At 55.0% G+C, this 247,562-nt stretch overlaps 4 protein-coding genes and 2 long non-coding RNA genes across 11 annotated transcripts; 3 read left to right on the forward strand and 3 right to left on the reverse strand.

Moving 5' to 3' along the window:
- The first annotated feature begins 16,362 nt into the window (after window positions 1–16,362).
- LOC132251459 (uncharacterized) lies at window positions 16,363–21,612 on the forward strand. The gene is made up of 2 exons (XR_009463560.1): window positions 16,363–19,513; window positions 19,601–21,612. It is a non-coding gene; the product is annotated as an uncharacterized LOC132251459 (long non-coding RNA).
- A 31,883-nt stretch (window positions 21,613–53,495) lies between these two features.
- Window positions 53,496–60,827, forward strand: LOC109282905 (hypothetical protein). Of its 2 annotated transcripts, none has more exons than XR_009463562.1 (2): window positions 53,496–55,440; window positions 55,847–60,827. It is a non-coding gene; the product is annotated as a hypothetical protein (long non-coding RNA). The 2 variants fall into 2 exon arrangements; XR_009463561.1 differs by having other exon boundaries at window positions 53,496–54,250.
- Window positions 60,828–96,919: 36,092 nt separating this feature from the next.
- Window positions 96,920–98,414, forward strand: HES1 (hes family bHLH transcription factor 1). 2 transcript variants are annotated; one of them, XM_014603541.3, is made up of 4 exons: window positions 97,019–97,223; window positions 97,317–97,412; window positions 97,491–97,578; window positions 97,654–98,414. In XM_014603541.3, the coding sequence occupies exons 1-4, from the start codon at window positions 97,116–97,118 to the stop codon at window positions 98,148–98,150; spliced, it is 789 nt and encodes a 262-aa protein (XP_014459027.1). In that variant the 5' UTR covers window positions 97,019–97,115; the 3' UTR covers window positions 98,151–98,414. The 2 variants fall into 2 exon arrangements, with proteins under 2 accessions (XP_019341956.2, XP_014459027.1); XM_019486411.2 differs by having other exon boundaries at window positions 96,920–97,412.
- A 28,539-nt stretch (window positions 98,415–126,953) lies between these two features.
- Window positions 126,954–142,479, reverse strand: LOC102564703 (platelet glycoprotein Ib alpha chain). Of its 2 annotated transcripts, none has more exons than XM_059731273.1 (2): window positions 141,839–142,479; window positions 126,954–132,240 (listed from the first exon to the last, which is right to left on the reverse strand). In XM_059731273.1, exon 2 carries the CDS (start codon window positions 132,234–132,236, stop codon window positions 129,015–129,017), a length of 3,222 nt encoding a protein of 1,073 aa, XP_059587256.1. In that variant the 5' UTR covers window positions 132,237–132,240; window positions 141,839–142,479; the 3' UTR covers window positions 126,954–129,014. The 2 variants fall into 2 exon arrangements, with proteins under 2 accessions (XP_059587256.1, XP_059587255.1); XM_059731272.1 differs by lacking the exon at window positions 141,839–142,479 and adding an exon at window positions 133,166–135,131.
- Window positions 135,394–140,887, reverse strand: LOC106738005 (platelet glycoprotein V). Its single transcript, XM_019490847.2, has one exon. It carries the CDS (start codon window positions 139,108–139,110, stop codon window positions 137,194–137,196), a length of 1,917 nt encoding a protein of 638 aa, XP_019346392.1. The 5' UTR covers window positions 139,111–140,887; the 3' UTR covers window positions 135,394–137,193.
- An 83-nt stretch (window positions 142,480–142,562) lies between the features above and the next one.
- ATP13A3 (ATPase 13A3) lies at window positions 142,563–229,070 on the reverse strand. 3 transcript variants are annotated; one of them, XM_014607313.3, is made up of 35 exons: window positions 228,985–229,070; window positions 228,338–228,402; window positions 226,426–226,484; window positions 198,778–198,873; window positions 196,437–196,610; window positions 194,172–194,342; window positions 193,717–193,787; window positions 186,491–186,571; window positions 185,254–185,323; window positions 184,013–184,147; window positions 180,361–180,433; window positions 179,272–179,403; window positions 178,727–178,906; window positions 176,525–176,682; window positions 175,638–175,826; window positions 172,646–172,707; window positions 171,771–171,921; window positions 170,380–170,496; window positions 168,839–168,856; window positions 168,576–168,729; window positions 168,360–168,480; window positions 166,990–167,114; window positions 164,875–165,053; window positions 163,214–163,336; window positions 163,046–163,125; window positions 162,151–162,193; window positions 161,935–162,044; window positions 160,301–160,397; window positions 157,883–157,955; window positions 156,743–156,920; window positions 153,725–153,912; window positions 152,808–152,896; window positions 152,234–152,314; window positions 147,786–147,875; window positions 142,563–146,936 (listed from the first exon to the last, which is right to left on the reverse strand). In XM_014607313.3, the coding sequence occupies exons 3-35, from the start codon at window positions 226,462–226,464 to the stop codon at window positions 146,739–146,741; spliced, it is 3,846 nt and encodes a 1,281-aa protein (XP_014462799.1). In that variant the 5' UTR covers window positions 226,465–226,484; window positions 228,338–228,402; window positions 228,985–229,070; the 3' UTR covers window positions 142,563–146,738. The 3 variants fall into 3 exon arrangements, with proteins under 3 accessions (XP_014462799.1, XP_019346391.1, XP_059587254.1); XM_019490846.2 differs by lacking the exon at window positions 147,786–147,875; XM_059731271.1 differs by lacking the exons at window positions 142,563–146,936; window positions 147,786–147,875 and adding an exon at window positions 147,882–151,367.
- Window positions 229,071–247,562: the final 18,492 nt, after the last annotated feature.

Consider the following 247,562-nt stretch of genomic DNA (forward strand, 5'->3'; position numbering starts at 1 on the left):
GCTTGTGCCCCGAGATGACGGTGTACGTGGAGGTTTGAGCAGAGCGGTGGCCTCATACCGGCCCTGCCTGGGGTGACCGTGGTCCCTGGTGCGCAGCCCGGCTCCCAAAATGTGGGTTCGACCCCCCCCCGTCTCCGCTCTAGCTGATGCTTTTCTCGCCCTGCCGCCAGAAACCGGCCTGGCCGTGTGCATGCGTGGGGGGAGCAGGTAGGAAAAGTTGCATGAACAAAATATGAAAATGATTCAATTTTTTTTTTAAAACAAGTCATTGGAGGCAACAAGAAAATCTCCACTCAGTGGCTGCCAGCTCCGGGGAGAGCTCTCCTGCCACGAGCCAGAGGCCCCGTGGCCCCGTGGTGGAGTGGGAGGCCTGGGCTACATCCTGCTGGAGACCCGACCTCTCCATCCTGGAGCCAGGCGCGGTCTCTCGGCATCAGGAGCTGTCCCCAAAAGAGCCGTGCATCACTAGGGTCGGGTCCGTGCCCCTGGGGAACTGCGTGAGGGAGCCCAAGAGCCGCGGGCAGAGCGGTGCCTGCTGGGGTCAGAGCCCCCCGACGCCCCGCTCCCCCGCGCGGCCTGATCTGCCTGCCTCGTTAGCAACCCCGGGGCTCTGCCTTGGCGGCCTCTGGACTGCAGCGAGGTCAGGCTCTTATTTACTTAGCAACTTTCATTTCCGTGAGCGCTCCGAGCCCCACAGCCCCTTCCTCTGCCCCCCACCGTGCTTATAAACCCCTTCTCAGAGCCGGCTGGGAAGGCGGCGTTCACCCCGTTTGTTAAAATAGCAGGCGATGCCTTCTGTGGGAAGCACCTGTGTTTGCTGAGTAGCCAGCCTGCGACGAACCGCAGCAGCAGTGCTTGTGTGCGCTGGGTGGGACCTGACGGGCAGTGGGCGCGTCTGCGTGTGTGTATTTGCACTGCGCACTAACCCAAATTACTGCAGCGTGTGGGTGCGCATCTACGCGTGCATGCCCGTATTGCTCAGTAAATATGGCAACTTATGCCAACGTGAGTCTAAATTTGATACCCGCACCAGGCAGGTATCAAATTTACACCTGATTAGTTACTGAACAGTAAGGCACATGTAGACGCTTTACTGCGGAGTAACACTGTGTGTGTGGGCTGACTTGGGACTCACTTTAGTCCCAAATCAATCCACGTACAGTGCTAATGCGCTTTAACGCCTTCACGTGGAGACGCTGGCCTATTCCCACTTACTGCGCAGTAAATTTAAGCTGGCGTAAATGCACATGTAGACACATCCAGTTTAAAGCTGTGAACTGGCCTTGGTTTTGCCCTGGGAGGTGCAGGGAACTTGCATTTGCAGTCCCTCCTCGAGAGGCTGTCCCGGAGAGCTGCAGGTTCATCCCAACTGGCCGTGCCAAATGGGCAGCGGCTTGGATTGCCGTAGGAGCCGAGGGCATGTTTCTCTCTTTAGACCAGCAGACAGGCTCGAAGCAGGGCTGTGTGGTGTCAGCCCCACTAGCGCTGCTCCTTTGTCTAGCCCTGAGTTAAATCCTACCTGTGTCGGCGCCGGTTTGGTCTGAGGACAGCGCGCCTGCCTCACCTGTGGGCCCTGGAAGGAGAGCTGGCATCCAGCTCACCTGTGATCGAGTGGCTGAGACCGATCGAGCCATTAGAAAAGCTGAGCAGGGGCTTGGGGAGAGGGCTGCCGACTGCAAAGGGCACTGCTGTTGCAAGCATGGGAAAGGGGGAAACCTTCTGCACCCCTGATTTGCTCGGTGAGTCTTGCATTTGAACCGTTAGCCAAGCCCTTAAGTAAAAGGCCTGATATAGGCACAGAGTCCGTCCTTGCTGGGTGGGAGGGGGAAGCCAGCAGCCTGACACCCTGGAAACAGCCAGACAAACAGTCACTCCCATACAGCCCAGACGGGGTGTAGCCCCCGTTTCCTGCACTGAAGTGGGGCTGGATTTCTGACCAGCGAGACCGTGCAACTTCCGGTGAGCGCCGGTACCGAGGTCCCCGAAACGTCCCCGTGAAGCCAACGTAAGCCTCCAGGTACGGACGGCACTGGGTGTCTGACACCTGGGGGGTCTGATGCAGAGGCTGTCTGCCATGTTCAATACCCCATGCACTTTCCTCCAGGAGTCTGTCCAATCCCCCTTCGAGCTGAATGAAGCTACCGGCCTCCACAGCATCCCGTGGCCACGAGTTCCACAAGTCACCCGTGCCCTGCTGCAAAAGGGCGGCCTTTTATTACTTTTAAACGGGCTACCTCATCATTTCATGTTGCATCGCCTCATTCTACTCGTGTGCAAGACCGTAAATAATAACGCCCTGTTTGCGCTCTCATCGATTCATAGACACATGCCAGGACAGGGGACTTTTGGCAAACTCTGGAAAATGCTATCCATGTGAAACATAGACGTGCCCATTTGATATTGTTTTCTTACATCATTGCACAAACAGTCAGTTTATACCGATGGCGTGATACAAGGCACAGGTACCAGTCTCATTGAAAGAGGATGGAGCTGGGCTGGTCTCAGTGGGCGCAGATGACCGGACAAGGAGCAATGGGCTCACACTGCAGCAAGGAAAGTTGAGGTTGGACATTAGGAAAAACTTTCTCACGAGGAGAGTGGTGAAGCACTGGGACAGGCTCCCCAGAGGTGGTGGCATCTCCATCCTTGGAGGTTCAGAAGACAAAGCCTTGGCTTTGAGCAGGGGTGGGATTAGATGTGACCCCCTGAGGTCCCTTCCAGCCCTCGTTGTCTGTGATTCTGTGCAAAAGTCTTCAGAAATCATAAGCAAGACAGAGCAGCAATGCCTCCATTTGGGGTACTGGCTAAAAACCCAGGCGGACGTGGTTGCACTGAGAGTAAATCTGCAGTTCAGTCAGGGGCGAACGCCATCTCTGTGATGTACCAGGCTTCAGAAAGTTTCTCGCAAAGCATCAGCCGTACACGCACCGCCCCACGGACACGACCCCGCAGCGTACGCACGGCACCGCTACGCAGACCGAGCCTGCAAAGCTCGGCGGCAGCTTCCTTACAGGAAAAGGCTGAATCTCTCTGAGCGGCATGAGGGCATCCCGAGCGTTGGTTTGGCTCCTTGCAAAGAGAAGTGCTTGGAATGTGTTAATACCTCGGTGCTATTCACGTGGCTCAGCTGGGGATATTCCCCTATTCCGGCTATTGAACGGCCCTCGCCGCAGCACCGAAATCTGTCCTCACGCAGCGAGCTCGGAGTCACCTCCTGAAAGGGGGAGTTCATTACAAACGGTTGTTCGGAAAGTCTCTAATAAAAGGAGCGGGGCTTTGTGGGCCGCGTAGACTTTGTCCATAAAGATCCTCCCTGCCGTTCACTAGAATTGCTCAAAGGCGAGAATAAATCCGCCCTCGCGCCCTTTCCAAGCCTGCTGCAGACCGGAGGCGGCTGCAGAGCTGCTCCCGCGCCTCCTGAGAGGCTTGGCAGCTTGGCCCGCGTGGCTGATTTGCGGACCGTGGCCCCGTGGCTGTTCCTGGGGGAGGTTGTTCCCGTCCCTACATTGCATCGCTCCAGGTGTTGCTAGCAACCTGCTGGCTGTGAAGCCTGCGCGTCGAGCCGCCGGACAGCTGTACAAGCGGACACGTCTCCTTGCTAGGAGAATGAAGCCTCGTGGGGGGAGACCTCAGCCTGCAACGCACACAGGCGTTGCCTCCATCCACATGAGCACCATGACGTGACTTTGAGGAAGAGCTCAGAGTTTCTGGCTGGGAAATCATGAGCGCAGCGTGCCGGGAAGGCTCGTCTGTGTTTCAAATCACCTTGAAGGAAGGAGAGAAAGCTGTTCGGTCTGGTCTTCTCCGGAGCAAGGCTCACGAGCTCTGTCTTGTGAGGCTCAGTCAGAAGGCTTGCAGCCCCGTGGGACGCCGGCGTTGAGAAGAAATTGGCTTGAAGCTCTGTAAATACATCAGACAGGAGTATTTAGGATGCAGTTTTCCATTCGTGGCAGGGGGGAGAACGAGCAGCATTACAAGCGATGAACAGTCCTGATGGTACATGGAAAGCATGAATAATAGAGCCCGCAAAACAGCCTGCTTTGCATCTACCAGCAAAACCATCTTGCCGACCCCGTGCGGGGCAGGGAGTGGGAATTGCCCGTGCAAACCGAAGAAAGGAAAAGGGAAAATGGCCCCACATGAGGTCAATCCGCTGTTCTCCTTAAAGCATGGTTTGCACCTGTGTGCTTGCTGGGCACCGGGGTGGTTTGCAGGAGTGCCTTCCGCGACAAAGGGGCCCCGAGTCACTAATCGGTTTAAGTGGCCGAAGGAGAACGGCGTCCAGGTGTGTCGCACCCGTCCCACCAAACCAGCGTGACTGGGCAGGGCAGACGCCCCAGGGAGGAGAGGTTCTGCCCCCTCCTCGGTCATGTTGGTGAGCTGTTCCCGGGTAGTAGTAACAGTGCTGCCCAGTCCTCGCCACCACCCACCCCCTGCAAGGCTGAATCCATGTTTTGCGAGCTCGTGTTTCTTCCCCAGAGGAAATCTGTGCCAGGCCTCCGTGCACCGCGGCAGCCAGCTGCTCGCCGGCCGAGCTCTGCTTGCCCCGCGCGGACGGCGCTGGGCTGGACGGTCCCCTCTCCGGCCCCTTCCTGGGGCAGGTCTGCCCTGCGCTGTCTCGGTTCCCTGTTGTTTGGCTCCCCTGGGTGAGAGCCAAGGTGTGAGCTCTCCTCTTGCTGGACCACAGCGGGGGTCATGTTTCGTTATTTCATCATTTCATTAAATGCAAGCTGTGTTCTCTGGCCAAAATCCACTGTCGGGAAAGAGCTGCTGCCAAGTGCAGCCCCATTTACGTCCTCAAAAGCGAGCAGAGGAGGACGGAAAGTGCCTCACCCTTCTGGCCTCGGGAGAGGGTTTTACAAAGAGCAATCCCTGACGGCAGGGACAAGAAGCAAGAAGCATCCATGGGAGCCGGCTTGGACACGGGATCCAGTCCCCTTGGAGCTGGGCATAAAACACCGCCAGCTCAACACGCCTTGCCTGGTTTCTGGTTGCTTTGCAAGCTCCATGCACAGGTCGTGGTTTCATAGTTGGCCGGGTCGGAAGGGACCTGAGCAGATCATCCAGTCCGACCTCCTGCCATGGCAGGAAAGAGCGCTGGGGTCAAACGACCCCGGCGAGGTGTCTATCTAGCCTCCTTTTGAAGACCCCCAGGGTAGGAGCCAGCACCACTTCCCTTGGAAGTTGGTTCCAGATCCTAGCTGCCCTGACAGTGAAGTATCGCCTCCTGATGTCTAGTGTGAATCTTCTCTCCATCAATTTATGGCCGTTGTTCCTTGTTACCCCCAGTAGGGCTCGGGGGAACAGGGACTCTCCCAGTGCCTGCTGGTCTTCCTTGGCCAGTTTATAGACAGCTACCAGATCCCTCTCAGCCTTCTCTTGTGGAGGCTGAACAGGTCCAGGTCCCGTCGCCTCTCCTCGCAGGGCCTGCCCTGCTGCCCCAACCATGCGGGTGGCCTCCTCTGCCCCTCTCCATGCTGCCCACATCCCCCCTGACGTGCAGCACCCAGACCTGGACGCAGTACTCCACCTGTGGCCTGACCAGTGTCACGTAGAGGGGGAGGATCACCTCCTTGGTGATCTGTGGATGCACGACAAGGTGCGGTCGGCCTTCCTGACAGTGTCCCCACACTGTCGGCCCATGTTCATCTTGGCATCAATAATGACTCCAAGATCCTTTTCTGCCTCTGCGCTGACGAGAAGGGAGCTCCCCAGCCTGTAGGTCTGCTGCTGGCTCTTCCTCCCCAGGTGCAGCACCTTGCACTGGTCAGTGTTGAATCCCATCCTGTTCTCATCCGCCCACCCCTGGAACCTGTCCAGGTCCGATTGTAGCCTGTCCCTCTCCTCCAGCGTACCCACTTCCCCCCACATCTTAGTGTCATCTGCAAATTTGAACAGGGTGCTTTTTACCCCCTTGTCCAAGTCGCTGATGAAGACGTTGAACAGTGCGGGCCTGAGGACCGAGCCCTGGGGGACCCCACTGCCCACATCCCTCCGGGTCAAAAATGACCTGTCCATCACCGCTCTCTGGGTGCGGCCCTCCAGCCAGTTAGCGACCCATCTCACTGTGTAGGCATTGACACCACAGTCCCTAGTTTTTAAATGAGAATGAGGTGAGAGACAGTGTCGAAGGCCTTCCTGAAGTCCAGAAAGACTACGTCCACTGCTACCCCTGTGTGCAAGGATCTTGTGACCTGGTCGTAGAAGGCACCAGGTCGGTCTGACAGGACCTGCCTCTAATGAACCCGTGTTGGTTGTCCCTAAGCATGATCTCCCCTGCTGCCCCTCGCGGACATGCGCCAGGATAACTCTCTCAAAAAGCTTACCCAGGATCAAACTAAGACTAACTGGCCTATAGTTCCCTGGGTCGTCCTTCCTCCCTTCGTTGGAAATAGGAACCACACTGGCCCTTTTCCAGTCCTCTGACACCTCACCAGAGCACCACGAGTGCTCGTAAAGCCGTGCCAGGGGTCCCGCAATGACCTCGGCTAATTCCCTCAGCGTGCTGGGGTGGAGGTCGTCAGGACCAGCTGATTTAAATACACCCAGTCCCTCCAGAAATTCCCTGTCTAGGTCCTCACTGACCCTGGGCCTGGCAGCGCCTCCCCTGGGTCCATCGGCGATCCCGGTGGGGGGGATGCCCCCGTCCCTGCTCAAAAAACTGGAAACAAAGAAATGGTTAAAGAGGTTAGCTTTGTCATGTGCTGTAACCACCAGATTTCTTAGCATGTCCTGCAGAGGCCCCATGTTACTGGGTACCTTCTTTTTATCCCTATGTATTTAAAAAAGGACTTCTTGTTGTCCTTAATCCGGGTCGCTAGTCCCAGTCCCATCTCTGCCTTGGCCTTCCTGACCGCCCCCCTGCAGCCCCGAGCACCCGCAGTGTAGTCCTCCCTGGGGATGCCCCTCCCTGCCATCGGGTGTACGCCTCCCTCTTAGCTTTGAGACGTTCGTGGATGCTTTTGGTGAGCCGTGGGGGCCTTTGCACCCTCTTACCCCCTTTGATCCGCGTGGAGATTGCCACCCTTTGGGCTTGTAGGATCGTCTCCTTCAGGAACGACCGCTCTTCTTGGACTCCCAACTCCCCTCCCCTCCCCTCCGGGTTGCTGGAAGCCTTGTCCTGGTTCAGTCTTGCAGAAGGGCCCTGGGCAGTTTAGGATCTCAGGGTGAAATGGCATGAAACCCGGGGGCCACAACATTGAGGCATGGCTCGAGTCTGGGTTTCGTGTCCAGTGGAGCCATCAAACCTGCCTGGATTTCCTTCAACCCAGAGCCAGGCTCACATGGGAGGTTAATGAGCTTCCCCGACAAACCTCAGTTGGATTTTGACTTCCTAACAAAACCTGAAACCAGGAAAAAAAGCCCTTTGACTTTAGATGGCAAGGTGAAATATGTGCACAGCTCCCACAGGCTTGCAAGGGGTGCTCTGGGAGACGGCACCAGCATTTTAAAACCAGCTCACAGATGTCTTGGGGATATATTGCTGCCCTATATCCTCCAGCTTCTTTGACCAGCCCTGTAGAAGAGGCCCCAGTCTCTGTTCAATTCAGGACCTGGTGAGAGTAACTCGGTGGGGTGCATCCTCGCTGCGTCGTACAGGACTTTCCCAGAAAGCGTGAATTAGAGCGGGCAGGGACCCGCGATGGTGAGCAGTGAAGGGTTTGTAGGGGAGAGGGAAACCGAGCTTCTTCCTGCACCTGACAGGAGCCAAGTGAAGGGGAATGGCCTAAAAGAAAGGAAGGAAAAAACTGGAAAGGAAGAAGAAAAAACCCGATCCAGGACGTGGCCCTGATGGGCACAGGGAAGGCAAAAATATTGCAGGCTGTCCAGAGCCGGTCCTGTGTCTTCTCCAAGCCCACATGTGATACGATTCAGAAGTTTTCTGCGGAGGAAGAAGCAAAAACCTCCTTCCTTTGTTCCAGGTAAAACCCCGAATCCTGGTACCTGGATCCAAGCCTGGTCTGTCTTTCCCTGCATGGCCCGCTCGGGCTAGGAGGGCTGCCTGGGAATTTGCAACACAAATATTGTCTGTTAGAAAAAGCCGTGTCTTTTTCCTCAAGTGAAGTGTTTTCTGCAAAAGTCCCTTTAAACAAAATTTCACTTTGCACAGAGTTTGAAACAGAGAGCTCCAGGAAGGTCAGACGGGTCGCTCAGCTCCAACCTTTCTGAAACCAAATGCTTTGATTCTTCCCTTTAACTATGACCTTTTGTTTAATTCATTTAAATTGTTTGCATTTTATGGAAATGAAGCATTTCCACCAACCTGGAAAAGACCGTTTCAGAACCTTTTGTGTTGTGGAAAATGTCAGGACGTTTTGGCTTTGGCCCATCTCGGCGTGGAAGCACGGGGCAGTTGTGGCCTTTTCTCCAAAAAAGAAAATTTGGTTTCCTGCCCCAGCTCCAGCAAGCGTCTGTCAGCTGGGGGGAAGCTGAGCTTCTCAACGTGCTTTTTACTGTTCTTGATGCTGTTTGGGGTGAGTGAGGGAGCGCTTTTCACCAAACTGACTTCCTGGGCTAGGTCTGGGCAGCGACGGAGGCAACCACAGACCCCAGGGCAGCTCAGCCCAGTACCACGCGAGACCCTCTGCTCCGTGCACAGTGGCATCGTGCCCTGGCATGGGGTTCCTCGCACAGGCGGGCCTGGGTTTTGCATTAATTTCCATTTTGCATCATGGAGTTGCAAAGAAAGCAGCATCAGTGGGTCGCAGAAGGTCTGTCTGCAACGAAGCCTGCTACCCTGGGAGTCTGCTGGGGTTTCACGTGGCAAAGCACTAATGAGTGGTAACGGATGGGATCTCTGTCCCCGCATGACCTGGCCCAGGGAGAAGCATCGCTATGTGCACTCAGCCAGGGTTTGCACGTGCTTGTGGCTTCCAGCAACCCCAGGGCAAAGGTGATCACAAGGGGGTGAGTCACTGGCATCGCTGCTCATCGACTCCAGGGAGCCTGCATGCAACGCGGACCGTGTGCCGCCTGTGCTGCTGCTCTGGGCTCTGATGTCGCTGGGCCTGGCTTCTTGGTCCCGGTTTCCAAATGCACTCGTGCTTGCAAAGTTGCTCAGCCCAGGAGGCTGGTGTCCTTCCTCCAGGCAGGAAGGATCATCCTGCCGTGGGGCTGCGACACCGTCCAGTGCATCCGCCTCCAGGGCTGGGAGAGGAGCAAAGGGGCTCCTCGGCCCAGCCAGGACCTGGCTTCTCTCCTGGCATGGCAGGAGGGTGCCAAGGGTGATGTAACCATAACAAACCGTTGCTCTGGCCCCACTGGAAACAGGAATGACTGGAAAGCTCCTTAAAACCACTGTTGTCTGAAGCCAGCCTTTGCAATAGAGCGGTCAGAGATTTTCCATAGCTCGGCGCTTGGCTCCAGCCCTGCGGATCGAGGGAGTCAACCCAGTGACTGAGTCCAGTCAGACTTGCATCCAGGTAAAAAAGGAGCAAACCCACATGCAGTGATAAAAGGGATAATTTAGAGGAAGTTGGTAACGGGTAAGTAGCTGTTTGCTGGAGCCAGCCAGGGTCTGCAGAGGTTGCACGCTGCTCCACAGTGGAAGTGTGTTTTCTTCTGGTCACAGGTGCTGGCGTTCATCGACTCCGGTGATCGCTGCTGTGCAAGTTGGAAGTATTCAGCTGATCTGGAGCAGAACTGGCCCTTCGTGCTGCAACCCAGGCACGGAGACTCCTTAAAGCCCACTGAGACCAGGTCGATGGGGTCTGAGCTCTGTGCAGCCCTGCCGTGCTCCCTCCCTCCTCCTGCAGGGATATAGCCACGTGTGCCTTAATCTGATATCCAGATTTTTTTCCTGGTGCTCACAGACGTGTGCAGGGAGAAGGGCGGGCTCAAATACAGCCCCTGTGTCCTGCCCAGAGACGCTGCAAACCGCTCCGCAGGCTGAGAGTCAGATCCAGGACTTGTCGCGCCAAACCCCGGTAGCGCCGTCGTGACTGGCTGGATGCACGTGCTGTGCGCGCAGCGGTCGCGTGTCTCCGATTAGCTTCCTCCCAAAACCGAACCTGGTTTCACGACAACGCGCGACGTGGCTGTAACACAGGCGTGCATGCACAGGGGCAGGAGAGTCCGAAGGGGGCAGCTCCTGCTTAGATACCTACCCAGGGGCCACGCGGCGCCTAATAGCCTTCGTCATGCTCCTCGTGGCCTCAGTGTCTTGCCTTAGCCTCCAAAGCACGGAGATGACCTGAAAACCAGGACCCGAGCACAGGGTCCCTCTCTCTCACAGCTGCCTTCGCTCAGCGGACGTGCCAAGCCATTGTGTTCCCCAGTCGAGGAGCCCACGGGAGACCAGCAGCTCCTGTCTGCTGCTCACGCAGTCGCTCCCTTGCAAGGTCTCTGCAGTGCTGACGCCCTCCCCGGTCGCCCCAGCCGCCTGGGCTGAGTGAGGCTAACCCTGCAGGCTGCTCTCAGACCGGGGGCTTTTCCGTGGGGAGCAAGCAAATGCTGCATTATCACCGTTCATGCTAGAAAAAGCTCTGGAAGGAGCGTGCAGCCATGTGCTTCAGGGCTCGTCCGGCTCTGTTCATGATTAGGATGCGGCTTTCCCGGGGCAGGCGGCCTCACGGCTGCAATCCGCAGCTTGTCTCGCCTGATCACCGCCTGCAAGGTCCCGGGTCTCGCGCCTCGTGCAGTGAAAATGCAAAAACCTAGAACTCTTGGTTCAGAAATGATACTTTATTAGACCAACTAGGATTTTATTAGACCAACTGGGATCTAATAAAGGGTATCATTTCTGAACCAAGAGTTCTAGATTTTTGCATGTCTTTTTGTCTCAGACCAACACGGCTCCCCAGTGCATCACACAGTCGAAATAGTCTTAAGCCAATAAACAGGTGAAAATCGTAGCCTCCCCCGGAGCGGACGTGGCGGGCACGCCGCTTTTACAGGGTCTGCCGTCTGTGCACGCTTGCATTTCAGACCCCGGCTGGGAAATCAAACCCAGGTGGGGGCTCGTTGAGGTCTCGGGGTTTGGGGACAACTCGGGGGGGCTTGGGTGGGTGGTTTTGCTATTGCCCAGCCTGTTTAATGCCAGGCTGGGGTTCAGGTGGGTTTGGGTTTAGTTTTTTATTCATTTGTTTATTCTTTCATTTTCTTCCTTCTCCCCCGAGTCCCAGCAAGAGCACTTTGCCTCTTCACCTGCGCCACCCAAATTCAGAGGGATCGGAGTGAAAAGACTGAACGACCCTGGTTTCAGGTCGTCTCCTGTATTTCAGCCTGTTCTTCCCAGCCACTGGATAGCTGTGAGTCCTGCGGAGGGGGCCGGGACCACGCAGAAATCCTGCCTCTGCTATGAACACGGTCACTCGAAACCTGCCACGATAAAAACGTCCGCGTGTCTGTGCACACGTGGCTAACCTAGAGAAGTGGCGGTTTTTCCTGCCGTTTCATAATATGCATCTAAACAATACACGCGTGGACAAGCGCCCATGGAGACCACGTTAACCAGCAGCTTGGACCACAGGAGACTGCCTGGTTCTCTGAATATTTTTATAGGTAAAAGATGACTTTTGCATCGGTTGGGTTTGACCGCCGACTAACGCTCTGTAGTGCTGCGGCCGTGATTTCTGCTAGACGTTGGCTCTCGCCTTGCGTCGGCAGGCCAAACGTGAGGATGTGCTAATTAGGAATTAAAAAGAGCAAGCCGGCCCAGAGCAGCGGCCTCTTAACGAAGCACGGCCGGAGCTGGAGGAGAGCGCTGGAGAGGGGTCGCAGCAGCACCAGGGCTTTGAGAACGGCCTTCCCCGCACGCAAATCAAACCCACATTTTCTTTTTTCTTGTCCAAAGTGGCTTGCTTCCCTTTGAGCGGATCGTGTGAAATGTTGCTGCTTGCGATCCTGCACAATGACGGCGCAGCAGCGTGGCTTTGACTCGGGGAAGTCCAGGGGAGAGATCAAAGCCGAACCTTCTCCTTCATGACTTTCCTGTTAGCGTTTTTTTTTTTTCCCTTTTTCTTTTAAACTTTCTTCTACTCCTTTCCCATAATGAGAGACTTGATTCCTTTTTCGTTCCTATTCAGGCTCGAGATCAAACAGGCCAGACATCTGCTGCGGTATTATTTTTAACATTCAATAATTTTTCTCGTTGGAAAGGGGGCTGAGCGGGGAGATGGGAGAAATAAAAATAATGACATTGGCCAACAAACTCGCATAGCATTTCTTTAATTTGCTGGGATGGCTGGCCCTGTCTGTTTTTTCCCTCAGAAACAATTGCTGCAGATGGAGCTGGTGCACATTGGAAAGACATTTATCAGAAGTCTGTGCCCACAAGCATAAATCATGTCTGTTTTCTTTTTCATCTAGGAAGCGCCCTCTCCTGACGGCACCCCTTTCAGCTGCGCTTGCCGGCCCAGGCTGCACACAGCAGCTCCTCCGAGGCCGTAAGCTGTGTTACCCCAGGCGGTGGAGGGGTAAACTGAGGCACAGAGCGGTGCGGTGACTTCCTGGGGGCTGCACGTGGACCGGGGTCTGAGCGTGGCCTCCCAAGCTGCTCGCTTTGGAGGCTGCAGTTTGCTCCGCCTTAGCCCGAGTGAAAAAATCCCCGGTTTCCAGCCAACAGCACTTGCCACGTAGCTGCGTGCCCTGGCACCGTCCCCAAACAGCTCGCTGCAAAGCCGAAGTCTTGCTCCAAGGCAAGGTCAGGTGGGTCCGTGCAAAATGGGATCTCGGCGCACAATTCTGATGTGGGGAAAACTTTCAGACGCTCCAGGCTCCTCTTTCCACCAGGGCTTTGCTTGGCAAAACCCACCCCGCATGCCTCAAAAGCAGACTCGTTCCGGGCCAGCGTCCAGAAACCTGCTCGAGCTCGAACCCCGGCTGTGGGCTTGAAGCAGGAATTACTAGGTGCGATTCTCTGCTCTGTGCTATGCTATAGTTAAAGCCATGAGGTTGTAGCGGTTGCATCAAACCCACAAATCCAGGAGTTTTTGCAACATTTGATTTTTGGTTTGTTTTTTGGTGAAGCTCAATCATTTCTATGTAAAGCAAATAACTGGAGTGTGAAAGCCCAGAAAAAATAACATTTTTGCAATTTCTCAGTCGGTCTAATAAAAGGTATCATGTCTGAATCACGAGTTCTGGGTTTTTGCATTCTTCGAGCTGTTGGAAATGACCTGCAGCTCTTTCTAGTAGCTCGAATGTGTGCAATAGATGTTGGTCAGTGTGGCGCTTCATTTCAGATCCATCCGTGCAGGGCCTTCTGTGGTGCCTTTGAGGAGTCTCAAGTTGGATAGTCAAAATCCCCATCCACTTTTGAGACGCCTGACCACTGCACGTAGTGCTGAGCTGGCGTCGGGTTGGCCCAGCTGTGACCTCTGGAGGTCCCTTCCAGCCCCACTTCTCTAGGACGCTACAGAAAATCTCTATTTTTCATTCTTTTCCTCACCAGTCGGATGCTCCTATTGCACAAGAAATTCTGCCTTTATGTGTACGTGTTGTGGCCACAAGATTGATGGACTAACTCACCAGCATTGCTGAGCATGCACTCATGAGAGTGGAAGGGAGCTCAGGAGGTCACATCTAGTCCAACCCCTGCTCCAAGCGGGACCAGCCCCAACTACATCATCCCAGCCAAGCCTTTGTGTAGCCAAAGCTTCAAAACCTCCCAGGATGGAGACTGCACCACCTCTGTGGGTAACCTCTTCCAGTGCTTCACCACCCTTCTCGGGAGAAAATTCTTCTTAATATCCAACCTCGACTTCCCTTGCTGCAGCTTGAGCCCATTGCTCCTTCTGTCATCTGCCCCCACTGAGACCAGCCCAGCTCCATCCTCTTTGCAGCCCCCCTGCAGGGAGGTGAAGGCTGCTATTCAATCCCCCTCGGTCTTCTCTTCTGCAGACTCAATCGACCCATTTCCCTCAGCCTCTCCTCACCAGTCCTATGTCCCAGGTCATGGGACACAGGACTCCAGATGTGGTCTCACAAGTGCTGCATAGGAGGGAAAAATCACTTCCTTGACCTCTTGGCAACAGTCCTGCCAATGCACCCAGGATGCCGGTCGCCTTCCTGGCACAAGGGCACACTGCTGGCTCCTGTCCAGCTTCTTGTCCCCTGTCCCCCAGGAGCTGCTGCCCAGCCCGTCACCCCCAGCCTGCACCGGTGCAGGGGATTGCTCCCTCCACAGTGCAGGACTTTGCACTTGTCCTCATTGAACCTCCTGACATTGCTTTTGGCCCAATCCTCCCGTTTGTCCGGTCACTCTGAACCCTAGCCCGACCCTCCAGCGTATCTACTACTCCCCGCAGCATCAGAGAAGTGTGGCAGTCTCTTGACTTCTCATGAACTGATGCATAACATTTGAGAGAGACTTCATGTTGATTGCCCTGCTTGAAGGCAAGTACACACCTAGTGGCTTTCCTGAATTAGGGCTTTTTGGCAGACTGTGGTTCTGTTTGTCTGCTGGTTTAAACGTATATGTGATACGGCATCGTCTGTCTTGGGTTTTGTTTTGGGCATAAAAAATGTAAAGTAAAAAAAATAAATAAATAACGCAGCATAAAGAAACCTGACAGATCTGGTCTACAGCTCTTCTGTCTGTGCTGTCTTTAAAGTAGTCAAACCTGTCTGCCTTACATAATTCACCCCTATCATTTCCCACCTTTTTGTACCCTAGCTGCTCGCTGCAATGCGGTTGCGGTCGTAGTGCAATTACTCTTCGTTTAAAGACAGCTTCTTTAAGGCAACTCGGGGGAAGGCGGCAGGAATTCTTTGGAAACAAGGCAGCTTTAAGGAGACGGACTCGCTGCCGTGCATCCGAGACACAGAGCCATCCTGTCGCCTTGAGAACAGAGGGAGCGGCGGGGAACACGCGTCCCGTTGAGTCGACCCTGTCTCTGTGTCGCGTCCCCGGCCGTAATCGAGTTATCATATCAGCTGGGCCCCGTCGCTGCTCAAAGGGGAGAAATTGCAGACAAATTTCTAGCAGCGGGACGTGGGCGCTCTCCTGCGTGGCGGGATGAAAAGTACCTGTAACCTCCGCGCCCTCACGCTGAGCCAGCCGGTCGAGCCAGCACCACGCTGCTTTTGGGGCCGGCTGCTTAGAAACCCCTTCAGCAAATGAAATAAGGCAGAGAGCACTAGTGGTGTTGCAGACGGAGAGAGACCAGGAAAAGGGCTAAAAGTGATGGGAAGTGCAAGGGGTTGGAAAGGTATCCAGGTTGTAACCACACTTGTATTGGTCTGGAGGCAAAAGCAAGCAGGACTCTTAATAGAGGCGATATCTTTTATTAGACAAGTAGATTTTTGCAACAAAAAAAAAAGCCTTTTTTTTGCAAAACTTTTTGGTCTAATAAAAGATATCGCCTCTACCACGTGTCCGGACAGGGATTGGAAAAGCGCTTGGGCCCGGGTCTCTCTCTGTTGTCTCTACCGGTCTGTAGCATTAGCCCCGTGCTCGTTCCCGGGGGGTGAAAACTGTCTCCCCTTGTTAAACATCTCCGCACGCTGGAGCGCGTTAGCTCGCAGGCAGCAGCCAGGTGCCGTGGAGGTCTCGGCCCTGCTCTGACGCACGGGGCCGCGCTCGCCGCCATCCCTGGACACCTGCCAGGGCCGCGCGCTGCGGGGACTTGGGATTTGGTTGTTGGATGCAAACAGAAATGGTCGGCGCAGGATAAACAAAGAGCTTGCTCGTATGAAAGCAGTTTTGAGCAGGGCAGAAAGGACTGGAAAGCTTAACGCCATAAATCTGATTGATTTACCTTGTGACAATCGGAACAAAAAGGCGGAGGGGCGGCTTCGTGGCAGGAGGCTGACCTTTCCCCTGCGGTGACAGGCCCACAATGGGGTCCCGGGCCGGTCAGGCGAGCGACCCTGCCTTTCACAGCTACCTGCTGCTCCCGACAATGAGATTGGACACAGCTTTCACAATGATGGAGAACACCTTTGGCCCAAAGGCCACGTGCGCCTCTCTCCCGGGCAGGGGAGCCGCTGGATGTGGGGCGTGGGCACGAGGAAGGGCTTCCCCTCCGCCGCGCACGAGGCTGCTGCTCCGCTGCCTGGTCCAGGCGGCGGGGCCCTGCCAGCCCGGTCCGGCTCCTGCGCGGTCGTTATTCTGGACAAACTCCGGCCGCGGGACCTGGAGCCTGGCCCTGAATTGGTTTGCGGTGGCTGGGTTTGCTGCTTGCTGGGACTGACTGCTGCGAGCCACGTGGGAGACGGTGCCCAAGGGCCTCAGGATGCGTTTGCACGTGGGGGTGCCCAGGCACCACAGCATCACGGTGCTTGTGCTGCACGGGGGGGACAGGGGCGATGTGCCAGCTCCCCAAAGCCAGCACAGCACTGTCACCGCGGTCCCCTTGGCTAGCAGCTCCAGTGATTGCAGGCCCTCGCGGGGTGGGTGTGCGGGAACCACGGCTTGTCCCCAGCTCTGAAGTGGCCCCTGTCCCCGGGGTCAGGTCTGCAGCTTGGAAATGTCATTGCTGAAGCCTCCTAGCAGCCGCTCGGGGCCTATCTGCTCGGGTCCTTTGGGTGGGCGTTTTCTGCACAACTGTCTAGGGGCTTTGCTGCCTCTGCCCCGCTCCCACGCACATCCAAGGAGCTCTTGCCCTTCTCTAGGGAGCTTTAAACTCAACCCATCTGGCCAGGCTGAGGGCACGGGCTCCGGCCTGGCTGCTCCTGCTCCCACGCGACGCGGTGAGGCTGCAGACTCAGTCCTGCACACCGAAGGACAGACAAGTTCTCCGCAAAGCACGGGGAAGGGCCCGGCTTGGTGCAGTGCAAAGGCCCCTGGGATGCTCTGGAGGATTTGGTGTGGTGGCAACCAGCAAACCAGGCAGGGCTTTGAGTGCGGCCGCTCGTACCAGGCCAGGCTCGGTTCAGACCCAGGACAGCTCTGCTGCCGCGATGCACCGTCCGGGGAGAGGCAATGGATCGCGTCACGCACGGACTGAGCCGCCCCCCTTCCAGCTCGTCTTACGTGGTGAAGACACTTTATGGGGAGAGATCACACGTCCCGTCAGTGGTACCTATGTGAACCACCCTTTGCTATAACCCTGCAGCCTAGAGCGGGGAGCCTAGGCCCGGAGGTGACCCCACGTCTCGGCTCCGCTCCCGCGAGCGCTAGCCCCCTCCATCCTCTCCCCTCCTATCCGGCACACGTAGCGACTTCTCCCAGGCGAGCCCCGTCGCGCTGGGCTGGCGCGGCGAGCTGCTGCTGCATCAGGATACAATCAAACCCGCAGCATTTGATTCCAGAATTTTTACAACTTCCACACCGTGTAGCCAGGCGCGCTCGCAGCTCCGGGGCTTTGCTGATTGCAAACAGCAGCCCGTCGGCGACGGGAACATCTGGCGGGATGACATCCTGAAATGGAAAACAGGCACGAGGCGTGCTCCGCGGAGGGCCGCTTGCCCCGGGAATTAACCTTTCGCTGCAGGATCTGCGTGCGGGGCTGGCTTAGCTTTGAAAGGCAGTTTTTCCCTTGGCAGCCGAACCCGCTCCTTGCTGGATCTGCCTCTGGCTTGAGTCTTGGCAAACCAGAGACCCACGGGGACCGACGCTGTCGGTACCCTGCTGACACGGCCGGATCCAAGACCCACAAGAAGTTCCCCGCTGACTTCAGGGGACGCTGGATCGGACCCCAAATGTCTGTTCCCACAGCTGGAGGGGGTAGTGGTGTCTGGCCAGCAGGGTCGACAGGGTCCAGAGCGAACCCTGGGTTTAGTCCCGATGTTTACACCTGTGGGCTGTGTGGAGGGGAAGCCCACCCCCAAGTCAGGCAATTAAAATCATTTAAATTTGTTGTTTAGCAGGGGGGGAAAGAGACTCTTTACTCCAAAGTCATGTGCCAACACTTGGCCGGGATGGTTTTGACAAGGACAGTCCTGCCTTGAGCGTGGAGCTGGACTAGACGTGGCCTCTCCAGTGGTCAGCCCGACTGTCCTATGATGCTCTTGCTGCTCCATCGACGCCACGCTTGGGAAAGCGAGCGCTCGCATGAGTTTCTCTGCCCCGAGCGACGCAGGAGTTGAGAGGAGATGATGGAATTGGTCCCTTCTGGCCTTGACATCTGCAAACCGAAGCATCTGGAGCTGATCACCCGCTCCGTGCTCTGCCATCGCTCCTGCCGACCTCAGCGGGAGGTTTCCCAGCCACGGGCACGGGAGGAGGATGTTCCACAGCAATGCGTGCAGCCGGCCCTGCCTCCCCGCGCCGCCCGCCTTAGCGCTGCCCCCCAGGCACGTCCTAGACGGGGCCAGAGGAATGCACCGCTTCCAGAGCCACCCTTTGAACATTGGCACCCTGCCTTCGAGCACAGCAGAAGGGTTTTAAATCAAGTAGCAAAGGTCTGATCTCATTTGCAATGTTAATGTGGAGAGGTTTGGAGTCCCGGCTGCAGAACCTCCTTCCTTTCCATAAAATCCAGGTGGCTTCATCCCTAGCAGGTCCCATTAGAGTAGCCTGGAAGGGAAAAGGGGCTCCAGTGTCCTTGGCTCATGCAGTCATTGGCTTCATCGACTTTGATTTCTCCAAACTGCTCCTTCCCATCTGGGTATTTCAGCTGTCTTGTGCTTTGGATGAGAGGGACCCAGGCAGGGCAGATTTGTGTTTGGCCCTACATGGAGGTGTGTTGCAAACGTGCTATCTCTGCTTGTATAGGTTTGCCCCTCCGTTCAAATGGAAGCAGCTCTGGCTAAGCTGATAAATGGGGTCCTGGCACGTTTGCACACCAGGCGACGTGGGCTTTCATACGGGGCTTGGTTGGGTGTTTGAAGAGGGCGAGTCGATGGGATGTCAGTGGTGCAAGTGCCACGGGCAGAAAGGTGTCGGTTGTAGCCGTGTTGGTCTAAGGACATAGGCAGACAAGGCTCTTTGGGTTCATGTGTTAGCTTTTATTAGAGCAACTAAATAGATTTAAAACAGTTCTAATACATGGAAAATAGTCGATGAATTCAATCGATTTAGTTGCTCTAATAAAAGAGATCACGTTTGCCCAAAGAGCCTTGTCTGCCCACGGGGCAGAAAGGCCCTTTCAGAGAGGAAAGACACGGCGAAGGACCCGTGTTCGTGACGGGACTGGCCCCTGGGGTCAAATCCATCCCTCGCAGACACCGATCCATTGAAGTCGAGGGCTGCGGTGGGAATGCATGTGCCCACGATGTGTAATCCCATTGTAAACACAAGCCCGGTCCCGTTCCTGTGTAAGTACATGGCAAAGCTCTGGCCGGCTTCAAAGGGGAGGCCCGGGCCGCGCTCGCATGCGGGGGGTTGTATTTCATGTCATACAGCTTTGCTTTTCCTTTTTTTCCAGCCTGGGTCAGACCCGGCGAGTTCCTGCCGAGCCTTCAGAAGTGCCGTGAGCTTCCCCAGCCGCCCCGGCGGTGTAAACACAAGTGGAGACAGGCCCCGACGTGTGTGAATGGAGCAAAGAGAAATGACCGCCGGCTCGGGAGCAGCAGCGGGCTGGGCTGAGCCCGTGGCAGGAAGATTTTCCTTCCAGAAAGAGCACTTCAGACGCAGGAATAAGCTTTTAATCAAGTCCAAATGGGAGTCTAATGGGTGCGGTAGAAGGTGACACTTGGGGTTTTATTTGCTCTCAGGTGCAGCCAAGCCGAAATACTTGGCTTTGAAAGACCAGCTCTTCGTTATTTTTTTTAGGAAGTAACACATCATCGATCCTGCCACAGCAGCTCCCGCGCCTCGGACACGCTGAATGTTTGGCTCCGTTTTGGCTTGCGATCCTGCTGCGAAATGCTAATCCTGGAGCCGTGAGCTGGATGGGCCTGGCTGTGCCCCGACCCGGAGGTAACAGAGTCGGGGCTTCTGCCCCCCACCCGAGCCCTGTTTGCTCTGTTCAAAATGAACCACAGCGCGTCCTTCTCGAGACGTGCCACGTGCGTTTCCAGAGGACGGAGGCTGCCCCGGGCTCAGAGCTGCATCTCCGTGTCTCGCCTCGCACCTCCTTGCCTCAGTGCTTTGCGTTGTGTTAGGAACCGGTGGGTATTCGGGTTGTCTTAGATGTTGAATCTGACTTTTACAGGAGTCTAGTGGGTTTTTTCAATGTACTAGTCATGTGCATTTGCCTTCTGGACATAAAGTCTATGCACTGTAATCCATACCTGATGTATGCAAGCACGCGGGCACGCTTGTGCTGTCGTGGGCACGTCCCAGAAGAGATTCACGTATACCCCACTGGGTATGTGCTGCACGCTTTCTCAGAAGACAAGCAATTACCCAGGGCCTGGCACCAGGTGAATTCCAGCAGTGGCATTCAAAGCAATGCTGAAGGTGCACTGTCCTCCCAGGTTTGTCATTTATTTAAGCTCTCCATCTTCTCCTCTTGCTGCTGCTCTGCCTCCTCCCCCAAGCAAACACGTTGCATCCCTCTGTAGTCGCTCGCCACTCAAGGTTGTGAGGACGTGGTAATAAATTAAAAATAGTTAATGTATTAAAATAGCCATGCAACTGCTAAGGCTTATGTATTGTGAGAGAGCAATCAGCAGCAGCACCTGGAAGGTGTGGGAGGCGAGAGGGCAGAGAGACCCCTGAAAGACCAGCTGAATGAGGTCTCTGTGGAGCACGCGCTTTCGTGAGCTCCGGTTTGCTTTGTCGGATGCTAACATGGCTAACGACCGACCGTTCCCTCTTACGAGGCGGCCAGAGCTTAAGCTTTGCTGCATTTCGAGTCCCTCTTCCTCTGCTGCTGCCTGGACGTGGCGTATGCCAGTGGCTAAAACCTCTCCGCGCTGCCTTGTGAAGGACTCAAAGCAATGCATCGGTTTGATGCCTCAGGCCGTGCCCTGCTCCCAGGGTGCAAGGTAAATCAGACGTGCAGGAGGAACGGCTCAGGCCCTGGCCTAGCAACACCTCCGTGCATGAGGAGGGCTCTGGGGTGTGCAAGGAACTGCAGCCTGGCGCATCGTTTGGGTGCGATGCATTGGCTTATTAATGCACGCTACTTCAGACCGTACCGCTCCAGGCCTGCTGCCTGTAATGCGTCTGGGGGGGGGTCCCACTGGTGCCAGCACACGCCGCGTGCTCTTGTTTGCAAATTGGCCAGTGCGGGGGTGCCTGTCCCCTCGGCGAGTGCTTTGTGTTTTATAAGAGGACCTGGGCTTTGCCTCGCACGAGGTTTTCTCCGATTGCCTCTTCTTGCCGTCTTAAGTTTTGAGAACAAATGTGACTGATTTTGAGACCTCCTAAAAATATAGCTCCAGGGTGATTTAAGCTAAACCATGTGCTGGGGGTTTCCATGTTCCCAGGCTGGTTGTGCAGAGCGGAGAGACTCAAATATACTGCACGGACGACTGGGAGGGAGTAGGGGAGGGCTTTGGGTCTCTGCCTCAGTTTCCACCCCTCCTCTAACTCCATCTCCCCCCCAGCTGCACTGGACGTGGGGCCAGAGACACCGAGAGACACCTGAAGTCATTCCTGGGGCAGGTGCAAGCTGCTCTTGAGCTTTGCGTGACGGAGCATAAATCAGTCATAAGGGAAGTCTGGGAGTCTTCATCATTGATCTGGTTTTTATTAACTTAAGAGTCCCTCAAAGAAATACCTTTTAGGCTAAACAGCATGATTTGCTCATTAAGCAGGAACCTTTTGTTTCCCCTCAAATATATTGGCCCATTGTCCCTTGATATACATCCAAAAATAAATAGTTCATAAAGGTGTTTTGATTGGAACATCTGTTGCAGTTCTTGGGGCTTCATTGTGGGCGGGAGGCTCAAATCCTCAGAAGGTTTTGGGGACAGAGATTGATTGGGGTCACCAGGTTACCGGGAGTAAAAACCTGACCCTTCTCTCTCCACCGCAGTGTCCAATTGATTTTCTCTGGCCCGTTGCACACACCGCGCTGCAGCAAAGCCAGCGACCGGAGTGGTAAAGCGTTATCCTTTTCAGGATTATTGGTTATATACTCTCCCGGTGCCTGAAGAAGGGTGTTTGGGCCTGAAAGCTTGCAAAGAACAATTTTTCCAACTATTTAACTGGTCTAATAAAAGATAGCACATCCACCCAAAGCACCTTGTCATCCTTTTCAGGATATTTTCAGAGCCACTGTTGCCCTTGGATGTCTAGAGGACCCTTGGGAAGGCACCGCTTGTCCCGTGAAGAATGAGAGAGGTAGGGATGCAGTCAGGCTACAAAAGCTCCTCTATTTCCCAGGTTTATACTTTATCTAGAGACTTTTAGCTACCTGCAGGACTTAGGAGCCCAACCACAGGCACCAGAGCTGAGTAGCTAGAAATATCACATTTGCTCAGCCTTTCCATAGAAATTGCTGAGTTCCAGCTATTTCCGTGATGGAGGCAGGACCCGAGGAGCTGGGAAGAGGCTTGGCAGAGGTACCCCGCTGGCCAAACTGCCCGAGATGAGCCCAGGTGAGCATCAAAGAAGCTAGTAGACAGGAGTCTAGGGGCGGTCTAGGGGCAGCCGCCGGGGAACTAAGTGTATATATACAAATGCCAGGAGCACGGGAAACAAGCAGGAGGACCTGGAGCTCTTGCCTGCGAGCAATAACTTTGACCTAGTGGGTCTAGCGGAAACCTGGTGGGACTCTGCTCGTGGCTGGGTGGTAGGAATAGAGGGCTATGGGTTGTACAGGAGAGAGAAAGAAGGGGAAAAGGAGGAGGTGTTGCTCTCTATGTCAAAGAACGATACACACCTTCCCTAATCAAGCTGGGATCAGAGGACGGGCAAGCAGGGACTCTGCGGGTGAGGCTCCAAGGGGGTCGAGGGGAAAGGGACCTGGTGGGGGGTCTACTACAGGCCTCCGCACCAGGAGGACGAGCTAGATGGGGAATTTTCCAGGCAGCTCTCAGAGGCTGTGCAGTCTAGAGACATGGTAGTCGTGGGGGACCTTAACGACCCAGACAAGTCGTCAGCTCGATCTAACCGTTCTCGCAGGCTCTTACCCTGCATTCAGGCCCTCCACCTGGCACAGGAGGTGAGGAGTCCCACCAGCGGTAACGCCTTGCTCGACTTGGTGTTGGCCTCAGGGGACGACCTGCAGATTCAAGGCAACTTAGGGGCCAGCGATCACCTAATGATAAAATTGACTATCCAGAGAAGGGTGGGCGCTATACCCAGCAGGACACAGGTGCTAAACGTTAAAAAGGCTGACTTTAATAGGCTCAGAGGATTGGTTAGCAGGGTATTAGGGACCAAGAGCCTAGATGCTTTGGGGGTGCAGGAGGGGTGGTCATTCCTCAAGGAAACCATTCTTTGGGCTCAGAGTGAGACAATCCCCTGGCAGAGGAAAGGGGGCAGAGGGGCTGGGAAGCCCCTTTGGCTAACCAGGGACATCCAGGATACATTAAGGGCAAAAAAAGAAGCGTGCAGGAAGTGGGCGCAGGGGCTAGCTAGCAAGGAGGAGTACACGTTCTCGGCCCGCACCTGTGGGGAGTCGGTCGGGAAGGCCAAGGCAGCTCTAGAGCTCAGGCTAGCGGCAGGGATCAAGGACAATAAAGTCTTTCTTTAGGTACGTTGGGAGCAAAAAGAGTGTGCGGGGTAGCATAGGACCTATACAGGACAGGCAGGGGGGCTTAGTGATGGATAGCAGGGATAAAGCAGAGCTCTTCAGTGAGTTTTTTGCCTCCATCTTCTTAAATGGGAACCTAGACGAGCCCTCAATATGCACCGCGGACACCAGCAAGGGGAACATCACCCGACGTGGAGGGACTGGACATGTTCGTATCACCGGGACCGGGGGGACTGCACCCACGGGCAATGAAGGAATTAGCGGGGGTCATAGCCGAAGCACTGGCAAGGATATATGAGCGCTCATGGTGCTCGGGTCAGGTCCCGGAGGATTGGAAGAGGGCTAACGTCGTCCCAATCTTTAGGAAAGGGAGGAAGGAGGACCCGGGGAACTATAGACCAGTTGGCCTTACCTCTGTCCCAGGGAAAACCCTTGAAAAAATGATCAAGGATTATATCCGTGGGAGCCCGCTGGCTAATGTGATGCGGAGGGGCAACCAACATGGGTTTCTAGCAGGCGGGTCGGGTCCTGCCGGAGTAACCTAGTTTCCTTTTACGACAAGGCACCAATTGTTTAGATGCAGGAGTCGAGGTGGATGTTATCTCTCTGGACTTCAAGAAGGCCTTTGACACGGTATCCCATACCATCCTTGTCCATGAACTGAGGGGATTTGCCTTGGATGATTACACGGTAGACTGGGTAGCAAACTGGCTCCGGGGTCGCACTCAGAGGGGGCAGTGGATGGGTCGGTGTCACCCTGGAAAGATGTGGGCAGTGCAGTCCCTCGGGGCTCACTCTGGGGCCAACGCTGTTCAACATCTTCATCAGCGATCTGGACGAGGGGGCGGGAAGCACCCTGTCCAAATGCACGGGTGACACTACAATACGGGGTGCAGCTAGCACCCTGGAGAGAAGGAACCAGATCCAGGCTGACCTCGACAGGTTGGGGCAGCGGGCGGAGAGCAACAAGATGCAATTCAATAAGGACAAGTGCAAGGTGCTGCATCTAGGGAGCAAGAACTGCCATCAGACCTATGGGCTCGGGGGCGACCGTCTCAGCATCGCTGAGGCAGAAAGAGATCTTGGAGTCACGGTTGACCCCAGGATGAACACGAGTCGCCAACGTGATGAAGCAGTCGGCAGAGCCAGTCACACCTTGTCGTGCATCCGTAGGTGCTTCACAAACAGGTCCAGGGAGGTGATCCTCCGTCTCTGCGGCACTGGTCAGGCCGCAGGTGGAGTACTGCGTCCAGTTCTGGACGCCGCACTTCAGGAGGGATGCGGACAACCTGGAGAGGGTCCAAAGACGAGCCACTCATCTGATTAAAGGCCTGCAGGGAAGGTCCTACGAGGAAAGGCTAAGGGACCTGCACCTCTTCAGCCTCTCCAAGAGAAGGTGAGAGGGGATCTGGTACAAATGCATAAGAGGAGAGCGACACGAAGTAGGCGATGATCTGTTCCCCAGGGCACCCCCGGGAAGGACAAGGAGCAACAGCCATAAGCTACTGGAGAGCAGGTGTAGGCCGGACATTAGGAGAAAGCTCTTCACGGTCAGGGCTGCCAGGATCTGGCATGGGCTCCCAAGGGAGGTGGCGCTCGCCCCATCCCTGGGGGTCTTCAAGAGGAGACTGGACAGGCACCTGGCTGGGCTCACATCATCCCAGGGTTGGTGACCCTTTTCTTGCCTGCCCGGGGCAGGGGGTCGGACTAGATGGCCCACTGAGATCCCTCCCGACTCTATGAATCCATGAATCGATTCTGCTTTGGGCTTTTAGCTGTCTGTGCTTAGCCCTGGGGTTGGCACCAGACCCGCTCCGGTGCAACAGGTCCCCCCCCACCCCACGGGGTTTGACCGACACCCCCGGGAGCCGGCCCTGGCACCCACCAGCCGCTGCCTGACTGCATCTCCCCCTCTCCAGACGCAGCCGGAGCTTCTGCTGGGGGCTCCCTTGGGCAGCGAATCTGCAAAGTGCAGCGGGAAGATTACGACCTATTATTCACTCAGTCAGCGCTGTGTTTATAGCCGTCCTGGCATGTTTTGTTCGACCAGCCTTAATCTTGCCTTGCGCTGTGTTTACCTGAATAGTCCTCGCATGGTCACGGTTGCAGGAATGTGCCTTTCTCCCCAGGTTTCCCACTCCAGGATGCGGCTGCTGCCCTGAGTAATTACCAGCAGGGACATAGCTGGGTGGACTTTTATTGTAGGCCATTAGGAGAAGTCAGCAAACAAGCTTGAAGTGCCCGTCAAGTGTTGCCTTTGACTTTAGCTCAAGGTTTGGGTTTGCTTTGTCCTGTGGGCTGAGGGGGCCCTTGTTCTCTGCTGCCCTTTGTCTGATGGATTGGTTGGCAAGTCCAAGGAAAGACTCCTGGAAGCCCCTCTAATCCTTCCCTCTCTCCAAACAAGGAAGTCAAGCTTTCTACATATTTCTTCAAATAGTAATAATTTGAACTAAGAGAGGAGTGCTGGACAGGGCAGCAGCTGCCCGGTTTTGTTTGCAAGATCCAATTAGAGAGCTTTGGCCTGTGTTTGCGGTCGGTGCACGGAGAGCTGGGCTCTTGGCTCCACCGCGGTCTGCTGATTTACACCAGGCTACTGGTGTCCCAGTTTGTCTGCTCCAGCTCTGACGCTGCCCTTGCCTCTGCAGCCTCTGGATGCTTTGGATGCGGTGGCTGGTGAACATGGGAGTCAAAAGCTATTGAGTACGGGAGCGAGAAGCACGGCCTCTGCATCCGAGCATCCTAGACCTTCAGTGCCGGAGGCTGCAAATGGGAGAGGAACAGGGGAAAGCCCTGCTCAGAGACAGGGTGCTCTCCCTTCCAGCGTGCTGGGCCCAGGGGCTGACCCAGGCAGCGGCAGCTCTGATGCTCTTTTCCTTTCCAGGAGTGCATGAAGGTCTTGTCCAGACCTGGGCCACGTCAGCTGCAAAATCCCCCACCGATCCCAAAGCCAGGAGAAGGCCAAAGGGGGATGGGCAGGATTTTCTCTTTGATCTTCTTTGTCCGCTTTTTCCCTAAAGGAGGAAAATTGCATTCATTTTTTTTTATGTTGAAATGAATTGTTATTTAACTGCTTCTATTTCTCCCCAAAAGGCATGGGCAATGGACCACCCTCCGCACTGCTGGAAACGTCCCTTTGGGTGACGATGGCGTATTACCAGCACTTCGCGGAGTCTGTAGCGAGCAGAAAGAGATGCAGCCGGGTCAAAAGTCGTATCCCCATAGGCCGTGGGCGCCCGTGGGCACCCGATTACAAAGATGGAAGTATTTCTAAAAAGCCTTTTCCACCTACCCATCCAAATGCCATATCCTCAGGGCAGGCAATGAGACCGGAGCAATCAGTCTCTCCCGCACAGCACTAAGGTGAATGCTACAGGCATGTGTTGAAATCCTCCCAAAACTTGTTTCCACCCAAAAATCAAAGTTTTCATAAAAGCTCGATTTTTGCCCAATCTGAACGCTGGCCCTAACTTGACCCGACAAAGCCTCTTTTCCCAGAAGGATAATGAGGCCGTGTGCAATTAGCTGTGGGCTCGTCTCTTCTGCGCCCGGGCCCACAGATGAGAGTTATGGGGCGCCGGTCCGAGGGAATGTGGGACGCACAAGGGCTGCCCCGGCAGGCTCAGGAGATTAAGCAGCATCTCTTCTTTGAACTAATCCCCTTGCATTGCAGCTGCAGGTTTCCAGGCCCCCGGCCCTGCTGTGCACGTGCTAATAATATTTTCCCAAAGGATACAGCCCGCTGCAGTGGGGGGACATGTTCTTCCTGTGTGGCTCTTGTTAATAATGATTTAGTCATACAACATAATAGGAGTAAGAGTTGTCTAAGAGCCTGCCTTTCAAAGAGCTCAAAACCCCAGTGAGAAAGGAGGGTTTTTTTCTTAATGAAAACACAGATTCAATGTTTTTTGCATTTACACACAGAAGGAAAGAAATACAGGTCTGGTCTGTGACCCTGTGTCGCAAATGCACGAGGACAGGCCTCGTGTTGGGTTGTTGCTCATCCTGGCTCGGGAGGAGATATTTCTCCATTACGTGTCCTCTCACATCAGGTCCTGCAGGACTTGCAAGGCTGTGTTGCTGACGGTAGCAGTGCCCTATGCCCGCAGCGTGGTGGAGGGATCCTCTCCAACGAGAGATGCTCCCTTCCTAGGGAGACCTCAGATCAAGTCCAGACAGCGACTGCTATTCAAGGCTCACACAACTCTTGCCTCTTTTTTTCCCCCTGTCATCTAGGACAGCTGTTACCTGTTCCCCTGGCCCGCTCTAGGGCCCTGCTCACCTCACATCCTGCATCTGTGGGGTCTGGTCCCCGGGGCTGCCTTCCCGACCCACCATGCGCTGCGCAGTGCTAGAGATGCTGGTGTCATCAGCACCTGGATCCTCTGTGATCTGGTGCAAATCCTTCCTTTTCAGCACTGAGCACTGGAAACGGCCCTAATGTAGACAAGGCTCCAGAGGCCAAACCCTTTCTTAACCATCATTTGAATTATCCCCTCTGAAATCCCGTATAAAGTAAAGCAGTGGTTTAAACCTGTGCGTGGCGGCCGGAGGTCTGTCTGCAGACATCAGCCAGGGTGGGGAAAGCTGTTTAAAATCCTCCCGGGGTAGGAAAGGCTTGGATGCGTGATGCTCTGGTCACCCGGTAACGCTGATCGGACAGGGCTGATTTCCTTGATGTAGCTGCGAACGACAGCAGCGTTTCACCGGTGCCCACGATCCAGGCTACAGACCGAAAAGCGTTGTATTCGGAGTTGAGTTTCTGGCTCCACGTCCTGTGAAAACTTTTTGAGCTCTTGACAATAGTTTCCATCCTACACCAGGAAGAAAAGGTGCCATTTTTAAATGCTTTCCAAATCGAAAAACCTACTTTAAAGAAACATCAACATATTTTGGCTTGGTCATAATCTTTTGTCTCCCTTGGGCCTCTTCCAGTTTTACAGTGTAATTGCCTCAAGGTTTTAAGTGAAAAGTGGGTCGGAACAGGAAAGCCGTCTTTTTTTTTTTTTTTTAAACCATGATTTTTTTAAAAAAACAACAAAGGATTCAGGAGTCTCGAGATATTTATTAAAACTGGCGCTTTCCCAAGGCAAGTTTCAGCCTTGAGGTTTTGTTGAAAAAAATTGTCCCCGGCTTGAGTCCTGGGAAAGAACTTTCTCATTAATGATGTTTTGTTAAGGGGGAAAAATTGCGTGGCCGACTAGTTACCAAAAGCCGATCCCTGAAACGCTGCTGCTGACAGCTTCCGCTGTGAAGTGTGGGAAATCAACGGGGGAGAGGTGGTTTGAGAAGAGGGCAGGTGTGTGTGCAAAGTAGGGGTGGAAATCTGTTGCAAGTCCTGTGTTCGAATGGAGATTGCATGCTTGGACGGAGACCTGGCCCCGGGATGCAGGGACTGCACCAAGGGAAGCCGTGCGTGTGCACGCACCTTGGCACCGTGCAAGGGAAGATCGCTCTGGAGAACGCGCTTCTTCAGTCACGCGTGCAGGAGGGAGCTCACGGCCGCGTCGCCCTCGCCCCAGGTGTGCCGTGTTCCTGCACTGATGGCAGGGGGCAGCTCCTGCCTGGTGCTGAGTTCCTTCTAGTCTCAGCCGTGAATGTGGGGCTGAGGCTGCTCAGTGCCGTGGGAGCAGGCCCTTCACTAGGGGCATCGCTTGTGCACCGTGCCACGGCCCTCGTGCGAGCCAGCCAGTCAGGTGGATGAGCAAGCTCCTGCATGCATATGCAGGCCGTTCTCAGCTAGCAGGGGGGATGAGCTGCACACACAGGATGCTTGCGGGAGGCACAGAAATGAGCAGCATTGCTGGGGCTCTCCTACTGCAGGCTCACCTTTCATTGGGAGCCCAAGGGAATTAGGTGCTCACCCCCCCACTGCACTTCAGCACAGCGACGGCATCTCACTCTGCTGCTTGAATCACCCTGTGCAAAACCCCCTCTCCTAGGGTTGCCCCAACTCACAGGTTCCTCATTCAGCATCTTTTTTTTTAGCCCTTGCCCTTGCCCTCTCTGCCCCCTTTGCTCCTTCTCCTTTGTCACGGGCACCGCGGGACACTGCCCTGGTGCTTGCCACCACGGCTCCCCAACTGCGTGCGTACACATGACATCACGCTGCCTCTCTGATGTCAGCGTTATTCGGCCTCCAGCGCTCCGTGTGGAGTCCAGGCCCTGCATCTCAGGCCACCGTTAACCCGAGGAAACCCCACAGCGGACACGTGAAGTCTCACACTCAGCTCTTTTTCCTCTGCAATCCCTCGCAGTCGAGGATGCTTGTCTTCCATGATCCTCTTAGCTGAGGATGTCCGACGGGGCTGATCCGGGGTTGACGGACTCTGCTGCACTCCAGCACCTGTTTCTGTGCAGGGTAAGAGGCTCCAGTTCGGGATTTGGTGCAGGCAGCTACCATGCAACCGCTTAGCTCTGTCAGCTGGAGTGGTGCTAATAACACCCAGGTTGCAGGCTCGATCCCTGGTTGCACTAGATGATGTCTTGTGGTCCCTTCCTGCCTGTGATAATGCTCAGCTCCAATGCACAGGCAACGCTGATGGGCAGAGACAAGAGTCAGATGACTGCCACCTGCTATGTGGTCATCAACCAGCGCACCGTCATCTCTCGTTGAGAAATAGCCTTTTGTCCTCTCCCGCACCCTTGACCACATCACCGGAGTCAGCCAGAGCTACTACCCTCTGGCAAAAAAAATGGGAGAAACTCGGTGACAATGCTGTCGAATGGAGCCGTTGAGGAGCTAGCATCCGGCACCAACTACGAATAGCCCGCGTGGCAGAGCCTGAGCAGATTGAGAGTGGGTCTGGGAAGATGCAACTTTCATGAAATCATGGGGCCTCCATGCAAGCAGCCAGTGTCTGGAGAAGCAAACCCTGGATCATCTCCTGAGGCGCCCTGCGGCACCCCCCTGCACCCCACAAGATCTGGCAACGCCGACACCAGCAGCGGTGGCCGTCGCAGAGTATTGGGAGCAAACCATATAGAAAGGTTGGATTGGAGCCACGACAAAGCCAGAAGCACCCACGATCGCCCCTAGAGAAAAGCAGAGAAGCCGAGGCCCCACCACTGCAATGTCAGGACGTCCTTGATTCATGATGGGGGCTGGACTGGATGATCTTCGAGGTCCCTTCCAGCCCTAACGTCTATGAAATCTATGATACACCTAGGAAGAAGACCCCCTCTCCGTGCTGCAGAGGAGGACAAACCCCACAGGCCGTGCCAGTCTGGCCCTGGGGGTGCAAAGTCCTTCCTGACCCCAAATGGGGCCGATCGGTCTGATTGTGAGCGGAAGAGCCAGACTCTCCGGCCAGGAGCCTCCGTGTTTTCCGAGCACTGGCAGCAGCCTCAGCACTCTCCAGTTTGGCTCAGGCGATCCTGCTCCCAGCTTTCTGCGGGAAGGGAAGCCAAAGGAAACTGAAAAAGTCAAGGGCATGGCTGTGGCCGTGATGGGAGATGCGCTGTTCCCTGCGTTGCTTGCTTCGATGGACCCCAACGCAATGCCGAACACTTGTCGAAGCCCCGGATGCATGCTGCATTGGGCAGACAGGCTTCCCCCGGATCCTAGCCCCTGCGTGGCTGAGACGCTGCGAACGCACGTGGCATCTTTTGCTGCTGTAGGTCTGGCCGGAGCACATCGAACTGCAGCGTCCTTTGCCAGGGCTGAAGTCAGGGGCAGGAAGGAAAAAGGCAGCGTCCGAACCGAGCCACCCTCCCCTGCAGAGCGGGGCTGAAGCCGCCTGCAGAGAAAACAATTAAAGAGACGGGAGATACAGCGAGTGATTGCAATAAATCTCGCAGGGCTGTCTGTGTCCTCCTGGAAGCATAAATCACTCGTGTCTGTAAAGCGCGGTGACAAGTTTTCTTCCCAGATTGCACGCGACATTTATGAGATGCAGTCGTTAGAAACGTATTAAGGAGAGAACTGAATTCGTCGCATAGCATCATTGTTCAGTGTGTGCCTTTTCTGCCCGGGTTGCAAACGTCTTGGGCTTCGTGAGGGCCAGGAGGGCCCGGGAGCCCCCTGTTACCAAACAAGAGGTGATACTGTGGCCAAACAGAGCCTGCCGGGATTAATCCCGTCATTAGAGCCGGCCTGTGGAGTGGGAGCATTGCCCTCTGTGGGGTCCTAATCTTTGTGTCGGGAGGAGAGTGGGGAGCCGGAGAGGGCTGTAATTAGAGTCAGGCAGGTGCGTTTGTCTCTTGGGTAATTGGCCTCATGTCGGCGAGTGCATCTTGAGAGAAACAAAACCATTCGGAGACCCTGCAGCTGGCTTGGCCCAAGCTTGCTCTGCCTTGGCTCTGGGCTTTTTTGTGTGTTTATTTGGGAGGACAGTTGTGAGGCCAAAGACTCGAGCCATTTGCTTTTCCCTTCCCCCTCCCAATCAGGACAAATCCAACGTGCTCCGGAGATTTGCCGTCTTCATTTTGCAGACGGGCTCAGCGCTGCGCCTGGGAGAGGCCGTCGGCCAAACGGTACCAAACCCGACCAGCTTCAAACCCAGGCCCGAGCATCCGCCCCAGCTGCAGCGTCCGGCCGGCTTTGGATGTTCAGGAGTGCTCGGAGCTGAGGTCTTGGTCCAGCCTGCTGCCAAGACGGTCAGCTGCAGAGCAAGCGCCTTGGCTTGACTTCCCCCGGAGTCTGAGGCTGTCCAGCTGCAGGGACCTGGTCCAGGCCCTCACACACAACGAGCCCTGCCCCTCCCCGGTTTCTCCGTGCTGGTTTTCCTGCGAATGTTCTTGCCCTAAGAGACCCTACATGACCTGAGAGTTGGGCCGTCCAGTAGCACAGCTGCTCGCAAGTAATTAACGGGCTTTTCATCACCGAGATGGGTTAGTGCATGGGAAAGATGCTCCCCTGGGTGCCCGGCAGCGGGCGATGCAGGTGAGCAGAGGACAGCAGCGGTCTCCCTTGACCAATAATGCAGTGCACCTAACATCAAATGAGCCATAAGCCAGGAGTTTTCTGGGATTCCTTGCTGACGTGCAGCTCTTGCATCGCAGCGTCTGTGCGCGACCCCCGGGCATCTCCAGCAGGCCGGGAGAGTCTGTTCCCATGCGCCAGGCACTGGTCCAGCCTCCGGTAGGCATGTCCATCGCCGCTGGGCTGGACCATAGCAATGCAGCACCGTGCAGCCTTCACCCTCGGGGAAACTCCGGCAGCGGCACAACGCTACAGCCCGGCCCCTCCGCAGCAGCGCGTCGGGCTCATCCTCTGCTCCCTGCATTGGCTTCCCGCAGAATAGCCCATTGCATGCAAGGTCCTGTCCCGGCGGCCTCGGTCTTGGGTACATGAGAAAGGTGAAGCTCTGAGATGAAGACTGTAGTCGACAGCTTTTCTCCACTGGCCAGGGAGAGAGCATCTGTGCAACACGGCCTCGTGCCCAGCAAAACCCAGACCAGCGCCTCTCCCCCGATCTCTGCTGGTAGCGTGCAGCTCAGTCTCCGGAAGATCAAAATGCTTGAATGCCGACAAAGCCGTTAGGTTTCATATTATCCGGGTAGCAGGAGGAAACTTCAGGGCTGGTGCTAGACGGATGGGCCCGTCTGGCCTCGAGCTCTCCCTAACTCATCGTGGGGCGAGGTCTCGCAGGCTCCACGGGCCATCGCAGACCTCCCTCCTCACCCACTGCTCCCAGTGCAAGGCCCGTTTCTTTGGCCCGCCTCTAGCAAAAACCGGGAGCAGTGTGTGCACGCACACCAGCGTGCGTGCAATAACACATCAAAAACAAAGCACGCCACCTCTCCCCCTCGGGAAAGGATGAGCTAGCCAGCCTGCGACGGATGCTAATCCTGAGCCGGACGCACAACTAGGAGTGCTCGCACGTGCTACAGGGTGCGGGCAGTATAAGGCCCCCTGCAGAGGAGCAGACGGATGTGTTGCGTTATTCTGACACCGCGTAAAGCATTTTGTTCTATCCTTGCCTCCCCCGTCACGTGCCACTGCTTTCGGGGGACCAAAAGGTTTCATTGCCCCCACTGTGACATCTGCTTTCCTCTTTTACCAGGAGCTCAAACACAACCTCTTTTTCTGTTTGCGGGCGTTCAAATCCACACCGGTGACATGACGCCCAGCGCTACAGGTCTTATACAGCCGCAAAACGTCCCTTGAATCTGAGAGGGGAGCTTTCTGGACACCGTCTTCCCCAGGGGTCGGGTTTGGGGAGCGGCATGAATGGGGACTTTCAGCGAGGACCAGTTCCCGTCGGGATATCTGCATGCCTTAGATGTAACCGGTTGCGTTTGCTTTTCCAGGCTCCAGGTGCAGGTTGGGGTCAAGATTTCCTCCTCCTTCCCCTGCTTGTTCCCCCAGCTCAGGTAAGGCCACTTCCGGCAGACATTTCCTTAGTCCGTCCGGGTTGTATGTAGCTCCAGCTGAAATCACTGCACGTTTTGCCTGGGTGGGTAGAGAGTCTGTGATGGGGCTCAAAGTATTTCACGCTGGCGTGTTGTTCTTACCATGCCGATGATGTGCACCGAGCAGGTCTAAGGTAAGAGAGAAAACTTGAATTTAATGAACGCAACGGCAAACTTTATTGCAGGGACTTTATGGGGGGAAATGTCTCACAATCTTCGCTGCATAACAATGTCCCAACAGACATGATGTCATTGCGTCTTAAAAGGTGTTTGAGTTGGAAAATCTTTCCAGCCGTATTTTAAGGGGCTGTTTAAATGATTAATAAGATTTAGGCATGTGATTTATTTTCTCAAAATAAAAGCGTGTAGTAGGTAAAATGTGCATTTGAAAGGTATGACTGTATGTATTAACCTTGCAGGTGCTATATCGCTCGAAAGTTATGAAGAAGAAAAAAAGTATGTTTGACTTTAAAAGAAAAATACAGCATCTGGTCAGAACTTCATTTGCACGGGTGTGACACGACAGCATGCTTGTGAAGAGAGAAATAGGCAGACCGGGTTTCATTTTGGATCAAACTTCATGGAACTTTTAAAAGCTTTATTTTGTCCCATTTCTCTGACACACATTTCACTCTTCAGAAAGCTTTGCTCTGTGTCTCCAAATGTAGGGTATCTTGGGATGGCATGTGTCTTTAACAAGCGTGCCTTGCCCAAACGATAGAGCTGTAATAACAAAGGCATGGGTTGTTTCGAGCTGTGAATGCCTGCCTATCAGATTCCCCCCGTCTCATGTTCGTTATAGCCGCCTCCTTCGCAATAAGGATGGAGAAGGGCGCTGGTAGGAGCTCAGGTTGGGATGCAACTACTGCTGGGCGCCCAGGCTCGGTCGCTCATACTTTTTCATTCAGATTTCTCTTGGGCTGAAACGTTCTGGGCTGTTGGTCCCTGTCCGGAGCCAAATCTGCTGTTTCAGCAAAGCCTTTTGTAGCCTTAAAGCATCGAGTGAATGAACAACCATGCCCGTTTGTTCCCAGCGTGGATTTGGCTTGCGCATGATCACAGGATCATAGAAATGAGGGTGGAAGGGATGTCAGGAGGTCACATCTAGTCCAACCCCTGCGCCGAGCAGGACCAGCCCCAGCTACATCATCCCAGCCAAGGCTTTGTCTACCCGGGTCTTCAAAACCTCCAAGGATGGAGACTGCACCACCTCTCTGGGGAGCCTGGTCCAGTGCTTCACCACCCTCCTAGACAGCTTCACCACCAGTGCTTCACCACCATCCTAACCTTTTTCCTAATATCCAACCTCAGGGTCCCTTGCTGCAATGTGAGCCCATCGCTCCTTGTTGTGTTGCAGTGATACTCTGGTCCAGCCCGCTTCTCCCACCACCATATGCCCAAGGCAGAGCCCAGTCCTTGCCACCGGCACCTGAACTGGACCGGTTCCTTCAGCAGCTCAGGTTGTCATCTGTGAGATTGTCTTCTTGGTTTCCCAGCACGGCTTTGCTCCAGCACGGCTTGTTTTTGAGACCGCCTCGACGCCTAAACCTCCAGCTAAGTTTGCAAGAAATTGGTTCAAATACATAGAAATGTTGAGGACTGAACTATTTTTATGCATAATTGTTTCAATTTCTCTGGAGTATTTTTCCGTCTAAAGCTTTGCGGGGCTGAGAATATCCCCTCCGTAGCAGTATCAGAAGACGCTGGTGTTATTAAACGTGCAGCAAACCTGATGCGTTAGCAAATCCAAAAGACTGAATTTTCTTATGGAAAAGGCCTCTGAACTATTTTAGAAAAACCATGAAAAAGGGGTTTCTACAGAAACAGCCCTGAGCATGCATAGACTTTGACAGCAACTCTGCTGCTTTCTACCGCTTCCTCACACCCAGCCCATAACGCTGCCCTGTATTAAACCCAAAGCGATGTCAGGAGACCTGAGTTCGGATCCTGCTCCTGCCACTTCTTTGCTCCCTCGGTGCCCTTGGGCAGGTCACACTCACACCACCTTTTGCAGCGTGCCCCCAACTCAGGCTCTGCAATTCCCGGCCGTGCGGCGTGAGGCAGCCCGGATCACGGGGCGCTTTGGGGGATGCAAGTCGGGCTGTCGGGGCCTCACATCTAGTCCAGCTCTTCATCCCTGACCAAACCATCCCAGTCAAGTGTCTGTCCAACCTGCTCTTGAACTTGTCCAGGGATGGAGATCGCACAGCGTCTCTTGGCCCCACTCAGAGCCAGAAAGCCCCTCCTCATCTCCAGCCTGCACTGCGAGGCCATTGCTCCTTGTCCTGTCCCACAGACATCAGTCTCTCTCTATCCTTTCTATAATAACCCCCGTCAGGTATTTGGAGACCTGGATCCGGGACTGTTGATGGCTAGCCATCAACGCCTAACCTCCGTCAGACTCCTCGAAGGCAGGATCCGGCCCTCCGCGCAGTGCTGATGGGACGTGCCCTGCTTCTCAGGCCAGGGAGTACAGTGCTGGGAAGGGGACCGAGCAGCTCTGCTTTCCTGCCCTGCAATTATTCTTCGAGGTCTCCAGGGAAAGACCTCCTGCTCCTTGTTGTCTCTCTTGTGGAAAGTCCTGCCGGCAGATAGGACCTGTGCTGAATTCCTCGTAGAGACCCCCTTCTCTGGGTGGTGCAGAGACGCTCGTTTTCATAGCTGTTGGGGCTGGACGGGACCGTACAGGTCATCGGGTCCAGCCCCCCCGCACTTGGACAGGAAAGACTGGGGGGTCGGGTGAGATGGGCATCAGGATCCCCAGGGTGGGCGACTGTTTGAATACTGCAGTAACAGTAAATAATGTCTGAAAATAAATGAGACTGTGGAGGGGAACCTCTCTGTCCCAAAATGTCCCCTCCCAAAGTTTGCTGCTGGTAGCCTGTGGCTTAGCTGGTGCAAGCGGAGGGAGAGCGGCGATCTCCAGCAGAATCAGGTGCTTCCTTCCAGCCGAACCGGGTGAACTCGCCTACAGGGCGGCACGGCTAATATTTTCAGTAATGCATTTTTTGGCATCTCCTGGCCTCTCTCAGCTTCATTAAAATAAAGCCAAATGGAAAATGCATTTCACCACTGCCTCCCCTCCCCTCGGTTTCCATGGAGCTGATCTCATTATCTTTTTTAATAGCACTAATTGGCGGGCTTACAGATCCCGCCGTTCAGCCTGCTCCTCTGGGCCCCCTCTTTGTCCCTGCCCTGCCCCAGCCCCTGGCCCTGCCGGGGTTTAAGTGAGGCTGGAGAGTTTGTGAAAGTGCTTTGACTTGTTGCCCTGTATTGCTCCCGCTACCTGAGCTGCCCGACCTGTTGACAGAGGGGCCTGCCTTTGTCTTTGCAAATTGACACAGCTGCACCCTCCGCAAATAGGCTCCGGTGGGGAGCTTTTGTCTGAATGGGTCTTGCAGATTAGTGCCGGGGGAGAATTAAGTTTAAAACAGGCAGCCCGCGGTGGGGGAGCGGAGCGGAGCCCCTTTTCGAGGCGCCCTGCCCGGGGAGGTGACTCCTGGCCTGGCGGAGGAGGAGATTGTCTTCCCTTGGCGGTCGCATTCCTGGAGCCGAGAGCGCGGCATGGTCCTGCGCCTAGGCCCGGAGTTAATTAGCCCACTGGATGAAGGGGGATTCGCTGGGGATTACACGGGCTCATCCCTCGCTGCACTGCACATGGGTCTGTTTGCAGAGCGGGCTGGGAGGCCAGACACTGCAAAAGGGCTGAAGCCGAGCAGCTGGGGTGGGGGACAGGCACCCTCGCCCTGCACCCGCACTCGCACCCGCACTGAACAGCAGAGTCCCAGGGATGCTGGTATTTGCTCTGGGACCCCGTCTAGGTCTTGGGCCCCGTGTCTTGCTGAGTTTTATACACCTGCAAATCCCTGCGGGGAAGGAAGCTGCTGCCCCACAATCCCGCAGAGAGCTGGATTTGGGGGAGCAGGTGAGATATCCCCGCACTGGTCCTGGCCCCTCTGTTTTAGGGACGCGCTAGCAAGGGAACAAGGTGAAGTGACTCTTGCTTTTTCACTGATCGATGCAGAAAGACCGAAAACCCCCCCACGCACGTGCACCAGCGCCCTGGGAGCACGGGTCACTGGTAGCAGAATAGCACGGCACAAATCTCACCCAGAAACATTTCTAAAAGGGATTTTTTTTTTCTTCCTCTATTTCACTTGACGGCAAAGTCTCGCACCAGAGGTTTGGGGAGCTGGCTAGGTTTCCCCAGGATACGGTGTATAAACTCCTGCAGGTTGTGGACTTGAATAGGGATAGTTATTCCTATTCGGTGAATAGGGAACAGTTGTTCACCAAGCCCAGGGCACGGGGTCGGACCTGATGCTCTGTTTCGGTCCCTTCCGCCCCTAGCACTATGCAGCTATGCAACTGCAAGCCCTGGGACAGGGGAATGGAAATGGCCAGGCAGCAGAAACAAGCAAGAGAAAGTCCTTTCTTCATGCAGCGCGCGGCGAGCACGTGGAGCGCGCTGCCACGGGCGGTTGCAGAGGCCGGGAGTCCAGGGTCAAGAAGGGCGAGATGAATTCGTGGAGGACGGGGCCACGGGGTCTGTTCGGTGTGGCAGCAGGGGTGTCTTTTGATGTCCCTAAGCCCGTGAGAGCTGGTGCCAGGGAGGGTCTGGGTCGCTCTAGATATGCCAGGGCGTGGTGCGTTTTCCAGAGCACACGTGGGCCGGGCGCTGGCGACTTTCTGATCCAAGTTGGGCTGCTGCAGAGGGTTGGATCAGAAAGTCGCCATGCTTTCCAAAAGCACCGCTACCCACGTGGCAACCCCTTGCAAGCCGTGGACCGGCCGTTCCAGGTTGCTGGAGAAAGATGAATTCAGAGAGGCAAGAAAATGATCGGTCAGCCCCTGCCCACCCTTCCCTTCCCGGCGCGGGCGTCTCCAGTGACGAGGCCGCGGTGCCATCTGCTTGGCCTCTCCCCCCCAGACATGTGGACAAGATAAATGTTCAGGAACAATTAACGCCAAACAACTTGTTAATGATTTTATAGCAGGTTAAATAAAATGGCCCAAATAAAACTCCGGGAGACCTTCTACACCACTACATGGCTGTAAATATGTATTAACTTAATTACTATCAGCAATTACAGCCTCGTTTGGGGAAAAGTTACAGGAGGCGCACAGAAAAGGCACTATTATCCTGGGAAATGAGTGCAGAGATAAAAGGAGCGTATGCCACTTTAGCTAATGAGCCCAGGCATCGGTATGGAAATGGAGGCCCTTTTACCTCCAAATTGCTTTATAACATTCATAAAGGGGGCCGAGGAGCAGCCTGCCTTTACTGTAGGGGCAGGTACATTGTCACGATGCAAATGAAGCCCGTTGCGCTGGAGTTAAAGGGAGAGCATTTCCATGCGTGTGAAAGGGAGATGTGGGCTTTGAAGGGGCTCCCTGGCCGACCGCCTTTTCAAAGGGGGCTTTTGAAGCCAACTTGAAAGGTGAGGGGAGGCAGCAGCAGGGCAGGGGGTTGGGGGGCAGATGGGCACCTGGGCTGGGCAAGAGGGCAGCTTGCAGTGACCCCAGGAGGGAGCAGTTTGCAAACAGACCTGATCTGGCCACGGGGAAAGCTCCCCCATCCCACCATGAAGGATGAAGCCAAGGGCAGGGCTGCATGGCAGCGCAGGGAGCAGGGCAGGAAGGTGGCTTGGGCAGTGCGCGGCTGCCAGCCCTTCCCGCGCCCGGCCCTGTATCCTGCTGCATTGCTGCTCCCCGACGCCTGGGTCCTGCTCCCCAGCATCGGACGACCCCGTCCTTCCCGTCCAGAGCCCGACGACACGCTGTCCGCAGTCGGTCATTACAGTACTGAAATGTCGTGCTTTCGCATTTCTTAAACCTAAACACTTCTTTTTTTTCTTTTTCCACGTGAAACGACTTTTTCGTTAGAAATTGAACTGAAGGGGCGAGAAAAGGTCAAAAGCAAATATTTCCTCTTTTTTGGGGAGGCTTGGCTTGCATTTCAGGAGTTTCACTCGTGCTCATTCAGGACAGGAAAACTGCAATCCTGCAAATTCTCAAGGCGCGGGGAGACCAGGTCTTGTCCAGCTCGCTCCTCAGAGCAGAGGTTCAGCCAGCGGCTTGGCATTGCACACTATGCTCCCGCAGGGAAGTCTGCATGGATTTCCTTCTGAGCATAACCAGAAGCGATGCCTGGATGCAGTCAGGGGCCTGCTCTCTGCTCAGAGGCGGTGTAAGAGCATCAGCCTAGTATCTGGTCTCCAGCCATGGCGGAAGTGGATGCTATAGAGGGAGAGCGTTGAACCGGGTACCTCTAGGGTGATCTATCCCTTATTGAGCACCCTCTGTGGCAGCCACCGTTATTTGCATAGAGATGCCGGAGAAAACATCTCCATCTTGTTCGGTAGCCATCAGTAGATCTGTCATCCATGGATCCATCCAGTCCCTTTCTACACCCGGCTCTGCTCTCTGCCCCGTCTCCTCCTGCGGCGGTGAATTCCACAGGTTAACGACGCCTTGTCTAAAAAAGTCCTTTCTCTTGTTAGTTTTAAACCTGCCGCCTGCTCATTCAGTGGGTGCCCCTCGCTCCAGTGCTCTGGGGCTCGGTGAACAACAGCCCCCTGCTCACTCGGACCGCACCTTTTATGTTTTGCAGACCTCTACCCTATCCCCCCTCAGAGGTCTCTCTTCCAAATTGAAAAGTCCTGGCCTTTTTAGTCTCTTCTGATCTGGTAACTGCTCCAGGCTCCTGATCACTTTGGTTGCCCTACTCTGGACCTTTGCTACTACATCCTTTTTGAGATGCAGAGACCAAAACTGCCCCCAGTATTCAAGATGTGGGTACCCCATGGATGCATATAATGCAGTGATGGTTTCTCCATTTTCTGTTTTCATCTTCATGACGCCCAATGTTTTATTTGCTTTTTTGGATGCTGCTGCACATTGGGCTGTTTCCAGAGTCTGAACGGTGCATAATGTGAGCTTGGTTCCAGACTAGAGCTGTGTATTTAATTACACCCACCATAGCTTCCCGCCCACTGTGAACCAGTCACCATGCAAAATCCTCTCCACGTAGCCATCGGTGGGCTGAGCTCATGCATTTGGAAACCCACCTCTGGCATCCAAGAAGCACAGTTTATACGGGTGCTGCTAACCTCCCCCCTGAGCAGCGCTGCTTCACAGTGACCGGAGGCAGGATGTTCCCGCAAGGCACCGTCTCCTCAATCATACCTGGTTCCCACGAGAAACATCCCTATGTGTCTTCATGCTGGTTTGCAGAGTAAGGAACGCTAGCCATCCATCCTTGCAGTGCCACGATGATGGTATGAAATGAAACCCCGTGGCACAGAGTGGGAGCAGCACAGGGGCTCCAGGCTAGAATTGCCAAAAAAAAAATCCGCCAACAACCAACTTTTTACGGGCAGCTGGGCCTGTGCAGTAGCTTGCAGAGATGGCAAAGAGGCCAAATGCTCCTTGCACTGCAGCCTGGAGCTCTGCAGATAGCAACCCTCACTGCCCTACGGGGTAGGGTGCTGTGCTGCTTCCCCGGCTGGAAGGACCTCGGTGAGAAGCAGGGGTGCTGGAAGCGACATCTGTGCTCTGTGGTGGAGGTTTCCCAGGCTTCTGGGCTTTGCTGGCTGCTGCATGGGGCCAGGAAGGAAATTTTTCCCCTCCTTCGTAGCGTGTACAAGTGCCTCTTTTGCTAAATGCCAGGGTGGGGGAGTTTGGCCTTTCTCAGAGGCATTGGGTGCTGGCTGCAGCCCAGACTGGGGGGCTATGACCGGGCTGGGGCAGTGATCCTGCCTGGACTCAAGTCCAGAGGGTCCTGGCTAGAGGGTCTTGTCCCTCCACTCTTGGTCAGACTGATGACTACTTATGGGGTCAGGAAGGAATTGTCCCCCAGGGTCAGTCTGTGGTTGTGTCAGGGTTGACTGTGTAGTTTTAATAACAGGTTAAACAAGGACTTGTGTGGCCTGGTTGGGGAGGGCTGGTCCTGCCTGGGGCGGGTAGGGGCTGGACTAGATGACCACCACCGGCCCCTTCCAGCCTTATCTCCCTCGGGCCCAGTCCCAGAGCAATCCCCCTACAAACAGGGAGGCCGCGGGTGCCTACCGGCAGCCTGCACACTTCCAGAGACTAGCTTGCTCTGCAGATCTGCGGTACGGACCCGATAAAACAAAGGCAGGATTGTGCAAACGGCCTCTCTCCAAGGCGAGCTGCAGATGTGCCTGCAGCGCACTCCAGGCTGCTGAGAGGAAGGAGGATGCCACGGGAAGGAGCGGATGCAGGAAACACGTGAAGCTGGCAGCGTCTGAAAGCTGTCCCAGCACTTTGCTGGATCTGCCGGGGCCACGAGAGAGGGATGTGAGTAGGGAGCCGCACCGCAGCGAGCAGACTGCTCCCAAGACTGCAGGGCAGGCCGGTTTGGTTTGCGGCGGCATCTCTTTGGAGCCTGGATGTGGTTGTACATGGATCTGGAGGCCGGAGAGCAGCATGTGCTTGTGTGCGTGCTGCTCTCAGGGGGTTGTGTACCGCTCCGGTGAGCAGGCATGCACCAAGCCGCAGAGAGGCGCCAAGGACCTCAGCCCGCAGAGCTGCACCGAGCAGGTCTAGGGGGTCAGCTGCTGCAGCCCCTCCTGTGCTGCTCCTACCTGGCACGGCTGGCCCTGGCGTGCCCGGCGACGGGGCCAGCCGTGACCATGGGAGCGTTACGGGGATTAGCGGAGAGGCCGATGCTTACGGCAGGATGAGTCGTTCTCAAACAAACCCCCATTATCCCAGCACAAATGGGCTTTTCTTCAGCACAAAGCATGCATGTCTTCCTGGCGCAGCCCTTTGATATTTATTGGGACAGCAGCATGGAAAAGCCGGCTCGCTGGCTCCGCTGCTGCTCGGGCTGTTCTTGGCGTGTTGCAGCCCCTGGGGTTGGAGTCTTTTTCTTGCTGAAGCTGCACGCTTCCCCCAGGCGCCCCTTTCCAGTGCCCCGGCAGAGCCGGGGCTGTCTGGTGACTGTTCACGGCACCCACTTCTTGTTGGCCTTGAGCCTGGCATCGGCTATACGCTGTAATGAAGACGGGGAGCCCCACCATGTCTCCATCATCCTACCCTGGCAGGGCACACTCGCACCAGCAGCTCGTAGACCCAGAGAAGGGGCCCCTGCTCCTGTGTTTCACGGGCCGTTGCATTTCACCCCTCACCACTGCACCGATCTCAGCCCCTGCCAGGAAAACCTCTGGTCTCCATCCAAGGACATCGCAAGGTGGAGAACCTGCCACTCCCCCTCGCAGATGCGCTGTGGTTATTCACCCTCCCCGGTAAAACGCCCTGCCTGATTTCTAGTTTGTCTGCCTGGATTCTGCGTCCTTGACTCGTGGTGCACTCTTCTCCGTGAGGTTGTTCAGCTCTCTTGTGTCGAGCATTTCCTTCCTGTAAAGAGGCCCAGGTGCTGCTGCGAAGTTACCCCTCAGTCTTCTCTGGTTAAACTGAGCAAGTCCAGCTCCAGTCTCCTCGTCTGAAGCCTTCGGGTCACTTTTGTGACTGTCCTGTGACCGCCTCTCTAACGTGTCGCCGTTCTCTCAATGTCCTTTCGAGTCGGTGGTGCCAGAACTGCACACGGTGCCCCGGTTTCGGCCTTACCAAAGCCACGTGCACCAGTTAAAACCCCATCCCTGCGGCTCTTCTGTTAATCTGTCCAAGGAGCCTGCTGGTCCTTCTTGCCCCAGCACCACGGCGCAAGCTCGTGGTCGGTTGCTTGTTCACTCTCCTCTCCACATCCTTCTCCGTCACAGCTCTCACAGCCCCCGGTCAGTACGGGCAGGCTGCTGTGCTTGTTCCTGGACATATGCATGTCCCTATGTCCCTATGTCATGCAACCCTACATTTGATGCATTAAAATACCCACATAATTTTCTCTAGTTTGCAGAGAGATTCATGCATCTTGTCTCCGTCATGGTTAGCTAAGACGTGTCCATGTCCTTAGTCCTGTTTCACAGGAGGGGATGGGTCTGAGGACATTTTGCTGCTGCTTTTCAGCTCAAAAGGATTTTCCAAGGAGCTGACAGAAGTTAGGTTCCCAATGCCCTTTGGTTTCTTTGAAATTGCCAGCTATAAGGGTTTGTACGGTGCACCAGACATGAGGGGGGCTGATGACCTACATGTATGCACATGCACAAAAGGTCCCTCTCCTGCTAGGGAGTGACTTTGTCCATAGTTTTTCCATGAAACTCCTTTGAAAGAAGGAGAAACAGCAAATGCCATCTTGAGCCCCGCTGCACCTGATGGTCCGTGTCGCCTCCATTGCAGCGGGGCTGGGATTGCAGCAGCGTGTTCTCCGTGGGCCCCGGGGGCAGAAGCAGGAGGTCTCCGTGTCTAACCCGGCTGCCCTTACATGCCAGTTTTGTCCCCTCTTACACGCTCCACCTCGGCACCACAGCTGCAGAGTAATAAGGTGAATAATAAAACCTGCCAAGCTCGGAGGCGCGTCTGGAAGTTGAATCTGCTATAATTTGAGCTCGTCAAAAATTACTCGGTGCATAATTCTTCGATGAATGGCGCCTCTGTATCATTTTATAGGACATATCCATCTGCGAGTCGCGGGCTGAATATTGTTCATTGACTGAACGGACTGACATGATTAGTAACGGGATAATGTATTTGCTTAATGCATTTTTCTGGTGTTTGCCCAGCTCCGTTTGCTGCAGAGAGGGATCTGATCCGGATTTCAAACTGCTTCAAGTCTGGCGTGTCAGCGTGGGCCCCTCCTTTGACTGTCAAAGCCCTTTGAAGAGGGAAAAGTGCTATTACTAATTATCCACAGGTTTTTAAGACTGTAGCTCTTAGCTGGAAACCTCCTGGGAGCAGGCTTTTCTCCTATGATTTCTGTTGCCTTTGACATCTGGCGAGGGTGTGAGCGTGCTGACTTGCGTGGGGTGGTGCGAAGCTTGGAGAACGGGTGGTTCAAAGGCAGCTCCATCGAACTGCCCCTTTGTCTCGGAGCCGTGGGGAAGGGGCAGCCCTGGGGAGAGGGGCTTGTCCTGGCCCCGGAGCCCGGGCAGGGGAAGGAAGCAGTCCCAGGACACGCGTGATTCCTGACGTGACCCGGGCGAGGCGAACGCCTTCAGCCCTGGCCTCCCAGGTACATAAACCATGTCAGAACTGGGGAAAATGGCCATTTCAGCCGTGTGGGACAACACACGTCACGACACTATCGCGATAAAAATAATCCTGCTGGGACAACTGGCCACGCTAAAAATAAAACGTGTTGGAGGAGGTCTAATTGACCACGATAGATCGAAACCTGCCACGATCAAAAGATGTCAATGTGTAGTTTCAGATACAACTAACCTAGCGAAATGGTGGGTTTTGGCACTGTTTCGTGATATGAAACTATGACACTGCGTATCTAAACAACGCGTAATGTGTACAAGCACCTTGGGGTGATTTCCCAATGCTTCAGAAACCGTGGGCTTCTCCGTGCCTGGAAAATAGAGGTGACACAGCAGCCCCCCATGACCCTCAGATACAAAGTGCCATGCAAAGGATGGGACTTCGGCAAAGCTCAGCGTCCTCCGTCATGTCTGGGACACTGTGGTCCCGTACCGTTCTCCCATCAAGTATCCTGGCCTGCTCGTGAAAGGAGGCTGCCGCGGCTTCTTGTAAGAAACTTTCCTTTCAAACGAGGCTGGAGTTGGGAGCAGCGACAACGGCATTTCCTCCTGAGCTGAGGCAGGGCGGGCGGGGGGGGGAGAAGGACCCTTCAACTTGTAATCTCTCTTTCTCCCCTTCTCTGACGAGATATTAGCCCAGGCTCACAGATGGGATCGTTTACAGCGCTCCTTGGAGCTGCCCGGCCCTTCCAGATTGTGTTTATGCGGACGCAGGTTTTGGGCAGGAGACAGATTCTGGTTTGGATGAAGGGCGCGGGAGGTCCCGAGGCTGATCTGACAGAAAATGATTGATGACCAGGTTGCTTTGTGATGCCGGCTGTAAACTGGGGAGGAGTTGAAAATTGTGGCTCGGGAGGCGGCGTGGTGGGCTCTGTTGATGGAGAAATCTGGAGACTGGAATCCAGCTGTAATTGCTAGCCAACAAAAGGCAAATCAGTTCAAAATGGGAGGCAGCTTGGCTTGGCAGTGAAATGTCTGGAGGGTGCGTGTGCATGCGTGCGCATATGTGTTTATGGGCATGTGTGCAGGCATGCATGTGCATATGTGTGGGCGCATGTGTGCATGTGTGGGGGGGCATCCATGCACATGTGGGCATGCGTGCGCAGATGTGTGGGGGCATATGTATGTATGCATGTGTGTGTGCATGTGTATGTTCATATGCATGAGTGTGTGCACAGGGCAGGTGGTTAATTCAAACAGGTCCCTGTGGGTCTGCCTTTCCCACAGCAATGGGTCATGTCTCACGGGTTTGTCCGGTCTCCAAGTACCAAACCCCCAGGTTTCCCAGGCGTTTGGTCCCTCCATTGGTTTTACAACTAAGTTTCCCTGTGGGTGGCCCAAGAGGAGGAAAGATGCCCCTGATCGTGCTGTACACAAGTCCTGGGCACGCCGCAGGCATGGGAGTGACCCAGGCAGTGCCGCGTGCCCATGCAAGCACTGATGCAGCATTTATAAGGAGGCAGCACCATCGCCTTGTCCTGTCCTTAAAAATGTGGCAGCACTGAGGAGCTTGGGGATGCTGAGCATGCTGCGCAGCCTTCGATAGTCTCCCCAGGCCCCATCCTGGATACTGGTGGGTGACGAACAGAGCTGACTGGGTTAGACTGGAGAGCTGCGACACTTGGGTATTGAGGGGGTTGTTGCAACCAATCACCAAAGCCGGGGGGCCGACCCGCCACCAAAGGCAGGGGTACCAAGCAGAAACTTGCTGCCTTGAGTGGGACGGGATGTCTCGGGGAGCGGGAGCGGGAGGCAGGAGGGAGCTCCCTTCCTCCCAGCACGGTTCAAATCCAACAGCAGTGGAAGAGAAACTCGGAGCTACCATCTGACAGCTGCTGGGTGACCTGTGGGAAACGAGCTGCTGATCTCAGCCCCACGCCCACGTGGCCCTAATTACCACCCCGCCCCGCCTAACCTGGACTGGAATTTGTATTTGCCGTAGCACTGCTTTTATCCGCGCTCGCCTCAGCCCCGGAGGGCCTGCTGCCCTGGGATGCGGCACCGCTGCACTTCTCACCGGGACTAATTAACCCCAATCATTACCATCCAGGCTAGTGGGGGCCGGGGGCCCCTTGGGGAGGACAGAGTGCCCGACTGGGAGTTTACAGTCCGAGGCCCGGCCCTGGCACGCTCCCAGGCGCACGCTGGCTGTGCGGTTGCTCACATGCGAGAGGGGAGACGTTAGTGCCACCGTCACAACACGCCGGCATCTGAGCTCGACAGCAGAGACGAGTCTGAAGGAGGGATTTGAAGGGGCACTGGAGCAGGGCAGCGGGTCTTATCCAACTCTCCTCCCCCCGGGGGAGAAGAGGCAGCAGCAGACGTATAGCACTGCTTATCCTTTAGCTCTGCAAGCCCAGTCGTGCTCCGGGGTGTCAGTTGTACCCTGCGTCCCATTGTGCACGGCGCTGTACAAACATGCCTGAAGCCATGCGGACTGGCCCAAAGACTTTGCAGTTTAGGAAAGGGTTTGTGGGAGGTATCAGGCTGCGGTAGCAGCTCGGAAATCTCTGCTGCCTTCTTCGAAGAAGTGCAGACAGGGGCATGTTCCCTTTGCATCAGCTGCACAGCGAGAAAGGCTTAGATGAACTCTCCTGGCTGGTCATAAAATGATTTGACATATGTAGGAAGCAGGATGTGCAAAGCCCAGGAGCCTGATCTTGTTTCTGAGATCAAACAGAGTCGCATTGTACCGGGGCGGGGAGCTGATGTCACTGTCTAGTGTGTTGGGCAGAATCGCTGTGGTTACGCAGCTGGACCGGAATAAAGCAAGTCTGTATCTGAACTCATTAATTTTTACAACCAACCGAACTGTTCTGCCTTGGCTTTTTTTTCTGGGTGGAGGAAGAAGGTCGGTGCGGAGAGGAGAGGTCTCGCCGTACGCAGACGCCCTCTTGTTCTGCGTCTGCCGCGGGAGGCAGCGGTGTCACGCTGGCCCGGGGAGGGCACGTGGGTGGGTGGGTGATGAGAGCCCTGCACCTCCTCTGGGCTCCTTCCCTTCCCAAGGGATGCTGAGCCGGCTGCCCTGGCTCCTCCCGGGGAGATCTGCGGGGCTTGGGGGAAAGGCAGGGATCCTGTGATTGCACTTGCCCTTGCGGTTTCGGGCTGTGTCAGTGTTTCCATTGATCCCCCCGCCCTGCTCCAGCCTTGTAACGGGGATGTAAAACTCGGGTCAGGTCTTTGCAAAGAAATCAGGCCTCTTCTCTTCACATCTTCACCTCAGCTGTTTGCACGCAGATCTGGCTTTTCTCCTTGTCTTCATGCAGATCGCCAGTGGCAGAGTCAGGGTGAAAGGGACTGGTGTCTGCCCGGTCTCCTGCACCCCTGGGAGGAGAAGGGGACCCCCCCCCCCGCGAGACGGGCTGGCACCTTGCCCTGTGTTTGTGCAGCACCTCGTGCCAGGGGGACCTGGGCCAGGACTGGAGCTCCTACAATGCAAATCCTAGAGAAGTGGGGCTGAAAGGGACCTGCACAGGTCACATCTAGTCCAGCGCCTGCCTGAGGCAGGATCAGCCCTGTGCAAACCACCCCAGACCTATCCTTGTCTAACATCACATGCAATTGTCTAGCAGGTAAACTGAGGCAAAGGGTTTACCAGCCACTTGCCCAAAGCCACGTCATGACTCCATAGCAGAGCTAGCTGATCCTGGCTGCTAGATATGGGCACTTCCATAAAAATGAGAACACAGGCGTCCTGAAACCCACCCCCCAGACCACCACAGGCACTAGGTGATGGTCCCGGGAGGAGACGTTCCTCCACCACCTGTTCTCCATCCTGCATCGGAGGGGATTGCATCTGAAGCTGACCGGGCACCCGGCTTTCCAGCTACGGCTCTGCCCTCCCGCTGAGCCCGGAGCCCGGAGGTTGCAGCGGAGGGCGGCACGGGAGCAGGAGCCATCGACACACCTGGCTGCAAACTCCCCGCGTGCCAAGCACTGGCTGGTGCACCAGGCGTCTCTCCCCCCATGGCCGGGGCTGGCTGGCTGACCAGCTCTTCTCCCCCCCGAGAGGCATTGCAGGCCTCTGGACATTGCTCTGTCTCCAGAGCTGCCAGCTGCCTTCCCTGTCTGGTTTTTGCATCACTGAGAGCCTCCCAAGCAGTTGCAAGCACTCAGGGCCTGTTCTCCACTGGTCTTCCCGTCGCTGGGGAGTGGGGATGGGGCAGAGAGTGTTTCAGGAGCCCCTGCGGGTGCAGGGCCTGTCCTGGCTGGCTTCCCAGCTCCTCACTCCCCCCCAGCCTCTTCCTCTGCCTCTCTGGGGCATCCTTCACCGCCTGCTTAGACACGCTCCAGGCTTGGCAGGACTCAGTCTGGAAGAGCATCTCCCGGTGAGGGGAATGCCACTCCCATGCTGCAGACCCCCTTCCATTCCCAGGCTAACCCTGTCTTGGGGGGGTGGCTGCAGGGGTTTGACCTTGCCAAAGGGGTTACAGTGCCAAGCTCAGCCGGGTGAAGGATGGTGGGAGCGAGCAGCTCCCCCCCTACACCCCGGAGCTGAGCCCTGGTCCACACAGGCCACGCTCTGCTTTGGGTGGGGGGCAGATGTGTGGCCCCCGAGACAGCCAGGGCTACGCTGGCTCTGCACCTCTGTACAACCGGCCAGGAGCTTTGGACCCACTGAGGCCAACGGGACTCATCTGCTGTCTTTGCTGCAGTTATTGCACCAGTGGTCTGTGCTGTCCTGGTGCTCCGGGGGCAACGATCCCGCTCCGGGAGCTCTCCTCTGCAAGGCAGGAGCCTGGTGCATACCAGCAGGCCATCCAGCTGTCACGGGCATGGGGACAGGGGCCTGCCACATCCTCCACGTGGTCCTGCCCCCCTTGAGCTCACAAGGGGTAGGTTGGGTGCTACTGGCTCCAAGGCACTGGGGTGCCCGGCCCTGAGCAGGGGCCCTGACAGCCCACCCTGGGGGGGTTGCTGCAGTCTCAGATACTGGTGTGGGGCTCATCCCCTTCATGCCCCGGCTCCGCTGCAATCCTGCCACTCCCTGGAGCGACCGGTGCCCTGAAGGATGTCACTCCGGCACTTTAATTTCCAAAACCCGTCATAAAAGCTGTTCCGCTTTCCCAAGGAGGTAATTGGTGCAGTAATCCCATTAAGGAGGCGCCCCTCTGCGAGGAGCTCAATTAAGTAAATGATATAAAATGATTTACCTTTCTTTATTTAGCCCAGAGTCAGACCCTGACCCAACTCTGGATGAGTCATGCGGCGCTCCTCGCTAGCAGAAGTGCAGCATCCATCTAGTCCTCCGGGCTCAGCCCTGCCCAGCCGCCTTCTCCTGCCCACCGCCCTGCCCTGCTTTCTGCCAGCCGCGGCAGCCGGAGAAGTGGGGTGGCCTGTACCAGGGTGCAAAGGGTCCCTGTTCATGGTACTGCAGGAAAAGTCCTGGGGGAACGGGGGGAGCTGGGGCATCCAGGGGGCGGGGAAGGGAGCTCCCTTTCCTAGCACCTTCTTCCAAAGTCAGGGCACAAGTTGTGTGCATGTGGGGGGCTGCCTGCAGGTCTTGCACCCGCCACGGGGCATTCCCTATCTCTCCCTCGTCCCTCACACTCCAAAGACACAGGGCTGGCTAATGGCTGGATTTCTCTTGCTTCTGGGCTCTAGGAGAGATCTGAACTAGGCTGCCGGGCAGCTCGGGTCCGCAGTAGCCTTCTGCTTGGAAAGGTGAAGCTGAGCAGAGAGACCGCGTTTCATCTGCTTAGGGTTGCATCTGCGTTGCAGTCCCCGCAGCTGCAGCCTGCGTCGTCTACACTAGGGAGCTGCCCAGGGCAGTCCGGGGCCCAAGCAACTGGGGGAATACTGAGAGGCTGCCATGATCTGGCTCCTTCAGCCCCCAAGCGAGGAAGAGCGTGAGGGCACAAACATGGCATGTGTCCGTCCCGTGGCTGAGGACACTCATGGGAGGGCCAGGGAGAGCAGCCCAAGAATAGAGGATGAGCCGCTCTTGAACAGCCCCGTCCAGCTGAGCAAGCCCCGCCATCCCCAGCGGGAGCTGAAGTGGGGGAGTCCCTGGATGGGTGAAGAAGTGGAGACAGAGGTAGCTCACCTTGTTAGTCGGAAGCCAGGTAGAGGGCAGGGGAGATTTGCACCTTGTAGGGCATGTCTACATGAGACCCTTATTGCGCATTAGCCTAATAACACTGTGCAGTAGTCTTGCAGCTCTTAATTATGTTAATAGCCTGCTGCGCAGCGTTGTTAGGCTCTTAACACAATTAATAAATGCGCAGTAGGCTGTTAACACAATTAATAACTGCAAGACTACTGCACAGTGTTATTAGGCGAATGCTCAGTAAGCGTCACTAAAAAACCACGTGCCAGTGCTACTGCGCAGTAACTCTAGTTAATGCCCAATTCTTATTAGAGGTACTAAACTAAATGCACAGTAATTAAGGTGCGTTAATGAACATGTAGATGCGCTCATTGACTAACTAAATAGTCTATGCTCCTTATAGCGGAGAAGTGGAGTTATGCCTGTGTGAATCAAAAGTCACTCTGGAGTTGCACCCGTGGAGCGGAGGGCAGGCCCCTTGTCTGTCCATCACCAAGCCCCCCTCCGACGCCAGGAGCAGCTCTGTGCCCGGGATCCGTCCCCCGCCCCCGCTGATTTCCCTAATGAGCGCGTGGCCTGGAAGGCCTCTTGACGAGGTGTCTGGAGAAGCGGGGCTGACCCCCTGCCAGTGCCCCCACGCTGAGGACTTTACGAGCCTTTTAATTTTCTGTCTGGGGGTGCGGGCGGCATCAGACTTTCCACAGCTGGTGGGATTTATGAGCCCAGGCGACTCGCTGGGATCCATCCCGCACCCTCACTCTTCCTCCACAAGATGAAAGCATTTGGGGCGTCTCCCTGACGAGCTTCCAGGTGCTCCCCACCCTGCAGGGACGGGGACGGGGACGGCTGCAGTCACGAGAGGCCCCGCATCCCCGTGCGGCAGGGCCACGGTGTCCCCAGCAAAGGTTCCCGGATGGAGGAGGGAGCCGTGCAGCGCTCGGGCATGGTGGGGGTGCTGGCTTTGGATGCCCAGCAACAGCCTCGGTTCAAGGCCCAGGCACGGCGCCCCTGAGCTGGGAGGCCCTGCTGTAACCCACTCCCACACATGCACTCCCTGCTCGTCCGGTGCCAGGAGCATGTTTTCTCTCCTCCGCTCCCGGCAGCCGCTGTCCCTCCCTTCGGGTGCAGAGCGGCTTCCCCTGGCAACACCTGGACCCAGACATGGGCGCATCCCGCCGGCCTCCGCCTGCACGCCCCAGGCAGCTGCGGGACCTGGATGAGCGAGGAGATAGTGGAGGTGGGGAGTTTGGCTCGGGGCTCCCAGCCAGGCCCCTCTGCAGCTTGTGTGAAGCTCAGTTGTGCCCGTGTTTTCCCCTGGGACAAAAAATACAGAAAATGACAAAAAAAAGGGGGGGTCCTTATGGTTTTTCTTGCCAGCCAAGCCCCGAAGAGGGTGCTCAGCAGGGGTGCGGGGCTGTTCTGGAGGGAGCTTTTCGTGGGTGATCCGGGATGGTCCTCGCCCAGCGCTGCCCAAACAAGCAATGGGAAACACGGACGGTGCCGCAGGGAGGGGAGCCCCGGCACTGAAGCATGTTGGAAAATAAACAGAGTTAAAACCAAACAGCTGCTGCTTTCCAAAAGGGACAGGGCTGGGGCAGGGAGGCAGGGGAGGTGACGGGGTAAGGATGCAGAAAGGCCAGGTCCAGGAACGGAGGCTGCGACTTGACACGCCTGGGGGGAAACACAAGAGGCACGAAGCGGGAAAGGGGTTAAGACACCACTGTGGTCATCAGAGGCTTAGGGGTTTTAAATGGGTCTTTTTATTTTTCATCCCTGTGATTGCACCTTGCAGAAGCCATGGAGAGGAGCGGCCTGGGCTGGTGCAGCCGGTGCTGGAGAGGGAGGTACAAAGGCCTGGGGAGCTGACGGTGCCCCGTTGCCCTGCGTGCGGGAGGAAATCCCACCGTGACCCACCGAGGGAGGCTGGCTCTGAGCCACGCGGGTGTGTATCCTACCCAGAAACATCCCCCAGCACCTGAGATGGTCTCATGCCCCCACCAGCAGCTCCAGCAGTGCCCTGCTCGAAGCCCGTGGCGGCGAGCCCCGCAGGCACAGGCTTAATTCCCTTCCAGCATCGTCCATCACCGACCGGGGGCTGCGCGTTCCCGTCTCATGACAGCGGGTAAGTCATGGGGATGTCAAGGGTAGCAGCACCCCAAGAGAGGGCTGGCAGCACCTTTCCGAGGGGCCGGGCAGGGCGCTGGGGATGCCGTGCTCAGCAGGCGTGCTTGAGGAGCTGGGACAAGGCGCAGGTTTGCCACACCTGAGTGTGGCACACACAGGCTGTTTAGCTCGCTCAGGTGCAAGGAGCGCAGCGACCCGCCTCTGTGGCCACAAAGTCTCCGTGCCAGTCAGCAAAAAGGCCGTGACTGAGGGGCACTTGGGTGTCTGGGGGGAGAGCTGTCTTGCTCCATGGCGAGATGTTTCAGTCATGCCAAAGGGTCAAACCGCTGGTGCAGAGCATGGAGAGGAGCGCCGGGCTGGGATGGATGTGGAGGGGAGGCGGGCACGTGGGAGCAGGTGGCGGGTGGGCACTGGGCGTGGGAGCGCAGTCTGGGCAACGTGGGACCTGGACGCTGTGAGGAGTGTGGCCTGGATGGGGCAGCAGTATGCAAGGGCCAAACAGGCATTGATGCCTGCCCTCATTGTGGGCTCAGCACTGTGGAGACGAAGGGCTTCACCACGTGTTTGGGAAGCGAGCACAGCTCAGGGTCAGAGCCAGGTGGAGACGGGGAGGCCGGGGAGCTCATCAGGCTGTGGGCCAGGGCTGTGCCCAGCGTGCCTGGGAGGACAGCATGACTTGGGCCTGTGCAGGAGAGGTCGCAGCAGCCTGGATGGAAACCCGCTTGGCACAGGTTGATGGCCGTGGGGAGAAGTCATGGTCTGAGCAGCCGCTGGCCCGGCCTGGAGCAAGAAGCCGGTCTGTCAGCTCCGCAGCAGGCAGCCCTGGGCCGCGGTGCCCGGAGCAGTCCCTGGAGAGTTGGATTTGGGGCGCAGGGGAAGGAGGATGCAGTCACAGTGCCTGTTGCTCAGGGGCAGGTGAGCAGACACCATGAATGAAGGTAGGGTGCACGCTGGCCACATGCCGTTCACATCCTGCTGTCCTGCAGCTGCCGCAGCCCTGCAAGGTGTTTCTCGGGCCACGTGGAAAACACCAGCTTCAGCCTCAAAAAATATCTAGCACTGAGGGGCCTGATTCTGCCATGGTTACATATCCTCATAGGAACAAACCCAGCAACCACCGGCTACTGTGGGCAGGGATGGAGATGTGGCCTTAACACCTCGACCCAGAAGCCTTGACTCGTGTGAGTAAATCCCAGCACTGCAAACAGTCCCACCCCTCCCAGCACGGTGCTGGGACTCACTCTTGCTGGCCTGTGCTCTTATGTTGGGGCCCGCTGATCTCCCCAAACAAGTTTGCCCTGGCCCAAAGGATGTTTGAGCAGCTTCTTGGGCCCCAGTGGCTTTCGGTAGGCTTTGGCTGCTAGGGACACAGGGGATAGCACGTTGCAGCAGGGACAGAATCGGGCCCTCCATGACGACAGGTCTCAGGATCAGGCCCAAATGCTCCCTTGCAAAGAAAAAGCAGAGGGTGCCGCTCGGGTGCGACGCGCGGAGCCCACAGACAGGGACATGTCGCCATGAGCAGCTCGGCTGGAACCGCCCGGACATAAATCCCATTATTTTGATGTCAGCTGAACAGCCTGTTCCTGTAACGAGGTGTTTTAACCTCACTTCATAGTCATTGTTCTGCCCTCTTTGATTTTACTGTAAATGACTGGACTGGCTTCTGATGTGTTGCCAGCGCCCCATAAATTTCGCCCGTTCACGAAAGAAAACCAAGAGCGTTCTCCGCAAGGCAATTAGCTCGGCGGCTGGCAACCGCGGGCTCGGCTCTGTGGGGGCTGTCGCCAGCCCCGTGGGCGCTGTCATAGGCTCGGGGTGGGCGGCTGCTCGATGGGTTGATAGCAAACTCCCTCCAGGGAATTGCAAACACCTGTGCAATTGGCCCCGCACTTCCTGACATGGAGAGGAGGGAGTGGAGAGCAGAGGCAGACTTGGACCCAGGGCACATCTGTAGGGCCCAGGGTTTCTGGGTTGCACGCAGTCAGTGCATGCACACGTTCAGTATCCCACGTCCCATTGGGGTTAGCAGGGCTAGTGAGTGCAGAGGGCTGGAGCAAGGCATTGAGTAAGGATTTAGGCACCTGAGCATTCAGCGATGTAACCTCCTCCCTTTGTCGGTGCACGGCCCAGCATGGAATCCCCTAGAGAGAGCACGAGTTGGAGCCCAAAACCACTGTGGGCTGAGCAGGAAACCACCTCACCACCAGCCAGCACACAAGCCTGCAGCCGCCGAGAGCTCGTGCACAGGAAATGTTGGGGATGGGACATCCTGCACGCTCCAACAGAGCTGCCTGGGGCTGCAGGGAGGTCCTGGCCCCATCTGGGATCTACAGCCCAGTGCTGCTGCCTTCCCTCCAAAGGCTGAACAGTGAGTGCACAGCTGGCGCATGGCACTCGCCCAGGCTGGGGGATCTCCACTTCCTGTCCCCAAACCACATTCCCTGTTTCGCCGAGCCATTCTCAGCCCCTGCAGGCTGTGGGGCGGGAGCACCCCACCCCCTTCCTATAGGAAGCCCTGCAGCAAAGCATCCGAGGCTCAGGGGTCTAGGAAAGGGGCCTCACCCTATTGCCCAATGCTTCGGGCATTTGCAGATGGGGTTGTGGGGAGCTGATGTCAGCCCAGGCTCCCAACATGGGTTGTCTTTTCCACCCAAAGACCCAGTTCTGCAAAGCATGAAACTAGTCCTGGGAGCAGGGGCTGGGAGGCAAGAAGACTCATGGGTGCTGCAGTCACTGGACCAAGGGGTTTACTGACCACAGCTCTCTCCCATTAGCTCCCAGAGTGATGGACGCTGGGCTCCTGCTCCAGTTCAGGAAAAGCCTCCTCTCCTTCGGGTTGTGACTCCTCATACCAACCCCTGCCAAGTGTCAGAGCAGCAGATCACCAGTGGCTGGTTCCCAGCAGGATGACTTGGCCTTCACCTTCATGCCCCAACCTAGATGCGTTGTGGTCAGAGCCAGCACATGCCCGGACGGAGCTGACCATCTGAGTCTGCTTTGCTGAGATACAAGTGAGTCTGGCATGGAAGTGCGGAGAGACCCACACTCTTCACCCTCTGATGGATGATTTAGGAGTTAGGTAATTAGGTGAAGCCAATGCACGCCCATCTCCTCACCGCATTCGAAGCTGATGGGCTCTCTGCAAAGTCCTGCGCCATGGCCACCTGCCCCTGGACACAGTGCCCATGCACTCATCACTCTGTCAGCTCTTCCAGGCGGGTGCTGAGTCTCGCTCCTGTTTGTACAGCACCTTGCACGCGGGCTGTCTGGTTGATGTCTGGAGGAGCTCTGTCCCAAGTATGTGCAACTTCAGAGGCCCGTGCAGGCCAAACAATTGCACAGCAAGCTACTGGCAAGTCCACCCCCTGCCACCATGCAGAGAAGATGGTCCTGTCTAGGGCAGCATCCTGCCAGCTGTTTTCCCCCTAGCACTCCAGCTGTTCTCCCCCCATCTGACAGCTCCCTGAACCCGGAGCATGTTTGACAGCCCATCCCCTTCATGGCTTAGGGGCAGAGGCGAATGCCAGGAGCAAAGTAGGTTAACAGTTGTAGAGTCAGCAAACATTCAGGTGAGGGCAACAGGAGATGCCCAACAGACTGCGCCAGGGCTGACCAAGGCGTGGAGAGACAAGCCCATAGCCAGAGAGGCCGGGCAGTATGACTGTGGCTCAGAAGAGAGGGCAGCATGAAAGAAGCCAGGTGAGAGCTGGCAGAATGAATGGGACCCCGGTGAGAGAGGGTGGAATGATAGTGCCCCTCCAGGGTAGTATGGTAGAGCTACAACTGTGTGCCCAGTTTGCTCTGGAACTAGGCCGGAGAAGTAACACACAGTGGAACATCTGCAAGGCTTGGGGCACATACAGGGGTGGTCGGAGCATGCACCTATGGCCCTAGTCATCACAGCATACAAAAGGTAGTCTCCCGCTCAAGTAACAGCTGAACTTTATTTTCATCAAGGCGTGGCAGGCGAGTGGAGCGGGTGGATTGCCCAGAGCCAAGGGAAGACTGGAGGTGGAGACCTGGCTAAGAAGGAAACCCTGTTATACAGGGGCTGGATGGGAAGGGGATAAATCCAAAGCAGTCAGTCAGTCTTTGCAAGGTGCTGACCCTGGAGAGCTGCCCGGGTCCTGTGGCTGTAAACCTCATGTATCCAGACCCGCAGGGACCTACATGCCAAAGGGGAAACTTCAGTGCCTGATTTGCCCCGGGCCCTTCTCCAGCCCAGATGTGACGACGCTGGCTGCCGATGAAGCAACCCCTGGGTTATCGGCTCCTGGATAAGGGAGACTCTCATTCCCAGTCCTATGCCAAGGGCAGCCCAGCTAGTCTGAGGGCACTGGGACTGCACTGGTGTGTTCCCCCTCCCCTCATCCACCAGTGGGTCTCACAAGGTGGGCGAGCAAGGAACCACGTGGCTGCCCTCCGGCTGCTCCTGGCCCTGCCACGGCAGGAGGAGAAGGGGGGGCTGCTGCTGCCACTGGGTTTTTCCAGGCTGTGAAGCGCAGAGGCATGCCCAGATCCTAATCAGCGTGGGAAAGCAGCGGCCCAGCCTGCTCTGGCCCAGGCCTGCTGGAGACGCCGGGTATTTTCATAAGCTTTATCGCAGGCCCTGATAAACCACCACAAACAAACAGCGCGGAGCGTGGCCGCCGGCCAGGAGGCTGCTCCCAGACACACGCGCTCCGGTCCCCGGGGGAACGCCACCACCGGCCAGGATTCAAAGCGGTTCATTTATTTTCCTGCCGACTGACGTTCAAAGGGCACGGACCGGAGGCTGGGCGGCCTGGGGCAACGGCTCTGCCTGGGAGACGGCCGACAGGCGCAGCAACTTGGGTTTTCCATGTGTCCTGGGGCCGGGCTTTCTCATGGGGTCCCCACATGTAAATTGGGGGTGGGGATGTCCTCACTGCCTCCGAGACAGGAGGGGGTGCTTGCAAAGTTGCAGCAAGGGGGGAGGCAGCCCTCTCAGAAGTGCCTTCTTTTTGGAGATCAAAGGGCACCACTGCTGTTCTCTGCTCCCCAGGCCCCACGGCACAGGGAGATCTCCCCATGACAGCACCAGCCGGCCGGCTCTGTTCAGGTCCTGTGCCTGCAGTCAGGGGGTCTCTGCTTTGCTGGGCGGTCTCACATTCATTCATTTTAACCCGTGTCTCCCCTGGCCCTGGGGACACCCCCTGGGATGCAGCGCCTTGCAGCTACACGCTGGGTTGGCTTGCTCCAGCCTTTCGTCCCCCAGAAAGCATGGCACGGCCGCTTAGCCCTGTTTAGGAACTCATCAGGTCCCGTGCACGCTTTGTGTGCTTATTGCTCTGGGCCCATAAAACAGCTTGACCATGACAAGCTGAGCGCTGCTCTCCCAGCCATGATACAAGCGGTCAAGAGAGCATGTCAGGGTTGGATGCATTTGCCAAAGGCAGAAGTCCCGGCTGGGAAAGCCCAGCAAGCTGCCCATCCTGCACTTACACACACTCTATACAGTGATAAGCAGTGCTATTTAAAGGGGAAACACTAGAGTAATCCCCGGAGAAAGTGCAGCCCAAAAGGAGCAGGCTTGTCTAGCTGCTGGCTGCAGGATTTATTAACCTGGCAGCACACAGATTACCTCTCAGAGGATGATCCCTCAAGGCAAACCACTGGAGCCGTCTGCATCTCTAGCCAACATCCGGGCCCACTGCAAACTGCACCGCAATGATCAAGGAGCACAGGAGTGGGGCGGGGGGGAGATAACCACAGCAATACTCGGACATATCCATCTCCCTTGCAGGTTTGGCTGTGGAAGCCGGCGTGATGCATTTAGGTGTTTCTTGACAACTGTCATGAGAAAAGCCCTGGGCTTACAGGGTTGTGGGGCTAGGGCTTTATAGCCCCCATCTCCTTTGCCGAGAGGGTAAGCAAGGAGGTCTTGTGTCGGGGATGCACTCGGGGCTTGACCGGCACGCGATGCCAGCCGTGCGGAGAGGGCGAGAGCGGCTTTGGGAGCTGGCAGAGTTTGGCTCCCACTTCTGCTCCCCAGGCAGGGGCACGGCTGGCTCGCATGGCGGAGAGCCCCCTTTGCCTCCCCCCGACAGCCCTCCTGCTCCCCACTTCCCGTCGCAGGAGCAGCTGGGCTTTCTCCTTGGCGTCTCAGCTCCCGCCACAGCCTCGGCCCAGCTCTGCTTAGCTTGCATGATCCCAGAGGTCGAGCTGACCGCCCAGAGCGTGGGGAGGCAGGCACGCCGTCCTTGAGACATATCACCTCCGGCACGCTATGCTGGAAGGTGCTGACAGCGCGTGCGACTCCTCCTTGGCGCCCCTCCTCCCCAAACATCCTCCTTAAAAATAAAGCGTCCAAAATAGCCCCGGCCAGCGCTGACATTTGCCAGGCAGCTGCTCTCGGGAATGCTGCGCCTCCCTCCCATCCCCGCCGGCGAGCGCTGGAGCCGGGCCAGGTGTCGTGTCTGCAGGGGAATGGGAACAAGGTGTCTTCCAGGGAGCGGGGCTGGCCCCGGGGCACGGCGCCCTGCCGCTGTCCATCACCCTGCTGGCACCCCTGCCCCGGAGGTAGCCTGGCCGGGGGGGTTCACACTTCGCACCCTGCCTGCTCGGAAATAAGGGTCGGTTATGGTGTCTCGTGGCTGGTTTGTGGCCTGGTTCTTGGGGGAAAGCAGCTGTCAGGACACAGACCCCCATTTCTCTTTGCTGGGCTGAGCAATGACCATGCACAGGAGCTATTTTTCCCTCTCCCCACCGGTGGTTCCCTGCTGCACTGGGGTCACAGCCGTACGGGGACCCTCGGCCCAGCTGCTCGGTGGCGACTGTAGCGGGTCCGGTCCAGAGGGTCGTCTGCCCAGCTGCTTCATAGGCCCTGCAGCCCAGGTGTGTTTATCAGCGCTGTTTAAAAAGAGGGGGTTGTTGCTCTCATTCCCCATCCTCGGTTGATTTGCAGCCTCCCTGAGAAGGAGCCGGGGAGCCAGTCTTGGGTGGTGCATCTGGGCTTCTGCCTGCAAAGAAGCAGGTACAAAACCCCTGGGGAGCACCGGGCAGCTCCGTTTCATGGACAGGAGGGCTAATCGAGCAAACCTGTTCTTTTTTCTTGCGCCCATTTTACAGGTCTGGTTGGTAACAGCCGTGCTGCTGTCACCTGGAGGCTTTGACTTTGTGATTGAGACTCTTCCACCCTGCGGTATTCACAGGGCATGCCTTAGAGGGGTTAAACCTGGCTGCAACACAGCTCAAAATGCTTTTGCTACCGCAGGACGGGAGCTAGTCAACAGGACTGTCGGGGTGTCTCCTCCGACATCCCTAAGGAAAGGTGGAGGCCAGGGAGGGATGGCAGCAGACGGACGGCACTAGAAATGCCCCGTTCCCACGGTCTCCCTCCAAAGCGGTTATTACCGAGCCGGGCGATGCAGCCGGACACCCAGCAGGTCCCCATGCCTCGCGGACGGCCCCGTGGGAGGTCTCTGCCACCACGAGCCAGAAGACAGGGGAACAGCTGGAAAAGGGAAAGAGGCTCCAGCGAGACACGAGACCAGGAGCCTGAGTCATAAACCTCATCCTTAGGGCCCAGGGTTTGTCACGGGGATTATACAAAGAGCTGCCATCCGGCCTTGGGAGAGAGAAGCCAACGTCACGAATTTCCAATTGAAGAATGTCAACGCCGGGGCTCTTGATCCAAACGGCCTGCTTTTGAGCCAAGAAAACAAAAACCCATCAACAGAGAGAAGCCATCCAGCTGCTTTGTCTCAGGAACCAAATAAATATTTTAAAAAACCAGTTATAAATGTCAGCGACCTTTCAGCGTGCAGGAAACGCACGCAGCGAGCTGTCGTTTGCCGGCCGGGGGGCTGTGGCGGGGGCGCCGGCATAGTCGGTGCAGTACGAATGCTTTGAACCAGCAAAGGGGCTGGGATGGAGGCTCTTGGCCCCCAGTCAGCAAAGCACTGGAGCAGGTGCTGGAGTCCCTGTGACTTCAGAGGGAGGACGGTATGTGTCTGAGTGCTTTGCTGGCCGGGAGTCATAGATGCAATCAGGGCTGGAGTCAGAGAAGCATTAGCCTCTTGCTCGGCTCCAGGGCTTTGCAAAGCAAACCGAAGCTCACGGTGCTGCACGATTGTGCTGTTCAGGTCCTCCCCCTTCTCTCTTCACAGCAGGGCCCGAGCGCGTTTCAGGAGAGCACGAGATGCAACCGGGAGCCGTCCCAGGGGACCGTCGTCTCCTCCTTGGGGGCGAGCTGTGCACGAAGCGCTCGGTGGGGAGCTTTTCTCTCCTATCTTCACACCTGTTCCTGCCTTTTGTTCTGCCTTCCTGCCCACCCCACGTCCGGCGAGGGATGTTGCAGGGGGTGAGACACAAAGGGACTGGGTGAAAACTGCACGTCCTTCCCAGCACTGGCATGGCAGGAAGATGTTTCCCTGTTCAGGGCCTTCCCCGGCTCCGCTGCCCTCCTCAGCCCTTGCTGGGATGGTACTTGCTAAGCTATGCCCATGTAAACGTGGAGGGAGATGCATGCCCTGCCCCAGGGATGCGACCGTCTGGTGCCAACCCCAGCAGCACAGCCCCGGGGGCTTTGGCTGAGCCGATGCTGGGCCAGGCTGGACACATCCCTGGGCCGGTGGGGGAATCCCTTCGGAGGGATGGCAGGAGCTCTGCAGCGCAGGGTTTTCCCCATTTTCACCAAGGCCGTGCCTGTTTCTGAGCCAGATCACTTGGCATGAGCTCTTTACTCTCCCATCCCGTCCCATCTCTCGTCCCTGCCTGGCCCCTACGTGCTCCTTTAGTCGAGGATCCCGGGGGCAGTTGTGCTGCCAGCTACCGCAAGGAAAGGAGCTGTGATTCGTCTTGGATGTGCAGGGATGCCGATCCTAAGGCAGGCTGAGGATGTCAGGACAGATCATGTCTGGCTGCTTTCCTACTCCATGTGTCAGGACTCTTTCTAAGCCTCTTCAGAGGCATCAGGTGCTGGCTGCAGCCCAGGCTGAGGCTGGGGACTGGGCTGTGCCATTGCTGCTACTGGGACTGAAACCTGGAGGTTTCCAGACAGAGGGTCTTACCCCGCGGCTCAGGGTCACCTCGATGCTGCATTTGGGGTCAGGAGGGAATTTTACCCCATGATCAGGTTGATGTAGGCTGGGGGTTTTGCCTTCCTCTGCAGCAGGGAAACAGCCTCTGCGTGGGGTCTCCTGAACGCATGCTAACAAACTTTTACAGGAGCAGGACACTGGCTGCCGCGGTCCCCCTGCTTTCCCTGGGGCAGGGGCAGGTGTGATGTCTGGTGCTGCCCCGGGCTTGACTGTAGTTTTGCTAAGAGGCTGGACAGTGGATGTGTCTGGGCTGGTTTGCACAGGGCTGATCCTGCCTCAGACAGGAGTTGGACTGGATGTGACTTCTGGAGCTCCCCGCCAGCCCCGTGATTCTCTGATTCCTCTCGCTGGCTGGATACTGAAATGGTTATACTGGACAAGCCCCTGTGGCGTGCTCGGTGAGCAGCGAGGAAGACGCTCGATCTCCTTCCTGTACGGCCAGGAGCTTGCACCCGCTCACGTAGGCACACAGCTGGATCCGGCGTGGGAGAGGCAGGCAACCGGTGAGCACAGGCAGGGCGTGCAACGAGCTCCGTGTGCAAGACGACAGGGTCTGAGCCCGACGATACAGTGCTGCCCGGCAGTAACCGCTGGCATGCCGTCTTGCATGGCAGGGCTGTGTGTGGAGGACCAGGGGTGCACATGCTGCTTTACGGGTGGATATAAGAAGAACGACACGATTGAAGACCTTGATCCTGCATCAGGGGCAGCACAGGAGCAAATCGGCACCTGCTGCAGCGCGGTGCCAGGTCCGGGCCTCCCCGGACTTGGGGCAGTCAGCAGAGAAGGGGTGCGATGAGTTTGTGGTTGTGTTGTTTGTTTGGAGGTTGCATGCTGGCGCTGGGCTTTTGGGCTGGGTTCTGTCGTGGCAGGGACAGGGCTAGGGGCTAGATAGCAAAGGGCAGTAAGCCCTGGCCAGTGGGGAGAGGGGAGCCTGCATTTTGAGTATGTACGTTGTGTTCTGCCTTCCCCAGTTCCCTGGCAGGGTTTTCCCTAATTATTACAGCTGGGGTTTTGTTATCCCTAGATTTAGCTGCCCTGTTATTATCTCCCTGGCAGGCACTTTGCACCCTCAAATCCTTGGCTGACGCAAGGTCCCGTCACGGGGATGCACGAGGATGAGAGTGATGACAGCGCAACGCTCCGGCTCCGGCTCCGGCTCCTACCTACTCCCCAGTTAGCTCCTTGCGGCTTTTTTAAATGTTGGCTTTATAAAGGATCGATGTTACCCCGTTAACACAGGCAGAGGCTTCCAGGATGGAGGCAGGAGCATGGGCTGCGTCAAGAGTCAGGCCTGCAAGAGGGATCCATCTGGTGCCCTGTGCGATGAGGTTTCTGCAGAGTGGCTTTCCTCTGGTGTTAATCCGGTCTGAACTCAGTCCCGTCCCTGCAGCTCTCCCTGCCACGGCTCTGATGCCCGGGTGCGACACGCTCATCTCTGCAGGGCAGGAGCCGTTCCCGTCACGGGCCCTGCTGTTTATACCTTGCAGACACACAGCCGCTCTGCTTTGGTTAAGGACCATCATGACCAGAACTTCCTAAAAAGAGATGAGCTGGCAAACTCGCCCCCAAGGAAAACAACCGGCTGTGGACGTCCCTGGAACGGTTCACAACTGCGGATTCCACCATTTATGGCTGTCATAAAACACACGGCTTAGTTCACTGGAGAAATGTGTTATGCATTAGGGCGGCGTTCGTGCTGCAGCGCGTTCCTAAGCAGAAACGTCTGCTCAGCAATGGGACCAGGCATATTTGGGGCCAGCGAGGAAGAAGCTACCAAATAGGAATAGGAGAGCGACCGTGATTAGAAGTCCCTCTCGTAATGCAAGCACCGGGGCCGTGCGGGTGGCAAATATACAGCTGATAGAGGGAAGCAGTTGTCTGCATGACAGACGGTCTCATCCCATGCAACGTATTGCCATAAGATGTCATGCAAGCTGGGTTAAGAAATGGAGGAAACATCCTCAGCTAACAAGAGCATCTGAGTCAGACTAGCAAGGATGCAAACAAAACCCAGAAGTTTTGGGGAGTGCTCTACGTCTTCCTGCTCCAGGACAGGAGCTAGCCTGTAGTTTCCTCCTGCTGAGTTTCTTAGGCCTTCCTCTGAAGCACGTGGTGCTGGTGGCTGTCAGAGGAAAGATGGTCAGTAGGCTAGAGGGAGCCCTGGTCCGGGCAGGGTCTTAGTTTAGACGGCTCACAGCAATGGAAAACCACCCACGCAGGGTAACATCCACGGGGGGTTTATTAACAAGGATTTTCAAATATGCTCTGCTCTCTGCAGCTCAGCACGCACGGAGAGGGGCCAAGGCACGATGCCTCTGAGTCGCTTCCCCTGTCCCTATTAACAGAAGAATGCGCTTCTTCCCAGCCCCATAAACAAGGTTGTCAGGGCCACGACTGTCTCTCCTGGCCTGCCGCGGCTTTAGCACAGCTCCGGCCTGCACGGGGCTTGCATCAGCTCTGCAGCGAGCGCTGCTTCCCGTGCTTGCAGGTGAAGCTGGAGACGACGCTATAATTGAGCTGTCTCCTCGGTGCACAGCTCAAGTCTTGCAGTATTCACGGCAGGCGCTGGCTCCCCCATCCTGTCCGGTGCGCGGGTCGTGCTTTCATCCTCCAGCAAGGTCGCACTAAATAGGAGCAGGCTGCGGGTTTCTCTGACCATGCTGATGACCGAGGCGGCTCGAGGTTTCGGCTGCCCGGTCAGGGTGTTGCTGGCCGCTAGGCTTCACATCATTAGGCTGCCGTCTCTTGCGAAAGGCTCCAGCTTTCTGGCAGGCAGATTTCTGTTGTTTGCCTCCACCCGGCTCTGTCTGGTTTGTGTGATTTGCAGCTCTGGGCATAAGCAGTGTCTCTGTCTCTCTCGCAGGCAGTGTTGTTTGATCCTTTCTGCCCTCTAACACCTGGGCAGGTGCAGCCCCCGGCCTGGAAGGGATCTCGAGGGCATCCAGGCCAGCCCCCTGCACCAGTGCAAGAAGGCTGCTCCTACAGCAATGCGATGCCCTGATCCTGTGGGTGTGTTTGGTAGCTGGGTAAATAGCAGCAAGGGCCTGGTCCGTCCGGATTGCCAGGTTAAGTGTGTGCTTTGCTTTGTCCGTATTTCCCAGTACCCAGGTACCATGAGCAAACAGAGGCACGTGTGAATCATCCAGCTTCTGCAAACCTGCCACGTGCCTGCATATTCCCAATGAGTCGTTGCCAGTGCCAGGCCCCACGGATATTTCCGTAACATTACTCACTGCAGCACTAGCTTAGTTTTTAGCCAAAAAAACCCACCTGTAACAGCCAACTGTTGGCTGGCAGCTGTGCATAAGTGGCTCCCTGCTGCCAGGGACATCGCAACGTGTCACCAGCTCTTTGCACTTCTGTCTCTGCTGCTTTGCGCGGGTGCAGCTGTCTCTGACCATTTCTTCCACCCGTGCACTCATGTTAGGCCTGCCGCAGGGTCTCTGGCCTGGTCCCGGACATAATGAAGCTTCTTTCCCAGAGTCTCTAGGTACACGTTTTATTTGGAATCGATATTTCTGCCCCTTTCAGTACTGGTCCACACCCCACAGCCTAATCTATTTTACCTTCCTAACATCTGTGGTGGCTCCGGGACCTTGTTCCTGGTCAGGCCACCTGGACTCGATTGTTTCTTCCAAAGGCTGCCTTGTCACTTCACTGTTATGTGGGAAGTGTTGCAGTGTCATGTGCACCTGCTCCAGCACATCCTCCTCCTCCCTCGTCCCCTGTCCTTCCCCAAAATAACACAAGGCAGGACCTGTGAGCAGAAATTGTCTTCTGGGCTGGTATTTCACAGTCCAGCCCTGCCTCTGAAAGGCTCTGAAGATGTGTGGGTGCAGAAGAGACCTGTCAACGATCCTGTGTTGAGGTGTGTGATCTGTTCCAGCCGTCACTGGGCCGCCGTGACATTTCTGATACCCAGAGGCTGATAATCATTCATCTTGACATGAGCGTGGTTTTTCTCTGCCGATATCCATGCTTTCGGTCCGTTCCTGCAGCAAAGCTGCTCAGGAGGCAGCTGCTTGGAGCGGGGTTTCCTCGTTGGTAGTTGTGTTGTGGGATGTTTCAGCAGCATCCCCGGTGTCATGTTGTGGAGCAGGAACGGGCAAATACCGTGGTGTGTACATGTCCCCAGGGAGATCCTGTCTCGCTGCCACTCACCACAACCCGGGGGCTGCCTTTTCAGTTCATTTGGGTTTGAGTCCTGAGAGGCAGCAGGTCACCATGGCTCGGACGGTGTCCAGATCCTCAGGGGGGGTCAGTGCCTTTAACTGCTTTTGCTTTATTTGGGCCCAGTCTGTAGCATGGGGAAGCTGCTCCTTTGCTCTCCGTCAAGGGAACAGTACTGTTGGGTTTGCCCTGTGCCTTGTGTGGCATGTCACATCTCTCTGTACCTCTGTCGGGAATAGCCCCTGCCTGGATGATATGCCACAAAGTCCCAAAGGAGCAGGGGTCCAAGCTGGCAGCACTCTGCACGCGCTGGCCATGCACCTGGGCCGGGAAGGCTGTCGTGTACCTGGAAGGCGGCTTGATTCAGTCCAGAGTGTCTGTGCACACTGCGTTGCATCTGTGCTTTTCTTCCCTGCTGCAAACACGGAGCTGCCCTGTGCTGAGGGTCTCCCCACTTTTCCAGTCCCTCCCAGAAGGACCCTGGGCTGGATCTCTTTCTCTGCTTTGGCTCTGATGGTTTATGGGCACTGCTGCTGTGCATATGGGACCAGCGCTGTGTTTCTAGGTGCTTGCAATGTCCCAGGACACATCATGTGCTTACAAGCCCATCAGCAAATCCTCCCCGAATTCCCTTTTATGAACTCCACTGTCACTCAGCGTTTTTATCAGTGTAGTGCATTAAGGGTATCAGTCCATCGCTGGCCGTTTCGCTGGGGTCTTTTACAATGTAGATGGATGTTTCCCAGGCTTCTGGGATTTGCTGCTTGTCACATGGGGCCCGAGGGAATTTTTTCCCCTCCTGCTGCTCCGTGCGCCTGGAGGAGAGGGGTGTTCCCCTTCCTCTGCAGCATTGGGTGGGGATGGGAACCGGGCTGTGCCAGTGCTTCTGGTGGGACCCAACCCCGAGGGTCATGGCTGGAGGGTGTTAGCCCCTCCACTCAGGCTCAGATCGACATTGCATTGGGGGAGGAAGGGATTTTACGCTCCTGGTCAGATTGCTATGGACTAGGGGGAGTTTGCTTTCCTCTGTAGCAGGGGCACGGCCTCCACCTGGGATCTCTCAAGTGTATATTAACAAGCTTTGCAGCCACAGGACACTGGCTGGCACTGTCCGCCTGCTCTACCTGCGGCAGGTCCGGCTGTGATGTCTGTGTTGTGTCAGGGTTGACCGTAGTTGTGCTAATAAGTTAGACAACGGATTGTCTGAGATGGTTTAGACAGGACTGATCCTGCCTCAGGTAGGGTTTGGGCTAGATGTGACCTCTGGAGCTCCCTGCCAGCCCTTCCCTATGACTCTCTCTTGATATTTGTCCTTGTCCCTGCAGGCACCATTGCATTTCCCCGCGGCATGCAGTGGAAGCCCTCCAGGCCTCCTGGCCTCACGGATGCAGTTGGTGCTGGAGTCACACTGTGCATATTGCACGTCACACTTTGCACACTGGCTCCTAGGCCATCCAGGAGAACACACAATACCAGCAAACTCTCCCTATGCCTGAAAAAGGGTGTTTGTGCCTGAAAGTTTGCAAAGAACAATGTTCCCAGTTATTTAGTTGGTCTAATAAAAGATATCATACACAAAAAACCTTGTCTGCACACTGAGACTGAGGCTTTTTGCTGCATTTCATCTCAGGGATGCACTTTACTTGTGTCCTGTGGCAATGCTGAATGTTGTGGGCATTTTCCAGTAGCTGCCCCATCACTGCCATCTTCCCAGTCTGTGCTGTAGCCAAGAAGCTGCCTCATTTCTGCTCTCCTTAGAGGCGTGTGCTGCACCCCGTTCTTTTTTGTCGGCCTTCTGCAAAGCGGGATGCTTGGTGGGGCTTTGTGCCGGTCTTCCTTAGCGCCGGTCCCTCTTGCTGCGCCCAATTGCCATCTCCATTTGCTGCCAGGCTGGCGAGTCAATGCCTTTGCTCCCCACTTTCTCTTTGATGTGGTGGGTGCCCCGGTGCCGCACGTCTGAGGGTGCTGCTCTATCACGCGCCAGTCGCGGGGGTGCAAGTGAGCGCTTTCATCTGCTCCTTGACGTCCCCTCCGCTCTGGCGAGCCGGGAGGTTTGTTTTTCATGCTCAGCAAGCGTCCATTAGAGACGTCTCTTGGGTCCCTTCTGCATCTGATCTCATTAAGATCCCATCCCTGTCTGTCGCAGCTGCCTGTGAAAGCTCCCAACTGGAGCTGTGACACCTCCGCGCTCTCGGCAGGTCCCTGGTTTCTCCCCAAAAGCTCTCTCTTTGCGCAGAGGTGTGTTTGGAAAAAACAGGCTTCGAATTAGCTCAAGAGACTGGAAAAACTAGCTGCATCCCAGGCTGGAGGCCACTTCTCTGCCTATCCTGCCTGTCCCATTTCAGCATCCACCAGTGGCCTAATTCTCATTGCAGCCGCGATCACTCCTGGCTTCGCACGCTCGAGCCGGAGAGGTGACACTGCCGAGCCCAGGCCGGCTGCTGAAGCGGGAGCCGTGCACGGGCCTGCCAGGATTTGCACTTCCACCCCGACCAAAAACCCCACGTCGTATTCCAGCTGTTCTGCAGAGGGAGGCCGGGGACGTGGGACCCGCGAGGGCGTCTGGCTGGAGAGGTGTTGGCACAGTCACTTCATTTAGCAGCACGCCAGCGTTTGGCACGTGCGGGCCCGGAGCCGGCCGCTCAGAGCTCGCACGTCCTTCCCTGCACCTGGCTCGGTGACACCTGCGTTTGAAAGGGTAAAGGAGACGGGGGGTCCTCTTGGCTGCTTCGGGAGCCGCAGGGCAGCTGTGAAAGTCTCCTCGTTCCCTTCTGCAGCTCTGGGTCCCCTGGCTTGTGTTGCACAGACCATCGCAGACTAGGATCCCCGCGGGCAGGGGGCACGGGGGTGCCTCTCCTCCAAGCGCTCCCATCCTGGCATGCCCAGCTACCTGCCTGCCCGGAGATGCTGGTGCCAGGCTCTGGGAACCGCAGCGGTGATCTTGTCCCGGCTGCGTCCTGAGCCAGGAGGGATCCTGGGGTCCACGGGATGTCAGGCAAGATGAGCTCGTGCTTTGGCCCCGTCCTCTCGTAGCAAGGACCAGCGTAGCAAGGCTCGCTCCCAGCCCAGGGGCAGAGGACCGCAGCTGGCTCAGAGCCGGCCTGGTTCCCTGGAGTCGGTGCTGAGCCAGGGGACCAGCGGGGGCTCCCGCAGGACATGTGCAATTGCTGCACGGAGCATGGCTGTGAGACGCCGCGTGGCCTCGTCTCCAGGACCTGGCCCGAGTCCCGGTGCCCCGCGCCGATTCCCGTGCATTTCAGGGTCCCGTGTCCAGGGATCCTGGCCTCTCAGCCCTAGCTCGCCGGGCACGGCCACGCTCGCAGTTGCGGCCTCCCAGAAGTGACCCACGCTCACTCCAGGAGGCAAAATGAGAGGAGCATCTCCTCCACCTCCGGCTCCGCTCCCTTGCTAGCCCTTGGCGAGCTCTGCCTCCCCAGGCGAGACAGCATCCCCCAGACTAAGGCCGCTTTGGAGCAAGCCATGGACCCTGCTGAGAGAACAAGGTGCACCCCCTCATCTGGCTCTACCAGGACAGGCTGGGGCTCCAGGCATGTTCCCAGCTCTGCCACAGACTTGTGAGGTGACTTAGGGCAAGCACCTTACTGCTTGGTCCCTCAGTTTCCCCATCTGTAAAATGGGCACGACCATGCAGACTCCTTTAGCTGAGGCCCTGGGGATGAAAGCACTAGAGAAGAGCACGGCTGCATGGGAGAAGCTGGCCGGTGCCCGCGCTTGGGGGTGTTTTAGGTCCCGCTGGCTCTCCGAACACCCTGCGCCCAGCCTGGCCCATCTCCGCCGCTCCGTCAGAGCCTCCTCAGCTCAGTCGGCTTCAGCTTCACCCGGGCATGGACGAGATCCTCTGCCCGGAGCTGGCAGCTGTGGTGCAGAGCAGACTAGGAGACGGCAGGGTCTCCAGCGGTGGACCTGCCCTGGAGGAGGCAAGGAAAGGCCGTGGTGCCGCCGGGAGATGGATGGCCCAGCCTTGTTTATTTGCTCTCCTGGAAATCCAGTCACACTCCCACTTCCTTATCTGCATCCTCCTGGAAACATCCGTCAGCCGGAGCCGTCTGTCCTTCCCGCCCGGCTGTGACAGATGTCCCATTAAGTGCAGCGGGGCAGGAAGGGGCTGGGGGGGCGGCCTGTTTGTTTAGGGTGGGCTCTGTCTGGGGCAGCCAGGCAGCTGATGGGTGATTAATGCCTCCGGCCAGATAAGTTGGGCCACCTGATAAGACATCTCCAAGGCATTCCTCTGCCCGGCTCTCCAGGGACCGGGGAAGAGCCAGGGTGGAAAAGTCCCAGGCTAGAGCCCTCCTCCCAGCTCACCCCATGATGGGAACTGTGAATTAGACTGGTGAACGGACCCAGACACCGCAGCCGCCAGGCTCAGGACACCCGGGTTCATGCCTCGTGTCCCGGGGACCTGCCTGCCTGGCCCGGGGCAAGGCGCTTGTCTCTGCAGGCCGGGGGCACCCCAGCAGGGAGAGCACCCCTGCGCTGCCTTGCTATGCAGGGTGTGCAGGGACACGGGTGTTGCAGGGCTAAGCCCCTAAAGCAGATGGGTTTGTGCAACCCAATAGGTGAATGAGGGGGGTGCCAGCTTTGCAGCACTCGGGTGCCCCTGCCACCCTGCCCCGTCCCCTCGGGCGGGCCGCGGGTCCCACCGGGAAAGCTGGGTGCCCTTGGAGGATGGCCCCAAAAGCCTCGGAGGAGCTCAGCCTGCCAGCGGGGTGCACAGCTCCCGCCTGCGGTGATAACGGGGTGCTATTTGGCCGCAAGGCAGAGGTGTTGCCAGTCAGCAGGAGGGGATTAGAAGTGAGAGCAGAGTGTGTGCAAACAGCAGGTCCTTCCGGAGATGCTCCCACACCGCCGGAGAGGTGTCAGATCTGTCTCCCCCGGTCCTGACAACTTCACAGATGCATCTGATGTGCTGCTAATTGTCGGCACCCTTCCTGCCTGGGGACCGGTGCACGGGGCAGGAGGGGAGCAGGGAACCAGGAGCCCTGGAGGGGTTGTGGGCCCCAGGCTGGGTCCTGCAGAGCTGAGAAGGAGCCTGGGGCAAACCAGCCCTGCCCCGTACCTCCCCCAGCCTCTAGCATGAGGCTGCAGCTGGTGTATTTGTGCCCCTTGCACGCCCTGCAAGACCCCGGGGGACACATGGACCCCCCGTGATCTCATCCAGGCTGTTCAGAGTCAAAATCAGCAAAGCGCTTTGGCCTGTACCTCACATTTGGGCTTAGGCATGAGGGCCAGACGCCAGGGAGGACGTTGGCGCCCAGGCCTGGACCGGTCTGGAAATCCCAAGGCTCTCCTTGCTCTGCACCCCATGCCCTGAGCCAGGTCCGGGCTCTCCTTGTTCTCCCAAGCCAGGCCCGCTCCTCTCGCAGACAGGCGTCCAGCTGCTCCCTGCCCCGACAGCCCCGGACAAGGCTGTTCCCAGGGCATTTTTGGCTGCATTTGAGACCTGCTTTCCAGGGTGCATTGCCAAAGCTTGGCCCCGATAACCTTCAGGACATGCCCTGAGACTTGCCCACCCTCCCAGGCATCCCGGGGCATGGAGCCAGGGGACACGGCTCAGGCAGCTGCTATTGCACCCATCGTTTGGCCGCGATCGTGGCCTGGCTTTGCTTTGCTTTGCTTTGCTTTGCTTTGCGAGAAGCTTTGTGCTCTGGGTTTGCTTCACGCCCTGGGCTCCTCGGAGCCGAAATGGGTATGCAGCCGGACGGACTGAGTGGGCGAGATGCCTCCCGGTGTGGAGGGAACGGGGCTGCCCCTGCCTGCAACGTGCTTTGGTGGGAAAAACCCCTGATTTGTGCCAAGGGAACTCAGCGCCTGTTGCAGCACACTGGCATTTTGCAGGGCTGCGCGCATGTCTGCCCGGGGCAAAGGGGCTCGGCTGGGTGGCAGCTGCCCGCTGAGCGCGTCCCTGGGGTGTTTTCGTGCCGATGTGGGCAGACTGGAACGAGTTCATCAGAGAGCAACACAAATGTTGAGCAGCCTGGGAGACCAGACTTGCATGGAAAGGCTGAAAGACCGAGGGTTATCTAGTCTGGAGAAGAGACGATGGACGGGGGATTTGATACCAGTCATCGGATACCTGAAGGGGGGCTACAGGGGTTGGACGCACGCTTGGCTGGGCTGGTTTAGTCGAGGGTGCTTCGTCCTTGACCCGGGGACTGGACTAGATAACCTCGCCAGGCCGCGTCCAGCCGGCTTTGCTATCTCTGATCCTGTGTAAGGGCGTCCTGTCGGCCGCAGCGAGGGGGCAGCTGGACCGTGCTGGTCGCTGCTCGGCTCCCGACACCTTCTGCAGACGCAGGGAGATCTGATAGCGCCAAGGCCAGGAAAGCCCCTCTCTTATCTCCAGAGCCAGCACGCCTGGCCAGGTCTTAAACAGGGCCACGCTTATGCTTGAGGCCCAATCCTCGGGTCTGTTTGTCATATTTGGGGCCCGATCCTGCCGTCCCGATGCAACCCAGGTCCCCCGGCATCAGCTCGCAGCCTGTCCGCTGGGGGTGGATTTGAAGCAAGTGAGGCTGGCAGCTACAATCTGGGGGACGTGTAAACTCTCCAGACCTCTGGGAGCTCAGGGGAGTGCACTTTCCATTGCACGGGCCCTTTGTCCAGTCGCCTGGTCTGGGCTTAGCGTCATGGGCTCTGAGAGAGCCGCTTAAAGGTGCAGTTCCCCACGGCATGTCCAAGTGCTTCATCTCCCTTGGACAGGGCAGAGGCAGCATCTCATCTCCGTCCCTGACTGCACGGCGGTGCCCAGCCCCGTGCCGCAGGAAAAGGCTGTGCTCAGTTCCCTTGCACCCGTCTGTGCCACGTCCGGACAGGATGGGCCTCAGCTGCCAAACCCACAGGCCTGCGGCTGCAGCCACAGGGCCGTTCTCCCCGCCGTCCACAAAGAGTTAACACTCGTGTGACCGGTGAATCACAGCTCCCCGGTCACCCTCCGGTCACACTCTCTCCTCCGCATAATGCCTGTTTTCCTGGCAGTCACTGGGCTGGGAGCAGGCTCCACGCCGTGCAGCGCAGCAATGCCTCCTCTCCTTGCCCAGCTCCCAGCCCAGGAAATGTGTGTGTGCCAGGGGGGGCCAGCCGGCCGCGGTGCTGCGGCTGGATCTTCTCGGAAAGGGCTTTCGCGGAGCACCTTGAATGCGAGCCTAATGCAGGAGTGGGAATTTGCAATGGGAAGTGCCCGGCACGCAGTCGTTACAGCCCTCCCGGGGAGATCAGGTTGAGCCGAGGCCCGATATAGCTCTGCTCCTCTGCGTTTCCTTCTTCCTTCCAGCTCCCGCACTTTCTCTCCCTGTCACTGCTTTTGCCCGGTTGATTCGGGGCCTTTTCTGTACCATGCAAACGTGAGCCAGGCCTCGTGGGCATGCTCTTTGTCTGCAGGGCCCGGCACAGCAAACCTCTGCTCCACACATTTTCCCGACGGGGCGGGGAAGCAACCCCAGTTTTTGACTTGGCCTGGGAAGGTTTTTTTATTTTATTTGGGTCGAAATGAGCTAAAACGAATTTGTTTTCAATCAAGTGGTGACACCTGGTAGGAATTATCCCCAAAAGGCTTTGCAGAAATCACAGGGCTGGGCTGGAAGAGAAGGGGGAGGAGACCCTTTTGCATGTGCAGGGAGGGACCTTCCTCGCAGCAGTGCCACGTGCTGCAGAGTGGAACCCTTCAGCCAGAAGCTGCGTGGCCTTGGCTGCCTCTCCTACGTCCCGTGTGCCTCGTTGCAGGGGCTCTGTCTCTTTCTGGGTCCCAGAGCAGCTCCCAGCACCCTGAAACTTTGGGTCTTGCACCTGGGGTGCTTGGTACCTGGCAGGATTGGGCCCAACTCCTGCACGCCTCGCTCACTTCAGCGGGCTCAGACCCTCGCCCCGGGGTGCTGAGCACCTGCCGCCCTTGGCACTGCAGCTGGCAGCCGGGGCGCTCGGGACCGGCCTCGGGGTGGGCAGCCGCCCCTCGCCCTTCCCGGGACCCTCGGAGAGCTGCGGCGTGCCGCCTCGGGCTCCTCGGAGGAGTTATTCTGCGTGCTTGAGGCAGCAGGTGCCTTAAACTTGAGCCGAGGCATGAGTCCGGTGTCAAGGAGCTCGGGGGGTTGATCGTCCCAGCAATTTGCACAGTAATCAGGGCCTGGGGGCAAGGAGAAACCCAATCCCGTACAGCCCACGAGGGGATTAGCAGCTGAGGCCACGGGAAGGAGGCAGCCGTGCACCGGAGCCGCGTTCCCCAGGCAAGTCCCGCTCCGCATTTCTCTCTCAATCCCTCCTGTCTGCTGCCAAGACGGGTGTCTCCACCTTGGCTTGTTTGACCTTCAGGCCCTCGGGCAGGGGCTTCACCAGCTTCGGATTCAGCTTTGGGCTTCCCCCGCGGCTGTGTGGCCGTGGGGCTGGCCCCGAGCCTGAAGTTGTGAGAAGGGGCCAGGCAGCGAGAGGCCAGGCCGTGCTTTGAACTCCCCAGCAGCCTGGAGATGGGTTCGGCCCGGTCTGGTTTGCAGACTGGCTGCATGCTCGGGACAGCAGACGGGTCGGGGGAAAGGGGTTCTCGTCCCGGAGCAGCTGCACTGGCAAGCACTGCTTTGATGCAGAGACCCTGTCTGTTCCCACGGGTCCGTGGCCCCTGGATTTGCTGGGCTCACGCGTGTGTGTGAAGGGCATTTTGGTCTCACACACATTTGGGAATCGCTTCTACTCGTGAAAATCCCCCTGGTGCAAAGCAGGCCAGCACAGGGCCAAATGCCGCTGGCTTCCCACCTCCGAGCTGCTCGGCAAGGCCTGCCCCATGCCAGAGAACTGCACCTGGTGCCATCAGCCCCGTAGGAGCGGGTGCACGTGCCGGTTGCTGTTCCTTTCCCTGCTAAAACAAACTGGCATCTCCCAGGGAGCAGAAGCAATGCCAGCAAGGATGCACAGCTAACGAGGGTGAAATGGCTGGGGTGAATCCCGCTAGAGCTAACTGAGCATGAAGAGAAAACACCTGAAGTCATGGGATCACCCCACTGGCAAGACAAAAGGCTGAGATATTTGCAGTGGAAAATGCCACCCGTGCTTTAGGTGATGTAAGTGGGCCTCAGTTTACCTCTGTGTGCATGCATATCCTTGAGTGTGCATGCATGCATGTCTGAAATGAAGCAGTTTCTTACCTCCAAGGAGCTGTGAGGCATAGCTAGCGAACCCTTGCAAAGCACTGAGACAGTCCCCTGGTAAAGGAGTCCCGAGTATACTTGGGATGGGATGGGAAGGAATTTTTCCTGTCCTGCTGATGCTTGCATCGGGGTTCATTTTCGCCTTCCTCGCTGGGGGCTGCTGCAGCCCAGGCTGGGGATGGGGCCGGGCTATGCCAGTGCTCCTGCTGGGGCTCAAACCCAGAGGTTCCTGGCTAGAGGGTCTTGCCGACACTATATTTGGGGTCAGGAAGGAATTTTACCCCCTGCTCGAATTGGCACAGACTGGGGGGCTTTGCTGCCCTCTGTCGCGGGGGCCCGACCTCTACCTGGGGTCTCTTGAGTATATTAGCAACTCTTGCAGCAGCAGGACGTTGGCCACCGTGGTCCCCCCAACTTGAGGAGTCAAGTGCCAAAAACTACAAGCCTAGGGACCTGTTTGCTTGTTCAGCGTCCCCTGGGTTTTCTGCTTTCCCTCCTGCTTCCTGGGCTGCAAAGTTGCACCCCCAGGCTCTCCTCGGCCACCGCACGGGCTCCCCTTCGTGGGAGCTGGCTGCTCGCCTGACGCCCAGCGCTGCTCCAGAATCGGGGCTGGCGGCGGTCTGGGAACGGTTGTTGCTACCACGTGAGGCTCTGGCTGGTCTGCGGTGGTGGCTGGCGACCACCGACGTGCTTCTGAAGGGAGAAGCCAAAGCAATCCCCTTTTCGTGGGTCTGCCCCGCGGCAGGTGAGCACGTGGTGCCTATCTGTTGAAACGACGCTGAGCTCTCTGAGGCAGCAAAAAAGCATCACCAAGCTTCACAGGTGCATTTAGGATAGAAAGCAAAAACAGAGTGGGTCCCTTTGACCCTCCGAGTGTGGGGGAAAAGGAGGGTCCGCTCCTGTTTGTACTGGAGCTGACGGGTGACCTGCTAGTGGGAGCGATAGCAACTGAGCCAGGAGGCCTGGGCCAAATGCCTCCAGGAGGGCAGAATAAATGCCCTGCCTCTTACAGGTGTCCAGGTATAAAATTATATATATATATAAAGATAGTAATATGTATTATATGAAAATAATAATATATTTTTTTTTTGCAAATATCAAGTTGGTCTAATAAAAGATACCACCTCTTCCACGAGTTTTGATTCCTTCTGCCTCTTACAGAAAGTTCCCCTGGACCGTTCACAAGCACACGGCCAAGACCAGGGCTAGCAAGTGCACCCAGACACGGGACACTCCAGGCTCGGGTACGTAGAGGTCACTGTGCTTGAGCACACTCACCGAGCGTACAAGGCTAGGGCCCGCATGCCATCTCCCCCGAAATCCAAGGGCCGCCCAGTGCAGATGGAGCTCAGAGCTCTCTCGCTCCCCGTGCGTTTGTACCCGGCGGCCTGGCCTGGGAGGAAACAGCAAGACTCTGGCTCTTCACTGTTTTTGCACAGGGGCCGGGGCAGGCAACTGGGGTTTCCCATACCTTGGGGCTGTCAGGAGCTGATGCAGCTCGCGTGAGCCCCCGTGGCTCTGCTCAGCATGGGTCAGGCCTCATCTGGATGCTGTGTGCTGTTCTGGGCTCACATTTTCAAAAGGAAATGGAGAAGTTAGAGGATCCAGAGGTGGGCAACAAAGATGATGAAGGGCTTGGAAGACAAGTCACACGAGCAGAGGCTGACGGAGCTGGGCATGCTCCGCTTGCAGAAAAGGTACTTCAGGGGGACGTGGCAGCAGCCTGCAAATACCCGACGGGCTGCCACAAAGACGGAGAACACCTTTTCTCTTTGCTACAGACAGTAGGATGTGAACCAATGGCTTGAAGTTGTGGCAAAATAGGTTTAGGTTGGATCTCAGGAAGACTTTTTCCATGTCTGAGCAGAGGCGTGGGATAGAAGCTGCCTCCCTGCCCAGGGTAGCTATGGACTCTCCATCGCTGGAGGGGCTCAAGGAGAGGTTGCACAGCCGCTCGTCAGGGATGATCGAGATGTAGCGATGCCTGTGTTATACCATGAGGACAAATTCAGGATGAGGCTGTATGGATAGATGCTGGTCCTGGAGAAGCAGGGCCTGGAAACAAGACGCCGCTTTATAACCAGCAGAGCATGGAGGGAATGGAGCTGACGTGGTGAGTGCAAGAGCCCAGCTGGTTTTCCTTTCAGACCTGTGTCTCCGTGTCCCAAAGGGCTACAGCCCAACCTGTGCCAGCTGGGACCCCTGGGGAGCACGAGCAACCCCAGCAACTCCCTCACCTCCTACACGTTGGGAAGCTCAGCCATGCATGTGGGGTGCTTGGAGCAGGGACACGTGCACGTCGTCTTGCCTGAAATCGCTGCTCTTGCAAGACCAAGGTTGGCTCCTCGCTACTTGAGCTTCCCTGGCATGCCGCAGGGCTCCAGCCGGGCTGCGGTCCATGCCTGGTGCTGCCTGGAGATGTCCCGTGCCCCGCGGTTATCATCTACAGCGCTCCCCGGCAGCACTCGTGGAGGCCAGCGCAGCTCTGACGTGGGGAAAGGCCCCGGCTTTCTGCACAGCCCAGCATCTGGCCAGATGTGGCTAGAGCTGCTCGGCATGGAGAGGCATTGCATCCGGGTCCAGCTCCCCAGAGAAGCCCCCGTGGCCACGTCCAGGTCAGGTCATGGGCCGCCCGCACTCGCGTGGGAAGCACGGGCTGTTTCCACCTGCAGGGATTTTTTTCTCCGAGCAGTCGCTCTTTGGAAACCTAACACCAGGGAGGTGGAAGCCGGCGCTTGCTGCAGAGCCTTGCGGCCGGGAGGCCTCTCTCCCCGCGGGTGTCTGACATAGCACAGGAAGCGCCAGGCCGCAGCCGCCTCCCTGCCAGCTCCTGTTTCTCGCGCCACATGGATGAGCGGAGGCAAGGCAGCTGCTCCGGGGTCACAGATATTACCCTGCACGGCACGTGGGGAGGCGTTCGGTGCCTCTTCTGGGAAAGCCGGACTCTCCCGCGGCTCCAGATGCAGCCTGTGCAGCTCCGTGGGCTGGCGTCGGGGTAGCCCACGTGAGGCAGAGCCGTGCACGGTCTCGTATGAATAATGCCTGTCTCCTCTCACGTGCTGCAGACTGGCACGTGGAGCGCGGCTGGCTCTGCGTGCAACGGAGGTGCTGGGCATAGGCAGGACCTTTGCGGCCGCGCTCCTCCCTTGCATGACAGCAGGACGGGGCTGGCGAGCGCGGTGCTTCCTCGTGGGCTGAATCCAGAGGATCCCGGTGCCTGGGCCCGGCGCTCAGCTCCTGCTTGCTACCAGGCCACTGGGTTGAGCACCTGGCTACCGCTGGTTTGGCCATGAAGCTGAGCTAAGCCCATGCCGAGATGCTCGCTGTGGTGCTCACTCCTGGAGAGGGGTCTCCGTGACAGTGATGGGTGGGTGCTCTTGCTAGCGCGCTCAAGAGTGCAAGCCCCCGGGGCCGCACTGGTGCATGCGAAGGCAGGGCAGTCGTTGATGCACGGGAGCAGGTTTAAGAGAGCTCCCCCCCTTCCCTTACCCCCCGCCAAGGCACTTTAGCACAAACTTGGTTCCTCTGTTTCCACCGGACCAGCCACGGCCCGCTGGAGGCACCTGGGGATGGGGGCCGCGATGCAGGGGGCCAGCTGCTCCTTGCGGGGGTTAATAATTCATCGCTTCCACACTCCCTATGTGACCCTAACCCACGCCCTGCCCAGCGCGGCTCATGCCCTGGCCCAGCTGCAGCCATTAATGCCCCCGTGGGTCCCTCTTCCTCCAGCCCAGAAGCTGCAGGAGCGGGGTACGGCCCTGGGGGGAGGCAGCAAACCCAGCTTTGGGCCCCCCGCTCCGTCTGGGGGGGCCCAGGGGGTAATGCCCAGGACAGGTGCTAGGAAAGGCCCAGCACCCATCAGGTCAGGGAGGAGAGACTTAGGATGACCCCAAGGACCACTTGGTCCCCACCAGCACATCCAGGCTTGCCGGGGCAGCGTCCGGCGCGGTCTCCCCTCTGCCTGGTGCCACCTCGTGCCAGCCCACTGCCCAGCCCCCTCCCTCCCCTGCCCCATGCCATGCCGGCTGAATGGAGCCCATTGTTTGCAGAGCGCTTTGAAGCCCGCGAGCCTTGTCCCGGTGCCAGGCTGCGGCGGTGGGGCCTGCCGCCCGTGTTTGCTGTCGGGCCACGGGGGCACGGGCACCGGCCCTCCCACGAGCCCCGGGTGCAAGGGGACCCTGCTGCCCGCACACATGCACCGAGCTCAGCTGTTCTTTGTCAGCAGCTGGCAGGAGCCAGGCACCGGGCGGCCCGGGGGAGGCTGCTCCCGTGCCTCGGCCGCCCGCCCGGGCTGGGGCAGGGCAGCTGCTGGGAGTTCACTGGAGCAGCACTTTCCCACAGTCTGGAGATGTGACACATGGCTCTCACACATTCCTCAGCCGGCCGGCTCGGGCCAGGCTTGGCCCGCAGTCAAGGCAGCACAGAGAGCTGCTGCTGGGAGCTGCTGATTAGCAGGTTCCGACTTTGGCACCAGCCCGGGCCAAGGAGGGCCAAGGAGGCGGAAGGCCCGGGGGACCCGGAGGCCTCGATGGCTCCTTAACCCGTTGAGCGCGGGTGGGAGCGCGCTCCCGGGAGGCTGCCTTTGCACGGGCTGCAGAGGGGCGCACGCTGCGTTGCAGCGAAGTAGGTGGAGGTTGGACAGGAGGAAGCACGTCTCCGGTGTTAGAGCAGGGAGGGGGTGGGTTGGGCGCACAGGCTAGGGGGGACTCCCCGTCACTGGAGAGGTTGCACGAGCGATGCCTGGGGGGATTTCCCAGGCCGCGGGGAATTGCCGGGTGCCCCTGCACCCCGCTTCCTGCTCCACGTGTCGGGTGGGGTGCTGGCTGCAGCCCAGGATGGGGATGGGGATGGGGATGAGCTCCTGCGGGCACCAACTTTGCACGGTCCTGGCTGGAGGGCCTTGCCCCTGCGCTCAGGCTCAGACCAAGACCAGATTTGGGGTCAGGAAGGACGTTCCCCCTGGTCAGATTGATCTTGCCAGGGGGCACGGGGTGCTTTCCTCTGCAGCAGGGACACGGCCGCGGCCTGGGACCCCTCAGCCATGCATCAACAGCCTCTCTAGAAGCAGGACGTTGGTCACCACGGTCCCCCTGCCTCCCCTGATGTCCAGCGTTGTGTAGTTTTACCTAGATTTGAGACAATGGATGAGTCTGGAGTGGTTTGCACAGGGCTGATCCTGCCTCAGGCAGGGGCTGGACTGGATGTGACCTCGGGGCATCCCTTCCAGCCCCACAGCTCTAGGATTGCAGTGATGATGCTGGCTCCCTCAGTGATAGCACGAGCCATGATAGCAGGGCGCTGAGCCCAGCCCCGCAGGTGGTGTGTGCCTCACTGGGCTCTGCAGCTGTGCCTCATGGATGGGCATGCCCTTGGCACCCGCCTGTGCACACACGGTCCTCAGCGGCTGCACAAACTCCCTAAACAGGGTTTTTTGCTGTTGGTTTGCATGGGCAGAGCTGGGATGCAGGGCCCTCCCGGGTGCATCATAGGCTTTGCATCGGTACATCCTCGTCTGGCGTCCACAGGGCTGCGAGCTCCAGACGGGGTGGAGGTTGAGCCCAGGGTGCTCCCCGCGTACGGGGCAGGGTGTTCTGGGGTGGATCCGTGGCAAGGTCAAGGGGGCAGAGTTGTCCCCGCCGGTGGCAAGCCCACGGCACATCCCAGGCCTGAGCTGAGCGTGTCACGAGTGCATCGCAGCGCCCTGGCAGCCAGCTGCGACAGCTGTCACGGCCCCCTGCTTTATCTGTGGCAGGGTCGGGTGTGAGGCCTGGTGCTGTGTCAGGGCTGCTGGTAGTTTTACAAAGAGGTTAGATGATGGATGTGTCTGGGCTGGTTTGGGCAGGGTTGATCCGGCCTCAGGCAGGGGGCTGGACTAGATGTGAGGTCCCTTTCAGCCCCACTCTTCTGTCATTCTCCCCCGATCCTAGGCATCCCGGAGCTGAGGATTTAGGGACAGCACTGAATAGCATGCAAGGTTATTCACCCCCAGGGGCAAGGCAGGCTGGACACCTGTCCCTTGCAGGCAGACAGGGCTGCATGGGAGACACCGGTTGCTGCAGACGCACAGAAGAGCCTACGACACCCGCTGTGCCGGACCAGCACGTGGCCCAGGGGATGCTGCAGTCGTGCAGCCAAGCTGGTGCTGGGCTGCCACGGGGTCCTGCCGGAGCCTGCAGAGGGGCAGGGGCAACCCCAGCACCGCATGCACCAGCCAGGCCTCCCCCGCGGCAGGCCAGGCCGCGACACGGGGCTGAGAACGGGGGAGGTTCGGAGCAAAGCAGCGTGCGGGTCTGGGCATGGGGGTCGGTGCTCGAATCCGGCACTGGCTGAACTGGAGGGCAGAGCCTGCACTTCTCCCTGACGGCTCCCCCTCATTACCTGAGCCCGGGAGGGCCCTTCCCCCACCGGGGTGTGCTCCAGGGGCAGGAGTGTGCCGGAGAGCGTGCAGCGTGCCGGAGGAGAGAGAGTGTGTGCACTCCACGCAGCAGGAGTGTGTGCAGCGTGCTCGGGGAGAGAGACAGAGTGTGTGCATGTGTGTGCGTGTATGTGTGTGTGCGTGTGTGCGCACTCCATGGAGCAGGAGTGTGTCAGAGTGTGCAGTGTGTCTGAGGGGAGAGAGAGTGAGTGTGTGCATGTGTGTGTGTGTGCACAATGTACGCAGCAGGAGTGTGTTGGAGAGTGTGCAGCGTGCCTGAGGGGAGAGAGGGAGAGAGGAAGGGGATGTAGGGGTGTGCACTACACCGAGCAGGAGTGTGCCGCAGAGTGTGCAGTGTGCCCAAGGGGGGGGAGAGAGAGAGTGTGCATGCGTCTCTCTCCACTTGATTTACAGTTCCTCCTTGGCAGGTGAGCTGCAGAGTAGACGGGGGAGTGTGCGTGCGTGTGTATGTGAGTGTTTAAATATACTTGTATTTACAGTTCCTCCCTGAAAGATGAACCGTAGAGTACCTAGGGGAAGCATGTGCGCGCATGTGCACGTGCGTGTGCATGCATGTGCGTGCATGCGTGCGTGTCCCCTTGTATCTACGGTTCCTCCCCGGAAGGTGAGGGCCGAGGGGACAGGGAAGCGTGTGCATGTGCGTGTGTGCGTGTACGTACCGGGGCAGGCCTGTTTGCATATGAAAGTGGCAGCGTGCTCCGGCGGGCTGTATCATTTATTGTATGATCTTATCTGGCGCGTGCCTCGGCCGCCCTTTCCCACAGCCCGCGCGCTGCGCTGCCAAGGCCGGGGGCTGCGCCTGTCAGCGCTGGCGGCGCAGCAGGCAGGCGGTAATTCCCCGAAGAAAGGGAACGTTTTGAGGCCTGACAAGCCCGGCATTTGCATGTCTGTTTGCAGAGACACGGCCATCTCGGAGGATTAAGCCTTTTCTCTTCTTTTTTTTTCCCATCCAGTCCCCAAGTATGAAAACATTCTTGACATAGTTGCCTGAGAAAGGCTTTCTCTAGAGGAGGTGGCCGCGGCCCGTCCCGCGCCAGGCCGGCGATTGGCTTTGGGGAGCGGGGAGGAGGAGGGGGAGAGGCGGCTGGTTTGAAAGGGGGCAGGCGGCGTTGGCGGGAGAGTCCTGCGGCCATGCAAAGGCTCATTAGCCCAGCCTGCCGGGGTCTGATGGTGGAGAATCGGGCACCCTCCACCGAAACGTGAGCGCGTTGTGACGGTCTCCGTGTCCGGCCGACCTGGAGCGCCCCCGGGCCCCGGGACTGCCCTGGGCAGCTCCGCTGCAACCCCCAAAGGAGCAGTTGGACATCAAGAGGCGCGTGCCCTGAAACCCGGCGCCTGTGAGCCCTGGCAGGGTCCGTGCCCCAGGGACCAGCTTGCAGCACAGGATGCCTGCCAGGGTCCCGCAGAGCAGTGCATGCAACGTGGGTCTAGAGGAGTGGCCCTGGACATGCAGCGAGTGCTTGCCCTCGATCCCCACCACGGTGCTGCAGCAAGGAGCAGGGCTGGCTGTGGTGTATGGGGCGGCATCCTGACCCACGGCGTGCAGAGGGTCATCACCGTGCCCGGCGGGGACTGGGTGCCTCCAGGGGATGCCCCGAAATGGCTGCAAACCCCCCACCGCCCCTGCTGCTCCTGTGTGGGGGCCTGCAAGGGGAAAGCCACCGCGGTGCAAAGCAGCTTCGTGGTCCCCGTGTTAGCTCAGGCGCTCGGAGCCGGGCCCAGCAAAGCAGCGTTATAGTGCCCACGTGAATGCCCTCCGGACCTCAAATGCTGGAGGTTGCATAGGAAAGAGGAGCAGGGGGACCCCGTCACCCTCCCATCCAGCCGCTGACACAGGGGAGGATGGACCTAGGGACCGATGCTCCCTCCTAGCCCCCGGGCAGGCGGGGGCTTCCCAAGGCCATGAGCATTGCCGGCTGATCACAGGCGCCGCGGCGTGCCGCTCCCCGAGCGCCGTGGGGCCGGCCGGCCGGCACGGCTCACACGCTCCTTGGAGCTGGCGGTGGGAAAGTCTGCTCCTTTGTGAGGCTTTCTGCCTAATCTTCACCATCCCCACCCCCTCCCTGCGGACCAAGGATGCCGCAGCAGAGGAGGGTCGCGCTTCGCTGCTCCGGGCAGCCAGGCCAGGCCCTTCCCGTGGCTGCGCCTCCCGCCACAATAGTGGTGCGGGGCGAAACACGGCTCGATGCTGCCCCGCTGCCCCGGCCTGGGGGTGCACGGCGGCCCAGGAGATGGACGGCAGGGCCGGGGTCCAGCTGTGCCATGGGGCTTGGGGTCGCCCTTCTTGTCCCGTTACGATTATTGCAGAGCCGGCCTGTGTCTGTGGCTCCCCGTCTCTGACTCGCCCTGGACCTGGGGCAAATATTTCTGGGCTGGGTCCATGCCATGCCTGGGTGGTGGTTGAAACGTGGCTGTTCAGAGACGAGCTGTGGCTGTGGCCTAACACACCGTGGGGGAGGGCCGTCCCCCGCCGTGGGCGTGCAGCAGCTGTAACTGCCCCATGCAGGGTCTCGTGGGCTCTTCCCTTGATTATTGCTGGAGTTAAACAACGGCAAAAAGGCGATCTGGGAACGCAGGCCCCTGCCCCGGAGCCCGTTCCCCGCTGCAAAAGTCGGCCGCACCATCGCCGAGTGCCCCTTTGCCAATGGATATGTCCCTGTCTCAAAACCAGCCCTGGTCAGAGCAGCATCCTTCTACTTGCCCGCTGGCGACCCGGCCCCGGAGGAAAGCTGCCGGGTGTCGGGGAGCCAGGAGCTGGGCCGCGAGGCAGCCCATGCCCCCTTCCTTCTGCATTTGCGGTGGCTTCATGGCCTGCAAACACTGGGGAGAAACCAGAGCATGCTGCAGACCTCCCCTCCGCCGGGCAGACGGAGAGAAGCGGGCTGCCCGCTCAGGCAAAGCCCCTTTCCAAAGTGTCCTTCCCCTCCCGGCTCCATCCTTGCTGCCAAGAAAGGCATTTCCCCCGCGCTCGCGCTCTCTGCCCCGTGCAACGGGATAGTCCCGCTCGGCCGGGAGGTTAATGGAAACCAGAAGCTGCCATCACTTCCAAGTGTTGTGCGCGCCCCGACAGCGAGGCGTGGAGGTGTTTCCAGCTGGCTGGCGTGATGAAAGGCTGCAAGCCGATACCCTGAGAACCGCGGCAGGTATGAGCTCACCCTTCCCGGCAGGTACCGCCGGGCCCTTACGTTCGCCTGCCCGCCTGCTCCGCCGCTTGTCAGCAAATAGCTGGCGTGGGGGGAGCCCGGGGCGCTGGCCCCGTGGGTGAAGAAGGGCAGCCTGGGCGTCATGGGTGTGAGCCGGTGAGACAAGGGGTGCTCTCTGCCCTCGCTCCCTGAGGACTTAGCCGGGTCCAGCTGGTTCCTGCCGCGTCCTTTACGGCCCGCAAAGGGCCTGGTTTTGCAGAGATGACTGCAGACGCGCAACCCTGGTCAAGCCAACAGCCTCTGCCATCCCGCCCGGGTGCTTCTAGATGCATCGTGGTTCATCGGGGTAAGAGACGTCCCCTGCCCAGCGCCCCAAGGGCTCAACCAGCTCAGCGCCCGCAGCCGTGCAGAGAGCCGGTGTGGTGGCAGGAGTCTGGGCCATGCCCCCCAAGGGGGAAAGCCAGCCCCCCTCCAGGACAAGCGCCCCTGCAAATTGAGCTGGCAGCAGCTGTGAGCACGTGAAGGGGAAGAGACGTCTCTTCTTATCTCAATGAAAACACAGTGTGAGAGCAATCGGGGGCTGTGGAGAGCTCGCTGATGGCTGGCAGCGCTCCATGGGGATCCCTTGCCGGTGTCCCCCTTGGGTGTGCAGGCAACGCCTGCCAGGAGACCCAGCTGCGTGGCTGTCGGGCTCGGACCCGGTTCATCGCTGCAGGGCTCGGCTCTGCCCACTGGACATGCGCGCCCGGGCTGGGACGTTGATGCCAGGATCTGCCTCCGCAGCTGACTCAGGTGTGCAAGTCCCGCCACTTGGAGGCCAGGTCAGAAGGATCGCTTGTGCAATCAGCAAGCTGTGTGCACGTGCTGTGGAAACGGAGGGTAAGCCCCAGGGAGAGGCATGTGCAAAGGGGTCGTGGAAAGAGGCTGGATGGATTCGAGGGTGGAGCAGCAGGCGGTGGCTGTGACCTGCTCATGGATGCATGCATGCAAGTAGCAAGACTCTCCCCTGGCCAAGGCTGCCTGGGCTGCAGCCAGAGCTGCACGGCTGACTGGGCGCTGCGATGCCAGCACAGGGCAGAGCCTGGGCCCTTCTCTTTTCCTCGCAGGAAAGGGGGGCATGGGCAGGAGGGCGAGCTCCCCCAGTGCAGGCGTCAAAGGGTCTCTGGTGCACCCCGGCTCCGGATGATGTGACGGGTGCCCCTGCCACACCGTGCATCCCTGCTCCAGCCCTGGAGCCGCCTGACCTGCCGTGCCGGGAGGGAGGCCCTCGCCGGTTTGAGCTGTGAGAAGGTCAAAAGTTCTCAGTAGTCGCTATCAAGAAGCCGAACACTTCATCCCCCTTTATCTCCCCCTGTATTTATTGTCCATAAGCAAATACTTGTGTTTTCTAAATTCCTTTGGCGTGAATCACCCTTCTCCTGCTCAAACCAGCCCAGACCACATCAAACAGTATCACTCCATCTCCCATTAATCATTAATGTAAAGTATTTGACAATATTTTCCCAGCATTATTTCCCCCCCTCTGAAATCATAAAGGCTAAAAAAAAAATCCTTTGTCACAACCTCCTTTTTTTTTTTTGGAAAAGCTCAGGGAATCTTTTTTGTCTCCGAAGCCCGTTCGTCTTGGCGGCAGGGAGGAGGACCGGAGGAGGATGCTCCTCTGCCCGGCGCAGTCGTGGACAAGTCGGGCTGGCAGGGCCCTCAGGAGCGCACCGAGCCCAAGACACCTTCACAGACAAGCGTTGTCTAGCCTGCTCCTTAACGTTTGGGAACGGCCTTTCCACGCAGCTCCCAGGCACGATGCCCGGAACAGCAAAACCACCTTGACTTTGGCCCAAGACAGGCAGGGGGACTAGGGCAATGTCAGCGTCCTGCCGGTGGTAGCTACACTACATGCAAGAGCCAAGCAAGAGGGCCAGGTGCACACGTGGCCCCTCGCGCTCCCAAAGCCTGCTAGGACAAAAGTCCAGGTCCAGAACTGACCACTAAACCAGCTCCTGGCTGTAGCAGCTTTGCAGCTTGGGCCTGTCTCTACTGTCTTATCAGGTGGAGCCACGTGCCCGTCTGTGCGAGCCCCACTGGTCTTGGTGGGAAAGGCTGAACCAGCCGCCGGGATCGGATGCTGCTGTGCTACTGCCCACGTGCCTCGCCCCTGGAGGGGCAGAGCACCAGCGGCAAGGAGCGTGGCACCTGGGACCTGCCCCATGGCATGCAACCAGCACATCCTATTGCTCAGAAATGGTAGCAGCTGCTCTAGAAAGTCGTCCAGGGGGAAACGTGCCTCCTCTGTGAGCCCGGCTGTCCTGGATGCTGCTGCGAGCAACATTTAGGCTCAAGCCAGAAATGTCCTCTCACTCGTACACAGGTGACTGCTACACCCACCCCCGACAGGGGACTCCAGGTGTGTAATGCCCTCTTCCAGACCACGTTTTGCCAAGAGGCTGAGTTTCATTTCACTCAACAGACTCTGCCTTGGAGGGTTTCTGCAGTCCTGGCCCCGAACCGCTCGCCCAGCCCTGCTGTGCTGTTCACAGCCGGTCACTTTACCAAGGCATCGGTTGCCACTTCCTGCTCCGGGGCTGTCCAAGATGCCTTGACTTCTACAGGATCTTGGCCCCTTTGCACCGTCTGGCTCCTCGGCCCCCCGATTCTCTACGTATTGCTTTACTTTGACTCTTCTTCCTCTGGGGGGGGTGTCTACACATGCATTTACGCTGGCTTAAATTTACTGCACAATAAATTGCTGTGCAGTAAGTGGGAATAGGCCGACGCCTACACATGCAGGCATTAAAGCACATTAATGCTGTGTGTGGACTGATTTGGGACTAAAGTGAGTCCCAACTCAGTCCACACAGACAGTGTTACTGAGCAGTAAGGCGTCTACACATGAATTACTGTGCAGTAACTAATCGGACATAAGTTTGATACCCATATGATGCAGGTACCAAATTTACGCTCAGGCTGGCATAAGTCACCATATTTACTGCGCAGTACAGGTATGCACATGTAGACGCGTGCCTGTACTGCACAGTAATTTTGGTTACTAAATGCGCACATGTAGATGCATCCTAGGTGTAGTTGGTCACCTAAAGCCCAAGCTAGCATCTCCTCGTCCTGGTTGGATGGGGAAAATGTATACACACGCTGTGGTCGCCCATCGAGACGGCGGGTTTTCTGCCACTAGCAATGCAGGCCCAAAGAAGGGACCAGCAATGGCAGGTGAGATGGCCACGCAGACGCTTACAGCACGGAGCGTCCCACGGGGTCCCTGGGCACAGCGTGAGCCTGGTATGCCTCATGGCCATGCCTCCAAGTTTAAAAGGTGCCTTATGCAAATGTTTGTGGAAGACTCAATAAACTGGGTGGCAGGTGCTGCCTGTACCAAGTGGCATCTCGGGGAGGTTTTCTGGCACGGTTCGCAGGTCTCCTCCAGCTCTTGCTTTAAAGCAAGCTGCTGCATGGGTGTCTCATGGACACGGTCTGGTTCCCGCTGGTTCTCACACCGCACAGCCCGCAGGTGCTCCAACGTATTGACACGGGGTTTACACACTCCCCGTGCATGGACTGCAAGTGGAGTGGGTCTTTTAAACCACCGCTAGTCCTCATCCAGAGCGTGACATGCAGGGCACAAGTAAGTGGCCGTGGGAAGAGACGGCTTCACAAGAGGGTGCAAAACCAGCAGAGCTGCTGGTCCGATTCCCGTGGTGTGGGACGGCAGGACACACCATGGCACTAGTGAAGGACTGGACTTTGCATCTTTGGCCCAGGCGAGTGGCGGGTTACAACGGTCAGGTCCGTCACGTGTCGGCTTCGGGACACTCGAATGGCTGCAAAAGCCTTGTCTGATTCCCCTCTCCCGTATCCCCCTGAGCCCTGCGACAGAAAGAAGATGCTTTCCCCGGCACTGAACCCAGCAGGGTGGTGGGTGCAGCCCTGGACCGCCCGGCAGCATCGCTCGTGGGTTAGAAACCCCGTGGGGCCAGTGTGGTGCTGGCACAACCGCACCCAGTCGGGCTCTCTCGGCAATTTGAGCGAGCACACTCCTTTCCTGCACCTGTGGGACAGGGGCCTTGCCGGGCGGCTGCACCGACCTGGCTCCCAGCCCCGGCCTGTCTTTAAATCTGCCCAGTTACCTTCAGAAAGACACTTCCAGCGCTGATTGCCCTGGAGTTGGTTGGGATCGCGGCATCTCCCCCGTTCCCACGGACTTTCCCCCAGCAGCGCTTTGTAGTCCTGTTATTGCCGTTTGGAGGCTTGGCTTTAACAGCCTCCCATAAAGATAGGAGCCTGCGCCAGGGCAGGAGGAGCCCGGGACTGCCCGATAGGAGCGGCTGAAGGCGAGCAGGTGCCCGCCGGGCCGTGCACAGCACTGATAGGCAGCAGCGAGCTGCACTGATTCATACGGGGCGAAAGTCGTGGGTGATGTGGAAGGCGGACACGTGGGTCCCCACCGCGCGACCCTGCACCAGCATGGTCCTGGGGGGCACCGGCCAAGCAGTGGGGTGCACACAAATCCTGGGACCCCCCCACAACCCCACGAGCCTTTGATTAGGGGCATAGGCCAGCAACCTGCGAGCTGCAGGCTGGAATAGCCCGGGCAGGAGCCGGCTCGGCCCAAGGAGAGGGGTGAAGCTCACTTCCAGGGGTTGACGGATGAGAATCTTGCCCTGGACTTTGGGGTCAGGATTTCACCCAAGCTGGTCCTCTTCCTGCTGGCTTTAGGAGCCTAAAACAGCGCATGATGGTTGTGCCTGTGGCCGGAGGCTGCGGGGTTTGGCACGGAGCTGAGCGCAATGTCTGTGCTACTGAAGTGCATGGCACTGCAAGCCTCTCCTGGACCACAGGGTCCAGCTCCGTCCTGAGCAAAGCAAGGCAATTTGCCCCTGCTGCCCCCCAGCCTCACCCACTCCTGCTCCTGTTTGGCGAGGGCCAGCACCCAGGGCCGCGGCCTTGCTGCATCCCCACTGCCCCTGGAAAGGAGGCCTTGGGCTGCATGTGCCTTGGTGGCCGCTCTTAGGCCTCCTGCGGTCACCCAGCTCAGTCCTTTCCTCCAGCTGCTGAGCCCCAGCCCAGCACTAAACCCTTGCGGTTCGTCCCCGGGTGCAGCCGTTTGCATTTTGCACGCTGGCATTCACCCCGTTCCTGGTGCGCCGGGCCTGGTGATCGTTAGCGCGAGGCTGCAACGCCGTGTGCTCGTTAGTTGGGCTGGGAGGGGTTTTTGCCTCTCTGGTCTTTGTTCTGTAACTGGCCAATGTTTATTCCACATCATCATCACCATCATCATCATCACCTTGGGCCCAATACTGCATCCCAGGAAGTCAAGGAGGGCTCTGCCGTTGACTTCAAAGGCAGCAGCACCCAGTCCTGAAACGATCACATTTTATAGGCTGTTTTATTGGTATAAGATAAATACAGAAATCAGAGCAGCTTTCAGCTTTCTTACCAAATAAAAATCTTCTGCGTTGAAGTTCCCAGGCTGCTGGAATCTCTGCAGCGAAACACTGCACGCCCCGCGGTGTTTACTTACAGTGAGAGACATTTCAGATCGAATTGAGATAACCGAACTGTAACTTAAAGGCTTTGTTTCTGATAAGGCAACTTCCTTTGGGGAAGGGACAGTTGCTGGCATCTGTGACAACCTGCCTCTCGGCACCGGTCGTAAAGCATCTGCACCCTGTTATCTTTATTCAGCAGCACGAGGGGAAAAACCCTGCTGCTGTTTTCAAGTGCGAGTTCAAACCCCAGCCAGGAACGTGCACGTCCACGAGCGAAGCACATGTAACCGTGTCCACCAGCTTTTCAAGCACAGGCCTGCTTTAGCACGCCCGTGCTAATCCCGATGGGCGCCCTACTGCAAACGAACACCGTGAACCGTGTCCAAGGAGCAACCTAAAAGGGAAGGAAACTTTCCAGGCCGCTGCAGCCCAAACCGCTCCTGACGCCATAAATCAAGGCGTTTAGATGCAGCTATCCCTGATAGCCTGTGGTGAGCTGTGCACAGGCTCGTATACTGGGCAGTTAAACCACCTTTCATGTGTAACATGAGCCTGCACCAGAGCACGCCAACATTTAAATCGCGGTTGTGAAGTGGGAGGAGGCAGCCAGGCGTGCTGGGAGAATAATGCAGTTGGAAACATGCAAAAAAGCCAAACTCGACTGTGGTTGAGTGTTTACCTGTGCATTACTGGTGGGTGCCATTGCACGCTCTTCAGCGACGTGCGTCTGGTGTGGCTGAGCTGCTGGAAACGGGATTGCCGCGTCTACGTGTCAGCACGGAGTCTGGCACATGCCACAGTAATTAAAAATGAGATCCAGGAGGGCACACTCTGTACGTGCCAGCAAATGAAGACAATGTCCCTGAACACAAAATCTTACAGCTTCGGTAGCATCCTTTCTACCTGCACCGGGATACAGAGGGCCACGTTCTAATTACGGGGCCGATGTAGCACAGTCAGTTCTAAATACGCATCTGGCTGCAGGCAACATGGAGTTTGGACACGATCTACATTTGCTAGCAAGATCGCTGAAACAGCCAAACTCATCCTGGACAACCCACGCCGGAGGGCGCTGCCAGGGTGAGCTGGCAGACATGCGTTAGTCATTGCACCGTGGGTCTGCTTTGGTGCATCTGCCTAGCACTGCTGCTGGGGGCACAACGCTGCCTTCATGTGAGCCGAGCACTGCCCCAAAATATCGTGCCTCGTCCCATGCACAAGGCAGTCTTTAGACATCCAGCATGAGTGACATTACCTAGGGGAGGAGAACATGAGCAAACGGGGCCACCGCCGTGCCATTCTCCTCCACCGCGCACGGAGGGAAAGGTGCAGTTCTCCTGCACGGGCATGGAGAGGTGGGTTTTGTTCAAAATACACCAGTCGCAAGACTGAAGTCTTCTGGTGTCTGTGCCCCAGGTCTACTGGCAGCAACCCTGTAAAACTCCCTGCTTGTTCAGCCATGATGATTTACGAGCTTTTGCAGTTTGCCGACATGCCAGCGTCTCCTTTCTGCTGGATCTTCTTGTCAGGAGTGGATCGATGGCTAAGCAGCAGAGCCAAGGATATGTCCCGTGCCTGGGACCCAGAAGGCAGCAGACCCCAAAGGGTACAGCGTGAGGTTGCATAGCAGCTGTTTTGTCTTGGCCTGTGTTTTAGACAGGCAAAGTGTGACAAACACACTTTTTGTAGGGCCCTCTCTCTCAGACACCGCGGTGCACCATAGCTTTAGCAGTATTTTGGCGGCAGGCTCCATTGCCCTGCAAGGTTCAGCGCGTGATGACAGCTTTGAGCTGTGAAAGTGACAGCTGCCGTCCAGTTCTTGTCACCGAGGGCAGTGACGAGGCCTGGGAGAGGTCGGGAGGGCAGCGTGCACGCAGCAACAGGTGGCACAAGGAACCGCCAGATTTGGGACTGTCCCTGCCCAGGGGCTGCCTGCCTGCGCTGGCTATGCCCGCCTGCAACACGGGTGACCGACCATATGCCCCTAGTCAGAGGCTGCTGGGTCGGGAGTCCTGGGGTGTGTACAACCCAAGGCTCAGCCTGTCAGAAGCCAAGTGCACACCTTGCTCACCCCGGGTCCAGTGGAGCGGGGTGCCAGGTGAGGACGGGTGGGACCATCCTGCAGAAGCACTCACATGGTTTCGGGGCCATTTAACACCCCATGCAGCTGCTGCAGCCAGGGCTGGGATCTCCATCTCATTGCCCAGAGAGGGGCTTGTGCCCACCCGGCAAGCTGTAGGGGGGTCATGCTCACAACAGTCCCTCCATGGGGCGCCCCTGAGCGGGGAATGGCAAAGCAGGAGCTGGCAGCACCAGGCCAGGAGCTCCAAACCATCCAAGCCAGTGCCATGTGCGCAGGCTGAAGCACAACGAATGCAGCGCTCAGGGCCAAGCCCTGGGAGCAGGGCCCAACTCTCCATGGGCCACCAGCCGCCCGGGCCCTAGCGCCAAAGCAGCAGTCGTGCCATCTGCAAGTGCTGCCTGCCGGCTGCAGCAGCCAAGAAACAGAGGACGAAACAGCAAGAAACAGAAACGGGGCCAGGCCAGGAGCGCTGACTCCAAGGGGCAAACCCCTCGGATACCCCAGCCTGCAGGGACACGTGGGGCATGCAGTGAGGGGTTTGCACCCGCGTGGACATCCCCAGCCAGCAGAGATGAGGCCCTACATGTAGGCAGTGCTGTGTCTCCTGCTGGAAAGGTCCTGAAGATTGCAGTGATGACCCAAGTCACCAGAACAGGAGCAGCCCAGGCCACACCAGACCAGACCTGCCTCGATGAGCGCTGGGAGCAGGCAGTGACACCCTCTGCAAGAGGCGCCCTTCCAACTTCAGCATCGCTCCAGCCCTGAATCACAGACGAGGGCTGAAGGGAGCTCAGGAGGCCACATCCAGTCCAACCCCCTGCTCTGAGCAGGACCAGCCCCAACTACATCATCCCAGCCAAGGCTTTGTCAAGCCAGGTCTTCAAAACCTCCAAAGATGCAGATTCCCCAACCTCTCTGGGGAGCCTGCTCCAGCGCTTCTCCACCCTCCTAGGGAGAAAGTTTTTCCTAATATCCAACCTCAACTTCCCTTGCTGCAGCTTGAGCCCATTGCTCCTTGTCCTGTCATCTGCACCACTGAGACCAGTCCAGCTCCATCCTCTTTGCAGCCCCCCTGCAGGGAGGTGACGGCTGCTATTCAATCCCCCTCGGTCTTCTCTTCTGCAGACTCAATCAGCCCATTTCCCTCAGCCTCTCCTCACCAGTCCTGACCCCCAGCCTACAACCATTTTCCTTGCCCTCCGCTGGACTTTCTACGTGTCTACATCCTTTCTGCAGTGGGGACCCACAGCTGGACACAGGACTCCAGATGTGGCCTCCCCAGTGCTAAACCCTGTGTCCAGCTTTGGGAATCCCACACCCGGCGTCACCACTGCCCTCGGAGCAAGCCCCCCCGGGGCAGGCCTTCCAGGGGCATGGATCTGTGCATCAGAAAGGCTGCTTTTTTTCTCCCACCACCTGTTGGGAAATGCAAGCCTTAGGTCTGGCCTGCAGCAAGGCCTGGGGGCTCAGTCCTTCCTGGTTTTCAACATGGGGGCAGTGGCCAGCGAAGGAAGGGGGGATGCTCCCAGAGCTGCAAAGCAGCTGTGCTCTGCATGTCCCTCCTGCACGACCGCCCGCTGAAGGGCTCTTTCCTCCACCACTGTCAAATCATCCCGTGCGCAGACTGGCGGGGCTCGTCTCCACCCCAGGGTTGTTTTAAATATTCCTGCTAAGGCCTCCAGTCTGTCATCAATTATACGGGCCTTCCCCACCAGGGCTAGGCGGAAAAGGATCGCTAGCTGCCACTTCCCTGATTCAGCCTCTTGATCTCTTCTTTACTAAAGTGTGTCCAAGCCTCTCACTGGCTGCAGCATGTGCCAAGTCCTGCTCATCTGGACCCAGACACGCTGAAGGCTGCTATTTGCGTTTAAGTCCAAAGTCATGTTGCTGAATCAAAGGAAACCCAGATTTGTTCCTTTCTGTAGTTTAACACATGCCTCCCTCCCTCTTTTCTTTTCTCCTTTTCTTTTTTTTCCTTTGTAGCGGGGCTGGCTGTGTACACAAGTGTCCGCAGGGATGAGAGCTTTTGCATTGGTGAGATCTGCAAACATGTCTCCTCTTTCCTGGACTTTATTTTTCTCACGGTCTCTGAAAAGGCAAGATCAGGTGATATGTGTGGGATTGGCTCTGCACAGGTGCAGATCAGGTACTGGAGGAGGAGGAGGAGGAGGAGGAGGAGGAAAAACATTGCTGTGTGTACTCAAAAAGCAAAAGAAAAAGAAAAAAAAAAGGCTCTGAATAGGCCAAGGCTAGTTCTTGGCAGGGTGACTCAGGCTTAACTGGCAGACGATGGGAATAGGAGTGTGAGAAAGTCAGTCAAGCAGAGGGGGGGGGAAAAAAGGCTCAAGTCCTCAGGCAAAATATTTTTTGAAGCTAACCCCACAAAACCTCCCAGCTAAGGCTGGAAGCCACGAAGGGGAAGCAGCCCCGTCCCCGCCGAGGGCGGACGCTTCCCGGAGCGTGCCCGAGCACCGGCTTCTTGGCTGGTTATAAAGTAAACACTGAAGCATGCGAAGCAGCAAAGCGTTTGCTGATGAGAGCAAACGGAGAGGAGCCGCTGGCCTCGGTCACCGCCGCGGGTGCCAGGAATCCACCGCCGGAGGATCCGCTGCTTCCTCTCCAGATGAACCAGCCCAGCTGGGCCCGATCCTGCCCACCTCCATGCTGGTGCAGGCCTTGGAGCCGGTGGCGTGACACCAGGTGACTGTCGGGACAATCCAGCCCCCGACCCGAGCGGTGCAGGGGACCCTGGCTGGAGATATGTGGGCACAAGCAGCACCCTGGCAGAGGGGCAGGGGAGGGGGCACCTCTGCAACCCTCTTCCCCACACAGCCCAGCATCAGGGTGACCTTTAAGGCTGCCAGGACCCAACTCCCCTGCCATTCATGACCAGGTTTTTTTTTTTGGTGCCTGTCACTCCACGTCGACAAAAGCTGCATTGTTCCTTCCAGCCGGAAAACATGACCGGGCTCGGCCTGCTTGCAGCGTGTGAAGATGTTTCCCGCAGACCAGCCCCGGGGCAGGGGCCAGCAACCTCCATCCTCATTTCGTCGGCGCTCGCTTCTCCAAGCCACATGAGCCTCAAAAGGGTAAACAGCCCAGTGCAAACAACGGCACGATCCTGTCCTGACAGATGAGTTAATTACCTGCAAAATAAGAATTTTCCGACCAGTCTCTCGGCCTCCTCTCACGGCAAGGAGCAGTCATCTCTGCCCATGCTGAAGCGGTTGATGGTGCTGTCCTGGCCCTGCTTTCGTCCCATCGCCGCGGGACGATGGCCCTGCTTGCAAGCAACAGGCTGTGCTCTCCCAGGGGGGAAAGGCCTGTTGGGTTAGGAAGCCTTGGAAGGGCCTGAGCCAGTTGCCCTGCACCCCCAGGTACTTCGGGGGGGATGAGCAGCACCCAGCACCTTGACAGACCAGACCCCAAATGCTGCGGCCCTCCAGAATAGACGCGGTAGCCATAAGGGGAGAGTCCGAGGCGAGCGGGGCTCAAGCAGTGTTGCTCGAGCTGTTTAGGCTGGGGGACCCCTCGCTCGGCTGCAGCAGAGCGCCAGCTCCTAGTGCGCGCTCCACGTCGGACCGAGTCCCCGAGCGATCGGAAAGCCCCGGGCACCTGGCCACACGCTGGATCCCGCGGAAACCTGGGCAGTCGTGTTCGCACACCTCGCCCTGCCCGCCACCTTGTCACCGACACGTAGAGAAGCGGGGCTGGAGGGGAGCTCCAGAGGTCACATCCAGTCCGGCCCCCGGCTCGAGGCAGGACCAGCCCCGTGCAAACCAGCCCAGACAAACCATCTGTCAACACAGACCTGCTCCCACCAAACCTCCTCCACGACCACCCCAGGCCCCAGGCCGAGGCTGTGTCCCTGCTGCAGAGGAAAGCAAGCCCCTCCCCAGTCCGGACCAGTGTCACCAGGGGGTACAAACCCTTCCTGACCCCAAATACAGCACCAGGCTGACCCTGAGCGCGGCGGCAAGACCCCCAGCCAGGACCAGCGGAGCCCTGCCCCGGCCCTGCCCCCCGACACATGGAGCAGCAAGGCCCGGGAGCGGGGACACCCCCACCCCGTGTCCGTGCACGCCGGGACCCTGCAGCCCAGCTCCAGCCTGGCCCCGCGGCCGGCGCGCGGGGGAGTGGTTTTCCCAGGCTCGGGCGGCAGCTGCTCCCGCCGCCCGCGGAGCCTCCTCCCGGCACGTGCCCCGGCCCCGCCGCCGCCCCGCTAATGACCCCCCGCCGGCCCCGGGGGGGCCGGCGCGGCAAGGGTTAACCCCGGCCTCGCACGGACGCGCCGGCCCGCGGGGCCCCGAGCCCATTGGGCGGCGGGCAGCCAATGGGGGGGCGCCGCTCGCGTGCCCCCCGCGCCCATTGGCGGAAAGTGACTGTGGGAAAGAAAGTTTGGGAAGTTTCACACGAGCCGCGCGCGTGCGGCCGCGATATAAGACCCGCGCGCGGCTGCGCCCGCCGCACTCCGCCCGCCCGCCCGCACCCTGCCCCGCACCATGCCCGCGGACCTCGCCGGCAAGAGCTCCGCGTCGCCCGTGGCCGCCGCCCCCGCCAGCGGCAGCGCCACGCCGGACAAGCCCAAGACGGCGGCGGAGCAGCGCAAGGTAAGTGCGGCTGCCCCTGCCCCTGCCCCTGCCCCACCTCCTGCCCCGGCGCCGGCGCCGGCCCCTGCCCCTCATGCCGCCCGGCTCTTGCAGTCGTCCAAGCCCATCATGGAGAAGCGGCGCCGGGCGCGCATCAACGAGAGCCTGGGCCAGCTGAAGGCGCTGATCCTGGACGCGCTGAAGAAAGACGTGAGTGCCCCCCCCCGCCCCCTCCCCGCCGCCCGCGGCCCCCGGCCCGGCCCCGCGCTCACGGCTGCCACCCCGCAGAGCTCGCGGCACTCCAAGCTGGAGAAGGCGGACATCCTGGAGATGACTGTGAAGCACCTCCGGAGCCTGCAGCGGGCGCAGATGACCGGTGAGCGGGTCCCGCAGCCCGGGGGGGAGCGGGGTGGCGGCGGGAGACCCTTTTCTAACTGCCCCCTGCTCCTAGCCGCGCTGCACACGGACCCCGCGGTGCTGGGCAAGTACCGCGCCGGCTTCGGCGAGTGCATGAGCGAGGTGACCCGCTTCCTCTCCACCTGCGAGGGGGTCAGCAGCGAGGTGCGCACGCGGCTGCTGGGCCACCTGGCCAACTGCATGACCCAGATCCACGCCGTGAACTACCCCCCGCCGCCACCACCGCCGCCTCCCCCGCTGCCCGCCGCCTTCGGCCAGCCGCTGGCGCAGCTCCCCGGCGGCGCGGCGCCCCTGGGCGGCATGCCCTGCAAGCTGGGCAGCGCCGCGGGGGAGCCCGCCAAGGTCTACGGCGGCTTCCAGCTGGTGCCGGCGCCCGACGGCCACTTCGCCTTCCTCATCCCCAGCACGGCCTTCGCGCCTAGCGGTGCCCTCGTCCCCCTCTACGCCAGCGGCCCCGGAGCGCCACCGCCGCCGCGGCCGCCCTCCACGGCGCCCCCCGGCCCGGCAGACTCGGTGTGGAGGCCCTGGTGAGCCTCGCTGCCGGCACCGGGGCTCGGACTGAGACTGGGACTGAGACTGCTCCAGGAGGGGCACGCGTGGGGCCGCCTCTGTGCATAGCGCCCTGTTCCCGTGGGATTGTGCCTTGGCCAAGCTAGAGCGGAGCCCGGCGTCTCGCCTGCTCTTTTGTTTTGTTCTTTTTTTTGAATGTGACACCAAAGATCTGTTTTTTCTTTCTGATGCTCTTTGACAAATAAACGCCCGCCTTCCTCTGTGGAGGGAGCGGGGAAAGACGGAGACCGGTGCCTGCTGCTGCGTGTGCCCCGGCTCCTGCAGGGCTGGGGCTGGCCCGCCTGGAAGATGCAGTCCCTGCTGCGGTAGCAGCGTTTTGCTCAGACCCACGGACCAGGAGCTCCTCTTTTTCGAAAGCGCGGACAGCATCCTCACCCAAAGTCCCAGCCCCATCCCTGGGGAGAAGCAGTGGGAGCCACTGCAGCTGTGGAAAGGACAAACCTGCCTCCCCCGGGCTGCGGCATGACCCCGAGCGGTGCCACCACGGTCACCGCACCCAGAACCATAACCTTGCTGCGTGGCCAGCCAAACCTGCGCCGCTGACTGCCAGGCGTGGGCCTCTGAGCCACCTCACCCAAGGAGCCCCGAGGGTCAGAGTCCCGCCTGATAAGGAGCCTGAGGCCAGCCGGGATGATTAACACCGGGCACGTGTTTCTGATAAGGCAGCGTTTCCCCAGCCCCGGTGCAGAAAGCACGTGGTGTGGGAGGAACAGCGGTGCTGTGCTGTGCCCATGACCCTCCGATCCATGCCCCGGCAGGCAGTGACCCCTTTGACTTGGTCATGCCCCATTTCCAGGGGAGCCCCAGATAGCGGCAGGCTCAGGTTTCAGCTCCAACAAGCTCTAGCTCACAGTGGACTGTGCTCAGCCACGCCGGGACCCGCCGGGAACGCCAGCCAGACCCGCTGCAAAGACTTGTTGGATTGCATCCGGAGCAGCCAGGTGCTCAACTGCGTCCAGGTGCTACGAGGAGGGCAAGAGGGGCAGATCCAGCCTCCAATGTGGGGGACTCGCATGTATGCTCCAGCATCCCACCCTTCCTGGACCTGGGGGTGGGGGGTATATGGGATACTACATCCAGTTCCCACAACACTTCCAAGGGGGAGAAATAGAAGAGCCCCAGGAGCTGTGCTCAGCCCCCCCCAGAGCTGATGTGGTGACCCCCAGAGCGAAGCACAGCCATCGCTGGCCCCTGCAAAAAACTCCTGCACTAGGGCCTGGGGCTCTGCGCGGTCTCCTGCTGCAGCTCCCGTGTGCCCTGGCACGGTGCAGGCAGCACCCACCGCCCGGGCCCAGCTGTTATCTGCCCCCCCTGGGTTGGGAGGAGGGGGTCTCCCCCACATCTGCACTGGCAGACTTTTTCCTGGGCTCCAGGGCACTGCTGCTGGCTTGCACTGCAGCCCCCAGGCAGGAGCGACGTGCCCCCTTGCCCCCTGCAGCCACAGGCTTTCAGCCCTTCCCTTGCGAAAGACTTAATGCAATCAGGGGCTCGGCAACAGAGCCGTGGTCTTGGGTCAGCTTTGTAAGGTCTGTTGCCTTTCAGCCGGGCTGAGGTTGCCGTGTTATCGCCGTACGGCAGTGGCCTCTGCTGGAAAGGCTACGCACTGCCCCGGTTTAATCCAGGCTGATTGTCCTGCAGCCCGACTGCCTCAAACCAGGCAGCTTTAATCATTTTTTTACACAGCAGCTAGTCTCAACGGGCAGGGCACAGTGTTAATGGGGATTCTTCAAGGAGCGTGTATCGCTGTAGCCTCCCTGGATAAAACTGTCTGTCCTGGGATCGCTTGGGATCGCTTGGTCCTCTGCTTTTCCTCTGAGAAAAGAACAAGCCCTTCCTGCCAGCAGACAATGCAGGATGCTCCAGCTGTGCACAAGCAGCTTTCTCACCTCCCAGATGAGCTCTCGGGCAGGGTCCCGCAGCACCCCAGGGTGCCTTGAGAGCGTGTCAAGGGTGCTGCACAGTGTTAGCACTGCCACATTGCAAACACAATTCACAAGATCAAGGCAGAGATTTCAAAGAGGAAGGCAGTGTCACAAACATGCTGCCCTGCTGTGGGCTTTCTGAGGTCTTTGCAGCTGAAAAATCGCTCTATTATTTTATTTTAGTAAAAAAAATGAGTGAAAACCAGGAGCTGGTATTTCCCGAGGTGGGGAAGGGGGGCCTTAAGTCTCTCAAGGGGTGTCTCAAGTGCACGGAGCGGGGCCCCGAGTGAGAGCCACAGCCGAATGCTGGACTCGCTGCATATCTTTGAGCCCAGTTGAGACTGGTGTTGCTCACTGGCTCATGATGTATGCTGAGGTTGTGGGGCAGAGCGGTGCACACGGTAACTTCTACCTGCCCACTGAACCCCAGGCTCGCAGCTGAGGGGTCCCCCGGAGCGCAGCTGATGCATATCCAGTAGGGACCCCGGTGCCTTGTCCAGGTCCCTGAGCCCCGCGTCCCTGTGGAAACAGCGAGAGGAGGAGAGCAGTCAGGAGAAGCACAGCAAGAACAAGCCTGCCTGGTGGCCCCGGAGCCGGGGCTGGGGTGAAAGCCCAGGCAGGACGTCTGCAGGAGAGTGCTTACGGTTGGCTTTCACATGGGAGGAGGAGGACGCGGCCTCCGCAGGCCAGGGGCTGACGACCGGTGTGCCTGAGCTGCCCCTGGGCTGTGGCCTGAGCTGGCTCTTTGGGGGCTTGCAGGGAAGGCTTGCACATGAGCCAGATCCACTGGGCATCGTGGGGGCCCTGACACCCGGCCCCGCATGAGCAACCCCTATTGAAGCCCTGTGTGTCCAGGGAAAAGGAGAAGACCCAACCTTCCCCCACCCCCACACACACACTGCCAGCCCCCTGCCCAGCTGCGTTCGGCAGGCCAGTGCCTCCCCGCTTCCCCGGGTCCGGGGGTGGTCGGTGTGCCCAGGCGGCACGTGCAAAGCTGGGCATGCGTGTACGGGAGTGAGACCCGGCGGGAGCCCAGCAGGCTGGGATTGCCTTAAGCCCCTGAAGGGAAGCACAGTGTAGATGTGACTGGGGGCTACCCCCGGGCTAAGGGCAGGAGCCAGCCCCTCCTGCACGGCTGGCAATGAGTCCAGGACACGCACCGGGGAGCAAGTCCTGGGGCAGGGGCCTGGGCTCAGCCCCGTGCCGGAGCCAAGGCAGGCTCAGCCGCCACGCTGGTTCCTGGCAGGAAACGACTTGCTCCCGGCAGAGCGCAGGGGCCTGCGGGGTCGTGAGAACGGCGCAGCGCGGCGGGCGGGCGGGCGGCCAGGGAGCGGCTCCGGCACACGCGCCCTCCCGCCCGCCCGCCCGACGAACTGCAGCCCTCGCTCCCACAGGGATGGTGTCTGGGCGGCTTCTCCGCCTCACCCTGGGCCAAGGCTGCTGCGAGGGGCTGGGGCCTGTTCCCAGCCAGCACGGCCCTGCGGGGCAAGCGGGGCTCCCACTGCACAGGTGTGGGGGAGCCCAGAGCCCCTCGAGGGGGTTGAGGGCAGCAGCGTGCCAGTCCCTCCACCCTCAGCAGGCACGTCCTGCACACACATGCGAATGCACAGGGATGTAGTGGAGACACACTCATCCTGCCCCCTTCCACCCCAGCCTGCGTCAGGGGGTGAGCACGGTGCCTGCGGCCCGATGCAATGGGTGCAGGCAGCAGCAAGCTGCGCTCGCCTGAGCCCTGCACTTCCCTGCCTGCCATGCAGGCCTGGCTTGAGAGAAGAGCTGCATTGCTGTCAGGAGCTGGGCTGGGAGTGCAGGGGCAGCTCTGCGCAGCACGTTTGTACAGCCCTGCAAAGGGCAAAGGGATGCCCACCTGGCACCGGTGTGAAGTGACTCCAGATGTGGGCCTGTCTCGGTGCATCCTACTCGCAGCGGCGCTGGACCTGGGGCTGAGGCTGCCAAAGCAGTTCCTGCATGCAAAGGGACCAGCAACATCTGCCGCCTGCACCTGGAGCCGGCTGGGTCTCCAGGACCGGTTCTGGGACGAGACCAGGAGCCAGGGCTGGGCCGGTGTTCCCGTGCAGGCCCCGACGTCGTGGGAAGGGCTCCAGGGGTGAGAGCAGTGCTAGTTGCTCCAGCAGGAGCAGGAAAGCAGCTCCCTCGCTCCCCGCAACAGCTTGTAACCATCCATCACGGCCTGTCATCAGCTCCACGGTGAGGGGGCCGCGTCCTTCCTCTTCCCTCCTCGGGGCTGCTGCGGCTCCGCGTGCTAAGTGGCCGTGGTAAGTGCTCACACGCGGTGCAGCACCCCGGCTTCGGAGGAAACGAATGCACTTAGAGACGCTGGGCTTTGCAGACCGGACGGCAAGGCTAGCCCCGGGCAGCCTGCTGGAGCGGGCTCTCGGCTCTGCTCCCCCTTCCTAGGAGGCAGAGCATCCCCCTTGGTGCTGGCTCCGAGCCTGGCTCATCCCAGCCACACACAGACAGACCCCTGGGGCAGCAGCCGCAGCAAAGACCGCAGCCTCCCACAGCTCGGCTGCTGGACCAGCCCCTCGGGCCCCACCGCGTGCAACAAGCCCGGCAAAGGAGCATCTGAGGAGCCTGCATCCCGCCTGGGGCCCTTTTCCCTGTTAAATCCTGGCTGCAAGCAGACGATGCGTATTAGCAAGGCCTGAACATGTGGCTGCCCAGCCCCGAGCAAGGTCGGGGGGAGCAGGAGCCGTGTGCCCGTCTCCTTTGCTCCCTCGCACTACATTGGCACCGATGCCCTATGGGGTCTGCAGCCACGAGCCAAGGGGGAAGACTGCCCAGAGCCACCCCCATGCTTCCTGCTGCCTCGGTCCAAACACAAGCCCTGGGGCTCCCACTGCGAGCCACCTCCATACAAGCGACCCTGCTGCATTGCCTGGCGTGCCGGAGATGCTCCCTTTTCCCGGGGGTCACTCTCAGCCTGTGTCTGCATACATGTCCCCTGCTGCCCTCCCTGCCCTGCAGCGCCCGGGGGGCTGGGCAAGGTCTGAGCACCCTGCACACTCGCTGTGGTCCAGCCCCGGGACAGAGATGTGCAGGATGCCTGTGGGGAGGGCAGAGCCTGGTTTGGTTGCTATCTCCTTGCTATCTCCAGCTGCCAGCCCCGTCCCCCCGCCCTGTGGTTGCTGCGCTGTTACGGCCTTGTGCAAACCCTGCAGTGCTCACGGGACCTGGGTCGCATGTCACTGCCGCTGAGACCCCACACGGGTTCGTTCCCCATCTCCTCTGCCCATCACTGCGGCATCTGGGGACAGCACCGGCCCCTCTGCCTGGCCCGGGAGCGACCGGGGGTGCTGGGAAGGGGCCGTGCACAGCCCCAGCCCCTTGTGCCAGAGGAGGGTCAAGCTGGGCTGCGTTAGCTCTGTGCACAGCCACGGGCTCAGGGCTTGTTTGGCCACAGGGCAACACGCAGCCCCGAGGGGTGCAGGTCAGCTCTGCCAGGAGCACCTGCCAAGCAAGAGCCCGAGCAGGGTCCGGCCCCCGGCTTCAGCCTCCGTGTCCGTCCCTTGCAGCACCTGCATCTCCCAGGCCCTGCCTCTGCACAGCTCCCTGGGCACTTCTCCAAGCCATGGGCACCGGTCGGGCCCTGGCACAACGTTGAGCAGCCCCAGGGCTCCTCTGGCTCAGCAATGCCTGCCATGCAGCACGCCAGGCCCCTCGCCCTCACCAAAGCCCCTATAGCAGGGGTCGGCCCATGCCAGGACCAGCAGCTCGGACATCCCCCCTCACCGCTGCCAGCTGCCCGGGGCTTTGCACCTCCACCCTGGCGCAACGCAGCCTCCGGAGCCCGGGGTCTGTTGGAGAAGCCGGGGGCCCGGGGTCATGCCACCCACCGCAGCACCCTCCACGCAGCATGTAGTCAGGGCACGGCAGCGAACGCCCTAGGGCCAGGCTGGGTCCCTGGCAGCAGAAGCCACGTGTCACCGTCATTCCCCCTGCATCGTTCTTCAAGAGTGCTTGTGCCGGAAAGCTTGCAAAGAACTTTTTTCCAACTACTCGGTTGGTTTAATAAAAGATATCACATCTACCCAAAGAGCCTTGCCTGCCTTGTTCTTTAATATGTTTGCAAACCAGCTCCACACCTGGGAGGCCAGCACCGCCACATGATGAGGCCCACCCTGCCCATTACTGTGGTTGCCTCCTCGTTTCTCCGTCCCTGCCCGTCTGCTCCGGGGCGTGAGGCCGGGTCAGAGGGGTGTGCACGAGAGAAGTGCCAGAGGGTCTCTGCAGGGACCCAGGGGCCACCGAGCCGTGGGACAAAGCCAGCCGAGCCCTGTGCCAAATGAGGGAATGAGGCAACTATTATTATAATCCGGAGCAGAACAGATGCTGCCGACAAGGACCACGGGACCCGGCTCTGGGCCACAGCGGGCCCCTCGCACTCAGCACCTGGAGCCAGGGCCCCCACCCAGCACCCGGCGGGGCAAGTGCACATAGCACCGCGGCCCCTGGAAGGGGGAGACACCACGCTCCTCCAGTACAGGCATAAATGGGGCACGGAGCAGCACGGGCCGTGGCACAGCCGGGCACGGAGGCAGGCAGCCCTGGCCACGCGGCTAGATGCTGCACCGGCCGTCTGGGTGAGCAGCGGGAGAGCCAGAGCCATGTCAGCAAGGATGCTCGATGCCACGTCGGCACGCAGCCCCGCTTGCCCGCGGGCGACGGCTCTGCCGAGCGTCTCGAATCGGTTCGTTCGGCTCCGGCAGCGTTGCTAACGGCCGGGACCCCCCCGCCCAACGCCGCCCCGAAGCGCGGAGGGCGCATCTCTTATTCATGGCAGATGAAATGGCCACCACAAGCCCCCTGGAACAAGGCCTGCCTTGTGATTATCCCCGGCCTTTCTTCCCCGCCGTGGCAAGCCGGCTCGGGGGCCGGCGGCTTTGTGGTGGAGCAGCAGGTAGCGGTGGCAGGCCGGGTCAGGGTCCTGTCCAGCGCCGGGGTCCTTTGTGCGAACGGCGCGCTGCGCGCTGGCTCGCGGCTCCGAAAGGTCACCCCCCGCCGGGGCGCCATACCTGAGCCTTTGTTGCCCGGTGCCAAGGAATCCGCAAAATTAAATTTATTTTCAGATTACAGCTGACGGCTCTTTGTGCCCGGGGGATCTTTAACTGTTGAGATTCCTGCACACAAAGCCCAGGCCTTTATGCCGGAGACGAAAAGCCGCAGCCCCGCTCCCTGCCCCCTCCGCTCCGGCTTTCATGGCTTTGTGGGAACTCGCCGTGAGAGCCCTTCTCTCAATGAGCAGCTAACAAGCAGGGAGACAATTTGTGTCCCCCCCTCCCCTCTCCGCAAGCTCACAAATCAACAGGCAGCCTCAGAGGCCTTTTCCTGGCTTGACCAAGCACCGTCCTCCTCCTCGCCAGCCCCGGGAGAAACCAGCCCCTTCCTAGCGGCTTGCAGCACGGGGCATCCTGCGCCCAGCCGGCCCCTGCCCGCGCCGAGCCGAGCCGAGCGTGCACAAGTTTCCTTGGCAGACATCACATCTGCCCCGAGGGCAGAGGGTCCAATGCAAACCAAAGCTCGTGCATGCAGAAGCGATGGGTCAGGCCCCTTCATTAGGGAGGAGGGGATGTGCCAGTGCTCAGCGCCTGCCTGAAGGAGAGCTGCAAGAATGGGGTTTTGCCCCATCCCCTGTCACAGCGAGGGACGGAGCAATAGGGAGAAAACGACCGTAAATGCAGAGGCTGGATGCAGCCGTGCAACCGCCGGGCCCGAGGGACCGGGGTTCATTCTCATCCCCGGTTCCTGGTGACACCTCTTCGTTCCCAAAACAGCCAGCAAACCACCAGGCGTGTGCGTCGCAGATGACAGGAGGGAGAGGCAATTAACCCAATAAATAAATCATTAACTCTCTGCTCCACTGAGTTTTAAAATCAGGCCCTCGCTGCAAGGCGCAAAGCAACAGGAGCCGACAAAGCCTCCGGCTCCGCTGCGTCTGTGCCGTGCCCCGGCGTCCTCCGCAGCCTCACAAAAGGCCAGCGTGGAGGGCGCGCTCCGGCGGGCACCGTCAGCACTGAATAGGCCGAGGCGGGAGCGGTGTAATCAAATCAGGGAAGCAGCGTGGTGCTGGCTCGGCCGGCTGGCTCAGCGTGAGGGCGCAGAGGTTACAGGTACTTTTCATCCCGCCACGTAGGAGAGCGCCCACGTCCCGCTGCTAGAAATTTGTCTGCAATTTCTCCCCTTTGAGCAGAGTGACGGGGCCCGGCTGATATGATAACTTGATTACGGCCGGGGACGCGACGCCGAGGCACAGAGGGAGCTCAAAGGCAGCCGTGCTCCCGGCCCTTAACCTCTCCTCGGGGGACTACAAATTATATCAGTTAACGTATCAGCCCCCTGCGAGCCGGCAAAGCGCTCGCCGGGCTCGGGCCATGTCGGCTCGCCCGGGGACTCGGCCCTGCGCGCGCACGTGTTGCGTCTCCTCGCAGGCGGACTTTCACCTGGGAGCGGATGCGACTCGCAGGTCCCTGCAGGCAGGTGGGGCGGCAAATAAATGCCAATAAAATGCGGCATCTGGAGGGAGATTCATCGACGGTGGGGAGTGCAGCATCCAGCGGGGCATCGTGCGATGGGGGCTCCGGCGTGTCCAAATCCCTTTGCTCTAGGAGCAGCCGTCATCCCACTCCAAGCACCCCAGGGAAAGCGGGGCCCGAGGGGACGGTGACTGCTCGCCCTGGCAAGCTCGCCCTGCCCACGCAGCTGGCCCACGGCCTGGATGGGTCCCCATGGCCCGGAGCCGGGCGCTGAGCCTTGCTGACGCCGGCAGGGAGGCAGCAAGTCCCGTCAGGAGCGTGGGAGACGGTGGCAAGAGCCCAGCCCCAAAGGAGCCCTGAACTCTGGCAGCTTGCAAGCCTGGGCTCAGCTCCTCCAAGGAGCCACAGTCTCACATCCAGGGCCACGCGGAGACGGTGGCTCAGCTGCCCCCCAAGCGGTGCGGGAGCCCACAGCCCAGCTGCGCAGCTACGACCGGCTCCGCAAAATGCATGGGAGATGGTACGAAACCAGTCGCAGAGCCTGGTTCAACTACACCTGGCTCAGCTCAAGTCCATCTGTCCAGCTTTAGTTACCGCGTGATGATCGGGCCCCTAAATGAGATATAAGCCCGTGCACGTGTGTCACGTTCTGGGTTGTAACACGTGATCGGGTTGGAAAGAGTCGCGTCTGTCACGGGAGAAGAAGGGCTGGCAGGCAGCTGTGGGATCACATCCAGTCCATCCCTGCCCAAGGCGGGATCAGCCCTGTGCAAACCAACCCACATGTGTGCACATGGGTATTTGCACCAATGTGCCTACACTGCAAATCCCCCCGTGCTGCAGGGACAGGGGCCCTGGTCCCAGCTCACCCCGGGGCAGCTCACCTCCCTCCCTGGTGCCTCAGTTTCCCCCAGCTGTAAATAGAGAGCAATGCCACGTGCTTCGTTCCCGGTGGCAAGGGCCGGGGAGATGCCCAGCCGCTTACATCTGCCCCCCGGGCCTGACAAACCCCGTGCTCCGGCAGGACAGCCCTCCGGTCCAGCACGGTCTCCGCGCTGCAGGCAGGGGATGCTACGGACGTGGCACTGCCTGGACTTCCCCCAAACCGCGCTCACTTTCCCCGCATGCCCCGGGTGCCCGGGGTGATTTACGGAGTTCACCGGGGAGGAGAGTCAATTAAGGTCACATTTCTGTGTTGCTAAACAACCGGCGGCTCCGGGTTCAGCCCCGCTGAAAGGCCCACAAAGGCTGCCCCTCGAAGGGGCGCTTTGAGGAGGCTCAAAAGCACACAAAGGGACAGGCGGGCTTTGTGGTGTTCCCGCCCGGCCCCCATTGTCCCCTTTCAGCGTCCGAGGGCCAGCGCGCAAAGAAAGGGCCTGGTAATGTGGCAAGGGGGCGTCGTTAATTGTGCCGGACGCACAATGCTGGCACGCTGGGCCGGCCTCATTACCGGGCCCCCGAGGGGCGGGCGCAGCGTTCCCACTGATTAGCATCAATAGCAGAACGAGCTTTCGTCTGCCAAGCCCGTCCCATCGGCCCCAGCACGGGATGGCGCTGGGAGTCCCATCCTGGCGTGGACCGGACCCAGTGTCTTGCCCCCGTACGCGGGTCCCTGCACAGTCACGGGCATGCTGACGGGCCGCCTTCCTCCCCGCACCAGCCACGCCGCACGCATGGCGCAGGGCAGACCAGCGTGTCCTGCACCTTCGCACGGGACGGAGCTGGCAGGCGTGGTCTGCGTGCTCCCACATGGCCCTGCCGGGGATGCAGAGCGGGAGCCGAGCATCGTTACTCACCGACCAGGCGCCTTCGCACTCGGTGCCGCTCCTGTCTGCGGAGGCAGAGTCTGGACCCCCGGGCTCCCTCCGAACCCCAGGCTGAAGCTCAAGTCGTCCCGTTGAGAGCTGGCGCTGCTCCCAGCCCGAGGCCCTGTGCATCATCATCACGCCATCCTCCTCCTCACCAGCAGAGAGAGAGATGCCCTGGGCCGGGCTCCAGCACTGCTGCATGCCGGATCCCGTGGCTGCTGCACCGGTGCTGGGCCCTGGGGAGGGCTATGGCCTGTTGGAGCCACGGACACGCCAGTGGATGTGCCAGCATCGAGCTCACACGCACCTGCCCTGCCCTCTCTCCTCCCCACTGCATCCCACCCCCCTCACCCGGCCTGGGACCTCCAGCCCCACACCTACCACGGTGGAGCCGGCTTTGCCTCGGACCACAGCAGCTTGGCAAGCCAGCCTGGACGGGACCGTCTCTCGTGCCAACGTGAAAGCATCACCCTGGCGCCCACGCCAGCTCAGCTGCAGGGATGTGACCCCTGGCAGGCTGCACCGGGGCACACGGCCCATGCACGCCCAGACTGGAGGGGCAGGACCCGCACTCCTAGCTGGGGTAGCAGGAGCCAGCGTGCCCCCGCGGAGATCCCCAGCACGGCACCCACCCACCTCCCCAGGCAGCCCCTCGCCAAATATGACCCTAAGCAGAGGGATAAGACAGAGGAAACGGTTGTAAGATGAAGCCTTCTCCCACTTGGGCTTGGATCTGATGTTGGAGGGTGGCTCCTGGTGCGGGGAGCCAGGGCAGCGGGCAGGGAGGGGGACCCGGCTCCAGCAGACCAGAGCCACCCTCGCGCCAGCGTCAAGCGCCCCAGGGCGAGGAGCAGTGCGGAGGATTGTTCACTTTCTCTGCGCTCGCTCCTGCCGTGCACAGGAGTGTAATTGGTGGGGATGAGAAGCAGCCAGACAGCCTGCCAGCGGGCCGGGAAGACAGAAAACTATTTGCAGCTGCAAGCCATTACAAGCCAAGCCAGCCTTGCTCGCCCCGCTAATTACCCGGCTGCGTGTTTTCCTTCGCGCGCCAAGCAAAAGGCCATTTAAAAGTCTTTCTTTCTGAGCTGGGAAGGCACAGCTAAGGGCCCATGTCCCGGCAAGGGCCGTCCGGCACAGCTGCTCTGGATCCGCCCTGGGCTTAGCTTAAGTAAGAAAGGGTCCTGCTGGGCCCGTCACCGCGATGAGGCACGCGTGCGCTCAGATGCACAGTCTGCACGGGGGTCCCAACGGGCTCCAAGTTTCGGGGTGGCCAGACACGGGGCAGGGAGCGAGGCCCAGCCCCTGGCAGGGCTCGCCGGGGCCGGGGCTGCAGGACGGCAGGCTGGTCTCTGTCCCCCTACGCGGCGGCGCCGGATGGGTGATGCGCTGCCTTCCTGAGCACTGAGCACTTCCTGGGCAGGAACGGGGCAAGCAGCTGGTGGGGCTGAGCGGCAGGCTCCAGACCAGGCCTGGGAGCCAGGGACTTGCTTTATGCCTTAGTTTTCTTGCCTGTGAAATGGGTCTGAGGATGCACAAATGAGCCTGGATGGAGCCAACTGCTTTGAGACCTTTGAGCATGCTGCTTTGAGACCTCAGCCTCCAAAGGGGGAGATCCCAGGGATTGGAGAGATCGTGGCAGCCTCGGTTCTGGATCTGACCAGACAGCCAGAGGCAAAACCGACAGGCAGGCGCGAGCCAGAGGCTCCAGCCCTCTCCCCAAAGTCACGCCAGGCTGTGCAGGCCCATTTGCTGCTGCCAATGCATGCAAAACCCTGGTCCTGGGTGTCTTTCCTTGCTGCAGCCGCCTCTGGGGTGCAACACGGCGCCTGCTGCACAGCCCAGAGCCCCGGGGCAGTAAGTCAGGGCAGGAGGGGAGGATGTGCCCTGCCCCGGGCTGACCTGCCAGGGGAATCCAGGCAGGCTCGCCCAGGGGACCGCAGGCTGTGAATCACGCACAGAGGATGCATTGAAGGGGGATCGGCTTCTCCAAAATGACTTGGCAAAACGAGCCCTACGAGCCGCTTCCTCCAGCCCCGGAGGTGGGAGGGAAACCATGGCTGGAGCTCCCGCCAGCTCCTTCGTTACTCATTTCCTTTTCCGTTCCCGCAGGATCTGCCGTCCACGCCGTGACACCGGTGCTGTTGTTGCAGGTGCCGGCGGCCCCCACCGAGGAGGCTGCGTTATCGGGCCCTGGGCGGGGCTGGGACAGGCCCCACCGGGGTGACGCCGTGGGGTGCAGCAGCCGTGCCGCAGTGTGCGAGCAGGGGCAGGATGCCAGGGGTCAGGCTCCACTGAGCCAGGGCCCCGGTGTGACCCGGGCTGTGGGAACGTCACGGCTGTGACCCGACCCTCGCGGCCGGCCTGGCCTCGGCACTGGTCCCAAACGGTGCTGCCCCATGACCTGCAGCCTCCAGCTGTTAGCACCGGGCTGGGAGGGAGGGAGCTGCAGATGAGAAGCACATGGAGGAGCATTCGCAGGGCCTGGGCTGTGAGCCAGCGGCTCAGGCTTGGCCGTGCACGCAGCCCGGCTGCAGGGGCTGTCAGCTCTGCCTCGATTTCCACAGCGGACGTGCCCCGGCCAGATCGCAGCTGGGCTGCGCCGATCCAGCCGCCACCAGGACCGCCGAGCCAGGATGAGCATGCACGTGCCCCCGCCCTCGCACGCCCACCCAGGCAAGCCTGGCAGGAAAGGACCGTTTCCCTGCACTGCCCCAAGCTCTGCTCCCCCAGACCCCAGCACGGGCTGCAGCTGGCCGCGGGTGGGGACCCCAGGCAAGACAATCCTGCACCCTGCTCGACGCCCGGCCACTTTCTGCCAGGTGTGCCACCCCCAGCACCCACCATGCCACCCCCACACAGCATCCCAGCACCCAGCATGCCACCCCCACACAGCATCCCAGCACCTCCTCCCAGCCTGCCTGCGTCCACACACCCTTTGTCCCTCTCTGCAGCTCCCCAAGGACCATTGGGCCCTGGCGACTTCCCCGGGGTGCTTGGTAGGACTCCCAGCCCTTTGGCCAAGCTCGGTACTGGGTCCCTGCCTGCATCTGCAGTAAGAGCCCTCAGCATCTGCAGCTGAGCATGCAAAACCTTGAGAGGCATGCCCGAGACCTCCAGCCCTGAGCACCAGGAAAGCAGCCCCAGCCTCAGCATCCCCTCGGGCCCTGGGGACCCAGACAAAGCACAGAGCAAAACCAGGTCCCAGAGCTGCATGAGCAACATCACGGACCTGAGAGAGGAGCCGAGACACGACAGGGCGCTGCTGGCTGGCAGCGTCGTGACCGCGCAGGGGCCGAACCGAAGGGCAGAGCCGTGCCAGAAGGGCCCTGTATCAGCCCGCAGGAGAGGAGGGGATGGGGAAGCCAGCCCAGCCCCACGCTGTTATACGCACATCTTTAAAACGCCACGGTCAGAAGCACCAGGGAATCCCCCCGTGCCATCCTCCACCTTGGGCTTGCCCTGATCCTGAACAATTAACAGCAATTAGAGGCAAGGGAGGAGAAGCAGCAGCGGGGTGCAGGGGTAGCCGGGGTGCAGCCGGCTGCTGGGGTCTCCTCCACCCCTGCTACCGCTCCCCCTCTTCCCCTGCAAAGCTGCACCGGGTTTGGGCCCAGCTGTCCTCCCAGGGAAATGCTGGCGGGGTGGGGGTCCCTCATCTCAAGGTTATCGCGATTAGGGCGATGGGCGCTGTGCAGCCTCTGGGGCTCCCAGCATGCTGGAGGGATGCTGGGCCCAGCCCCTGAGCACGCTCCTCACCCGGCCCTGACCACGAGGCCTTTGGGGAAAGCCGCGTTGGGCTGCCGGGTGGACAGAGCCAGGAGCAGGGTTGCCCTGGCCAGCTGCCGGCTGCCGGGTCATGTCCCCCACCCCGCGGTTGCCAGCCTGGCAGTCGGACACCGACTCGCCGCTCCTGCACGCTGCTCCGGCACCAGCGAAGACACTCATCCTTGCGCCCGATGGAGACCCCCAGAGCCCTCGGGACCGCTGAGCTGGGCCCTGGAGATCAGCAAAGAGAGTGGTCGGGGAGCCCAGCCACACGGGTGCGGAGCGCTCTTGGAGCCTCATCTGCCTCCAGCACCGACTCCCTGAGTGGCCTCAGTCAAGACACTTTGCCTGCATCCAACCTCCAAACTGGGCACAAGGCTGACCTCGCCGGTGTGAGTGCTGGCACGGTCGCGGTGGGTTCTTGCCAGAGACCTTTGCTGAGCTCCGTCGAGCGCGGTGGGGCATCCCCCCACCCCGAACAGCAGCCTCTGAGCTGCCCGTACCCACGCAGGGCACCGCTGGAGGCCGTGGCCACCCTGAGCCCGGCAGGGCAGGGACCCAGCAGGAAAACACCCTTCCTCCCCAGCGCTCGGGAGCCCTCGGCCTCAGACCCGCTCCATCGCAGCAGTGCTGGGCTGGGCTTCCCTGTGCCCGCAAACGTCCCGCAGGGGCAGCTCACGGACATGGCTCATGCATGCACTTAAAGAGACAGCAAGCAGCCGCAGAGTGACGTGGCGTGGTCCGTGGCACGCAGCAGGCCAGACCTGGGGACACGCAGCATCTGGAGCCCACGCTCAGCGACCCCGTACTGCATGTCGGCACTCAGAGACCGGCTTAGGGAGACGCACAGACACGGGCCGGCAGCGTGCAAGATGCTCCGCTAACTACGCTGAACGTCACAGAGACGCTCCCAGCAGAGTCCAGCACGGGCCATGTCTAATTTTAAACATATAATAAATACTGAGGCATCATGCCACAGCTGAGCTGCTTGTCTGGATGCTTGGGCCTGAGACTTCATGCAAGACGCCAGTCCAGCTAAACAGTTTATACGAACAGGGGGTTCGTTTCGTGACTGTGGGATACTTTGCACTGGGAATTTAACTGGCTGCTGGATTTGGACTGTTACTAAACTTCAAAACCACAAAACAAACCCAATCGTGTCGGCTCGGCAAGGAGGGAGGTGTCCGTTCCTCTGCTGACTCTCGTGGTCTCTCCCCCAGCCCTTCCCTTTCAATACCAAGCTCAGGGGGTGTCGATTAAGCAGGGAAAGTGCGTGAAAGATCAGCCAAATTAAATCCCGCGTGCAAACAGGTGGGCAGGAAATTCCTACCCATGGGGGTGGTAGCCGAGCCGCCGGGGCCTGCCATTCCCGAGGGGCATGGAGGCAGCTCGAGGGCTCCTGAGTATAAACCTCCGGACAGGACGGAAGGGAAGAAACCCCTCACAGCCCAACACGGCCAGGCTTCCCCAGCACCATGCATGACACCATCAGCCCAGGTTTATTTCCATATATATATATATATATATAGCTTACTTTAGCCCTGGCTGGCATTCAGGGGCTTTGAAGTCGTCAGAGGCTGAACACAGGAGGTAAATCCCATTAGACTCGCTGTGCGACGATGATGCTGCCAGGCAGCAGAGCCAGACGGTGTCTCCGCAGCCCCCGGCTTCTCCTGGACACGGGGGATAACTGGACCCGTGAGCAAGTCTGGGGTCTCGGGAGAGGAGCAGGCAGGGCTTGTGCATCGTCAGACCAAGCCTCATCTCCGGCCACATCCTGCGTCTGGGCCGAGTCCAGCTGCTGCCTTGCCCATCTCTCAGGCGGTGCAGCGCTCATCACCTCCGGCCACACTAGGCATGTCTCATGGATGAGCAAACCCAGGTCTTTTGGATCAAATCAAGGCGACATGATTACTATGTCTGAAAATCAGCATCACCAGACATGTCAGAGCCTCCAGGACACCTGGATCCCCCCATCCCGGAGAGCAAACCGCGGTCACGTAGACCTCTGCTCACTTGCAGGACTTAGGGCAAGGCTGATGGCAGCACGCCTGTGCTGAGACCCAGCCACGGTTGTCTCCGCACTGAGCGTGTTTTTGCACCATCGCTGAGTTAATTACTTAACGAGAGTGTGTTGGCCAAGGCTACGAGGGCACGAGCTCCCCATGAGGTGAGATAGGGACAGCACAGCTACGTTTTGGGATAAAAACATCAAACATCACAGAGAGAGCGTGCACGGGCGCACGGCGGCTCCTCGTGGCCCCGGGGCGTGCCCAGGCAGCTCTGCCGTAGCGCTCGGCTTGCATTAGCGTCCATCCCTCCCACATACAAGACACCGGCAGCGCGCTGGTAGCAAGCCACGAGGCACCCCTGCCATGGGCTGCCAGCCGTGCAGCACAGGCTTGGCCCGGTCCGTCGTGAGCCAAGGCACCCGAGGGCTCCAGCAACCCAGGGAAAAGCAGATGCAGCTGGTGGGGGTTTCCCTGAGCCGGAGCAGGACGTCTCAGGCCCAGAGAAGACCTGGGTAGACCCTGATAATGACCCCGCTTCCTCGCCCCTCCCAGCCGACGGGTCGGCGCTGCCAGCCGGAGACAGTCACTTCTCCCAACAGAGCCGCGGCCGGCTGATAAGGAAGTCAGTTAGCCCAAGACAGACCTCCTTCATCTCTGCCACGACACGGCGGCCTGTAATAAAGTAGTAAATCACACCCAGGTTCGTCCTGGGGAAGATGGGCAGGACACAAGGGGCCGGGACTGCACAGCAGCCTGGGGCCCAGGAGACTCGAACGCACGGAGATTCCTCTCCGGGATGAAACTGCCCTTGCAATAATCGTTTACTGGCCGGTCTGGGGATGAAGCAGCAGGAGAGGGGACGGCTCTCAGGCCCCAGGGAAGAGCCAGGTATTTCCTGCCGTTTGCCTGGGACTGGCAAAGGGAGACGAAAGTCAACTCTTCCAAACAGACCGTGGAAGAGAAATTTGGAAATATGAAGACCTGGAGACGCTGAAATGATCTCATCGAAATGTTTGTACGTGCTGTATCCCTTACACCCAGTATAAACCGGGCCCGTCTACACGAGGTGCTAGAAGAGCAGCAGACTAATCCTACTGTGGATTGGTGTCGCCTAAAAGACATGTGCCGGCGCTACTGTGCCGGCGTGCTAATGACGGCGCATTACATTAATACCTGTTATTCATAGATTCATAGATGTTAGGGTCGGAAGGGACCTCAATAGATCATCAAGTCCGACCCCCTGCATAGGCAGGAAAGAGTGCTGGGTCTAGATGACCCCAGCTAGATACTCGTCTAACCTCCTCTTGAAGACCCCCAGGGTAGGGGAGAGCACCACCTCCCTTGGGAGCCCGTTCCAGACCGTGGCCACTCGAACTGTGAAGAAGTTCTTCCTAATGTCCAGTCTAAATCTGCTCTCCGCTAGCTTGTGGCCATTGTTTCTTGTAACCCCCGGGGGCGCCTTGGTGAATAAATCCTCACCAATTCCCTTCTGTGCCCCCATGATGAACTTATAGGCAGCCACAAGGTCGCCTCTCAAACTTCTCTTGCGGAGGCTGAAAAGGTCCAGTTTCTCTAGTCTCTCCTCGTAGGGCTTGGTCTGCAGGCCCTTGACCATACGAGTGGCCCTTCTCTGGACCCTCTCCAGGTTATCCGCTCCCTCTTGAAGTGTGGTGCCCAGAATTGCACGCAGTACTCCAACTGCGGTCTGACCAGTGCCCGATAGAGGGGAAGTATCACCTCCCTGGACCTGTTCGTCATGCATCTGCTGATGCACGATAAAGTGCCATTGGCTTTTCTGATGGCTTCGTCACACCGACGACTCATGTTCATCTTGGAGTCCACTAGGACTCCAAGATCCCTTTCCACCTCTGTGCCACCCAGCAGGTCATTCCCTAGGCTGTAGGTGTGCTGGACATCTTTCCTCCCTAGGTGCAGCACTTTGCATTTCTCCTTGTTGAACTGCATCCTGTTGTTTTCTGCCCACTTGTCCAACCTGTCCAGGTCTGCCTGCAGCTGTTCCCTGCCCTCCGGCGTGTCCACTTCTCCCCACAGCTTTGTGTCATCTGCAAACTTGGACAGAGTACACTTCACTCCCTCGTCCAAGTCACTGATGAAGACATTAAAGAGTATCGGTCCAAGGACCGAGCCCTGCGGGACCCCACTGCCCACACCCTTCCAGGTCGAGACCGACCCATCCACCACGACTCTCTGGGTGCGACCCTCCAGCCAATTTGCCACCCACCGGACTGTGTAGTTATCCACGTCACAGCCTCTTAACTTGTTCACCAGTATGGGGTGGGATACCGTATCCAAGGCCTTCCTGAAGTCTAAGTATACGACATCCACCCCTCCTCCTGTGTCCAGGTGTTTTGTAACCTGGTCATAAAAAGAGACTAGATTAGTCAGGCATGATCTGCCTGCCACGAACCTGTGCTGGTTTCCCGTCAGCATCATTTTTCCTGCTGGGCTCTCGCAAATGTTAGCCTTGATTATTTTTTCAAAGACTTTGCCAAGACTTTTTTCAAGTGACTTTGCCACTTTTTCAAAGACTTTAGTACCTGTTATTGCAGGTACTAAACCCAATGTGCCGCACTTCCAGCACATCAATGAATGTGCCCACTGGTGCACACAACCATATCACAGTACATGAGATATAAATACGACATTAATGAAAAGTTTTTCAAGGCTAGCCACTGTGATTGAACTCCCTTGAAATAATTCAATTTCCAGGCAATGGTATTTTCCTGTGGAAACCCAGTCTATTGAAAAGATTCCCACCAGCTCAAACAGCTCTTCCCATGGAGCTTCAACAAAGAGGTCTGGAAGAATAACCGAACTGCATTTTCCTGATTGAATGACTGCTGAGACTTGCGCGTGTAGTATGAAACCCACATACAAGAAACCTTGCACGGGGCCACCGCGATGCCTCGCAGCAGCCGCAGAAGAAAGAGCATCTGCATTTGTCTCGTCCAAAAGACTTTGCTCCAAGTCAGAGCGAAGCCGGCGGAGTCGGAGACCTTTGCACTTGGTTGCAGTTTGGCATCTTCTGCTCAGCTTGATGAAGACTCTGCGCAATTCAGCTCCACGGTGGGTCTGAGCCCCCGGGGAAGCGATCCTGCGAGGAGTTTGTATCGCGACACCCCTGCTCCGTCTGAACTCAACCCACCCGGCCTACGCCCTCCGTCAACGGGCAGAGCATTTACCCGCTCCTCTCCGGGGACATTGCCAGGCTCGTTGCGTATGCCTACGTGAAGGGCTGCAAGAGATGGAGACTGCAACTGGGTGCACATTGCCCGGTGAGCACCGTTCATTTCCCAGCGCTGCCCGGGTTGCAGAGCACGGCGCCCGGCCCGCGAGGCGGAGAGTTTGCTCCGTGACGGCGCACGTCCCCGGCGAAGCCCCGGGGTGAAGAACCCAAGACCTCGCGTGGCCGAACGAGCTATTTCCCAACTGCTTTTGGAGCAAACTTCCCGAAGGCATCTGCAGCACCGCGGCCCTGACCCGGCACGGAGGATCACCAGAAAGAGCCTTTGTCTCTTTATTAAGGCCTTTAGCAAACGTGACTATTACATTCATATTATATTTCTCTGTTTTGTACCAACACGTTTAAGTCGTGCTAAGAGGATTACGGTTACGCGGCGCCGGTCTCTCCTCAAATGGGCTGACTAAAGGGGCTCTTGTTCAACAGCGCTCTCGCTAATGCCCGGCGCTTTTCTCCCGCACCTCGCTGTGCCGGCGTCCGCCCCGGCTCCAGTCCACCCCTCGTTGACTCCCGGCGCCCCTCTCCCCCGCGCCCCCTTCCCCGCCCTTGATGCTTTAATCAAGCTGAAGATGAACATTAGCGCTTGGTTCACCTGCCCTGGAAAGGGAAAGGGCAGCTTCATCAAACCCTTTGCATCTCCGCAGAGAAATGTAGCCTTTTGCCTTTCCCCGAGTGAATGCCTTTTCTAGAGGGGCTTCAGCCTGTTTTTGCAGGGAGCCTCACAGATGTTGACATTTTTTTTCTTTGCCGGGTTAAGACGCCTTCTATAGGCCTTTCTTCTTCATTTGTTACTTCTTTATTATCCAAGAGGGTTTTCTTCCCCCTTCCCGAGGGCTGAGTCAGTTCTCTGAAGAGAGCAGTGGTTGCCAGGCTCATTATTATCTCGGGCCCTTTTTCATCCTCCCAGAAGGCAGGCCCCGGGACGTGGGCTCCTTTGTGGCCGAGCAGCAGGTAGCTGTGACGAGGCAGGGTCACGGCTCTGAACAGCTCCGGGTCCCCTTTGTGCTCCCTCCTCTTGCTTGCCGCACGCTTGTCCGCGGATGTGAAAGGTCAGGAGCACGCCGAGGCTCCATACCTGGGCTTTTGTCTCTGCCCGCTGGCGAGAGCTCATGGAAATCTCCGGTCGAGAGCAATCGCAGGGAAGAGGCAGAGGCAGAGGCAGAGGGAGAAGGAGGATGCCGACACCATCCCTGCCCCGCGGAGCCAGGCACTGCGCGGGGTTGCACGCAGCATCCGGCGTCGCATCCAGCTCCGCAGGGGCCAGCGGGGTCAGGTGCTGCCAGCCCACCCCTCCGGGACCCGAGGGCAAGGCTGGGAGGGAAAAGATGTAGAGGAAAGGCAGGAATGGACGGAGATGGGAGGCTTTGGGCAAGTCCCTTCGGCTTCCTGCCTCCCCGCCTGACAAGCGCCGAGACAACCTAGCAAGCTCGAGCCTTCAGGACAGGCTGCCTGGGGCTGCAACCTCTCCAGGAGGTCGGGGTGCTTTCTCACGCCCGGCACGCTTGCAGGCGGCCCTCCCAAGTCCTCCCACACTGCTGGCACGGCTGTGTGCCCCCCGCTACGCTCTGCCAGTCCCCAGGTTTCCTGAGTTATCAGCAAAGCTATCAGCCGCGCCACCCCACGCTGCCCAGGGCCACGCGCTCGGAGCTGCGCCGGCAGCGCTGGCACGGGCACATTTCGGACATGGAGCAGTCAGACGGGCGGTGCTCCAGGCCCAGGGCAGCAAAGCTCCTGGTTCGAAGCTCACGGTGATGCCCTCAGAAGTGGGCTGCGACACGTACCTCCGGGGCCTGAGTGCATTTGCTTCTGGGCACAAAGTGGTAGAGCCACGGCCGTGGTCTGGACTCACCCCCCGCACCCAGGGAGCTGCTCGCACTTCGCACCAAAAACACAACCCCTCGTGCACATGTGCACACTCACACAGAGAACATAACCCGTGGGCCATCTACCCTGTGTCCTCTCTCCTACGGCGGCAGGAGGAGAGCCTATGAAGAGGGCACACCCAGAGTGTCAGACCCTCCCTGGCATCGCACACTCAGACAATGAGGGTTGGAGGGACCTCAAGAGTCACATCCAGTCCAACCCCACCTCCACCATCCCAGCCAAGCTTGGTCCACCCGGGGCTTCAACACCTCCAGGGATGGAGACTGCCCCACCTCGTTGTGTATCCCTGGTTTAGGGAGGGCAGAGGATACAACCCTAAACCACGACAACCCCAACTGCTGTGTTCAATAGCTATGAAGACCTCTATAAGCCACGAATGTGCCTGGCTGCTTTCCGACCCTGGCTGTACCCTCGGCCCCCACCCCCTCCCGCGGCGAGGTGACCCACGTGCTGCACAACGACGTCCTTTCCCTCCTTAGGTTCAAACCTGACTCCTGCTCATCGCAGCACGTTCCCCTCCTGCCGCTGCTCGGGGTTCACCGTGTGCACAGCTTTTATGAATGCATAGGCGTTAACGGTTCCCTCCCGAAATGCAGGTACCCCAAGGCAGTCCCTCGCGCACCCGGAGATGCTGCTCGCAGGAGCGCGCCTTTGTGCGACACGGCTCTCAGGGCAGGCCTCCTCCTTCAAGAGGAGCTTCAGGAGCCATCCAAACAAACAATCCTGCAGCCCCCGCGCGTGATCCGCCTGCCCCCGAGACAAGCCGCGAAGCAGCGTGGTGCTGGCTCAGCGTGAGGGCGCGGAGGTTACAGGTACTTTTCATCCCGCCACGCAGGAGAGCGCCCACGTCCCGCTGCTAGAAATTTGTCTACAATGTCTCTCCTTTGAGCGGCGACGGGGTCCGGCTGATACGATAACTCGATTACGGCCGGGGACGCGACGCGCAGGCACAGGGGGAGCTCAAAGGCAGCCGTGCTCCCGGCCCTTAACCTCTCCTCGGGAGCTCGCAGATTTTATATAGTAATTGGTCCATTGTCCTTCTGCCAAAGGCATCTCCAGAAGCTGAGAAATAACCCTCCAGCGGCTCCTTGTTCAGAGCAGCTCCCAGTGTTACCAGCACAATCCAGTCCAGGCATCGTGGATACTGGGCGCTGAACTCTATGGACGGGGGGTGGTTTCTGCCTAGAGCAGGGGCTTTCAACCCGCAGCCCACAGACTACGTCTAAGGGGTCCACGAGAGACGACTACGATCAACCAAAAGCATGCGAATGCCCGCCCTTCCCATTCAGAGGGGTCCGCACTTCCCTTCGAGACTTTGCAGATAAAAGGTGGAAAACCACTGGTCACAGACGGACCCCCGTTTATTCATCCCACCTACATGGCTTTTGCCACGGACCGGGGGGGAAGACAGCAACTTCCACAGCCGGCGTGGGATGTTTCTAGTTACTTGTTCTCCAAAAGCAGGTTTTGGCCCTGCTTGGCACGATGCCTTTGGGGAAGGGCAGAGCTGGCACAAGGGTCTGCATGGCAGAGAGGTCCTCGCGGAGGTGGCGGTGGTGCAAGGAGCTGTGGGATGCATCAGGATGCAGGATCCCACGTCGCTGCCGCATCACACCCCTGCCACAGAGGCAACAGAAGAAGCCTCTTTTTGGCACGATGCCCCCTCCCTGCCCTGGAGTCGGTCACCATTGGGCATTCGCGTTGTGACAAGCGTGCAACACGCCTGGGCCAAACCATGGCCTCTGTTTTGCACTGCTTGTGTTAGGGGCTGGACGCAGGCCGAGGCTGGTTGTTGCAAGGCAGTCCGGGCCAAGCCCCAGTAGAGCGGCCACAGAGCACAGCGGAGCCATCGCCCGGGTCGTCCCTCCACGCTGGCCCAGCCCCACGGAGCAAAGGGGACGGGGACGGGAGTCCTCAGCTCGGGGGCCTGACAGTGCCCTGAGCCCAGCCCCTGCCTCGCACAGCTTGCCACCACCCCGCGCGGGAGGACAAGCTGGAGGGAGAAGGGCTTCGGGGCTCTGCCGGGAGCCCGGATGAGCCCCAGGCTCGCAGGAGGAGAGGAGCAGCCCGAGGAAGGATTGTGCCCCGGGGTCTGGTTGTTCTGCACTGGGCCAAGCGGCTCCATGTGCAGCCGGAGGGACTATACCCTTTGCACAAGCAGGTCAGAGAAAGTCACAGTTCGGCCTCCTGCAACCCGCTTCCTTGGCCACGCCGAGCGTGGCTCTCCACGCGTCCCTTGCAGACCCCGGGCATCATGCAGCGTGTACCTGCCCAGCCGTGCCCGCGCCCAAGCCAAGGGAACTGCCTTGCCCTGTGCCAACTACCAGCCTGGCCCCATTCCTCTCCTCCAGCCAAATTGTTTTCTAAATCCTGCCTTTTGTTTCCTTCCCCGAGCGCTCCTGCAAGCTTCGTGCCTCCGCCGCGCCCGTGCGCGCGCACGCAGAGGCGCATTACAGATGCGGTGACCTTCGTCGCAGGCTGCGGCGGTGTTCACACAGGCATTACGAGCACCGAGGTTTATAACCCAGAAAATCTGCACCATAAAGGTCTCTAAATAGCGGGGGGAAGGGGCGTTCCAGCCTGCCCAGAGTTACTTTCATTCCATTGTGCCTTTTCAGCGTTGCATTAACGAAGCCAAAGGAGGGGGATTTTTAATGGCTCCAAGGGAACAAAGCCGGGACATTCTGCCCGGCTTCATTACAGAATCATCTGCAAGGCTCGAGGAACATTTCCCACTAATTATCATAAATAGCCGAAAAAAATCTTTCACTGGGGAAGCAGGTTCCATCTGCCCCTCTGTGTTTCCTCACCTCCCGCCCCAAAGGCGCGACACTCCCCCGTACAATGCGGGGACTTTATCATCTCTCCGCGCGCGCACGGGCTGCTAAAGAAATACAAACAGGCCGCAGATTAACATTGCCCGCCCGCACCCTGAACAAATAGCCGGCTTCCGCCCCGTCGGGCGCCCGCTCCCATGGCAGGGCCCGCGGCGGAAATCTGGGGGCAGCGGGAAAGGGCCGTGAGCGCAGAAGAGATGCCACGGGGCCTCCTCGCCTGCTGTCCGTGGCGGGGAGCGCACGCACCAGGCGGGAGGCGCGAAGCAGGGCTCCCAGCCCGGGCACGTCTGCGAGCATCCCCATGCACGCGGCCTGGGTCTCCTCCCGCCAGCCCAGCCCAGCGGCCCCCTGCTTCGCGGACAGGCAGTGGCGGTGGAGACACGAAGAACGAATAGCCCCGAGGGACTTCGGGGATCCCCCCCAGCCGGTCTCCAGCCGCAGGGCAGTCTCCCCCAGAGCCACTGCCGGGGATGCTGCCTTCATTGCGGGAGCGGCGAATGCCCGGTGGGAGAGCAGCAAGTGCAAAGGCTGAGCGGCTTCAGCGGGGCTGGCTCCGGGTGGCCAGCTGGTGCACATCAGCGCCGCGGCTTACCCCAGCCAATAATGGGCTCAGCAGCGAGGGACGGCAGCCAGAGCCAGGAGCCTACGAGGGGAAGTCCCCCAGCGTTATCCAGACCACTCGCCGGCCTTGCTGCTCTCGGGCCAGCCACGCTGGGGTCAGAGCAAGAGGATGTCCCTGCCACCCCCAGGCCACCCCGGGGTCAGAGCAGGAGGATGCCCCTGCCACCCCCGGGCCACGCCGAGCAGCGAGGACAGGCAGGCACCACCATCACGCTGCTACCAGGGACCAGCGCGGTGAGGGTGGGTCTTTGGCCCGTCTGCGCTCTCGGGCAGGCAGATCCCAGCGGAGACACCGGGGCCGGCAGGACGGCGACGCCGGGGCATTCACCCGACCCAGACGGGTCACTGGTCCCCGGAGCAGCGTCAGCCCCATCCCCGCACCGTTGGGAGCAGCTCGTGCCCCGTCGGGGCAGGCGGCGCGGAGGCGGGGGGCTCCGGCTCTGCCTGGCGACGAAGCTGGCACACTTCACGCGTGTGAGGGGGGAGAGCGCAGGAAGCAGCCCCGCTCGCTTGCGGCTTTGCCTCGTAACAGCTGCCGAAGAGCTGCTGCTCGGCTGTAGCCCGGGGCCCAGGTGCTTTTCCCAGCCAGCTCCCCCCAGACCTCGCGCCCCAGCAAGGGACCCTTGCCGGCCCTTCCCATACCCACGTCCCTCTGTCCTGTCCCCACGTGCTTGGCCGTGCAGCCCCCGGGGCGTGATGCGAGGGCTGGACAGAAACCCACGGCCACGACCGGCCCCGCGAGCATCACATCCACGCTGCAGCCACGCTGTCCCCGCGCCAGCGCCCCCGCCCCCACCCAGCACATCTGCGCTCAATTTTTATCAGCTCGTTAGCAGTGCCCCGAGAGGAAGCCGAGGCCGGGGGCGGCGAGCGGGTCCCGCAGCGGGGAGTGGGTGGGTATTAGCGTGGCGCAGGCCCCGGTTATCTCGCCTCTGCCTGTGCAGGTGTTGAGCCCCCCAGGATCAGCCACAAGAAAGGCCCCTCATCGCGTCAGAGCGGCTGCCTTCCTGCCCGCCCCGGGGCACGGCGCCGGCGGGGACCCAGAGACGGCCTCGCGGCAGGAAGCGAGCGGGGGCAGGAGCCGAGCGCCGGGCGGGCCGGCTGGGGCCTGGGGCCCAGCATCCTCAGCGCCGGCCCCATGAAGGCGGGGATCCTCGTGTGGGCACGAAGCCCGCGGGGCTGCAGCACCGGTCCAAGGCTCACAGACACGCACCTCGTGCCCGTGGTGGCTCCAGGCAACTCGGCTGTGAAGGGCCGTGCTGCACGTCCGCAGCGGGGGTAACGCCGACTGCCCCCGCGGGGAACGGGACAGCCTGTGCGGTGCCCATGGGGACAGGACGTCTGCCTCGAGTCCCAGCTGGTCCTACACGAGCGCTGCCAGGCCCCGGAGACGACCCCTGACAAGAGGAACGTGTAAAGCAGGCTGCCCGGTCCCCCTCGCCCTCTCCCTTTGGGCTTGTCCCACCACCATGGCAGCTCTCCTCACCCCCCAGGTCTGCAAACACCCCTTGGACACAACCTACCGAGCCCCACATCCCCCAGAGAGTCGGGCCATTCCTCCCAGACGGGCCAAGGAGTCACAACAGGATAAGTGATTTGACAATGGCTTCACAACAAGGCAGTGGCAGAGACAACGCGACCTCCTGGTTGCTGGCCTCCTGCTATAAGCGTGAGCTCCCCCCCCACATCGAGACGTGCAGCCGACCCAGGAGCCGAAGCCACCCCGGGCTGCCCGTTCTGTGCAGACGCGGAGCCAACCCCTCAGGAGCCGCTCGAGCCAGGCACGCCTGGAGGCTGCTGCTGATTTGGGGGCAGCCCAGGGTGCATTAGGCCCTTCCAGAGAGACAGCCCGAGCGGGGATTACGGGACATGGGGCAGGATTGTATTGTGCTGATCTCGCCCTCAGGCTCCCCCGCTTTTAAAGAGCGAGACGACCTGTAGCTACGCACCAGGGCTCTGCTCCCAGCGCCTCCCCGAGGGCTCTCACAGCTGCCAGGAAGCGCGCACACGCTCGCAGCTGTGTCATCGCCCGGGCGGCCTGGCCTCCCCTCCCATCCCTGTCCCCTGTAGATGTGCTGCGCCCTTGCTCCTTCCTCCAGCGTTTCCCAGACGTCACGCAGCCTCCGGGCCGCAGCTGGAGGTCCTGCAATGCTGCACGGGGACGTGCACGACGCTCTTCCCCTCTCGTGCTATGCGGGGCAGGCGAGACCCACCCAGCCCTGGGGCCTGGCCTGCTAGGTCGCTCCCCGGTCCCCTGCCAGTGGCACGATGCCTGTCCACGCTCAAAGTCAGATCCGAGGGAGGCAGGAGGTGGCTGCAGCAGGGCCCCAGGTGCAGCAAGGGGACCTGGGCATAGAGGACCTGCCTTGTAATACGTGAGAGCTGGGGTTGTCACGTCACGCACTCGCCTGGCACCACGGGGCCGGGACTGTGAGGGAGACGCATCAACTCTTGCAAGACTCGCAGGAGGGTGAAAGCCGGCAACACGGAGGTCTGCGGAAGAGAGCACGCGGGGTATGTGTCCCCTCGGGGCCAGCCTGCACGGACTGAATTAGACCCCGTTTCTGCCCCCGGGTGGGGGGTTACAGGTGGCCCGCACACAAAAGGAAAGCAAAGCAGTTGCACCGCTCATACGATGACCTTGTCTAGGCTCTCCGAGCGATCCGAACCTCTTCTGTCAGCCGCCAGCGTGCGTCTACATGTGCATTAATGTGCTTTAGTTAATGCGCATTAAATCTGGTACCTCCATTGTGAGGTACTAGGAAAATGCGCATTAGTCTCTTAATGCGCATTAACTAAAGAGCATGGTTTTTAAGTGATTCTTAAATGTACATTAGCCTGTTTTAATGCACATTAGCTAAATAGCATGCTTTAATGCTCATTAAAATAGGCTAATTAAAGTGCATGTGTAGATACGCCCGAAAGAAATGCTACTGTGGTCTTCTCAACGGCAGTGTCACCACTAAGGACTGCCAGCAAACCTGCAAGCACAGCCCCTCGCACGTCCCTTTGGCCCTGGCCGGGGCCAGTCACCAAGGTGACGGCACACGTCGGCCGTCCCGCGGGCACAAGTCACCCAGACTGGACGTCAGCGGAGTCAATCGAGGCCTCGGCTGTCGTTCAGGAGGGATTGCAGCTGAGCTCGCTGGCGGGGCCCATCCAAACCCGCTGCTCCCCCGAGGCTGCGCCGTGCAATGATTTAGAAAGGGGATTTTCTTTTTTTCAGAGGGGGGATTTAGAGAGGAAGGTGTTTCCTCCCCGCGGGGAAGCTCAGCCCCAGGGTCACGCGCAGCTGTCTGAACTCAGCACAAGACGAAGCACAGGAAACCCCTGCAGGAGATTACAAGAAGAAAGACCCCGGGATCAAAGCATTCACCTGGCTGGCGTGTGACAGGGGCAGAGGCCTGAAAGACCAGGAAAGCATCTGTGTGCGTGTGCTGGGGGGAACGGAGCAGGCTAGGAGCTTAATGACAGGCGCCCGCCTCGGCCTGTCTGGCAGCACGAGGGAGGGAGACACCGAGATAACGAGCCTGGTCCCCCGTGCCAGCGGAGGTGGGAAGGGGCTCCACGCAGGCCTGGCCCCCTGGCATGCACAGGCTAATAAGAGGATGGAGAGCTGCAGTCTGCGATGTCTGGGCTGCTGCTGCCCAGCACCCTCCAGGGCAAAGGCGCTTTGGAAACGAGGGGAAAGAGGGATGCAAAAGGAGGAAGATTTTGCTGGTTTGTTTGTTTTTTTAAAGGAAATTTTTGTGTCCCCCCCAGGTCAAATTAGCAAATCAGCCAGCTCAGCTCCAAATCCTATGAATCATTTAAGAGCCAGATGTGGCCCTACTACGTGCCAGGGGAAATCCCATGACCACGGTAATGCAATTAAAATGGCACTGCATAGTGGAGGGTGCACCCTCGTCTGCTCGCGGACGGGACAACCTGCAAGAGCCTCAGCGATCGCCTCCCACTTCCACTTCCAGCCGCAGGATCTCGGCTACACGCCACTATGGAAATGGGGACAACTCCTTAGCTTGCGGCCGGTGGCTGAGGGCAAGCGAGACCTGGGGGTGCCCAAACCCTAAGCCTCCAGGCGTAGGATGCCTACCGTAGGATTTGGAAGTATCTGAAGCCCCAGGCTGAAAAGTTTGAGGTGGAGGATACTTGCTGGTAGTAGGGCAAAAGGAGGAAGATTTTATTTTTGTAAAAATACACATCTTTATATACATATAGATGCACCGTCTAGTCACTGCTCATTACCTCCGTCACCCGCCACAGGAACCCACGCACCTGCTGCAATATCCGCACGCGCGCGCCCATCTGCAAAGCATCGTCTCCCTCCAACCCCGTCTCTTCGTCCAGTCCCCAAATACAGGGCTTAAACTCAGTTCATTCGCTGTCGCTTCCACTAGAGGACCCGCTGCGGCCGTCCTCTTCACGGTCTTCCGATCCGGCTGTCTCGACGTCCTCTTCGCTGTCCGTTTCCCCGCTGGGGAGATCTTGCGAGATCCTGTGCCGAGTGTCCCTCCGCCAGGTGGGTTTGGCTGCGTGCGGCCCATCCTCTGCTACAGATGTCTGGTAATAAGACCGGAGTTTACTCAAAGCCATTTGAACACAGTCTACCACCTCGAGGTTCGTGTGTCTACATCAGGAGGTCCGTGGACTTCCCTGGCACGCTCCTGATGCACGACGCGCTGATCGAAGCGGGCCAACGGGCTCCCCAGGTGTTTAGTCGGGTGTCCGTCCGTACAGCGTCACCTCTCTTGACAACTGTCTGACCCATCACTGCTTTGTGGAGCCGCTTTACCTCCTAGGTGTCCAAGCAGAGCCATAGGAGGTGGTTGATGGTCTCTGTGGCACCTTGGCAGATTGCCCTCAGGCAGCTCGGTCTCCCCGGTTGCCCCCCTCTACGTCCTGGTAGGGCTCGCTGGGCAGTCAAGCAGTTCAGGTCTCTGGTCTTTACGCAGGTCCTTGTGGAAGACGCCTTCCCACATGGCAAAAGGATGAAGATGTCATGGAGCAGGAGGCACGACCCAGGCCTGCTGCACCACTGCACCTGTACCCACGGCCCCGCCAGCTGCCTTCACCACCGCAGACCTGTCGCACCGGTGCTGGGGCCCACCGGGACCTGCCTAATGCAACTCCGACCCACCCCGTAGCCCCCGCTGCTCCTCTCCGGGACCAGGGGGGCTCCTGGGCACAGCGCATGACCTGCCCGCCGCTCCAGAGTCGGTGCCGGCTGGGGCCGCGGGCGGCCGAGCGCTCCCCGGCACCGGCTGTGTTGCAGGGCCATCTAGTGACTCCAGCTCGGAAGAGCTGCCAGGAGCTGGATGCCGGCCGTGGGCTCGGGCTCGCCCCGTGGGGTTTTGCAGCTGAGCCTGGGGCTCCCTCCGTGCCCCTGGGCCAGCGGGGAAAGCCAGCTGCCCCAGGAGCCAGCCACGGCCGGAGGTGGCACCTCGACTGAGGGGCCACGCAGCCACTCCGGGGGACACAACCCCAGCTCCAGAGGGGACACTGCCAGGCACCCTGTGCCGTATCCCTGCCACAGCCCCCACAGCCTGACCGAGCACCCCACCTCGGCGCCTGTCTCCCCGGCGCACTGGTCCCTGCAGCCACCGTGCCCCGAGGGCACACATGGACCCCTGGTCCCAGCCGAGGACCTGGCTGAGTCCCGCTGGGGCGACGTGCGGGGCGACGACTGGCGTACAGCCTAGCAGGGGCTGCGCTCCCAGCTGCCCTCTCGCCCCCCTGGCACAGGACCGGGCACAAGCTTGTTTGATGCACTCTCGCCAGCACCATCAAGGCAGCTCCCAGCACCAGCCCCAAGCACCGAGCGGCCGGGCTGCGAGTGGAGCAGGACCCGGGCAGCCTCCGCTGACAGCCCAACCGAGCCCTGGCCTGCGACGGGCGCGGGGTCGGCCTTACCTGGGCAGTGTCCCTGGAAGCAGAGCGAGGAAGGGAGCGCGGCAGGGCAAGGACAGACATGTGGGCAGCCGCCCACTCCGGCATGGGGAGCCCGGCTAGTGCAGGGCCAGGCAGGGCAGGCTTTGGCTGGGTGCGACGGGACCCCAAGTCAACCCAGGCACCTCCTGGATGTCTTGCCCCGTGGGGAACTGGCACTCAGCGACAGCACAGCTACATTTAGGGATAAAAACAACTTTAATCATTAGAGAAAACCCTGCCAGGGAACTGGGGAAGACAGAACACTGCATACATGTCTGAAACACACCGTGGCCTACGGCTTTGCTCGCCCGGGCTGCACGCTCACCAGCTTCACAGGCGCGGGGGGCAGCTCTTTCGGGTGCGTGGCTTGGTAGAGCAGGTACACAAACTTCCCCAGGCAGACGGTGCAGCATGCTTCGATGACCAGCATAGCGAGGTACAGGACCAGGGACACCTGGCAGTACCTGTACCTGGAACTCAGAGCGAAGCCCCAGGCGTGCAGTCGCGACGGAAGTGGCGGCGTGGAGGCAGGGCGGCGTGGGGCCGAGGTTGACGCAGGGGCAGTGAATGCAGAAGGCCCCCAGATCGTGCTGTTGGCCACAGGCAGGCGGCTGGTGGCTGTGGTGGAGAGAGAAGCCAGCTGTGAAGTCGCAGACGAGGCGTACGCTTTGGCAGTGGGCGTGAGCAGGGACGTGGCCAGCTCCTGCGCTGGGGTCAGTTCGGAGCTGGGGGGCACCGTGGACCACTCTGGAGTGCCTTCGGTCGCAGCGCTCAGTGCGAGGCATGCTGTGGCGGGCACGAGCGTCACTGGCACACGTGTGCTATCAGAGACACGGGTGTCCTCCAGGGTGGTGGCCTCCCATGTGGTGTTGGGCAATGCTGTGGGTGCTGCTGTGGTGGGTGCCAACATGGTGGGGGGCTCCGCGGTGGTGGGTACTGCCGTGGATGGTGCCAATGTGGTGGTGGGCGCTGCTGTGGTTGGTGGCAACGTGGTGGGGGGCTCTGATGTGGTGGGTGCTGCTGTGGTTGGTAGCAATGTGGTGGGGGGCTCCATGGTGGTGGGTGCTGCTGTGGTTGGTGCCAGTGTGGTGGGGGGCTCCACGGTGGTGGGTGCTGCTGTGGTTGGTGCCAGCGTGGTGGGGGGCTCCGCGGTGGTTGGTGCTGCTGTGGTTGGTGCCAATGTGGTGGGGGGCTCCGTGGTGGTGGGTGCTGCTGTGGTTGGTAGCAATGGGGTGGGGGGCTCCATGGTGGTGGGTGCTGCTGTGGTTGGTGGCAATGTGGTGGGGGGCTCCACGGTGGTGGGTGCTGCTGTGGTTGGTGCCAGCGTGGTGGGGGGCTCCGTGGTGGTGGGTGCTGCTGTGGTTGGTGCCAGCGTGGTAGGGGGCTCCGTGGTGGTGGGTGCTGCTGTGGTTGGTGCCAATGTGGTGGGGGGCTCCATGGTGGTGGGTGCTGCTGTGGTTGGTAGCAATGTGGTGGGGGGCTCCATGGTGGTGGGTGCTGCTGTGGTTGGTGCCAATGTGGTGGGGGGCTCCGTGGTGGTGGGTGCTGCTGTGGTTGGTGCCAATGTGGTGGGGGGCTCCATGGTGGTGGGTGCTGCTGTGGTTGGTAGCAATGTGGTGGGGGGCTCCATGGTGGTGGGTGCTGCTGTGGTTGGTGCCAATGTGGTGGGGGGCTCCATGGTGGTGGGTGCTGCTGTGGTTGGTGCCAGCGTGGTGGGGGGCTCCATGGTGGTGGGTGCTGCTGTGGTTGGTGCCAGCGTGGTGGGGGGCTCCGTGGTGGTGGGTGCTGCTGTGGTTGGTGCCAGCGTGGTGGGGGGCTCCGTGGTGGTGGGTGCTGCTGTGGTTGGTGCCAGCGTGGTGGGGGGCTCCACGGTGGTGGGTGCTGCTGTGGTTGGTGCCAATGTGGTGGGGGGCTCCGTGGTGGTGGGTGCTGCTGTGGTTGGTAGCAATGGGGTGGGGGGCTCCATGGTGGTGGGTGCTGCTGTGGTTGGTGGCATCGTGGTGGGGGTCTCTGTGGTGGTGGGTGCTGCCGTGGTGGGGGGCTCCAGCATGGTGGTGGAGTGCACCGTGGTGGCTGCAGCCGTGGATGGTGCCAGAGCCACGGGAACAGAGGTAGATGAAGGCAGCGTGGTGGGGGCTGTGGATGCAGGCACCGTGCTCCAGCAAACGAGCTGGTCTTCTCCCAGCAAGTCGATGACTTCCCCTTGCAGCGTGTCAGGGCTTGCACACTGCACTTGCGACACCTCCTTCACCTTGTGCTTGTTGGCGTGCATCCAGCTGCGCAGGCCACGCAGGTGACAGTCACAGCGCCACGGGTTCCCGCTCAGGTACACGGCGCGCAGCTGCCCCAGGGCCTGCAGGAGCCCCGCGGGAACGCTCTGCAGCTGGTTCTTGCGCACGCTGAGCGTGCGCAGCTGGGGCAGGGAAGCCAGGGCCCCGAGGTCCAGGGAGGAGAGCTTGTTGGCATCCAGGTTGAGCTCCGTGAGCGCGGCCAGCCCGGCAAACGTGGCCTGCGGCAGGGTCTCCAGCTGGTTGTGGGACAAGATGAGTTTGCTGAGAGAAGGGAGGTTGGCAAAGATCCCGTGGGGCAGAGAACTCAACTTGTTGCTGCCCAGGTCCAGCTCTCGGAGCTGCAGCATGGCCCCGAACAAGCGCTCCGGGAGCGCACCGAGCCGGTTAGACCCCAGCCTCAGCTGCCGCAGGTTGCCCAGACCAGAGAAAGCCTCGCTGGGAAGACCCTCGAGCTGGTTCCCATCCAGGAACAGCTTCTCCAGCAGCGACAGCTTCTCCAGCAGCCTGGAGGGCAGCGCCTTGATCTTGTTCTTGCTCAGACTGAGCTCCTTGAGCTCTGCCTGACTGTCCAGCAGCCCGTCCGGCAGCTCCTGCAGCTCGTTCTCGAAGAGCCGGAGAACCCGGAGCAGAGGGAGCTTGGCAAAGGCGTCCGGGGGCAGCGCCTGGAGCTTGTTTCTCGCCAGGTGCAGCAAGGTGAGCTTGGCCAGCGCGTCGAAGATGCCCGGCGGGAGAGACGGGATTTCATTGTTGTGCAGGAAGAGCTCTCCCAGGCTCCCCAAGTCGTCGAACAGCCCCTTGGGGATCTGCTGCACGTGGCTGTCCCGCAGGTCCAGACACCACAGGCTGGGCAGCTGCCTGAAGAGCCCCGCGGGCACGTCGCCCAGCGTGGCCCCCGAGATCTCCAGCTCCTGCAGCTTCCCCAGCTTATCGAAGGCTCCCGCCTCCACCGTCCGGACCTTCGTGTTGATGAACAAGATTTTGAGCAGGTCGGGCATGTTCCTGAAAGCCCCGTCCCTCACGGCCGTGATGCTGGTGCGCAGGAAGATCATTTCAGAAACGCCGGGCTTGGCGAATGCCGGGACCTCATAGATGTCGTTCTTCGCGCCCACGTAGACGGCCTGGAAATCCTTGGGGGTGTCGTACTCAGCATCTCCCAGGCTCTTCCCAGCCAGGAGGGAGAGGAGGAGGAGGAGGAGGAGGAGGAGAAGCCACGGCCGGGGCATGGTGCTGAAAGACAAGACGGGTCGACCCGTTACTCCGCACGAAGCGGTGCGTCCCCCCACGCGCCGCACGCTCAGGACCAGGCTCCTCGGGGCCGTTCCCACAGGGTCGACCCCCGGGGCCACTGCGCTTTCTGCTCTGCTTTCCCATGCCACGTTGGCACCACCTGCTGCTCTGCTTTCTGCTCCCTGCCCTGTGCTCGAGACCCTGGGTAGAGGCTGTGCCCCCTTTTACAGAGGAAGGCAAACCACCCGGGCTGCACCAATCTGACCCAGGGGTAAAAGTCCTTCCTGACCCCAAATCTGGCGTCGGTCTGACCCTGAACAAGGGGACATGACCCTCGTATCCAGGACCCTCTGGCCTGGACTGGGCACGGCCTGGTGCAACCCCCGGTGCCTCTGGGGAGGCTCAGAAACCCCAACACCAGGAGAAGAAGAAAAAAGGGTGCAAGGGTGGGAGCCCCCAGCCAAGCCCGGAGCACGGGCATCGCTGCACCTGGACCACCCCGACCAGGGTCTGTGCAGCCCCTCCTCAAACCCCCCGCAATGGGCAGTCTGCAGCTCCCCGCGCGACCTCTTCCAGCTGCCAAAGCCTGATAACGTGGGCCACGCCACGCGGGGCTTCGCACAGCAGCGCACGGAGACCGCAAGGACGCAGCGATACACCGAGTCCGGCACCGCACCCGCAGAGCCCGGGGGGACGCGGGGCACCGGGAAGCGCTGCCTGCAAGGAGGCTTGCACTGCTGGGGAAGGCAGACCCTCGGGGAGGACCATGGGCAGGAGTCCCCATGGCAAGACCCCCCAAATCCCTGCAGCCCGTGGCCTGAGCAGCTGAGTGACCCCCGTGCCCTGCTCCTGCCACCCCCCAGACCACCCGGAAGCGAGGGCCAGGCCCCACGGCCCATCCCTGGCAGGGACACGGCCCCCTTACCTGGCTGAGCGCCCATGCCAGCACAGCCCGGAGCTCTCCTCCGTGTCCTGGGCCCAAGTGAGCAAGGGACGGGGCCAGGAGCCTCCCCTCCACCTCCCCGCCTGGGCCAGCCGTCATGGGTGGGTGCCAGGGCTGCAGGAGGAGATAAGGCTGGAGGGTCTCACGTGGCCCATGGGGGGGGAGGGGGGGGCCTGAGCAGCAGGGCCTGGAGCTGTCAGGCTCTGTCCACGGGTGCAGGGGCCTCCACGCAGACCCCCTGGCCCCCAGGGCTCAGTGGGTGTGTGGCAAGCGGGTGCAGGAGCCGGTCAGCGGGACCCTGGGCAGGGGGCGGTGGGGAAACTGCAGCCAGGCACCCTCATGGGGGCTGTGCCGGGGTCCGGGGCTGGGTGCCAGGGATGAGGGGGCACAAGAGCGGGGCAACCCCCATCGCAGCTCCAGGGATGGGCAGGAGCGGGGGGTCTGAGCACGGAGGGGGGTTCAGGGCAGGGGGTCCCTGCTCCCCCCAGACTGCAGCCCGACCCCTGGAACCCGGGGCAGCCAAGGCGCACGTGTCTGGGCCCAGGGCAGCATCTGCCCACAGGAAGGGCCGGGGAAGGTACCGCCAGGGCGCACACGGGCGGGAGGGAGCTGCAGGCTCCGCAGGCCGGGGTGCAGCAGGGCCGGGAGCTGTGGGGGGAAGCCTCAGCTGGCTACGGGTGGGTACGTGTGCAAGAGTGTACAAGTGCTTGTGCATGTATTTGCATATGTCTGAGTGTGCACGTCTGAGTGTACATGTGCATGTTTGCACATGTGCATACATGCATGTCCATGTGTGTCCATATGCGGGTGTGTGTCCATGTACATCAGTGCCCATGTGTGCATGTGTGTCCGTGTGCCCATGCATGTGCACATGCTTGATCACGTGTGCATGTCTGTGCATATGTGTGCATACTTGCTCATGTGTGCATGCCTGTGTGCACATGCACGCATGTTCATGTGTGCAAATATATATCCATGTATGTGCATGAATGTCCGTGTGCAGGGGTGTATGCATGCACAGGGGTGTGCGCATGCATGCATGTCCATGTGTGTGCCTGAGTGCGCACATGCTTGCATGCATGCATGTCTTTGTGCGTGCATGCGTCTTCATGCTTGTCTGCATGTGCACACGCGAGTCTGTGTCTGAGTGTGCACATGTGCATGTGCGCTTGTCCTTCCCCAGGCACCACACCAGTGCTCATACAGCACTTGGGGGAGGATGAACACGAGTGCACACCTATGAACACACACGCACTTGCTCATACATACGCACAGCCCTGGCCGCTGGTCAGGAAACAGGCAAGGGCAGGCCCAGGCAGTGGCTGCACCGGGTGCCCTGGGGAGGTCCCAGCCCGGCTGCCCTGTGCTTCCAAGCAGCCACGGCAGTCTGGGTCCCTGCTGCCCCCCTGCCCCAGCACTTCTCCCCCCTGCTCCCTGATGGTCCGAGGCCGGCATCCCAGGCAGCAGGAGCAGGGACAGGTCTGGGCCCTGGCCCAGCCACGCTTGCCTGGTGCACATGCAGCCCAGCACTGGGAATGAAACCCAGCACGGCTCCAACCCAGACCCCAGCTGAGCCCTGCACCAGGGGCCCAGCAGCTCCCCCAGCCCCAGCCCCGAGCAGCGGTGCCAGGCAGGGGTGGGAAGCAGCTGCTGTGGCCAGGCCCAGGCAGCCACCGGGACCCGAGCGGGCCTGGCTGAGAACCCCACTGAGGGGTCAAATTGGGACTGGGGAGATCCCCAGGTTTGTAGACCCACACCGGTCAGTAAGCCCTGCTACAGAGCAGGGCTGAGTGACAACACAAGACCCCCAGACTCCCATGGCTCACTGTGCCCTGCCCCAGCCCCGCGTCCATCCGGCCAGGGTGCTGGGCGGGCCACAGGCCTCTGTTCCCATACAAGGGCCTTGCTGCAGCCTCAGCCCGAGACTCCAGCATCAAGCCCAGACCTGGGTGGGCTACAGCCAGTCTTTTAAAACCAGCGAAGTTGCAGAAATAACCGAGGTGACGGACGGAGGGGCCAGGCAGCTGAAAGAACACACTAGGCGAGACTCAAACTCGAACAGCTCGTGAATGAGCATGGCTTTTTTATGAAGAGCAGCAATTACAGCATTTGCAGAGGAAGTGCGACGCCATGCAGACTCCAGGACGAGGGGCTGATCGGCGCTGGGGCGGCTTTCACGTGCTGTGGGGGAACAGCAGACGACGGGCAGGAATTGCGGAGTCCCTGCCCGCTCGTAGCAAACCGGGCTGTTTGTCCAAACTTCACTTCGGAGGTGCTCCGCACCCAGCCTCCCGGCGTGCTGCTGTTATATGGGTGCAGGGTGTCAGCATCTCGCACGCCCATGCTCCTGCTGCTCTGCATCCCAAGCTGGTATCTCACCGAGCACAATGGTGGCGCTCAGCCCGCCACAAGCAAGTGGCTCTCAGCCCTGGCAGCGAGTTGCCCAGTTTCCTCTGCAGCCCGTACCCAAAGGGGCTCAGACACCGGCAAGAAGCTAACAGCTCATTCCAGACCCTGGAGCAACATAACCTTTGCAAGGGACCAAGAGCCCTTTCTTTCTACACAAATACAACAAGGGGGACACCTGGCTCAATGGCAGCTCTATGGAAAAGGACGTGGGAGCCGTGGTAGATCACAGACTCAATAGGAGTTTGCAGCGTGCGGCAGCTGCACAAAAGGCAAACGGGGTTTGGAGCTGCATCAATAAATAGCATTAGGTGCAAGACCCGGAGGTGATGGTGACTGTGTTCGGCACGGGTCAGGCCTCATCTGGATACTGTGTGTGGTTCTGAGCTCCATGTTTTAAACGGGACGTGGAGAAGTTAGAGAGGGTCCAGAGGCAGCAGCTCAGGTGATCAAGGGCTTGGAAGGCAAGTCATGGGAGAGGCTGAAGGAGCTGGGCATAGTCAACCGACCGTGTCCTTCTATCAACATGACAGAAGTCTTCAGATACCTGAAGGTCTGCTATAAAGAAGAGGGAAAGCACATTGCTGCAGAGAGGGTATGCACCAATGGCTGGAAGTTGCAGCAAAGTTTAGATTGGAGATCAGAAAAACCTCGCTGTTGGAGCTGGGAGGTGGTGGAAGAGACGCCCCGGGAAGGGGTGGACTCCCCATCACTGGAGGTGTCAAGAAGAGGTTGGACAGGCCCTGGCCGGGGTGATCTAGATGCAGTGATGTCTGTGTTGAGGCACGGGGATTTCCCACACTTCTGAGCTTTGCTGCTTGTCCCTCACTCCCCAACGCACACCATGCTCCATGTGTCAAGGGGTCTTTAAGTCTCCCGCAGAGGTGCTGGCTGCAGCCCTGGCAGGGGATGGGCTGTGCCAATGCTCCTGCTGGGACCAAAGCCAGACGTTCCTGGCTAGGGGGTCTCGCCCTTCTACTCGGGGTCAGACTGATGCCATATCTGGGGTCAGGAAGGAATTTTACCCCCTGGTCAGACTGGTATGGACTGGTGGGGGGCACGGCCCCTACCCGGGACCTCTCGAACGTATATCAACGACATTTCAGAGAAGCGGAGCGCCGGCTGCAGGGGTTCCCCTGCTTTGCCTGTGGCAGGTCGGGGTGTTCGGTCTGCGTTGCGCCAGGCTTGACACTAGGCTTACGGAGAGTTCAGATTATGCTTTACCTGGGGTGGGTTGGACAGGGCTGACCCTGCCTCAGGCAAGGGGCTGGACTAGATGCAACTCTGGAGGACCCTTCCAGGTCCACGGCGCTAGGATTCCCAGCTCCCCGAGCGCTCTGCAGCGGGCCAAAGTGAACCACTGTCATATAAAGCAGGTCAGTTGCAACTACCTATGGAAAATGGCGTAAGCAGCACAAGGAAGTGCCTGTTCTGCATATGCGGTGCTGAGCAGAAGGTAAGCACGCGCACATCCTCTGTTCAGTGTTGGCCGTGCAGGATGTGCAACACGACCCCGTGAATTACACCAGCGCTATCTAAACTGTGAAGCAGGAATGCAACAAATCCTCCGTGCTGCGCGGGTGCCTGGCTCCTCACCTGTATTCCTAACGAGGATTAATTCTGACCAGTTGAACAGACTGGACAGAGGCGTTGCTACTACGCAGAAGCCACCCGATGTTACCAGCCACGTACAAGGTGGTCCCAATGGCTACAGCTTGTACCGTTAAAGCCAAAACATAAACGCACAAATACATTTGGCAACGAGGAACTGTGAGGTCAAAACCCAGCTGAGTGCTGCGGCGGTCCTGTGGTCTTGTGTACGAAGGGGAAGGCCTTGCAATCACCTCTCCCATGCTGGCGATGCTTTCCACCATGCCGCCTGGGGGTCGGGTGGGATTCTCCGTGGAATAAAACCCTGACTGATCTATCTCTTCACCACTGGAAAAAGAAAAGTCGACAAATTCAGTATTAACTGTCAGAGACACACGGGAGCGTGTGGGGGGCACAGCAGCAGTGTCAGGCCTCGGAGAGGCCGTCACAGGAGGAGACGAGGCCTGCGAGCGAGACGAGCTCTCAGAGGCGAGGTGTGCGAGGGCCGTGGGGGACAGGCAGAGGAAGTGTTGATCCAGGGCCAAGAGAGACGAGTTCTGGAGGGCGAACGGGCTGTCACAGGTGACCAACCTGCCTCTCTCTACCAAGTCCACGTTCTTTTGGAGCCACCCTGCAAGTCCACTTATGTGGCAGTCGCATTTCCAGGGGTTGTTGTCAAGCCAGACCTCTTGGAGCTGGGGTAAGGACATAAAGACGTCTCCGGGAAGGGACTGCAGCCTGGTACTATTTAGGTAAATTTTCTGAAGTTTGCCGAGATGGTGGAAGAGGTTTCCAGGAAGAACTGCAATCGGGTTGCCATGAAGGGAAATCTCCTGCACGCTCCGAAGGCCCCGGAAGAGGCCGCCTGGCAGATGAGAGATGTTGTTTGCATGCAGGGACAGATTGACCAGGTTCTTGAGACCACTGAACACGTTGCTTGGCAGAACGGTGAGCTCGGGGTTTGAAGTCAGCACCAGGAGCTCCAGATTTGTCAGGTTACTGAAGACATAGTCTGGGAGGGCCGTGAGTTGAGTTTCATATAACCGCAGACTCCGAAGCTGCCTCATTTCTCCAAACAGGATTTCTGGAAGGGATCCCAGTGGATTGCTATGCAAGGACAGCACAGTCAAATTGTTTAAATGCAGAAAAAGCCCGTGAGGCAGGGACTGCAGCTTGTTTCTGGACAGCGACAGTGATTTCAGTTTAAGGAGATGGTGAAAGGCACCAGGGGCGATGGACTGAATATTATTTCTATACAGTTGGAGTTGCACCAGCTCCCCGAGGTTATTGAACACATCAGCGTCTATTGAAGTCAGCCTGTTCATATACAGAAACAGCTTCTCCAGCTTGGTTAACTTGCTAAATATATTTCTAGGCAGGACTGACAGAGAGTTTCGGGATAAGCTCAGTAACTTGAGCTTGACAAGGCGCCTCAGCAATCCTTCAGGAAGCTCCGTGAGATTGTTCTTGTTCAAAAATAGCTCTTGCAAATTGACCAGCTTGTCAAACAGACTTCCCTCCACGTGTCTCAGCTGGTTTTCTTCAAGGATCAATTGCTGGAGGTTCGTCATTTGATCAAACACCCCGGGGGGAAGCTGAACTACCTTGTTGTCCAACAGACTCAGGATCTTCAGCTTTATCAGGTCTTTAAATGCTCCTGGCGAAATCACAGCGAGCTGGTTTGAAGACAAACTGAGATGCTGCAGAACAGTCATATTGGAGAAAACATCATCCGTCAGGGCTCTTACACGGGTGTGAGAGAGCCGGATCTCTATCAGGCTGGTCGGCAGACCCAGGGAGGCCAGGTCCGTGAGGACCGCACCGGAGCAGTGGATGGTATCAGTGGGAACACACTTGCATTCCTCAGGGCAGAGAAACGCATCCGACCGAAGGACAATCCGAAGGACTGCCAGTAAAAGAGCAGCCAACATCGTCACTGAAGTGCCTGAAAAATCACCAGGTGTAAGTTAGTGCCAGACAGACAGGGACAGCCCTCTCGTGGGGTCCAGGTCAGCACCACGAACACACCCTCGGGGAGCAAACGCAGCAAGAAAATCCCACGCTGCTAAATGTTATCACATCCCAAACCAAAGAAAAGCCCCCAGACTCTGCTGGCATCTGGTTCCAGGCATTTCTACGGTCCTCATTTCTAGGAGGACAACGGACTTCTCGTTCACATTTTGAACTGCGCTACAGCTCGCATGGTTATGAGTTGCTCACAATAAAGTAGCCAACATTTGTGACAATCATTACTTTTTTAAAGCGTGAGCTTTTCCAAAGATTAAAACGTGTTTAATTTTACCACAGACAAGAAACAGTCTCTCAGAAATGGCCCAAAAGCTCAGCCATTTCCCCCCAAATCTACAGATAACATTTCTACGATCCTGCCTCAGGCAGGGCTCGGACTAGACGACCTCCCCGGTTCCAGCCCTAGTCCTCTATGACGCGAATCCAGCCGCAAGTCATCTAACAGGAGGAACTTTACAATTCGGTGTGTGAACACAAGAAAACTCGGTGAAAGATCCGGCTCTACCCGTGAAAGAAAAGCGCCAGTGATGAGACAACCCAGCAGGCAGCAAAATTAACCCAGTGATACGGGGTGGGGGGTTCAACTACCCCCGTGTAAAGAGCCAAACATACAAGAGCACCGTGTTCGGCAAAACCATTTCTCAACCTGCAGCGGCTGCTTCTGGGAGCAGAGAACCGCAACGGCGAGAGGCCATCCTCGGCTCCGTCCCGAGGAGCGTGCAGGAGGAGTGCGCTTGAAAAAGGCCAGCGGCCAGCTGCTGAGCACCCCCAGCGACCGCAGTCGATAGTTAGGGCCGGTGTCCTAGGACAGCACATAGCCAAGAGCGACAGCTGACTTGAGAAGGGGAAAATGCCAATGGGCAATGGTTAGTCAAACAGGCCCTAAAGCAAAAACGCAAAGGAAGCCGAATCCTGAGGGGCGGCAGGGAATGCACTTGAGACGCGTGCATCGCTTCATGAAAAGCAGCGACCAAGAGGCGTTTGGGGATCAGGCACGGCTGGGGCCGAAACTCACCCCAGACAGAGCTCCTTTGGCACTTTTAAGTCGGACCAGGGCAAAGCCAAGAAGAGAAGTGAGAGTTGCACGAGCTGGCCAAGAAGAGGGGAAGTCAGCAGGGCCAGGAAAGGCCGTCAAGAGCTGGCTCCGCGGGGAACGCGCCGAGGAACAGCCCCTTGTTACTCAGCGGCTGAGCTGCTAGTCTGGACCCGGCAGTCTGCGGGGCCAGGAGAGTCTTTGTGCACATCAGGCCTGGGAAGGCAGGGGTTAAAGGGAGCCGCCAAGGAAGACAGGGAAACTGCGGAGAAACAGATCATTTCTGTGCCCGCCGTCAGCACCGAGCCCGCAGGGGAGAGTCCTTCCGGGGGCTGGCAGAGATGAGGCACTTGGAAACTGGGGGAAGGGAAGAGATGCTGAGGCAAAATGATTATCCAGAGGGTAGTGGGTCCCCCAGGCCAGGAGAGCTCCCAAGAGCTCTGGAGCCGGCTGAACGTGCATGGCTCGTTAGCACAGAGCCCGGCCTGGAGGACTGGGAGGCGGCATCTCTCCTTCCTGTTTTAAAGAGGTTTGAGAAGCGGCTTCGGGGAGGTACGCACCAGCCAGCCATGCACCTGCTCCTTCCACGGGATTGTGACAGAGGAGCCAGGAGGCCCGTTCCACTGCTGCGCACAGTCGGGCTGCTTAACGAAGACCTCTGCTCGGTTTGCAGAGGCAGCCACGATGCCACCATGCAGAGCACAACAGGGACTGCTCAACGCCTTGACACGCATCAGTGGCACAACCTCAAATGGGACTGCACGCAGGGCGGTTCACTTCATCCCCCAAAAGCACATTGCAGAACTCAAAGGGCTTCAGAGAAGGGTGATGAGAATGAGCAAGGGTCTGGGGAAGCTTTCCTACGGAGAGAGAGGCTGAAAAGACCACGAGCGTTACTTCTGCGAGGGGGGAGATCAGAGCAGACACAATCAGAGGCTGTAAAGTAATGAAAGGTGCAGACAAGGCAGAACAAGAACATCTCTTCTTCTTGCCCCATAACACAAGACCCTCCAAGGGGGGTGGAGAAATCAATGACATTATACATAAGGTGGGAAAATTCAACTCTAACGAAGGAAAGACTTGTTCACATAATGTGCAATTAAGCTGTACCACAGGAAGTCATTAACTAGGACTCAAGAGAGGAATTTATCATGACAAGCTTCTCAAGAATTTCCAGTTGTTATAATTATGACATTTTTCGAAGCAACAATAAACTCCCGGTGTGAGGATTAAGCCAGTTTATAACAGTTAAAGACCCCGGTAATAGCTGTATGACGGTTACATTTTCTCAGTCTGCCTCTCAATTTGAAGCACCTGGTACTGGTCAGCAGCAGAGATGGGATGCAAGGCTGGATGGATGCGGGGCCGGTCCAGTCTGGCGACTGGGATGTTCACAGTGCACGAGGAGGCCACACGCTCCACACGTTGCCCACAGCTGTACAGACCCCGAGTCTCACAGACCGCGGCTGGAGGCCACATCCGTGGAAAATCAAATGCACAAGATTTAACAGGTTCCTTAATCAATTCTGAATGACCAGCTCATGCACAATCTATACCCAGCCCTGTCTGAGCGTTAAGAAAAAGCCTTTGAGACTTACCTTAGTGGCTAAGCAGCCGCTCCCAGTTGCTTGTGTGTAGAGCAGGGAAGGAAGGACGCCAGCACGCATGATGTTGCATTTTACCCAGGAAGGATGGCAGCGTAACACACCCTCCAGATAACACCTCTCAGCTTCTAGTTCGTCCTCGCATGGCGACTCCAAAGGCTAAAGCTGGATGCAAAAAAGAGAAAGAAATAATCTTGGAGGGCGCTGGCCGCAGCTAGTCACACAAAGGCAGCAGTCAGCAGCAGCTCTGAGCCAGGATTGCAGCAACACCCACAGATCAGAGGGCTGCAGAAAGGGACACCTTCGCTGGGGCAAAGCAAGGGCAGTTCTAGCCAGGGGACGCTGCTCCATGCAAGCCAGAGAAGAGCCAGGATCCTTCCTTCTTCCCACCATGAACACCGTTCAGAGAGACATGCCCCCAAGGCAGCCTCAGTACACAACGAGGTAGCCTGGGCCCAAAAGCGGGGTTCATTTCCCTCTTCCCGGGGCCCTCCCTCCCGGGTTCCTACATTGCAAACCTCTGGGGAAGGACGTCGAGGCCGGGCTGCAGCGCTGGAACCAGGACCTCGGCAGCGCCCGCAGGGACCGGGTGGGCAGCGGGCGCTGCTCTCTATGCTTCAGCCAGGCACTCGGGTCAGTTCTGACCGTGCAGCAAGAGGCAACAACGAGCAGCTCTTCACGAGAACGCGATAAAACAAAAAAAGCTTTGAGAGGAGGATGCCTTCATTTCCAGTTTTATTTCAAACAGATTCAAATGACAAAAATGATTTTTACAAGGCTATTTACAATGCCTCTGTGCAGGTCTGCATGTTTGCTGGGTACCGTGCTGGAGCAGCCGCGTATGCTTTTAAATAGAGAGCAGCAGTATCGCTTCTGACTTGAACCAGCTTTGTAAAAATAAAAGCCAAACTTCTAGAGAACACACCAATCATAAGCCTTCTTGTTTTTTATTAAATTCATGAAAGTCATTTTGTGCTCACATAATTATCAAACTGCAGTTTGTTGAAAATAGCTGTAAAAACCTGAAGCTATACACTGTATAAAATTAACATTCAAAGACTCTCAAACCTGCCAAAAACAGCCCCTCCCCCCAGGCATACAAAAATCTAATTCTGTAAATGAGAATTTCACACAAGAAATTGTAAAGCACTTCCTAAATCTTGATATCTGTGATGACCAAGAGAAAAGCATTAAAAAAAGTCTGCAGCATCAAAAAGGATCTGCCATGTGTCTAACGTTAGCATTGTATACACATAATACAGCAAATGGATATTTATCCGATTTGGGATGAACTGTACAGCACAAATCCTCGTGAACACACAGAACAAGAAAGAAAATAAATAGAGTAAGAAACTGCAATAGTTTTTCAACTAAAAGTGCAATGAATATGAACAATCTTGGTTCTGTGGATGATTTAGCCACCTTCACTTGAGCATTATTTGCAGCATATTTTACAGTAGACTTAGTTCTAGAATAGATGCAGATTACAGCGAGCACTGATTATGTCTGAAGGGAGGAAGAAAGCTTTAAAAATAACCCTGAGGGATACGCATTTTAAAGATCTCGGTATTTATTAAAAAAGTTTAAAAAGTTACATTTATTATTTAACAACCGCTTTCCTGGGTAGACCAGTCTTTAAGTAGGTGCATAAATAATATTCAAATCATTAATATTTACATATCCTAATACATCAAAGTAAGACATGTACAGATTTAAATTTAAGTCTGTATAAGAGCAAATAATTTAATAAGAATCAAACTCTTCAATGTGAGGCTGAATTATACAGTAGAAAGAAACCCCCCAAAGTTCATTTAGCATGGCCCACAAAACAGCCCTGTTCATCTGAACCCAAACATTCAAGGAAAACGTACAAAGACGATTTTAAGCACAGACCCTGAAGCTCAGCCTACTTCCAGTTACGAAATGAACTCGCTAACGTGTCCCGATCTGGTTTGCTCTCTTTTTGCATACCTGAAAAACCACATCGACCGTCCAAAAAGAAACATGGGCACACAGGGCCAAACCCAGCCCTGAGGTAAGAAGGTGCAATTCCCAGTGTCTTCAGTACGAGCTGTACCTGCCGCGCGGGAGCCCTGTGCAACATAACACCTCGCAACACGCTGGTAGTGGATTCTCCCCAGAAGGCAGCTGCCACCCTCCAGAACAACGGGGCCAGTCCAGATGGGAGCAGCTCAGCCACGAAGCAGCAAGCGTCCGCTCCCTCGGCGGGCCTCGCCTACCCGAGGTGGGCTGAGCACCTGCAATTCCAGCTGAAGTCAAAGGGAACCGTCCTGGAGGTTGAGCTTTTAACATCCTCCACTGGACCAGGCAGTCGTTCTGGAGGGGAACAGCTGGACAATGCTGGCCCTAAAGCCCGCTCCCTTAATAAGCAGCTTCCTCCCAACGAGCTCGGATACCAGGTTAGAGCATGAAGCGCTGCTACCACAAACAGAGACTGACTTTAACACCTGAACGAGACGAGCGAGACAGATCCGCAATTTAGGGAAAGAGAATTAGGGCTAGGGGTAGGGTTTGGCAACCCTAATTAAGCAACACCACTTCCAAGAGGCAGATGACGCATGCGTTATTTTGTGACTTTCGACTGAAGCAGCAAGTTAAAGTAACGAACACAATACCAGCTCCAGACCCCACCAAGTGAATTGTTAAACAAGTCAAATACAAGAGGCGGCGGTAAATCACAGCTCCGAGGTCCAAGATGCATAGCTTCATGGAATATTTCCATTAAAGTAAAATGTGTTCTACAAAACGGGGGTAGAAGTACGCGCTCGGCTGGCAATTCTTCTCCCCCACCCCAACTCTGCACGACCGAGATAGTCTGAAGAATCACCAGCGGCAACAGGGATCTCATGTGCAACTCCAGGCCCCTCTGAAGTCATCAGTGTTCGTGTTGAGCAGCTTAAGGAGGTGGGCTGAGGACAGCTCGGCTCTGCACTACTGATTAAAACGGTGGTGAGTAACTCCCCCGGAAGTGCCAGGAAGACCTGCCAGCTGTCAGGGAGGATAGCAGACCACAAGCTGTTTGTGAGGAGTGTTAAGAACTACTAACCCTCACGGCTCCTAGAAGGACTCTCCCAAAACCATTGAGCAACATTAGCATGGCATGTTCAGCATTGCAAAAGTCCTAAAATTAGCAACACGGGTGCTACTGCTCACTGCTTCGTAAGAAAGCACAAGGGAAATGGGCCTGAGCTTCAAAATTTCCCTTCCTGAAGAATCCCAGAGCATAAGATCTTCTCTACAGACCTTTAAGACGGCGGCCTGCAGAGCTCTCAAGTCGGGGAGGGGACTCATCCTCAAGTCATTTCCATAAAGCCCTGACATTCCCAGCCCCGTCTGCAACCCAGGACATTTCCTCCTACACAGGTCAGATCTGGATAAGGCCCCTTCTCAAAGTTCAGAGCTGCTCGGCTCCGTCAGATTCACCGAGTTAGGAGAAGCTGTCCTGTCTTTATCGTTCTGTTATGTCCTCGGGTAACGTGTCGAAGGAGTTGTTCTGATGGCTTTACTACTGCTTTATGAGGCTGCACAAGGCTTTGTAGGCTTCTACAACCGACATGTAAGAAACTGCTGCTCTCTGCCAGGGTCGCTTTGAAATCCCGTGTTTGGTGGCCGGGGCGCACCTTCTTTGGCACCACCCAACGGGAACCTGTACGCTGCCACTGCAAGGACACACACGGCACCACTGGTGATGCACGAGTGAAGAGGGTCAGAGCAGCCCTACAGTTTTCTACCCAGACACTGACTCCAGCTCATCTGTTCCTGTCTTCAAAGAACTGCATAGCAATTAAGACACCGGTAGAGCAATCTTTGAAATGTATAAGCCCTTGGTGCCCAGGATTAGGACTGGCTAATGTGACGGGCATGTGGAAAGTATTTTCTGCCTTGTAGCTCTGGCCTTGGTAGTGCAAAGGCATTGGTTAGGAAAGACCACTCATGTTACATTAATAAACCTGGTCCAATAGGAGCAATCTAACCTTTTGCTGGATCAAGCAAGCGCCTGTGGAGCTGGTGACTAGCTGAATGCGGTACAGGTAAGGTGGACAGAGAAAAGGCATTATAGGCCTAGGTTTGCTGGTATCCCACCCCCAAAGACCCCCAAAAGCAGGCTGAATCTGTCCTGGCTGCAGGACTGTCACCCCCCCCACTGCAATGCCACTCTCCAGATGAGCAGAAGAGGAACACAGGCATGACTCGGGCAACGTGCTGCTTTCCTCCTGGGCACCGAGCACACCTGTCTGCAGCAGTCCCACTTCCTGCAGGGTCAGACTAAAGGACTAAGCCAGGAACCCAGAACTTTTACACGCCCTGTAGCTGGAAACACTCCTGTGTCACCAGCAGACACAGAGGTGTTTTTGGAACAGCACATGAAACAAGAGGGTCACTTGCTGACACCTGGGGGTCGTCATATGGTCACAAAGCTTTCTGATCAAAGCAAAGACAGTGACCAATGTTTAAACATTTTTTTCCTACGTGTCCCTAAACCTACCATGAAAATGCTACATCGTGAGCTGCATGAATGCGTGCACTGGAGTGCAAGCTGGAACGATTTCCGAAGGTTAACATACCCTAGATAAATGATCAGAGGAGCTATTTAATAGCCCTGCAATTTAAATTTTTAAATACAATGCACATGGAAAAATAAGATCTCTTCAAATTAGTAAAAACCCCTCATTTTTCTTTTGCTGGACATGACCTCACCCATCTTTTCATGGGCGAACTGCATGCTGTCCAGCTCGCCCTCTGCATTCAGGGACAGGAGATAGCTGGAAATATTTGTACTAGGACTTACAGTGCTTAGTACTACATTTCCCAATGAAGCCATAAGATCACATTCCTCTGAACACTACTACACAAGCTCGCCGCTGAGCCGCTGCTACGTGACAGTGATTATCTGATGGGAACCGTTTTCCCGGGTTGGAGCTTTAGCTTCGGTCGTCGTTCTGGGCTTCGGTGGCCACTCCGGATCCACCAGCAGTTCCTGAGCTAGGTGCATGTACTTGGCTTGTGGCATCTTCTTTCTGCAGCTAAACAGGGGCGTCAGGAAGCAGGCTGCCCAGCGGTCCGTGGCCTCCTGTGCAAGGGGCAGGGAAACAAGCAGATCTGAGAATGAGGTTGTTGACAGCAAAACCCCTTAAAGCCATTCCAGAAATTTAAGAGGGAGACTCTCAAACTGCACCTCACTGCTGTTCCACGCTACGCTTGTTTCTAACTGAGACACGCAGTGGTCGCGTGGCACGTGACCTTTCTGGAGGGTCGCCAGCCTCTCTCCGGCATTACTGCAGGAATGTCGGTCGAAGAGGCAGACAGGCGAGGCTAGGTCAGCATCTCCTTGCCTGCCCACGTCCCACACACCCGCAGTTGTTCCTTGCTCACTTCAAAGCATTCTCACTACTGCCTGGAACTGCGCGCTACTGTACGCTATGAGTCGCGGACTGAGCATCGGGAGCTACAGCTTGGTCCGGGAGCCTTCTGCGATCCAAGAATGCTCTTAAATGCTCAAGTCTGAAACTCCCTGAGAATGCTTCTTGCCCACCTCATGTGCCATTTAACCGATGGTACATGATCAGCCACAACACATTTAATGTATTGAGGGTGAGACCTAATAATGCTGTTTCAGTCCAGGAAAAAGAGCAGTGTGCACCATTAGAGAACAAGCAAAGCAGATAATTAAATCTAATGTGAAAGGAAGAGAAAGTCACATGCAACATGCAATTCATTCCTTGAGTCTTCCTTGCCCCTGCCCCTCCAAACCCCTCGTTAAAATCCAGCCTTTTAATTACAATGGGATGCGACGTGAGATCTGAGGTTTAAAAGGCGGCATCCCGCTCCCTCCCTCAGTGTGCCATTGCAATGGCATGGCACACGATTAACTGAATTTGCACGCACTTGACTGACGGACAGCAAAATACTAGTCTCCAACCTGAGGCGGCTGGGGTGTGGCGAGGCGACAGTCTCCTTGTTTGTCCCGACTGAACACAACTTTCCAAAGGACCATGTCAAGGAAGACATTCTGTGAGACATTGCAGTGAGTGGGAAGAATTAAAGAAACTAATCATCATTTGCTGTTAGCGTGCACATTCAAAATCAAACCCGAAACAGTGAGTTAGACGCAATCAGTGCAGGGCACAGCAACACGCCACGGTCCTGTCCAACAGAATCTGCTTTGGTCGGTATTCAAGTGATAAACCATTTCCTGCACTTCAGCACTTCCACAAGGTTTTCAGGAACATGAAGAAATGCCTTATATTAACCACAGTGAATACCAGCGCTGTGTTCGGGCTTCGGAACAGGTCTGATGCTGCCTTTCCAAGAAAATCTTCCGTTGGCACTGAATGCACTACAGGTGTTTCGCATTAAGACACTTCTCTAATCATTGTGGGGGGTGGAGGGGATCTTTATTAAGCAGCAATGAGCACTGTGCAATGTGAGCGAGTAGGGAACAGGAGGAGCATACGGATGCATCGGAGGGCAGAGAAGTTAGTGCAGAATCCAGTCTGTTAACTCTACGTGAGGGCCCTGTGCCAAGGTCGAGGGTCCCTGAATGAGGAGGGTGTGTGACAAGTCTGCTGGCTTCTATCTTGGTGAGGTTTGTATGCCCATGAACCAAGAGCCTCCTTTGATCCTTGTCTGAAGTAGATAATTCCTCTTTGTTAACGAGGGAGTGGGGCTGAGCAGCCAAGCCTGGCGTGTGAATCAACAGCCCTGCCAACTCCTGAGCTAGGCAAATGGGAGGAAAAACCAGGCATGTTCTGAAGGGGGCACAGCTCAGTTTTACCAAACAACAGATCTGGACAAGGAGGGGGTAGCTCTGTGGCATGCTTTGGACGTGTTATATTTTCTTTGTCGGAAGGCAGGAGATGTTTGGTACACCAGCCCATAACATCAGGCCAACAGAAGAACAAGTGTGCGTGAGAGCACCAGCTGCAATGCCACGCAGCATGCTGGACAACCATGTTCACCCACTGTTACCACTAAGGGAAGGACCGGTGAGTGACAAGGGAACAGGAGAGAGCAGAAACCCGAAAGCAGGCTGACAAGTTGAGACAGAAGGTAGAAGACCGCCTGGGCAGAATTAAGTTTTGAAGCATCAAATCCTTCTCAGATACACAAGGAGTCAACTCTTGAGGAGCAGTCCTGGGAAGAGAAATGGAACAGGTCCCATAGGAGAGAGATGGCTCTGCCACGGGGGTAAGCAGCAACAGCCAGCAGCAGGATGGCAGAGAAAATGCAAGATGCACTGGACGTGGTCTGAAAACTCAAGTGACGATTCGCATTGGAACCGAGGACTCGGCAATGTGCGGAAACCACAGATTACAGAAGACTCCAGAGACCCTGGAGCAAACTGGAGAGGGCTGCACACCTTTTGGAGGGCAGGAGTAGAATTCAAAAGGATCCTTCTTGATGCCTGAAAAACTGGGCTATGGAGAGCGAATAAACTCAACAGAGGCAAGTGTGAGGTGCTGCACACCTAGGGCAGAAAGCACCAAAGACACAAACACCAGCTCAACTAGGCTAATTTAGTTTGGAGAACCGGAGTTAAGAGGCTGGCACGACAGTGGTCTGCAAGTACCTGAAAGGCTGCCAGAAAGAAGAGGATGAGCAAGTGATCCTCTCTTGCTCCTGGGGGCAGGACACAGACCAATGACTTCACACTGCAGCAAACCTGAGTTAGACTAAGTCTCTGAAAGAACTTCCTGGCTGTCAGAACAGTAGGACAAGCTGCCCGGAGAAGCTGTGGAATCGCTTGCACGGGAGGTTTTCAGGCTGGACAAGCATTTGTCTGGGATGTTCAGGAGCAGCACCGCCTGCACTCGTGCAGGGGGTTGGACTAGACTGTCCTTGGGTCCCTTCCAACCTTAGCCTGTTGCAGTCCCTCACTCGTGAAAGAACCAGGCTCAGAGGTGATATGACAACAGCAATTAGACATGAAAAAGCAGGGCATAGCACATGGAAAGGAGGAGGGAATGGAGAGCAACTGCTGTATACTGGAGGCACAACAGACAGGGGCATTTGGTAACAGTCAGATCTGTTGAAGGGTGAGTTCAGGACCCTGAGGAAAGAAGGATGGAGAGCAGCAGAGTAAGGACCCTGGACTTCAGAAAAGCAGACTTCTATTCAGACAGGGAACTGATGGGCAGGATCCCCATGAGGCCAGTCCCAGGGGGAAAGGAGGTGAGACAGACACTTGGCTGGGATAGTTTAGTGAGGGATGATCCTGCCTGGAGCAGGGGGGTGGACTAAGGGACCTTGTGAGGTCCTTTCCAGCCCTGCTTTCCCATGATCCTAGTCCTTTAAGGGAAGCTAAAGAAATTAGGGAAAATGACATGGTGACCATGGAAAAAGATGAGAAAGTTTAAAAGAATCAGGAAAAAAATTAGCTTCAGGATAGGTCATTAAGAAATGCCAATGGTAAGACTTACTAATGCTGCCAAAGACGCAGGCATACAATGAATATTTCCCACAGATGGCAGTCAGGGTTCAGGCACTGCTGGGGGGGGCCGGGGGCCGCAGACCTGGGTCCCTGGCCCCATAGCCCCGGTAGCTGGGGGCCCCCTCCAGCAGGGCCAGGGGAGGGGGCAGGAGGCTGTGGGTGTGGAGTGAAGGGTAATGGCATGGGCAGGGCACCAGCATGTCAGGGTTGGTCAGTGCCACAAAACAGGTTGGGAGGGACAGCCATAGCTGGACCCACATCCTGGTGAGAGAAGGGGGCAGGGGGAGCTCTGATGTTTCCGTGGTAAAAACACACAATCAAAGGTGTTTCATTTTAACCATGGAAAAACGTAGATTTGGGGAGGTTTAATCAGATTAGTTGCAATTTTTAAACAGATAAAACCAGGATCGCTGCTGAGAAGGCAGCTGCACGGATGCTACCGGTTCAGATGGAAGAGGCCCCGGACTCAGGTCCGTGGTCTGTTCACTGTGCGGTGTGATATCAACAACAAGCAAGCGCCGTGCGCCAAGAACTGGCGAAGTGACAGCCTCAGCAAGCAGCTATGGAAGGGCACCATCAAAGACAGTCGAAGGTAGGCCAGGGTGACACATGAGGTGTCTAGAGAAGTGTAGAGGAGCTCAGGCCTGGCCCTGGCCATGGTTGATATTTTCACCAATGATCTGGAAAGGCATATGGAAATAATTCGTGGCTCATGGCAGATGGCACAAATGTCAAGGAAGGTGCAAATAAGGAGGCAACAGAGCAGGCACGAGGAATGGGCACAGCTCACCGCGTTTTTAAATAGGGCCAAATACCAATCAGACACCTAGGAACAAGCAATGTCTGGTCAAACCTACAGTGGTGGATTTTCTCCTGAACAGCAGAGGCTTTGAAAAAGATTAAGGGGTGACAGACCAGGAACCCAACACCTGCTCCCAGTGCAACGGAGTGGCAAAAAGGGCAAATGCCATCCTTGGATGCAAAAGGGATGGCAGTGAGGAGAAGCAGGGAAAGGATTTTCCTTCCATGCACAGCACTGGTGAAGCTTACCCAGGAATGTTGTGTCAAGACCTGGTGACCACATGAAAAAAAAAAAAAAAAGGAAAGAAAAAGGATGTTAAAGACACTGGAGAGAATGAGAGAAGTAGAAAGATGACTTGAGGGCTAGACAGATGCCCCCAACAGCTCAATCTCTTCCACTTATCATAAAAAGGTCCCTTAATTGTGATGTACAAACATGTTCACAGGAAGAAAATAACCAGGACAAAAGGGCTTTTATCTAGCTGAGAAAGTCATAAAGAGACCCAGCTGAAGCCAGACTAGTTTAGATTAAAAACTGGGCACATGTTTTTAGCATCAAGGATGATTAACTGCGAAAACAAACTCAAGTGGTGGATTTGTCTGTCTCTTGATGCCTTCAGATGCACAGTGAGACCTTCCTAGAACATATTCTTTAGTTCAGCTCAAGTTACTGGGCTCCAAACAAGGGTACCTGGATGAAAGCTAATGGTTTGAGAAGGTTCAGCTAGGTGAGTGAATGGTCTCTTCTCAAACAATGTGAAGTTATCAGATGACAAAATAACTGCTAGTAATAACAACAACAAGCACCCTAAAGACTGTATAGAACAAAGACTTATATGATTATATACAGCTAGGGTATGTTCTTTTGAATTTACTACAAAACTTTGCTCAATTACTTCTTGGCATATTATTGTCTACATTGTGACTCTTTAAACCTTTCAGAGAAACCAGTTTTTAAACACAAAATTCTATAGCCTAAATGTTGCCTGAAAATACATTTGTAGAAATATAAAACTCCAATCAACCTGCTTTCCATGCGCATTTTACAGTCAGGTATCACTCCACACAGAGGATATATACTTGTGCTCAGAGAAAAGTCTGCATGAAAAAGATCACTTTTAACTTGAACTACTTACCTCCACCAGGATGGAGACAACTGCATTGATGACGATAATGGCAAGAAGTGTTGCACGCCACTGATACGGCACGCAAACCAGCTGCAAGAAATGCGTCATAGGTGAGCAACGTACACTCAACATAACATGCACAAAATTGTGAGTGCATACAGGAAAACTGGATGGAAGCAAGGCTGGATATAAACTTCAAATTTAAATTCCTGTTCCTATTGCTCAAGCAGAAGTCTATGCACTAGAGCAAATGCCTCGCTGTAGAAAGCACTGGATTTTATCTTTTTGCATTCTGAGAGGCTTTCTGAGAAAAAGGGTGAAGGGTTTGAAACATGTTTCAACTTATAACTTAGGTTGAAAGGGTTGTTTTGTTTTTTTTTAAGTAAATTCTTCTTTAAATTGTCATGCAAAGCTAGACTGCTTTAAATTGCTGGTAGCATCTGACTGTACAGGCGTGTGTCCAATTTGTGTTCAGTTCTTCTAGCAGAACTCTAGTTGTCAAAAGTGTCTGTCGGGGCCAAGAGAAGCCGACTGAGAAGGAAGCCAGCTGCATTGTGTGTGATGTGTATTCATGGAATCTTACCTCTAGAGACGAGTCAATAACTTCAGTTGGATGCAACATGATGACAGATATGAAGATATAAAGAAATATCACAGAGAAAACAAAAAGAACTGTAAAAAAGGAGAAAATATAACTTATCAGTCTGTCTTGCATAGCCAGTATGCACGTCTGTCATACATGCTCTCAGAAACAACATCTATAAAACAGGGCAAAGGGTATTTTGCATTAATAAGCCAGAAGCAAATAGTTTTTATTTAACTCTTGGACTTGAAGGAATGCGCAGAATTATATTCTAATTATTTGGCCACATATATCAAAAGATCTTAACACATATCCCTTAAATTCTCAGTAATTTATGAAAATGCAGTTTGTGATGCAAGTTTTCCCTGCTCACAACAGAAAATACAATCTGAATGAATGCAGTCTAAAACATGGGTAACGTTCACATTTTACTTGAGAAGGACATAAAACCAGGTGTATTATGTTACCCAAAGCACTTAATTCAATGAGGGAAACGCATCGGTGGAGCAACTGCACTTAGTTCAGTTTCCCAAAGCAGAAACTAATGAACCACCTGCGTTTCACAAAAGTTACTTTGAAAAGAGTGACAATTTGTAGCATACAAGACATTTCTTCGTTAAATGACTGAAACAACATCCCCACAGGAATCCTGGATATTTTTAGTGCCCCATGTATTTTCAATAGACATATTATCTTGTCCCCTATTTCCTGGGGAAGAAACTCATTTTCTAGTGAGCAAAACTGTTATTTTTGCCCATCATATCATGGGATGCTAGACGAGGGAATCGGTAGGACGGGATTCTAAACACTAGGAAAGGATCGGATTCTGAACAAATCCGCTACGTGAATTAAGTCACTATTGCAACAGGAAACCCTTCTTTGCAAAAATACAGCAGGGTTGCCTATTAAACACTTACAGTTTTTGTAGCAAGGCTGTCTAAAGGGCTTCCCTTTAGAAAAGACAATTGCCACGATGAGGTATTGAAAGCTGGAGATAAAAAACACGGTCGTGTTTTCATAGTTTTTGATATTGTGCTCATCATGAAGGGTCTGGTTCCCGTGGCTGGAGGAGTTGGTGTCTGTGGCACTCGACACATTGCATGCACTGCAACACAGGAGAACATTGAACACGCGGTTGAAGAGAAGAGAGTTGCATCCACTGCAAGCAACACAAAAATAATTCCAGCAAAATTTGCCAATTAGGTTACAGCGGACGCAGTCTGGACATTTTCCCATGGGTAACTAAGAAGGTCGTTGTGCCTGGAAATGGCCGAGGCCAGGGACCGGAGTTTCTTTTGCGGCTTGCGAGTCCTGAGGTTGTTTTCAAGATGTCAGTTATTACGGGAAAGAGCCTCATTGCCACACATGCTCCCGGAGGCTGCAGTAAGTAAAAAGACAAGCTCTGCCGTACTAGGTCCATCTAGCTCAGCATCCTGTCCCTCACAGGGCCAAAGAGCGGGCGCTATGGCCTGTCTGGACCTTTGTACAAGGCCTGTCTGGACTGATCTGCCTCAACCCCTCTCCTCAATCCATACAGCTTCCAGAGGCCTAGAAAACCCTAATTTGGAGGCTACAGCTCTACTATCATGTTTCATACCCACTGATGAACCTGTCCAGCATGAATCTGTCCAATATCCTTTTGACTCTAATTAATCTGTCAGTCTCCAGAAGAAAAGGGTATAAATAGTAGCTCATGGCACAAAGCTACGGCGCCACTGAAACAAGATGTAGTACCTAGACAATCTAGTAACTTTATGGATAAAGTGGAAATAAGCTTAAAGCCAGGGGCCCTTTGATGGAAACTCAGCTCAGCATCTGCATCTGTAATTCAGGGCTCTCCAGATTCAGCCAACTTGTTCAGCCTAAACTCTACTAACGTTACACCTGCTCTTTGCACGTGGCGATTCCAGACCGGGCTGGTCTGTTCTTTTCCTTTCCACTTTCCCCTGGAAATGACAGCAAATTTGCCTGTGGCTCCTGCGGTTTCATGGGATCCCTGCAGTCATTCCTAATGGGCTCGCAGCACTCCCAAGGAAATTACCTTCATTCCTCAGTGAATGATCTGCAGCCCACGACTGCCCGCACTGCCAGCGCAGGTAAGCAAGACTTTGGCACCTCACCTGCTCCAGCTGTCCAAGGCATAACACTCCTGCTTCCAAACTTGTACTTTCACAGAATCAGGGAAAAGTAGGGCCCTCAGGAAATCATCTAGGTCAGCCCCCTGCTCAAGGCAGGATCACCCCTGCCTAAACTAGCCCAGCCGAGCGTCTCTCCAAGCCGTGCTTGACAACGGAGACTCCACAGCCTCTCTGAGCAGCCTGTTCCAACGGGGAACCACCCTCATGGTAAGAAAGTTCTTCCTATTCTCCAAACTAGATTCCACTCGCCAACATTTAAGACCATTGCTCCTTGTCCCGTCCCCTGCAGCTACAGAAAAAAAGTTTCTCGCCACCCTCTGCGTACCCGCCCTCCAGGCGTTTGAAAACTTAGCAAATCCCTCCTCAGTCTCTCTCTTCCAGACTAAACACATGCTTTTCAGTCCTTCCTTGCAATTTGTGTTTCCCAGACTGCTTTGCCCTTTTGCTGCTCTCCTCTGGACTCTTTCCAGTCTGTCCACGTCCTCCTTGAAGTGTGATGCCCGAAGCTGGAGCCAGCACTCCAGGTGAGGCCTCTGAGCTCTACTCAACACTAGTAAGCGCTGAATAAAGTGGAATACAAAAAACTAGAACACTTGGTTCCAAAATGATACCTTTTATTAGACCAACTGGAAAATGGCAAGAAAACTGTCCAATTTTCTTCCTATTTTCCAGTTAGTCTAATAAAAGATAGCATTTTGGAACCAAGAGTTCTAGTTTTTTGTATGTCTTTTTGTCTCAGACCAACACAGCCACCAGGTACACCCCTGAATAAAGTGGAAGAATCATATTCCTTGATTAACAAGTAACACTTATATTAATACAGCCTACTATGCTGATGGCGCTTTTTTTTTTTGCAACAAGGACACACTACTTGGCTCATATTCACCTTATGATCCACCGTAACCCTCAGGTCCTTCTCTGCAGTACTGCAGCCCAGCCAGTCATTCCCCAATCTATGCTTGGGCATGCAACTGCACTGGTCCAAATGCAGGACTTTGAACTTCTCCTTGCTGAATTTCATCTGACTGGTTTTGGACCATATCTCCAGTGTATTCAGGCCATTCTGGATCCCAGCCCTGCCCTCCAGAGTGTCTGCAATTCCACCCAACTTGGTGTCATCCACAAATTTGCTAAATGTGCACTTGATCCCATGGTCCAAATCTAATGAAGAGATTCAAACTTTAATAGCAAAGGTTGCACCTTAGCCAAAAGGCCAAGAAGCACCAGATTAAAAAGCACTGGACCCAGGACAGACCCCAGAGGTGTGGCCACTTGATATTGCCTCCCAACTGGACAATGAGCCACTGAATACTCCTCACCCTGACAAAACAAAGCCCACTGTCCTTCTTGCCTTCCCTAATCTTGTGAGCGTAACAGGTTGGTTGCGTTTCCCCCAAGGCTGCAGGAGTGAGGTGGAAGCAGCTCTCAGATTCCCAGCTCACTCTGCAGCATCTCAACCCATTTGCCAGTTCTTCCACACTGTGTATCAAGGTCAGTCCTAATGTTTTGTGCAGGTCTCCATATAACTGTCCCATGGGCTGCAAGAAAGAAAGGCCCCACTGTCATTCAGGAGGCAATTGGCAGTACAAAGTGAGATTCCCTCCAAACAAAAATCCTCATTTGACTCCAAAAAGTCAGAAGCCTTTCTCCTCCCACAGCAGACAGCCCCCACGTACCAAGTTCAACACAGTAGTTCAGCACTGCCATTAGCACCCTGGAACTGCCCGTTTCCCAGCTAGGGGTTACGTATTTATCAGCCGCTCCCCTTCAGAGGTGACCACGCTCTTTACAACTTACTCTGAGTCTGGGGTCCAGGACTCATACCAGGGCTGCTGCTTGACCCAAACAAACCCCATGGCTTGGAAAGCAATGCAGATGACCATCTGGGACAGGACTGAGCAGAGAAGTGGACCTGAGATGAGACCTGAGGGTGGCCTTTGTGCAACAAGCTCCTTCCAAGCAGGATTTAAACTCACTGGAGAGAGAGAGAGAGAGAGAGAGAACTGATGATCACCAGCAGGCTTCATGCTTCCAAGAGTCACTTTGCCTGAGTTTTATGGAGCTGGAATGGTCTGCTCATACTTTCTAGATATTTGCATTATGCTAATTTGGTGGGGTAGCTCTGCATTTACAATGCACAACAGCCTGCACTAGATTGCTCCTCAACAGCCTGCTCTCACGCAGACCGGGAAATTGAGCCTCCCACTGATAGGAAGCAACCAAGAGAGCCAGGGAACAGGGGCCAGGGGTCCCAGCAGTGACCCGTCCATACCCGGCTGGTGAATGCGGTGGAAGCTGGGTAAGCCAACCTTCCCACCCTTGTGTGGCGAGTGAGCACCAGCAGTGGCTGCAGGCTGTCTACTTTCACTTGAGGTAGCATGCCACAGTTTCAAGAGCAGTTTTTAATCTTGGGCAATAATTCAACTGGTAGTAACCTGTAAACTAGACTCATTTGCATTTATCATGGGTGAGGACAAACTGATAAGGGCAGACAGCCTGGGTGTGAACGTAATCTGTTGTGCATAAAACTTCAGTGAGTGCAAGCCTTGAGAAAGTACCCATCACACCATCATCATTTGGACAAAAAGTGCCTTCAAGTGTTTCAACCATGTGTTTCCCTAGGTCAAATTTCAGTTTCCCAGGGCTGCCACTCACTCCTGTCATCAGGTCTTTGTGAGATTATATTATGTCACACACCTGAGCTCACCCCAATATAACATTGTGTCCTCCCGTTCAATTTTTTTGATTCATATACTTTGGATAAATGACAATTACCATCGCAGAAAAAATGGTGTTTAACAAGATCCTGACAATAAATTTGAGCTTGCAACACAATTTCTTTCTTTCAAAACTCCAGCAGTTGATAACAGATAAGAAGAAATGGATTAAAGATATGAACAAGAACATAAAAGAGATTATTCAGCACAATATACTCACTAGTAAAGACAACAACCAAAATGATTGCCAGATCGATGAAGAGAAACTGGAAGTCTCCTAAATTGCTTAGGATCTAGAGAGAAACCACAACTGAAACGTTAGCAACTTCTTCACATTTAGAAACATCAGACGATGGATTTGTATGGGATGGTTTGGATAGGGATGATCCTGTCTTAGGCAGGGGGTTGGACTAGATGTAACCTCTGGAGGTCGCTTCCAGTCCTACTTGGTGCTGGATGATGATTATTATGATTACAATAATCATTTTCATCTGTAAATTCTTTCAGATGTACTTTATAAATGGGGGCTCAATCCAGGCATGGGCTGAGCACTCAGAGTCTTTGGGAATCGTAGTTACTGCAAGAGACAAAATGGTGCAGATTCAAAATATAGAGGTTTTTTTAAAGGGGAAGCTGACCTCTGTCCAAATTACTGCATTTACTCAAACACAAGATGAGCTTCCCCACCCCCAACTGACATGGGGAAAAAAGCCCCTTGTCTTATAATCGCATACAAGGAAATCTCACAAAATACATTATCTATCATTAAACTGCTGCTGCAGCATATCCCCAGCAATGTCAACCAACTATGAAGCTGACTGAATGCAGCCACCACTGGTCATGACTATAAAACATACGCTGGGCAAACGTGCTGACGGGAACCTACCGCAAGGGTAGGCCAGTGCATCCCATCTGACTAAGACACTTTTTCAAGTCATGGTGAGCCACAAAACTGCACACCTTTTGACATCATCCTCTCCACTCCTACAGTTGAGCTGCCGCTTTCTATCCCACTTCCAATGATTCCTGTTTTTTCACCAGCCTTAAATGCCTGCCAAACATCATGAAATGGGGCCCCAAACGGTTCACCCAGAATCCCTCTGTCCCACATGATTAGTGTGGCCCCTCCCTCCTCTAGGTGAAGCTGGACCAGGTTGCCCTGAGCCTCATCTGCGTAGAAATCTTTGGAGGATCCCAAGACTTGTGACAAGAACACCTTGTTCCAGTCATGAGTGAGGGCTAATTAGCACGTGGCTCCTTTGTAGGGGTATCTGGAGTACACACACATACTGAGCAGTGCTGAGCTGTGGGGTCACTGTGGCTTGAAATGCTGTTGACTGTGGCAGGGCCCAGCCCAATGAACTATGTGGTAAAATCACAAGTCTTTGCCTCTGGATTAATACCATGCATAGCCCGCACTACATATAAGCAGATGCCAAAGCGCTGTTCAAAAGTGCATCTATGGAGTGAGTACCTGTGCTAAAACTTGCAGCAGTTTCAGAAAGAAGATAACATGCATCAAGTCTGGAGGAGCGAAGTGCATGGTGTGAGGGTACTATATGCAAATTGCTATTGCAGCGTCTAATTTCAGGGTGATATTTCAAATTTGCTCCTCACTTCCATGTGCTCAGGGAGAGCAGGGTCTGACAGTAAGGAGAGGGGGAAGGGCAGCCAGGGGAAAAGCAGAAAGCAAAGGGCTACCTGACCCTCCAGATTTATTTTCCCTTCTGTAGCAGTGGGAGGGGAACAAGGTAAACCTCCGATCATTTGATTCTCTTCCTGGAAAATTATAACAACTTTATAATTTTTCCATATACAGAATCTAATTATTGGAGGGGGTCATCTTATTATCAGGGTCATCTTCTATTCAAGTAAATGCAGGAGCACAACAGTGCAAAGTCCATCTCAGACCCTGAAATTCCTTAAATATCATACACCAAAAAACCCAATCGCACAGGACACTGTTCTAACAAACCTTCACCATAAATCTCCTGGAAAACCAACTCGCATTTCAAATTTGAGGTCACAGATATGAATTACAGGACAGTCAGCACAGAGACTCTCCACCAAGTGCCTTTAAATACAATAATGCAGTCACTGTATACCATTACCTCATTATTCTCTGATGATGTCTCATTATAGACACATCATGTTATTTAAAGTTCTGGTCTTTTCCTAATTGTGGATAATCTGTTATGGTGACTAATGAAAAAGCAAATTGTCACGGGAAGTCTGTGCCTTACCCAGGTAGCTATATGGCTTCCCAATCGCACTAGCACCTGACAGCCTACTCGACCTGCAGTTATTTTATGCCTTTGATAAAGGGCTATGTTTCCCACAAATTCCCATCTACTGAACTACAGGAAGACAAACGTAATACTGTGAATGCTGCGGTCATGTTGCCGTCAAAGGCATGGTGGGAAAGTTTCTAGATGATCACTGCATAAGTTTTCCAGAAAACAAAAAACAAGTAGTACCTTATTATAAGCACCAAGTCATGCCCCCTCCCCACCCCCAGGAAACCCCCAGAAAAAAAAAAAAATCACATTATATTAGTTAGTCAAGGGTTAATTTCCTTGTATGAAACTGTTAGACAAAAATGTAATAACGTTTAAGTGTTATATGGTCAAGTACTCACAGAATACAGTAGGGTAACACTAAAGTACTGGATAATGCTGTACAATGCCATGAACTTAAATACACAGAAGGAAGTTATTAAAGCGGCCCGGCCTTCCCTGTGAAAACAAATACATCCATGTAATAAAAGGCATTAATTACATGCTGGGCAGTAAAATGCTTGCTAATATTAAACACGCGAATGCACACTGTGAAGCATTTTCTGCTAAGTGACAGCAAGGTCAAAGACATGTCAAGAATCTGAAAAGGAAAAAGGAAGAAGATGCATTTCCCAGCTGACTGCAACTGTCAATGTGCCACCTAAATGTAATGAGTAACGTCTGCTCAGTGAGATTTACTTTGGGAAGATTTACCGGACAAGCTATAAGAGCTGTCAAAGTTCAGCGCTGCTCTGAAAAGCATCTGTGGCACATCTGCTCCACAGAACTGCTCCCTGACCCCTGCTCAGGGTCAGACGAGCTGACTGCAGAGAAACAAGTCAGCTTTCACACCTGTTCCTACCCCTGCGAGTTCGGCAGAGCTGGCACCGTGGGGCAGGCTCAACTGGGTTCTGTTCTGGTTCACAAGTCAAAGCTGTCAACCAGCTTCCAATTAGGAACAAAAACTCTTCTCAGCAAGCCCAGCGGGAACCACAGGGTGCAAGCACACAGCGCACAACTCGACTAAGTAGTAAATCACTCAAACTCAGACTAAAAGTTACTCCCTGAAAAACATACAGTAACTTTACTACATGGGAAAGTTAGGTAGAGTGGGCCCAGGTCTGCTCTTAACCAACTCTATCCCAGGCTCGCTGTCTTCTCAATGCAAGCCTGCTCCCACCAGCCAGTGAACAGTTGCTGTAATCGTGCCCACAGTGAGCAGCTAGCTTTGGAGAGCTGGTCATGTGTCTGCTCTTAACTCCAGAATAAAATCCAGGGCAACATTTTCCAAACTAATAACGTTGTGTGTCTGCACACCGGCTTTTCTCAACAGCATAGCTAAGGGCAGAAGCTGTGCACAGAATTTTTACAGTATAACTATGCTCTGGGAGGAAAGTCAGGCCTCCAACCAGCTTTCGACGGATGGAGAGACTTTTAAAAAATACAGACTGAACAAACTTGATCCAGCAATCAAGATATGCATATGAAACCCACAGTGCAATCCTTTGCAGTCGGTCATTCCAAAGAGCAGCAAGTGCTACAGGGTGTGAAGAGGTGGCAGCACAAACCTGGGACTTTGTACTTGAAGTTTGGGAAGCCCAAGAGCATGCATGCAAGACTTGGTGGTTAACTTAAAGCTTCCTGCACACTGAAAAAAATGAGCCCTGATGCTTAATGGCAGCAATTCAAATCGTTCTTAGGCAAGATTATTCAGTAGCTAGAAGACATCTCACAGCTTAAAGGAAGACATTAACTTCACATGGACAAAAAGTTAAAATAAAAAAATTCCATTTTGTAGTGATTTGTTAATGAAGGAAAGAAAACTGTTCAGGCTTGTGACTGATCCTCTCTCGTACCAAATAGGAAGTTACACAGAGCATGCAAAGAAATAACCCTTGCACGGCCTACATTTTGCACTGCTGACTCATGCAATCTTTGCTTTGCCCTTGCACTGGCTTATGGGAAACGTGTAGTTAACTACAACAAGCAGCGTTACCTGATCAGGTTTGGCACGCAGGAGATACTGGGAGTCCTGGAGGTGAACGGCGAAGCCACAGACGCCTCGAGTTCCGACAGCGATATGCCACCGTGCGCTCTCTTCAGGGCCTGCCAGTGAGCATGGAAGAGTTAGAGGGGCTGCTCTACAACAAAGGCTTAGCTCTAAAATTTAAAATAATGTGATGGCAGCACCTTAAAAAAGAAATATACTTACACCACAGTCATTTGCACCATCTCCACACATGCCAACATAGTAACTACAAAAACCAAACAAGTTTCAGCATTCTACTCCATTCCAGAGCCATAACACGTATTGCATTTATCATCACGGACCCTTCTACGCAACTTTGCTTTCCAAGAGCGGTAATGCTATAACAAGGCCTGAGGATCTCTATTATGCAGATGGGGAAACGGAGACAAAATGTGAAGTGGTTTGCCCTAGTTAACTGTAAATCAAAGCCATAGCCAGGACTAGAGCTCGGTTTCTGGCTCCCGTTCTCATACTTAATCTTTCACAGCCAGCTGCCTGCAGGGGTCCAGGGGAGTAGACTTTGTCAACTGAAAGAAGAGATGCTGTTCCACATTTTTTGCACAGTAGCACACGGAGGTCACCCCTAATTTTGGAGGAACCTGTAGCTGAATGGAAACAGTTGCATGAGTAAACTCCCCACTAGACTCATCCCTGCAAAGTAAAAGTTCGTGGCAGCTTGAGACCAGGAGCCAATTTGGCAAAATGTGAACAAACAGGTTTTTATCCCATTAATACTTATTTGTTAAACAAACAGAAAACTCATATGAATTATTCACTAAGCCGAGTAGCCAAAATCAGATATGCTTGTCAGCACAGTTCTTCATAATAACGTCTTGAAAAAGCAGCTGTTTTGAAAGGTCCCGGATTCACAGTTCACCACTAGAGCGCACTGCTTTCCTAGCAGCTCCGCCAACTGCCTTTTGGGCCAGCTCACAAGACAGTGAACTTGTACAGCCTGGCCTTCTTAGTAACACATATGGAACCACATCCAACAGCTAAACGCACAGCCTTTCTTTCACAGGAGACAGTTTTGTAACGTATGAACGCGCCCGGCACAAACGGTCTGTAATTTACTCACTCTACGTTTTGTAAGGCTTCCACCAGCTGTGTTTTCTGATCGGGTGCCATGCGAGCAAACACGGTGCCATGCAACACCAGCTGAAAGAGAGCACAGTTCTCAGCACCGTGACTCACAGCGCAGGATCTGCTCATCATCCGAAAGGCCAATGCCAAGCAAGGGACCAACCTTGGGGACCAAGTCCTGAAAATGCTCCTGTATCACTGCAAAGGACTTCCCATTCATTGCAAAATGGTATTTGGTCATCTGGAGATCCTCATGGCTTTCATGGACCAGTTTTATAGGAATATCCTGTACCAAATCACAAGAAATTCCAATTAATTTAGCCACAGCAGTCAGAATTGTTTTTTATATTTCAAACTGTCCCCAGCTCTATTTTATGCATCTTAAGGGATGTACCTTCAATAAGGGTTACTGAGAATTTTACTACGAGCTAAAAGAAAACTTGTAAGATTAAATCTCATTCATCTGATAACAAAAACTCTGTAATTTAATACATGTTTTGGTTACAGATGCTGAAATATTTTTATAAAAATATTTGGAACGTGCCTTCATAAAAACAGATTTATAAATGTAGACAGGGGGTTAATCATGGCTGCAACACCAATCCATCTCCCAGTGACTTTTCAGCTTGCTTCTAGAGTAACTTTTACCACAACATGGTCTCACCTAATAACCTTTGCCACTGTGAGATACAGGATACGGAGGTGTAGGGACCAGGGTCTTTTCTTTTACCACTGCATGGTATTTTAAAACTTAGAAGCAATATGAAGACACGCAGTCTGCAAAGTGTAGTAGCCCCAGGGCACTAACAATTTCCAAGTCAAAGGTCTCAAGAGGGAGGATGCTGCATTGAAGAGGCAGTTGATAAAGGTTTTTCTCACTGGAGACCAGGGAGAACTTCCTACTGCCTCCAGCGGGAAAACATGCCCTAAAGTAGGCACTTCAACACCGTTCAATGCTCAGGAGCATTTAAGAGCAGTCTCTTTACGAAGGCAACTGCTTGATGCAGATGGGCAGGTATCAATATATTCACCCACCACTACAGTAGATCTGCTCACTCAGCAAATGCCAGCTTCAACTGACTTTAGTTACGGGCTTGAATGCTTATTCAGAGCTTGGAGGATGAGAACAGTACTATCGTTATTACTGTTACGTGTACGCTGTATTAATGGCCTTGGTGTGCTTCCTAGCCACAGCAAGAAGGTGGCTTCTTGTCTGTGGTGGGCCCCCACAACAGCAATCCAAAGAGGGTAAAACGCACATGTTTCTAGAGTGAAAGTGAGACAGCTCCAAATGTTCAATAAATCCAGTGGAGTTCAGTGAAAGAAACAGCCACACCAGCCTGCAGTTACGAGCCAGCACTGTGTTACAAGAAAGGCAGTATCACGCTTTAATTCCAGAACTGCATTCCACTATTTGTCTAGTGGTCAATGAAACAGTTCATTTATACAACCTGCTCAATGCTTTACTAGAATAATTCAAGGAAAGTAAATAAACCCAACAGGAAATCTCATGCTAACATGTAGAGCAGCGATACTCAACCAGGGTGCCACAGCACCCTGTGGTGCTGCACAACGTTAGCACAATTAGGTGTACAAATGGGATTTGTAAGACACCCAGAGATTTCACACAGAAACCTGTAGCTGTGATCTTTCTGAGTTCCTTGCAATCGAAAAAAGCTGCTCTATAATTTTTCTGCATTCAAAAGAGTGAAAACGAAGAGGCGGCACTTCCCAAGGGGTGCCTCACACCTATCCGAGGGCGCCTCGCATCTAAAACGGTTGAGAGCCACTGACCTAGAGGAACAAAACCTATGCTAAAATTACCTCTGAGTTAATGGCTGGTGATGAATTAGTGCATTTTGGGAGAGTATCTGCATAATGCCAGTTTATCCTGGCAGTTTGTCCATCCTTCGGCGGTAGTGCTTCAGCAATAATAACCTTGTCCTGAGGTAGAATCATTCCACAGTCTCTGGCCACAGAGATAGCAGTTAGCATGTTGTCACCTATAAGGAAGTACAATATGAAAATGGTTTAATTAGCATGCATTAAAGGGGAACATTTAAAAACAGCAGCAGCGGTACGTCACCAGCAACATTAGTGACGTTTATATTCATGGAGGAACGCCGTATTTTATGGCCTTATCACTCCTTCCTATTTCTGATGCTGCTTCTAACCCAGAAGCTTCCTTGGAAACAAAACACAACGGACTTCCAAAAATATTGTTTTCAAATGGTTTCAAAGACTAATGTCACCCAAGACCATCATTGTTAAACACTTCTACAGCTATGAAGACCCAGAGTGCATTGGCCTGAAGCGCTGGTGTTTTTGTTGAAATGGGGAACAGGTTGTACACATTTAGGTGGGTGTGCAACTCACTTACAGGCACAGAGGGCAGAGACATCCCTTTAAAAATCTGGAACAAAGTGACTTACGCAAGATCCTAAAAGAAGAAAGCCTGGATGGACTCCCAGCCAATACTCTTACAAAGCACATTTTGGCCCACAGCACTGAATAGTTATGTCTGCCCGCTTTCAGCTATAGCAGTCTTGGCAGCGTATTTCCAGGATCTGGAAACCTTGAAAGTCAAAGCCTCCAGGTTATTTTACAACCAAGTCTTTTTTCAGGAGAGTTGCAGCAGCGTGCTGGTGCGTGGTCCTTTGCGGCACTGAGTGAATCCCTTTGCAAAAGCATCTGCTCCCTCTTTACGCTGTCTAAAAAGAAGTCTAAAGGCATGGCTCCATGCCAGACAATGGCATTCACTCCTGTCCCACCCTGCAGAAATCCCACCCACCCCTGCCTATGACTTCTTTTTTCTTGCATTTCATCCCCTGCTGCTGCCAACAGCTGAAATCCTGCTTGGTTCTGCACGGGGGACACTGCGCCCAGAGGCGAGCATCTTTTTCACATTACTAGAAAGTAACAAGAAAATTGCATCCCTTCCTGAACATTCCCACAAGCAGGACATTTTCCCCCACCCAAGTCCATTCACGAGACTGATTTTTCCTTCACTCGCACTAGCACATTCAGGGTCCCAGGGCCCTCCTGGCTCCTGCTGAAGTACTCTGAACTAAGGGCCACTCCACAGTTACCAAAACGTAAAAGCCACACATGGAAATATTTGCAGAGAAAGGTGAAGACAAAGGGACGTGCCTGCCTTTCACTCTACCTGAAGAAAAGAGAGCAAGGAGGGGTTTTCAGAGGGACACGGCAACAAAAGTGACAAAAACATTGCTTAAGTCCTGCGGCGCCTGACAAGCCTGCCCTGCTGAGCACGACGCTGCAATCGCACCAGCCGCCGAACAAAAGCTTTGTCCCAACCAGCCCTCCTTGGCACTCTTGTTTGTGGGAGGCTGAGGGGGACTTCTCCTCTCGGCCTGCGCGCATCCCTAACTCACACAAGTCACAACAGCCGAATGGGCAAAGTCCAAGCTGGTGACAACTCTCTACATGGATAGAAGGATCACGTCCAACAGGAAATTAAGCCGAACTAATGCACGGTCATATCATTTTCCAAACTGTAGTCCACATCATGCTAACGTGCATTTCCACTGCATCTGTCTCCCAAGGATCTCAACTGTTCTTTGCTGAACCAAGTCTCACACGGTGTGCTCTCTGCTCGGGGGAAACTGAGGCACAGAGATGGTAAATGACTTGTCCCAGACACGCACTGGTCCCGGCTCTGCCACAGAGTCCGTTCCATGCGTTCCCTCTGGACCATGCTTCCTCCCCCCGAATCACACCCACAGAAATATTCTTGCCCTGGTGCGGGCACTCACTGGGCACCAGCGAGTGCACTTGGACCTGGCTCGTCTTCAGACATGGGACAGTCACCGACACTAAAATAACGAATCCCACACAGACCAAAATATTCAAAGCTCTGTGAATCTTCTCACAGTGCAATTAGCTGCTCCCCAAGTATTAGAGTAGCCATGCTCTTACCTGTCACCATGACTGTGCGAATGCTGGCTTTATGCAAGTCCTTAAGCACTGCAGGCGTTTCTTGCTTTAGCTTGTTTTGCATTATAATTAAGCCCAAAAAGCCCATGTTGCTTTCAATGGCATCTCTGCAGCAAAGAGAAAAACACTTTCAGAAAACTAAGTGCTACTCAATGTAGACTATGCTTTTAAACCTTCACTTGTATTTTAATCAACAGGGCAATGTGAAAGATTTTACTTTTAATGACAAGAAAATAGTAATAAGGTTCAGACACACAAGGGATGGAGAGAGACTGCTATATTTTAATTAGCTCCTAAAAAAAAAACTAAGCACAAAAGAGCATAGGTTTTGTTTGTTTTAAATATTGTTGTCTAATTTCTTTAAAAATATTTCCGAAACTAAATTTTGTTCTCAACACTTCTAGCGGTTGAAATCCACTAACATTAGAGACAATTTTAGCTCTGTTTAGAAGTGACAGCTTTGATTACTGTGCAAGCTACCTGGGAAAATAATTACGGGTAAACGGTGCAGGTAATAGATGATGTTCCCAAAGCAAAGGAAGCTTCTTAACACCCACTGTCCCTCTTACTTCCAGGAATTTCTTCTGCCTTTTTAACAACATGGAAGTTTGCAAAAAGGTGTCAGCATCTGCATGTCCTGAAAGCAGCTGCAACTGCCAATTCTTCCACAATCTGGGGCCTGCTACTGCCCTCTCTTACACCAGCTTCACACTAACGTAGCTCCATTAGTCCATGACTGTAAAGCTAGTGTAACAGAGGAGAAAATCAGGTCTCCCTGTCTTCATTGCATGCCTGCATGTCAGGCTGTGGGGGAGAACAATACGCTATCCCAGAGGGGGAGGGTCTCAAGGGGAAACAACAGCAGAAGCAGTTATTATAAGAAGGGAAAATGTAAGAGGAAACAAGTGAAGGAAAGATACAATGCCTGACAAATGATGAATCAAAATGAAATGTTCTCAGAGGGCTTTCCTCTGAAAGGTGTCATTCACAAGTCCCTGACTTGTGAATGACACCTTTTCTTCCTATAATAATATACTTGAAGGAAAGCGAGACCTGTGCCATGTTAACCTAAATCGAACAACAGCACACCATCGCTACGGTGTGCCCTTCAGGATTAGGACTGTTCCACAGCACAGGAAAGCTCATTTGCCTTCGACTTGTGTGTGTATTGTCCAGGTAACCAACAACAGTGCACAGGACTACAGGTGAGGAGACAGAAGGTAACTTGGGTAAAAGCAGAACAAGTAGCCTTCAGGCAAGCCCGGCAGCACAAAGAAAGTTTTGGGGATGATTCGGAGGTACACATTGTCTTTGGCATGTCAGAGCTCCCAACACAAAGTACTCATTCTTACCTATTAATATTCTGGATTTTGTGCCACGTAAATTTTGATTCCAGTTTTCGATGAGCAAGAGCAATAACTCGGAAGCCCTGCTTGGTGTATTCTTCCAAAACACTTTCAAAGTCAACTGGAACTTTAAAAAGAGAGAATCGAGCCCAGAATTACTACAATTTCTCACACCACCTCTGACCTGCATTAAAAAAGACCAAAATCAGCTCGCTCCTTTACCTGTTTCTTGCTTACACAAGCTGGCAATCACCTCCGGGGCACCTTTCACATAAGCATCCATTTTCTTCTCCCCCAGCACTCTCGCTACTACACACATGCGCTGCAAAGCGGAAGAAAAAGGAAACTGGCGCACGATTCCTATCTCGTAAGTGGTCTGCAGAATTGATCCAAGACAACAAGGAAAAGAGGTGGTTACATCTAGATACATACATATCCTTAAAAAGAGGCATCTCCCTTAGGAGAAAGGGGAAGGTCCCACTTACCGGAAGCTCAAACAATTCCTGAAAAATAAAATGAGAAAAGAAATATTAATCTACTACCAGGCTTCATTTCAAAGTTATATTTGCCACAATGTTAGATCCAGTAGATATCAGTAGATACAGTAGATATCAGGTTAGATATCAGTAATACATTTAACTAACACTTGGAACAGCAGCCACATCCACACGGCAGATTTTCTATTTAAACTAGGCTCCACTGTAGTTAGGGCACCAAGAAATCTGACTGTTGGTATCCTGCATCGGAATAACGCCTTTAACCTCAAACAGTCCCAAAGCACTTCACGGTGTCGGCGTTGTACTGATAGTACAAGAACGGTGTAAAAGCAAAATTCGACTCTCCGCTTTGCCAGACTTGCTGCCTGACCCTGTAAAAGTCACCAGCTCCACTCCACGGCTCCGTTTCTCGTCATCTAAAGGTTGATGATGCTTACTACCCCACCGAGGTTACATGAGGCTTGGTCCATGAGTGTTTGAAAGGCACAGACAGGAGGCACTACAAACCTGACAAGTGCTACACCTTATTGCTGAATTCAACACTCTCAGAAATTAAAATGCAGAAACCTTTGATTCCAACAAAGCATGGTCGGAGCTGCACAGCACAGACTCCACTCAAAAGCAAAGGATAAAGGACAAATGACACGCACACTAAGGCTGTACGAAACGGCTATGTTTTGTTTCGGTTTCGGATTCGGCCGTTTCTGAGGACAGCGATTCGTTTCGGTGTTTCGGATCACTGCTCCGTTTCGATTCGGCCAAATCTGTTTCAGAATTTTGATACTGTTTTGGAGATTCGGATCGGCCAGGGAGAGGCAAGCACAGCCGAGCGGCTGCAGGTTCTCCCGAGGCTCCTCTGGCTGTGCCTGCCTCTCCCCGGGCGGGGGGAGCCGCAGGAGAAGCCCTCATGGCTGCCGTGCCTGGCCCCAGCCTCCCGGCACTTTCAAAGGAGGGCTGTGTTGGACGATTCCTGGGCGGCGCCTCTGAAACATCTGAAACATTTCCAAAACTTTTTGGGTGGTTTCATTTAATTTCAGAGATGTTTTGGAGCCTTCTGTTTCATTTCGGACTTGGTGTTTCAGGTGCCAAAACAGGATGAAACACCTCCAAAATGAAACGGCTATAGAAATTTCACACAGCCCTAACACAAACACTCCAAGTGACTGAAAAGGGCAGGGAGAGCCAATTACCAGAGCTAGAATTCAGCCACAACAATAAAAGCAAAGACCCCAAATCTGGAAAGGCATCATGATGTCACGAATGACCAGAGAGGATCAGGGCACCACCACACCGAGTGAAGTTGGCCATCTAAGAGTGAACACTGCGTCTACTGAGTCACCAGCTCTTGCAGCCCCTGATCTGTGCCTTGTGTCTTCCCCCTGAAGCATGAACAGATCCTGACCCTGCTCAGAATTAGGCATGCAGCACCACAATACACAGGAGCACACATCCGTTTTTAACTCCTCTAACACACTGGTGAGAGAAATGCATAAAGAACAGAGGCTTGTATTGGTCCTGAAAGGCAGTACCATGTCTTGATCTGTGGCAGGCTTGGACTCCGGAAGAAGCTGTTTTGGAGGTCGAACCACAGTGGGCATTATTCGGTTGTGAAGGGCCGTTTCCTCTTCAGTCGCTTCTTCAAGAATCTAAAATGAAACCACAGTCTAATTAGCCCTGAATTGTAACTGAGGTTGCATCAGACAGACGACAGCATTATTGGAAACAGCTCCTGCAGTCAGTGTCCCTGGCAATGACCTTTGATTCCTAAAGGTGTAAAATGCCTGTGATTTCCCTCCACAAGCATTAGCTTAAAAAAAAAAAAAAAGAGGATGCACTGTGTGTCTTAGCAACTGGTCATATTCTCCTCCAGAATTAGCAAAAAGTAAATCTGATACTGAAAGCTCTTTCCATTTGAAGAAGCGTTTCCTATGAGACGGACATTTTCAAGAACGCAAGCTTCACAGCCTCCCAGGGCTGGCAGCAACCTTGAAGGTCAAGTTTAATTGCCTGCAAGAATGCAGGCTGTGCTGTTCCTGCACCATCCCTGCTGGTTGCCCAGACTCTTCTTGAACCCCTCCAGAGGAGACCTCACCGCTTCCCTTTGTTCTGCTGGCCTTCTGCTTTAACAGCCGGAAAAAATCCTAAAAACTGATCTAAGATGTGTTTTGCTGTATTTTAGACCCACTGACCCATGTCCTGCCCTGCATGCAAAGAAAAACAGTGTTTCTCCATCCTCTTTATGGCAACTTCCAAATATTTGAAAACTGTCATCGGGTCTCCTCCTTTTCTCCAAACTAACCAAACTAGTTCCTTCAACCTTTCCTCAGACAAATTGCTTTCCAACACCTTCATCCTCTTGACTGCTCACCTATACACCCTTTCCGTTTCTCTACATCTTTCTAAAAATGCACCGCCCAAAACTGGACATAGTATTCCAGCTGAGGCCTACTCAGAGCCAGGGCGATCCTGTCACCTCCGACGTCTTGAATATGTTTCTGTTAAAGTAACCCAAAATGCATTTGCTGCTTTCGTGACAGTCTCACGCTGCCACTTCATCTCACTGTTCACCCCAGATAATTCTCATCATCGCTATATCCCTCAAAACACAGAACTTTTAACTTGCTTCAGCTAAAGGGAACATTCGACATCCCAGTTCTCCAATTTAGCCTCCCAGTCTTGTGCCCTTCGCACGCTGGATCAGTATACTCTCTATTTGTGCATCCAAGTCATTAATAAAAATGCGAAAGACCACGGGCCCGTAGGTGCATTGTGTCATCTACCAGACAACGCTACTTCTCTCCTTGCCGGCTATCGATTTTAAAGCGTGCAGCCTCAGGCACTACACAATGCATCACTTTGTGACATGTCAGACTGCTGCACATAGACACAATGCTCCCTCTGCAAGAAGCAATGAACTTACCCATCCTATGGCTTCAAACATCTTCAAATCCAGCGGATCCCCAGACAGCACTCCTTCAATCTTTGTGAGGGAATGACAAGTGGCCATGCAAGCAACAAACGGAGACTTCACTAAGCCCTCGCTGCACGCTCTCTCTTCCGGCAAAAGGAAGCTGGAACAATGGAGTTATGATACGCTTAGTGCCATCATCACTGATAACGAGCTAATTCAAAACCGTTGTTTAGATTAGCAGCAAAAAATTGACTATACAAGTCACTTGGTGTTTATCCTTTCCACACCACATGGGAAATGGAGTAGGAGTCGAGGCTAGCACGTTCTGTGGGAAATGGGGACCTGGCTCCTTTCGGCTCTACGAACATCTCATTTGAAATGCTCCGATAGTCAGCTCTGATGTAGCCCCGTGCGGCTCGCCTACCCAGCAACACAAACCCGGGTTACCTGAATCCCAGCCGTGCTACCAGCCTAGGCAGCCAGCGATGAAAGGACCAAAATAAGTGCCCCAGCCACGCACATAGGTTGCTTCTATCTGGTTTCTGTACTGTGCTCATCAGTCCGTGGCGCTCCCACCTACATCGTCTGGCTGAGCCACATTTCAGAGCTGGGAGAAAGAGTGCTCTGAATTTCTGGCTGGCTGTAAATCACATGTTGATTTGTTCCTCTTTACAGGTGCTTTTTTGCAAAGCTTCACAAATCCAACATTTCTATTTTATTCATAGGTTTTTATACCCACTCGTCACCATACCATTTCAGCACCAGGCATGTACTTGTCTTCATGTCAATCATATTGTGACAGAGCTATTTGATTTGATTAAGTACCAGACAACAGGACACTCCTCGCTCTCACACACTGCACACAGTAACATTTTGGTCCTTACCGAGCATTTTCCACTCTTTGGATACCCCACAGATCCAAGCCGTCTTCAGTAAGCGTACCAGTCTGCCGACACAAAAATCAATAGGAAAAGAGTGGCTGTTTTACTTCATTTCCACTCACAATGCAAGTGTAACGGTTACTACCACTCCTTTACAAGTACCCTTCACCCCCGCTTGTTGCTTATTGCTGCATTGGGGTTTGCGGGGCAAACACTCCTTTCAAAAACAGAGCCAAGTGGCAGTGTCGCTGCTCGGGGCTAGCAAGGCAGTGACAGCTGTCTGAGCGCACGGAGATGGCCCCTCACCTTCCAGCTCTGCAAGCTCCAACATCCATATTTTTGGGGAGGGGACTTTCTCAAACTCCTGCGTGCAACTCTGAAGCGACAAGACGGCAGAAGGGCAACAGGCCAGCAGTTCATGCTGTGGAGGGAAGGGGCGAGGCAGGGCAGGGCAGGCCCCAACCAGTATGTATTCACTGAGAACAACAGAGCAGCGCTCCCTCTCCTCTGCTCTCTCTTCCCCAACTCTCGAAACACTTTTTCCTCCTTTATATTTTTGTGCAAGTCCTTAAACTGTCTGTGGACACTACCATCCCTGTTTTACAAAGTGTATAAAAAAGCAATTTATAAATTGCTCTTTTTTTATTAAGGGCGCATCTTACGCACATTGATTTGGCTTTTCTTGGGAAATAAAATTAAGTGAGCCTGAGCAAAACCCACCAACAACAGAGCAAACAAACTGGGGCAAAGGACTGGAAGCTCAACTCTGGGAAATTGTAAGGACTAAGTCCCAAACCCCTGACCCTGGCGCTCAGGGAACAAGAACCAGTTCAGCCCTCCCGCAGGCCACGGCTCACGAGGGAGAACCGAGTGGCCAGGACAGGGCTCCATCTACCGCCGGCCTCTGCTTGGATCCTCCCGCCTATGGCCGCCTGTTTCCTGCGGATGCTGTCTGGACAAGGCTCCTGCTATCCTTGGACCGCTCTGCTTTTCCTTGCCTGTGCACCACGACTCTGGATCTGACCGCCCTCGCTGACCCCACTCAGACTTTGACCTTGGCCTCGGGGCTGGGATTGCTGGAACTCAGTCCTCACAGGTATCTGACCCAGCTTGCGGCCTGCCCTTGCTCTGTCTAGCGTGTCAGCCCCGGGCCAGACTCTGACCCGGCTACCCTCCACTAGCGACTCATGCAAACTACCAGCCAGGCTGTCTATGCCTTGGTATGTGACAGCAACGGCCAGAGAGCCACAGGACAGCGACGCGTTATGCAGAAGTGTAGTAACTACGTCAGAATGTAAAATATGTCCGATGCATGTACACAAGTCTGAGAAGTATGGATGAGCTGGAAGTCACAGCCTCTAAAAAGAACTATGATCCAACTGGTATCACACAGACCTGGTGGGACAGCTCTCATGACTGGAAGATCAACACTGAGGGCTACAGGGTTGGGAGAAAAGGTAGTGGTGTTGCCTTGCAGGTCAAAAACACATTCACTTGCTCCCTGCTTCAGGAGGAAGAAGACAGCAGATGAGAATGCACCTGGGTGAAGATGAAAGGTAGACGATACAGCATTGATATAATGGTGGGCTTTGTTATAGGCCAAGTCAGAAAGAGGAGGTGGATGAGGAACTCTTCTAGGAGGTAACAAAATTATTCCGAAGTTATGAGATGGTACTGATGGGAGACCTCACTTTTCCAGACATCCCCTGGAAGAACAATATCTAAAACGCTGAGTTGATTTCTAACTTCCATGCAGGGCATCTTTGTTCCAGACGGTTGAGGATCCAACCAGGGGATCGTCTATTTTGGATCTTGTCCTGACCAGCAGGGAAAAACTGGCGGAAGATGTGGAGGTGATGGGCAACTTGGGAGGAAACCATCAGATTACAACAGAATTCATGATCCCGAGATGGAGAAAGCATAAGGTCAGTGGAACTAAGACGCTAGGTTTCAAAAGGCAAGTTTCACCGGACTCAAGGAGTTATTAGGCATGGTGCCGTGGGAAGACAGACTGAAGGACAAAAGTGGCCAGGAGGGTTGGGAGCGTCTAAAGGGCACAATATTGGAAGCGCAACAAAAAACTGTTCTGACACGCTGGAAGCACAAGAATGGCAAGAGACCAATGTGGCAGCACTAAGATGCCTCAGATGCCAAAGGAAAGCACAGAGGCAATAGAAGGATGGGCAGATCACCAAGGACATGTACGAGGAAACAGCAAGAACCTGCAAGGACAACATCAGGAAGGCAAAGACAAAAAATGCACTGCACCTGGCGAGGGAGGTTGAAGATGACAAGAAGAGGCTCTCTGAGTATGCTGGCCAGAAAAGAAGGACCAAGGAAACTGGATCCTCTATCAACGAGCCAAGGGAACTCTTAATAGAAGATGCAAACAAGGTGAAGCTACTCAACAGGACCTTTGCTTCAGTCTTCCCCAAAAAATATGTTGCAACCAGGTACCTGATAAAGATTATCTGGGTAAGGAAGGGAACAAGCTGAGGATGAGATACAAGAAACAGATCCGAGAGCTTTTGATGGGTCTGAATGAATTCAAGACAGCAGGGCCTGACAGACTTCACCCCAAGGTACCAAAGGAACTAGCAGAGGAGATCTTGGATGCCGTTGGCAACAATATTTACAAAGTTGTGGGAGATGGGCAAGGTACCAGAGGACTGCAAAAAGGGCTAGTGCAGTGCTGGAGTTACATGAGCACATCCTAAGGAAGTCCATTTGCAAGCACCTGGAGGAGGAGGAAAGGCTGATCACAAGCAGCCAGCATGCATTTACTAAGAATAAATCATGTCAAACAAACTCCATCTCCTTTGACAAAGTAACTACTTGGGTGGTGAAGGGAATGCTGTGGCTGTCGTGTATCTGGACTTCAGCAAGGCTTTTGATAAAGCCCCACGTGACCCACTACCCAGGTACCTATTTCTAATACAACACAACACTCCCCAGCCATTGAACACCAGACGTAAATCAATAAAATGTACTCAACCTTGTCAAAACACACAAGATTCAACTGTCCGCAGATATTTATCCTCTGAGGACTGATGCAGAAAATGCCAATTTTTTTCAGGCGTCTCTGTGCATAAACGATGCCAGCAGTCATTGCAGCTGGAAGTGCAGGAGGAACAGTGATGGTGATAATGTCAAGAGACTCGATTATTATTATATGAACTTCAACCTAAAAAAAAAAAAAATCATGCTATTAAGTGAGTAAAAACCAAGTGCTTAAAAGCTTCACCGGCATCTCTCTAGTAAATCAACTTTATTAACTGCTGTACCACGACTGGCAGAAGTGACATTGCAGGTAGCTCCGGCAGTGCTCAAGAAGCAAGCAAAGCTGGCACGTTCCCTTCATATGAGACAAGTCTAGCAGTCGGGCTCTATGACCATTACCCTTTTAACCTTCAAATCTCTTACTCTTTTCCAATGCAGTTGTTAAAAATTAAAATATGAATACATGCACCTGCAGACTCAAGATCTTCATGTCTCAAGATCATTTTGATGAACAGGTGTCAATACAGACCAATTTCTATGCAATGCATTTTGAATAATCCATAACCAAATTGTTCTAGTTCTTGTCTGAGTCAGAATAACCCCAAGCATCACCTTTCTGTTAAAAATGCTTACAAGCACACAATCAAAGTCCGCTCCCTGCCAATATTCCCTTAAACAGGACTGTTTCGCTGAATGCTCTTGCCAATAAGCGTGTTTGCAACAGTATTTGTGAAAAGCAAACAAAGCCAAGAAAGCTTCATTTAAAATCAGACAATAATTGCAGAACGCTGTTTAGCACTAACTCAGTTTCGTTACAAATACTGATCAGTCACCAGGGTTAAAACAAAAGGGCAGCAGATGAAGGGAAAATTAAACTTGTACCTCATTTAAGATGCTGTTGACCACTGTGTAGATAAAGCCAATGCCTGCCACCACCACGAGGGACAACAGAAACATGTAGGCATCTTTGTAGAGTTTGAAGTCAGTTGGCTTTGGATACAGGATGGAACGAATAAGCTGTCCTTTGGAAGTACTAAAGCCTACAATGAAAGGGAGTGCAGTGACACTGGGCGTGCAAGCAGCAGCAATGTCATGCAGTACAGCCACGCTGCTGAGAAAGCCTACGCTAGTTGTGAGAGAACCGCCACGCACCCCCGTGCTCAGCTGGCTCTTCCATGCAAGGTGATCTGTGCAGATCCCACTGGGGGTGCACATGCACCTCACGTGAAGTCACCAGGGCGCACCGTTTCTGGGGCTGATGCTTTGGGCTCCATACAAGGCCTTAGTGGCTGCAGCCCTCCCTGCACCCCGCTGCAATTCAAACGTGGGCTTCTGAAGACTGGGGCTGGAGGGGCCCAACGACCACACCTCAGAGAAGCCATCTCTGAGTGGCGGGCTGCCAGAGAGCTGGAGATTCTCCTGAACGAAACAAACCTCCATCTTTGGGACTCGGTTCCCATCTCTGCTCTGGATCGGCTCCCTCCAGAGCAGGCTACACCTGTGGACACTGTTAGTCAAAGGAAGGACCACACAGAAGACGGGGCAGGGTGGCACCTTGAAGACTACCCTGTTAGCAATCAGAAAGGCACAAGCTTTCGTAGGCTTCAACCTACTTCGCCAGATGCTACGAATGGACTTGCAGAGCGGTGATATGACAGCACAGAGAAGCAGTCCTGTTCTTCACCATGCTACAGCCACGCGGGTCTGCTACAATGGAGTTTTCAAAGCCGTGTGCCCAGGAGAGGATGGGCAGACAGGCTCACTCTTTAACTACAGCTATTTAAAACCTGAGCTGTACTGTTATCTTCCTCATCCTCCACTGGGCACCAGAGCAAGAAGTGGCAAAGAATCGTGGCCAAACAGTGGCAACAGGTAAGGCTTGCTGGCCAACACGCAGAATCTGGTGAGGTTATGAATCAACGGCCACGTGGCTGCCTAGCTCATCTCAACAGAGAAGATGTGACCTCTGGAGCCCATCACTGTCACTGGCCCTACACGCTGAACTTTCCTGTTTAGCAGAAGGAAGAATATTTCTTGCATTTACTTTTCGAATGAGTGCTGTGATGGGGACTAAATTCACCCATTTCAACTAAAAGCACAATACTGATTTGAATCTGAGAAAGTTCCCAACTCTGAAGGTCTGAGGGACGATACTAGCTCTTGGGAAGCCTGCTTTACCAGAAAGCACAATCCACCTTCTTGCGAGGATTTGACTTGCGCAGCTCTGCTAGAGGCAAACGAAGCTCCACGTGGTCATGGAGCACGACACGGAGTCGGAAGGGCTGGTGCACTGAGGAAGCACCTAATGCTGGTATTTGCACAAATCGACTTTCCTGCAGCATCCTGGTAACTTTATACACAAGAGCCATGATGTGCTGCTTGCACACAGTTATACACAGCACCCCTGGAACTAAGACTGTGCTTCACCTGGTTTAACATGGAGTTAAATTAATTATGAACTATGCATAACCCAGCAGAGCAAGTTCTTTTGATTTCTTTTTAAGATGCATTCAAACAGAAACAGCTTTATCTAAGGATTCACTTGAAAGTTGCCTGGGCACAAATGGAAGCATGGTTATGCAACTGCAGTCTCCTCCGAGACAGAGGCATCAGGAATGGCAACGCTAGCTAATCCTGCCTGAAAGCCACCGCCTGTGTCAGCAGAAAGACACAAACAGCATCACTGCTGCTCTCTCCGGTCTCTCTTGTGCAGTGTCCATAGTTCTGAGCCGCAAGGGAAAAATGAGAAGGTCAAAGCCTCAAAGTGCAGCGGACATCGAGTTGAGTCACTCAGTGTAGGACCAATCATGCTGTTGCTGACGTTCATCAGCAAGCCCCATCAGACACAAAGTCTGTCCCAACCAGAACATGTTTCAAAGTCCCTTGATGCTAAGGTTTCATTAATTCCTTGCCGACAAACTGTCCATTACCAAAACACCTATTACAGTGAAACCTAGGAATCCTGTTATTCCATTCTTCAGGGAGCGGGCGTTCAACCCAGGCCAGTTAAACCACAACGTTCAGACAGCAGCAGGTATTACTGTGAGAGTGCGGTATGTAAATGAGCAAAAAACAAACCCGTACCTGTTCTCACGACTGCAGCCTTGACTAGTTCTCCGCTGTAAAACCGCGTTTGAATGACGGTGGTTCCACAGAACAAGGTATGTCGCTTATGGGTTTCTGGACTGTACACTTCATCCCCTGTTGCTTTTGGATCTTCTGCGGGGTTCGGTAGGCTAGTTTTTGTTACAGGAACACTTTCACCTTAAATAAAGAGTCTCTTCAGTTTATGGAAATCCAACACACATAAGCACTTCCCATCCACAGCTCTCAGAGCAGTTTGCACAGTGGCAGTGCCCCCCTTGTGTGGACACGGCAGCAGCCGTTCGCCCAGGACCGACAAAGATGGGACTACGACCCAAGAGTCCTCAATCCCAGTGGCTTGCCGCCCTGCCCTGCTAGGCCTCACATGCCGCAGTCCTGATTTCCAGCCCCCTACTTCTGAGCTCCTGCAAGGCAAACCCTTCTGTTATGGTTAGGCCAGCGTGCTTGCTCTGAGCACAGCACGCCTTACCAGCCAACCTTTCAGCCACACAGTGCAATGACCCAAAATGTCAGCATCACTTTACCTGTTAGCAAGCTTTCATTTACAATGCAAGTACCACTGACAAGTACTGCATCACAGGGCATGATTGTCCCGTTCGATGGAATCAACATGATATCTCCAGGCACAAGGTCAGTGGAAAGGATCTCTTCTCTTTCTGAATGTTAGACATATAGAGGATTAGTCTTAAACTTTCCAATGTAACGACAAAATCACAAATCAGCACCCCTCCCAGAATCCCATATAAAATGCAACACCCATGATCGCAGCCAGGCTATGACCATTATGCTGCTGTTTCTATTATTAATGGTATGGCTTTAAACAAGAAAAAAAAACCCTAGAAAGCAAAGCAATGGATAGTGCCCCACTCCACTGTATGTTTCGCCTCCAAATGTGCAGCTGGATTTAACTTGTCACAGCTAAACAGCTGTAAGAGAAGGGGAAGAGCGCTTGACTCCTTTCTTAAAAGAAACTGATGGCTTTAAACAGGACCACTGATTGTACACAGGCGGATGCCTTGGAAACAAGAATGACCCTACAGCAGCCCAGAGCTTTTGCTCTCCAGGACAGCAGAGCTCACATTAGTAGGGACAGGGCTGCCAAGGATGGGCACACCACAGCCCCTGCTGCCAGTCGCTCTAAGTTACTAATGGGAGCCCCACCGGGACACACTTATCTGTGACCTGGGGGCCAGGAATGAGACACTGCAATGGTAGCTGCATATGAGGAAAGGGGCAACTCAGGGCCACCTAGTCTGGGTTACATTTGATGATGGCTGAGGTAATCTGGAAGGATACCTTCAGGTTGGTCATTTTACTTTATGGCATGGTTTGGAAAGGGTTGATCCTGCCTCAGGCAGAGGTCGGACTAGATGTGACCTGTGGAGCTCCCTACCAGCCCTACTGCTCTAGGAGTGCTATGATTTTCTCTGTTTTAGCTTCACATCTCTCTCTCATCCCAAACAATGAATAAGCAGCTAATGAGCAAAGCAGCACTTAAGAAGTGAAGGCAAGCAGTTCCTTTAACCAGACGGACCCAAGCACAGATCTGCACCGACCCACAAGGAACAGCTGCAGGTTCATCCTTTCAAGCAAAGGCTGCCAGCGCAGCTTACCTTGATTTGCTCGGCTGACCGACACTCTGACAATGCTGTGAGCTGCCACCATATCGTGCAATATAACATATTGCTGGGAAAAGGGAAAAAGCAAATCAGATTAGTTGTACAAATAACCATCTAGGTCCATGCTGCATCACAGAAAAATAAGGTAAGCAATAAGCAGGTAAGCAATAAGGGGCCCTTTGGGCATCAGAGCCAGGGGGCAACAAAGGCGCCAGTCACAGGGCTCAAGTGCCTATACACTAACGCTAGGAGCAAGGGGAGCAAGCACGATGAACCAGCACTCCTGCTTGCAGAAAATACCTACGACTTAGTAGGGCTAACAGAAACCTGGTGGGATCCTTCCCACGACTGGGTGGTACACATTGAGGGTTATACGCTGTACAGAAAGGATAGAGTGGGAAAGGGGGGGGGGGGGCGCTCTATGTCAATGAGCAATATACATCGACCCTCATCGAGATGGAATTGGAGGAGGAGAAAGTAGAAGGCTTGTGGGTTAGGTTACATGGAGGTCAAGGAGAAAGGGATTTGGTGGTAGGGGTCTGCTACAGACCCCCACACCAAGGGGAAGAACTAGATTTTCAAGAAGGGGAGGAAGGAGGACCCAGGCAACTATAGGCCAGTCAGTCTCACCTCCATCCTGGGCAAAGTCTTTGAAAAAATTATCAAGGCTCACATTTGTGAGAGCCCGGCAGGGCAAATTATGCCGAGGGGAAACCATCACGGGTTTGTGGCGGGCAGATCGTGCCTGACCAACCTAGTCTCTTTCTATGACCAGGTTACGAAACGCCTGGACACAGGAGGAGGGGTGGATGTCGTATACTTAGACTTCAGGAAGGCCTTCGATACGGTATCCCACCCCATACTGGTGAACAAGTTAAGAGGCTGTGACTTGGATGACTGCACAGTCCGGTGGGTGGCGAATTGGCTAGAGGGTCGCACCCAAAGAGTCGTGGTAGATGGGTCGGTCTCGACCTGGAAGGGTGTGGGCAGTGGGGTCCCGCAGGGTTCGGTCCTTGGACCGATACTCTTTAATGTCTTCATCAGTGACTTGGACGAGGGAGTCAAATGTACTCTGTCCAAGTTTGCAGATGACACAAAGCTGTGGGGAGAAGTGGACACACCGGAGGGCAGGAAACAGCTGCAAGCAGACCTGGACAGGTTGGACAAGTGGGCAGAAAACAGCAGGATGGAGTTCAACAAGGAGAAATGCAAAGTGCTGCACCTCGGGAGGAAAAATGTCCAGCACACCTACAGCCTAGGGAATGACCTGCTGGGTGGCACGGAAGCGGAAAGTCGCTTGACGCGAGTCGGCAGTGTGATGAAACCATCAGAAAAGCCAATGGCACTTTATCGTGCATCTGCAGATGCATGACGAATAGGTCCAGGGAGGTGATACTTCCCCTCTATCGGGCGCTGGTCAGACCGCAGTTGGAGTACTGCGTGCAGTTCTGGGCGCCACACTTCAAGAAGGATGCGGATAACCTGGAGAGGGTCCAGAGAAGGGCCACTCGTATGGTTAAGGGTTTGCAAGCCAAATCCTATGAGGAGAGACTGGGGCACCTGGACCTTTTCAGCCTCCGCAAGAGAAGGTTGAGAGGCGACCTTGTGGCTGCCTATAAGTTCATCACGGGGGCACAGAAGGGAATTGGTGAGGCTTTACTTGCCAAGGCGCCCCCGGGGGTTACAAGAAGCAATGGCCACAAGCTAGCAGAGAGCAGATTTAGACTGGACATTAGGAAGAACTTCTTTACAGTTCGAGTGGCCAAGGTCTGGAACGGGCTCCCAAGGGAGGTGGTGCTCTCCCCTACCCTGGGGGTCTTCAAGAGGAGGTTAGATGAGTATCTAGCTGGGGTCATCTAGACCCAGCACTCTTTCCTGCTTATGCAGGGGGTCGGACTCGATGATCTATTGAGGTCCCTTCCGACCCTAGCATCTATGAATCTATAAGACAGAAGGGGCCCAGGGTCCTGCAGTCCAACCCCCCACTCAGAGCAGATCACCGCCTCTCTCAGCCATCTGACGCTGGTCTAACTCAAACTCAAAAGGGCCCAATCAGGACTTCTCTGGGTGATCTTTGCCAGTGTTAAGCCACCCTCACAGGGCAGATTTTTGGAAGAACTTGTAAATTAAACAGTGCTTGTTGTAATTTAAACTACTTCTTGCCTGTACTCACAAAAGTCTACCACCCTTTTCCTATTTGAAAACTGTTACCAAAGCCTCCTCTCTTCTGCAGAGTAAATACTCCCAGTTCTTCCAGTCTTTCCTCATCTGTCATTTTTCCAGATCATTAATCATTTTTGCTGGAGAGAATCCAAAGATAAATCTGTCCACCTCTTCCTTAAGAGTGCAGTGCCCAGAACTGGATGCAGTATTCCCATCAATGCCTCCCCAGGGCTGAATCGAGCGAGAGTCATTTCCCCTGACTTGCACATGACACTTGTGAATATGTTCTAGTATATGGTTCGCCTTTTTGGGGGGGGGGGGCAACATAATATTGTTGACTCCTGTTCAACTTGTGATCCAGAGCTTTTCCTAAAATACTGCAGCCTAACTATTTTGTATTTGGGCAACTGAGTCATCCTTCACAAGCGCACTCTGCACTCGCCCTTCCCGAAGTTCATCCTGTTGACTTTACATGGCTCTGAGGTCGTTTTGTCTCCAGTCAAGTCTTTCTGGCTCTGAATGCACAGCCCCACGAGGTAAGGTATAACCGCACCTGAACTACAGCTGCCAAATCGGCACTGAAAGGGGATCACGCAAGGCACTTCCTCCCTTCAGTCTTCCAGGGAGGAAGCTGTGTAAGGCGGAGCAGCCTGACATGGGGCAGAATGGAAGATGAAGTGGCATTTTTCCACCGGTCAGCAGCATCCAAAACACCCATCCTGACCCAAACCAAAGGCTCACCAACACGCAATGACATTGGGGCTGGGTCCCAAGCAGAATATTGACCCCACCCTCTCTTACCCAGCAGAAGACTCTAGATACGAGGACAGCCCACATAGATGGGGACTTGCGGCTCTGTATGTGACTGCTGCCGGCCTTTGCGAGTGGGCTCTTCCCTCACACTCACTAAGTCAAGACAAGTCAATCCCAAGGCTGCCGAGACCGCTGGGGTAACTTATACGCTATAACAACTCTCCTCCACTCTTCAGGACCTTAGTTGAGTTGTTTTGCATCACTGGTGATTCTTCAGGCAAAGTGATCGGGCAGCGCCCATCTCCTCTCCAGTATGAACGGCCACTGGCGCACAGGGAGATCGTTCACCCTTCGACAGGTCTTGTTCTCAGTCCTGCTGGGTGCCCACACACCCCCCTCACCCTGGCTAGTGCAGGTGGGGGTGCTGGTTTAGTCGCCGACAACCCGACCATGGAGCAGGCTGTACTGGCTTACATGGTACCAGATAGCAGACCAAGAGAGGCTGGGCCAGACAATGAGGCCAAATCTCAGTTAAGCAACTAACTTTGAAATTATAAAAAGTATCTTCATTGAAGAAAGCACATGAAGGACTTGGGTGAAAAGCTTGGTTGCACTTAATTAGCTGGCCTTATTTACATTGTTTGAAAAGATTAACTACAAAAAACCCAAATTCCATCTTAAAATGACACAGAAACAACTGACAAAGATAACCATTGCAATTTGAACTGACCTTTCTAATGGTGTAGAGTGAGCTAATGATGGATATTACGGACATAACGACAATTGCTAATGCATAGTAGTAATACTCATCAGTGATCCACAATATCACACTGAATAGCTGGAAAATGTAAAATGGGTTGAGGACCTGCAATAGAAAACATTAAAGTCACATACTGTCCTGGGCAGAATTAAGTGGTGCAGAAAGACTTTTCAGCTCCTTGTACTTGACAACCGCTATATAAAACTTTGCCCATGCGTTTCCTGTTTTCCTACTACCAGTTCACTTCATATGCCAGTGTAAAGTCCAGCAAGCATTAGGACAGTGATTTCCAACTTTTAAGAGGGACCGATGCCAAAAGTCACAAAGCTCTCAACGAAGTTAACGGCAGCAGTGTATTAAATGAGAGAAAAAACTGTTCCAAAAAATTCTCCTGCCCAGCACCCTGCCTACCTCCCCTGGGGTCAAGATTTCACATCCAAGTTCTGCTAAACCAACCGTGTGGTTTTTCTGCTGTCCTGCCATTTCATATCCACATTGCTCCCTCCTGCTGCGCTAATACTTTTCTCAACAGTTGGGCAATTTTAAAACAACCGTGCAGTCAAGTCAACACACTGGCTGAAAAGGGATTTGTGGCAGTCGTCACTGGACTCCTGTCTCAGGCTGAACAGGCCACCTGGGGCTTCGGCCCTGAATAACCTGAAAAGCATCCCCCTTTTGGGGGTCATGATAAATAGGCCTAGATCCCATAATACTAGACCTTTATCAGCATATGCAAGAATAGGACAGGTTTATTTGACATGTTAAGATTAACTGCACTCCCCAAGGTCAGTCTCTTTTTTCTAAGGAGCCCATGGTAACAAAGCTCAACAAGTTTGCATACCACGTCGCCCCTAAGACAGAAAAGTGTGAGTCGATTGTTGAAATCTCTATTTACCAAGAGACGAGGACAGTGGAACGGGAGAAACGTGATCCGATTAGATGAGTCCGCTGCAACCCACACTCTGTTTACAGACCCTGAACAGCAAATGCAGCTCTCTCCAGTGCTCTTGCTGGTTCGCACACAGAACTGGTCTTTGGCCCTGCACAGTTTGCAACAGCAGGCTCCCCTTCATATTTCCAAATCAAGCCAGTTTCATTTCTATGCAAATATTTTTTTCCCTTGACTGCAATCACCAATCAAAGCCTCGCCCGTGTTCAACACCCCTCCAAGTATTTTAATTCTACAAAATAATTTCTTAAAGTGATCTTACCTCTTTAATCAGAAGCTTAAAAATGGAAGGCACTTTCACAGCAATTTCATTTACTCCATAGAATAATTTTCTATATTGAGGAAGATCCAAAGAGACATTTACACTCTGGCTGTGGATAATCTATACCATACTCATACTTAATAACCTCCATTATTTTAAAGCAGTTATATTCACAGTCATTTGAGAGAATATTAGGTTATTTCTCAGTCTGCAATCCCTTTAAAAAGTCAGCTATGGATGTACAAAATATACATGTTGGTTGAAAAACACAAGAACAAAAATGTATCTCTGGATGACAGACTAAGTCTTCAGAATCCAGACACTGAATTCTAACTTAGGCTCAAATTGAGCTATAATTTAATTTTCTGGACAAAAAACAGAGCTGTCAAGAAAGCAGACAAAATAACAAAATCTAGTTCTCTGCCAAACTGTAAAGATTGCAGCAGTGGGCTACATACATTGAGATATACTATACCCCAAAATATGTCAATTTAAACAACAATTAGGAAAAATATATTTTTTTAAATTAATGGACAGCTATCTGGAAAATAGCAAGCATGCAGAAAAACAGGATTGAACAGTGACAGGAAATTATGCACAAGTATGATGCCGGTCTTTCCGAGATCTAAAAGATGGTGGTCACATGTATAACTTAGGAAGTAATGCGTCATTATATAAAAGCTGGCAGCACTCGGTGGAGCTGCAGTTATTCTACAGACCCCATCCTGAGAGCCGGAGCTGGGACTCTCATGAGCTAAGACTTGTGTATAAAACTTCAATATCCTGTGTCGTTGCTCTGCTGCACAGTGTTCACCCAGCCCACCTTCCCTCTCACTTTTTTCCACATCTGTGCACATCCGTGTCACATCTGTGCAGGTCGTGGTTTACGCTAAAAAAATTTGGAAGTCAAAGATATTTTGTTTTAAAAAAAAATAAATCTTAAACCGATCACAAGCAAGTTCTGACATGAGTCAGCAAAATAATTCCTCTTCATTTTCCAATATCAGCATTTATAATCCCACTGCTGAAGGCAGTGATATTGGTGGAAAAAAAACCTGACAGAGGTAAGGAGACAAAAAATGTTTCCATCCACATTCAGCACTGGTGTGAACAACCAGAGGGAGACCAAACACTCTTCGCTTTGCTACGATTCTCCATGCAAGGCTATCCGTAAGCGCTCCGGTACATCCCTGACATCTTTTCGAGTCAAAGTTTAACTGGAATGTGGTATCATTACCTGTAGTCATGCACCGCCTTAGTCAGTCCCGCACTGTGTTCAGCATGAACTGAAGAACAGGAAATAGAGTCATCCAGTCCTCTAAACAATTGGAGAGCAAACAAAAATTAATCAAGTTTGAATATGAATCTTCTGGACTATAGCTGTTTTTTGTTCTGTGTTACATAACCCATAAACTTCTCAGGACTGCTACCTTACAGTGCAAGATACGTTGCTCAGGAACAATATTAAAAAGTAACTGTTGTTCGGTTATATGGACTCTCTTCCACCCATTTCTTGCCATATTATTGAATGCATCGATGAAGTAAGTTAAAATAAAAGCGAAGTTCTGATTTTACTTCACCAACTAAGATATTTAATAGTCTTCTGGTTGATCTTTAATTTGAATAAGTTTTAAAAAGCTAAACATTGGCATAAACATTGGAGGCTGCTGCTTCTTTGAAAACAGAAAAAGCAGAAAGATATTGAAGCTGTATTCAGAAAACATGGGTACAGGTTTGTTTTTATGTAAATAATTGTTCCCTTTGCCTCTGAAATGAGAACTGGATGGACAGTCATTCTAGATACCTCTACAGACGTGACTATTTTGAACAGTCTCTATTAAGTCACAGAAGTTAGGCTATGTGAAGCATACTTCTTCCAGCCACAGACCACTTCCAAAAGACAGTGCTCAGTCACGACAGACATTTTCCAGAATATCCAGAAGACGGCCAGTTGACATCGCACATTCAGAGCCGTTCCATTAACATCCCTTCTTCACAAGATCTGCCACGCAACCGCCCACAACTATGGGAGTGTGAACGTAAAGCAATAAACCAGAACCGCTCGATACGAATCTATATCTTTGAGAAATCACACGGCCAGACTGGTATTGCTCAGTAAAGAGAGCACCCGATACAAGATGTACAGCTACCGAGTCAAGGTGATTAAGGAGGGTCAACATGGAGGAAAAAAAGCTCTAACACATGGAGCAAGGAGAAAGTATTAAAGCATCCTCATCTACCAGACATCAGAAGCATGCTCCTCGCAATTCTTATTTAATGTAGCGGTGAACTCCAGGATGAGCTTCTTCAGACGCCATGCTCTTCTGTTTTCAGTGTCGACTCAGGCTACGCTCCATCTGCTTTCAATAAGAGGTGAACAGAACTCGTGGAGTTCAAGGTTTCCCTAGCTATAGTTGGGGTTCATAAACTAATATGCATAGGCAATGTGTTGTCTCAATTTATTCACGTTTCCCTGTCCTACATCTCTAAGGGTGATATTTCTTTTTTTAGGCCTCCAAATAGACCTTTGTTCTAATTATTAGGGATAAAGAGGCAACCTCAAAGCTAGATGCCATGGACAAATGTGTCTGTACAACATCAAGCTCGTGACAGCATGGCGTGCATTACAGGGATATAGGGACATGGTGTACACTATAGGGATACCTGTATTAGATCAGACCTCAGGCATGTCCCTAGTCATGGCGCTGATCTCAGCCCAATTCTCTGGCGAGTGCTTTCCTCTTCCTTGCTCTGTGCACTTTGATTCCACCTCTCTGGAGCCGTCTCCTCTTCAGCCTCTGCTCTGTTATATCCTAGTATTTCTGTCCCCTTTTTTTTCTTCAGTCCAGTTGAACTTTCCAACCCACAATTTTCAGCTGGGTTTCAGAGCCGTCCCACCAGCCCCTCACTATAACAACTGCAAGCCACACAAGCAGGCAAAACAGGCTCCCCAATCACCAAGAGCAATCATTTAACACAAGCCTGTCATTTCCCACGTACCGAGTTTAGTCTATCACCATCAGAACTGGCTCTGGAATAAACTGCTTTGAAAGGCAAACCTGTGTTCTTACTGGTGCCCCCGGCCCCGTCTCATTTTGAAGCCAATCAGACTATTTTGCAGCCAGCTGCAGAGAAGGGAAGACGTTAGGACAGACTCCTGTCCATGCGGCCTGGCAGCAGGAGCAGCAAGGGCAGGCAGGATGTGCCAAGAGGGCAGGGGTGACCTCTACTTCCCACCTCCCCTCCACATGACAGGGCTCAATCAGGCACTGGCCCTGCCTTCCTGCAAGGCTGCGGTGCACGGCGCTAGCAACCCAAAAAGACTCCCCAGCTCCTTTTCCCCTCCTCCTAAAAGGGCACCCCAGCTGCTCCGAAGCGGGCTCTGTGTCCCAGAAGAGAGGAGCCAGGAGCAAGCAGGCTCTCCTAACACCAGCTCAAAAGGTGGAAAGCAAGGAGGTCCCAGACTGCGAGAAACCCAAGGCACTCACAGCCTACTCCACTCCGTGCTCCCCTTCTTCCCCAATGTGTTAGGGAGCAAACTCGCTGGCTGCTACATCAATCACCTTCCCCCTTATTTAGCAGCTACAGCTGGCTCCTGGGCTCCATCCCTCTGCACCTCGGGAAAGGGGAACCGAGGGGCCCAGAGCGGTTAAGGAGTCTGCCTCCTCCCCAAGCCACCTGCCCAAAGCTGGGAACGCAGCACACTCGAATAGGGCAGAAGAAGTCCTTCAGCGTGGGACGCACCACAATGGAAGTGTCCACACTTATTACAGCGTCTGCTTGGAAGTGAACGCTATACTTACTGCTACACACAGACCGTCTGTACCCAGACCTGTTATTACAGGTACCCAATCCTGATGGAGAACCCCCCCACACTTAGTTTGTGTACAGAGCTGGATAGAGAAGTTCGGTAAAGTATCCAGCTGGTTGAACTGTGCAGTATTAGGAAATACTTCATTAACTGTAAGAAAGAAAATAAGAATATCTGTGCCCAAGAAAAAACACAAGCTGTTGGTTCTCTTTACGTCTGTGCCAAGGACACAGTGTGTGACCCTGGGCAATGCTTCACTGTCCATCAAGTTTTCCCCAGCCATGCAACGGTGATAAAATCTTGGCAGGATAGTGTTATCAGCCTAGGATGCACGCTCCGTTTGCTTGCAGTTTTTTTAAACGTGTCTATGCCAGCAAAATCCCTTGTATAAATACAGTTATACCAACATCAAGGAGTACTTCTGCCAAAGCAATGCATGTCACCCCGGGAACCAGTTCGAGTTATATGCGCCAAAAGCAGGCTTCTGCCAGTATTAAGTGTTTACACTACAAAGCTTTCCCAATTAAGCTCTTTGGCTGCAGACTTGGCTTAATGTAGAGGGAATGTGATGGATTAGTTCTTTACTGTTTTTAGTCCTTCATGTTCAGATGAAAAATGCTAGAAATGTCCAGTATTATCATCTGGCCATTTTGGGGCGAAGCTGCACGCCGTCATTAGCTAGTCAACACCTGCTTCTCCACAAGTGATGAACCGTTTTCACACGTACCTACATTTAAATCCCAGTTTGGAAACCGCCCCACGAAGTCGTGAAGTGTCTGCTACACAGAGCTGGGCTCCATGTACCCTTTGTGCACTCACGTGGCACGTATGCAGCCACATAACTCACGTGCCCTTGGGGACTCCACATTGCCTGCACTAGGCAACCAAGCCTGCTCAGCAGGGCTGCACGCCAGCTAGACAGGTCCCAAAATGTTATCTGTGGGCCCCCAAGAGAGTGGGGAGAGGAAGAGATGAGGGCAAGGAGGAGGAGCCTCCTGCCTGTCAGCACGATAGCCTAATGGTTAGAGCACTTGCTTAGGGAGCGGGAGACCCAGTTTCTGGGCACCCCTCATGCAGGGAGCATTTGAACCTCCATTTCCTGCCTCCCAGCAAAGTGCTCTCACCACAGGAAGGGGAAGGACAGAACTCACCCCAGCCCTCTCCGAGCTGCCCGACTGGGGTACGTGGCGCTAGGGGAAGAGCACAAGCCGGAAGATGTTTGGCGCAGCGAGACAGCTGCTGCCCTGGACCATGCCAGGATGTGGGGGGGGCGGGGGCTGGGTTCTCGCCTCGTCCTCTGCTCCAGCAGGACCAAAACTAGCCCCGGGCAGGAGCCCTGTCAGGCTAAAAGCTGGAAGGGGCCACCTCCCATCCCCCCAATCACTTCCACTGTTCTAGTTCACCAAAAATTGTGTCCGGGTGCCAAAAACAACAGTCGCATCGCTGCATCCGCACCGCCTGGAGTGCGAGGGGTAAACAGGATCGAGCCCAAAGGGTTTCAGACACACGAGGGCCAAAGGTGCATCCTTTCTGCTACAATAGTCAGCTACGTTTAATAGGGGAACAATTCCACGTGCATTTCCTGTGTTTTCCATTCTGAACCACGGGCTGGAGCGCGCTGCATGTTCCTGGAGTACAGTCGTGTGCTCAGAAATTAGGAAATGCCCAAGTTCAAGTTGCCCAGGAAGACTTTATACTCCTCCCCGGCCGGTCTGCACCTGGACACCATCTCTAGATTAGATAAGCAAACCACCTTCTTCCCAGGTGCTTTGCCCAATTCAGTGCACAGGAGGGATTCGGTATTTCTTTTCATCCTCAACATCCAGCACATGGCCCACATGCCATCCAAACCCTGCCCTGAACACAGAGTCATTGCTTTCACTGCAGGCTTTTCAATGGTGGGCTCATGGAAATCATGTTTCTTTACATTCCCTCGAGGATTTGGCGAGGCATGTGGGTGTCCTGGAGGAGCTGAGGTGGGGACATTCAGGGAAATGTGGGTGCTTTGAGAAGCCTGGGGCCTTATTTCTGGTAGTGCTTTGTGTTTTCTAGACCTTTGTGTGACAGAAGAGCTCCCACTCGCTACATGTGCTTTCCAGAAGCCCCAGCCATGCTGCAAGTCCAATCCCAGGCGTGTCAAAATATAGTAAAGGGGACAGCTGGTGAACTCTGTGGCTTATGCAACTTGTTCAGCATCACACGGGACCTCCAGGGCAGAGGTGGGATAGCATTCATCTGCCGTGACAACAAACCCATCTTTCCTTTCTGGCAGCCTCCAGCCCAGGCACATCTGCCACATACCTTCCAACTAATGCAATAAAGAAAGCAGGGTCCTGTAGACAGCCCCAAGTACTACACACCCAGATTCATTCCCAGCTTACAGGAGAGGAAACTGTGTGTGCTGTTTCCATGCTAGGCACCAGCAGCTGCTGATGCCCAAAAGGTGCAACCAGACAGACATCCTGCTCTGCCCTTGCAGCCCTGGAATAGCGAGTGCTTATTTCCTTGGTGGGAGCCACATATATGCTGTCCAGCCCGGTATTCATCAGCTGTCAAGGGATGAAGCATGCTAACTGTAGAAGTGATCTTTAGAAAATTTAGCTTCCAAGGTCCAATAAACCTCCATGGAGCACATGCAAGCAGATCTTTCAGGAAAAACACGAGATGCGTCTCTAAATACCTAAGCAATCCCTCAGCCCAATGGCATGTCACTGCTCAAAAGTATAGAAGTTTGTAAGTTGTGTTAAGAAGTTGAAAGGGATTAAGAAAAAAGTGTATTTTCCCCCCTTTTTTCTTTTTAATCAAATGGGTGAATCTTCTTAGCTGTTTTGGAGTTTATCATCATCTTTGTTATAGGATCATAAAAAATGAGGATTGGAAGGTGCCTCAGGAGGTCATATCCAGTCCAACCCCCTGCTCCAAGCAGGACCATCCCCAATTACATCATCCCAGCCAAGGCTTTGTCTACCCGGGTCTTCAAAACCTCCAAGGATGGAGAGTCCACCACCTCTCCGGGTAACCTGTCCCAGTGTTTCACCACCCTCCTCGTGAGAAAGTTTCTTCTAATATCCAACCTCAACTTTCCTTGCTGCAACTGGAGCCCATTGCTCCTTGTCCTGCCATCTGCCCCCACTGAGACCAGCCCAGCTCCATCCTCTTTGCAGCCCCCCGGCAGGGAGGTGAAGGCTGCTATTCAATCCCACCTCCATCTTCTCTTCTCCAGACTCAATCAGCCCAGTTCCCTCCACCTCTCCTCACAAGTCACCTGCCGCAGCCCCGTATTTTCTGTTCTACTTTAGCCTGAGGCAGAGACCCAACAAGGAAAATTTCTACCTAAACAGCCTAAGTTTAGCCAAGTCATAACTAGCAACCAAAAAGAGGGTCCTATAATACCCAGGGCCCAGCAACTGCACCTACACCTGCTACAGCTGCAGTAACCTGTCATCTAACCATCAGTTACAGTACCACCGTATTCAATTTACATTAGCTACACATTTTATATATATATATATATATATATATATATATAAATAAATAAATGTGTAGCTAATTTAAATTCCATATATATTCATTTTATTCCACATATATATATATATATATATATAATATGGAATAAAATGAGTTTTCTTATGCTTTTGCCACTGCTTGTACTCTGGTGCTTTGATCTCTTTAAACCTGTGGTGTTACTAACAGCTTTTCATACTACTTTTTTACATGCGTCTTAGAAAGCAATGTCTGTGAGGTGACAGGAGCAGTAGGCTTTCATTTGTGCAGCCATGTTCCCCAGAAGTAGAATTATTTTGCTTCTCGTTTCTGGAGAGCGTGAATTATGTCCTATGATCCTCTTAGTCTTTGGAAATGTCTGACTAGATGGCTGTTCAGGGCAGTGAAATGGTGATTAAGACAGGCTAAGCAACGTTAAGACAGCGGTTAAGCCTTTTATCCATTTGGCTGTTCTACTCAAAGGGAGTAGGGGAGGTGTGGGAGTAAATCAGAATGGACTCACTCAAAAAACATCTGCTGTGAATCAAAATATAAGAACTACGCCATTAAATAGCAGACTGAAAAGAAAATTACTCTTGCCAGTAGCGGGGAACCAGGACATAGTTAATTACTGGGGTAAGCAAAATTAGGCTGCTGAAAACCAGATGCAAATAAGAAGTCTCAGAGCAATGAGTCCCAGTTTGTCATTCCAGAGAAAGGGGCAGCAGGCTAAACCAGCGATGGAGAGAGACCTTGGAGCCTCTGGAGACGCGATGCAGACAGAGAGAGGACCTGAACCTCCGTATGTCCCACATACAGAACTGTCGCCAGCTCCAGGGATGCTCCAGGGCACCTTAAGGGTGGGCACCTGCAGAGCTACACCCCTGCACCGCGCTCCTCCAACAGCATGCCAAGCCCCCTTATTGAGGGGCTGTATCTATCTGTTAGCCAGATTAACCGAGACCCTCGCTGCCATTCAGCAGAGGTTTAGGCTAGCTCTCCTGATCTTCACTGACTCTATCCAGACAAAGATACTCCAGGGGGCTAAAATAAAAGATCAGACTAACCTGTCATTTCCCACAAAATATTTTTGGGCACAGTTACAGCTACCAAAAAAAGGACACACATACTTGCTCTATGACACAAGAGAAAAGTAGAAGCATTCTTACTTTATGACATCAAAGCTTTGGACTGCATCGTTCCAGAAATACTTCATGCTGTGGTGTGAGAAATAGCGAATCTGTAAGTCAAATAAAAGCAGTTGGGGACTATTCGACAATTATTTTCAGTTTAAATTTTGCACTCCTGCTCAAAATTTCTAAAACTAACTTAAAAAGTGACATACATTCTAATTTTGAAAAGGAGACACAAAGTTGCTACTACGTGGTGTCTTTATTATCCGTGCAATGTTTTATGCAGTGTGACTGTTTGCTTTCTAATATCTTTACTCTTTCAGCAATCCCAAAATATATTGAAACAAAAGACCTTCTTTTTCTGTAACCCTCACCCAGCTGACTTCTCCAGCAGCCTCAGCAGGGCATGTACTGAACTGCACACATGGTTTGTATATTCTTTTCTTACATGCCTCAAAGACTAAGGATTTATACACCCCAGGTCCACTTACAGGCAAGTATTTTTGAGTGCCATTTTTGTTCTCTTCAGCCGGGTTTTCAAATACATGAATGCTGTGGCCATTTGAAACCTTGTCTTGAGGAGGAGTAGGACTTTGCAGTGGACTGGTTCCTAGAGAAAGCACAATGCGAACCTTTGCACAAAACCATATCCTGAATTCATCCTACAAGATTAAGAGAAAAGATGGAGAACATTAACATCTAAGGATATACAGAAGGGAGTTCAGGGATTGATTTCTTTCCTTGAAGCACCAAAATTGAGTTGAAAAAGCACACCAATTAGCGAGGTTTACTGAAGTGGAAGGCACCCTGGGTTTGACACTAATTACCCCAAGGTTATTGTTTTGCCCTCATCAAACTTCAACATCACACAATTCTGGAAGTGCCGATGTAGGGTCCCTTCCAGCCCCTAAAAACTATGAAACTAGCATCAGAAAGGGCAGATCTCCGGCTTCCCAACGGGATCTAGAATACTTACTTATTTCTATGGAAATGGCAGGGCTCTAAGTCTGGCTTCTGGTTCTTCAAGGATTAGAAGTATGTAACAGAACGGATTCAAATACATTTTTTATTTAAACAGATGTTAATATTGCCACATATTTTTTGCCTCTCCTGTTTATATTGTCTGCATGCAACTTCATATTCGTGTTATACAAGCAACGAGACAGCAGATTCTATTTAGAGCCAGCAGCTAACTTCCCCGTGTGCCTTCAGACTAATACAGCTAACTAATAATTGGATTATGCCTGAATTTACATCAGACAAACCTTAACTACAGAAGATGACACAGAGAGCTGTGCAGAGCCTTCTTCAAATGGGAAGAAAACCCCTCAAAACTCTGAATTCCAGTTTCTGTTCTGAACCAGAAAGGAAATCCCAAAAAGGTGCTTGGAAAAAAGCCAGACTGCCTAAGTACAGTTCTCCCCACAAAAAATACAGCAGTTTGCTGTGGAGTCGGGGCAGAGCAGACCCCCAGAATCCAGCAATGGAGAAGTACGGCAAGAGGCTGGAGAGTCCCAGCATTAGCCAGGACATTCAGGGTCCCACAGCATGGCAGAAAGTAAGGAAGCCCCAAGACCTCCACCTCCAGGAGCCAGCCTGCCCGCCACAGGACTGACAGCCTAAAAGTGCTGAGCGCTCCAGCTCAAGCCAGGGACAAAAGCCCATGGCCACGCTACCGGGCAGTCACAGACCCTGAAGCCCAGATCCGTGGCAGCCCCAGAGCCAAGAACCCAGACTGCTTTCCCCAACAGAAACCTACCTGCCTTCTTCCAAAACCATTTTGGTCTGGCAAATCAGCATTTTCTAACAAATGTTTAGTTGGAAAATTCCTAATTGCCTCCAGTTTGAACCAACCACAAAAGCTGCTGGGATCGTGAGTCAAGCCGGGATACAATAGCAGAGCGTGGCTCAGGAAGCGAGGCAGTCTGCTGCACCCATGGCTGCTGCCGTTTCACAAACTGTGTTACACTAAACAAAACCCCGAGGCAAAGAGGTCTGCAGCCTCCGCTCACGCGCCTCCAAAGCTGGGGTCTACTCAGCCCCTGCAACCTTCTCCTCTAAAGGGGACCGCGATGTCCAGAGCACCGTGGAAGCACGGCCTTCCTTCAGGTTTGCACACACCATTTAAGTTGTACAGAAATGGTCTTTAAGTTGAGATGACACCAGCAAGGTGCTGTCTGAACACTCTTCACAAATTTGACTGTACACCTTAAAATATTCTTTTTAAAGCTAAATCCATTTCTTAATATTTCTTTTTTGTAACTATTTTGTTTTTCAAATACAGTCCTGAATGGAAATGCAGAATAACAAGTGCATTACCAGCATGGACTGATAGATTTTTAAAAAATTGTTTAATTAAAACAACCGGAGCTTCAGTGAATGCTATCTAATCTCTATTACTTGCTTAGCTACATATGAAATAACACAGGACCAAAAGTCTTCACTAATTCAGCAGACTTCCTTTAGATTATGTGCTGGTGTTTCACGTGCAGGAAGCTACGTGGGCCCAGGGCAAGCTGGTTTATTCGTGTTTATCTGACAAACAAACTGAGGAATGTTTCTGGCTTCACTCTGAGACCCTTCAGCTTTTCAGTTTCCTTGCTACTGACAAACCAGCCCTGGACCGTTTACACCCCACGATGCAAATCAAGTCAAGTCGCCAGGAGGACATGTCTGAGCTCCGCTCATTCCTGCCTCTGACCATGTTTCTACCCTGCGTTCACAAAAGCAGAGACCAGGTGGGGGCACAGGCTTACAGTTGTTCTCAGCAGCACCACTTCGCAGTCTTTAAGCGTCGTCCTTTTGCATGTTGCTTTCACACGCCACGCAGGCATCCAGTAGAGGAGGAGGAGGAGGAAGCCACCAGTACACAACACCCCGACAGCAACTAAAACCAGCTTCCAGCGGCACAGATTGTAACCATAAATCTCCTGCACAGAAACAGAGAACCAAATAATGAGCAATGATATCCTTAACTGCTCTAGCTGAGGAATTCAGTATTGACTTGCTATAAACCAAGGCAGATAAATGAGCCCCTTTCAAAGGCTTTTCCTCTTTTTTCTCTGCTGGGGACACAGGGAGGTCCAGAGCAGTTCTCTTTCCGCGCTGGGATGCTGCTGTGTTCGGGCAGAGGTATGCATGCACACGCATTCAAACCACTTCCGTTTGGGAAGAGGTCCCTCCCGGGCATGCCTCCGGGGACATTCCTCAGAGCAGACTCATGCCACAAGCTAGTTTTCAGGTTGTAAGGAACTAAGTTCACACCACCGGTTACAAAGGCGGGAAGGGCACGCCAACTGGCTCAGCATCTAGAGCATGCAGCTAGCACGGCTTCTCCCGTTTGCAGTCCCAGAGACAGACTGATGGAAGCAGCTTTCCAGGGCTGCTCACAGGAACTTTTAGGTGCGGACACGAAGCCAAGCATGGGGCAGAAGGGGCACAAGGAGCATTCCTTCCAGAGACAAAAGCTGGAGTGTAGCAGCTGGGAAAACAGCCTACAAGGAGGCAAGGCAAGCTGGCATGAGACAGACTCCAAATTTTCGTTTCAGCAAAGTGCTGAGTGCCTCTTGGTGAGAGCGGAGGACCAGTCACAGGAAAGGCACAGAAAATGCAGCCAGATGACACAGGCCTTCTTAAGAAAGAAACTTCCAGGCCCCGTCCTGCACTGTCTCACGCTACATCGTCAGACCGTGTCTGGGGCTCTGAAATCTCAGCCAAGTGGAAACTCCCACGGATGCTACTGAGCCTTGTTCACATTTATGAAAGCATTGCATGCAAACAACTGTTGGCAAAACCTTCCTGAAACTTCATTACACATTGTACTTAGAGCTCATTTAATTAACAGATTAAAAAAAACAGCTTTGCAACACAGAAAACTTTCCATAAATGTCTCAACTTTGGGTAAAAAATCGTTGGCTTTGTTTTGACAAACTGGGGAACATCTCATTCGCTCGGCAGGCACTTCATCCCAAGGGAAGGACAAAAATGTTAGGGAAAAAAGAAGCGTTTTCCTCTTCTCACCACAAAGGGCTCCCTGCACTTTAAAAACAAAACCAAGAGGTTCTCCTTTTTGAACAGGAAGTGGAACTTCTTTTGAAACATCCTATGACTCCGTTTTGGTGCTGACGGCTCTAATCGTGCTCCTCTAAACACGCGCTTACTCTCAATTAGTAGTAAGAGGTCAGATCCTGTCATCCGGACACGGAGCATGAGCCTTCCCTGCACCTCTGAACCAGCTCGCCCAGGGTGGCTTCACAGGCAACACAACTCCTGGGACTGGGAGAGGAGCAGGAGCGCACAGTTTAGGAGGAAATTAATTCACATGCATGAACAAGCCTTCCAGACATCCTGCCGTCTTAAAAGGGGCAGGAGATTTAAGTGACTAAGCACTAGATTTTCCCTTTAAAACTCATTTTCCCTAAAGCAGGGGTGTCAAACATGGGGCTACGTAGGCTGCATAATCCAGCCCCTAGCGCTGCCCTGTTGACCCGCGCTCTGCACCAGACCAGCCCTGTATGCAGGGCCTGGGACGCACGCTGCCGACAGCACTCGCTGGGGCCGGGTCCCGGATGAGCCCTGCCAAGTGCCACGTGCACTGGATCAGGCCTGCAGCAGGGGGTCCCCGAGTCTGAGCCAGGCAAGAGTTGAGCTAACTACCACTAACCCACCCCCCTAACCACTCACCGGGCACAACCCCGCCTGGGTCAGTCTCACACGCACGTGAAGAGCACAGGTATGCCGCGCTGCTCTCTCGGGACACCATGCCACAAGGAAGCGTGGCCAGGCTTGGGTTTTTAAGCAATACCCTGCTTCATTGCAATCTTCCCATGAATGTTTTGAATCATGAATCGGACTCTGCAGGAGGTGCCTGGTTGCTTGCATCTTCTATTTAACTCGGGCTTTCCAGAAATGAAAACATCCACCCCTGGCTAGTCCTTTACAAATCCAGGAATGGCTCCAAGGCTTGTCAGGCAATTCTGAGATGGGTTTTTAGTTGAGATACGCTCTCCCCGATGTAACGTGCCCCAAACAGAAAGCCCTCCCCCTAGGAAACCACATTTCCTATACTTCGTGAAGCTAGACCATAAAACCAATTACCATCTCATCTTCTTCGTCTTTATTGACAAACTTCTTTTCTTCCTTCTCCATGTTGAGCGTGACGTGGAACTTCTCAACTTCAGGAATGGAAGACCTCTGAAAAAGGAAGGAGTAAAAACTGCTTAAGTAACGTTTTATTCATTTTGCATCTTCAGCAACATCTTTGGTGCTGCCACATTTACAGACGTGAAACACGACGGCTGACCTGCTTTCAGCGAACCCCAACAGAGTTTCCAACCGAAGCTCAAAGCATTCACTTTCAAAATGCAGAAGCGTTCACTAGAGCGATGTAAGTTTAAAAACATTTTTTCCAGCTCAATTTTACCCTATCAGTCCTTAATTTGTTATTTAACAATTTCAAACAAGCATAACCGGAGCTCCATTTTTGGCTCTCAATGCTTCACAAATATTTAGGATGTTACCGTGATAACACCCCTTCGGAGTATGAAAACAGCTTTATTTCAAAGACAGCAACTGAGGAGCAGAGAGATTCATGGCCACGTGGGCAATCTGTGCCAAAATTAGTATCTAAAACCACAGCTTCTAGGTGGAGTGCTTTGCCACCAACCCACCCTTCAGTCCATTTTGCTTGAAGCTGGCTGCAATACCTAAATGCATGTTTTGCTTAATGATATTCTTGTATCAAACTAAAACACTTACTTAGACACGTACTGCTAGAGATCTTCATATTGCACCATATTTGTTTTTATTGTGCCCTAATAATTTCTGTATCAGACTAGTATACAAGACCCCAAATCAGGAGCAGGGTAATTTTGTATTGTAGAAGGAAAGGCATTCCCTGGCCACACATACTGCATTTTGTCACGTCTAGTGCAGCCCATATGCAGTAGGCACCTTGACTGTGAAGGGGAAAACCTAAAAAAAAAAAATCTTCAATTGAGGTACGCGAGTGGCATCGGCTAGGGAGCTGTGCCTGCTCCCGAGGCTGCCGTGAGTGCTAGCTGGGCTTGCAGTCGGACCTGGCATGCCATATCCAGGGCCGCATGTTAAGTCTGACCATGCATGCAGGCTCTGGAGCCACATGCCAGGTCAGACCCTGCGTGCCAAGGCCAGGACCATATGCCAGGTCTGACCCTGCGCGCTGCCTCTGGGCCCGAGTGCCGAGAGTCTGGGTCGGACCCGGTAAGTGGCTCCAGAGCCAGCGCGCAGTCAGACGCGACGTGCCAGGTCCGAGGCCGCGTGCTGGGTTGCACCCATCACACCAAGTCCAGCCACAACCAACCCTGCGCACCACCCTAATGCAGCACGCAGCTGAGGAGGGGACCGCCCGATGGGTCCAGAAATTTGGTGGTAGGGGCTGGGGGAGGGAGTAGTACTAAGGAGCAACGTTAACTGCTGTGGCTCCCACCTGCCACCACTCCAACCCCCCCCCCACCAAATTTCTGGACCTGTGGGGGTCCCTCATCCTTGCATATAATGTACACCCCAATTTTCCCCAGCTGGCTTCGGGAGGAAGGTGCAGGTCATATGCAAGAGAATACGGCAGGTCTTTCCCAACTGGAGAGAGACAAACAACCGGAAGAGAACAGGAGAAGCCAGAGAAGGGATGAGGACACCTGATGTACAGTCACGCGGGTGCCTGCATTAATAATGTCCCATGCTCGATGCCTCTGAACCATTAGAAAGGTTCTGCCTCTTATAATTGGAAACGAACTACCCCGAATGTCAGTGTGCTCAGACAAGGGAGCGGGGCAGCGCTTTGCATGCTGCACAGCAGCATCTGGGGACCGGGCAGAAGAGCCAGGCCTGAACTGCTGAGCTGCCCGCAGGACGCACACGGAGGCATCCTTTATGCTGATTAAAACGCCCCACACTACAGTGCTCACCAAGCATTTCAGCCCCGCATAAGAAGCTATGCAAATGCTCACAGAAGTAAAGAAATGCCAGAATTTCTTCTACAACCTTCATTTGGCCCCTAGGGCATGTGCATTAGCTACCGTCATTACCTACATGACTGCACTTGATCCTAGCCCACAAAAGGCGAGAAACCTCCCCCAAAGCCATCCTCCTGCTCGCTCTACAGCGTAGACAGTGATCACTTAAAGGAGTGACCGCTGCACTGCACTTGGTTAGTTAATTTGCTGAGCATCAGCTAATTAAATATTGTTTCACAAGTGCCCTGAGGGATGAAGGGCTGCTACCATGCCTGTGTTTCACACAGGAAACAGAGGCAGGGAGTGTTTCAGGATAAAGCAAAATTAGTTTTGCATACCCCAGTGAAGATACCTAGGACCCGATTTGTTCCAATGCTAGCCAGGATGCAGCATCTCCTATCACCAGCTCAGGGAACGTCATTAGTGAACAGCGTGATCTACATCGCCGGATGAACAAACAGCAACGCTGTAGCAGAGGCAAGAAGGGACCTGCTTCTCCAACCTGCCTATTCACATGCACCCTCCAAGCGCCGAAACAAGAGACGGGGATCTAGAGCCAGTCTCCTCACCGCGCTGCCCTGGCCTAGCGCGATTCCTCCCCAGAACAGGTTTGCCCTGTGCGCAGAACGAGGCAGGGGCACTCTGGAAAAAACTCGTATGAAATGAAAGACTGCGGCACGAGGCACATGCAAGGGCATCTGCACAAATGACTGAAGCTTTCCATAAAATCAGCACCGTTTACAGTCAGCTGAATGGATGAGTCAATGCTTTTCCATGCTCATTTAGACCAAGTAAATAACCTCTGTCTACTAAATTAGTCTGTCAGACCTCCAACAGAAGCAAATCTCCATCTGCAGATTCGTTTAAAGAATCAGCACAAGAGCAGGCACCGCATGCACTGCACAAACATGCCTCTCTGAACCGCTGCACAGGTTTCCTAATGATAATACAGTATTCTTAAAAGTCCATTCAGACAACTTACTATGTTCCTGTATCCAAGGACTCTTAAGTGAAATGCCTAAACAGGTAAGACTACAAAGTGAGATTCCCACTGCATTGCTAAACTGAAATGTGTGTACCACGTGACCATCCCATGTTAAGAACTGCAGAAGCACATTCCTACTGATGTAGTCAGACTTGTAAAAATAAAAGTTACACATCATTGCTTCACTGAACGTACAATCAGTAAACCGCATGTTTAGTTTATATTGTCACAAGCACGTTCTGCAAAACACAGATTAATTAAAGAGCTTTCTTGAAACAGAGGGCGGAAAAAGCCTCTGGAAACCTTGTTAGCAAAGACTGTCCTAAATTCAAGAACAGGTGCTAACAAAATTCACGAGGCTGACTTTTGGATTAACACAGTCTATTCTAGCCAACGCAGATTAATTTTAAAGAGCCTTCTTTTAAATAACAAAAAAAAAAAGCCTTGGAAAACTTGTAAGCAGAGCCTGTCCCGAATTCATGAATGACGGCAAACAAAATTCACAAGACTGACCTTTGGATTAAGCAAATCAGTCTAAAGCAAGTTTATGCAAACATCACAAATTGGTTTATGTCTCTTTCTTCAGGCTATATATACACATGTCTATACAGTTTATCTAACTGAATTAATGTGATTCATATACTAGTAATCTAGTATAATTTAATACTATGCACTTACTACATCTATTTACATCTACACACAGACAATAATAAAATAAATAAATGAGAAAAGTTGCAAATGCCTTGTATATTGTGACCTGTAGCAGATTTACACCAATCTTCAGAAATTGGTGTAAATCAGAATCTTTATTCTGATTGATTCAGAGTCTTTATTTATACAGGAAGTAATTCAAAACCGAATGCCATCCTGTGCGACAGACACGCTGTGCTGAGAGTAACCCTGCCTGAAGGCAGAGTTCAGCTCCTAACGAGCCCACCGAGCCCCAGCAACGGATGGTCGACTACCTGGACTTACACTGCCAACCGTGATAACGTCTGTTTGCACGTCAGGAACGCAAACTAGGAATCGCTACACGAGGCACTGGGCGTAAATAATCTAAGGCCACTGTCCTACATGGTAGCATCCCAAGGCACAGCAGTGAAGGGATGCTGCTGTACGGCTTTCAGCGTGGAAAGGAAAATCGTGGTAAAGACAATGCCGTACCTTTAAAACATAATACAACTGTAACGAGCTATTTCCTCATAAAAAATTTACCTTCTCTTCTAATGTAAATGCACAGTACCGTAATATGTAGCCAACCAAACCCACAAAGGCCATGCGTTGCAATGCAAATACATGCAGATATTCCGCAATGTCAGAAAGCCGTTGCAGCTGGCAAAGCGTACTTTCCACTGCAACCCGTGGCACAGCAGTTTCAAATGGGACACATGAGTAAGAACTGTACAAGCGAATAAGGGTTTGCACTGAAAAATACCCCCAAGACTTGGAACAGCTCTAAAACCACGTAATTTATACAAATCTGAGCGCAGCACCTACGCACTTGATCTCTGCCTCCCCCACGACTGCACACACTGACCAGAATTCCTGCGGGGCTTCCAAGCTTTTCCACGTGCTCCTTAACAACAAGAGCTAGGCAAGCTGAAGACTTAAACAATCCCCAACTTTGACGGATCCTGAGGCATAAACAAGTTTGGCCTTTATGCAAGACGACAAGAATGCACGAAAAACAAACCCAGGAGTCAGTTTGCAAAAGGGTGCCCTTGTCCTACATCACGTCTTATGCAACCAATCTGACACTTCCTACGTACAGAAGTTATCCTATGTCTGGCCTATAGATGAACAAGCCTTATTTCAGTGCTAGACAAAGATAGCACAGAAAAGCCACTAAAGACCATTAAATAATATTTAATTGGTCTAATAAAAGATATGACATCTACCCAAAGACCCTCGCCTGCCTAAAGACCATTAACAGACAACTCTGACACCACCTACTACAAAGAACTACAAGAAGATCCTACTCCCCTTTTCACCAAGAAACTCAACAAGACCATCAAATCATTTCCAACAGGACTACAAGAAAAACTACAGACCTTGGCCCCCCCACAACCTAACCCAGGGACTTTTTACCTGCTCCCTAAAATCCACAAACAAGGGACCCCTGGCAGACCTATCATATCCAACCATCGGACCCTAACTGAGGAAATCTCAGGTTTCGTTGAAACAATCTTAAAACCACTCGTCACCCGCAGAGCAAGTTTTGTCCAAGACACTACAGACCTTGTATGGAAACTTAAAAACATAGCCCACCTTCCCAGCAACACCCTCCTGGCCACCACAGACGTTACCAGCCTATACACCAACACCCCACACCAGGACGGCATCCAAGCCTGCCTTACGTAGCTACAGGAACAAGATTACAACTCAGAGTACAGACCCAAAGATATTACTGACCTTGTACACTTCATCCTCGCACACAACAATTTCATTTTTAATAACCAACGCTGCCTCCAGACCATGGGAACAGCTATGGGCACCAAAATGGCCCTCAGTATGCCAACCTATTTATGAGCCACTTGGAAGAAAACTTCCTCAAGAACGGCACCATCAAACCCTTGCTATACTTAAGAGATATTGATGACATCTTCATCATTTGGACTGAAAACCTGCAACCTCGGATTGAGTTCCACCAGAAATTCAACAGTCGCCATCCCTCCATCCAACCAGCTCTTCAATACTCCAGCACCAGCATCTCCTTTTTCGACACAGTGATCAGTATCCAGAATGATCAAATACAGACCATGTTATACAAGAGACCCACAGACCAACAGACATATCTGCACAGAACCAGCAATCACCCTAAACGCACCAAAACAGCTGTGATCTACAGCCAAGCCCTCAGATCCCACCGCATTTGAACTGAGGAGAGCACCCGGGATCGCCACCTCACCAATCTTAAAAGGGTGTCCACCCAGCAAGGACCCTCCTCCAGAGAGATAGATCGCACGTTTGAAAGAGCCACCCGGGTACCACGTGAAGTACAAAAGAACCCCCTCCCACGAATCGCACACTGCTGGTGATGACAGATCACCCCTCCCTCCAACCTGTATGGGAAATCCTCAACCAACTGCAACCCATGCTAGAAAGAGACCCTGTTCTTAAAGAGCTCTTCCCAGAGCCACCCATCCTCGCCTTCAAACAAGCACCGAACCTCGCCAACCTCATCACCAGAAGCAAACTTCCCCAGGCCCAGAACACACCCAATGGATCCAGACCGTGCCAGGACAAGAAATGCAAAACCTGCCAACACATCTCCACCTCCCCACAATCACGACACCCCACAACACAGCCATCAATCAGCATTCCCGGATCTTACACCTGCACCTCCAGAAGTGTGATATATCTCCTCCAATGCGCCAAACGCCCCGGTGGAAAATACGTAGAAGAGACCAAACAACAACTGCGCACCAGAACGAACGCGCACCGGAAATCTGTCAAAGACGGGAATACCCAAGTACCGGTGGGGCACATTTCTCCCAAGAAAATCACTCTCTCTCCAATCTCTCAGTCCTGATCCCCAAAGGGAACTTACCAAACAGTTCCCAGAGATGAGCCCATGAACTCCACTTCCTCAGCCTCCTGGACACTAAAAATCATGGACTAAATACAGACATTGGATTTATGACACATACATTTATAACATGCCTGACATCTGACTTCCCAGGTACCTCTCCACTGTTCATCCCCCTTCTCTCCCCCACCTACCCACTCCTCCATCTACATCTTCACTGACCGCCTGTCTTGCATGCAGCCCAGCCCAGCCCAGCCCAGCCTCGGGCTGCTTTACTTTTCAGTCCATCCAGGAAGAGCACACACCAACTGCAGGGACTTTCTCAACCTGACAAAGGGTTTTTGAACCCAAAAGCTTGCTTAAAAATTGTTTTCCAACTATTTAAGTTGGTCTAATAAAAGATATCAGATTCACCCAAAGAACCTTGTCTGCCTAAAGACCATTAAAGAACATGCGCAGCATGCAATAGGAAGAAATCAGCCTAGCTTCGTTTAGGGGTAATAATGCATATCCGACATGCATTAGCTATATGCTTCACATTAGCATTGCTCCTCTTCCTCCCCCCACTGCCATCTCTTGCCTTGCTTCCCCCCTCTCTCTAGGTGGGCTCCAGAGGCAGCAGCGCCTGGTATGTGAAGGCCCTCCAAAAAGGGGAAGCGAGAGGTGGCTGTGCGGCAGAGCAGAGCAAGGCACCAAGGAGAACGGACGCTGCAGCTGTCGGCCCGCAGCAGCACCTGACGCGGTCCTGCGACGGAGGAAGTGCGCGCTGGCCTCCACGCTGCCGGCAGCCGGGCCCACTGACAGCACGGAGAAGCGCGCCTGTCCGTGCAAGGAGGGGCATGAAGGCAGAGAAGCAGGACAACCTGGAAGAGCGAGAAAGAGATTCAAGAGGAAGAATCTCAACACAGAGGAGGGAGAAAAGCGATGAGAGCAGCATGGGTGATAGCAACGGAAAAGGCGAAGGGGAAAACCCTTCTGCTTTAAACCGGCAAGTTTCAGTTGCATGTTTTCCCTATTGTAAAGGTTCCCTGGTGAATACAAAAGGGCACAAGTATTTCAGATGAAAACAGAGTTAAGTCCTTGTGCTCCTGGCAGCTGCCCAGCCGAGCCCTCAGCTACAAGGTCGGGCAACACGACGCTGTTAAACGTGTTTTGAGGAACATTCGGCCAGTCGACCCAAGAAGGGACTCTGCTCTAATCTCAGATCTTTTACTAATTACTCTAGTTGTGCACCACCTGTGGGAACAGGAAAACAACAGATACTGCACTAATATACAAAATGTTATTTTAAATTTCAAAGATTTCATAGATTTTGGGGGTCAGAAGGGACCCCAGTAGATTGAGTCCGACCCCACTGCCCTGGGCAGGAAAGAGCGCTGGGGTCAGATGGCCCCAGCCAGGTGTTTGTCACGTCTCCTCTTAAAGAGCCCCAAGGTGGGGGAGAGCACCACCTCCCTCGGGAGCCCGTTCTGGCAGCCCTCACCGTAAAGAAGTTCTTCCTGACGTCCAACCTAAATCTGCTCTCCATCAGTTTGTGGCCCCTGTTCCTAGTGACTCCAAGAGGCACCCTGGTAGACAGCGCATCTCCTATCCCTTGCTCCCCCCTGACAAATTTGTAGATGGTCACAAGATCACGTCTCAGCCTTCTCTTGCGGAGGCTGAAGAGATCCAGAGCCCTCAATCTCTCCTCGTAGGGCCTTGCCTCCAGGCCCTTAACCATACGAGCAGCCTCCTCCGGACCCTCTCGAGGCTGTGCACGTCCCTCCTGACGTGCGGAGCCCAAAACTGGACACAGTACTCCAGCTGCGGCCTGACCAATGCCGCATAGAGGGGGAGCATCACCTCCCTGGACCTGTCCGTCATGCACCTGCTAATGCGTGATAAAGTGCGGGTAGCCTTGTCACTTCGTCATGCTGACGACTCGTGTTCATCTTGGAGTCAACAGCGACTCCGAGATCCCTTTCCACTGCTGTGCTGCTGAGAAGGTCGTCCCCCAGCCTGGACGTGCGTTGGTGATACCTTCTCCCCAGGTGCAGCACTTTGCACTTACCTTGGTTAAACTGCATCCTACCTGGTTCTGCCCGTTTCTCCAGCCTGTCCCAATCCACCAAATCCGTTCCCTGCCCTCCAGTGTGTTTACTTTGCCCCACAATTTGGCATCACCCATGAATTTGGATGTTCAATGATACGTCAATGTTCAAATGGTCAATGACAAGTTTAGCCTTCTGAAAGTGTCAAGCCAGACCCAATTCAAGACCTATACTTTCAGCCAAGCCTCACAAATAAGATACTGGGTCAAATATTATCTGAGTTTGGATCTGATACAGCCAAAGAACCCCACGATTTCTGAGATGCAACTACCTGGGAATGCATGAGGATACGTGCTTTTCTTAAAACCACTCCTTCCGAGGAGCGCTGGCTTGCACTTTTGTGTGCTGAAGTTCACAGGTCTATGGCTCGCGGTGCCCGTTAGGTTTGCTAGATCTCTGCATTTTAGCTACACCTGAGAATACAGTAGCCAAACAAACCCAATTTAAAATGAAGTTGCATGGGATGCAAACAGGATAATACATTTTTCCTTACATTTTCTTTTAGTCTCCTGTGTGGTGTAATTTATGTTTGCTTGTACCTGAACGTCCAAGAAACAGCATGGCGATCAAAGCACTTCAGGTTACAGACTCCAGTGAGAAACAGACTCCAGAACAGGCTCGTCAAACCCCAGTGATAAAGTAAGAAATATAGGTCAGTTTTAATCCAGGACCATTTCAGCACTGGAAAGGCTGGGAAGCGTCAACAGCCAAGGTGCAGACAAGCCGCGAGGCTCTGTCCTAACCACCGACCTGCAGAAGGGACTGAGTAGCAAGGTGGAGCCAGGTTACAGCAGATAGGGAAGTGCTGTGAGGAACAGCAGGCAGATCACATCTGTACTCATGAAGATAAATGCACCCGTTTGACTCCGTGAGCTAATTTCCCGAGCAGCACGTTCACCTTTGCGCCCCACTTGCTGTTTCCACTTCTTTGAATCCAGATCTGGCACTCAAGCCTCCGGCTATCGGAGATAAATCCTGCCTGGCCAAGGGAATGAGTCAGGGACTGGGGTTGGGAGGGACGTGGTAATGGAGAAACGCTGCGTGCTGGACTGCGACCGTTCAAATATGCGAATGTACGTTCTCTTTGGCTTGGCTTTCCTCAGGGCCGGCTGTCTGACGAGCTGTGACTAATTCCAGATGTTCTGCCAGGCCAGCCCTGCTGGACTTGGCTTCACAGCTGTGATATCAGTGGGGAGAAGGGCAGCTCTCCCTGGGCCTCGCTCAGACCCCAATCCCAGTCACCTGAATCATGTGACCCTTCCTCCTCTGTCTCCCATGCTTTGAGGAAAAATACTTAAGATGCTGACATGAAAGGCTGGGATTTTCAGACAAGGAAACGGCTGACATCCAAGCCCAAACTGAAACCCCCCAGGACCTGGACTCAGATCCATGCAGGAGCTTAGGCACAGGGATGGCCATAAACTACTAGCCCTGTGAGCAGGGACCAGAAACCAGCACACACCACCTTAAGCCCCTTGCTCATGCTCTCACCCAGGCTCTTGGAGATATGGATCCAGTCCCTTCTCTGCTTGACGGGGTTCAAATCCACATCCCTCACCTCCCTGCCCACCTGGCTGTGTCCGTCTAGGGCGAGAGGCCTTCTGGTGAAGCTGCCCTGCTCCAGACTGGGCCAGAGGGATGGCAGGAGTGAGCATGACGGACACAGCCAGGTGGGCAGGGGGGTGGGAGATGTGGATGCGAATCCCATCCAGCAGAGAAGGGACTGGACCCACGTCTCCAAGAGCCTGGGTGAGAGCTCCAGCCCCTGACACGCAGCAAGAGGGGTGAACCTCCTGTGGGACGTGTGTCGCAGGGCACCTTGGTGCTCTGCTCCTGGAGAGGAGCCTAATGAGCACAGCTGCAAGTTGCCGGGGCAACTAATCAGGAGCAGCTGGCCAGAAGGGGGCAGGGCCTGGCCTTTGTAAAGCCCAGGGCGGAAGCCAGGCTAGCAGTTCTCTGCCAGCAGCCTGGGAGTGAGGATGTGGAAAGGAGCCTAGCAGCAAGTAGCATGGTCATATGGAGCAATGTTGTTATGGCCATAGGGCTTCGGGTTTGAGTTATAGCCAGACGGCTTGAGCTTGCATTTGTGTTACGGCCTAGGGGCTTGTGAGTTTGTTTGACTTTGTTATTACACCCAGAGGCTTGGGTGAGGCCATAGGGGTTGGAGGAGGCCTCAACTACAGGGACCCCAGAGAGTGTGGGGTGCCCTAGCGCCAAGAGGGTGCATTACTGGCATAGCGCCAGGGAAGGCGCAGCTCGCATGCCAGGGCGTGAGCAGCTGGCGGCGAGGAGCGCGGCCAGTGGGTCGCGGGCGCAACCCGTAGGTTGCAGACGGGGGACCGAGACCCCGGATTGCATGCGGGGTACATAGACCCCAGCCCCAGGGCGGGGCAATTACTGAGGAGCCCAAGACGGGCATAGCGAGCCTGGCCGCAGGCTAGTGTGGCAACACCCCTCAGACCGAAGCAGGGCGCTGCGGTTGCCCCGAGAAGACAGGGAGTAGCAGCGCGGGGAGCCAGGGTCAGAGAGGGTATCCGTGCGGTTGGCCAGGGAAGGGCCGAGGCCCGCTAGGGAGTCCCAGAGTGGATGAGAGTCCCAGTGAGAGGCTGGGTGCGAGAGAGAGAGCCCAGCGTGGGCTACACTTTAGAGGAGGCCCGGGAAGCGGGTGTACAGACCTAACAACGTCTATGACATCTGCGAGGCTTGGGGCGTGGTATCAGGGGAGGTAGGAGCCACGCACAGCCCATAAGGCTGGGCTGCTTGAGTAGCACCCATCGTACGGGGCGACCCACGAGGGGTCCAGGAGCTTACGTGCCCGAGGAAACACAAGGCAGCCTCCCTATTACATATTCCAGCAAGACGTGGCAGGCGAGAATGGAGGGTGCCCTCGGGCTGGAGTAGCGCAGTGAGAGGGCCTCAAGGAGATCACGGCCCTCTGCGAGGACCCCGCCGTGACAACGTGTTTTGAAGGAAGGCAACAATCAACTTGGCATGGGGTGTGGAGCCTAACCCTGCAGCAGTGCTTTGTGAATGCCTGCTAGGTTGAGTCTCTACACACCAAACATTGCAGCCCTGTCAAGACTAACGCCCTTCTGGGAACAGAGCAGTTCTGCTCCTGGGAAACCATGTTAAGCACTTCAGCACTGACGAGTTTTAGGTAATTCCAAGTTCAGGTGCAGCAGAGCAGGGTTTTGAAGATCTAAAATGTGGTCTTAAGTGCCCAAATCCTACCGAAGCCCCACTATATGCATGTAAATCCTTTGGCAGATGTTGCCCTGGGTATGCATCTCCTTTGGCTCCCTTGGAAGTCTCACTCAGAAGTGTCAATGCCACCGTGCTGTTGTTGCAAAAAAAGCCACCAGTACACTGAGTTGTATTAGCAGTGTCTCACCTGCGAGTCAAAAGGAAATGGCCTTTCCATGCTATTCAGCACTGGTGAGGCCTCACCTGGGGCACTATGTCTAGTGTTGGGCACTGCAGGTGGCAAACCGGACAGACTGGACAAATGCCTGGCTGAAGAACAAAGCAGCTGGGAGAAATGCTGGTAGGCCACGTTACTGCGCACCAGCTCCACTCAAACCCTGGCACCTACACAGCCCTCATCCCACTGTCTGGTGGCACCCGCTGCGACAAGAGCGGGCCGGCTAGGAGCAGAGGGATGGGTCGTCTCGCAGCTGGCCCGCAGCAGCAAAACTCCAAAATCAGACAGTTCTGCACCGCACTGCGAGTCTTGTGTCTGAACATCTCTCTGCCCTTCTTTCCTCCCACCTCCATCTAGTAAGCCAGGAAAACCAGCAGAGAAAAGCCATCAGCAACAGCTTTAAAAAAGGGAGGGGAACAAAAACAAATCAGAAAGACTGAAAATATACTCCTGTGACTGCTTGTATATGTATGTCATTTTTGTTCACTCAGTGACAATGGTGAATGGACTAGATGATTACAGAGATCCATTAAACCTGGGCAACAGATATCATAATGACAAATGAAATTCAGTATAGAAAAAAGGGCAAGGTTATGCTCACTAGGAGAAACAATTTAAACCACGCACACACCTGGATGAGTTCCATACTAGCTGCAGCTTTTCAGGAGAAAAATATAAGCCTCACTGTGATTAGTTCAAGGATAATCAACTGTCAAACTGTTTGATATCCAACTGCACTAACACTATACTAGAGAAGACATGCAATTATGCAAGTTGAGTGTTACCTCCTCCTATTGGAATAACTTGCTCAGTTTCTATAGCTCACCTTGAGAAACCCAGCAAGGTGGAATACATCCCGAGAAAAGCAACGACAGTACAGGAAAAGGGAGCTTTTGGTACAGAAATGAGTAAGCACAGTTCCACTGCTTTATAATTTGGGAAGGAGAGCAGGAGGAAATGCGAGAGAGGAACACGGTAATGAATGGCATGAACAAATGATCCAAATCCTTTGACAAGCAGTTGAAAATGAAAGAAAATATATCTGAAACAGATAACAGTAGTATAAAACTTTATGCAATTAAGAATGACATCTGCAGTCCTACTGATTAAGGTAACAGGTCCATCAGTCACTCCTCAGGACTAGGCTAATTAGCAGGTGGGGTCACAGGAAGCAAAATCTCCTGTGATGTGGGATTGTAAATGATGTGGCTCTGGGGTGGATGCGGTATTACACCTTCTTCTGAAATGTCAGGGTTTGATCTTTGCAGAACACATCTAATAGCTGGACACTGGCCTAAATATCTGCAAACTATAAATGTTTGTGTAAGCAGTATATCATGACTTAAATATATTCTGCTTTTTCAGAAGAGAACTTCACCCAACAATGCTCAACAACCACCCTAAGTACAAACACCCTCAAAAACAAAAGCCGTTTCTGAGAAGAGAGCCAACAGCTGCCAAAAATGAAGGCACCAAGTCAACTGAATTGGAAGCTGTGGAAGGGTACGAGAGGCAGAGGGAACCAAACCTGGGAAGTACATCTCCGCAAAACGCACGAGGCTTTTGAGGAGCCAGACCAGGATGCCGGCTGCTCACCAGCGCAGAGTCTCCAGAACCATGTAGGCTGCCTGGAGCTCTTCTGAACGACGGTGGATGCCGGTTAAACTGTGCAAGACTCAGTCATATGATACCTACTTTTTATATATCCTCCACTACTATTCCTAGCCCAATAAAACTACCGTAGTTAAACGATAAAAAAATTGCATCCGAAACATCCGTGTTTCACCGTCTTTTGGATATCAGCAAGAAGATTTTTAAGTTACAGAAAAGTTTCTCTTACCCGCAGAAGTCTATCAGGCATCCTCTCCAATTGCTTTTGTTATCAGGAGCTTTGCGAGGCGGTTCTTAATAACTGAAACCCTATCTACAAGGGAAGTCCTGACAAATGAACTATTTTGTCTAAAATCTAAAAAAAGTCTCCAGGGGCTTTTCAAACTGCGTTATCAAAAGATTAAAATATCAAAAGAACTTTGGCACTGCTTGTGGGGCTTTTTCCTGTGTGCAGGGAACAATTGCTAAATTTTAATTGGAGTGGTATAGAGGATATGCCTCCAGCCATCAGGCGCTGGTACAGCTCATTCTATTCAAACCGCACAAACAGCACACCAAGGTCTAAGGACACAGTTCCACGGCCATGCGTGAGCCTTGATATTATCTGCATGGCTAAAAGCATATAGGATATTATGCTGCGGACCAAGCCCTTCCTTGTATTTACAATGAGCAGCTTTGTGCTCGGCTTTCCAGCATGAATAAACGCGCCAGACAAGACTCGCATAGAAAGAAAGTTAATGATAGCGTGGGCACAGGTGAAGCGGGAGATACACATTTTATTCTTTGCAAAAATGTTGGGAAAAGGTTCTCAATGGTACGGTCAAGTAGAAGGCCTTCATATCAAAAGGAAGCTAAAAGCGTTGGCATTGATGCCCGAGTGCTGCAGAAACTGCTGTCCAGAACTCAAACCAGTGAGAAAGCACTCTTCCCCACGAGTCTGGGGCAAACCAGCGCCGTGCTAAAGACCTCTGGCCTTGATGGCGGTACGTGACTTACAGGACAGATGAAAATCTAGTTCCTAATCAGTCGAGTGCCTTTGTAAGCTTTGACAGCAGGCGTACCGACCCAGGCCCTCGGCTGAATTTACGTAATTGCAGCCTGCCCGCTCAAACCGAAGATGAAGGAACCGGTGGATGTGACAGAGCGGTGGTCGCAGGGTACCAGGGAGAAAAGACTGTTCAGCATGAACAGCTACTGCTTAGCCGCGATCAAGCATCACATCAAAGAAATGCTCGGGAAGGAATGACAGCGGAGGTGGCCTTGGCAGTGCCAGGGCTGAGCTTCTCCAATGCTCTGGAGGAGAGAGAAGCAACGCGGTCGCAGCAATCATTTTCCTTCAAAGCTGTGCTGGAATGGCAAGGTAAGGGTGCGTGTGACTGGATTTACCAAGACTGCAAAAGAGAGGTAGCAACAGTCGAGGCACGAGTTGAGCCGGGCCGAGGGGGGACATCTAGCAGTGTGGATGGTGAGGAAAGGCAGAATCTCAGACGTAATGCAAGAAGGGCAGATTCAGAGAAGGCCTAGATCTCATGTCTCAGCAATCAGGCGGACTGAAAATGTTGTCTGCGCTGCCTGACAGGAAGACCAGGTGCACACAGCAATGGAGCAAGGAGAACACGATGGCCAAGAAGACCGCACTTCAATCGAGAGCTGGACACCCAGGTCTGCAGGTCATCGGCACAGAAGCTGCATTTATAACAAAACTCCAGCTACGGCGACTCTAAAGAGAGTCGGAGCATAATATAAAAGCCAAAAACCAGCTAAAGCACTCGCGCAGCCTCCATTACTGCAAAACCTGAGCACCTCGGGCATTAACACACGTACCATTGCCTGAGCCCAGTGACGTCAACTAATACTATCTTCATTTTAGAGATGGGAAACCGAGGCAGAGAGGAACTGTACAACTGGACCAGGCTGTACAGGCTGAGTGCTGCAGAGCACACCCTCACCACGGGAACATTTTTGCTCGCTAGGGTCCAAACGGAGCACATTCACCTCCTCGCGCAACACAAAGCTACTTCGCTGGTGCGAGGCCCGTCAGCGTCCAGACAGGTCTCGGCGATCCTGCCGGACCAGGGAGAGGTTCTGCGGTACGAAGTCGAACGTTTCATCTGTGCTCACAGCAGAACGGGCCAAAAACAAGAAGCCTTGCAGCACTGCCAGGGCCCTTCTCAGCAGAAACGAGGTCTGCACCGCACCCTCCCTGCCACACAAATGAGACCATTCAGCACGCATGTGTGTGGAGTGCTGCCAAGTGTGCCAGGTAGCGTGCACCATGGCTTATGTCATATATTTGATACAGATATTTCAGTCTCAGGCCTATTTATAAACCTTTCCTACGAAAGGAAAGGAAAAGAAAGTGAGGCTTATCAGCAATTACTGCCGGAGCCTGCAGCTGCTGCCTCTGCAGCGCTCCGGCGGGAACTCGCAGGCCAGGCACATGCAGAATAGGGTATATTAAATCAAATACAACCCTTCCTCAAGTGTAGTGGGACTGTCCAGTTCCGGGACCCACGCGTCCAGAAGAACGCAGGCCGACTGAAAGGAGTCCAGCAGAGAGCAACAAAACCGATTCGAGGCCTGGGAAGCAAGACTGGTGAGGACAGGCTGAAAGAACGAGGAGAAGAGAAGACTGCGGGGGGATTCGATCACAGTCTTCAACTACCTGAATATCACAGGGAGGATGGAGACGGGCTTTTCTCTGCAACCGCAAAGGACAAGACTAGGAGCAACGGCCTCAAGCTGCAGCAGGGGAAATTACTCGAGTCCAAGACGAGGGTTTTTTCCCCATTTACCGTGGGGGAGAGGGGGCGCAGCGGGGCTGGGAGGGAGGGGAGCAGAGGCAAAGAGAGGGGACGAGGCCTGAGGCTGAGGATGGGGCAGGCTGCCTGACCTCCCCACCTGCCCCCCTGCAGTGGTGGGGGGAAGAATTAAAGACGATCCTCCGATCATGAGATTCTGTGCACAGGGGCTTTTCATCTTTGGAGGTATACGTCCTACTTCCAATCTTAAAATAGACAGCAGTTTAACTCTAACATGCATAATGTACTACTATGCACAAAAAAAAAATGCTTTTCAGTCTTTTCCGGAGGACTGTTTCTAGCATCCCATTTTGTTAGATGCTCCAAAGTAGAGAGGGCTAGTGGGAATCTCACAGATCACATTACAAATGGGGAAATACAACTGCCAGCAATTTAGGACCGCCACTCCTAAGTCTCCAGGTTCTCTTCAGTCAACAGACATTGATTGGTACCAAGTCATCCACATAATGCACTATAAACATTTGGATAAGACATACAAATGCCAAGAAGCGTTGAAGTTTAAAGTCTACAAGCCACATTTTAAAAGGAGCTAAGGTAATAATTTGTAACCGCAAACAAAGCTTAACACTTCAGTCAACTAACCAACCCTTCAACAATAAGAATGACATAATGGTTTAATGAATACATGGAAATTTTACAAGTACACCAGTTGTTTGAACAAAGCCCTCGACTCAATACCTATTTTATCACTTCCCATCTTGGGCTTTCGGTTATAATACCAGCTTTTGTTTCTGTGTTTAGGCTTTAGGAAGACCATTGTATCCAACATACTCTGAAATTAAATTGTATTTACATTTGTAAAGCAAATTCTTCGTATAATTATGCTTTTTTACAGGCTGCAATAGAGATTGTGATGTTTATGTTAAAATACAGGTTACATTCAGTAATGATAAATGTTTTGTCCTGTATTAGATTCAAAACTATGGTCATGATAATAACTAAATGAGTAGCACTATAGCTAACGCTAGAATGGCAAAACCAGTTCCCACGGGATCTGCCTACTTATCTGCACTTTCCAATAACGTAGCTATAAAAACAATTAATTATAATAACTACCTGCTGACATGTTAGAAAATCAGCCTAGCAAAGATCCTGAGATACTTCAATTCCATGTAGCCCAGCATCTACACCAGGGGTGGGGGCAAACCGCAGCCCGTGGGCTGGATGCAGCCCGCCAGGCCAATCTCTCCGGCCTGCGGGGCCCCTAGAAAATTTAGAAAATTATTATTTATCTGCCCCGGGCTGCCTGTCATGCGGCCCTTGATGGCTTGCCAAAACGCTGTAAGCAGCCCTCTGCCCAAAATAATTGCCCGCCCCCGATCTACGCTCCTTAGAAATTCCAGTTTCTTTTATTTTAGATGATTTATGATTTTAAACGATTCTCTTATTTTATTGGGTATGAATATCAATGCAAATAGATGGCTGGAAAACCAAGCACCCACACAAGGAATTCCTCAAGCCTCTTCCCATGTGCCCAGAGACACGGGGCATACGTAGCCTTTCCGATGCCTCTGTACCCTATTACACGCGGAGCCCGAAGGTCGGACAATCCCAGAAGCAGCTTTCTGCTGCCACGCGCTGGTGACCAGAAGAGAGCTCGGAGCAGACCTCATTTTGCAGGTTTTCTCCCATAAGGCGGGGAAGTAACATTCTGGGCCGCTTTGATTAAAATTCATTTACATTTGGGTTACAGGCATAAGGAAAAGTTTCTGTCCTCGGGGTAACGCAAGAGGGGAATGGTGCTATTCTTCCTATGGCCCAAGGAAGGAGTCACCGCAGCCGTCACGCTGGCGCACGTACACGAGAGGAGATAAAGACGACCTCGAGCATACCCAGCTCTTCCACACCACTGAAGCACATCGAGAGCTAGGCCACGGGGCAGGGACCCGGCACGCCTCTCCATACAAGAGGCCTCCCATGCGGTCAGGAGGATGTTTTACCTACCTTTTATGGAAAGATACTGTTGATTTATTGTTATTGTCTCCCCCCCATTTAAAAATGCTCATTTTTTCCACTGTAGAAAACTATCTGCTTTATTAGAAGGTGTACCACTTGCAAAAGAGGAAGCCTGGCTAGTCGAGGGCCCCCAGGGAAAATAGGTTGTTTTTCTAGGTTTCTGGGCAGGAGTTCAATCTGACGGAATAGGGTAATTTTAAAAGGAGCCCTTCTGAACCTGGCCCCCGCTGCTGCCAGCACCACCTGTGTTGCTCTCTCTCTACGACATGGGGAGCCTGGCAAAGTAAATGTCACGGGATCAGCGCTAACCTTTGAAATCCACGGGTGAATTCTTAACTATGCATCGGAGCCGGTTCTCCTCTTAACCTCCCCGAGACGAACAACAAAAGAGACAGGACAGTTACTTGGCGCTTGGAGCACTTAGGCTCTGCCTGCTTTGCCGAGAGAGCCTTGCAAAAGCTTAAGTCAGTATTTCAGTTCTCATCTAAATGGGCACACTTACATAGCTAAAATCAGTAGGGGGATATTTTCCCCCTCTATCTCCTAACATACTACGGACACACGCAGCAAATCCATGCATCCGTAACTTTAAACTATAAAAAAGCTTTTTCCCATTCTGACTTCATTTTCACAAAGCAAACCAGGTGCAAGCGCAGACCTTCTGCTCCGAGTTGTCCAACTTCAACACTGCTGAAGCAAGATCCATGGGGGGAAAGATTCCTGAAATCTCTCTAACCTACAGCAATTGTCAGCTTGGGGAATCCGCGCAACTAATGAACTCTCCAAATCTTTAACAAGCTGCTAAAATCCATTTTGGATGCAGTCCACTGAAGGTAGGAGTCCCCTTGGCATGGTACGGATCTGTGACAACCCGCTGAAGCCACACAACAAATGACTGACAAGGAGGCTAAAAGTTGTAAAAGGACAAAAAACCACTTCGTTGTGGGGCTGTTTTCATCATCTCTAGCTGTGGCGAGCTGCTGGAAGAGTCGGGGCAGCAAGGGAAAGCCCTGCTTTCTCGGACGGGTGGACTGCCAGATTCCCAAAGGAAGGGTAAGCTAGTGAGGAGCGTTGCATTCGGGGCACTGTGTCCTGCCCTGCATTGTACCTTTGAAAGTATAGCAAAGAACAGCTCGTTCAGAAACCCTGTGCCAAAAGCTCATGGCCAGAAACTAAGACAAATCCTGTTAGTCTCAAAGATGACTTGAGAAAAATATTAAGGTGAACAATGCTTATCATTTTCATTTATAATTTTAATATTAAACACCTTAGCGAAGGGGCTAGCTTGAACTAACGTGCGACTAGAATCAGGCACAGAACTGAGAAGTCTTCTGACTTGCTGAGCATTGGACCCGTCAATAAAAATTGGGAGAGACGAGAACAGATTACATAAATTCTGTTTTATGATCTTTAGACCGGGGCTGCTCACCCCGCTCCTGTCTGCAGCTCAGAGCTAGCCCCCAACACCATGCCCCGTGGGGAGCCTCGAGGGTTGTGGCCTTGCACGCTAGTCAGCAGGTGTGTAGGACCCAAGGGCCCCAGTCTTAGCATGCAGGCTCTCGGGGCCCGATCCCAGAGCACAGGGGCAGCCAAAGCCATGCGGGGCCTGATCCAGACATGCAGGCCCACTCCTGGCACGCAGGGTCCAATCCAGCTTGTAGGTAGACTGGTGCCGCACCACTCATGTGGTCTGCTGGGCCAAAAAGTTGAGGACTGCTATTTTAGACAATACCAGGGAGAGGATTGGCATGGTATAGTTTTACATGGACAATGGGAAACAAAGATTTGCTAAGAGGTTTGTTTAAAAGGATGCTTGAAGACAGGCTATAATTATGTTAGTCTTTGTCTTCAATATATAATTCCATTTTACTTAAAGGAAAATAATACTAGTGGTTCAAAACGCTGTTCTCTAGTAAGAGTTGCCCTGCACCCATCACTGAATGCTGCAAGTGCCTTTCAGGAGTGCTATAATTAACACAGCCTACCTTGTCTGCTCTAGGGTAGGCAAGCCGGTCAATTGGCTGGTCAAATGCTATCAACTGACGGCATATTTCTGACCAGTCAAAGGTCATAGCAATTTTACAAAAAAACCCCTACATTTTGGGTAGTTTTCTTGACAGAAATACGTTTTATTCTTTCTTGACACATTTCTTAATGCTAAAATTTGTGCTTTTTCCGTGTATTATCTGCACCTATTGGCAATTTCTTAACAATTTTTGACCAATATTTGACCGGTCAATTAACTGAACTTTATCTGACTGGTCAAATACCCAACCCTACCTTGCCTGCTACATGATAAAGGAATATACACCACACAACTCAGTCAAAAAGATGTTTATAGTAATAATCAGAACACCACCAAATAATAAACCTGAAGCAGCAAGGCACTTCCAAGAGAAAGTTTAAATTCAGCGGGACTTTGACAAAAACAAAAGATTTTAATCCACAGCGGGTGTGTCTGCACGGGATGCTAACTCTGCAGTAGCCTAATAACACGGCGCAGTAGCGTGCCGGGCAAAACCCGTGCCAATACACTACTGGGCAGCAGTATTAGGCTACTGCACAGTTAGCATCCAAAAAAACCCGTGCCCCGGTACTACTGCACAGTAGGGCAAGTTCCTACGCATTGATTTAGTACCAGGTTATCCACGTACTAAGCTTAATGCACATTAACTACAGCCCATTAATGAACATGTAGACGCACCCGATGCGTCACAGCCGCTCAAGGCCAGGAAGCAAAGCAAGCCTCAGCCTCCAGAGGAAAGGCTTTAGTGCAGTATTCAGCACACTCCTCTTCCAGAGGCGAACGTAAGCAAAAGCTTTTCCAGAACAAGCACCGAGCAGCAAGCACCCTACCGCTGTCAAACAGCACAGACGAGCGAGACGCGATGGTTGACCAGCATCCTGGCTGACAGCACGAGCAGGGAGATCGTCCCGACGCTGGAGAACCTGGCAATCTTGGCCCCTTTCCGAAACAAGCCAGAAAAAGCACACACGCTCTCCAAACACTTGAGCAGCCAAGGAGCACTAGGAACGCACGCTGGGGACGTGTGCCGAGATCCGCAGTCACTGAGGCAACAAAGGAGGACGCAGGTCAAGCGGCACCTTAGAGACTAACTCCGGTTTGGATGTCCCTTCAGGAAATGCCACCTTACCTGTAATTAGTCTTCTACAGCTTGGTGACCTCCGTGCAGATGGACCGAGAACTTACTCAGCATTCTGTTCCTCTGACAAATCATTAATAAGAATTTGGATTTTTTGACAAAAAGGGAGAAACCAAGGCCATTACTCCCTCTAGTGGGCTTCCACAAGCAAAATGTGCCTATCGCAGTGGGCTGCGGTTTAGCATTGCATAAGACAGGGTCAGAGCGTTGTTGCAGACACGATGGCCCAGGAAACGTGCAAAAAGCCACTCTGTTCAGTAATATCTTTTACGGGAGCGATGGGCTCTCTCTCCCAATCATCCAGCTGGTCCAGAAAAACAAAGGTGAGCCTGGGTAACCAGCGTAACGGCGACGATTGTCGGCATACAACGGAGCACGCTTGCCAGTGATCTTTTCAGCTCTTCCACCAATCTTGTGGTGTGATGAACGGACAAACAACCTGGAGAGCAAACAACGTGGCTAAGTAGGATGGACCGATTTAAAATCGGCAAGCAGAACGCCCATGCTGAAAGTTTCTGAGATACAGTAAAAGCGGAAAATAGTAACAATGATGCCATGGTGGGCATCTTCTAGACCACCAAACCAGGAGGAGGGTGGACAAGACCTTCTTTAAAAATACAAAGCATCTGAGTGACAGGACCTGGGGCTTATGGAGAACTTGAATTATCGTGATATCTGCTGGGAGGGTGACAAAGGTCCAGCAGGTTTCTGGACTGGCTGGGGGACAACTTTTGATGCAGATGGTGAAGAAAGCAATGTGGGAAGGGGGAGAAGACACTCTTACTTCCCAGCTTGCTGCTTTCAAGCAGAGGGGAACTGGCTGAGAATCTGAAGGTGGAAAGCAACCTGGGCAACTGTGACCATGAAATGATGGGTTTAGGAGCCTCAGGAACACGAGAAAGGAAAACAGAAAAATAAAAGCACTGGACTGTCAAGTCTGCTTTTCCCAGCACTAAGAACAGAGATTGCCCCTAACCACAAGTCTAAGGGGTAAAAAAAAATGCAGAAGAGCTGGTTACTTTTTTAACACCCCTCTTCTAATTCACCCCAGGGCCCAGGACAGATGCAGACCACAGGGCTCTTTTGCTGCCCGGGCCGCTCATGTACTGTGGCCACTACCAAAAATCCAGTTACCATTTCGGACAGATACATCTGAGTTTGAATTCAACTGAAGAGATGGAAATCGCTTGCCACCCATTTTCAAGGTTGGTGCCACTGATGCCGGTGTTTGCCACAGATATCTGGCTGGCTGATAGCTGGCCCGATAAGTCACCATGGCCAATCTTCCAGGCGAGGCCAGTCTCAAAGGTCAGTACAACACTGCTCCGTTTCAGACAAGAGGGTGGGCGACACCCGGGGACCTCTGGTCTCGGCAGGGGTTGTGTTTTTGAAGCACGCGCTGCGGAGCTCAGAACTGAACTGCGGCTTTCAACAAAGCGAGCCTGTTCGGGCCGACAGCCTCTCCAGCACTGCAGGAAAACGGCCTTTCATTGAGCACTCCACAAAAACAGCTCCATACAGGCCTGCTGCGCTTTCTGCGTCCTCTCGGAAAGGAAACGGCAGATGGAGCATCCACGAAGGACGTGGTCCGCTCGGAGGAACGTGGTACCTTGAGCACCCATCTTGTAGCAGGGCAGCCACAGAAAAACACAGCCAGTTCTGAACCCCAAGTCCTTCGATGAAGTATCTCAGCTTCCAGAAAGAGGGAAGTCTTTCACACTAAAAGTTGTGTGTCCTAAAAAAGCCAATGACCTTAAAATAATAACTGTAATTTTTTTAAGTACTAGTTAGTTTCTCTCACACACGGAAATCACACAGACTGAGAAAGGTTTTATCTTGCAGCAACAGGCATTAAGGAACCAAAAGATAATCAAGTCTGCCCTGTCCTTTATGGGGCACCCCATATCACCCCTGCAAACACTGCAGGCCAAAAGACTCTGATTTTCCTTGCAGGAGATGCACGTGCACCAGAAGAATAGGTGCGACTAATTTTGCCGATAGTTTGCTAAGTTTGCCCTGCCTACCCTCTCCCTTAGATCCCACGAAAGTCGCGTGTGTTATAAAGCCACTGAACATAAAACTGTAACAAACTGCTGTTTCGTGGCAAGATTTAATGATGCAAACAAACAAACAAACAAAAAAATCACAGAATAGTTTTTTCCAAGAGAAAGTGAGCATTTGTGCCAGTGTTAACTCGTATCATGGAACAGCCACTGCTCAGTTGCAATTTTTGGCCCCGGCAGTCGGTTAAACCAGCAGTAAGGTCTCTCTGCCTTACAGAGACGGTGTTTGTCAGCAAGGAGTTATACTGCTATAACTAAGCCACTAGAGCTGAAGGGATCTGTATCCAAACGAAGACACAATTAATTACACCAGGTACCTTGTGCTGGAAAAGCTATTCCTAAACAGCAAGGAGAAAAAGCTGCCCTTGTTTAAGGAAGCTTTACATTGCCACAGCAATACTTACACTAGTGTTTTGCTGGTGCAGGGTTTTCTTTAAATAATCCTATGCAAAAGCAGTACTGATCCAAAGTGTGTGCTTTCAGTGAAGAGTCCCTCAGGGCGAGGCCTGCACTTAGAAGAGCGAGGCCACCCAAAGGCTTATGTTACATTATATGTATATATGCCCATTATAGTCCATGACAAAGGGTGGCTAACAAGGCACTCATGCAGCATGTTTCTGCCCAGCTAAAACATCTCTGTAAAATGACAGTAAGGTACTGTACGCCATACCCATGCTGTCTGCACAACAGAAAGTGCAGTTCGGACTCCAGGCTTACTTTTTTGCATAGCGTTAAGAAAAAAAAAAATAACCTGCAGATGATGTGAATGTTGAAAAGCTTTTTAAACAGTAGTTTACCATGTTTTTAAGTAAGCTTTTTTATTCTTCTTAGACTAAACCCCCAGCACACACATTTAAAACATTGCCATTATTCTCAGTGCTCCAAACAGCACAAGCTGCCCGTGGTCAAAACCGCGGTACTTTAAACCAGTACTTAAACCCAGAGTGGTTGAAACTGTCCAACCCTGCTTCAAAGGGGAGTCCCTGCCATTGCCCCTCAGTGTCCTCCTCCAAAAAACAGCTCTCCCGTTTCAGGAAGACCAACGTTTGCAAACAAAATTGTCCCAGGTCCCCTGAAATGCATCCCACCACCCCCACAGCCATAAAAACTACCCAGCTTCCCATGAATGCTGCCCCCTGGGACTAACACATGCTGCATGTCCTCTCATTACTCTTCCCGAGGAAACAAAATATGCCCTACGCCCCATGAATACTGCCCCTCCTGAAAAGGATACCCCTTTCCCATGCATTATGTTCCTTTGTAGAGGGAAACACCCACTGCCCCTTAAATGAAGGGAGAGCATCCCCCACCTCGTAACAAGGGATGAATCTGCACGTGCAAGTAAAGTCCCTTGCCAAGGGGGTGCCCTACATCCCAGGTGGACGGTCCCCTCCCAGAGAGAGCAGGCTCCCAGTCCAGCAATGCAGGCCCTCCTGAAACTCTGCAGCCCAACACCAAGATGTGTCCCGTGGTCCCTGCAACTGCCCTCTCCCTCCAGCAGACACAAAAATCACCCTGCTTCCCAGAAAGTAACTGAGGAGCACCAACCCCACACAAATACTGACAGAAGTACTGTCACAAATACTGCCTTCTCATCACAGCCACTTGCCGGGCAAGCGGGTTTATCCCCATGTACTCTCTCAGCCACACACCTGCCTGTACTGATGCTGGAGAAGCACTTTCCTTCTATCAGCAACAGGCAAGCCTAGCCAAGAGAAAAGGGACTGTGACAGAGAAAGGGGACTGCACCTTCCCAAATCCTTCCAGTGAGCCACGGGCTGAACACAAGCAGTACAGTTCAACCTGCACGGTCCCAATATTCCTGTGCGGCTGAGTCAGGCTAAGCCCAATTCTCTCCCCTCGTCTCTGGACAGACTAAACCTAGCACGCTCATCTGCTGATGCTGGCAGGTGTGACCACGCCTGCTGAACTTGGCATGAGGTCCTGCCTCAGAGCTAGTCGCTCTGTAAGACCCTCTTACCTGCACTTCTTCCAAAGAGATGCTTTGATCAGGGCTGCCAGGCACCCGGCCCACAGGGCCTCTCGCCACAGCTGCCAGAACCACCGGCTAACACCACTACCCCTGTGCCCTCTCACCCTGCCTTTTCCTGCCACCAAATCTTGTTTTCAAAGGAACCTCCTTTCCAACGTGACATTAGCAATAGTCAAAATCACAGCATTTAAGATGTGAACCATGACACACAGCCAACACATTATTTCAAAGTGCCAAAGGCAGCAAATTGCTTTTCCGACCCAGTGGCAAGAGCTCCAGCTCCTGCTGATTTGGCAACTGTTTGTTTGCAGGAAATGTCACTTTCCAGCCACGCCTTTCACTCGGGATCCATAAACCCCTCTCACTCTCTAACCCGTCATGCGCTTGTTATTTTGTATTTAACTGGTTAACTGTTCTTGTTTCTGCAGCATGGCTCCCTCGGATGGAAGGGACACGCATATGAATTTTAATAGGTTATTAATTCTTCCGGACAAGACTTTTCAATGGAGTGATGGCATGTGGTGGATTGTGCACTGCTACTACCGGCCTTCTGACTTGCCTGGTTCCCTGAAGCTGGTACAACGGACGTATCCTGCGCAAACCAGAACATGTAGAGTCAGACCCCATCGGCACCAGGAACAGCAGACCTTCAAGGAAAACCTAGCTCCACAAAAAATAGTACTCGTGATTCAACATGGCCTATTTGCTTTTTTGGGACAGGAACAGCCTGTTCTGTATTCACACAGTGCCTAGCACAGTGCTATCCTGGATCGTGCCCGGAGAGCCGAGGCACTATGACAGTGCTAACAAATCTGCTCCGCTCCGAGCCAAGTGCTGGCGCCCAGCCCACACACGGCAGGGAAGCACCGTGCGGAAGGTGTTCTCTGTCCAGACTCTACTACTCCCACATTTTTTTGCCTACCACGGACACTTTTGTAATCAGAACCTTTAACCCTACTACACCGGCCAAATTCCTACATGGATCATTACATTTCACCACCTTAACACTTCCCCAGCAAGTGAATACTAAAAGATCCCCCCTCCCTGATCCACCATGTGCCACACACAGGCCGCCTGCCCCTTGCCATTTGTGGCGCCCATGCCAGCCCTGACTTATCTAAAAGCCCCTAGCGCTCTCTACATAAACAGGAGGCAGCACGCCCCAGCAGGCATGGAAGTGAACTGAGACACTCCCCATTCCTGGCTTGACCAAATGTTGTGTGGATCTTCAGCAAACCATTTAACCGCTGTATCTCAGCTTCTCTATCTACAACACAGATAACAGGACTCCAGGAGCAAAGTACTGTCATCTCACTATTGCACTCTCCACTGCTGTACACCATTGAATAGCTCCAGCACTCCTCCCCATAAGCGATTACACCAATGTTATGTAAACTGGTAAGTATCTGTTCACCAAGAAGAATCTGGGGGAGGGCAGGAAGACAGCAGCACCAGAGAATGGGAAGTTAAACCAGCTATCACTGAGTTCACAAGCGAAGCCTCTTCAGTGCTGGAAGGGTACGGCTACACTAGATGTTCTCTTTAAAAAAGCTCCAGTTAGTCAACTGACAATTAACTCCGTGTAACAAGCATCCTGCTTGCAAAGGCTGAAACACATCCTCCCCAGTTAAAAAGGGAGCGCTTTACCTTTGGCTAGTCTCTAAGCAGAAAAAAGCAGTTTTTATACAGTAGTAACAAACCTGTGTCAGCTCCAGATAAAAATACGTGAAGACAAGATATTTGCATACGCTGTATTCTTATCTGAGAAGAGCTGATGCAGGTTCGCTGCCCCAAGGTTAAAAAAAAAATCAGCCTTTTTTCGGCAGCAATGACAGGACTTTAGTCTAAGCAAATAAACATAGCAAAGACAAACCCAAAGTGAAAACAGAACGACACCGTAGACCGAGAACAGCAACAAGAGTCATTTACACCACGTAGCACTTGAGCACCTTAAAAGAATAAAACAAGGACATGAACAGCCAAGTTTCCACATACTGAAAAATAATGCTGTGCTGTAAAAATAAAAAATTCCAGAAGTCAACTTTCTTCTAGCATGCACTTGAAAAAAAGCAGCAATATTGTCAACCAGTTGAGTTACATACAGAAAAGCATGGCTAACCTGTTTGAAAATGCAGCTTGTTTGTGGATCAGTTCCCATACACTCAACAGCCAAGTTCCCTGCAATAAAAAAGGAGATAATATGTTAGCTGAAACTTAAATTTTTAGTTACATTGGCAAACAGGTAGTTAAGAGATTAAACACTACACAGTTCTTTGAAAATATAGGCTGGTCTACACGTTTCCCCTCGAGCTATGCAACAAGGGAACCAGAATTCGGCACACAACCACACACACAGCTACTCTATTTTTGAATGTGAGGACAAGTGAAGAAGACTTCAGGAGGAAGTTGTCGAGGCAGTTTTCTTCAGTCTTGCTGCTGACTACCACTGCGGCCCCTCATTTCATCAAAACTCACCAGCCACAGCCAGGCTTTTTCAGGCTCTGAACAGAAAACTTCAGGGAAGTTTTAGGAATCAGCATTCTTGCCACTGAGCCAGTGTCTGTGCCTGGCATTGCAGAGCCATGTAGATGCAAACGCCAGACTTGGAATCAGACGCAATAAAAGGTCTCATCTCCTTGCAGTGACAAAGTCCAACAGACGTGGGCAGAAGTCAGAAGCAAACCCCTGGCTAATTCTCAATTTAGCTAAAGCCATGCTGCCTACCCAAAATTCTCAGGAGGGCTCAGCTGAATTCAGTTTTCTACCTCCTGTTCTTAACTATAGCAAAGCGTTATTGCAGACCATCACAAAGCCAGGTTTCAACAGAGTGGCGTCGTAGCAGTGACAAGCGGAAGGTAAAATACACAATCGTCATCAAGTGGCTTGTGATCCTTCAGATGAGGGAAGGGTTCGAGCTTTTTAGACCTTGTCAACACGAGCCGTATAGAGTTGAACAGCTAGTTAAACCCGTGCAATGCTTTTGCACAGAAAAGACCCTATTCCATAGTTTCCATGAAAACATTCCTAGTAGCTAACAGAGGATGGGTGCTTAGCTGAAATCAAATTCGAGGCATATTCCACAGTGCAAAGCTTTCCCTGTCCTTCCGCACTCCGACTACTGCTGGTAGAGCTAAGGGGGTCAAGCTTACAGCCCTCGGGCCAGATCTGCTGCGTGCAGATACGCGATACGGCCCATGGGTCACTGCATCAACCCCGTGCACCAGCCCTGGCCCCGCCACGCAGCGCAGGGAGGTGGTCCGGGGCACGCACCGTGCAAGGCACTCCCCTGGACTCACCCAGAATGCTGGCTTGGAGGTCAATCCGGATCGGGCCATACTGGAGCCAGCACACAGCGTAGCAGGCACTGGTCAGCACGTGCAGCCGGTCCAGCCTCACGTGCTGCTGTATGTAACATGTGGGGCCAGCCCCTTCTGCGTGCACGGCGAGTCCCGGAGTCGGCGCATGCTGCACAGACCAGACCAGGCCCTGCAGGCGCCGCGCAGGGGATCAATCCCATTCCAGATCGCAGATGGCCCTCGTGTGCTCGTGGGCCGGATGCTGTCACCCCCTTGCCGCAGCCGATTCCCTGAGCCAGCCGGTCTCCAAAGCGCCGCCCTGCCTTACCCCCTACTCTGTGAAGCTCTCCTGCACGGACACCTACCCAGATGCAAGGGGGCCTGAAAACACGCCATGCACGGCCACGCAGCACCCGACGTCCCTGCACGCACGGCACGGAGCTGAAGCGGGGCGCCTGCTGCTCGACAGCTCGGCCAACAGCCCTTGCAACCGTACAGCCGGTCCCACGAACCAACGGCACCGCGAGAAACCCCCGCGTCTCTCCCCGAGCTTCTGAACTGCGGCCGCACGGAGACGGCAGAACGGGCCAAAGGACAAACCTCAGAGGATGGACGGACAGACAGGAGGGAGGGGAGGGGAGGGGCCGGGGAGGACAGCGGGCCAAGAAAGGTGGCACAGGAGGAGGGTGCAGGAGTGAAAGAAGATGGTGTAAAACAAAGTCTGGAGGTGCGTACCTTCCAATCAGCGATGCTCGGCCGGGGCCGGGGTGCCGCTCAGGGGTGGCGCAGCGTCGGCTCGGCTGGGGGCGAACACCGGTCACACGTGAGCCCGGGATCGGGTGCGAAACCGGCTGCGCACCGCGAGACACGCTCGCAGCCTGCGCCCGGGGGGGCGGGGTCCCGGCCAGCCCCACCCCCACCCAGACCGCCCCGCCCCGCCCCAGCGCCCAGACCACACCCGCATGGCGACACGCTCACACCCACGCATGTGCACACATGTGCACTGACACGCACACGGACAGACACACGCTCACATGCAGTTGCACGCACTCGTGCTGGCACAACACGTGCACACACGCACGCTGACACTCACAGACACACACGCTCACACCCACACACAGGCACACGCATGCCGACACGCTCGCACCCGCACACAGCCGCACGCACTCGTGCTTGCACAAGACATGCACACTGACACTCACAGACACACCCGCTCACACCCACAGGCAGGCACGCAGTGACACACACACAATCACACCCACGCGCTTGCACAACACGCACATGCAGACAGGCAGGCTGACACACGCAGTGACACGCACACGCGCAGAGTCACACCCACGCGCTCGCACAACACACGCACACGCGGCCACACTCACACTCACCCCCTGTGCCCCCCATGGCGGCGGCGGGAGGAGGAGGAGGATCCGCTTCCAACCGGCTCCGCGCGCCGGCCGGCCGGGGGGTGGGGCCGGATGTGACGTCACACCCCCGCCGGGCGGGACCCCCCAGCGCGTGGCACTGCGCAGGCGCGGCGGTGGGGTGTCGGGCGGCTGCCGAGCTCTGGGGGATGGGCTGGAGGGCACTGGGGGCTGGGCCGTTGGCGGCTGTGGGGCAGGTGGGGGGAGGGATTGGGGCAGGGGTAGGGGGAGCCAGCGCAGGAGGCGGGAGCCAGTCCCTGGCGTGAGGACAGGGCGGAGGGTGCCCCACGACAGCACCCTGGACGTGGGGTGTCGCTCCCGGCGCTGGGACGCAGCACGGCTTCGCACCTCGGCGCCCAGTGGGCAGCGGCCGCGTCCCCGCTGCTGAGCCCCACCGGTCGCCGTCCCGTCGGGAGCGTTCGCCACGTGGGTGCCAGGGCAGGAGCCGCCCAGGAAACAGCTGTCCTGGGGGATGCGCTGCGAGCGAGCAGGACCATCCGTGCGGGGCCCAGACCGAGTTCGTGAGAGGTCCCAGTCCCGAAGTTCCTGCCTCGCGTGCACACGCATCATACCCCGGAAAGAGCTGCACGCGCACGCGCCTGTCCAGCGTGTTTCAGTACAATGCAAGTCCAGACAAGACGAGGGCCCCGTCAGGCACTTCACCTGCATCATCGCTGCGCCCTCTTGCACGATGCCTGTCTTCGTGAAATGCCCAATAATTGCTGCCGTCTCGCCATCCAGAATCTCCCCTGGAGACCTGCATCTTGCCCGGTGTTTCCCACGGGGGAATCGCTGTTGGAAGCGGTGAAAACACTGCTCCTTGACCGGCCTTCTCTGCATCTCCTGGTCGCTGTCCCCGTCACTTCCTGCGCTGTGTGCACCGTGAGGCGTGGGCTGTCTGCGGCCTGGACCTTCCTCAGCGCTGGGAAGGCCGCCGATTGTAAATACATACAGGGAAGAATATGACTATAATAAAGGTGCGTGTGAGTGTTTCACACTGAGTGGGGTAAGCGCTGAGCCATCAGGGTGATGATGGGTGCCATATCATAAGCTTGCTGGCAGTGCAGCCGACTCCGCTTGCATGCATGCTGCGTACGTGCATCATTTGCTGCCCTCGTTAACAGAATGCTAATCCCATTTTTTTCCTATTACTAATGTTGTACCAAACGTCAGTTATCTGCATCGCAGTTAAATACACGGACCACGCGAGTGCATGGCACCTTTCAGTCCCCCTCTCTGCTCTGGAACGGACCTGTACTCTGTTTAACTGTGTGCTAATTGGGGCCAGAAACCATGCAGAGGAAGCAGCTGTCAGAGGGCTGCTATCGGTCAGGACCTTTGAACATGACAACCGAGGCAGTTTTCAGGCTGCTCTCAGCCCTCATTGCCCAGGCTCCTTACAGCAAGGTGAAGCTAACTCGAGGCTGTCATTCTCAAGTATCTAAGAGCAGCCCTGAGACTGCAAACGTCAGACACGCCGGTTCCTGCTGCTCGTGCCACAGCACTGGCGGCTCTGTGCACGTAGTGCGTATGGCTGGGATGAGCGCTTGCACTGGGTCCGCTCTGCGTCCAAGTGCAGTGTGCTGTACTTGTATCCTTCACCGCTGTGTATGCACGGTTAAGTATACACCTTAAAGACTGCACAGTACTTCTGGTTTTTGACTCTGCTTATCTGTAAAGAGGTATATCTGCACACAACCTACACAGTTACTAACACTTCTCCATTACTAGTGGCCTTGAGGAGCACATGCTGATATCCTTGTAATGAACTTGAAAGCATTTTGCAGTAAAAGGGCATCCCCATCCACCTCTGCCAAACCAGGCTCGCCTGCCTTCCTTTCTCCCACCCCACTGCCCTACAGTCTGCTTTCTGCAATGGGCCTTGAGGCGCTGCTCGCTGCTGAAGCAACACAGGACAAATGCACAGATTTTCCCTGGTACACAAAGAGTGACGGCCAAGTAGGCTGGTGGCAGATGTGCAAGTTTGGGCTCCCAACACCTGGCTGTGCATGGCGAAAAGCTGCTCTGTGAACATAACTCAGATCCGCAGATAAAAAAGGGTCACAGGTTACAAAAGTGCAGGTGCATTGTAGCACACCCAGGGCACACTATTAGGTAGCAAAGCCCGGGGTAGGTGCGGCGCTGGCTGTATTTGGGATTCACTGGGGTTAAGGACTGAGGGGGCCATTATGGCAAAGTAGTCCAGTGATTCTCAGCCTTTCTAGACACAAGGCCTCCCCCAGAAAATGCCAGCTCTGAGCTTTCATTCATTTCTGGACTACAGAAAAAATACTAGAGCAATTCTTCTATTGCAAAGAACTAAGGAAGCCGCGGAAGGTCAGAATGGTGTTAACCCTCCGGATTCCTGTTTGAAATCTGTGGGTTTGTCTTACAAACCATGTGTAGGTGTTTGCACATCTAGTATTGAGTAGCACGGGGCAACACCGTCAGAAGGTTCTCATGGCACCCCAGGGTGTCTTGGTACCCGACTGAGAATCACGGGTGTAGCCTGACAGGCGGTGTGAGCCTGAAAAAAGGCTGAGAAGGTTTGGGGGCTAAGTGGTGAAAGGGGCATGAAGCGGTGAGCAGGGAAACTCTCTTGTCTCAGACGCTAGGCGCGGGTGGTCTGCACCTGGCATCTGACAAATTCGATCGTTGCCTATGAAAGTGCGTGCTGCTCTGAACTAATCGGTCTCCAAAGTGCCACCCTGCCTTGCCTTATGCCTTTCACCAGGCTGACACGGATAACCGCCTCTGCCTCTTGTTCGATTCCCGCTGCATTCAAGGAAATGGGGTTTTCACCTTCTTTGGCATCTGGCTCCCACACCAACCTCTCTCCTCCTTCACAGAAATAACCTGCAAGGCCCTGAACTTTGCTTGACTACTCAAGTCAAAAGGGGTTACTTTATGCAGATAGTTCTATTGAAAGGGGATCCATATTACCTTTTCCTGCTGATTAGAGCAGCCGAGGCATATCAAGTTCTTCATTAAATGACTGTGGTCAGTTAATAAAAACAAGCTCATTAAGGAAGACTTCTTGTGAGCACTATCTTTTATTGCACCCATTACATGGTTGGGATAGATATGCAGCGGGCCCAATAAAAGATATCACCCACAAGAATTCTTGCATCTTCCCCGGACCATCACAGCAACATCATCTCACCACCACCACCACCAAGTGGATCATCCTTCAGTCATCAAGCTCATGATCTGTTCCAGCCCATGGCATATCCTGATGCACCTTCCCCATGTCCAAAGATCTGCTTTATTGCTATTTGGTGTCAAACGTTAACTGATCGTTGCTTCACAAAACCCAGACGTTATTCAAAGTCTAACCTGCCCCAGGTGTGTTCCTTCTTTATCTCATCTGCTGGAGTTGCTCCTTGGCAGCAGTCCTGCTCTTGATGGTGTCTTCCTGTTGTATAACACTGGGAGCGGCTCTCTTGCCACGCACGAGGATTATTCTTTCTAGGAGAGGGCGATGCAGTACAACATGCCATTATGAGCTGCAATAGGCCAGCAAGTTTCCTGGAAAGATTCTCCAGAAGCAAGAGGTGTTTGCGCAGTTCCATGTGGCAGAGACAAGGCCAAGAAAAATAACCAGAGAGAAGGGCTGTGTGACTCGTTCCACATTCGTGGGACTTGTTAACTGGAGAAATGAACCGTGTAACTCAACATTCGTCACTGACACTGCTGCTAGAAAGGCTGTGGCTGCTCACAGCTAGCGTGACTCCCCTGGAGACTTTGCTCACCCGTACGGGGGAGACAGCAAACAGCTTGGAGACTCAAGACAGAAGGAGCTCTAGCAGTCTTGCTAAACCAAATCCCGTAGCCTTTGTGCAGTTTGCACCTCCCTGGGGCTTCCCCTGAAGACTCGGATTCTGGCTGCATGTGCACTTAGGAGCTAGTCTCCGATTTGCAGTAGGTGAAGCTCAGGGCTATTACGAAATGTGCTTTCTGTACAGGAAACGCCTTGGCTCCTTGCCGAACCCTGCCACTGCCTGGCTTCATGTGCCCTCCAGGTATGCCTGTAAACACAGCATCCTTCTAGTGTGCACCATCTCACTGCCGCCTTGCAGAGAGCAATTGCACCTTCTTCCTCCCACACCTGCTCATCCGTCCCCTCGGGGAGCTCCTGAGCTGCCCACCAAGTCCTGCTCTTCCACGTGCAACACTGCCCTGCACAGGACAAAGGCACTCATGTCCTGCTGCTCAATGCAGCGTTACAGGGCAGCACGTTTTCTTGCACTGTCCTCTGCTTGCCCATCTGCTCGTCTACCGCCGCCTCGCACCCCCCCGTCCAAGAGTGCAAGCTCCATGTGTCCCACCGAAGGAAATGCCCTGTTGGACCTGGTCCTGGCCACAGGCGATGATCTGGTAAGGGGGCTCCAGGTCCTGGACCACCTGGGTGACAGCGATCATCACTTGCTGGAATTCATCATCCAGCGCAGGGTGCCAAGGGCCTGCAGCAAGGCGGTAGCCCTAGACTTCAAGAGGGCCAGCTTCAACGAGTTGAGGAGATTGGTGAGCGAGGCGCTGGGGTCCTCGAGGGCAGGGAAACTGAGTGCCCAAGATGAGTGGTCGTTCCTTAAGGAGACGATACTCAGGGCCCAAGGGGTGACAATCCCAACGAGAAGCAAGGGGGGCAAGAGTGCCCAAAAGCCTCCCTGGCTCACCAAGGACATCCGGGAATGCCTGGTTGCCAAAAAGGCGGCGTACACCCGGTGGAAGGGGGGGGCTATCTCCAAAGAGGAGTACACCTCCACTGCTCGGGCCTGTAGGAGGGCTGTTAGGAAAGCTAAGGCGGACATGCAGCTAGGACTAGCGTCCAAGATCAAAGATAATAAAAAGTCCTTTTTCAAATATATAGGGAGGATGAAGAAGGCACCGGGAAACGGGGGGCCCCTGCAAGATGCGCTGGGCAATCTGGTAGTTGCCGGAGTAATCTCCGTTTTCTTGTGCAGGGACCGGGACTCCCCCACCGTGATTCAAGACGGACTCGAGGGGAACGCCTCAAGACCTAAGGTTGAGGAGGACCGGGTCGGAGTGCTTCTGGAGGGGCTGGACGTGTTCAGGTCAGCAGGTCCAGATGCTCTCCACCCCAGGGTGTTGAGGGAGCTAGCAGGGGTTATTTCTGGGCCCTTGGCACGGCTTTACGAGCGCTTGTGGTGCTCGGGCCAGGTGCCAGATGATTAGAAGATAGCCAGTGTGGTCCCCATCTTTAAGGAAGGGAGGAGGGAGGACCCGGGCAACTACAGGCCCGTCAGTCTTGCCTCAATCCTGGGGAAACTCTTTGAGAAGATCATCAAGGAGCACATCTGTGATGGGTCGGCATCGGGGATGATGCTCCAGGGCAACCAGCACGGTTTCATTAGGGGCAGGTCATGTCAGACCAACCTGATTGACTTTTACAATCAGGTCACAAAAGCATTGGATGCAGGTGTCGCCGTGGATGTAGTCTTTCTGGACTTCAGCAAGGCCTTTGACACGGTCAACCACACCATCCTCATTAAAAAACTAGGCGACTGTGGCATCGATGCCTACACGGTCAGATGGATTGTGAATTGGCTGAAGGGTCGTACGCAGAGGGTGGTGGTGGATGGGTCATATTCGACCTGGGGGGAAGTGGGCAGCGGAGTCCCCCAGGGCTCGGTCCTTGGGCCTGCACTGTTCAATTTCTTTATCAGCGATTTGGACGACGGGGTGAAAAGCAACCTGTTCAAATTTGCTGATGATACCAGAATTTGGGGTGAGGTGGGCATGCTAGTAGGGAGGGAAAGACTGCAGCAAGGCCTGGATAGGCTGCAGGGGTGTGCTAACAAAAACAGGCTGCATTTCAATACTGACAAGTGCAGGGTGCTGCACTTGGGCAGTAGTACCCAGCAGCACACTTATAAGATGGGAAACTCCCTTCTTGAGAGCACGGAGGCAGAAAGGGATCTTGGAGTCATCATTGACTCCAAGATGAACATGGGCCGACAGTGCGAGGTCACGGTCAGCAGAGCTAACCAGACCTTATCGTGCATCCACAGGTGCATCTCAAGCAGGGCCAAGGAGGTGATCCTCCCCCTCTACGCAACACTGGTCAGGCCACAGCTGGAGTACTGTGTCCAGTTCTGGGCACCGCACTTCAAGAGGGATGAGGACAACACTGAGAGGGTCCAGAGGAGGGCCACCCGCATGATCCGGGGACAGCAGGGCAGACCCTACGAGGAGAGGCTACGGGACCTGAACCTGTTCAGCCTTCACAAGAGAAGGCTGAGGGGGGACCTGGTGACCATCTATAAACTCACTAGGGGGGACCAGAAGGGTTTGGGGGAGACCTTGTTTCCCCCCGCGCCCCCCGGGATAACAAGGAATAACAGCCACAAGTTGTTGGAGAGTAGGTTCAGATTAGACATCCGTAGGAACTACTTCACAGTTAGGGTGGCTAGGATCTGGAACCGACTTCCAAGGGAAGTGGTGCTGGCTCCTACCCTGGGGGGCTTTAGGAAGCGGCTCGATGCCTGCCTGGCTGGGGTCACTTGAGCCCAGTTTCCCTCCTGCCCAGGCAGGGGGTTGGACTTGAAGATCTACAAGGTCCCTTCCGCCCCGACTGCTATGAGTCTATGATCTATGATGTGCTGGTACACTGCAAAGCTCAGTGGAGCTGGTGATTCTCAGAGCTACCAAAACACAAATAATAGCGGAGGAGTCGTTTGGCCCTTATGGCTATTTACTAGTCCTCTTGGGTGATGCAGGACAGCGTGACCTAGGGCAGCCAAGCCTGAAGCCGATAATGGGCTGTCCTGTTCCCGGACCAAGCGTCAGGTTTGCACCAGCACACAGGTGTACATTTGAAAACTGCTTACCGCACCTCGTCCGATGCAGCCGCACAGATCCAAGCCGAGCATTGCCAGAGCTGTTTCTCGCTCCCATCAGCATCTCGCTGTCTTTGCAATGGGCACTGGCATCCCTTGGCGAGAGCTACTAGGTCCTGCACTTGGCTCCACACACAGAGCTCCTGACGGAGGCAGGGGTCAGCTGGCGACTGTCCGGTTACGGAGCCCTGCCCTGGGGGGCGTCCAGAGGAGCCCAGCTCTTTCTTGCTGCCATCGAGCCTGCAGAGAGGGAGAAACAGACCCCCCTTGCCTCACCTGCCCACCACGGAGCAGATGCCACCTCCACCCAGTGGTCCAGGTCCAGGACACACCAGCCCCAGGGGGAACAAGAGGCCACAGCCTACTCCCAGGGGCTGCAACCTCTGCCAGGTCAGGATCTCCCCAGTCTAACGCCCCTCCGAGGAGCGCCCCAGGGCAGAGGAGGCTCTGTGAGTGCAGGTGTACCACCCAGGCACCATCGCCTCCCCGGCTAAGCTCCCAAAGGCACAACGTGGGGGCCTGCCCCTCTTCCCTACAACCGTAGACCTGTAAAGATGGTTCCACATGGCCTAGAGAAACAGGGAGGGGAGGGAAGCTGAGCTGCAAAAGGGGACTATTGCTACCCTTACATAGGTGAAAAGGGGGACCCTTCCAGGGGCATGACCCCCTCTCCCCCCCAGCCATTTCTCCCTGGCATACAATCAAGGCCCTAGACCTGCTCACTGGCTCGTTTGCACTCGCTAGGTGGGCAGCACTCATGCTACAAGGGACAAGGCAGGACTTTAGACCACGCTGCTAGGAGCTGTAGGGCACGCACCTGGCAAAGACGGGCCTGAGTCATGCTGCAATTGCAGTTTGATTGTTAAAGAAGGTGACTCATGTACCAGAGCATGGCACAAGTCTTTAAAATCTCATTTTATTGCTCCTTAAGCCACAGTGGCACAGGGAAGGGTTGTGAAATGATTTATTGCCACCTTCTTGCCAGAACAACGTGTGAGCTCCACTGCAAAGTAAATCATACAAAGCACCTGGGGGCGGCAGACACGACGGGAGCCTTTCATCTCCTTCATGTCGCCCTGGCATTTCTCCCCTTCTCCTGACATGATGTTCAGCACTGCTCAGTTTTAAATGGCCTGGATAGCTATTTCCGTCCCGGCGCTAGCATATCTAATAGGTCACGTGCCTTTGTGCGCAGTCAGTGGTGGGAGGGGAATTCACTACTCCATTCACTAGAAGCAGTTTTTAAATAGCTGCTCTTTGTAGTAGCTATAAAAAACCCCAACAATGCGCCGCACTTCCCCGCTCCCTCTGCCAGCCGGCGGCAGCAGGCTCTGGCCAGGCCCGCATCGTCCCCCATGCCCCTTGCACAAGGAGAGCCGCTCATCAGGAGCCAGGACCTTCCCTCCCCGTGACCCTGGTCCTGGCAGAAACCACCCACTGACGTGGCTGGGCGTAGGTCAGGCACACACAGGTGTTTTCCTCCAAAGCTTTTAAAAAGCCGTCTCGGCCCATCGCCCCGTGCTCAGGCTGAGATCGCCTCCGGAAAGGAGCAGTTGAATTGCTGCCCCCCCGCATTCCCCTTCTCTCCCATGCAGAAGCAACTGGGGGAGAGGGGTTTGCAGTGGGGCGTTGAACCCCACTTTCGTTCCTGCACCAGCCAAAAGTTCAAGCCAACCGCCTGGGGGAGACACCAGCATGTCTCGTCAGGCAGCTGAGGGGTCGTTTGACTTCCGGCTCATTATAATCTGCCAGATTCCTTCTAAACTCTTCATTCCACAGGCGTTAACGACCCACTCTGCTTTGTGATGGCCTTGTTGTCCTCCTAATTAAGCTATTCTTTCTTTTGCCTTTCTGCTGGCTGTGAGCTGCTCCTGGGAAGGAGCTCCTGTTTCATAGCCCTGCAGACTGCTTAGAGCTCGAGCTAAAAACAGGAACCAAGGTGTGGAAATTACCTTCCATGAAGCATTGCATGCACTGTCAAGACACTCAAGAAAGCTGGATTTTGTCGTATGAAGTTGAAAAACAGATGTCCGTTTAATTCTAATGACTGCAGGACTCAGAAAACAACATCGTTTGATTATTCTGTGCTTGGGTGCTGATACAGCAAGTTTATCATGGCTTTTCCTCCAGTCTTAAAATGCAGAATGTAGCCCTGGGCCACTAGCTTATTAGTAAAGCTTCTAGTTTCCCTTGAACTTGATAAAAGTATGCGTCATGTTCTATTGAGGATGCACCACATCATCTGCACCCCACTTCTCAAAATCCTAGATCCGTCCGTGCTCCCGTCATAGGCTCTGCCGACTCGTAGGGTCTGGTCCTGGGCCTGGGTTCAAGTTCTACGGGGGAGGCCTCCCTCTTCCTGCCTGCCTGCACAGGGCCGGGCATAGCAGGGCTCTGAGCCCGACGGGCCTCGGGCACTGCTGCAGCAGAGAAATCCTGCAGTGAGCTGCAGGCTTGCAGAACTAACTTCTCGTTTCCCCAACTAGTTTTGCTCTGGCGAAGGAAAGGGTTGCTTTTTGGCATTAAGGTCCTCAGCTAGACACAGCAAGCGTGGCACAGTCAACAAAGCCAGCGGAAAGCTGCACAGCTGCAATGCGGAGACATTATCAATAAATATCCTAATAAATGGGAAGAAAAGCGTCATCCACAGATGGTTGATGTGCATGCGTCGCTAAATGAACCGTTGCAGCACGATGAGAGTAGAGCAGCGCTGGCCGTGAGTGGAGCCCCTGTTACCACGGACCACGATACAAGAGACTGGGCCCACGCCTGCCAGGGGAGACGTGCAACAACCAGGAATCTGAGATGGAAAAGAAACCAAAAATCAAATGAGCATCATGCCCCACATAATGAGAGCGCCGGCTCTGAAGCAGATGTATGTGGTCACTATAAAGATACTTATTTTTTCTAGGTGTGGAATTTGAGCGTGTTATTAAACAAGATTACAGCTGAGAATAATGACAAATGAGGACCTGCATAACAGCAGTCCACGATGCTCCACGATACCGGGTCATCCATTCACGGCACGCATCCTCTGTGTGTGAAACCCAGCATCACCAGAGATGTTCATCTGACCACAACCATTCTGATTGTTCTGACAACCACGCGGTCCGTGGCAGCGTCGAGTCAGAAAAGGGCTACCTGGGTGGAAATATGCACTGGTGCTGGACTCCCCCACTCCCCCCACAGCACGCGGATATCCGTAGGCCTCCTGCAGATACCCGTACATCTAGGCGAATTGGCTGACCGTGTTTTCATCTCTCCAGAGTGAGAGGAGCAAGCCTCCCCCTTGCTCTGTCTCTGGGTCCGGGTGCGACACCTATAGCAACCATGCAACACGGTGATGGGACACGGGCCTGTTTTCCCCACGAGTTTGGGGTGGTTACGGTGCTAATGACCAATACTACTCTGCATCACACTTGCACTGCCCTTAACGCTTAGCAGCAATTGTGTTTAAATCCCCAAATACTGCATTTTGCTGGAAGAAGAACATTACTTTGCCTGGACTGTCCCCCACAGGCCCTGTCCCGTGGCAGACCTGGTGACTCTTTGAAAAGCAACTTGCATTTGGCTAGACAATTCTCCTCTTCTGGGAAGAAAATCTGTTGGCTGTGCCAAGTGTGAAGGAAATGAAGTGCGGCACAGACCGGGGACGGGGGGTTGGGACACTTCTGTTTCTTTTGTCCAAATGCACTGGGTTTAGACGGCCCAGCCTTGCCGCAGCCTGCAGCAGCTTGTTCAGCGGACCCTGGGGCAGTCCTACAGCCTCATCCTCCTCGTCCGCCAGCTGTTTCGATAGTCAGCCATGCCCTTCTTATGGTGTGACCCCCCTTAGCCCCCACAACACCTCCTCTGTCCTCCTTCCAGCACATCCTCCCTTATCCCCATTCCCACGGGGCTCCACTCATGCTCCCAGGCTCTTCCCCGACGGACCGTATCTTGTTGCTGCAGCGTGGACCTCAGCCTCCATCCTCTCATTCAGGCTGTCTAAGCATGGCACCTTCTCCTTGCCTCATCCACAACCCAGCCACTATTCTGGGCCAGACTTCGGTTGTCCTGTTCCCGCAGCTCCTTCTCTCCCGTCGCAGCCAGGGCCATCCTGCCTGCTCGCATCCGGGCAGGAGGCTGCCACCCTCGCCTCATCTCTGCCTCCCTTCTCGGCGCACCCCGCCTGTCCCCCTCACGGCCCTCCACGGTCTATGGACCTGACCGGTCAACCTGTGCTCGGTGTCACGAGACCAAGAGCTTGTGCCCGTGCTGCCGCACGTACCTGGGATGGGCTCCCTACCAACACCGCTGGGCAGCCAGACCAGCAGTCCAGCCGTGGGCAACCTTGGAGCACGGCCTCTCTCTCCCCTGGCCAAGGTCCGGCGGCATGACGTGGCCGGGACTGAAGTGAAGCCGGGCGGGCTGCAAGGTTTCTCTCGGGGACGGAGCAAACGGCCCTTGTGCATCTCTCAGGATGCCTCTGCTTTCCTAACCGTCCAGGACTGGCCTCTGCTCCTGGCTGCATTTCGAGCGGCGTGGAGAAGAGATGCAACCACCTGGCAAGGCTCCTAGCGGGAAAATGAGCTATCCTCTCGATATGTGAACCCGCACACGCGTCCTGCTCGTGACACCAGCCCTCGGACCGGACCGGCCGGCTGCGGCCCTGCTCCAAGACGGTGCCGCCGACACACCGAGCGCTGCGGTTCTGCCCTGGGGGTCGGCTCAGGCCTGTTTCCCCTCAGGCAGACCTCTCACTCTCACATCTCACGAGCCAAAATCAAGGCGTCAAAGGGCCGCTCAGTGGCAGAAGAGCTGAGACATTTCTGTCCCGCCAGACCGCAGCTGCGGGAGACGCTGCCACGCTCTCCGAGGCCCGGGATCCCTGCCCTGCCATTAGGGACTGATCCGGCCACCCGTGTCCCAGCAGCGAGGTGCCGCCCGGCCAGGGTTTGCTCATGTCAGACTTGGGCTGGTTTTATGCAAGCGCAAGGGGAATCCCAGCCGGCTGCAGCCCAGCGCTGGGAGATCCCCGATTCTATCCACTCCGACTTCCCAGCACGCTCTTCGCCCCGTCCCGGGGGGCAGAGCCGCTCTCCGTCTTCACTCGTGTGCAGCGGCTAAGTGCACTTCGCAGGGAGGGAGATGGGGATCGGGGGCCTTGGCCAGGGCTACACAGCAAATCTGTGGCAGAGCCAGGCTCAGCCTCCGCAGCACTGTCCCCTGCTCCGGTGCTGAAGGCCTCTCAGGCCTGCCTTCCCCTGCCCTAAAACTCCCCGAGCCCCATCCAGGGTTGCTACCGCCCGGGTCTCTGTTTGGAGGGAGTTACCCAGGTTCGCGGCTCCCTCAGTTTTGCCACCTGTAAAGCACTGCCCCCCTTGCAGAGCCGGCGCGTTCAGTAGTCGGGGCAGATCCGTCGAAGGCCCCGGCAGCGGCAGCACAGGGTTTATCCAGCATCTGCCCTGCGCAGAGCGGGGTTGCTCCGGACAGATGTCACCTGCCTCCAGGCAGGGCCTGGTCCCTTCACCAGGCAGCGCTCAGAGGGAAGGGGGCGAGGATGGAGCAGGGGACGGGGCTCCCTGCCTCAGAGCAAGCTCATGCTCCTCCAGGGACGCTGTCAGACCATCCCCACCCGGGGTGGCTTCATCACGGTGCTGCGTGCCTCGGGCACGCCGCAACGGCCCTGCCTGAGCTCTGCCCCACCCGGGCTGCAGCCCCGGGCTGGACACGGCCCCTTGGACAACAGCCCCGAGCCCTGTGCCCAGGGCACCCGTCCGTCCCACGTGCAAGTGGCTCAGCGGCCTCCCGCTCCCACCGCTGGCCCTGCCGCCACACGACAGAAACGTCTCCGCCATTCAGGTGCCCCTGAAACGTGACCCTGCCCCACGTCCCTGGCACTGGCGTCAGAGGTGAAGCGTAGCGACCTTCAACCATGTCCCACTTCTTGCCATCCGCCGATGCAAAGCAAAGTCCTCTAGCGACAGGGACCGATAACGGGAGGACAGGCAAGGGGCTGGGGAGTGAATCGCGCTGCCGCCGCGGCCTCTGACAGCCCTGCCTCCCTGCTTGATTGTGTGCTAAATAAAGTCTGCCTGCTGCTGATAACGAGGAGATTAGCCTGGTGGCCACGATCCAGAGCACTATCGGCTGCCAGTACTTCCCGTCCCAGGGAACTCGGTCCCGTGCTTGAGGGCAGGGAGCAGCGCGGGAACCGCAGGCCCCGGAGCAGAGGAACCGGGCACCCCTCCGTGCCACGCTCACAGCAGGGCCAGCGCGGCCCTGGGTTTCGGTAGCCGCAGGGCGATGCCCTGTCTCCAGGGCGAGCAGCGTCTCCAGCTCCGGTACCGAGCTGCACGGCAGGGCCCGTCTGTCTGCAACCCGAGGCTCGGCTCGGCTCGGCTCGGCTCCCCCACGTCTGCAGGGGCCGGGTTTGGGACCCGCTCCCTCTGCCTGCAAAATGCACCTGCCACGGGGAACAGTCCTTCCTCAGCAGCAGCAAACCGACCCACTTTTGCAAAGGGCGCAAACCCAGGCCAGCATCCAACCCGCTTGTGGCTTCCTCCAGGCTGCAGGTCTGCTCAGCCCCTGACGGCACCGGGTTGTTTGTGTGATGCCCAGGTCAGGCTAGGAACCGACGTTACGTTTGTCCTGGATGAGGTGTGCCTGTGTTTGTCCCACAGCAGAAATGTCCTGGGATTGCCATGTGCACACATGCCCCTCTCATCAGGACTCAGCGAGCAGCTGAGAGCGCCGCTGCCTCCTGCCATTGCTTCAGCGATGCGATCCCAGGACAACGGCACAGATGTAGGGTGCAATATCCCAAGATAAAGTGTGGCTACCTCTTATCCAGGCACGGTTTTTAGGCTTTATCCTGGGACAACAGGCATAGACATCTGTACCATTGCACTTGGCCTGGGATAAGCTGGTTTCTCCTGGGATAAACATGATGTCTGCTTGCAGTCGTGTGTCACGGGCATCCTTGCCCTCGGCCGGGGTCTGATCCCTCCCCGTGCTTCCCCTCCCTGCCTTCCAAGTGTCGCAGAGCCTGCCACAACGCGCGGACGGAGGCGCCTGCACGTGGCAGACCGGGCTCGCACAGCACCGTGAGGGGAGGGGGCAGAAGTCGCCCACCCCAATGGCAGCGCACACACCTGGGACACAGGCCACAGCGTCCTCTCTTGACACGGGCCCCGCGTGCTCTCAGAGCCTGCTTGTCTGGATTTCTTGGGGTCAGTGAGCCAAGGGCCAGAGGTGTAAGGGGGTGCACCTGCCTGCTCCTACATACCCCTTGCGATCCACCCCTGGCACAGCGCCCATGCCCTCCACCCCGACACGCGTGCCCAGGCTCTGGCTGCACCGGGGGGACCGTGCCGCGCTGCCTCCAACTGCCCACCTCTAGCCGTCTGCACCCCTGCTGCGACCGTCGCTGACCACCCGGCCCCTCAGGCCGCTGGGCGGGAGGTGGCTGTTGTGACCGCTGGGAACCGATCTCTAATGTGCACCGCCCCTTCCCGCGCCCACCTGGGGATGGCAGCTGGCTGGGCACTGGCACACACGCCCAAGCACACATGCACGCACGTTTACGCACACGCACTGCCCGTGCAGAGCCCGAGTCACGACCCCGACCGTTCAGGCTGACACGGGGAGGTTTGCTCTCCAAAGGCAACGGCTTGGATAGAAACCCCACCGAGCCGAGTCCCACGGAGAAACCAGCACGGGAACGGCTTGTGACCGGACCGTAAACAGCAACGTGTCCAGAGCCGGGAGACTTTCCCATGGCAATAGTGTCAGCCCCAGCGCACGGCCGGCCACCCAGCCGGACGGCACGGCTCCTGGATACCCCATGGGCTCAGATGTCTCGCTACGCAGAGAACGGGCCACGCAGCGCGTTTGCCTGCGGAGCGCCAGCCCCCGCGGGCCCACGGCAAGACCCGGACCGATGCCCAGGACCCGCCCCAGCAGCACCGACAGCTGCAGCACGACAGCCAGCCCCGATCGGGACGCCGTGCCCGCGTGCTGCCGGGCGTGCAAGGGGCCCTCTGGCCTGGCGCTGCCCCCCCTCCAGGGACACCCGCGGGCCTGTCTCGGTCACAGCAGAGCCGGGGGGCTGGCGGGGAGCTCCAGAGGTCACATCCAGTCCAACCCCGGCCTGAGGCAGGACCGGCCCTGTGCAAACCAGCCCGGACACATCCAGCATCGACACTCGACATGAGACGACCGTCAGCCCCGACACGACGCCAGGCATTGCACCCGAAGCAGGGGGACGGCGGCAGCCAGCGTCCTGCTTCTCTGCCGTGTTGTCGCTGCAGGCGCAGGAGAGCCCGGGCGGGCGCGGACCGAGGCCCTGCTACAGAGGAAGGCCAAAGCTCCCCCGTCCAGACCAATCCCCCAGGGATGGAGAGCCCACCCTTTCCCTGACACCTGTGCCACGGCCTCCTTGCTCTAACGGTGGAGCGGTGTTTCCAGATCCCCAACCTACACTGACTTTGCTGCAGCTCGCAGCCCCGGTGCACGTCCTCCTCTCCGCAGCGAGAGAGAAAAGCTGCTTTCCTCCTTCTTCGTGTCCTGATACCGGTCAGCGCTGGAAGGGCGGGAGGCGGGAGGCCCCCCCCAAGCGGCTGCATGCACCTGGCCAGGGCCCTTTGCGCTGCGACAGCAACGCATGGAGGTGCAGGGAGATTTGGGCCAAGGGAACCGCCCGGCTCAGCTGCCTCGTGCTGCTCTTGGCCCGTTGCCGGCAGCCCGCGGCAGGGACACCAGGCAGCACGGAGGGGCCTGCGGCAGCTGGACCATCGCTCCCCGGGGCTTTGGGCACCTTCCCGCAGGCCTCCCTGGGCGCTCGAGGGCCCTGGCTGCCCATCGAGGCACCGCTCCTGCTCGCGGTATGGGGGGAGCAACGCTGGCCCAGGGCTTTGCCCCACGGCCCTGCTCTCCTCCTCTCCATGGGGGCTTTACCCCTTGGACGCCGGCCGCTGCAAAGCCTTCACGTGCCGTCTCAGTGCCAGCCGCTCTCTGGCCCTCGGCACATGCAGTCTCGTGGCCTCCGAGTCCGCCTCGCCAGTGCCTTGCGGAGGGGAAACTGAGGCACCAGCACCTGTCTGGGCCGCCGGTCCCCCCGCTGCCGGCTCGGCGCTCGCAGCGAGAAGCGACCCCAGGGCTCCTCCGAGGATCTGCCGCGTCTCCGTTTCCTCTGGGCTTGCAGACGGACGCCAGGACAGGAGATCCTCCCTCTGCCCCGAAGCACGAGGCGAGAGGCCTCGCCTTGCCCCACCGGCCCAGGGTGCGGGCTCGGGGCAGGGGGGCCGGGGCCGGGGCCGTATCTCAGGAAGGGATCGCGGCGCTGCCGGCCTCGTCTTATCAGGGGAAGCGAGAGCGGGAGGGTGACGAATGGGCCCTGCCACGGCCCGAGCGCGCACGTGATGCTCGGGCATCGCCCGTGGACCCGGGACCAGCCCGGCTGCTATTGTTCCAGCGCCGAGCATCGCCCTGGGGCCGGGCAGAGGTGAAGGAGCCCAGAGCTGGCTCCTGGCTGCCCCCTGCTAGCACCGACCCCGGGCTGACAGGGCGACCTCGCCCCGGAGCGGGGCCGGACTCTTTTGCAGGGGCAGATGGTTATCAGCCACTTCTGGCACCGGCCGGACAGGGAGAGCCGCCCTGCGAGCACGGCTTTGTTTCGCCGTACAATGGCTGCTCAGAGCCGGCCGAGCAACCGGGTGGGGGAGAGGGACGGAGCGGCCAGCGCAGCACGCAGCCAACAGCCTCCGCTCCTCACCCCGGCCGGCCGGCCACGGCCCTCCAGCCAGTCCTGCCACGGCTGTGGTGTGCACTCGGGGCACGCGAGCACGAGCAGGCAGACCCCGGTGCCCCAGAGCCACGGGCACCTGCAAAGCCAAGGCTGGTGACACGGGGGGACGCCCGAAAAGCAGCACCTGCTCCGTGGCGGGACCGAGACCCACGCTGTGCCAGGCACCATGGCCCAGGGACACGCTGGCACGGCACGGGTTCAGGTCCTGGCCCCATGGGGCCGGGGAGACCGTGCGCGAGATGCCGTGCGCGTGGCCCCGATGCCACGTGTGGCTGCAGGGAAAGGTCCGGTTCGGCGACACGGTGCCCGTGGCTGGCTGCAGCCCTACAGCGCCACGCAGTCCTAGAAACCTCGAGCCACGGGGCTGGCAGGGAGCCGCGGGGTCACATCCAGTCCAAGCCTAGGCTGCGGCAGGATCAGGCCTGTCCGAACCAGCCCGGACAAACCGTCGTGTAACCTGTTCGTGAAACGGCTCTCACCCCTGTCACAACGCAGACATCACACCCGACCCTGCCACACGTGGAGCGGGGGGACCACGGCGGCCAAGATCCTGCTGCCCCAAAGGGGGTTAATACGCGCTTGAAAGACCCCAGCCCCAGGCCGTGCCCCTTCTGCAGAGGAAAGCAACCCCCCCAGTCTGGACCAGTCTGAGCAGGGGGAAATCCCGTCCTGCCCAGTGCATCGCAGGGCTGAGCCTGAGCGCAGGGGCGAGACCCTCCCGCCAGGCGCTGCGGGAGCGTTGGCCCAGGCCAGCCCCAGACAGGGAGCAGGAAGGGGGGCGAGCACAGCTGCACCCGCTCCGGGCTCCCCCTCCACGGCCCCGGCTCACCGACTCTGCTCCCACTCCTGCTACGGCTCCACCCCACAGCCTCCCCCTGCCAAGGGGGGCTCACCCCACGACCAGCCCCAGCCGGGGCAGACAGGCAGCACCGCCCCCGCGCCCCCCCTGCTGCCACAGGCCCCCAGCACCGGCCCACGCAGCCAGCACGTTGCCCCGCGGGGAAGGGGCGCGATGCACCTGCCGCCCCTCAGGCCCTCCAGCCACAAACCAAAGACCCCCTGGCGAGCGGTCGCTGGCCAGCGCGGAGACCTGAGCGCCAGCACGGGGATGGGGCAGGGTCTGGGCTTCCCCTGCCCGGCCCCGGGGGCACAAGCCCACCCGGCAGGACAGGTGCAAGCACCCCGGGACCCCAGTCCCGCGGGGAGAGGCCGGGGGAGTGCGAAGCCCCCCGCGCACGGCCTGAGCAGGGCCCCGGCGCTGGGCGCATTGTGTGCGCTCTTATCGCAGGAGGAAGAGGCAATACAGCAGAAGAATTTCCTCCCTCCGCATTTCCAGCCCTCCCATTGTCTCGCTGTCTGGCCCCGAGCGGCTCCGCCAGGCAATTCGTCTCCGGCCACGGGACACAGGCGCGCGGCGGCTCCTTATCGGTGCTGGCTCCATGTGGGCACTCGCTCTCCGCGCAGCGAGGTCCCAAAGCAGAGGTCACTCCGTTGTGGCACGAGCCCTCGACCCACGGGCAGGCGCCAGCTGAGGCGGGCTCTGCACTTGCTGCCGGAGAGCAATGCCTGGGCAAGAGCAGCCCCAGGGACGAGCGCTTGCCCAGGGCTGCTGTCCCCACCGCCTGCCCCGAGCAGTCGCGCGCCAGGGGCTGGTCCCCGCAGCACCAGAGCTTGGGCCCGGCGCGGGCAGCCCAGCGCATCCCGCTTCTCACCCCTCTTCCCATCCACGCTGCAGTGCGGGAACAGCGGGGAGCAGCAGTGGTGGTGGAAAAATGGGTCATGGAGCAGGCGGGGTGGTCCCAACACCACCGGAGCAGGATGGGGCCCCGGCTGCACGGAGAAGCCCGGAGCGAGGGAGCTTGGAGGTGGCACCCCGACAGCCGCAGCCAGGC

This window comes from Alligator mississippiensis, chromosome 7, assembly GCF_030867095.1.
Source record: "Alligator mississippiensis isolate rAllMis1 chromosome 7, rAllMis1, whole genome shotgun sequence".
In the NCBI taxonomy this organism is placed as follows: domain Eukaryota; kingdom Metazoa; phylum Chordata; order Crocodylia; family Alligatoridae; genus Alligator; species Alligator mississippiensis.

Bases quoted from the DNA above. Each gene is read 5' to 3' on its own strand.
- HES1 (XM_019486411.2), top strand. From the start codon at position 97,116: ATGCCCGCGGACCTCGCCGGCAAGAGCTCCGCGTCGCCCGTGGCCGCC. The intron at 97,413-97,490 runs GTGAGTGCCCCC...GCCACCCCGCAG, and splicing joins TGGACGCGCTGAAGAAAGAC to AGCTCGCGGCACTCCAAGCT. The intron at 97,579-97,653 runs GTGAGCGGGTCC...CCCTGCTCCTAG, and splicing joins GCAGCGGGCGCAGATGACCG to CCGCGCTGCACACGGACCCC.
- LOC102564703 (XM_059731273.1), bottom strand. From the start codon at position 132,236: ATGCCCCGGCCGTGGCTTCTCCTCCTCCTCCTCCTCCTCCTCCTCTCC.
- LOC106738005 (XM_019490847.2), bottom strand. From the start codon at position 139,110: ATGTTGGCTGCTCTTTTACTGGCAGTCCTTCGGATTGTCCTTCGGTCG.
- ATP13A3 (XM_014607313.3), bottom strand. From the start codon at position 226,464: ATGGGAACTGATCCACAAACAAGCTGCATTTTCAAACAG. The intron at 180,434-184,012 runs GTCAGTTCAAAT...CCCTTTTCCCAG, and splicing joins CACTCTACACCATTAGAAAG to CAATATGTTATATTGCACGA. The intron at 175,827-176,524 runs GTACAAGTTTAA...TTTTTTTTTTAG, and splicing joins TCAACAGCATCTTAAATGAG to GTTGAAGTTCATATAATAAT.